Here is a 222,535-nt window from a genome sequence, read left to right on the forward strand (position 1 = left end):
GGTTAAGCAGAAGGCAACAATGCAGCTGCACTGGCAGTTGTTAGTGGGAGAGATGGGGAATTCTGAAGTATAAATTGTGCGGGTGTGTTTGGTATACGACATGAGGAGAGGGAGGCATGTTAGCCTGCATGACTCAGTGCAGATTAGATTGCCTGGTTGAACTTGCTCACAAACTTTGGTCCACTGAAGATACTGTCATTAGCATTTAGCTCAAAGACTGGATGTACCACATAAAGATCACGAGTCTTGTTTCTACAGCGTAATTGACTGCATCAAGGAAACAGAAGATGCAATCAAAACACAAAACCCATACCGATTCATGTTTGGCTCCCCTTCTACTTGTGTATCAGTGCTCTCAGTAATTCTGCTACGCTCAGATTGCTCCCCAAAAGTCCCGCTCTAATCACTTCCAGGTGTGCATCAAACAGACCAGCTTTCATGTTAAGGATCATCACTGCTGACAAGAATTGGTCCTTCAGCCACAACACAAAGCCTAAATATCAGTTTTCAGTGGAAAAGCCTGCACTGTCTGAGCCCAAAGGATGCACATCCTTTCAGGAGTGTGACTGGGAACATGTCCCAGGTTCCTAATTTCTAGTGTAACGTTCTGAAGCATCTGATGGGAAAGTGCAATGGAAACCGCACAACCAGCCCACACAATTATCTATCACCACGATACTTGTTCCATGTGGCTCCCTGAGACTTTGTTGGCTTATTCTAACATGATATTCCTGTTTAAGGTGGAGGTCCAGTGTTGGATGGATAAGAAGACTACCTTGAAGGCAGTCAGCTTTAAAGCAGTTGTAGTTTTTGCTTCAGATATTCACAATCTGTGACACTTTTAAATGCACCTCATTCATAATGTGTCTCTCAAGACCACTGATTTGGAACAGCAGCTTTCTTCTTCACTGCTGTACTCTATATATTCGAATTAGCTTCAACTTGTTTAGATGGATTCAGTTACAGCTTCAGACCATCGTATTTCTTCTTGCTGATCCCAAGCAAACGAGCTGCTGTGACGACTCCACTCTGCGATGACTCGCTGCAATTTTGTCACCTCTGAAATGCTAAAGAGCCCGCTGGCCCCCCGAGTCCCCCAGGGGACTCATAAATCAAAATATCTGCACATTTATTGACAAAACAGCTCTTCATTTCACAACATTATTTTTTCACCACTTTCCCTTGATAAGAGTCGCTAGGGCATGATTCAATCAAAAACACCTCATATAATTCATTTTGTTTTAATTTGAATCCCACCCTTCAGCCGTTCTCAAGGGGAACCATCTGTTCCCGAATTCGCTTTTCCTCTTTCCTCTGTTTTTCTCTCTGTAACTGAAACGCTGAACAAAAGGCGTACAACTCTGGCTTTATTTGCACAATCTACTGACATAAAAAAAACTGCTGCACTATGTCAGCGTAAGAAAAGGGCTAGAGGTTAAAACTTGCTCATCAGCTGTGCTAGAGGTTATACAGCCAGATGTTTCGAGTCTGCGTGGTTATGGATGAGCACCTGTCCGATAAATTTAAGACACGAAAATTCCCTCTGTTTATCACAAAATCCTCCTTTTGTGTATTGAACTGTTTTTGCTGTGAGTAAGTACATAGTCTCTGAGAATTAGCCAACCTGGGCCAAACTGTTTCCATCCCCAGGAACACGGTGTATTGAATCTCCCAAAGCTCCACTGTATCTCAGGAAAATGTAATTCTAGAGGCCTTGTAATGGATTGGGCTGTCTACTTTCCTGTATTGTCTTTTCAAAATCCTCCTCAGCAGGCAATACAGCATGTCTACACTGTGTGTAAGCGCTGAAGCAATGTTGTGAAATGAGCCCATTGTCCTGCCTAAAGTCTGGGGTTGAGAAGTACGGAGAACCTAACCTGCCAAAATCCTCAATCCATAAACACACAGAGTAAGAAAAAAGGCATAAAACAAGCTTCATGTGGGTACTAAAAATTTTAAAAGATGCAATATGAATAGATTTTCTGTCTTTATTTCTCTCTTTATGCATTACCTTTTATTTTTTGTTTGTATTTTTTTTAATTGATTCACTCATTTTAAAAGCCTGTATTTTTTAATGTCTGAACAATCACCCTTTCACCATTTCCCATTTTCTTTTCTTTGTTTTTCTTTATGCAAACATGGGCCTTTCATTTAAAGTGTATTATGGGGTCAGGTTTATTTGGCTACTTATTTATTAGACACCAGGCTTACAGCAGAAATTTGCTAATTTAGCTAATTCAGTCATCTATTTACTTTTTTTTTTTGCATAATTACAGAAGGTGAGTGCACATATAATGTTTTGAAATTGGTCACTGTTGCTATTTGTATTTGTCAATATATATTTTTTAGTGCGCTCAGTGTTAAACTAGTTAAAATGACATTTATGCCATAACCGCATTAGCGCGGCAAATCTCTGTTAGCGCGGATCGCCCTGTGCATGGGGCTGCACGGTGTCAACGTGCAGCCCCATGCATTAGCTCGTTCATGCATTAGCTCGTTAATGCGTTAGCTCGTTTGGCTCATTAAGCTCGTTAAAGCATTAGCACAGTTAGCTCGTTAACGCATTAGCGTCCAGCCCCATGCACAGGGCAATCCGTATTAACTCACTGAGATTTGTGGTTAATGTGGTTGTGGCGTTAACGTCCTTTTAACAAGATTAACGCTCACAGCACTAATATTTTTTGTATTAAAAAATTGCATTAAAAAAAATTAATTTGAGATGAAAACACTAGGGCATTAATACACGTAGTTTAAAAACAAAACAAAATATTTATTACATCATGTTTATAAAGAAATTAAACATATCGCTATTTTTCTTGTATTTATAACTTCTTCAGTAGACTATTTATATAACTGAGTATGTGTCTGTGTACATCTTTAGACATCTTTGTGAGGACAGAAAATTGACATGCTAGTAAACTTGTGGAGACCAACAGTCATTATGGGGACAAAATGCCTCTTCCTACAAGCTTGAAGGCATTTTTGAGGCTCACAATGTGGTTTTAGTGTCAGGGTTACGGTTAGGTTAAAGTTTTGGCTGAAGGTGAGGATTAGGCATTCATTATTGATGGTTAGGGTTAGGGAAAGCATTATGTCAATGAGATGTCCTCACTAAGATATAAAAACGAGAGTGTGTGTGTGTGTGAATGGCAGTTTTTGGCTTCCACAAAACTAAAGATATATGACAAAAAAGTTCAACAGCGTCATTAATTAAAGACCAGAGAACTCATTTACAGTATAATGAAACCATCACCATTTGATATTAATCATAGTGGGTTAATCAATTTAATTATTAATATCTAAATGCTAAATATATTTTATTAGCAGAAGGAGGTGAGCACACTCTATTTTTCACAGATTTTTTCTTGCGTTGTATAAGTATGTAGCCCCAGGGGGAGGATACTGCAAAAATACAAGCTGAGCTAAAAATGTTAATGGGCTATTTCGCGTTAAATGCAATTCAGCACACGTACAGAAGAACTGAGCCGTCTGCAGAGGTTAAAGATCAGGCTTATGATTGGAGAGTCACCAGTTCCCGGACTGACTGGGAAAATGTAGTTAGAGGAAAATAAATTAATAATGTTTCCCACTCCCTCAACGAGCAGCCCCCTCATAAGAGCTCCATCAGAGCTGCTCTGTGCACAACAGAAATCAGAGTGCTGGCTGTGCTGGGAAACTGTGGGAGACTGCCGAGCCAATGTCGTCCTGATAAATAAACTCTTGAAACAAACTCAGAGAGATGTTCTTTGAGATTTCATTACACTATCAGGAAAATGCGATGCAGCCCCCTGAACACAACGTGTTATAACAGAGTGGCAGTTTATCAAAAATGGGAAACAGACCATGTCGCCTTTTATTTTTTCTCTTTTCTCTTCTTAGCCTGCGCCTGATGGCGATTTGTCATTTAAAAAAAAAAAAAAAAGAAAGAAAGAATTTAAAATCTGTTAAGAGCCAAAAGTTTACTTTTACATCTGCTTTCTGTAAAAATGAACCAAGCTTGAAACTTGTTGACTGCACCACTAAGTTTTGATTTAGATTATCACAGATGTGCCTCTTTGGTGAGTGGCTTTCCCATAAGGCTTTGCAATCTTTATGCAAACTGATATCATGTTTTTTTTCCACTTTCCCTCAGCTGATAAATGAATAAGCCTCTCTGCTATCAGCTCCTTTCTGTGAGGGGTTACCAGACCTGTGTATGTGTATAAACTGAGCGCATTAAGCCTTTGCATAAGTTTAACTGACGTCTGGGAATTTGATGGCATATTCCGCAGATAAAACAGGAAGCAATCAACACAAAAGCAGCGGCAGTGTTTAAACACATTACCTATGGTTTGTGTGATAATGCAGCACTGTTACATTTCTCTGGTTGTATGCTTGCTGATACTGAACTGGAGCAGCATGCTGTGTGTTAAAGCGTCGCTGGAGATAAGGCTGCAGGGAAATGCTGTGTCCATCACTTTATGGGAGGGTGAAATAAGATGGTGCCTTACTGTGGCCCTGCTGTTAAGAGCAGTTCTCAGGAAAAAGGATCTTTAAAAATCTCGCCCCTTCCTTTTGTCTCAGATTTGCAGAAATCTCGTTCAGGCTTCACATCTCTGTGAGTTCATCTCTGTGTTTCGTCCCTCTCTGAGATTTTCTCTTCTCATATTCCTCTTTTGTTCTATCACCACTTATTCTGATGATGTGATAGCAAGAAACAGCAGGGCTCCTCGTTGCAGCTAAGCTTTTTGGACTAATGATATTCTACAGACTAGATGTCTTGTTGATAACACAGACACTGCAGCCTCCCCAAGGACTGGAAAAAAGACTGCTCCTTTTACACACAGTGCTTCTTTAATTCCTACGTTTCCAGGATGTATAGCATCTATAGACAGCATCATATTTTTACTTTGATTGTAGTGGCCCTCCTCTTCTTGATCTGTGTTTCATCATTCTGCTGGACTCACGCCCACGCCTGCAACCACACAAAGACTATTTAAACATTTTGTAGGTGAACAGAGGTCTAAGCCTCATAAGAATATATGAAATGGGAAAGCCTCAAAAACATTTTTTTTTCATGTGCAAATTCCAGTAACTGTTCACAGGGAGCCCATCGAATGCTTAACCACAGGAATGCATATGTCATAGGAAGAAAATGACACATGAAATGCTCCAAATGCTGCATGGAACAGCTGCGTGAGAGTGTGTTTTTCTTATTGCTGAGAATGAATTGGCAGACAGCAAGAGGAGGATATGGAGAATAAGAAAACATTAAAGTAAAGCAGTAAAGCTTTGGTATGCTCCCCCCCAGTTTCTACTCACATTAGCTCCATCTAAAATTAAAAATGAAATGCAATGAGGTCATACCCAGCAAAGCTCTTTGTAAGTTTCTGGTGTCTAGAAGTGCACAGCTCCGTGTAAATTTTTTTTATTCATTTATTTTGTTGCAACAATATTAAATCGTGGGTAAATGATCTTTAATTTGCAATGCAGATATAATGATATTGGATTTTTAAAAAGGAAAAGCTGAAATGATCGCAAAAACATTTAACTTAGTTATTTAACTTAGGGGATTTTAAATTTCACAATATACAATAACTGACATAAATGTTACTTTAGTTAGATAAATATGTGACTATATTATACACTTTTAGCACTCTCAGTTGTGCAGTAGACAGTCGGTTAAGTCAGCGCAGCACAAGGGACACAGCTGAACTGGAATGTAATGTTTTCTGATTTCTTACCTCTGTGCCGCTATCACCCAGCAGAGACTTATCACAGACTATGAAAGTCCAGTACATAATCCACTGTACAACAGACAATGTGTACAGTAGATTAAGCAAACTAGATATAATATATTAGCACATGTCTTCTAGATGAGCTGTGGGACACTGATATTACTAAAGAATGGAGCATGGTCCTTCATCTTCCATACTGAAATGCTTCCGGGCACTTATCTAGGCAGTTTGAAGTGCCATCTACACCGAGTTTAAGTTCTGTTATTACTATGATTAAAAAAACAAATTTATAGACCAATAAATGCTACAAGAAAAAAAAACAACCCTCCAAACTCCTAAGGTTTGCAGATTTTGTTGTAAATTAAGATTTAAAGGCATTTTCCCTTCCTTGAAGAAATACATCTTTCCATAGATTTAAATTCAGGATTCTTTAGTCGTCATGTGTTTCTCTTATAACATCTCTGCATGTGTATATTTAACTGCTCCTCTTTAGATGTTTCTGTACTGGGGCCAGGCTGTATGTAAAACACTGCCAGCACCATTTTCTGAGTGCTGCCAACCGTGGCACTTTGGCTGAAGAGGATCTGCCTTGTAGGCGACTAATGTGACAGTAATTTAGTAAAGTTGCAGTTAAAATGTTTACAATATCATTGCCACTTACTCATTGTTATGAGGTTACGCACTAAATTGCTGTAAATGTCAATTTTCAGTTTTTCAAATCTGAAATGATGGGGGATAAAGAGACTTTCGCATATGAAAGTACGCACCATGTTTGTTTCATCCACAGGGCCTGAGGATGTTCGGTTTGGCCTCATACTGTGCATTAAAGGCTCAGATATGACAGCAATACCAATATCAAGTTACATTTTTCTTGCAGAAAACAAATAAGTGTACTTCTTTTAATATATTTTTTCCTTTAAGATTAAACTGTTGCATAGCGAATTTACACACAGCTCAGCATCAGCTTGTGAGTTTTTGATTAAATGGACAACAAAGGGCCACAGTTCCTACTTTTGAAATTACTTGTTTTTAAATTCTACCTTCTGGCAAATGTTATCATTTTTAAAAAATTAGGCCACTAACCCTGGCAGAAAATCCCATTGTCTCATTGGCTGAAACCTCTTTAAACAGTAATATAAACCTTCTTGGTCATACCTCTGCGCTTTTATCTTAGTAAACATTTTAATGGGGCTAAAAGTGCCGTTTATTTGGACTTTGTGTTGGCTCAACTCATACAAGCCACAAACTTTAGGGTCTATTGAACAACTGAAATTTTTAATGAACTTGCTGCTAATTTCCTCTTGCTCTCATTACGTGTGCTGCCGTTTTTAATTTTCCTCTTCTTTGAGTTTCTCAGTAGTGCTGAGCTGGCTCTGGCAGGATGCCGTGTTGACGGAGCCAGAAGTGAACAACTTTCCGTCAATAAAGCTTGCGGTGAGCTTTTTGTAGTGCGTCACTAAGTTGACAGCCTGTTGTAAATTTGATGTCCAAAGTACTAAATAATAACAAATATTGAAATGTGTCATTGTTGGTCTTTACAGTTGTGTTTTCTAAAGAATCATTCGAGTCCTCTAGATTCTTTTTCTTTACCTCTGTTCAGAGCTTAAAATCTCTGCTTAACAGGAGCCATATGACAACATTTACTGCGGTCCTCTAGTTTGTGCTTTATTATAATGCAAGGCCCTAAATTTACACGCTGTACTCCATTTCACTGAAGATTGTGGCTATTTACTTTTTTCCTGCAGTCCTAAACAACCAACACATGTTCATTTTGCTTCTGATTTTACTCTCATGAACTTTATTGTTTAACATGTTAACTGAGGCCTGTGGAGCCTGAGATAAGCATTGCACAGTCTGAATTTGCTGGGGCGTCCACTCCTGGGAAGAATGTAGCATTGAGTTAAAACACCTGAATTTTCCACACAAGCAAACTGTCGGAACTTCTGCTTTTATAGAGATAGTTGAGACTTGTTAAGTTGCTGATGATCAGTTAATCAAGTGGACTTGATTAATCTGGCAGCTAGACTTACATCCTTAATTCCTATGGAAGCAGTATTGATATGCTTAGTTGCTGCCACGCTGCTGAATGCTGTAAAACTTTTCTCACATAACTGTAACCACAAATTTTACAAACCAATAACACCAGCTGTGAAGTTCCAGCATTAAAATTGCACAAAGTATTGCCCTCAACAGCTTTACCAATGTCTCTTTCATAATAGCAGTCTGGGGGCGTTTTGGAAATCAGAGAGTTGTAAAACTTGTGAGTAACCACGGAAAAAATGAAAAGCTTGACTGAATAAATTGAATTAATTTAGTTTAGTAGTTGTGGTTACAAATTTAGCTTCCAGAGGATACAGCTACCTACCCTTAATAAAATTAATTATCAGTTGGTGATGAGTAATTACTTTCATATTTAAAAAATAGCTGTTCAGCGAATTCACAATAATATCACAGTTACAGCTATAGTTGCCATGGTTTTTGTGTAGGTGGATATGGATCCAATGTCAATAACAACATACATCTTTCCAAAAAAAGAAGGATTGGATGGCAGTTTTGAAGGATGAATTTGAAAATCAAGAAGAGAAAGCGAGTGAAGGCAGGGCCAAGAATTAAATGGTGGAAGTTAAATAACAATGAATATTGCACAGATTTCAAGAAAGAACTGAGACAGAGTCTGAGTTGAAGGGAAGAATTACCAGATGACTGGGAAAATACAGCTCAAGTGAAAATATTTAGTGGTAACCGGGACAGAAGAAAGAAGACAAGAAGACCTGGTGGTGGAATGAGGAAGTAGAGGAAAGTACTCAAAGGAAGAAGTTAACAAAGAAAAAGTGGGATAGGAAGATGAAGAAAGTAGACAGGAGTGAATACTGAGAGACTAGGCATACAGCAACGAGAGAGGTGGCAAATGAAAAGTATGTAAGGCTGGACACTCGACTAGGCAGAGAAATTGAGCTGGGAAGATATGCAGCAGGTTAGAGCGGTTAAGGAAAGAGATGGAAATGTACTAACAAGCTGAGCAAGTCTACTGAGAAGGTGGAGGGAATACTTTGAGCAGCTGATGAATGAAGAAAATGAGAGAGAAAGGAGGACAGATGGAGGATAGTTAGCGATTCAGAAGTGCAGAGGATTAGTAAGGAGGAAGTGAGAGCAGCTATACAGAGGATGAAGAGTGGAAAGGCAGCTGACACATTTCTGGAGGTATAGAGATGTCTCAGAGGAAATGGGCTTTTTGACCAGACTGTTTAACACAGTTTTGGAGGGTGAGAGGATGCCTGAGGAATGGAGAGGTGTATCAGTACTGATTTTCAATAATGAGGGCGATGTGCAGAGCTGTAGCAGCTACAGAGGAACACAGTTGATGAGACATAGCATGAAGCTGTGAGAAAGAGTTGCTGAAGCTAGCTTAAGAATAGAGGTGATAGTGTTGATGGAGAAGTATAGAGAAGGTCAGAAGGAGCTGCACTGTGTCTTTGTGGATCTAGAGAAAGCAGATGATAGGATAGCAACAGAGGAACTATGGTACTGCATGAGGAAGGAGTGACAGAGAAGTATGTGACGGTGGTACAGGACCTGTCTGAGCACAGCGAGACACTGGTGAGGTGTGTGGTAGGAGTGATGTAGACTGACGAATGAGGTTAGGCAGAAGTCTCCCTGGACTATGATGTTTGCAGGTGACATTGTCATCTATAGTGAGAGTAGGGAGCAGGTGGAAGAGCCTGGAGGTATGCACTAGAGAGAAGATGGAAGACAGCAGAAGCAAGACAGAATACACGTGTGCATGAAAGAGGGGCAGGTCTAGCAGTGAAAAAGCGAGTAACAGAGTGAAGGTGGATGAGTTTAAAAACCTGGATCAACCACCCAAAGAGAGGTGAGGAAAGGAGTGCAGGCAGGGTGGGGTGGGTGGAGATGAGTGGGGTGGTTTGTGACAGAAAGATAGCAGCAAAAATGAAAGGGAAGGTTCACATGATGGTAGTACGACCTAATATGATGCATGATTTGGAAATGGTGCCACTCACAAAAAGACAGGGGACCGAGCTGGAGGTGGCAGAGGCAAAGATGCTAACATTTTCACTGGGAGGAGTGATAGCATCAGAATTAAATACATCAGAGGGACACAGGTCAATACAGGTCAAGTGCTTTGGAGGGTGGGATGATTTGGACACAAGAAGGATATTTGATACTTTTGATTTAATTTAAAGGATGTTAAATAAGCAGCTGCCATGTTGGAGGAAATGAGGGAGAACAGAGAGATGATTCATGGATGTAGTGCAGGACTTGTAGAAGGCTGGTGTGCTAGAAGAGGAAGCAAGGGGTATGGTGAGATGAAGGCAGACGATCTGCTAATGATCCCTGATGGGAGTAGCAAGGATAAGGAGAGGAAGAAAAAAAAAGAAGAAGAAGAAAAAGAAGAAGAAGAAAAGCTGTTTCAATGACCCTAAATTTGGTGCAAATGTTCTGCACTTTGTTTTATTGACAGAGATAATGATCATCAGCTGGCGCATAATTATATAGCTGCAAGTAGTGTCCAAAATGTACCAACAGCTTTCAGCACTTACTTCCTAGTCAGTCTTCGATGTTGTGGAGTGAACTAGTGGACAGTTCCAACACAGTCAAAGACACAAGCATTTTTCTTTCAATAATTTGATCATTATGTTCTGGGTTGTTGACAGAAGCTGAGTGGACAACTATTAGTTGTGGAAATGTCACCACTGGGCTGCATGCCACTCAGCCACATGGGTTTTTAATTCTCAGGACAGAATATATTTGTGTTGAAGATGATGGTGTGCCTCACATCAAAGGTTTTATGTGAGGCACAAGATTTTGACATTTGACGTTAACGTATTACTGTTAATAGTAATAAAGTTTATTTGTATAGCAGAAGTACAAATCAGTGCTTCCCAAGAACACAAAATAACCAAACATTAGGAATTGAGTTAAAAATACACTCTGCATGTCAATTAAAATAGTAGTATGTATGTATGACAACATTTGAATTTAAGAATGAAAGACACAATAACATTTGTAAGAGCCATTCCGTAAAAAATTACGTTTAAAAGTGATTTTAATGAAGCCAGAGTCCTTCAGATCACTCAAAGAAAACATTTGACTGCCTTTTCTGGTCCCTGTGCAATTTGGATTTTAAGTCTTAGAATCAACTGGGAATCCAGTGTAGAGTAATTACAGCTTGGTTAATATGTTCAGTTTTTCTAAAGAGTAGAAAAACTTTTTTGGAGGATGGCTCTTCTAAATTGGTTCTTGCATGGACACACACGGACAACAAAAACATATATATATAAGAAACATCCCGTCCTGAATTAACAGGAATAATTTAACCAGTCCTGTTGCAAAACATTTTAATGAAAAACACTGTAGCTCACATTTATTCTTTATAGACATTGAAGCCATTAAGTTGAGTCAAAGAGCTAATAATATCATTTTTATTATAAAAATGGAGATTTTTAATTTAAAGAGTTTATTTCCCACAGGTGTGAGTGAGGATCCATCTATCCATCAGTCCAGAGCCTATTTAAACTTTAGTTCAACCAGTCAGAACGCATCATCCCCTTGAATGCTGATTGGTCAGGCTATTTATGTGTGAATGGACGATTATACTGGAGTATACTTTTTTAAAACACAAACTGTTTGGTGCCTGATGAAGGCCACAAGCTGAAACGTGTCGGTCTGTTAATGAAGTTGTCCCCTAGTGTTTCAAGTGTTGCTGGAGTTTTCATCTGACCATTTCTTTATCTTTCTCTATGCATCTGAGAAGAAGGTGAAGTTGTGTCGGAAACTGTTGGAAATCACCATGGAGCAACAACATCAGTTTAACAGCACTTGCTCTCGACCATGAGAATCAATGACATTCAAGGACCATCTGTCTTCTGTAGTTTGAACTACCCCACTTTTTGACTTCGACATTAAACATGAAACCATGGATCACCTGAAGAAGTTCTATTTCTCACTCCAAAAGATACCTCGCAACAGATGGGATGCAATTACCTTATTGGAACACATCAGAAAGGAAATGATTCCAAGAGGACTATCTATTCTCGAGCCACGATCTTTTGGTAAGGACAATCCAGCTTTCATATCCACATGAAACAGTGTCCTAATAAATGCTCCTTTGCGCTAATGGCTGTTACTATAAAGTACTTAAATGAGGAAGAGAGTAAGATGTAAGATGACATATTAAAGAATGAACAGCACAAATAAAAGACCTCAAAAAAGATGAATTCCTAAGATTTGAGAAGGACTGTAAGAAGGGAATCACATATTCCTGGCCTCAGGACACTCACAGTTTAACCATAAACACTTCCACCATCACTGAACCATGCCCAACACAACAGAAAGTCTAGTTTAAAGACACACATCCAAGTTAAAGACTCCCTTCAACAACTTCAAATAAGAAAAAAACCCTACCCAGGAGTGGTCTAAAGTCAAATGCACAGACGGGAAAAAAAAAAATCGATTCAGCTGCCCATTTACCCAACCCCAGTATTGGGGAAGAAGTCAGCTGTTGTCAACCTGAGCACTGTACTGACTCCTGCTCAACTAGCATTGCTTGAACTTGGTCTTTCTCTTGTGCCAACTTCTTCTGTAAGTCCATTTGAGCTCTTTTTGGATTTGCACAAATTCTTCAGAGATGTAAACCTAAAGAAATTTTGGGCCTTTCCCACAGATTTACACTGAAGTAAAAGGGACCAGACTTCTTTGGTCAACTCAAAGCAGCAGCTATGCCCTCAAATGCATTTAAATAAGAGTCTACCTCAGACTTGAAATGGGGTAACCAATGTTGCTTATATCAAAACTGGCAGAAACAAAGAAGGTCAAGAGCCCTGATATGGAGGGGCATGGCTTGCACATCCAGCTCCTTGTTGCAGGTCTCCAACTCCTTTATGAAGAGAGTGAGGCAGGTTGACATACCTTCATGAGGCTCAGAGGCCTGATCAGACTCTGTGCCAGCAGCAGACACATCAGCTGTGTCAACATCCACTCCAAGTACGACGTCTTCTGCCCTTTTCCACTGGAGCCATTTGTAGTGATAGCACACCTCTCAGTTTGTCCCGGACTACAGCTACAATGGAAAAGACACAAAGCTGGAGTTATATCTGTATTTACCACAGCTGGTGCTTCTTCTCTCATTCTCTCCCCTCCCTCTCCAGTTGCTACTTCAATCATGAAACTGATCAAGGATCAGCTGATCGGCTTTTCTCTCTTGTTTGTTTATCTCCTACTTTGCGCCAGAAAAAGCAAACCAGCAGATGTCGCTCTAAATAACAGCATCACGTTTAAGCTTGATCAGCTGTTGTTAGAATTTATTTAATATTAATTTCTAGTATCAGCTGATGTTTGCTGGAGCCACAGCTGTAAAGCTGCTGGTCATGATATCGGTTTGGTTATCTGGTGAGAGGGAAACATGAAGATGTAACCAGGAGATGTCCTTACTGAATCATCAGAGCTGAACAGGTGATGGAGAAACAGGTTTACCTTTTAGGTGACATGAATGAGTTGAAGGGAAGTTATGAACTGTTTCTGAGAGACAAATAACACCAGGATCCTTTTCTATGTAGCTGACAGCTGGTAACTGTGCAGGAGCGGGTCTAGCAAAGGTTTGCCAGGAGGGCAGGTAGGGCATTAACAGGGAAAGGGGGGCACAAAGAAATACTTTCTTATTCTCATTTAAAATGTCTAGCTTTTAAAAAATAATTATCTGAATCTTACAACCAAAGCTGTCATCTGATGTAAAATGTATAGAAATCATACATTTACCAACAAGACTGTACATCACTGTTACAACAGTGTTTGTTTTCGTTCAAAGGCTTTATGGCTTTTCCTATAATACCTGGTGGGTCGGTCTCTAGTCAAAATGCCCAGGCCGATTTTTTTGTCCCAGTCCAGCCCTGGGCACGACACGCAGTGAATTAATCTGAGAAGGTGCATTAAAAAATAAATGGCCGGGCCAGCGGTGCACATCGCAAATCAGCTCACATAGACACATTAGTTGTGCCTCTTCTTAATGACAGTATCTTAGCTAACAACCCCAACTACCAGATTCAACTTGTAATTGGCTAAAAATAACTTGAGAGGGACGTTACTAGCTTTTTCAAGCGATGTTGAAATTTCCACATTCCAACACTTCAAATGTTGTGGGGGTCAATGTTTGCAGAACTACAGATGCAGCTGGAATCCACAGCTGTGCGTGTTCATGGAGCTTGCATTTTCACCTGCTGGACATCACTACCTGACAAGTTTAACTGTCTTCAGAGGCCTTATTGACAGTATTTGGCTCTACATGTTTGTGTGAGCAGATTTTCTCTCACATGAGTGTCCTCAGGTAGCCATCTGAACCTGTGTCTCTGAGTGGGAGACCAGAGATCACATTAACATGTGTATCTCTGTATTAACAAACATGCCATATTGGCCCAGTTTATTTTTCTTATCATTGTTGTGAGGACACCATAAATAGCATTTGTATTTTCTGTTATACAGTTCATTTGCTGTTCTTGTTATGGATAAAAAGTGTCTTTTTTTTGGTTTCAAAATAGCTGATAACTATTCGCTGATAGCTGCCAACATCTGCGAACAAATATAATCCTTTAAAGTAGTTCTATATAGTGTGTAACTGTTAATATAGAGCGTTATTAAATTTATTGCTAATGCAATCATATGGCACACCGACTTCTGAGGAAATTTTAGATGGCACTCATCATCAGAAAGGTTGCCTACCCCAGTTTTACATGAATCGACATTTAGCTTTTTTTTAGTTCTGAAAAGGAATTGATGGTGTGTTGGCACCGTCTACTGGGGTTTAACCAACCAAAATGATTGTTTCTGCTCCCGGTGCAGCTGTGTTTGGATAACAAAAATCTGTGCCTGTGATATTGTGTGTGACGGGGGAATGAAAAACAAATGAATAAAAGTAAGAAGGGTGATTTATTGTCACCCCATCGCTTTTAAATATTTGTTTCGCAATAAAATGAAACAATGGAAAGAGCAGAAATTACATGACTGTGGAAGTTCGGTTTCATCACAGCGTGAGCACGAAGACTTTAAGAATAATTTCACAGGATTTCTCAAACAGCCTGTTTTTAACCTCTGGCACAACATTAATTAAAGTAGAACCTGAATAAATAAATATTTTTTCTTCTTCTGTGATTCCTGCAGGGTAGCCGAGTCAGTTCCCTCAGTTGTCACCCAGACATAATGCTTTGATCCTACTCCCTCTCAAACGAGACACCTTCTGCTCCAGCTGCATGGAGCTCAGGGCCCTATTTCAGGAAGCCGGTTTAGAAAACTCAGAGTGAAAAACGACACTCACGGTTGAGTAACCCCGAACTGTCCAACTCGGAATATTCCGTTTCAGAAAGGCTGATAACAATTAGTTCAATCAACGCGGAGTTGCTACAACCCCAAGTTAAGCACGCGCACGAGGATACATAAAGCCCCGATCAGTGGAGCACAGATTAAGCGAGTCACCATGGAGACGGAGGGAAAGAAGGCGCGGTCGACGTATTTCACAGCGCTCGAGGCGGAAATTCTGATGGCAGCATATGCCGACAGCATGCACATCATGCAGAAAAAAAGTAACACAGCCGCAGCTGCAAAGGAAAGGGAGCATGCATGGCAAAACATAGCTGACAGAGTCAATGCGTGAGTGTTAATTTAAACATTGATCGAGGGATTTCCACCCATATAACACGTTATTTTATCATATGTCATTCTATTTATTATGTTATACATTTTATTTTGTGATGTGATGTGAGCGCAGGTGCAACCCAACAGGCCCCAAACGTTCCTGGCAGCAAGTAAAAATGAAGTATAAAAACATAGTCCAAACAGGTAAGGTGTAATTGTATTATGAGCCATAGTGCTTGGTCTGTGTGTCCTATGTAAATCAATTGCAGTTAGAGGCTACAGTAATATACCACCTGTAAGCACATATTGAAATTATCTGAGCACATCACAAGTACACATTTGCCTACTCTGTATGCCCAAATGTGTGCCGTCACAGCCAACAGAAAAAAAGCGGAGGCCCGAAAAACAGGTGGGGGTCCTCCACCACCACCACTCACAGAGGCTGAGCAGTTGGCCCTCAGCCAAAACAGTGGGCGCCCTGTGGCTGAAGGCATCTCTGCGGGGACATCCTCTGTGGCAACAACCCCACAAGACACAAGTGCCTACATAAGGGGTAAATCCAAAACAATACATGGCGTGCATACATCCATTCTCCACAGTCACCTTGACCAAAATGAACTATGTCGTAGTGAAGTTACTGTCCTACTGACAGAGAATGACAGTCATCAAACAGTTAGGTGAATAAACAACACTGAGACACTTGGAAACTGTTAACGTGCTGCACGGGTGAGGGCCCAGGGAGAGACTCACACACACCGAGCTGCAGTGGTACGTCTTTATTATGAGCATAGCAGTGTCCTTTAATTTTGCATACATGCGTGTGTGTGTGTTAACCTCCCACAGGGTGAGCTCCCTGCAGAGGTGTGGACTCGAGTCACATGACTTGGACTCGAGTCAGACTCGAGTCATTAATTTTATGACTTTAGACTTGACTTGAAAAAATGTTCTAAGACTTGTGACTTGACTTGGACTTTTACACCAATGACTTGGGACTTGAATTGGACTTGAACCGGTTTACTTGAAAAGACTTGATATTTTACCCCAAATATAAAATCTAACATGCATATTATATAGAGATTGAAAATGTGACGTCATTCACGGGTAGAACCGCAAAGGATTCTGGGAACTCGTGGCAAGCGGTACTAGCGCACGCAGGCTTTCAATTAAAATCAGTTATACAGCGATAAAAAGAAACACAAAAATGTCAAGAAGCCGTTGTATTATTAACTGCAATAGCCGGTCGCATGACAGCCACGGGAAGCCGAAGGGTAAAGAGATCGGTTGTTATCGGATTACGTCGTTGAAGAGAAATTGTTCGAGCCATGTTTCCGAAGTAACAAAGACGCGACGGATGGCCTGGATTGCAGCCATTCAAAGATAAAATATAACGTCCCAGAACATTATATTATATTATATTTCTATATATTATATATAAAATATAACGTCCCAATTATGTCATTTTCATAACATAATTAGTGATAGGTTACAAGCAAGTCTGGCGCTGAACAGAAATTGTCACGCTATGCTCCTTTATTTATTGTGCATAAATAGTGAATTGTCCTGACACAATATTGCGTTTCGCTTCTGTTATTATGGTACATTGACAAAAACATATACTTTTATTCACAGGATAAAACAGGTTTTTTGTATCACTAATTGCCCAGTACGATTACAGCATACAGTATTATTGTCACTGCTACATTTCTGTGATGCTACCAGAAATTATTTCCACTACTAATTAATTACCGTTGAGCTCAAAGGTCCTATTAATAAACGGTTAAGGAATGTGTATTTATGACGACGATTTGTGAGACTGGTAAACTTATGATACGTACGATGGTCTTTCGTTCTACACGGTGCAGTTCAAGGTCCTGTACCCATCCGTCGGTAAACTGTACCTGGGCTTGTTGCAGTGACCTGAAGTTACTAAACTTCATGAGTGTATGCACTCACTCCAAGAAGCGTATAATTATAAATATGCATATAAATATGCTACAATGAGATAGCTGACTTCATCTAACTAGCAAATGTTGTCCAGGCTACGTTGGTGATACAGTTTTTTTTAATGTGTATATTTTTGTCATGCGATTTTAAAGCCGGTCCTACAACCGCATCCAAGAATAACATGCAGCTTATCTCAGAACTGTCGGTGAAAATTATTCTTGGAGCTAGGTTTAATTGAGCTGCATTTTATAGAGGTGCAATTTCACAATTTGTGTATATTTTCTAAGTTCACTATTTTGTCATGTGTTGAGAAAAACACAGATTTTAAAATTACATGGTCTAATATTTACATTTAGCATATAACTGCAACATTATTTTTTCGTTGTTTTTTTTTTAAAGACTCGAAAGGACTTGAAATTCAAAGTTTCAGACTTGTGACTTGACTCGGACTTTTACACCAGTGACTTGAGACTCGACTCTGACTTGCCTGACATTACTTGAGACTTGACTTGAGACTTGAGGATAAAGACTTGAGACTTACTTGAGACTTGCAAAACAATGACTTGGTCCCACCTCTGGCTCCCTTTTCCCAGAGACAGAGCGAGTAGTACATTCCGTACCTTTCCCAATAAGTGTAACATATGAACCTCAATGCAACATAAAGCTCATAAAAGCGTTTCCACCCTGACACCTACTGATTTTGCCTTCCCTCAGTGTCGGTTGTCTCTGAGAGCATACTGACAATGAAGTGTATGGTGATTGGTATGTCTGGTAATTGCCATTTGCGCCCACATAAGTCATGAGTGACCTGTATGAAGCCCATATTCTTCCAGTTGACGGTGATGGTGTACTGCATCTGGTGCAGCCCCCTGTTGAGCCAGACCGACATGCAGTTGTGAGTACTCGTAATACTCCACAGACTACATGTGTCAACAGTAGAACAGCAATGTTGTTAAATGTCTCCACCACAGGCACATGATGACGAAACAGTGACAGCTGCTACAGAGGAGGCCGCAACAGAGCCACACTATGAGGTATACAGTGTACAGTGGAAAATATAACAACTGACGACAATGTGGTACTATGATGACACCATGGACTTACTATGTCCCCGGCAGAGTGATGCTGGAAATGAAGAGGAAGAGGGTCCAGCCACTCCTACAACGAACCTTTCCACAGTGGGTTGTTCAGCACTGATTTACAACCAACCTAAGTAGGCATGTACTATGGATGCCAATGCTATGTCCCTTGTTGCAATAGCTCCCTGTGAAGCAGCTGTATAAGACATATCTGGCCAGGAAGATACAGAAGTGCGACATGGAAATGGTGCACCTCCAGCTGCAGATCCAAAAGTCGAAGCTGGAGATTGTACTGCTGGAACAACAGTTAAGGGTGGGTGAGTGATCATAGATGGACGAATCATGTCAGTGTTTGTACAACATACTAATATACGCATTTATTCTTTGTGTACAGGACATACAGGGTGACCAATAAAGGCAGTTGACCACAGTATCTGTGTATTTGTCATGTAACATGTTGGGGTGACGGGTCACAGGAAATGGTTGTGGCATATGGTGTCTCTGACTGCTCTTCCATCCTGTACGTTCGTGGGTGGGTCAGGATGTTCATCGTGTGGATCACTGCTGTTGTCTGGTTCAGCTGGACACTGTTCACCTCTAATCGTGGCAATGTTGTGTAGGATCACACATGCCACAATGATGTCACATGCCCTTTCTGGGGTGACCCTGAGTCCACGAAGGCACTGGAACCGGGCCTTGAGCATTCCGATGGTCATTTCAACTCTGCCCCGTGTCCTGCAATGGGCCAGATTATAATGCTGCTGTGGGCCCGGTTCAGGGGCAGGGTAAGGGGTGAGCAAATAGGGTAGACATGGGTACCCCCTATCACCAAGCAGGTGGCCAGTGAACTCTCCTAGGACAGAAGAATACATGTCAGTGCAAACGTCCCTGTGGCAATTGGTCTCTGTATATTTCACAGTAACTTTGACCCACCATGTCCAAATTTGGTGCTCAGTGTACATTCCCGGAAGATTCGTGAGTCATGTACAGAGCCTGGCCACTTGGCTTCCACATTTGTGATGATGTTGGCAGCATCACATATGATCTACCCAGTGCAGAGAACACATATTAGCATCCATTACCATGATGCCATCACTTGTTGGTGTGAAATGCTACAGGGAATTATGTACCTGTACATTGATGCTGTGGACGGACTTCCTGTTCACATAGTCTCCTTCATTTGCTGAGGGTGCAATGATTGGGATGTGGGTGCCATCTATACAGCCAATCACGCCTGGGAACCCTGGAAATTTATGTACCATTTGAGTGGTAGTTCACGTATCACCACATCATGCATTGAGTTTTGTTCATCCTGATACCTGCAATTTTGTGGAATCCCTCTTTGATGAATCTTGTGGGTCTGTGACCGGGGAACACCACAAACGAGTGCAGGAGACGTTTCAGTGCTACTGTAACATTCCTGACTGCCCGACAGACGGTAGCCTTGGAAACGTGCTCAGCGTCACCAATATTGTACAGAAAGCTCCCGTTTGCAAAGAAACGGAGTGCGGTACAAAGAATATGTAATGGACTGAGCGCATGTCCGCGATGTGTCACATGCGCAATATATGGCCTGAGGATGTTATGCAAATAACTTATTGATTGTGCTGAGAAACGGTAACGTTCGCACAGGAAATCATCAGGTAATGATAAGATGTCCATACGCGCTCTGATCACTCTCTCCCGGCGGAGTGCTCTGCGGAGAATTTGGGCTTCAAGATCTACTGGCTCTTCAAGGAAGGGACACGCCATGTCTGACACTTCCTGCTGTCAGGTTTCCGACAAAGAGGCGGGGTCAGTCAGGGTTAGTTGTAGTAAACCTGCTAGGGGGCAGGTTAGCTTCACGGCGTGTGTCGTCATAGTGACTCACCCAGGCTTCAGCTGAACTCGCTTTGTGAAACCGAAAACCCAGAGTTTTCGTTAACTCAGGGTATACTTACTCAGTTTTTCCACTAAACCGGCTTCCTGAAATAGGGCCCAGGGCTGCGATGATGGAAAATAAAGAGTGCTGATCCCTCTCAAAGTGCTTGCTCTGGGTAACCTTGATAGTAGCTGCGAGTGGACCGGAGGGTGGGGAGTGCAGGTAGTTCGAGCGGAGGGGGGTTCCATTTATCTTGTGGTGCAGTGACGGCAGCAGGATTTATGGGGCTTTGGGTGTCATCCCGTGACAAGGTGCACATTCTTTCCGTGCATTATGGGCCCAGATGATACTAGTTGGAGGCTCCCTGTAAATAACCTCGAGGTTATGTCTTTTATTGAGTTATACATTGTGTTAAATTTATGATTGAGGTCCTATGGAACACACGGTGGTGGGGAAATGTGTTCGGCTTGCTGTTCCAGTGATAATGTGAAAACAATGCTGCCAAGCCAAGTGTTAGCCACAAACATCTGCGGAAAAACAAAAGCGGAGAGATGAGCGGAACACAAGAAGACCTGTAAAAAAAAAAAAAAAAACCTGATGCAAAATATTGCCAGAACCAAGCATCATCGCTTGCCAAAATCAAAATTTTGATTATCAGCAATTTGTGTATCCATGGTTACTTTGCACTTAATTATGTGTTGACACTGGATAACATGACGTATGCAAGGATTACTGGAACACTAAAACCACGAGACAGTGAAAGGGGGAAATACCAAAAGATGAATAAAACATCTCACATACTAATATAAGTAGAAACTATTAAATCCCACAGTGCTTGATTATTCATCAGTGCAACATAATAATAATATGGATAGACATAAAGCATAAAAGTTAGATTTTTTGGACATTACGCTCCATGTTTCTATGTTTATAATATCACATTTACATAATTTCTAGCTGTTTGTGGCAGGTGTGGATCAGCGGATCATGCAAACATTGAATCTGCAGTGCTGCGTGATGGCCTTAAGCCTCTTTCCAGGATTGGTTGCTGAGCCTCTTTTTTGCTTCCTCATTTTTAGGTCCTAATCAGTGGTTCTCATGAAGGTAATGACTTAACCTGCTTGGGAGTTCATGACAGTTGGTCTCTGGTCTTTTATCAGAAAGCATTTCAGGAACTCAGCTTTTGTTTCATTGTGTTACATGTGTAGTATTCTCTAGTATAAGCTGCATGTTTTGCGGTTCTATTTGGTCTTAAAAACCAGAAAACTAATGTAATTCAAAGGTTTTATAGTTAGGCCTGTAGTTTGTAATCTAACCAGTTTAAAATGTAATATGCTGTTGACATGAAATATGCTTATATTTTCACGCTTTAGTTTAAAATAGTTCAGTGTTTTTAATTCAGAAATATGAATCCACTCTTGTCTTACCACAAACTGTCTGCACACTGACAATAGGTCTGATTTAGCAATCTATTTTGTGTTGCTGGCTTAAACTTTTATTTAAATTGTTAACTGACCATTGCAGCCACAAAAACCATTCTTCCACTGCAGCTACGGGAGCCTGACACTCTTAATTGAAGAATTCAATTATTTCATTGCTAGTTTGGGCTCTCGAGTTACTGATTTGTGTGCAAAAGCAATCAAAGCATTTCTCCTGGCATATCATAGATTCAGCAGAAAAACAGACATTACACAGTTTCACAGCATAATAATTACACAACGAATGAAAGCTAATACAAACCCACATTTTAGCAGTCTTGACACTGAGCTCTGGGGCACCTCGGTACAAATTCTCTGATGGAATATAAAGAGATCTGTTACACGAGCTCCTTTGTTGAGGAAAAAATGACTCATTAGCAGGTCTCGCTGACGTGTTAGCTAAGCACGCTGTAGTATCGACCTCCTGCAATATTTTCTGCAGCTCCTCTTCTCTCCTCTCGCCTCACTAATCCAGTGATGCTGGAAAATACAGCAAACATTTTCTCAGATGGTTTATAAAGGCTGCCTTTGTTGACCAGCCAAGAAAATTTTGGATCGGATCACAAATGCATTTTAAGCACGGCAAATGGATGTATGACATGCTTGTATAGGCCCCGAAGTGCTTACTCAGGCCCGTGCATTCCTAGTGTCAAGGAAATTCTCGGTTCTCGAGAATCTAATGAAGACAGATTTGATAGGAAAATTGATCTTTTAAAGCCCCGGATCTGCACTAGTTGTGAGGAAAATATCCACTGGGTTTTGTCTCACAATGAGATTTCCACAGTTTGAAAAATGGGACACTTGTTCTGAGAAAATAAGTCTGTGTCCAGCATTAATTTATTGGCAACCTAAGTCCTTTACTCATTTATTATTAATTAGGTAGAGGATGTTCTCATTGTGTTTTTACTGTTACCTCTAATTAGTTTCTAATACTGCTCAGCGTAAAATAATAAGCAGCTGTGTCCCTCCATGAATACAGTGTGGCGTATAGAGACGAGAAAAAGAGCAAAAAGAGAAACACCCAAAATTTAGAATTTATTTCCATCACAATGACGTTGTTGGGAGTGTCAAAAATTTTGTCCAGTTCACTTAGCAGATCGTGCTAAGGAAGCTTTTCCAGGGAAACATAAAGAGGGATAAACTGTCGTTTGGCGAGATGCCTGCTAACAACACGACCTGCCAAACAACCAAACAAGTGGAATTTCACAATGTCTTCCCGATACTTAGGAACGCCCTGTCGACACAATCAGATGTAAGCGCAGTAAAGTAAGTTTTAGTTTGTCTCAGCTCTGATTTCCTTTAGCCTCAGTACACACTCAGCAGACACACCAGGCATGTATCTGGAGATTTTAAGGGGAAACTTCCATCTCAGTTTTATAAGACATTGATGCAAATCAGATCTGCATTGACCCGACATCCTGAAGGCTCAGTTGAGCCGCGCGGGCTGCAATCAATACGGCCACACCAGATCGGCTTTAATGCCACAGGTCTGTGTATTACTCAGCGAGGGCTCTGATTTATTCCCACAGAAACGCCTTCTTCCTGGCAGCTTTAATTAAGCGCTGAGACAGCCAACAACAACAGGGCAAGGAGTCCCAGTCGGAGATCAAGCAAGATACAGAGCAGCGTCGCAGACAATCCTTTGAAGTTATTGTCATTAGGCTTGACTTGATGCTGCCACGACGACCACAACGCACTTTGTCATGAGTGCATGTAAAGCCGTCTCCAGTGTCTAGCTAATGGCATTCCGACGCTAATACCTCCTCTACTTTAAAGATAACAAGAGTCAGATGATTGGCCACGTAGCCTTCCAGTAATATTTCACTCCATACAACCACAGAAGAGATCTCACCTGCTTTAATAACCCTTAATGCCCGCTCTTTGTCTTAATTAAGGCAACAGTTTGCGTCAGTGTCCGTGTTTGTAATGTGTTTGCATCTCCACTGGTTACAAACAGCAGGCCTTGCTTTTAAAAAAACAACAAAAAAACAGTTTACCCTTTCTGTTCCTCGTAAAAACAGATGTTTAGATAGTCGCCATCCCAAGCACACTTTGCGACTTTCGTTGATTTAGTACCGGCAATGGCTTTTAAAAGAGACTGGATGAAGTAGGAGGTCGCCAGGAAGTCAGGAACACATCAGTATCCAATTAGACGCTGTTAAAACTGGGAACCCTGCGTGTAGAGTTTGGCAGAAGTAGGGGGTTAAACCGTTTTTTTCCTGCTTTCGTGTCAAAGGGGGAGTGGAGAGTGAATAATCCCTGCTGTAGCTTGGGGAGTGACGGGCGATGGCGGTCGACGTGCAGTTGAACAAAATTAATTTTGGACGCCTGTTGTCTTAGATCACATCAGGCTCAGACTTGCCATGCTTTTACAGACATTTTAGAGCCCTTGTTTTGACTTTCCTTTGACACTGAGTTACTTCATGGCAAAAGACCTGCACGCATCCGCATTACAGATATTCTTGATTGTGACCATGCATGTCGGTATTATGTCTAAAGACGTAAGTAAAGAGAAAAGTGGAAGATGAGATGAAGACACCAGAGCTGACATTTAGATGTGAGCTCCATTGAGCTCAGAAAGCTCTTCCCGCTTAATAATCTTCAAACTTTGATGCCTCCTTTTGTCTAAGCACTTTGGCTAATCTCCTCTTTTCCGTGAGATCCCTTTGAACAGTGGTAAACATTTATCTGAGGCAAACTTGTCTTTTGGGCGAGTGATGAGCTTTTGACATCAATTTGTGTTCGTTAGACTGCAGCAGTTCTCCCTCCCCCAGAGATCAATACCTCCGCTCGTCTCTTTCTGGCTGTTCAGCTTTACAAGCTGTAAAGACAGATAAAGTGAAAAGAAAGAGAGAGCTGGAGATTGAAAGGAGAGAGGGAAATAGAAGTGGAGGGAATCACAACAGCCAAGCTGCAGAATAAATCTGGAATTGGTTTTATTACTGGAGCATGACTTCCTTGATGTTTTCTGCCTGGACTATGTGATGTTTTCAGATCAAGGTTACCGGACTTTCTCTTCTATTGTAATTCTATAAAATAAATGCTCCTGAAAAATGTTTCTGACTAACGGGGATTTCTAACTCTGAAAGCAAGCATTTATGAATTGCCAACGTTTGAAAATCAGACTTCTTTTTTCTTTTCTTTTTTCCTCAAAGATAAGGAGCTTGTCAAGGGAGGGCGAATCATATATTGTATGATAAGGAATCTTTGGAGAAGATTAGGCCTTTAAATGAAGGGTTCACTACCAAAACATTCAGTGTAATAGAAGTCTCCTGCAGACTGATAAAAGCATTCAACTAGAACCAAGCGAAGACTATTTCCGCCTGCTCTATTTATGTATTCAGAGCTTTTGCTCAACTATTTTATTCCACCTTCTTTTTCTTCTTTCTCATCACTGCACACACAGCATGAGTCTTCCTGAGAGGAGTGAACAATTAAGGGAACAAATTAAGATCATGAGATTTTATGACACACTGAATAAGCTCTATTCTACTATCAGATGTTGTTGACCCGATGAGAAGGCTGATGTCAGATTTGAGTGGTAGCATCCACGCTGGTTTTCTCCATCCAGGCAAGAGTTTTAGGACTGTTTCCAAAATAGAGGGTTAAATATTTATTGAAAACAGAAAAATGCTAAATTTCTTTGCTTGAACCAATGTTAAGGTGGACTTGGATGTGGCTTTTCCAGATTCAAAGCTGACTGTAGGGCTGGAAGACATGGCCTAAAATCCATATCGTGGTATAATTTGAAGCATGTGCGGTAATAATAAATGTTCTGACAGAGAGATTTCTGAAAAAATAAGACGTACAGCTCTGCTATCACTTCCAACATACATGAAGACAGAAAACTAAACAGCAGCGACATTTTTAGGGTTGCTGAAGTTGGACTAGCTTGTATATAATGATGTGCTACGTGATTGCTAGCAATATGTTAGCATAAAATAAACAGTGAAGCTGGAGGATGAACGCTAACTTTTCCCCCCTCGATAGTATTTAGCGTGAGGGTTCCTGATGGTTAGGGACAAATGAAATTGTAAACAGACCAAAATGTCAGTCAGGAGAAAAACTGAGACAATCCATCCACAATACGAGGTTAGTCATTAATATACTGCAACAACATGGGAATAGAGCAGCTGCGAGAGAGTTCAACATTAATGAATCAATGGTACGGAAGTGTAGGAAGCGCAGTTTTTGACTTTTACTCATATTCCAAACGTGCTTCGTCTCTTCGCTATTACTGTTGCCCAGCATAATTTGCAGATGATATTGCTTGCAGCCGCTTGATAGCTTTTGACCAAAACGGGCACAGGTTGATGACATCATCAACATTCCCTATCGTGGTAGAGAGGTATAGTCAAAATCTCTACCATTGGCCAAATCCATATCGTTTCTACTGTATAACGTTTATACCGCCCACCCCTAGCTGATTGTACCCACTCAAGACCACACTTGTGATTTGACCAGGCTCAGAAGTAACTCTTTACTCAAGCTGATTAAAAGGAAAAAGAATTAAACATTTGATGTGCATACAGCAGATGATTAGGGCAGTAATTTTGGTCAAGACCAAGTGCTGACTAAATGCTCCACTCAGAGACACTCTGAGTGTAAGACACAATGTAACAGAGACACACTCGGTGAATTCCTGGGTTAAGTAGTGAGTTTAAGGTAGTCATGGGTAGAAAATGGATTGGAAGTCAGAACAGTACCAGAGCATGGCAATAAGAAGTCATGGCCATGGGAAAAGAGTACCAACACGGAAAGAGTGAAATCCCAGGAGGAATGCCAGACTACCAATAATGTTTTGGCATATTTTAAGCTGACTATCTGCAGCATCATTTCCACATTTGTGATTATCAAGAAATCACAATCAATTAATTTTTTTATCTGACATCCAAAAGCCTTAGTTTTAAATAAATAACCTTGGTGTTGATGTATTCTGTGTAGAAAAGATTTAAATGAGATATGGGTGTGGAAAGCGACAAACTTGGGTATACCTAAAATTATTGGGCCATTTAATGGAAAAATGACTCAGAACTACTGAGTGTGCATTGTATTTAATGCAAACACCCAGACATTTACCTGTAGTGTAGCGCTGTCACTGATTATTGTTATTATAAAAGAACGTTATTATACTGATACGGAAGTTAAGTGTTGGTTGTGCTCTTAAAGTAGATTAATTATAGTAAGTATCGTTTTAAACTTTCTTAAAGCTTTTCTTGTGTTTCCTTAAGTTCTCTAAAAATGTACACACTTTGATAACAAACAACAACCATACAACAATTCAAAATGACAGTTTAACGGCCGACAACCCTCAATCTAAAATACACAATGTGAAGGAAGGAGGAACTCTCATAACAGATACTGCACTTAAAAATGTAAAGACACAAATTATATGCAGGGAATCATACTTTGTATTTCAAAAACACACAGAAATATGCCCCAAAACAAACTGGACAATTTTTAATTAAAAAAAGGGGGATGATTTATCCATTTACTGCTATCGTCACACGAGCTGACTCGGGTATAAAGGCAGAGTAAAAAAATACTTTTGCATTTGTGTCAGGATTCAGCTCCTATTCTCACACAGCAAAGGCACGATGAATATTTGTGTCAACTCATCCACCCCGACAAGTCAGTGTAATGCAATATGTTGTAACAATCTGCAACATCCATTTTGCCGCCACACCTATCGAGAGCTCCGACCTGAAATGTCATGACAACGGAGAGCTGAAAAAAATAAAACAAAAATTAATAAGCTGAAGCGTTTCATTTTTATTTGGAGCGATTATGAGTCATTCACGGAGAGAAATGTCATGACTGCACTCGTGGAAACTCAACTCCAGATGAGAACGCTCTGGCTCACGTCGACTCCAGCACTAGTTTGCAGACCGAGTATTACGCTGACAGCGTATGACTGTGATAGAGGGTTTATGAACTGCACAGCTACATAAAACTGCACCATGTCAAATGCGGCTTGTGTGTAACCCACCGACATGTGCGCTGAAGGCATTGCGGCCTGCGTCCCTCCCACTAAGCCTGCTGGGATTGAATCTGGTTTCCCACCATTTCCTCCCCATGTGTTTTACATCATTATGTGAGCAGCAAACAGCGAGGAGACAACTGCTCGTACCTGCAGGGGCTAACCAAAACAGTTGGAGGAGCTTTTATTTTGGAATTTGATATACACCATCTAAAACAAGTGGCCATGCTTTGAAGGGAACCTGGCATGAGAGTAAAGCACAAAACTGCTTCCAGTTACAGCAATGAGTCACACAAAGGCTTCTTTGCTCTGAATAATTGTATTTTTGAGGATGTCATCAATATTATATGAGGTATTGACCGAAGGTATGTGCTGTTTTTCTCCTCTGAGAGACGGTTTCGATGGATGTCAGCCTGCAGCAGTTAAGGAATAAAATGACACGTGAAACTGCAGCGGCAACACTTACGGTTGCTGTAAGATTGGAAATGGAAAAGAAATGGGGCTTCAGGTAATCAGACTGAAAATGCTGCGTCTGCATACTCTCTAATGCTCGACCGCTTGCCAAACTGTTGATTCCATGTATTTTTTTTTTTTTGCCTTCACATTTCTCAGCAGAGAAGATCAAAGGGTCCTTGCAACGCCTTTCAAAATCCTCCACAACCAACCCCACACTTTTAACAATTGAAGTAATTGGAAACAGATAGTGAAGTTACAGAGTACTGCGTGGATACTGTGACTGTCAGCACGGAGGATTCAGAGATTCACAAAACAAGAAACAGAAAGAACACTGACCCTTGATTTCAACATCCTGCACATCCTAATCAAAGGATGCTTACTCTGGGACATCGTGTACCCAATGTTAACGTTTTAGGTTTTTATTGCAGCATGATTTAAAAAAGTTCCCCATGTTCAATTCGGTCTATTTTATATGGTGTATTTCCAAGCACTTTAAGCTGGTCTTAAACAAACAGAAGCTAAAACTGCTTGTTTCAGATGGTGGATGAACTAAGGGCCTGCATCAGCACAAAGTAAAAAACTAATAAATATAATAAATGCAAATCTGGCTTTCGGTGAAAGACTGCTGACCTTAAATAGCACCAAAAACAACGTCTGATGTCATGAAAATCTCAAGACATGGATTGTTTCTGCTAAAATAAATAGAGTTTTAGAACAAATGGCCCAAACAAATTATAACAAATAACACACACATGGATTTAAGCTCTTGGCCGAAATATTCACTTACTAACTCAGTGTATGGCAAAATGTTTCTATTTAAGAGTCGGTCGGTTTCTCTGTGGCGCCACATGAGTCTATTCCCCACAAGACTTTGATTTGTTTGAGGCCAACACAATCAGAAGTCCTCCTTTGATTCAGTTGAGGTCTCATTTCTCTCCTTTCTGTTTCTACAGCTTCTCCCTCACTCCTCTCTTGGCTGTTGGTGGACGGCTTTGAAACGTCGAGAGTGCGCCTGTTGATCAGATACCCTTATGACTAATGAAAAGCGTCACGGAACTGACAGCAAGATTAATGAAGTATCCCAGGCTGCACTCGCATGCGGCGCACTGGGGCTTTTCCTGCAGGGCTGCTGCCGCTGCTTAACTGCTATTTATGGTGACAAATAATGCCCCATTCTGCCACCGACACCTGCGAGTCAAGGTTAAAAAACACATTCTCCACAGCCAGCGTGCGGTTGTGGATGACATGCTTAAAGGGGTGGAAGATAGAAGGCAGGGGAGGGCAAAGACGAACAGAAAGGGAGAGCAGCAGCTTCAGATACAGAATACACTTATTTTCTGTAACTGGGCTCAGCAGGGGGATCAGGGAGATGGTGGGGGGGCGGACGGGGAGAAAGGGAATTCAGGATTAATTGAAAACATATGTGCTGTGCAAAATGGCTGCAGCAGTAGAGCCTGAAGGCAGTGACTGCAGGGAGGAATCTCTCACAGCACTTGAGAACATTTATTATATTTGATTCTGTTTTTATTTATTTATTTTTCACTCTTGAAGAGGCAGCTGATGATGTCACCAACCGTCTGTCTGTCTGGATAGATAGTGTGTGTGTGGGTGTGTGTGGGCAGATATCGCTTTGATCAAGGAAAGTGTCTCATTTGTAGTCGATACTGGCGGCCGGAGCTCAGGAGCGGTCAATGCCGTCTGACCTTCAGCAGCAGCAGCGTTACAGTGGGCCAGTCTGCGTTTGTGTGTCTGTGTGTGCCAGAGCAGAGCCAAAACCAGGCAGAGGTTAAGCATGTCTGGGAATAAGAAGCCACACTTACACTATGACATGCATAGTCACACACGTACACACTGGTACGGTCCTGCTCAGACCGCAGGGAACATTTGAACTTTAGCTGTGAAGCCATACAAACACGACACATCTGTGAGGAAGCACAGGTGTAAATAAGCATGCTTCTTGTATACAGTATGAAGTCCATGCTCAAACACACAGCCACATGCGTGCAAACATGCACATGTATATACAGTTTGTCTTTGCTGGCATGTTTTTACAGCTCAAAAAATTGTTTCCACATGAGTTTAGTGAGGCAAGTAAGTGAAACATATTACCGTAGCAGCAGTCACAAAGTATTTTATAAAGTCAATACCAAGCAACCTCTGGAGCTGGATAATGTAGACAACACAAATATAGGTTCCTGCGCTACCAGGATTGACCACTGAAGGTTGTCTCTGACAGTGAGTCAATCAAATTAGAACCACTAAAAAACATGTTTGCAGCCTTTAAAAAAACCAAACTTCCCATCTGGATTTTGTTAAAGCTTAATGTTAAGGGCACTTTGATAGGTGTCAACAACTCTGTAACACGTCTGTGATATGTTTTTTGTGTTTTGGAGCATTTAAATGGCAAGTAATATGATTTACCTGCCTGTCATTTACCACTAATTATCTGCTTTTTTTATGGTCTATTTGATTCACCTTTTATTGTTCATTTTATTTTATTTTCACTTGCTAAATACGGGACAGACTTGACTGGGGAAAAGAAAGGGGAGAAAGGAAGAGGGAAAGAAAAACAGCGGGGAAGAGGAAAGGTGTTAAAAGGCAAACAACAAAAAACAACAAAATAAGCAGAATAAACACATATATCAATCACCTGGATCACCTGTTGAGAAAGAAAAAAGAGAAAACAAGCAGAAGGAAAAAAAAGAGCAACATAATAAACAACATCATGATGATCTATGGGAATATCACAGTAAATACTAAATATTAAACATTATTGTGCAGCACGTAAGATTGACAGCGCACTTTGCTTTGAGGTAGCAGCCAAAAAGGGTGTAGTTTGTGTGTGAGCACCCGTGTGTATACCCGTGAGTATGAGTGCACCAGTTGAAGAGCCCCCCAGGTGGCTCGATGCACTGGCGGCACCCTGCGCCAGGGCTGGGCCCCCATACACCCACCGCCCACAACCCCGGCAACACACCAACCAGGACCCAAGCCCCCAAGGCCCAGCCAGGGCCCCAGCCCAGAGATGGAGCACCCCCAGAACCCCACGCCCGTCCTGGACCCACCCAGGGTCAGCCAGGCTACCAGGTCAGTAAGCCCCATCCATCAGCACAGACCCTCCCCTAGCCCCGCTGCACGCAGCCACGAGGAAACCGTCACCTAAGAGCCATTTTCAGCAGCGGGCATTTCCACCTGCTGCTGGCTGAACTCCAGGGATTCTCGCAAGGATTTAAATTCCCGGTGAAGAATCTCCACCAAGGACAGCCTTGCATCGAAACTGGACAATCATTTGTCAATTGACTCCAGTATGTCGGCAATATCTTTGCCGGCTGGTGATGTTGTGCCGGGGGAATCTGCCGGGCCACATCTTTTCGACGACTGCGTCTCAGATTTGGCCGGGGAAGATGCACTCTGAGCCTTCTTCATTACGAGATCCTGGAAGCACTGATCGATGTAATCTTGGAGAGCCTCTAAACTCTCCCCATTGTTCTCCCGGGTGTTGGAGATGATTTAGACAATATTGTTAGTTATAAGACAATTGATAAGTGCATTTGGTAATACTGAAGCTTAAAGGAATTTGTTCAATTCTAAACTACCATTCGCTTTAATTTTCCGCCAAAATCTCCGGAGTCTGACGTCAGTTACAACATGAGTCGCTTAACTTGTCCGTAACTTCCGTGTTAATTTTCTGGTAGCATGGTGTCCTTGACGTATCCTGTGTTAAATTGGCTGACGCTACTAAAAGTAGCGTATAGAGAGAAATAAAGCAGCACAAGCACTGAAGCACACTCCCCCCCCCCCCAATAATTATCTGCTAATTTCATCTTACATTAGTGTCATGTCTTACCTCACCTGTGTGGAAGGAAAATAATTTGGCCACATCATAAACAAGTAAAAAATGTGTAAAATTTGTTTACAAATTTTGGGGAAATCTGCATCTAAAAGAAAAGAAAATATTGGCTGATATCACCAGATATCAGTAATAGTCTTAAAACTCTAGTGACTTCTGCTGGAGGGAACATTTGTGTATGTGTGCAGGTACACAGGTATAGAAGGATACTCATTGGTAATATAGCATAGCATAGCATCTTTATTTATAATGCACTTTACATCCAACAATGTTGACCAAAGTGCTACAAATATAAAACAGAGAGGAAACAGTTTAAATTACATATAAAATATCTTAAAATTAAAAATAATATAATTAATAAGAAAATATATTAAGAGACGTCAACAAGTCCTGCTGTGCTAAAAGCCAAGGTAAATAAATATGTTTTAAGACGTGATTTAAAAACAGATAAGGAAGGTGCCTGTCTAGCATGTAAAGGCAACTCATTCCACAATTTTGGTGCTGCCACAGCAAACGCCCGATCCCCTCTGAGCTTACGATTAGTCCTGGGCACACTCAGGAGGAGCTGGTCTGCCAACCTGAGGGACCGGGAAGGTATGTATGGATGAAGAAGCTCAGAGAGGTACAGAGGTACAAACATTTAAAAACAAATAAAAGCAGTTTAAAACAAAATATCTTTGAGAGCGATAACAACAACAACAATAAAGGCCACTCAAAGAGCTAACAGTATCTGAAGAATGATGAAATATTACTCAGAGCCCTATGACATGCATGAATGAGTCATTTTGTTTGCTCAAACTGCAATCAGCAGTTCTCTTTCTTAATGCTGACATGCTTCACAGATCAGAATTAAGGCAACTTGTGAAACTAATAACAGAGGTGCAAATTAAGTTGTTTTGCAGATCACATCTCCAATTAGGTGAGACTAAGCTCTGGCTTCCATTGTGATATCACTAAGGTGTAACTGCATCATGTACATTTTTACACACTAGCAAGAAAAAAGGAAGATGAGTCCCACCTTATTCCACTAACACAGGCAGCAAAGCTATAAGTAGCAGCAGAAAGCGAATTAAAAGCAAACAATGTTCATTCACAAAGCTCGCCTCAGCCTGGGAACAGTCGTGTTTGTTAGTGTTGGAAAGCCCTGCCTAACTCTTTTACACATTGACATCAGGTGTAAAAGCAGGACCCATGAGTCAGATGTCAGATGCGCCAACCTTTTTCTCTTTTCCCAGCTTCCAAATGAGCTTGGCTCATCTGTGTAGTCTAACACAAACAAGTGGAAGGTTAATTTGCCTGAGGCAGTGTAAAGTAAGTTGTTGACATTGTGGTGTAAAATGAATCTTGGGTTGAGAACAGATGTCTCAGAACCGTTTTTCATTTTTGGTGTAACAGTCTGTTGCCACTTCCCCTATGAGGGGCTGCTGACAAAAAGCCTACAAAAGACAAATCTACAACATTTTATGACAGTAACAAAAAAAAAAACAGAAAACACCAAAAAACATGGAAAGCAGCAATCACATGTTAAATTTTACCCCAGCCCTCAGCCTGTAGGGTGCACTGATGATTTCGTTTGAACCACACCAGAAATGCAAGGCAAAGTTTGAAAAGCTAGACACTTTGTTTGACAGGACTTACTGTTGTTTAGAAGAGATTTCTCATCACCTAACAGGGCCTTTTATGCTGCTGCTAAAGTAGAACTTCAACCAAACTGAATGTTACACGGAGTTTGACTACATGTTGTTTATGTATATTTTGGTCTGTGTGTGATGACAGTTCTTTTGGACACCTGTGTATGTGTGTATGCATGTGTGTGCCTTACAGTAGCACACCTGGACTGCAGAAAAAAGGCTGTAAAAATGATACATATGAGTGTTTGTAGGTTAGGCTGTAGTAAACGGAGCAGAGCCTGTTCTCAGGTCCACAGGGTCAGATACTCCAGTTTTATTTAAGCTGCTGGCATCTCAGAAATAAGCACAGGGTGTCTGGTGTCGGTGCTGTGCAATCGTAAGATCAAGCTTTCTCACAGCTTGTCGTATGGACACTCGGTCGGATCCCCTCTGTGGCACATTTAAGCCAGACTGTATGTGAAAGATGGGTGTAGCCTCTGGGTGTGAAAAGTGGAGCCAAGAAGAACCTTAAAGTTCTTTTCTTTCTAATGGCACCAAGAGGTGACTCCTCGGGTTGTACAAACACTTTCAGTTGTAGAGAAGTCTTTGAGAAAATGACCCTCAGCTCCCTTGATGTGTGACCTCAGTAAATGCTTTCCGTATGAGTTTATGGGCTCAGTCAAAACAGGATTTCATTAACTTTAAGTTAATATAGATATATTAATTGAGCATTCCTTTCAGTGCTCGGGGTTAATACTCTTTTTGTGACTGTCTGTGAAAAGCGCTTAATAAATAATCTTTACATACTTAATGGGCACATTTTAACCTAAACCACAAGCTTCTATTAAACCTTACATCAACACAACTGATGCTCACAAGTGGATCATCCGAAGTATAAAATCAACCAAATCTGAAAAAGTTCTTAACTAACCCCCTCAAAATTTAAATTATCAGCATTAACATCAACATTACCATGGTTATTTTGTCACTTAAGAAATCAAAACTAGATGATGAATCTGATATCAAAGTGCAGATAAAAGGGAGGCATTTCATATAACTTGTTTTGACTGTCCACCTACCACCATGATGATATGACTCTTGAAAGCTTACCCAAAAGGCAATTTTTGAAGTTTTCTCAACTGAATCATCATAAAATAGATACAACAGTCAAATTATTGATGCTTGTTTCTGTTGTTCTACATCACAGACTTTAAATTGGTGGAGGTTTGAAACTGATACTGATATTCAAAGTAGCAGGAGTAGCAGTAGCAGTAAAACTATTTGGTTGTGGTTTTCAGCAGGCCTTTAATGCACTTTTTCAGTCCTTTGTGTATGTAATAAGTTAACAGGGTTCAAAAACAGTGGAAATATAGGGTTAAAAAGTCCAATTTCAACCCCTGACCTCAAAGGGACTTTTACTTGAAATATTGTCATGGTCTGCCTCCAAAAGGAGCCTTAGTTTTCCACTTTTAGTTTTCCGCTCTGCAGCTTAGTACAAGATCCATAGAGGCTGGGGTCTATCACACCAGGCAAGACCCCAGGTGCAGGCTGTGTAAAGATGCCCCAGAGACAATCCAGCACATAACAGCAGGGTGCAAGATGCTAGCAGGCAAGGCATACATGGAACGCCATAACCAAGTGGCCGGCATAGTGTACAGGAACATCTGTGCCGAGTATAATCTGGAAGTCCCGAGGTCAAAATGGGAGATGCCCCCAAGGGTGGTGGAGAATGACCGAGCTAAGATCCTGTGGGACTTCCAGATACAGACGGACAAAATGGTGGTGGCTAACCAACCGGACATAGTGGTGGTAGACAAACAGAAGAAGACGGCCGTAGTGATCGATGTAGCGGTTCCGAATGACAGCAACATCTGAAAGAAGGAACACGAGAAGCTGGAGAAATACCAAGGGCTCAGAGAAGAGCTTGAGAGGATGTGGAGGGTGAAGGTGACGGTGGTCCGCGTGGTAATCGGAGCACTAGGTGCGGTGACTCCCAAGCTAGGCGAGTGGCTCCAGCAGATCCCGGGAACAACATCGGAGAGCTCTGTCCAGAAGAGCGCAGTCCTGGGAACAGCTAAGATACTGCGCAGGACCCTCAAGCTCCCAGGCCTCTGGTAGAGGACCCGAGCTTGAAGGATAAACCGCCCGCAGGAGCATGCTGGGTGGTTTTTTTTATATATATATATCTCATCTGGCCTTGGAAGGACCCCTCAGGACCAACTGTAGATTTTTGGTTCCCTGCAACTACAGCCATTTCTCTAAAATGAATTTCAGTTCTAAGGTGCTCTGCAGAGGTACCGCTGCAATGCAAAGTCCGGTGAGAGATCTAAAAATACCAGCAGTGCTGGAAGTGGTCCAACAATACACAAGGAGACGACCTTGAAGGGAACAAACTTAAATCCGGCAGGTTTTCTATTGTATAGGTGGAGACCTGGAACTTTCTGATTGCACCTTCTATATGTCACAGTGAGTCTTTTTTTATATTTGACTGTGGGTAGAGTAATCTATAGATTATTTTGTTCCTGTGTTTCATTTCTAGAGACCCTGTGTGGGGTTTTTTTTTTGTGTGTGGAGAGTAAAGAGGAAAGCAGCAGAGCAGCAGCCTCATATTATCTCCTGTTGAGTCTGATTACAACCAGCCAGAGAGAGAGAGAGAAGGGGAGAAGAAGAAGAAGACAAATCATGAAAAAAGTAATCGAGAGAGTGACTAAGTGAAAGGAAAACAAGAGAGAAGTGAGAGAAATGCAACAGAATGACTTTCTAGGAATGAGTGTGTAGGTATTTGAGAGAAAACAAAAGAGGAAAAAGAGGAGAGCGAGAAAGACAAACAATAATCAGTCTGGCTACTCAATGCACATAAGTAACTGTGATACTGTTGCCTCACGGCAGTGATTTCTTTAACATAACAAACATAAACAGCCTGCAATTAAAGCAGGTGATTAGAGAAACCTGAATAACAGGAAATACAGTGGTGGGAAAAAGTCTTTGTCTCTTCCTGCTTTCCTGTGTTCTTATATGTTTGAGGAGCAGCACAGTGGTTATCACTGTTGCCTTACAGCAACATTATCCTGAGTTCAATCCCACCATCAGGCTAGGGTCTTTCTGTGTGAGTTTGCATGTTCCCCCAGTGTTTATGTGGGTTCTCTCTGGGTACTTTGGCTTTCTCCCACTTGGAAATTAAATATCTGTGAATGAGAATGAGAATGGTCTACGACAGCTGGGATGGGCTCCAGTGCCTCCTCACAACCCTGAAAAGAATACATGGAACAGAATGAATGGATAGATTCATATGTTTGGCACGCTTAAATGTTTCAAATCATCAAACAAATTTAAATATTAAACAAAGATAACACAAGTAAACACCAAATGCAGTTTCTAAATGATTAGGAAAATCCAAACCTTCATGTCTCTGTTTGAAAAAGTGATTGTCTCCTAAACCCACGTTTGGTTGGGTAACCCTTGATTGCAGCAATGACTGCAATCAAGCATTTGCGATAACTGGCAATGCGTCTTTAACACCACTGTGGAGCAATTCTGGCCCTCATTATCTTGGCAGAATAGTTGTAATTTAGGGTTTTTGAGTGTGATCCACCTGTTTAAGGTCATGCCACAGCATCTCAATTGGATTCTGGTTAGGACTTTGACTAGGTCACTCCAAAGTCTTCATTTTGTTTTTCCTAAGTCATTCAAAGGTGGACTTGCTGGTGTGTTTTGGATCATTGTCCTGCTGCAGAACCCAAGTGTGCTTCAGCTTGAGGTCACAAATGGATGGCCAGACAATCTCTTTCAAGATGTTTTGGTAGACAGCAGAATTTGTGGTTCCATTGACCACGGCAAGTCTTTCAAGTGATGAGGCAGCAAAACAGCCCCAGACCATCACACCATCATATTATACTGGTAGTATGATGTTCCAAAATGTTGTGTTACTTTTACGCCAGATATAACAGGAATCAAACCTTCTGGAAAGTTAAACTTTTGTCTTGTCAACAGGATATTTTCCACATGTTTTTTTGGCAAATGTGAGACGACCCTTTAGGTTGCTTTTGGTCAGTAGTGGTTTTCTCCTTAAACTCTCCCATTGATGTCATTTTGATGCAATTTTGGCCCAGTCTCTTTCTTTTTGTTGAATCATGAACTCTGACCTTACGTGAACCATGTGAAGTCTGCGGTTCTTTAATGTTGCTCTAGGTTCTTTTGTGACCTCCTGGTAAGCCACTGATGTGCTCTTTGGGTACTTTTGGTAGGTCGGTCACTCCTGGGAAGCTTCAATACTGTTAGATGTTACAGGGAGTGGAGAATTATTAGGCAAGTTGTATTTTTGAGGAATAATTTTATTATTGAACAACAACCATGTTCTCAATGAACCCAAAAAACTCATTAATATCAAAGATGAATGTTTTTGGAAGTAGTTTTTAGTTTGTTTTTAGTTTTAGCTATTTTAGGGGGATATCTGTGTGTGCAGGTGACTATTACTGTGCATAATTATTAGGCAACTTAACAAAAAACAAATATATACCCATTTCAATTATTTATTTTTACCAGTGAAACCAATATAACATCTCCACATTCACAAATATACATTTCTGACATTCAAAAACAAAACAAAAACAAATCAGCGACCAATATAGCCACCTTTCTTTGCAAGGACACTCAAAAGCCTGCCATCCATGGATTCTGTCAGTGTTTTGATCTGTTCACCATCAACATTGCGTGCAGCAGCAACCACAGCCTCCCAGACACTGTTCAGAGAGGTGTACTGTTTTCCCTCCTTGTAAATCTCACATTTGATGATGGACCACAGGCTCTCAATGGGGTTCAGATCAGGTGAACAAGGTGGCCATGTCATTAGTTTTTCTTCTTTTATACCCTTTCTTGCCAGCCACGCTGTGGAGTACTTGGACGCGTGTGATGGAGCATTGTCCTGCATGAAAATCATGTTTTTCTTGAAGGATGCAGACTTCTTCCTGTACCACTGCTTGAAGAAGGTGTCTTCCAGAAACTGGCAGTAGGACTGGGAGTTGAGCTTGACTCCATCCTCAACCCGAAAAGGCCCCACAAGCTCATCTTTGATGATACCAGCCCAAACCAGTACTCCACCTCCACCTTGCTGGCGTCTGAGTCGGACTGGAGCTCTCTGCCCTTTACCAATCCAGCCACGGGCCCATCCATCTGGCCCATCAAGACTCACTCTCATTTCATCAGTCCATAAAACCTTAGAAAAACCAGTCTTGAGATATTTCTTGGCCCAGTCTTGACGTTTCAGCTTGTGTGTCTTGTTCAGTGGTGGTCGTCTTTCAGCCTTTCTTACCTTGGCCATGTCTCTGAGTATTGCACACCTTGTGCTTTTGGGCACTCCAGTGATGTTGCAGCTCTGAAATATGGCCAAACTGGTGGCAAGTGGCATCTTGGCAGCTGCACGCTTGACTTTTCTCAGTTCATGGGCAGTTATTTTGCGCCTTGGTTTTTCCACACGCTTCTTGCGACCCTGTTGACTATTTTGAATGAAACGCTTGATTGTTCGATGATCACGCTTCAGAAGCTTTGCAATTTTGCATTCCTGCAAGATATCTCACTATTTTAGACTTTTCTGAGCCTGTCAAGTCCTTCTTTTGACCCATTTTGCCAAAGGAAAGGAAGTTGCCTAATAATTATGCACACCTGATATAGGGTGTTGATGTCATTAGACCACACCCCTTCTCATTACAGAGATGCACATCACCTAATATGCTTAATTGGTAGTAGACTTTCGGGCCTATACAGCTTGGAGTAAGACAACATGCATGAAGAGGATGATGTGGACAAAATACTAATTTGCCTAATAATTCTGCACTCCCTGTAGTTAATGTCATAGATGTTTGTTTCTCCAGTGTTTCTTTGGCTCATGGCATGATGTTGGTTGTAGTTAAGTGATTTCTTGATTCAACAGGTCTGCCAGTAATCACAAAAAAATGTGGTAAATAACAGTTAATTCATGATTTAGCAAGAGGGGCGATTACCAGGTATGTTTGGATAACCTTTATCCCTTAAACACCGAAATCATCGTTTAAAAATTCCATTGTACATTTACTCAGATTATCTTTGTCTAATATTTGTTTGACGATCATAAACACCTAAGTGTGACATATATGCAGAATACTAGGAAGTCAGGAAATCAGACTTTTGGGACTTCAGAGTGGAGACATCATTAGAAGCAAGGCAAAATGTTTCAAAATCATATATGCTCCATGTGAATAATAATGCTGAAATAGATACAAAGTGAAGTCTTTGAATCTTAGCTGTTTGTAAAATTGAAAACTGAAAGCACTACTTTTGAGCTTTCTGTACCATTAGTCCAAATCATCCAAAAAAAGAAAACAATAGATCTAAGGATATGGAAAAAATCTAATTACTGACCTGCTGCATGCATGTGTGTTTTTAACTAATGGCCTGTCTACCTACGTTACTGCAACGCCTCATATCCTTTTTAAATGAAAATTCAAACTTAAAATAAACACAGCACATGGGAGGTGCTGAGAATCCTAACAGTTACAAAAATACAAACTCTCCAGGTGGTAGCTAATCTTCCTTGGAACTTGGAGAGAAAAAACAAGAAGTGAAAAAAAGCGCAGTGCACTCAGCTTGTGATTAAAATAAATTAGCCACCCATGGCAGCAATGAGCACTGCTGAGCCAGTCAGTGTGAGAGAAAGAAATCCCTTCCCACTGTCTTTGATTTGATAAGGTCTGACGTTAATGGAAGTCAGAATAAATAATGTTTTTTGCTGCTTTACATCAGCCAAACATTTTTATCCTGGTAATCCTGCATTAATTCATTCTTTCACTCGCGGGTCAAAACAAACAAGCTGTAAACATAGCATCAACATGTTATCACCTCATTAAGTTGCCATGGTAAACATGTTAGCACACAATGGCCTATTTAACATTAGACAGATATGAGGCAACTAAAACCCAGAGAAAAATCTCTGGATATTTAAAATGGTAAATGGCCTGTATTTGTATAGTGCTTTTCTAGTCCCTAAGGACCCCAAAGCGCTTTACACAACCTGTCATCCACCCATTCACACACTGGTGATGGCAAGCTACATTGTAGCCACAGCCACCCTGGGGCGCACTGACAGAGGCGAGGCTGCCGGACACTGGCGCCACCGGGCCCTCTGACCACCACCAGTAGGCAACGGGTGAAGCGTCTTGCCCAAGGACACAACGACCGAGACCGTCCAAGCCGGGGCTCAAACCGGCAACCTTCCGATTACAAGGCGAACTCCCAACTCTTGAGCCACAATTGCCCCCACCAGCAAATTTTGTTGTTGTTGTTGTTATTTTACAAAATTTCCAAAAAGTCTGGTACATTTTAACTCTTGAGTGCTGATATGTGTGTGCTTTTAGATCATGTGTCAACCTCAATGACTGGGCAATAAAGTTTAAAACAACTCTTGCCATTGAGTTTGGCTCCAAAAATGAATCCTTCTTGATAGATGTCAATATTATAATTATCGACTTTACAGCAGAAAAACAAAATGTTGTTACTGGTACAAAAGCTGTTTTATTTCAATAGCAAGATTTTATCTTGCTATTGAACTGTTCTGGGTATGTTTATTTTATACCTCACCTCTTTAAACTGCATAAAGAATTAAAGTTTGCATTGTTAGGTGTTTGGCTGCTTTGAGTGGAAGCTAACCCTAATACTGGCTGTAGCAGTTAGCTGCCTGCTAAACTTAACCCTGGAGAACCCATGGGGTCAAATTTGACCCCATGGTTTCCCTAGAAAACCAATGGGGTCGGCTCTGACCCCATTGGTTCTCCGGGGTTAAGCACAGCTAACCTGGATCTGCGAACTGGACTCTCGATCCAGGAGTTTTTTTTGTTTGTTGTGTGTGTTGGTGCCTTTTGAAGCAATTTTAATAATTAATATTATGTCCTGCTGTGCTCTTAACAGCTTGCCCAAGATGGCTGTGCATCAGTCTTGGTGAGTCACATAAAAGCATTTCATTTGCATGTTGCTTATTACTAATTAGCAGATGTCTGTCTTTGTGGCATGCACCCACACAGTTTATGGATGCAGCTTGCTAATGAAGGCTATTAATGTTATCTGATAACTTAGCACTCCATCTTCCCATTAAATGTAATGACTTATGACTCCAAAAACAATGAAATAGTGTTAAAATCAAATCAGCACTTCAATAGGTCACCATGGTTTCATGATTAATAGATTAAAAAACAAAGTAGGAAACTACCACATCTTTATAGAGTTGCAGAAATGAGTCCTAAAACTTGGATATTAATTAGTATTTTTTTCAGTTGTCTGTTGAACATAAGCTTTATATGTCTTCATGTTATGTTCGATATCATAATGCACAAGTAACTACTTCTTGCATCGCTCTATATAAAGTATTGACATTGTTGTAGTGACTGGTGTGAGTCCATGCACATGCCATCGTGCAGCAGGTGCAGTGTGTATGACGTTTCATGCACACCTGCACTCTCATTTAGAGAAAGTGTTTTTTTAACTTACATGATTGTACTTACACATCAAGAATTATAAAATTACTTTATCTTTATTCTAGAAAAAAAATGTAAGTGGGCGCTCCGTCCAGGACACTATGGAAAATCCCACTGGCTGTGATATTGGTATCTTAAAATGGTTTATATACTGAATGTTTTGTGGTTGTTTTTACACAATTTGTATTCATGTATATGTTGGTATCTTTCAAAATACAGAAAAGAGTTTGCACTTGGCTCGTCTTGCTCTGCTGTGGAGTTAATTTGTTCACCAGCAGGGCAAAGAAACCAAAGATAATAAGAAAAAGATGGGAAAAAAGCCAAAACATGAGCTAAACGATACTAAAATGTTCTGCAGAGCTTTAATTCTGCCTTGACTGAAATATTTCCCATGCATTTTACTGTTGTTTACATGACAAAAAAATACTGTTGGTCTAATGAAATTTGACTGCCACAATTTAGTTCATATTGCAAAGTTTGTTCTTAATGCTTGAGTGCCTGAAACGCTTCCATGAAATGCTTATCGAGAAGTTTGATGCCTGACATTTTTGTCTGCTTCCGTGTTGCTAAATCTCCTTCATAACCTGATTTCTCCCAAGTTTTTCGTATGCATGCAAATGTGCGGTGTAAGAAAAAGATGTTGATAAAAGACAAAATGTGAAGAAAAGCAACAAGAAAGGGAAAGAAAACAAAAAACAAGGGGCAAAGACATTAAAAGAGGTGGAAACACTGAGAGAGATATGAAGAGAAAGACAAAAGAGAAAGATGGGAAAAGTCAGAGTAAAGTAAAAGTAAATGGAGCGAGCTGGAGATGGAAGCATGGAAAGGAGAATACGATCAAATAAAGCAGTGACAGCGGGGGAAACCAGAAGTGAGAAAGCGCAGGAGAGGGAGAGGCTTGGTTGACACATAAGACAAAGATGAGACAACTACAGAGAGCGAAAGAGGCATTTGTGGAGAAGAAGCTGTTGCTGGAAAATGCAGATACACACCTCGGAGAGAGAAAAGAAAGAAGAGCAGGGATTTAGCTCGTGGAGGGGCCAGAGAGGAGAAGGAGGAGGAAGATAAGAGGAGGAGGAGGAGGGAAGGGAAGCGCTAAAGAGGAGGGGAGGGGACGAAAGAGGCAAGGGAGGACCAGTACGAGGAGAGAGGGAGAGAGAGGCAGATACGGAGGTCCACAGACAGCAGCGGCGTGCAGAGTGCAGCATGCAGACTGGCCACTGACGCTGCTGTTGGATTGAACACACATGCGGACACACACACACCCCTGAGGAGTGTATGAGACATGCCCAGGCTGCTGTCCATGGACACACACACACTGGCAGGGCACCAGAGAGGAAATACAGCAAACCCCCGAGCCTGAGGAGCTATGGAGAGCAGCATGTTCTTTGGTGAGTGTCTATATTTATGTGTGGTTGTGGAGTGTTTACACAGAGCACCTCCTCATCGTGTGTGAGAATCAGTGCAAAGTCCTTCCTTTAAAAGCATGGGAGTAAAAGCACAGGTTTCCTTTGCAGGAAAAGAGCGTGAAGTTACAAACCTAAGAGACCTCTTTTTGTCTGCGTGTGTGTTTTCGCTGCTTTATCACAGTCAAATGCAGAGTGAAAGTGCACATTTTCTCCTCTCCAAAATGTAAATATGTTACAACCTGCCTGTTACTTGTTCTGGAAACTAAAAAAAGGCGGCTAGGGGAGCTGCTCGCTGGAAGCGTGAAGTTGCTCACGGAGAGCTCCTAAAAATGTTGAATGAACCTGCTCATCAGGTAAACGCCTTCCTAAAGCTCATGTATGAGTTTATTGGACTCAATCCTGGGTGGCTGAGAATCCAAGCTTTGGATTTCATTGTGGATGTTTAACCAGCTGACACTCTGGAGGAATCTAAATAAGACTGGAGTCTCCTGGCTTGGGCGCAACTTGATATTCAGTGTAGGTTAGTTAAAGAAATTGACGAAAGGCCCCTTCCATTAGTTTTTATGGAGAAGACTGAAGGAGGCTTCAGAAGACTTAATGCGCGAGCGACTTCAAGTCAAGTGCTCTTCTCACGGCTGGCTTACAGTCACATCGGAGGAATAATTACACAGGGATCCGGAGTTCTAAGGGGGCGATTTGTTAAATGAAATACTTTTCTCTATTCAAGGGATTAAAGCGATCTGAAGTTACAGACCGTGGCTTGTAAGCATCAGAAGGATTTTCTCTTGTTATGCCATACACAGAGGAGGAGGAGGAGGGAGGGAGGGAGGAAAGGAGAGCTGGAAGCTTATAAATGAATAAGCTGTCAGGTGTAGAGACAGCTTGAGCTCTTTGAGATCCACAGTCGATGTCGGTCAGGTGTGAAACTGCTGGATAGCGAAGAAAAAATAAAGGTAGTGCTGGTCGGGCTGGATGAGTGGGTTTCAAGTTTGGGCCCGTTTAACCCAAAATCATAAGAAGTGAAAGTGAAAACACCAAGAAGAACTCAGAGGTTTCGTCAGAAGGTCACGCTTGTTTTCTTTTCATTCTCATCAGGTGGAATACTAAGAGGCACCTCATCGCCACTGCTCAGTGTAAAACAAATGAAAGGGTAAAGGTCACTGCATACTGGGTGTGCATCAGTTTAGCATTTATGAACGCAATCCTGAGTGCACTGTATGGAGAAAATGGATGGTATCTCTTAAAAGATTAATAATGCTGTTTGTACTCTCGCTCTGCATTGCTGCAGTTTTAACTGGAGCTTGTTTTCCATTGAGGTGATTAATATCAAGTGACTTATGCTGACCTCTTCGAAACAAGATTCCAGTAGTGTAGGAATAAAAATAAACAGAGCAGAAACAAATGCTAATCTCTCATACATCACAATCAGTAAATGAACTCTGAGTGGGGTAATAGGTGCTGAGTGTGGGCTGCAATCATACAAGCTATTAGCGCTGTTGAGTCAGAGGCCCAGAAGATATCTAGCCGGTGTGTTTGCCACTGTGGTCGGCGTTTAGCCTCACATAAACATCTTTTTGGTTAACCTCAGATTACAGAGTGCATGGGAAGTGATTGTTGGAGCCAATTCATAGACAGCTGTGTTTATCAGTGGGCTAAACTCATGACAACTACAGTATGCTAATCTGAAGGGACTAGAGGTAGCATGTGTTATGTAGCTGGAAGCCAGATTTATGCCACACGCCGCTGAGATTTATGAAATTTCAAGAGTAGAGAGTTTATCCTGTAAAGGTTAATTGGAAAATGGGTGAACGTGTAGCTTTCAAAAAGTAAGAATGTTCTAAATCTACCCTTTGTACTCACTTTGTTCATTTTAATGGGGGTGAAATGAGTTTATGCTGCGTGCTTGAAGGGTATTGCTGATCTCACAGCATGTTAAGGGTCGCAGAATACAATCAGGAAACTCCGCAAAAACACAAAAGTGTTAATCACATCTGGAACGTCATCAGCATATGAATGAGTTTTTAGGGGAATTCAGATTTATCTAATAATTGGATTTATATTTGCTGAGAGAACTAGATGGCCGCGCGAGAGCAAGCTTGTTATTTTGAGACTCTCTGGCAGCGCTGGCTCTTGGTCTCTCTGGGCAGATCTTATCGGAGGAACTGCCAGGTTCAGGACAGTAAGAGGAGGCAGAAGGTGGAGGAGAGCGAGCACGAGATGATTCATTATTAATGCCAGTCGGCGTCCTCCAGACATCATTTTTACTCTCTCCCTCTCTCGACATAGTGCCGCAGGAGTAAAAAAAGCTTGAGCCCCAGATACGCAAATCCTTCAGGAAGGGCAATGCAGAGGACAGTCAGAGTCTGAAGCACAGTACGATACAGTAACCACACAAACACACACATCTCGTTCAATGAGCTGCTCTTAACATCTCATACTGTGTGTGCAGCAACATGGTCTCAAAAGGAATGGATAAGCAAAGGCCGGTGGGTGAAAACTTGAATCTATTCCGATCTTGTTTCCAGAAGTCAGATCTCATCTCAGCTCTACATCCTTACGCTTGTGGGCCAAGCGGGCAAAAAAGCTTCTTCAAAAGCCCGAGGTTGAATGCGTATCAGCTCGATTGTGCCTAATTTGATTCATTGGAATTATGTTTTAATAAAATAAGCCCTAAAGCATGCCTTCAGCTGACATTAAAATGTTATCAAGTTGCATTATGCTGATGTGTTTGCATGTCCTGCAGACACAGAGCATCATTAGCATTGGATTGCTCTCATGATGTGGGGAAAAAATGACAGCTGTGCTAATATTTTTCTTTTAGCTCAGCTTTGGGCACCGCCTACTCTTCAGCGAAATCTTTGGGTTTTTTAATTGTTATGTTCCCGTACAAATTGCTGACTTTGTCTGCTTGGATTTTGGCACTGGGCAGCATCGAGTGTGTTTATCACGGCCTTCTGTGGTGAACAGAACTGTCTGTTGTGGCTGGAAATGATTTGATGAGACCCAGTGAATCCAAACAGTAAAGCATTGGGCAAAAACAATGAACACTTTGTTGAGCTCGAGGAAGCAGGGTCAAGTGCCAAATCTCTATGAGATTATCACTCTACAGTAAGTGATACTTATCCATTTACATACAGTTAATTTAAAATACAAATTAGAAAAGAGCGTAGTTCTTGGATTCAGTTTTTCTGGAAAAAAATCCAAGTCCAATGGCTGTACTGTGATTTCAGCTGCATTCACATGTAAAATGATCTCTCATGCATAAGATAAGATAGCCGTTATTTGTCCCATAGACCAGAATAAATAAATAATAAAGCATAGGAATAAAAAAAATCTCAGTAATAAGCAGGAGCTGCTGTAACAGGCTGCCACTCCCCCGGCGCCAGATGTTGAAGCAACACTGAGAGAGCAAGAAGTGGCAAAGGATGAACAGCGGCTAAATCTAGTGATAGGGATACTAAATTAACAACAATCAAGTGAACTGAAGCGTGACGGTCACTGCTGAGAGCGAGAGCGATGTCAGGTGGACAAGCTGAGAAAGCTAAACGTTTCCATTTTAATATCGCAAAATCAAAAATCCAGCGCACCAATAGTTGGGTACAAATAAAGAAAGTAGTATTGGTCTAATTAAAGCAAAATTGCACAGAAACACTGTAAATGAAGCCTATTATCAGATCTTTGCTGAGACTTCATTTAAGCAACGATTGCATCTTATTTCATATTTTATTTGATTGATTTCATTGGTTTCACATTTTGCAGAGGGAGACAGTAAGCTCTCTTTGCAGTTTTCTGTGTGGCATCAAGTACAAATTTGCGGTTACATTTCATAAACAAACATTTTGCAACCTCAACAACTCATAAATCTTACATTTAGCTCTCGCATACTTGGTGCCATTGCCTGCACGAGAAGCTCACAGAGAGGTCTTCATTCAGCTCCAGCACTTTCCGCACTATGTAAACAGATCAGTACCAGAGAGATTGTTTGGAGGCCACTGTCCTGACACATAACCAGGCTTCTTGTTCCAGTGATCTTTACTGTTCTATTTGTTTGGCTTTTGCTTGTTTACTTTAGTTGTGATGATTTCAGCAGATACTCCTGAAAGGAAAATAGACGACTAGGCCCGGCAAAGTTCGTCATTTCTGACTTGCAGGTTTTTCAGTATTCAATATAATGTGACCCGATGACCTTTCAGAGTGGCTCCGGAGAGAGACTTGATGCAAAGTAGATGACACCGTCACCTGGATTTACTCAGTCACTAAGTCAGGCACACAGAAGTTCTCTGACATGTATGAAACATGTATCCCATTTGTGCTTTTACAGCCTCCTGTACCTGACCTTTTCTGTCACTGTGTTAAAGTATCATGAAAGGAGTATGGTGCTCAGTAGCTGGGGTCAAAGTTTACTTTCCTTGTTGCCTTTTATGGTGACCTTTTGCTGGTGGTTGTTGCATTACCTTTTACCTTTTTACACCTCAGGCTTAGGAAATTATGGAAGACCTTAATTCTTTACTCTCAGAGCTCTTTAGATTATTAGCCATACAATATGTGTGGAATTAAGGCTGGAAACCAATCCAATGCTGTGGACCAGATAAAAAGTTTATTTAATTTATTGGCATGAATTTTTGCACAAAAAAACCCAGGGAATTTGTCCAGTGACCTTGGTGATCCTGTTACTGTTCATATTGCACCAGAGTGAGAAATATCTCAGAATAATTGCATCAGTTCCTGTAAAATTGACAGATATTCGACAGCGGGACAAGTACTCATGTCTGATTCTCTAAAATCACCATACACACACGCTAAAGACGTTTTACATTTACATGTAAAGTGAGCTCTCTGAGAGCAGCAGGAGGTCTCTATTTTTTATGTCTCCCTCTGTGCACCGCTGCTCTCTGTCACTCGCTCCACCCCATGAGCACATCAGACGGGGAGAGAGCGAGAGCGCATCGTTACTGTGCCCGTAGAGCATGATGATGTGCAGCTTTAAAGCTGTTGCTAGGCCTTGTTTGAAAAGACGTGATCTGCCAAAGGTGTATGAAAAAGTGACGAAATCTTGTGACAAAGTTGCTAAAACAACAACAAACAGGTGAAGTGAAGTGTGATTATTACTGATGTGAACCAGATGGATGTCAGGTGAAGAAGCTGAGAGAGTTTATATTTCCAAAATATCTGAATCCCAGATTTGGAAACGGAATCCTACACAATAAGTGAAAGTCCAGAAAAATGAATACTTGCCTATATGTTAGCATGCTAAAGGGAAATTGTGAATCTTACACAAATTAAATTAAATGGTTTGGACCCTGATGTCAGTATTTAGCTGAAAGCACTGCAATGTTAAGTTATAGACTAGCCATGGATGGACCCGTATTGTTCCTCATTTCCAGCAGGCAGTGACCCCAGCAGTTATGAAGAGGGTCTATGATGTAAGAATCAGTATATTCTTTTAGGTGACTGAATATCAAATGCCCTTGATTTTATAGTCAAACCCCTCACTCGTGTTTTCAAATAACAACAAGCTGACACCCAAAAAGTGCCTTTAAATGCCTTTAGATGTCTTTACTACTTCTACTAACAATAATAATTCAGTTTTATTAATATAGTTCCAAAACTAGTGCTGTCAGCGTTAACCTCGTTAAAATGACATTAACGCCATAACTGCATTAACGCGGCAAATCTCAGTTAGCGAGTTACCGCGGCTCGCTCCGTGCGTGAGGCTGCACAGCGTCAACATGTTAGCGCGGTTAGCTTGGCCCAGAATACCCATTACCTCAAGACTTTTTATCTGTAAGGTAAACACCCCACAGTAATACAGAGAAAATTCCAGCTACCCCCTATATCCGAGCACTTGGCGACAGTGGGAAGGAAAAACTCCCTTTTAACAGGAAGAAAAGGGGCAGCCATTTGTCACGACCCATTGGGGATGATGAGATGGCCGCCCCTCCGTGAGCCTGGTTCTACTGGAGGTTTCTTCCTGTTAAAAGGGAGTTTTTCCTTCCCATTGTCGCCAAGTGCTTGTCAGAGGTGGGACCAAGTCATTGTTTTGCAAGTCTCAAGTAAGTCTCAAGTCTTTATCTTCAAGTCTCAAGTCAAGTCTCAAGTAATGTCAGGCAAGTCAGAGTCGAGTCTCAAGTCACTGGTGTAAAAGTCCAAGTAAAGTCACAAGTCTGAAATTTTGAATTTCAAGTCCTTTCGAGTCTTTAAAAAAAAAACGAAAAAAAGCATGTTGCAGTTATATGCTAAATGTAAATATTAGACCATGTAATTTTAAATCTGTGTTTTTCTCAACACATGACAAAATAGTGAACTTAGAAAATATACACAAATTGTGAAATTGCACCTCTTTAAAATGCAGCTCAATTAAACCTAGCTCCAAGAATAATTTTCACCGACAGTTCTGAGATAAGCTGCATGTTATTCTTGGATGCGGTTGTAGGACCGGCTTTAAAATCGCATGACAAAAATATCATACATAAATAAATGATATTTTTTTAAAAATATCATTTAAAAAAAAAAACTGCATCACCAACGTAGCCTGGAAAACATTTGCTAGTTAGATGAAGTCAGCTATCTCATCGTAGCATATTTATATGCATATTTATAATTATACGCTTCTTGGAGTGAGTGCATACACTCATGAAGTTTAGTAACTTCCGGTCACTGCAACAAGCCCAGGTACAGTTTACCGACGGATGGGTGCAGGACCTTGAAATGCACCGTGTAGAAAGTAAAGACCATCGTACGTATCATAAGTTTACCAGTCTCACAAATCGTCTTCATAAATACACATTCCTTAACCGTTTATTAATAGGACCTTTGAGCTCAATGGTAATTAATTAGCAGTGGAAATAATTTCTGGTAGCATCACAGAAATGTAGCAGTGACAATAATACTGTATGCTGTAATCGCACTGGGCAATTAGTGATACAAAACAACTGTTTTATCCTGTGAATAAAAGTATATGTTTTTGTCAATGTACCATAATAACAGAAGCGAAACGCAATATTGTGTCAGGACAATTCACTATTTATGCACAATAAACAAAGGAGCATAGCGCGACCATTTCTGTTCAGCGCCAGACTTGCTTGTAACCTATATCACTAATTATGTTGTGAAAATGACGTATTAACTACTACAAAACACTGACCTTTGTGTAAATGCTTGGAGCAGACTAACCTGTGAGCTGGAGGGTTCTGGGACGTTATCCGGTTGTTCAGTCTGACGTCACTAGCCGTGTCTGGGTCTAAACTCCGCTGCAGGTCCATATATCAAACGATCACTATGGCATTACTGAGAGTTGAAAAACTGTCTAAAGTCTTTCATCTTTAATAAAATGATCAGCGTTCTGCTCTACCAGGTGTAACAATTGAGTTTAACATCCAGGCATCCATGAAAACGGAATTTATGACATTTAACGGAGTTAGAAGTTAGCAGGGAGTTAGCTCGCTAGCTTCTATCTAAATACAATATAGCATGTCCTGACTGCGGGGTTTTGGAAACAAATTAAAACGTACAGCTCTGCTATCACTTCCAGCATAAATGAAGACAGAAAACTAAACAGCAGCGACGTTTGTAGGGTTACTGAAGTTGGGCTAGCTGGTATATGATGATGTGCTACGTGACCGCTAGCGACACAGCTATGTTAGCATAATATAAACAAGCTAACTTTTTTCCCACTCGATAAAAGTTAACGTGAGTGTTCTCAGTGGTCAGAAACAAATGTAATCGCATGGCAGGATGCTGTAAAAGGACCAAACTTCAGCCAGGAGAACAACTGAGATAATCCATCCACAATACGAGATTAGTCATTCATATACTGCTGCATGGGCTGGGCTGTAGTTACATCCTAAGGTTTTAAAAACTGAGCTTAAATAAATGATTAGCGGTAATAAAAGCCGAGGGAGGTCAACAGGGATCACTGACTGTTTTAGGAGCTTTTTGAGATCAAATAGAAGAAAATACATAAAATTAAACATGTTAACAACACAAAAGCCATATTAAACGCAGACTACTTTAGACCCGGAAGTAGGATTCGTCGCGTCATCACTGAACAACCGGATATTTGGTCTTTGAATGACTGCAATCCAGGCCATCCGTTGCCTCTTTGTTACTTCGGAAACATGGCTTGAACAATTTCTCTTCAACGACGTAATCCGATAACAACCGATCTCTTTACCCGTCGGCTTCCCGTGGCTGTCATGCGACCGGCTATTGCAGTTAATAATACAACAGCTTCTTGACATTTTTGTGTTTCTTTTTATCGCTGTGTAACTGATTTTAATTGAAAGCCTGCATGCGCTAGTACCGCTTGCCACGAGTTCCCAGAATCCTTTGCGGTTCTACCCGTGAATGACGTCACATTTTCAATCTCTATATAATATGCATGTTAAATTTTATATTTGGGGTAAAATATCAAGTCTTTTCAAGTAAACCGGTTCAAGTCCAATTCAAGTCCCAAGTCATTGGTGTAAAAGTCCAAGTCAAGTCACAAGTCTTACAACATTTTTTCAAGTCAAGTCTAAAGTCATAAAATTAATGACTCGAGTCTGACTCGAGTCCAAGTCATGTGACTCGAGTCCACACCTCTGGTGCTTGTTCACAGAGAGTTGTTTAATTGTCGGGGTTTCTCTCTTTTACTTTTTTTTTACTCTTTACAATTTAAAAAGTATTGAGGAGACTGTTGTGATTTATAAAAATAAAACTGAATTGAATTGAACTGAATCTGGTCAACCAGTTGAGGCTGAGGAGAGGGGTAATAATGATAATAAAAACCAGTAGAATACTAGAGGTTGTTGGCAAAAAATAAAACAGAATTTAAGAAAACTAAAGAGACTGAAAAATACTGCATGAAAAATAAATATTGTTTTTATTGTGAGGCATGTGAATAGTGTGGATTAAAGATGCTTTATTTATAAGCAACAGATTCTATCTCGAATGGTGGAAAGAAAGCTAAGTACAGTTACTCACCTTTGAAAGTATTTCGCTTTTATCCATTTCAGTCATTTTTTTCCCCTTCAACATTTAAGGTCGAGTAATAGAAGGCAGTGCCACTGATTTAATTTCACAATAGTGCATAAAGCTACAGTTCAAAATATTAAAGCTGTTACTCTTAATTAAGTACTAATAATTCAAAAATCTTGAGCTATAAAACACTCTAAAAGTGACCACTTACGAAAGGCTTGTAATGGAGATGTTTTATGTGTCTCGAAATAAAATTGCTATTTTTTTCCCACTAGTAACTGTGTCAATAAAATAACACAACTTTATTGCGATTTCCTGTTCAGTGATGGAACAAATCAGTTACTTGTATATAAAAAATCTCAGACTTCAACAATGGTGGGAAGTCAGATTTCATATCCTATCACTCAGCAAACCAAATGTGACCCTATCAAAAAAATGCAGTTTGTCACTCCTCATCTCACTGCAGACTAATCTGACACATCATTCCCGGTGTCTTTGAGCGGGCTGTTTTGACTGTGCGCGTCGAGCTGATGAATGGCGGATTTTGGCTGAGAGAGAGGTGAAGCGAGCCTGCAGGCTAACGTCAGGCCGGCATGTTGAGAGATGGCACGGTTGAATGATCCCTACAGAAGGACATGCTTTGTTAAAGTTGGGACTAGGACGTGCCTCCACATGAGAGACAGCATGTGCTCTTTTTTCCAACAGATGGCAGCGCTCCGGCAACTGGAGGGAAAAGACAGAAGACAGAATGGGAGAAGGGGGGACAAATTGTGGGTTTTTTTTCCCCCTCTTCTCCTCTCATCTTTATGACTTTTGCTTTTTATTTACCCCTAACCACTGCCTGGGGACTGAAACGTGGCAAAACTTGTTTTTATTTGTCTCAAGACAGTGGTTTGATATCGTATCTGCCAGCGCTTTAGAGCCATGCTGGCCCGGAGTTCCACTGTTGTTAAATGTGCAGTGATTTAAAAAAAATCATCCCTCTGGTTTTCATTATAGCTTTACGGAATAGCTTCTTTAATTCCTAATGTTTTGGAAGCTTGTGACCGTTTTTTCTGGTCTTTTTCGTTCGGTCCTGGCTGTACTGAAATCAGTCCTGTGCTGTTTCTAATTGGTGGTTTTAAAAGCACTCTGCTGGCGTGGCGCGCTCACATGACAATAAAAATGAAATATTTACTTTTGTTTTTCCTAGAGATGTGTGGGCCAGACCTCACTTGCCATTGACTGATTGAAACATTGCGCTCGCTGCAGTCATTCCACGTCAGCTATTTGTGGTGACGATTTCAGAACGAGAACATCTGTTTTGAAGAGATAAACATCATTGCAGAATCACACGGCGGTTATCTGCATATAAAGCTTGCTCTCGGTAGACAGTTTTGGTCTTATTGTGATTACAAGAAGGAAATGAATTCAGGGAATTCACAAGACTGCAACCTGAATGAGTAAAGTGAAACACTGAAACAACTCACAGAGTGTTCTCTTAACCGTGTAGTAACGCACATTAATGACTGCACTTGCAAGATTAGAGTAAGTAAAACAGTTAGAATGAACCCTTCCATAATGATATAACTTGTAATGGTTATTGGCGAATTGTCGATATGATATTGATCATGGAGGTGAGTTCTTGACTCTGAAATCAACAGCCATATACCTAATGGTGAGTTTCCACAGGATCCATCATTTCCACGTTGAGTTTATTATCTGTGCAACTAGCTGAGCAATTGTGGTGCAGCTGCATTTTATTTCTGAACAATAGAGCAACGAGTTGCATAATGTTGAGGTTTAAACTTCTTGACTTGCCTCTGAGAACTACATAACTTCATGATCAGCATGGATTATTTCTCATGTTGAAGGTTTTCAAGAACACTTTCTTTGCAGTGACAAAGAAAATCTGTGAAACAGCCATGGTGTTTGTTTAAGTTTGAATTTCAGGAGCAGAAAGTCTATCAGATGTATTCATCCAGTCAGGTGCAATTGTAGAAGAGGCTGTAGGGCATGGCGAGTACTTGTCAGTTATATGACGTTAAACTATTTAGTGGCTCATTGAGCAAGCATCCAGGGAGCATGACCCCTCTTGTGCAAAAACGGCTGGGACATGTAGTAACAGTTTCATTAGCTTTGGCTGAAGAAAAAGAAAAATGCTGACTTAAGATTTAAAACAAAGTGATACAGAGAAGGATGATGTATATATTTAAAACTGAATGTGTGGCAAGAATGACAGACCTCACATAGTTCGTTCTTTTTTTATTCTGGTTGCTGTTCCTCTAACACATGGCCACAGCTTTTCAGCTGCGTCCACACACAACAACAACAACAACAACCCCAACCTCAGGTCCCTGCACGTTTTATACAAGGGAGGCGTGGTGAGCTGATGGAGCTCCGGTGTGTCAGCCTCCCCGGCAGCCGTGCAACAAACCACGCCCTGCCAAAGAATGAAATTGTAAATCTTATTCGTTTGTTTTTCTTTAAAAAATTGTTCAGTCTTCACTATTGACAATATATGAAATCCAACAGCGATGTTGGATTTCTTTACCTAGACGATACCATATTTAGATGAGAAGGTGGAGTTCTACTGTAAGTCATCATCATTCCCAGGCGTTGGTTACAGATCTCTGTGTTGAGCAACCAAACAACAGGAACAGCCACAGCCCTAACTTTAAAGTTTATCAGCATTTAGATGGATAAGTTCTAAAAACAAACTTTCCTACGAACTCCTGGTACACTTTCTCGTTTCGGTCGTTCTGTCTAGCTCTCTCTGGATTCTGTCGTTAGCCACCAAACACAAAAGTTTCTACACCTCATCGCTGGACCACAGTTTTTATTTGTGTGTAGCCTTTTCAGTTAGTGACAGTTTTCAAAAATGATTCTTGTGAAGGAGTTCCTCTCATGACCCCATCCAGTGTTGTCACTCCCTGGAGAATTAGTGGCAGTCTGTTGATTTTTGGCTCAAATCAGCTCACTTGGAAACGCTGCCAAAAGGGTACTAAAAAGTACCTGGTACCAGGTAGTACAACCTAATGGAAAACCCTATAAACCAAGGGTAAGTTGAGTCAAGTCGAGTCCATTACATGCTAGTGGAAAATAGGTTATAGAGTATCAGGCTCAAAACATCTTTTGCCTCAATAGCCATCAGAAGAACCGCACTGTTTAGAACTTTTGGACTGTCTTCATTTTTCCCCCGGAGGTTAAAGCCCAGAACAGCAGCACAGAACAGCAGAAGACTTTCATAGTCTTCTTCAGTTGAGATGTGATTAAAAGTTCCAAAAGAAGGTTGCAATTGGACCTGAAGTTGAAACAATGTAATCACAGTTCAGTGTTAAAATGTAAAAATCCTCAAAACTGGAGAGAGGAAATTAGATTACAATGAGTTTGCACTACAATAATAAAACCATTGCTAGATAATGATGAAAAAAATTACTTTGAAATAATGGAAATCCCCCAAAGGGCATCAAGGTTTTTCCAGCTTTAAAACATTAAAACCAACCCAAGTGGAGATTTGGGGGGATTTCCATGCCATCAGATGAATTACCTGCCCCTCCCTTCCTTCCCTCCCCATCTCCAGCTGCCTCTCTCTTCCCGCTCCACCACAACCACCCACACACGCAGGGCCTTGGAGTAGGGGTATGTCACCAGGGTGCAGAGGAGGCTACCCCCCCCCCCCCCCCCCCTCTGTCCCCTTCTGGCTGCCTCTGCCTCAATTTTATCCCACAACTTAGACATTCACATTATTCACACTCTCATTACACATACATATAGGATCTTGGGGGTGGGCACAATCACGGAGTCCAAATTACCATCAGGGTGTACACCTCACCCCTGGCGTCGTTGCCCACCTCTCAATTTTAAATGCACTTAGACATTGAGGGCTATCAGGAGGGACTATGCGCTTACCTGCTGCTCCTTGGCAGGTAGCTCCATGCCCTCCTGGGTTTTAATTGCACCTTAGAACACACATGCATCAACACTACAATGAGCGGGTGGAGGGAGGTTTGGAGTCTTCTCCCACCCCCATTCTCTGCGGCCTGCTGGAGCGGGAGGGCTAGGTGGAGTTGGCCGTCCGACTGCGGTCTGGAGTGTGGGGCCTCCCTGCTGCTACGGAGTCGGGGTGGTCTGCCTCTCCCCACCGCAGGGAAAAGGGTAACACCACCTGGGTCTGGGTGCAGTTCCCCCCTCCAGGAGCAAGGGTACCTAGACCCGGTTTGTAGAGTACGCTTGGGGAGTGTGATCGTGTGTACAGCGTCTCTTTATGTCTGTCTCCACGTTGGTTGAGTGTGGAGTAAGTGCATATGAGAGCATGGGGGGGGGAATGGATGTTTGTGTCTGTGTGTGCCTGTATGTCTGTGTCTATATGTCAGGTTGGGTATCAGACGCCACCTCTCTGGGGACACCTCAGGCCCTCCAAGGTTTGGAGGCCTATCTCCACCTACCACCACTTCCCCTGCCGGTGGCGGACTCCCTCAGGTGTCGGTGCGTTGGTGGTTCTTTGTGTCTGGGGGTGGGCGTCCAGGTACACACCGGCTCACTCCTTGGCGGCCGCTTATCGGAGCCTGGAGCCTGGGGCTCGCTCGGGCCCCTTCGGGGGGTGGGGTCACTCAGGCACAGCTGGCGGCCGGCGGAGCTCACGGGCGCGTCACTGCAACTCCCCCTGGCTTCTGCTCCGCGGCTGCTGAGTGAACCCTCATCTGGGACTCTCCTCAGCTCTTACTGGAACAGTGGCGCGACTGCCCCTCTGTTGGTCTTCCATGGTTTCTTGTGTTCTGGGGGCCTCTGGATGTCTGGAGTTTTGATCTCCTCCATACCTGCTTCACACCCTGGAGGACGGGGCTGTGGCCCCCCCACACTCCCTAGCAGATCGTTACATGGAGAAACCTTTGGAATACAAGCATGCTGATCCACACAGGTATGCACACGGGTGTTCACTGCTCGTAGACCCAAATTACACCTTTCTTGGCTGCTACTTCGAAGCACATCTGTCCTGCGTGCTGCACAACAACATTGAATATTTAGTATTTACTGCTGTTTACACTTAGCTAGATTAATGCGATGGTGTTGTGTTTAGTATGTTGCTTTGTTTTTTGTTTTTTTTGTCTTTTTTTGCTTGTTTTCTATTCTTCTCTCAACAGGTGATCCAGGAGATTTTTATTTTTTTTCTCCCCCCCTTTCTCACTGTCCCTCTCCCCTTCTGTTTTTCCTTTCCTTCCTCTTTCTTTCTCCCTTTCCTATCTCTCACTCATGTCTGTCCCGTCTGTAACATCTGAAAATAAAATATAATAAATAATAAAAACAAAGATCGACCAAATGGACCAATACGGCAATGCCACGATGATCCATTTGGCAAAGTAAATCCATTGGGTATCCTTGTTGGTCTTCAGACAACAATTCTGATGGCTAAAGAACCAAATGGGACAGGCGGAAAAAAAAAAAAAAAAAAAAAAAAAAGATGAATTACAATGTATTTCACAAGCTGCCAAAAATACTTTTTTACTTCTGGCATTAATTTAAGTTCAATCAATTTTCACTGTACGCTCTGGAGCCAATGTCAGGAATGTCTTGCCTTGGCAGTTGTGGTGGCTGAGGTGCTTAAGTGGTAGATTAAATGATTTGTACAAACCGAAAGCAGGGGCATCATGATGTCGTAGACCTGAATAAAACAAGCACTGAAGATTAATTTAAATGTACGCTTCCAGATTTCGGCTTGTGCATCTTGCCCTGTTGCTGTCTGTAGTTCATCATGTTGCCTTTGCTCTCCCTCCTGCAGGTAACACATGTCAAAATGGCCTCATGCCTGCATTGGTGCGTCCCACCCTGCCTGCTGTCCAGACCTCGCTGGCCATGAAGCAGTTTCTACCTATTCCTTTGGATACAGCCTCAGCGGTCAGCCTCTTTCCAGGATTCAACACAGTGAGTGTCATCCTTATCTCCTTGTGTCATGTGATCGGCTTGCTGGTTTTCAGATTCTCTTTGACTCCTGCTAAGGTCACAGTGAAGGACACCCTCTGTGATCTCAGCAGCAGAGACAGATTTTGTATTTCAGTTGTGTTTTTGCCATATTTGTCAGCATGTTTGTTTAAGCTGTTATTACTGCTTCAAAAAGATACAATGAGGAGCTTTTAGCTTTGAGGCAATAAGCTTCAACCTTTTTTTCCACGTCTTTTTATCAAACACTCTTTCACACAGTTGCACATAAACCATTTAATTAGGATGATTCTTTCAAAGCTTAAATGTGAGTTTGAAAGGGAAGGAGTATGTATAATGTGGCTGACACTTCTCTGAAAAGGCCTATGTCTGTCTATGGATTAATAAATGCTTTATTATGCAAACATTTAGATAGAAGCCATTTACGTTGATCTCCAACCATTTCGTTGTATATCTATTATAGAACCACACATTTTGTCTTTTCTCAGTGCTCCACTAATGTGTTTCTGCATTTCTGTATGTGTGATTATTGTGATTATTGTGCACTTACTCTGCTAAGAGTTAACCTAATCTGTTTTATCTTTATGTGATTTATAGACAGCTCTGCCTTTAAGCTCCAAGTTCAAAACTCATAAAAACAGAGGAGGTTACTTCTCTTGGAAGAATTTGTCTGCAGAGGACAGCTCATCTCCTTGTTAACATTCACATCTGTTTTTATTTTTAATCCAGACGCAGACGACGATGTAGCTTACTGTAGAAAATGCTGAAAACTAGTGTGCATCCAAGCAGTGTAAAATGGCACAATCCAAAATGTGTCTTCAAAACCAGCCATTGTTTCTTTTAAAAATATGGCTTCTTAAGTATTTCTTAGAGCACAGTGAGCCTGCACAAGCATGCTTCAAGATGCACTCATAATGGTAGCAAAGGTCCGGCTGCAGAAATGTTGCAAATAATTTGGCTTCATTTTATGTGTCTTTGTCCAAATAGTTTGCTGATAATCACCAAGATGTTTCCTGGAAAGAACTGTGTAGTTCGCTATTAATTATAGGAAAACAGACGCAGTGTTGAGAGGTTACTTTTTCAGACTTGTATTTGTGAGTAATTGCTGTCAGATCGAGAGTCAATGCGCAGCTGGTCAGCTGAACATCAAAAACTGTTAAATTTGTTTAGAAGCAGACAAACATGAAATTTCTCTCTAATTAGTAACTTCTTACAGAATCACTCGCAGAAAACTTCAGAGAAAATATTAAGACTTTACACTCAAAGTGTTTCCAATTGTTTTTCACATTGTCCATTTTTCACTGTGTTTGGCTCACATTCTTTCTTTGTTGTTCTTAATCAGTGCTGGCTACATCCATAACACCCCTTTGAAAGCTTCTAAAACTTCAAAGCATCTAACATTTTTGACCAATGTTATATACTTGTAGACTTGTATACTGTACCTCTTTTCCAAGAAATGCTTTCAACAGTGATGAAAACAAGATAAATCTGTACTTTTATTCACTGTATAGTTTGCAGCATTATTTCGAAGCCAGATAACAGTGGTGGGTTGCAACACAACTGAAATACCACAAATTGTTACGTAGATATGTATGCATGTAGTGGACTTAATGCATAAGTTAATAGGAACGATATAACCTGAGTTTATGACAAAATCACAAATAATTAAAATTTAAATCGAGCACCTCTTCTGTGAACATGATTTCTACTTGAGTCAAATACGGTTTTTATTGCATAAGTGGTAAAAAAACAAAAACAAAAAAAACAGTTCAGATCCCACAATGCAGCCTCATGGCAGTTTGTCAAACACTCACAACCAGGGTTTTAATAGTTTTGCAATTTTCATTAGTTTTTATTTTTATTTAGTTTTGACTTCAGATTTTCAATTTTATATCAGTTTTAATTAGTTTTTACCAATTGTTTGCTAGTTTAGTTTAGTTTTTATTTTTTTGAAAATCCTTAGTTTCAGTTTAGTTTTGATTAGTTTCAGTTATAGTTTTAGTTTTGTTTGCAATAATTAAGTGTAACAAAATCCCAGTTTCATCATATCAGTCATGCTCTTCTGCTTATCCTTGGGTATGTTGCTATTCCAGCTACCATACCCTGCACCCTGGACAGGTCGCCTGTCTGTCGCAGGGCTAACACGCAGAGACAGACAACTCACATTCCCACCTATGGGTTCTTTAAATAAATAAATAAATAAAGGCAGATGAACAACCAATGATACCAGGCAACTATAAAATGTATATCTTGGCCCCAATAAGACTATTAACTCTTACAGCACCGGGTGTTCGTAATTTTGGTTCAAGTGAATTGATAAACTTTTTGAAGGCAATTGACTCACACAGTTATGTAGATGTCCCCGTCCTGTTGTCTTGGGATGCATCACGCTGCCTTGCCTGGGGTTAGCTTCTGTTTTCTGGGGATGAGGGTTGAGTGTGCTCCCTTACCTTCTCAAGGTAAGCTAGGTTAGCCTTCTTGTGTGAGCTTTTCAAGTGCACTTTAAGGTTTGTGGGATTTTTTTCCCTTTAGAAATGTCCCTCATAATTTGTCTCTTTCCACTACAAGACACTTGCTTTATCCAAAACACAATCATATTCAAAGTAATCCCAAATTGGACTCTGGCGCTTTCTCCCGACTTTTCCTGACACGATTCTGCGCGTGGACGGAGCAGCAACACAGACGACTCGACTAACGCACTTGCCACCTGCTGGCATAATGAGACATCAAGAAAAAAATCTGGAAACTAAACTTCATTTTCACCCTTGACTATTGTATGACACGCACACATCAACGAAAACTAAACACATTTTTGCTATAAATTCAGTTAATTTTAGTTAGTTTTGTGAACACTCATTACAGTTTTAGTTAGTTTTCCTTTTTTTGTTTTTATTTTTATTTCCATTACCGAAAATGTTTTTTCACTTCTAGTTTTCATTATTTCGTTAGTTTTCGTTAGTTTTCGTTAACGATAATAACCTTGCTCACAACCTATAATCTATTTTCCATCCTTATTTTCATGTAGCCGAATGTGATTTTTCATCTGTCCAGTCTCACGTGTACTATTTTGAGTCCATGAACAGCACTATGAATAAATCAAAAACAGAGTTTGTAGAATTTTAACGAGTCAATATTTGGTATAACATCCTTTACTCTTCAACAAAGCCTGAACTCTGTGGCTATGTTGTAATTTCTTTAAGACGTCTTCAAAAATAGTTCTCCAGGCTTCTTGAAGATCATTCCAAAACCCTTCTTTAGCATTAGCTGCCTTTTGTTCTTTTATTTTGGCAAGATGATCCCACGCTTCTTCAATAATATTGATGTCCGGGCTCTGGGGAGGCCAGTCCATGACTGATAGTCTTCCATTGTGTGCTTTTCTGTCTAGGTATGCTTTTACTTCACTGACAGTGTGTTTGGGATCATTGTCATGCTGAAAAATGAAGCTATTGCCAAATACTTTCCAGATGGTATTGCATTGTTGATACTTTTTTAATGTTCATAATTCAGTCAGTTTTGGCAAGATTTCCAAACCATGACAGGCCCTTCACCATGTTTTACAGATGCTATAGACACTTGCTGTTGATGACTTGAATGAAAAATTTGATTCATCATTCTATAAGATCTGTTGCCACAGATTTTTGGCCCAGTTCTTGTGTAACTTAGCATACCTCAACCTTTTCTCCCCATTTCTTTTCTTAAAAAACAGCTTCTTGACAGCCATCCTTCTTCTGAAACACTTTCTGATGATGCTTTGGTGAGCAGCAGATGGATCAGCTGCAGGGCCAGAAGCACCTCCCGGGTCCTTGTCGGGTCTTTGCTGGATTCTTTACGATTTCTTAAAGATGTGACTTTCACATACAGTTCATCTGCTGTAGATGTGTTTTTAGTCCTGCCACGTCGTTTGTCCTGTACCTGTTCCACAAATTTTATTAAGGACAGATACGAAGAGATGTTAAAATAAAGAATGAAGCCACTAATGTCCAAAGATAAACTTTGAAAGACCTTCAGAGAGCCTGGAGAACTATTGCAAGCTGCTTGGAGGCAAAATATAAAGACATGACAGCACAGTACTGTACATGACATTAATGTTTTCTAAAAAGTAGGAAAGAAAATCTAGATTTGGAAGCTGGAGGGTTGCTGGTGGGGTGAACCAATGTACTTTTAACACCAGATAACAAAGTTAAAACACAGTAGTTTCCACTTCCTTGTAAAGCTGTGGTTTCCCAGTTGCCAGGGTGACACATCCCTACAAACTATATACTGCAGACACAAAATGTACCTCATGACTCTAAATTGAAAAAAGTGGAGGAAAATGGATGAATGGATGGCAAAGCAATGCCGACTGTTACAAAAACATGTTATTTTGTCTCAGTAGCTCCATGGAGTTGTGGCGCAAACTAGCTGATACAACAGCGAACTCTGGCAAGAGCAATGGAAGGGGGCTCTACGTTTATTTAAATACTGAGTACTACACAAACCAAGTCACTATAGGAACTTACTGCTCCCCAGATTTGGTATACGTAATTCCCAGATACAGGCGATTTTACTTCCTGAGGGAGTTTTCTGTTCTTATCTACATTCTCACTCAAGCTAATGCTAAGCTAGCACAGACTTACATGGACTTCCACTATATCAGTTGTTGAGCCTTGGTCGTACGTTTTTTCCCACCAGTTGCAAAACCTCACCAGGGGATCAAACACGCTTAGCAAATACAAAAATATTACAGATTCCTACAAAGCACTGCCTACCTCAACCACAGATAGTGACAGGTGGTCACTATTTCTGCTGCCTGCATGTACACCTCAGAAACAAATCTGTCCCAGACCTGGAGTAAGGGTCTGTATCCACACGTGGCTCTTTGGAGAAGTTGCACATTGAATCTCATTGTACTGTGTACAGTGAAAATGAATCAGAATCAGAAGACTTAATTTATCCCCAAGGGGCAATTAACAAACAACAGAGCAGCATAACATTGAAGATAAGGACAATAAGAACAGGCAATAAGAGTGAAATAATAAATACACAGAATATACAGTATATACATTTTTTAAATTACACAGTGAATACATTCATTTCAGTTAAATTCAAAAAGGAATATAATCCTTTGGTAATGTCTCTCCTTTGTCACAAAAATAGCTTATGTTGTCGCCCATACTTCTGATTGAAAGAGCCCCAGAGGCAGAAATTACGTACTGTGCCTTTAAACCAGCCTGTCTTTCACTTAGTTTGAAAGTAAAACACAGGCTCCTGATGTGAAAGGAATTATGTAGCCTCTTGTTTTATGACAATGAATCTAGAAGCTTGTGTACAGACTTCCTACTATCTGCTAGGAATAATTCTTATCTGAATTATTATTACATCAACATAAGAAAATGCAAGAACAACCATTTCAACAATATATTGGTTCTGAAGTCAATTTTCAAGCAGAAATCCTGAAAACAAGTCATAATTTGAAATTCTATTATGATGTTAAACTGATTATCTCTGGGTTTAGGATCGTTATTCATCAGTAATGTTTTTTGTTGCGATTGTAGGTTTAGTTTTGACAAACTGAAGCACATCAAAACCTAAACACAATATATAATTTATGCCCAGGTACTCAAAGCACTTTCTAATTTCTTCAGTGATTGTTTTGCTGTATACCTATTCTCTATATTTATCTGTTAATACTTTTCCTTTACAGCTCATCCTTTTAAACAGTAACAGTAGTAAACAGCTTTCTGGAATGCAGTGATAGCATGTGGCTGCACAGACCTTATTAGATTTGTGACCTGTGAGGAGCCACCTTCTAAATGGAGCACTCACCCGATGTGCACTTACTGTAGCAGGATGTGTACACCCGTATGGATCTATTGATTTTTCTTTTTGAAAGTAGAAAGTAATTATGAGAAAAAAAATGTGGCCTCACCAGCTCAAATCAACAAGGTCATCACAAAAATACATTGACTTCTGGAAGAAAAAAAAAACTCAAATAGATAACCTATCCTAATTTCTTTCTTTTCTTTTTTCTCCTTGCTGCCCTTTTGAAACACCGGGATAGCTCAATTCAAAATGTGCTCAAACGAAAAGGGCTGAAATATGGAGCACAGCTGGATAAGAGTGAGGAAAAAAAACATGAAGGGTGAAAAAAGTGGGACATTACAGAGAAAAGCCCAGATAACCCATGGGAAGACAGATTGTTTCTGCAAGGAGAGTTTCATGAGAAAGTTCAGGAATACTGTGTCCCTTTACTCGCGCTGTCTAATCTGTATTTAACAGACTTGTCTGCAGATAATGAGTAATACACTGGGAAGCCTCCAAATGGTGGAAAGCTGATACTAGATTAACACAAAGTAATCACCTCTTGCACTCTGTCGCACAGACACACTAACACACACCATCTCAGTCTTTCAACCTTCTTCTTTTCTTTTGCGAGCTTTTGTTTCCCTCCATGTCTCATGTTCTTTCAGACTTTGCTCTGAGCTCCTGATTTCTTAATCACCAGAAGAATGTGGTGCGCTTTTAAAAGTTCGAGAACAAGTAGAAAGTTCATGCATATACTGTTCTGCATGCTGTTGTTCTGCCTATACAATCCCTTTGTAGCGCTTTCAGCACCGGTGTAAGTTTGGATTCAAAGGTGCAACAAAGGAGCCTGTTTGCCAGCTCACAGGTCTGATCAGATTTCTTTATGTGTCACACAGCAGGTGGTGTGCTGAGTGGGAAGAGATATTTTTCAACTTATACAAACAGTGCTGAAAATATCGAAGAAGAAGAAGAAGGAAAATTCTGAATTCAAGTAGTTTCTAAAAGCACAAACACTTTTGTATGATGCTTGCCTTTAATTTTCTTGTGTTTACTGTGAAATTAGGAGTACAAATACAACATTTCCGCCTAAAGTTGTAGACTTTAAGTACTAAGCTGCACAAGTGGAAATTTAAAAAGAAGTAAATTACATAAGCAACTTTGTTAGGATTAACTAAGAAGTTGCTTTCCCCCTTCTGCACATGTACGATATGTCTTCACTCAAGCAGATTATTAGAGGAGCTCTGATTTTAATTGTGCACAGAAACCAAACAGCTGTTTGATTCGGTGGAGCAGATTTAGTGAGTTACGGATCAAGCTGAAGCTAGTTTCCATCTGTACTCCTACTGAAAGCAGACGCTTTATATCTGCCCAGATGAGGTCAGATCTTCTTATGTGCCACCGGGGCTCAATAAACATTTAAGCTCCCCTTTTCAAAAAAAAAAAAGAAAAAAAAAGCGACATGATCCTATAGGTGATGATGACAGTTCTTCCATTAACGCACTGCAGCAGTAGGAGCACACTCATTCTTGGTAGGATTTGTATTATTGGATGGATTGCGATAGAGTAAAAAAAAGAAATTGTGTAAGTGTTTGCATGTCCACACCTGCATGCAGAGGGAATAATACCAAAGTCTCTAGTTGGGGCTTTGTATATTCTTGTTCTGGGATGAGTGACACATTCAGGAAGTCCTTAGCCAGAGGGGAAGAAACAGCGTTTGTTTTCTCTCTCTCGTCTACTTTCTTTTCCCCCAGTGGGGCGCCTTGATACAATAAAATGTAACAGGAAATATGTGGCTTCAAGCCATAGAAGAAGACTTCATGCATGCAACTACATGTGCTCAGAAACGCACGGGGGAGAAATTCTATTAGGGCAAGTTTTCCGGTTCATAAGGAGCTTTAAGACACACACAGTGATGTTAGTAGTTCAGAAAAGGGTGAAAATGAGAATGTTGTTATGGTGTAATATACGGCACCTTACATAATATTTTACTATACTATTCCCACTTGGGTAAAGCTGCTATTTTTTTGAATATTTGTACCATTGTGAGCAAAGTTGCAACAACAATTAATACATATTACTGATTTTGCATATGGATTTTTTCATTTATTCTATACAGATGTGATTTACTTGATTATCCAAAAACTGCAAAAAATGCGCACAAGTAGTAGAGTTCTTTATTGATTTTGCTCTTGAAATATACAAGTTTTGCTGCAATTATTAATACAGCATGATAATTCAAATATATCCAAGATTATTCTGAATACAATCGCGTGTGAGATTATTTAATTGTTCAGTATATTGATGCATTTCACAGTGAAGATTCGCTTTTCTTTCTATCATGAGAGTTTTCTTGCTATATAACAAAATTGTTTTACCTTCATGGGGCTGTCGATGTCTGTGCCTGTATGTACATGTGTGTGTTTTAAAAAATGTGGTTCTGCAGACCCCCTACTATACCGTACCTAACAAAGAGATGGTTTTGAATAGTCTGAGAGGTGTTTCTGTCTGCCTGTCTGCAGACAAAATTGTGAAAGATGCAGTCACTCTTTGAGGTTTTAGCTAGTGCATTGTCATTACACGCTCCAAAAAAATAAAGGAACACTTTGAAAACATCAGATATTAATGGGGAACATATCATGCTTGATATCTATACTGATATGGTTTGGATAATGTGTAAGGAATGAAAGGACGCCACACTGGTTGATGGAAATGAAAATTATTAACAATCAGAGGGCTGAATTTAAAAGAAAGTGAAAAGAATATGCAGCAGACTAGTCCATCCTACTCAAAATGGTATTCAGCAGTTCATATGGTCCCTACATACTTGTGTGTGTCTGATATTCTCATAATGAGATGACAGATGGTGTCCTGGGGAATCTCCTCCCAGATCGGGACCAGAGCATCCTTGAGCTCCTGGACACTCTGAGGTGCAACCTGGCGGCGTCAGATGGACTGAAACACAACGTCCCAGAGGTGTTCTATCGGATTTAGGTCAGGGAAGACGTGGGCGACAGTCAGTGATATCAATTCTTTCATCCTCCAGGAACTGCCTGCATACTCTCGCCACATGAGGCCACACATTGTCATGCATTAGGAGGATCCTAGGATCCACTGCACCAGTGTAGGCTCCAAGGATTTCATCCCATTGTCTTTTTTGAGCAGTGTAGTTTGTACACTCAACAAAAATATAAACGCAACACATTTGTTACTGCTCCCATTCCCCATGGGATGGACGTAGAGACCTAAAATTCATTCCAGATACACAATATAACCATCCCTCCCAAACAGTGGTCACAAATCAGTCCAAATGTGTGGTAGTGGGCACATCTGCTATATTGAGATAATCCGTCCCACCTCACAGGTGTGCCACATCAGGATGCTGATCTGACATCATGAGTAGTGCACAGGTGTACCTCAGACTGCCCACAACAAAAGGCCACCCTGGAATGTGCAGTTTTGTCTCACAGCAAAATGCCACAGATGCCACAAGCAATGAGGGAGCGTGCAATTGGCATGCTGACAGCAGGAATGTCAACCAGATCTGTCACCCGTGCATTGAATGTTCATTTCTCAACCATAAGCCGTCTCCACAGGCGTTTCAGAGAATATGGCAGCACATCCAACCGGCCTCACAACCGCAGACCTCGTGTAACCACACCAGCCCAGGACCTCCACATCCAGCAGGTTCACGTCCAAGATCGTCTGAGACCAGCCACCCAGACAGCTGCTGGAACAATTGGTTTGCACAACCAAACAATTTCTGCACAAACTGTCAGAAACCGTCTCAGGGACGCTCAACTGCATGCCCGTCGTCCTCATCGGGGTCTTGACCTGACTCCAGCTCGTCGCCGTAACAGACTTGTGTGGGCAAATGCTCACATTCGATGGCGTCTGGCACGTTGGAGAGGTGTGCGCTTCACGGATGAATCATGGTTCACATTGTTCAGGGCAGATGGCAGCTGAGAATGTCCCAGTTCTTGCATGGCCAGCATACTCACCGAACATGTCACCCATTGAGCATGTTCGGGATGTGCTTGACCGGCGTATACGACAGCGTGTACCAGTTCCCACGAATATCCAACAACCTCGCACAGCCATTGAAGTGGAGTGGACCAACATTCCACAGGCCACAATTGACAATCTGATAGACTCCATGCGACGATGTGTTGCACTGCATGAGGCAAATGGTGGTCACACCAGATACTGACCGGTTCTGGGTCCCCAGACCCCCAATAGCGCAAAAAACTGCACATTCCAGGGTGGCCTTTTGTTGTGGGCAGTCTGAGGTACACCTGTGCACTACTCATGTCAGATCAGCATCCTGATGTGGCACACCTGTGAGGTGGGATGGATTATCTCAATATAGCAGATGTGCCCACTACCACACATTTGGACTGATTTGTGACCACTGTTTGGGAGGGATGGTTATATTGTGTATCTGGAATGAATTTTAGGTCTCTACGTCCATCCCATGGGGAATGGGAGCAGTAACAAAGGTGTTGCGTTTATATTTTTGTTGAGTGTAGTTACTACTCAGGATGTTATGTGAATGATCCAGTTTGTCTTTTGTCTGATCCTTACCAGTGGTAAGACTTGGTCCAAAATCCATCAGTCCATCCATGCTTGGGAACCCAAAGTCATTGGTGCATGTCTGTGTACAGTAGGAGGAAATAACAGAACATGCAAACTCCACACAGAAAGACCCTAACCCGCCAGAAGCACTGAAGTCAGAATCATCTCACTGTGAGGCCACAGTCCTAAGTACTCTACCACCATGCTCACCGTGGCCCAGATTAAAAGGAGGAAAACGACTTTGGGAGGATTCTTGGCACCTCTGTGTTTTTTTAATAGAATAAAGCTACACTTTAGAATTTCATTGCATCCAATTGTCACTGAAATATATCAACCATTCTTACTGATATGAAACTTTAGAAATGTCACCCAAATTGAAAAAACAAACACATTTTTTTGCTCCACAAATGTACACTTGTTATGTTTGTTTGTTACAGCTGACACCTCACAAAACTTGACACACACACACAGAAATGTGTTGAAGATAACACACAGTTCCTTTTCAGCAAAAAGGCCAGTTTGCAAACAGCTTTGAAGAAGTTTTTGGAATTGCTCTGCAACTTTCAATTGATTCAATCACGGAGAAGTTATTGAAATTGCTACCTTGAAAGAAATGGAGCAAACCAGAGAAGAAAAGGGGGGAAAAGGAGGGAGCGCGTGACAGAAACGGGAGAGTTTTGGAGCGTAATGAAAGAGAAAAGTGAAAGGGGGAGAAGCAGTTTTCGGTTTAACAGAGTGGAAGGCCCTGCCGAAGAGGTGGTGTGTGTGTGCCAGTGTGTGTGCATTTAGGTTGTCTTTCTTTGGCTCTGGAAATAAGATCTATCTTGCCTGGAGCGTACATTTGTCTTGGAGAAACAATACAAACTCTATTTCCCCCTGCAGAGTAATCAGGAATGTGATTTATCGATTCTGGGCACAGATCTGCACGCTGGGAAATTGCTTTGTAGTCCTGCAGCTGCAGTGACACACCGGCCTCCGTCTGCATTCAAGACAACATCACAGTCCATTTCAATGTGTACCTACCCTCGCTAAGTCAATGTTAGCATCAGTGACTGTAATGGAAATGTGCTCTTTGACAAAGCACATAACACAGTAGCAGTAAAGCTGGAGGAGTTCTTTTGTTTATTTGGGCAAAAGTCCTCTTTATTTTCTGTATAGTTTTTTGGTGACTGACAAGTGGAAGACTTCCAAACCGGCCCGAGCTCCAAATCTCTGCACATATTTTAGATTTCCAAATTGCATTTTATCAGCTTATTCATAATCTCCATCTTTGCTGACCTTTTCACCTTGCTGCAGTGTTGTACAGGTGCACTCCAGAAACCTTTGACATCACTGCTGGGTGCATCTGTAGACTGTAAAAAACTTCTGAACACATGTAATGACAACCAGCAGCAAAACTGTATTTCAGCCTGGTGTTAATTTACTCTTTTTAACTGATGATTGTGGAGCAGCTGCACAGACAATGTCATTAAAAAACAATCCTGTGCAGATATACATATTAGGGAAGAATGTTTAAGACAGTTTAAAGCTTTCTCTCTACTAATACTGGCAAAAGAAACCTTGTGATGTGCACAAAGCATCTGACATTGAAAAAGCGTCTGCCTGCAATTTCACCAAGGACCCCGAACTTACACAGAATGAGAATTTTACTCTTGATTTGTTGGAACAGAAACTCCTTCAGTGGTATAAGAACAAGTACAGGTGATGTCCATGTGCACATCTGCAAAGAAGCCTTAGCTAGAACAACTTCAAAGGTCATAATATTGTGGTGTTTACAGCTACTTATGCTCTCCCTGAGCCATTTAACAACAATGTTCTGCTTTGAGATACAAATAATTTAAAAAATAACAACTATGTTATTTCTTAGGTTAGATTATAAGGGTTAGGTTATAATCTACCCTAATCTAAATGTGGTATTGTTCTATACAGGACTCTAAAACAAAAAAAAAAAAGGAATTGTAGGGATAAAACGCACTTAAAGATCCAGCATCCACTCCAACTCTGCAACTTTCATTAAAATTGTTGCCTCATAAATGACAAACGATTGTTCAAAGCAGGCTTTGTATGGTGATAAAAAATAAAAAGAACAAAGGGTGAGTTAAGCCTGCTTTGCAGACTCTCATTTGATTTATACATGTCCTATAAACATCTAATGGACTCTATAAATTGTATTCCTGGGGGAAGCATGCAAGGCCGCAAAACAACAGCGAATGATCAAAGGTAGAAAGAGTGAGCGGACCACCACAGTGCCAGGCGCTGCCTTCCAGCCAGTCACACCTGGAGCAGAGTGGAGTGCATATCTGTTTAATGCGTGGCACAGCGGTCCTTATCATTTAGCTCGTGCTCTGGGGCTTTTTAACCCCCTGAACTGAGTGGAAGCTTTATGTTGGCAGAGCTTGTCTCGATGTGTTCTCCCACGATAATATTTCACTCTTTTTGGGTAGCTGCCAGCTCACAGCTCTCTCTGGTGGAATGCAAAGAGCTCAAGATGATTTTTTATGGAGGTGTTTAGTGCCAGCTTCCCAGGAGAGCTGATGCTATAGTGCAGCGTCTCCTCGTTGTCTGAGTGACCTGCTCATACTGTACACTACAGTCGGCCTAACAGCTCTCAACGCTCATCCGAGTGTTTAAATTCCGAGTGTTTAAATTCTGGGAAGTATCAACTGTTTAACAACTGAATGCCAGGGTTTGAGAAGAAGGACAGTTTCTCCTCCTGTGTTTTAGAGTTCAGGATATAAATGGAAATGGAAGACGGGTACAATCTGTTTCTGATTTGATGGTGGTGCCATGTGCCTGGGCTCTTTGAGGTGATAACAAAAATATGTCAACTTTAACTGCCCATCTGGTCATCTTAAAAAGCAGGAATACTACTCAATTTGAGAATTCAAGACCGTATGTAACAGTTAAGAAAGGCAGAATGTGTTTCTGATTTGGATTTTAGAGGAAGTTAGTCACAGAGAGTATCTGGCTTTCCGTAAACAACAGTAAAAGCAATAGACATGTAAGGATTTGAGGTTCATTGAAACTGCCTGACTAGTTTTAAAAGAACTCATGTTTGTGCAACAAAAGCACCTGAAAATGCCGCAGTCCTTTCCAAAGTCTGTATTTCTAGTTATTGCACGCATGACCACAAATCTAGACCAGATTATCACGATGCTGACACAGCTGTTTTGGGAGGCGGGAATGCTTACAGTTTTGGATCATTATTGCAGCAATGTGTTACACAACCCTCTTCTTGACTCGGGGGGATGTAGTTAAAATTTAATCATGATTAGCTTCAACTAACTAAGCTGCATTAAAATTTACTGTCTTAACTATGTGACCATGCTATGGTTCAGTTAATGGCTAAACTATAGGCACACAACCACCCAACTACACCAAAGACAAAAAGCAGCTGAAGTCAAAGAATTTCATTTTACAGAATTAGACTGTTATAATCAGCAGAAAGAATGTTTACCCAGTGCTTAACTGATTCATATATAAAATAAATGATCATATAAGCAATCTGACATCCACTGACAATTTAAAACCACCGATTAACCTAACATTATGATTGTGGGAGGAAGCTGGAGCACCCAGAGGGGCTACAGGGATAATATGCAGGCCCCACTAAGGGCTCAATCCCAGACCCTCTTGCTATAAGGCAGCAATCCTAACCACTACACCACCACTTTGAGTTTTGTGTCACTGATTGGTGAAAGTCCTGATACTTTTCACCAGGTTTCATGCACTTCACTGTATGAGTGGCTTGGTGAAACTGGTGGGGAATTCAGGTGGTACTGAATGAAGTCTATAACTGACATTTTTGATCTTCCCCCAAAATAAAAAGACTCTTTGGCTCCCTTTCTCTGTCACTTTATGGACTCTTGTCTTACTCACTGCAAGATAAATTTCATTTTTTAAAATTATTTTGGTCCTTTTTTGATCCTGATTAGAGTCAAAAAGAATAATGAAGATTTAAGGCATTCCTTTGTTATGATTATAAAGTCACTGCTGTATGAGCATGCAGTGTCAGATTTACCCCTTATGTCAAGAAAGCCAAAACACGCAGTTTAAGTCTTTACAGTTAACTAACCAGTGGGGGATGTCATAATGTCTACATCTATCTAGTTCAGTCTAGATCTAGAACAGTTGTCCACTGGGATTTTTTGTCTACTGTTATCTTAGGAAATCCAGATTGGGCCTGACAGCCTCTCATATGGACAAGATTTATATGGCCACTCTGTTGCACTTAGTCTGAAACCATAAATACTTTAAACACAGCCAGAGCTTCGTCAAATTTGGCACTGATCATCTTTTTTTCCTCCTTTAAAGTTTTCAGAATAATTTGGCAGTAACAGCAACTGAAATCTGTGGCAAAGTGAAAAAAAAGTACATGAACTTTATGAATCGACTGGCGATGTCTTACTATCGATACCTGCAGCCACGTTTTTCACATTATCAGATCAAGTTGCCATAGTGACTATGGCCCACTCATCTGCTGGGGTTCCTCTTCACAGCGTGAGCTATTTTTAGCGGTGACATTATAAAATGAAAACTGACAGGAACTAATGGTGTCACTGGGGAAAATACTACTGAGGAACAACAACTGGATTTTTGTAGATAACAAAAAGTAAAACTTTTTTTTTCATCACAGTAAGCTGGCTAAATAATTTATATCAATAACTTATTTGATTTGAAGACTTTTTTAAAATATTTCAACTCTTTATGTAGGTAGTTCTGTGTTTTATCGTTTGCTTATCGAATATGATATTTTTAAATTTACTCTTATTCAAAATATTCAAATAGATACATAATTGGTTTAACTTCTCACAGCTCTCAGTGCAACCTGCTCCTTTCGATCTAAAAAGATTTGACACCACTGACCTGCAGTGGATGACTGATTCAGCACAGCTGTATTAAATGTGGAAAATACCAAACGATTGAATTTTATCAGCTTATAAGGAAGAGCATTTGTGTCACAGTATTATTCTCTCTCACGTTAACAGTGATTCTCCCTGCAGACCTAAATCTGATGTTAATTAGCCAGAAAACTTGAGTTTTTTTCTTTGCTCTCTGAGCTCAAACTTAACCAGAGATTCTGCCTCACAGAAGTGTTTGCATCATTGAAACGTTATTAATTCAAACACTGCAAACACACCGTTGGTAAATCAAGTGCTGCTGCTCTTAAAGACAGCTGTTTTTCAGTTTCCAAGAACTGAACACCCTCTCAGATTCAGTCATTCAAACATCCGTCCCTTAGTAATCTCCTCCACAGTGTGTGTTAGCGTTAGCTTCGTGCTTTACCGTGTTTCATCGTCAAAGTAGAACCAGCTGGAGCGCTAGTGGGAACAGTTTGCACCTGCAACACCATCGTTCCTTTAATGAAAAGCACACGAGTTCCAGAGGGAGAGTTCAGCGGTGTCTTTTTTTGCACGCAGACAAGGTTGACTGGGGATTTACGAGTGTGACGGACTCCCAGGACTAAATCATAATTTTGATGAGGGAGCCTGCGGCTCGCACAGCCTCGTGCCAACAACAGGAGGTCTTCGAACACACCCTGTTCGTATGTAGCGATAGTTCCCCTCCGTTCTCATACATAAATTTTGAGTACTGTTTTTCTCTCCGTGAGCTCACAAAAATGTGTCCCTTGCGGACCCAGAGAACTCAAACAAGGGCCAACAATAAATCATTCATACTGCAAAGCTCCTATCAGAGGGTGGCAGTCGCTGTGGAGTTAAAGAAACTGGGCTGAGACACTCAGTGGTTTAAATTCCTGCTTTGCCTGGGAAAATACAATACTCAGCTGACATTGTGTGCAGTTTGAGAAGAACACACAACCACAGGGGAGGCCCCCAAATTTCAACTTCTGAGCGAACACAGTTCATATTTAATAGCACCAGGCTTTAGTGTAACAGATAACATGTAGACCTGGATAAATGAGAAGCAGGGAGGCTTTGATAAAGAGCATGCTTGCTCAGCAAATGTTCCCAGCATTAAGCAACGCTAAAGAATACCAACATCGATGAGCGTAGGATTAGAAAGTTAAATCCCTACAGGCCCTTTGAGGAGTTACAGGGAATACGGCGCATTTGTTGCGTTGTTAAGATTCAGTGTCTGCAGGTGGCTCATGTATTTTTATATTGGAGGGCATCGATTTTGGAAATCCAATAGATGGCCACGCTCCTCGGGCTCCTCTCTCATTACCACAGAATCCGCCTTGTTTGATATTCATGGTGGAATATTATGAGAAGATAAATCGTTTAATCTTAGATTTTATTGAACGCTGTCGAGTGAGACACTCCCCTTCATTCTGTGGGAGTAGCTGAAGCAGTTTGACAGAATGACGGATTAGAAATTAGCCTGCGAGGGAATTTAGCAAAAACACAATCGAACAGCAGTTCCAGTTTGGTCATTTATATGCAAAAAAGACTTTCATTGTCCTGACGCTGCACTTTTCTTTAGCTTAATAAGATGCATATTACAAGGTAAATACATGCAGTTTTTGAGTACACACTTATTCTACTTCGTCTTCATACAGTTTTTTCAGTGACAGTCTTAATGCAACACTTTTTCAATAAAGCATATCTGGTATATCCATAGCTGATGATTCTGGACAATAATTTTCCATCGTTGGCTTTTCAGTATTAGCATATATGTTAGCTGATATGGAGCAATAAGGTTTTCATTTTTTTATTTAAAAATTGCATCTGGACTGAAATTGTATTCCCCTAAAATTTACAGCTTTACTCAAAAAAAAGACACATTTACATGTAGGGTTTATAAAACGACGTCGACAGAGAAAATGCGAAACTCAAGACTTTAAAATGTGCGTACATAAACCGAGAGTCATGTCACGCCGACTATAAAGTCTGTGCTTTTGCTTTTTTATTAGGGTCACTTAGTAGTAGTAGGAAGTGCTTTGAGGTGATCGTTGTTGTGAATCTGGTCTACATAAATAAAATTGACTTGAACTGAATAGTAACATAGTTTGTTGAAGGGTGTCTCTAACTGTTTATGATACTGTCAGCTCTGAAGCAAATGTGCTAAAGAAGCACCACAGCTGAGGACAGTGCAGAGTCAGTGGTATCTTCATGTAAGCTGCTTACTAGCTTGTAGACAGTTCACTGTTCTTTGAGAATGAAACCTTTCCTTATATACATATATGTGTCCGTTCAGTATTATATGTGATGAATGTGTATTTAAAGATTTTTGGTCTCGCTTTCAGCCCCAAAATACAGTGCAGTGTTAGTCAGGCTCCAAAACTGAAATGGCAGCTAGCCCTGCCCACATATTTTAACAGATGTTTCATATTTACATATCGGTACTGTGGTGGTACTGAATAAATATATCTCAGTGATAAATATTGAACATTATATGTTTGTAGTTTTCTTCACATTGGCTGTCTGAGATGCCATTGCTATTAAATCCAGAATTTTAATCATGATACAGGTGTGTTTGTGTCTAATGGTAAAAAAACAAAAACTGGTGAAAAAGATTTAAAAGAAGACAATTTTGGAATTTGTCTGGTCTTCTTAAAAAAAGGTCTGCAGTCAATCTAGTAGCCCTATATGACGTTTCAGTGATTTGAGCTAAAATCCATCAGCTGACAATCAATGATAAACACAATCACAATATATTTTTTGTAGTATACTAAACATGCAATTAAATTAAATCTGGCTACAGTGGAGGCTTCTGTGCAAAGAAATTATGATATTTGTAGACACGTAGTTAAAGGCAGTACAACAAAGCTTAAAGAAGAGGTGGAGCCATGCCATGAGTATTTCTTGAAAGTACGTTGGAGCATTTAATATTTTTCTACAAAAACTCAAACCTGTGAACAATCAAAATGCCAACATGTTAGCCCATCTAATTGTTTGACCCGTAAAGCTCAGTGCAGAAAGATTATAGGTTTAAAAAGTCATGTGCAGATGAAAGTAGGACCTGCATTGATTCAAGGACCAAGATTAAGTATTGATCCTGCAGAACCTGCACAGAAAATAAGGTTTTTGTTTTCTCATAATGTTGCCCAAAAATTAGAAAAAAAATAAATCGCACTTATATTGTTTACATGGAAATCGTTTTTAAAAGCTTTGATTTAAAAGACAGGGAAGCTCGTCGGCTTGTTGAGAAATACAAATAAAGCTCTAATAAAAACAAATTCAAACATAATTACTTTAAATAGCCACAAGAGACGAAATCTAAAACACTGTGATAATACTGAATGGGATGTAATGGCTGAAGGCTGTGGGAGGACTTGGCGCAGAAGTGGTTATGGTGTTACATTTTTATATTTCACCTCACCTGGACTCACGAGGGAGTGTGAGGCTGCCAAATGCCTGCTGAGAGCTTGCCCAGTTCAATATTTCATCCTGAAGGTGGCCAGTGGTTTGAGAGGGGTCAGTGGGGAAGAGCAATGGGAAAATGTGAAGGGAACATGCATACCTGCTGAATAACACCATGTCTGTCAGAGAGAACTGCAAAGAAAATGCAGGGAGGAAGAAAAAGAGTGCAGAAAAAAACGAGGTTCAGGGTTAGCGAAAAATGGAGAAAAAAGCTGAAGTAATGGAAGGTGGAGATATGTTCAAGCAAAAACAAAGAAAAAGCAACAATATGTCTTGGAGAGTGAAACCAAAGAGAGTGCAGTGCTCGGTCTTCAGTGTAAAACTCATCCACTCACAAAGAGCCTTTCTTTTCCATAATTGCACTGCTTAAATCCCATCAATAAGGAACTTTGCTTTAAAAACTGTGATGAGTTCATTGGAAGAAGTGAACTTTTAGTTACTTGTACTTCTGTTAATCCATTTTAATCAATTTGACTTGCAGAACAAATGTGGAAAATTAGATTTTAGTCACTTTGTTGAGATTTTACCGTCTGAAGAGCCTCCACTCAAATGAAAAGCAGGTAAACAAATATAATCATCAAGTGGAAACAGACTTTCCCCAAAGGCTTTAAAGGGGGAAGCTTAAAGTTTTAACAAGGTCAAATAGATTTTTAGTAACCCGTTTAATCCCATCAGAATATGTACAAAGAGTATCAAGGCAGAACGTGGCTTTTATGAATATTATTCAAAGTGTGAATTTTCCTGCTCAGTGAAGCCCTCAACAATTAAATTGTTCTCCCCCCCCCCCCCCCCCCTTTTATCTATCTACAGTTGGAGTCATTATATTCATTAGACTTCACATAAGTAAATGGAGCATGTGTACAGCAGAAACATGCGGGCAGAAACATTACAGCCACCCGGCCTTCCAGATAATTGGGAGGAACAAAGATAACTTTAATCTAAAGAATGAAAGCATGCAAAACTCTCTGCTTTTTTGTTATTAAATTATAAATAAGATCATTTTAATAGTGCTCTTTTTACTTCATTTAACAAGTCGGGGAAGTTAATGGAACATAGTGCAGTGGGCAAGTGACATCTTTAACAGAAACACTACGGTAACACTGGACAAAGTCAAACTGCCAAAGTCAGTCTCTGTAGGGAGCCATGTAAACTTATGCAAACAGTAGCTTATTAAACGAATGACCACCAGCCAGTAGGCACAGATCTATAGTAACACAGATGTTATTTGATGAAAGGCAAGTAAGGGATGACTTTAGTTTGGAATGGCTGATTATACTTAGACGCATGGAGGAGTTTGTGAATCAGGTGGGGTCAAATATCGTCCATTTTGTCCATGTGTCCATGTGTCCAAACCAAGTGTCTGTATTATTTGGGAGAAAACACAAGCCGGCTCTGGTCAGTACAAACAGTACTGCAGGTCTGCAGTGTGGCCTGGCTTGTGCGTACATTGGTGCAAAGTCCTTTACTTACCAGACACGTAAAATGCTGTGATTGCAGCCATTCCCCAACTCTGTGAATGGTACTCATGGCCATTGGTCAGTGGTTGTTGATCAATGGTCATGAGAATTTGCATATTAATGATGAAGGAACTGACCTGCCAGCCCATTGTTCCTTCAGTGGTGCTAATTTCGGTCATTATGCAAATGTACTGTTTATAAGATTGTGGACGAAGTTACTTGGATGAGTGACGAAACGTTTCTCCCACTGAAAACGTTACGTCCAGATGAACAGAATCAAACTTTGGGGATATACGTTTTTTTCCACCATGCTCAATTTTTCCGATGTATTGCACCTAAATAATGAGATCTGACCAATCAGATTACTGCATTTGGCAACAAGCCGGCCCATACCTCAAAACGCGCAATGGCACTAAACACGCATAGATGCTGCTCCGAGCAAATGATTTCTCTGCCTGGATTAAACCATGAAATTCTCCCTGCTGCTGTTTTCCTTTGAGAATAGGATGAACCCAGATTCTCAATTTCTTAAATTTTCTTGTTTAGAAACATGAGGAGCAGCTGATCATGGCTTAATCTTCAACTTTTTCAGTTTGTTTTTGAGGACAATTTTTTCCTCAAAAAAGAAACATGTTTGGTGTGTAATGGTCTAAAGTCTCATTGTCTATTGCTCTGTTTTGGAGTGAGAAGCTACTGGACTATTTTGTCAGCTAGCTTGCTTAGGTTGGTGGAGTTTCTTCTGCAGGTTTGGCCGTCTGTTACCCATTAGCTGTGTGAGCAACGTTTTCTGCTCCTTCTCAGCAATTGCTATATTTATACATTTTATGTTTTCAAAACATATAGTAAAAGGTTATCGTGTCTCTTTAGTGTTCCATTTTAATAATAAAAAATAATAAAATAAAAAAATATATATTTTTGTCTCCAGTCACTCACATTTAATTGCTTATTCATTTTCTGTGCAAAGCATGTCCTTTCTTCACCACATTTCTATTTACCATATGCATACCTAATGATAATGGGCATGCCCGTGCATGAGAAATGACTGGAAGATAAAGAAAAGTTATACCACTTAATTTGTCTATTTACACATTCTAATTAATTTACCAAACAAGATTATTTTTAGGTGCTTAACCTTTGTTTTGTTTTGTTTTGATTTTTTTTTTTATGAGTGCCTGGAGTGGAGTCCTTTCTGTGTCGCAGTAACTTACAGTGTTGTCTGATGATGAAGTAACGGACTGGGTCAGGTGCTGGATGTAATTGGGAGACACATAGAGAAAAGAATTAGGTTTGACAGGTCATTCATTCCACTTTAGTGAATAGTAAGCAAGTTGAATGATGGTGAACAGAGCATTTAGACCTCATTAACCAGTCATTCTCTCTCCCTCTCTGTATCATGTTTAAACACCATGTTAAACATATAAACATATTTAAAATACAGCACACTGTGTGCATAGAGCTCCTGTCCTCTGTTATGTATGCACTGTGTATGTGGGATTGGGCAGTTATGTGCTATCTTGCTGCTTAAAGAATATGCATATAAATCACTTTAAAGAATCCACATCTACAACTGCTACAAATATAGTGAAAATAGCAATAACATCAAACTATAGCTATTAAGATTTAACAATCCTCATGTGTTAATACATGATGTGTGTTCTTTTAAAAAAAAAACCAAATAAAGCATTAACCACAAAAACTTGGGACAGTGCAGATTCAGATCCAGTCCTGTCTGTTGAGCTCCAGTTTCTAGGACAGTGATGTTTTCCAAGCCATAATCAGGTATTTTAATATTACGCACTAAATCCAAAATCTTCACGTATGGAGTATTGAGCCTGTAATGTCAGAATAGTCGATTCTTTTTCTGTCCAGAGTCGGTGGATTTGAAAACCAGGAATGCTGCTTCCAGTTCTGTGCACAGAGAGCAGATTTCCACCTATAAGAACCTCTAAGCCGCAATCTGTAATTTGTTTGCTCACATAAATTATGTATATACATCCACATGCATAATGAAAAGGTCTGAGTTATACTGCATAGTAAACCAGCATTTTGTTTTTTGCTTACAAGATGATAAAGCAAAATAGAGACGTGCTCTACTGGTGTAAATCAGCCAGAACTGCAACACATCTGAAATAAAGCTTACAAACATACGTTTGTGTTAACAAAGTATCAGTTTCACAGAAAAAATGTGGAAAGAAAAAAACTTTTTGTTTATATGTGCTCTGTGTGTGTTTGTTATTTGTAATGGGGTATTGTATTATACCCAAACTAATGATAATCATGCAAATTAAAATAAAAGAAATGATCACATTATGTTCACATAATGTTATGGTAAACAATCAGGTGCAGCTGGGAGCCACGGTCCTGTTTATAACGGCTCTCTTCCCTTTCAGTAACTTCTTTACTGCAGCCTCAGCTTATCTGCACACTTTATGGCTGACTAAAGTAAAGTGACCACCACTCACAGCCTTCAGTTTTCTGTGGTTGTGAGTACTCCTCTCTCACACACACCCATGAATACAATTGTGCACACACACACACACACACAATGGGAAAGACTCACCTCCAGCAACAAATCTACTAAACTGAGTCACACAGGTGCAGTTAGGCTGTGAGGCACTGTGGACTTCTTAATGTAATTACCAGTTTGTTCTCTGCCCTTGCTGAGGCTTCTCATCATTGAGCTACAGCGAGCTGCTCTCTTAAAGAGCGCCTCTGTGCACTACACCTGGAGACACTGGCCTTATATTTTGGCTGTTCGATGTATTGATGCATGCTCAATCGTCCAGGTAAGAAAATCCCAAAAAGTTGATTCTGTTCATCTGGACGTAGCATTTTGAAAACCCTCAGTCCAGATGAACAAAATAAGCTTCTTGGAATTTAGCTGCGGTTTATGGAGTTAGAATACAGCTTTTAGCATTTTTGCTCATCTTTTTCCTTCATTTGTTTCATATGTTTCGATATACTTTTATTTTATTATTTCTATTGTTCATATGTGATTTCTTTAAGGTCATTATGTTTTGTATTTCTCTCATTCCTCTGCACTTCCTATTAGCAGTCTATCTATTCCACATATTTCTGTATTTTATACAGCTGGTACTTGTACTCCAGGTAATTTTTAGTTACTCTAACAGTGGAGATCAGGATTAGCGGTGACATAGAGTTAGTTATCCACTCACTAAGTTAAACCAGGGTTTCCCCTCTGCATTCACACTAATGCGATGTTGTTGGGAGCACCTGATCAGTCACAGTTATTGAGAAGTGTACTGGCAACAAAGTGGGTAATTGTGCAGAGGAAGATGAAACTATATTATGGAGAAAAATCAAGAGATTAAAAACAAAATTGGAACAGAGACTGAAGCAACACAGTCGCTGCAGACAAAGCAGAGGACAGTGAGCGCACGTGAGAGGAAAAGCACTGTAGAGTAATATAAAATTTAAAGTGTGCATTTTAAATGATTGGTCACTTCAGAGCTGTAATGTGCAGCAAAGACCTCAGAAACAAGTAGGAGCATTCAGAGCTAAAAAAAAAAAAAAAGAAAAGAAAAAAATAAACTAAAATCTTAATTTTATTGCTCTGTGCAGCTACTCACCAGATTAATGATTTTCTGCAGCATTAAACTTCTGTTTTATTTGCAACAGTGTTGCATTTTACTGTTAAATTTCTATGTTCTTTAAATATTTTTAATCATTTTATCAACATCATCAACATCTGAATCGGTGGAACTCATAGGGATCATTTTGTATGCAAGTCACATGACCTGCAAAACATCCCTTTTTATATAAGTGAACACAGACAGACAGGGCTACATGCAAATGGAGGACTGACTGAATATCAAGACACAGGTGGGAGCAATGAACCACATGTAAAAACAATGCCAATTCTCAACTGTCTTGACATAATAAAGATGAAAACATACAAATGCAAAACACTCATTTATCTCAATTGTGAGGATTCTAATCCAACATAAAGGTACATATACAAATGCTGTTGCTCACAGAGAACAGTGACAAAAACATTACATTAAGTATAAGAATCTCCCTGCTGGGCCAGTAAGTTATTGGTATTGACTTACCAGCCTCCTGCAGTTACATTGCAGCCATTTTATGGTGTAGATCAGTAAAAATGTGACATACTGCTGCTTCAAAGTGATTATAATCTCCCTGAAAACAACTCAGAGGGACAAATTAATCCGAAATGTCAAATAATTGATTATGTGATGCTCTGTGTGTGTATTTCAAATCCAGCCTATTTGACTGGCACTAACTGCTGTCACACACAAACCCATATCGGCGAGTAATGGGATTTGAATCCTTGCAAAGCTAGAAAAGACAGCACTCAGTGTGTGTTTCTGACCCTTTTACCAGCCGTCCGCTGTAAACGTCAGCTAGTGTCGACCGCCATCTCAGCTCATCACTGTCATGTCCTGTCACATTATCCGGCAGCGCTGAGTAGGGTAGCGTCAGCGTCGGATGCTGTGCTGAACTTTGAGATGGACAGGCCTTCTGTGGGCTGTCAGATAGCATCCAGCAAATGACCTGCTTATTCTCCCTCGCTGTCGACACTCTGCCGACGTCTCCCCTGACACAAAGACATCAGTAGAAATCAAACACAGTCCGAGGAATGAAAGGAGACACCAACAGACAGAACGCCGGGGGGAAGAAAAATACATTTACTTTTTTTTGTAAACAGGAGAAAGAAACAGAAAAGGCTTTTCTTAAACTTAAATATAGACGTGTTTAATCTCACATTAGGCTTGCAATCTTAAACCTGCAACATTCACCTAAATTTGCGTTATCAACCCTGTTAGGGATGTTTACGTGACTGCAAGACCTATTCAAAAAGCACCGCAAACATTTCTTTTTCTCTAATTGCAGATTGGTTGTGCTCGCCATCTGCTCACTGATCGGCTGTGGTGGCTTTACGGTTACCTCAGCCCGGGGCGAGAGGCTGTTTCGAGGCAGACAGCTCATCAGGATGATTGACAGGTTTTGGTGCTGGAACTCGACCAGCTGAGGAAAAACTGCATATTAGAGCTTTAGGAAGTGATTTGAAAGATGACACTGAATTTGCTGCAGCTGGAGATGGTGCACTGCACACTGCTGCAGGCTTCAGAATGGGAGTCTGCCTGTGATATGCCTTTGGTGTGTGGGTGTTTGTGCTTTGCAAGTGGATTATATGTGGGTCGTGGTACATTTGCTCTGGCAACATTTCAGTCTCTGGCAGGCGTGGTCCATGTGGAGTGTGAGGGTGGCTCCGTGGGTGGTTGAAGGGAGCAAAGGAATAACATAGCTCTGGCATTGCAGCTGCTCTCTGCAGACGAGCCCCGTACACATCGGCGTGGGGAGGAATTAAATGATACATGACAGGGGGATTTCTTAAAAAGATACGTGCGCAGTGGCGGGGGGGTTTTCGATGGAGAATTGTTGATAAATTAACAGCCCAGCCAAGAACAGCACAGAAGAATAAATTCAGATAGAGAGTCCTGAGTCTCCTTTTCACCACGTTATGCCCGATGATTAATGATATTTCCACGAATAGCTACAAAAATCTTCACTGATTATGCTACTTTTTGTGGCCTCGTCACTGCGGATTCATTTCACAGCATCTGCGCCAGAATGAAAGAGGAATAACATGTTTCTCGCCCAGTGCGTGTTTCTAGTAAGAGGTCACCCATTCTCTTATGGCCCAGATGTTTTTAACTGGCGTTAGCTTTCCACAGCACAGGCTCCACTTTCCCAGCAGGCTGCAGCGAGTGTGGTTCTCTGCTGTAGAGTTTCCTGAGCCAGAGAGCCTCGCCAGATCCGTGTGTCATCCTCTTCTCTCTTTCCAAATAACTTGGGCAAGATTTACAGTACAAAGGTAGACAGTTGCATAACTCTGTCTTTCTGTCCAATTCAGCAACAAAGTGTGTCAGGGCAAAGGCTGAGGAGAGTCCCTTCTCTGTTAATGCAGTGCAGAGACAGTGTTTTAATGTTTCCAGGCTGATCTTCGCCAGGCTTCACATTTCACTGCGTAATACTGAGTGCATTTCGGTTAAAAAAGCGGCCATTATTTTCTTTTACCTGCTTGACATTGCCTACACGACTAATGCACTTCAGCAAACATGCTTGAAACGTTGACATTTTCTTCCCAGTCAAGACTGTTTGCAAACACTGCACTGTAGATGTTAATGTTAATTCTACTTACAACAGTAGTTGAGTCAGACCCTCTCTTATAAATCAATAAATATTGATATTATTGCAATAATGGAAGCAAATTCATTAAAATTTGGTTTTTAATACGATGTTCACTTGTGACCATTTGCACCTGTGTTTTTGAATGTTTCCTTTATTAGTCTATGACAGCGTTCGTCTGTCTGTCCCATGTTAACAATATACTTGTTATATGCTGATATATTGATCCCCATACTGGTTTGCAGAATCACAGGTTCAAGGATGCCTCATGATGGAATACCTTTTTATAGAAAAATATAAGTTACACAGACTTGTCCTAGCTACAAACTCCGTTGTGGACGTCAGACAGACATTATGTAAATGATCCCATTTTCATTTAGGAACTAGTTTTAGACTCGACGTCTAGAAAAAATGCTCAGAAATCCTTACAAAACTGTTGTAATAACATCATGGCAACTATCCATCCATCCATCCATCCATCCATCTTCCTCCGCTTATCTGGGGTCAGGTCACGGGGGCAGCAGCCTAAGCATAAAAGCCCAGACCTCCCTCTAACCGGCCACCTGCTGCTGTAGCTCATCTGTTTCGAGGTTCAAGTTGTTTGGATTTCATACCTTGGTTGTAATGAGTCATTATGTGAGTTACTGTTAGCTTCCAGTCAGCTTGAAGCTGTCAGGCTATTCTCTGACCTCTGACATCAACAAGGCATTTTCACCAAGAGACCTGACATAGGATATTTTCTCTTTTTCAGTTTTTCTACAGATTGTTGCGCAGGAAAATCCCAGTAGATCTGCTTTTTTGGAAATAGTTAGGCCAGCCAGTCTGGCGTCGGCAACCATTCCATCCATCCATGTTCAAGTTACTTGACTCCCCTTTCTTCCAGTTCAAACCATGTGGCTGATCAGCCACACTGTGCTTCATTGTGCTTCAATACATACAGCTGAATAGATGTATGTATGGAAGTGGCCAGTGTAGACTGGGCTGTGTAGCTGCAGGATGTTAAAGAGTTTCTTTATTGATATCAGAAATGTTAGAACTGCCTTTGTGTTTCTAACATTTAATTTTCTTTTTATTTTCTGTCAGTACACTCTTCATTAAAGCTGATAACATATTCCAGTTTCCCATCTGTTGAGTAGGCGTGTTAGGTCGTTCTACCTGCTGAGAATACTGGTGGAGATGGAAAAGCTTTTATTAGTCTGCCCTCTTCTCTGCTTCTGTCACGGAATAATCAGAAGTCGTGAAACTCAGAATAGCTGCACACTTCAATGTAAATGTAAGTATTTTTCCACACAAGAAAAGCAACTTTGCCTAGGTATCTCGCACCTTAGACTGTTTGCATTTTGTTTTCCAGCCAGTCTGGAAGCACTTTTAAACAACCAAACACACTAAAAGTGTCACATTCATCTTTAGGCAACAGTAAATGTTTCAAACCCTTTATGGACGCTCTGTAAATACACACAAGCCTGAAACAGGGAAAGTGTGGGAACTTTTAAAGTCCATTATTCACTTTCCTTTTGGCTCTATCCTAACTGTTCCCCTGTGTTTACCACCTTGTCCCTAATTTTGATTCCCTGATATTTAATAGTGTACAGTTAGAGTGCCCCTGGTTTGAAATTAAGTAAATAAGGGCAGTGTAAGTTAATCAAAAAATCACATTAACCCAAAACAGGATGTTCAAAGACAATAACGGTAAACTGCAGAGTCTGATCATGGTAATAATGAAACACAGTTGCACCCCTCACTGATGATTGCTACAGTGGATTGAGGATTATTTTGTGATACTGCTGATTGTCTGTGAACAATAGTGAGTAATTTGTCAGAGACACCCTCATTTCTGTGACAGCTCAACTGGTACAATTCTTCTTGTATTATTATTGCAGGACTTTGATTGCCAAAGCGACAATAATAAGCGATTTCAACTCTATTTGAGACAAACATTTCATGAAAATACAAACAATACAAACTATATTTACAAAGGCAGGGCTGACCAAGTAAAAGCAAGCATGTGTTATTACACGTACTCTGCAATCAAAATGGATTTTGATGTAAGACCTGGGTCTGCAGTTTTCTTTTAATTTACTACCTAAACTTTAGATGGTTGTGTTTAAACCTTTCTTTTATCTTGCGGTCATCTGGTCATCTGTGCTTTATACTACTAAGTTAAAAACCCTGCTGTAATACAGAGAAACCTCCAATGAGCACATGACCCGCACATGACTCCCTATGAGCAAGCACTTGGCAACAGTGGCAAGGAAAAACTCCCTGTTAACAGGAAGAACCGTCTGGGAGAACCAGGCTGAGCGGTTGGGGGTAAGGGGGAGGGAGACGCAGCAAAAGACACACTGAACAAGAGAACCAGTAATTACCCCATCTAATACTGATGTTCTCTAGAATACACGCTCGTTACAGTGTAACACGTCATCAGGGCATTTGAGTCAAACATATTATTAACTTCATAATAGAATTAAAATCTAGTCATGACTAGAATAGTTGTTAAATCTTATGGAAAAATAGAGATTTTTGCCTTGAATGCTCAGCCTGCTCAGCATCTAAACAAATTTGACAGTCTGTAGGCTAAATATTTTAAAGCTATGCAAGTAGATACAGTTACAGTAATGTGACTGCTTTGAATATTGCTTCTGTTTGCCATACAGTGGGTAATAAGCGGTACTTTTCAGTATTACAATGATCTCCACCAAGATGGCAATTGTGAAGCACTTCTTGCATTAGGCTTCATGATAGTCCTGACATTTCTATGTCCGTAGTCTTGGTCTCCCCAATACTTACAGATTTGTCCTGCATACAGACAGGACAAATCTGTAAGACGTGTAAGTTAGAGCCAAAGGAAAATCCACTGCAGTTTTCATATTCTTATTCTTAACTTTTGGTGACTGAGTTTGCTTTTCCTCTAGGATAATGCAAATATTTGCATTTCAAATGAACAAAAACAGCATTTCTGATAAGATTTCTGTCAAATAAGGAAACACAGATTCATTCTCTTCGCTGTTGACAGCCCAGTCGTGCTTGCTGTTGTGCATTTGCAGTCACTCACTGCAGTTCTTTTCTCTTCCAGGAAAAACTTTAGATCATGACCTCACAGTTTACTTAAAGGGCATATCTTTTAACATACAATTCTAGGGTATAAACTTGTTTTTTCATTTCTCTGTTGTGGTTTTGGTGACTTTATAAAACTATACTAAAAGCACCAAACTCCCATTACAATAGTCTTTCATTAAAGCAGCACATCTGATTCTGCTCTGAGCCTGTTGCCTCTGGCTAAGCTTCAACAAATCGTGCTTCCCAGACATTGTCTTGGGTTTTAATCAATAGGAAATAATTCAAGTGAACTACGTTAGAAATCAGAAGTGTAATTCACTGCTCCAAAGTGCTTTACTCTGCTCCAGAATATTTGCTTCACCATTAGGTCAGTGTGAACCTGCTCATCATGTGTCTAGGTTCCTGGAGGGATCTCTATCATCAGAGCAGGATTTCTGTCAGGATGATGTCTGAACTCCTCCTCCGCTCTTTTGTTCAGCAGTTTTCTTCTCCCACTTTTCCTGTGTCTTCCCTGGAATTTTCCATTGCCTGTCTTACGTCAGCTATACTCAAGTTGCCCTCAGAGAGTTTACCTCCTCTTGAGAACAGCTGACCTTGCGGCTACTCTGCCCACCCACTAGGCATTCGTTGAGTCCCAGCAGAGACACAGTTTTTAGCCGGTCTTTTCCAGATTGTTGCTGCCAAGCTGCTGTAACGTTCCAGTCATTGCTGTCACCTGCACACAATTACTGCCCTTCCTGTTTTAGTCCTTTTCAAGTTGTTTGTCTGACTCCTGCTGCCTGCCCATGGCTGACGTGGGTGAAGATCAAAATGTCAGTAATCATTGTCAGTATAGACCAATAAGAGGTAAAACTTTTTAAAGATGACCAAAGATTTGAATTTTTTAAAAAAGACAACTGCCTGGTTCCACTTTGTGGCACCGCTGTTCGTCTTTTTCTTTTTTTTCTAATCACAATAAAAAATGCATCAAGCTTCTTTTTCTACCTCTGCACACAAATACTTTTAAAGTAATGCTTCAGTTCAGCTGAACAGCTTCCACAGAAAGCGACAGTAAAACATCACTGTGCCCACCTTCTGCAGCACAATTGTCGAGGTGTGTTAGTTAATCCTCCCACGCGGAGCCGGCACCTTTCCACTTTCCCCAGCCAAGTGGTGCCTATTCAGACTTTTTCATGAGAGAGGCAGATGTGTTTGTTCATTCCCCAAAGCTCTGTCAGCACACAGAGGGAGGCACACACACACCAAACAGACAAGCAACACGAAGCTGTGCAAGTTCTAAAGTGCAGTCGGTGTGCAGCTGAAGGGCATTTGCTCATATTTGTGGGGTTTGGGCACTGGTATTCTGTCTTCTGTCAAATGAACAAAGAATTGATCGTGCTAACAGTTATTATCTGTGCACAGCTTGATATCACTTATGCCTACACACTAAAGAATTGCAGTTCACAATAAAGCAGCTGCATTTCCAATATCCAGAGAGTAACACACACTGCTTTGTTTTTACAGTGCTTTTGGGGTTTAATGAGTTGAGCTGAAAGTGAAAGAGCAATTTGCTTTTTTCTGGTCTCTTTCACATGTGTATGGTACATGGAAAGTAGAGAAAGCAGCAGCAATGTTGGAAGCTGGAGCCTATCCCAGCTGTTGTAGGGCACGAGGCAGGATATACCCTGGACAGGTCGCAAATCTACTGTGAACATGTTTATTTCTGGTGTTAGCTCCTTTATTCTCAAGCGATCACCTCAGCAGGTAGTTCCACATTTGATTTGGCAGATTTTTTTTAACAGATGTCCTTCCTGAGGCAGCACTAAAGGTATTTGTGTCTCTTCCCAGAATCAAACCTGGGACCCTTTGATTGTTAGGCAAATGTGTTAACCACTACACAGCCACTGTGTTTATTTTTGCTGTTAAGTTCTGCATGTTATGGTCGTCTACAGAGATTGGCTTGAATTTGGAGCCAAGCTCAAGTGGCCATTCAACAACAGTATATTATCTGAGATTTGGTAGGCATAGGAAAGATCTCGCTCACCTTCTAGCAAGTTAAATTTAATGTGCTTTCAGGTGAGAACATGCTGTTAAAAATAGTATAAAAAAAGCCACAGGTGTCCTGTAACTGTTCCCTTGAGGGAGTTTGCCAAAAGCCATTACTGTAAGATTAGTAAAGAGTGGTGGCGTATGCCTAAAGTAAGCAAATAGACCATTAATTCAGTTTTAATGTTTGAGCCAGAAATCACCTGTTGAAGGGAAAGATGGATGTCTGGCTTTCTAGAAAGCCCCAGGCAGCCTGTTTTCTTTTCACAGTCAAGCGAGCGAGCGGAATGAAGCTGATTTACAGGTCGGCTTTAGCACCGTTTTAATTATCCTCTCTCTGTGTGTCTTTCTCCATCCTCCAGATGGACCCGGTGCAGAAAGCCGTCCTCCATCACACCCTCGGACTCCCTCCCACCGCCAAGAGGAAGCACGTCTCCTGCAGCGTTTGCCAACTGAGGTTCAACTCACAGGTGAGGAAGTTTTCTTCTGAAGAGGAAAGAAAGTTCAAAAGTCACAAGTACTCCTGCAAGAGATGAACACTGAAAAGAAAAAGAAAGACATGAGAAAAATGGCATCACATCACAACCTGCACAGGAGAAAGTTTAAAACTCTTCCTGCCCTGCTGTCAGCCATACTGTCTTAATGCTCTGTTGAAGTTGAAGGTATTCTATTGCACACGGTAACACATACTGTCACTGTGGCTAAAGGGTAAGATTAAAGGGTAACATAGAAGTTTTAAAGAGAAAAGGTGGAATTTTCTTCATTCACTGCGTGGGGACAGTCAAAGAGCGATTTAGCAGTGCATTAAATGTGTGTGCATGTCGTGCTCTGTTAGGGTTTGGTTTTAGCTGTGAACAAGACAAAAGGATGATATAAAAAATATCTTTGTGATGTAAATGAATGAAACAGGACAGAATGACAGGAACTCTGCATTCTAATAACCTTACGAGCCACTGCGTACTTATTATTAAATCATTATAGACTGCATATAAAAAGATGGCCTTGATCTTAGGGTCTGAAAAGTGAAGTCAGTGTGGGTGGGTGGGCCTACAACCTGCTTTCTTTTAACACTAGGAAGGCCCAGAGCCCAGCCATTTGGCTTTTCTACCTTTAAAACCCGGAGAGCAGCCAAATGGCTGGTAGGCTTTTAGCTAAGCTTTAGCTTCAGGCAAGTGGAAGCTAAATTGGCTAGTCATTCATATGTAAATTGGGTTGTTACCTGGGAATTCTGGAGGGAGGGGAGTGGGGGTGTGTGGATGAGGGGGTGGGGGAGCTGCTAAAAGCGGTGAGCTTCCTTTTGTTTCATCTTGATGCATTCTCAATCATCCAGGGAAACAAATCTCCAAAAGTCACCAACTTGGAGTGTTTCAGTTTGCCATCTTAGGGAGAAATCAACACACATGGGTGTATGTCCTTTGTTGCTGAGATTTATTGATAAAAACAGTACAAAAAATCAACCATTTGTACACATTTTTACAAATAATTATAAAAAGTGAGTGAGTACATTTCAACATTTTCAGCAATCACTCACAATCCTGGCACTGCCATGGTATCTGTAGTCTGCATTTACCACATGTGTATCTGTTGCAGTGAACACATCGCACAGTGGCATGATTGTTCTTGCAATTGTGTTTGACCTGACACATGGCTCTTTTTCCAGGGCTCGGTGTGGAGGGTTGTGTCAAAGGCAACTGTTCTTTTCTTGCCTTCTTCGCAGCTACATGAGAGTGAGCTAACTCCCTTGCAAGCTCCACCAGGAAGTCCACCCGTCTTTCCTTCGTCCCGGAGCATGCTTGATACAGCACATGTGCATTCAGTGCTGCCATGTCAATCATGTTATAAAACACGGCAACTGGCCAGCGCCGTGTTCCTCTGCGGACAGTGTACTCCCGAACCATCTGGTCCATCACATCCACGCCACACTTTGTTTTGTTGTAAAGGGTGACAGTGTTTGGCTTCCTTTTGGTAGTGTTATCAGTCTGAACCACGCCGTGCATGCTGCTAAGAATATAGACTGTCTTCTTCCGTTTGGCCGCATACGCCGTCAGCGTGGCAGCAGAGGTTGAAGGAATGGAGAGTTTAAATGTTAGTTGTAAACAGCTATATCATATAATAACTGCAGCTGTAGCTGTGATCAGACATCCCCCTGCAGGCCCTGAAGCTGAGCTCTGAGGTCCTCACAAACCTGCTGGAGCCAGCTTCCATCCTGGGGAGCACGTTTTTGTGTTTCAGCGCGGGGCGAGGCACAAAACCCAGATGGTCCAGATGGACCAGATGGTTCGGGAGTACACTGTCCGCAGAGGAACACGGCGCTGGCCAGTTGCCGTGTTTTATAACATGATTGACATGGCAGCACTGAATGCACATGTGCTGTATCAAGCATGCTCCGGGACGAAGGAAAGACGGGTGGACTTCCTGGTGGAGCTTGCAAGGGAGTTAGCTCACTCTCATGTAGCTGCGAAGAAGGCAAGAAAAGAACAGTTGCCTTTGACACAACCCTCCACACCGAGCCCTGGAAAAAGAGCCATGTGTCAGGTCAAACACAATTGCAAGAACAATCATGCCACTGTGCGATGTGTTCACTGCAACAGATACACATGTGGTAAATGCAGACTACAGATACCATGGCAGTGCCAGGATTGTGAGTGATTGCTGAAAATGTTGAAATGTACTCACTCACTTTTTATAATTATTTGTAAAAATGTGTACAAATGGTTGATTTTTTGTACTGTTTTTATCAATAAATCTCAGCAACAAAGGACATACACCCATGTGTGTTGATTTCTCCCTAAGATGGCAAACTGAAACACTCCAAGTTGGTGACTTTTGGAGATTTGTTTCCCTGGATGATTGAGAATGCATCAAGATGAAACAAAAGGAAGCTCACCGCTTTTAGCAGCTCCCCCACCCCCTCATCCACACACCCCCACTCCCCTCCCTCCAGAATTCCCAGGTAACAACCCAATTTACATATGAATGACTAGCCAATTTAGCTTCCACTTGCCTGAAGCTAAAGCTTAGCTAAAAGCCTACCAGCCATTTGGCTGGTGGCGGGTTTTAAAGGTAGAAAGGTAGAAGCCTGGGACTGCCAGTGTTAAATGCTCTTCAGTGGGGAACCGCTGGGTTAGCAAGCTGCATAAACTGCATGGGTCCAATGCAGTACAAGAGGTCATCTCACCAATCCGAATCAGAATAGTTTATCAATACCTGAGGAAATTATGTGGTCACAGTTGCTCCATGACAGTAAGAACAGAAACTAATGGAACTATAATAAATAATAAAATATATTATAAAGATACAAAATTTTATAAAACATGTCTAATAGATACAAATAGCTCTAATTATGATTATCCCAGTATATTGCTCAATGTAAATATATATGGCTGACACTGAGATGCACCTCATATCATACTCTACTTTCTCATTTTCTCTGTAGTAGAAAATACAAGCTTTTTGTATGGTGGGTACTGCACAACAGCCAATATTAATTGCATCAATAGGACGAACATGGTGGAAAGGTCCATGTCAGTGAGTCCAGTTAGTGTAGATGAGACTTACCAGGTGGCGACAACTGCCCATCACTGCCCTAACCAGGCTGTAAATATTTCAGTTGCATTTTAACATACAGCTCTATGGGGTCTTCTGAAGTCATCCCCGAGTGGCACCAAGAGGAACTGCTTTTTTTTCTGCTTCCATGTTTCTTCATTTTTCAGCCCTGGAGGTTTCATCTTGGTTTGCAGATGGAGCCCAGATTGTCTATGATAAACTGACTCTTAATTAATGCCTACCAGGATGAGTTTAGAGTTGCAAGTATTATTTTTTTCTACAACATGGCATTTACAGTGGGGCAAAAAAGTATTTAGTCAGCCACCGATTGTGCAAGTTCCCCCACCTAAAATGATGACAGAGGTCAGTAATTTGCACCAGAGGTACACTTCAACTGTGAGAGACAGAATGTGAAAAAAAAATCCATGAATCCACATGGTAGGATTTGTAAAGAATTAATTCGTAAATTAGGGTGGAAAATAAGTATTTGGTCACCTCAAACAAGGAAAATCTCTGGCTCTCACAGACCTGTAACGTCTTCTGTAAGAAGCTTTTCTGTCCCCCACTCGTTACCTGTATGAATGGCACCTGTTTGAACTCATCATCTGTATAAAAGACACCTGTCCACAGCCTCAAACAGTCAGACTCCAAACTCCGCCATGGCCAAGACCAAAGAGCTTTCGAAGGACACCAGGAAAAGTATTGTAGACCTGCACCAGACTGGGAAGAGTGAATCTACAATAGGCAAGCAGCTTGGTGTGAAAAAAATCAACTGTGGGAGCAATCATCAGAAAATGGAAGACATACAAGACCACTGATAATCTCCCTCGATCTGGGGCTCCACGCAAGATCTCATCCCGTGGGGTCAAAATGATCATGAGAACGGTGAGCAAAGATCCCAGAACCACACGGGGGGACCTGGTGAATGACCTGCAGAGAGCTGGGACCAAAGTAACAAAGGTCACCATCAGTAACACACTACAACGGCAGGGAATCAAATCCCGCAGTGCCAGACGTGTTCCGCTGCTGAAGCCAGTGCATGTCCAGGCCCGTCTGAAGTTTGCCAGAGAGCACATGGATGATACAGCAGAGGATTGGGAGAATGTCATGTGGTCAGATGAAACCAAAGTAGAACTTTTTGGTATAAACTCAACTTGTCGTGTTTGGAGGAAGAAGAATACTGAGTTGCATCCCAAGAACACCATACCTACTGTGAAGCATGGGGGTGAAAACATCATGCTATGGGGCTGTTTTTCTGCCAAGGGGACAGGACGACTGATCCGTGTTAAGGACAGAATGAATGGGGCCATGTATCGTGAGATTTTGAGCCAAAACCTCCTTCCATCAGTGAGAACTTTGAAGATGAAACGAGGCTGGGTCTTCCAACATGACAATGATCCAAAACACACCGCCCGGGCAACAAAGGAGTGGCTCCGTAAGAAGCATTTGAAAGTCCTGGAGTGGCCTAGCCAGTCTCCAGACCTCAACCCCATAGAAAATCTGTGGCGGGAGTTGAAAGTCCGTGTTGCTCGGCGACAGCCCCAAAACATCACTGCTCTCGAGAAGATCTGCATGGAGGAATGGGCCAAAATACCAGCTACTGTGTGTGCAAACCTGGTAAAGACCTATAGTAAACGTTTGACCTCTGTTATTGCCAACAAAGGTTATGTTACAAAGTATTGAGTTGTATTTTTGTTATTGACCAAATACTTATTTTCCACCCTAATTTACGAATAAATTCTTTACAAATCCTACCATGTGGATTCATGTTTTTTTTTTTCACATTCTGTCTCTCACAGTTGAAGTGTACCTCTGGTGCAAATTATTGATCTCTGTCATCATTTTAAGTGGGGGAACTTGCACAATCGGTGGCTGACTAAATACTTTTTTGCCCCACTGTATTTTGTAAATCATAGTCCAGTGTTACCAGATGGGTGCCTTTGATTTTTCTGAGCCGGGCTTTAATTCTGCAAAAAAACCCAGAAAAAAGCTCCATCTACACCACGTCGTTGCTTTACAAACAGCCTGCATCAGTGCATCATCTTTGGCTCTATGGAGAGCATGAATTTAAAGTGTTTATGGAATATTTCTAAATCTCATAGAATAGTGTGTGATTTTTGCCCTATATCAGCTGAAATAGGGTGTACCGCCCACAACAACAACAGTTAGATAAGAAAAAGAAAATGTAACCTATAATTTTTTATAAAGTATATTCATATTCAAAATCGACACACTTGAGTCAGAGCCACCTGACACTCTTCTGGATCATGTTTGACCTACAGTTCAGCAGCTAAAACTGCAGCTGACTTCCTGTGATTAAATCCTGATAATAATTCCTGTCAGGCTTGTCTCCTGTGTGGGGAAAACTTGCTGGAATCCACGGCACACCTGGTGGAGGAAATGTCCTCTTCACACCCCAGGAGAGTCTCCATTTATCCACTGAAAAACACAATTAAAAGCCTCACTACCTTGTTGTGAGAGAGGTGAGAAATAGTGAGGAAGAGAAGGAGAGAAAACAATTTGTGTACCAAACAAAAAAGAAAAAAGCATAGAGCTCACCTATGAAACAGAACATGTACAGATAAAACTGTCATGGATATTCGCAGTAGACATGCCTTAAATATCAGTGCTCTCATCAATAAAATGGGTGCAAACATCAGTCTCAACGCTTGATTTAAATATTCTCCTCCCTACATTTTCCACAAGATCATTGCAAAAATGATCTCTCACCTCAGACACACAACCTTGTCACTGTGGGTTTTTTGTAAATACCGACCATTTCTTTTTTACACCAAAACCCAGTTTGTACTGGGGTAACATGTTTGTAAGTCTGGCCCATAGACTGCACATAGATCTAAAAAGTGAATCCAACATTAAAGGGCAACACTTGATTATTGCCTCAAGAACATTTCCTAATGAGTTCATGATCGCTATCATAAGTTGAAACCTTATTTAACAGAGAATTGTGTTCATTTTATGGACAGATTTTGGTTATGAGACCAGGCTGGCGTTTCTTCATGCATTTCTCTTCCCATCATTCTCGCACGAGTCAATCTTGGTTTGAGAAGCGTGCCGCTCTTTTTAGCGTTTTCTGACAGTTTAATCTCCTTGCTCTTGAGTGCAACCACTGGCTTTCACCTTGTTGTAAACTCTCTGTGATTACACTGATGAAGACATCTTTTAATTGTAGACATCGACAATGATAACTCGACCTGCTTGAAAGTGTTCTAGAAAGGATTTTGTGATTATTCAGAGTTGTTGTTTTCTGCAGGCTTCTGATGTTGCTGAACTGGATTGTTGTGGCCGGGTTGCTGAGCAGGACGGTGCATTCCTTCTTTTTACAATGTACCAGATTGTTGATTTGGTTATTTTGAAAGTTTTTGCTGACTCTCTGATAGTTTATTTTGGTTTTTCAGCACAGTTATGGCGTCCTTCACTCACATCAACATATCTTTAGAACTCATAGAAATAAGCTTTTTACTTTTGAGCCTATGAAACAGTTAATTCAATACTTTTGATAAAACTCTTGTATTAAAGTTTAAAATCGGCACTTTAATCATATCTTGAGTATTTTGTGTGGTGGTGTACAGAGGGAAAATTACAAAAATTGCATTAATATCTAATTATGGATCTAACTATATACGGCTACAGTGGTGGTAATGGTTTCTAACTGTTTTCTGTTTTTGGATCTTAATAACATCTTTATTATGGCCAGTCACAGTAAAGTTGTTTTAAAGTGAAATAAAAGAGCTTTAATGGACAGAGGATGAAGTAACGTACATGATTTAAAGTGATTCATGCAAAGTTTTTGTGGTCCAAAAAATATCAACACAAAATTAGAAACATGGATAGGAACAACCCTTTTTAAAACGGGTAATCATTAAATTTGTGTTTCCACATCATCTGGAGAGATTGGATACAAAACGTAAGTGTCTCGACACGTTGAGGAGTTTCAGAATGCCGTGTAGCTCTCTTTCGCTCTGCAAAGCTCATAACAGCTTCAGTATGATAGGATTTCTTGTCCTTATATTTGTCATCATCACACTGAGTTTCAGTAATATATATCATATGTTCCAAACCGAATGTATTTTTGCCTTCATTAGATTATATGTGCTCGCTCTAATATGCTGTAATGAAATGCATGGCAATGCTATTAGCTCGCTAAATTTAAATGACGGACAGGCAGATGGGTTTCATTTCTTCCTGCACCTGATTTCCATACCATTTTCAAAGTAATCAAAAAATTTAAAAGGAAAATCACGGCTCCTGCTGCACGCCGTTAAATCAGCTGTATCCCCAAATAGCAGTGTGGTGGCTCCATGATTAAATGAGTAATCAATTCTTTTCAAACACTGAATGGGTAGGTGATTACTCAGAATGAGATTATTATGTTTTACATGGGGAAATCTGCCTTAGTATATATTTACTATCCATCAGCTGCTAATTTAAAGCTTCATTAGAGAAATAGAGCCTGTGTTCAGCTGTCAGTGGACAGGTAGCACTGTGAGAGAGAGGGGGTTGAAAATGAACTCAGGAGCTGTTTTCTTCTATTTTATTCAAGGATACAACAGGGAATTGTTTTAATTTGCTCCAGTGATCGTTTATCATAAATGTGAGATGATGCAGGGAGAGAAGCTCGACCTGTCCTTCATACTCAATACTGAAACATTCTGAGGACGGAAGACAGTCGAGTTAAAAACCAGTTAATGGCCTGAGATCTTAAAAAGAAAAAAACCTTCTCAGCTTTAATGGATTTTAAGATCTTTCTGCTTTACTTTGCAGTCATGTTTATGAGTTAGGGTCATAAACATGCCTCAAGTCTGCAATTTGTTAAGTGCGAGTGAGTCACCAGATAGTCTCATCTGCTCCATCACAAGAAGCACTTTATTTCCAGTTTACATCGACTGCATTTCAAATAAGTCCTTCATTTATTTACCTTGACTTTTGTTTTTGTGGATTTTATCCAGTTAACGTTTTAGCCCTTTTACAAGCTAATAGGTTTTCTTTCTCAATATTCTTTCTTGAAACACAAAGGAACAAATGTACACGTCACAGTAAGCATGTCAGGAGAGGCTGAGACCAAAATGATCATGAGTGACATTAGTTAGTGTTTTGTGTGTGTGATACAGAGAGAGCAAGCAAGAAAGAATGTGAGCCAAACACACACAGAGAAGCTGCTGATTATTAATTCACATGATGATGGTGTTTACATAAGCAGAAAAAAATTCCACTGAAAATTGCTTTGCCAACCTGTGCAGGATTTTAGTGCCAAGTGCAAAGGGAGGGAACAAAGGGGTGGGAGGTTTAATCAAATAAGGTAATGAAGAGAGAATCGCTGGTATTTTAGTATTTGTTGTCCACTGCTGCTTAATGAAAACCGCTCTCCTTTACTTCATTAAATTCCTGCAGCCATCTGAAGAACACATGTTGATAAGTCTGCAGCCTCTGGCCTGAGAAGTGTCATGCCAAAGTGCAGTAACATTACACATGATGATCTTCCACGTTGTTTACCTTTTTCAGTGATGTGCAAATGATGATGTGCAGGCTGTTACAGAACAGCTACACGCACACGCACACCCCTGTTCTCACATCTATAAATCCTGCTATTTGCACTAAGGAGAAATAAACACTTTATGTATGTCACGACCTTGTTTTACTACACAGTGCACGAATGCTGTTGTGTGCACAGTACAATTTACTTTCTTGTTTTGATTAATTTGTTCCATTTAGGTTACCCAAATCTGTCTGACCACACGACAAATGTTATTTGTCAAGCTCTGAGGATGGCCTGTTTTAATAATTATTAGGTTCTTGTCTCGCTCATTGCCTGCCTGCCTTGCAACCAGGGCTGACTTTTTTGTGTTTGGGAGCTCAGATAAAAGCAGGAGTCACTGAGGAACAGACCTACATAGAAACCAGAGTGAATTCACTTATTGGGCCCCAACATCATATGAATTGATGATCTGAGAACTTTTATGTCTCAACGGTCAAATAAAAACATTGAGCAACATTTGAATAAGGGTGGGTGTTTTTTTTAAATGAGAGCTTCACGTATGTAATACGAAAGATACATCAAGCTTGCCTCCTTGAAGCCTTAAAAAAATGAGAGACAAGGAAATCAAGCAGTCCACCTGCTTGTAGCCAATTTTAAATCACCAGTTAACCACATGCATGTCTTTGGACTGTGGGAGGAAGCCAGAGTACCCACAGAGACACAGGGAGAACATGCAAACTCCACACAGACAGGCCCCAGGCAGGATTCAAACCCCGAACCCTGTTGCTGTGAACCGTGACTTTGTCAGTACTCTGCTGTGTTCTGTGCTGCTGTCCTCACCTCCAGCTTTCCACATGATGGAAACCACAATCTTCTTAAAGTGGTCCTGACTGAAGTAAAGGTTGTGAATGATTTATTTGACTGGACAAGGAATCCTTTCTTTAACCTGGTGAAGGCCTTGGTGAGGGGAAAAAACATTTTTGGACATTCATTCACGCATCCACTGATTTATTTTCTTAACAGTGTATCTATCTCAGGGTTCTGGGGGGTTGTTGTCTGGACAGGTTGCCAATATATAACCTAGGAAACAAGCACAAAGACATAACCTGCAAGAAAGGTGTGTGCTGATGTGTGTTCATGTATATCCATATTCCATAAAATCAGTACATGGAAAAAAAAAGGCTAGGAAATGCTGATGAGCCCATTGTTTCCTAGTGTTTATGTCCTAAAGCATAATTAAATAGTCACGCTGTGGAGGTCACTCTTATTTTCCACTTCTGGAGCTATTTTCTCTCCGTTTTTCACAGACAACACAGTGATTCTGTGTTGCCTACTTTTAAGTAAACAGAAGATTGTTTTTCGACCCTGATCTCGTATACAGAATACAGCTTTCACAATTCTAAAGAACAAACCTGATGTTTTATCGTGTTATTACTTCACTACTTTTCCCAGGTTTATGAGGCATACTGAAAATGATTTTTAACTGATAATGTGTCAGTTGGATGCAGAAAATTAAGCATCACCACTGGACTCTATCCAAAAATATGCTGTTCCCAAATCAAGTGCATTTTCATTCTTTAAATCTGTGAGTGGCACTGATTGGGATTTTTTACTCAGCACTGGCTGTTCCAATAAGTCTATTTGGGTTTGTGCTTTTGGTATTTTATAACAGAGGGTTAAGAAGGATGCTCTCTCTGTTGTTCAGTCTGCACTGCGTGTTGTATGGTCAGCCTGTGTCGCCCATCATCTGTCACTTTCAGAAAACAACACTCCAACATTCACACCCACTCCATGCCATGAATGTCCAGCTGTGATGATGAGTCAGGCTTTGTATTTGTGTTTTGATCTTAGCGTTTTTCTTTGTAACCCGAAGCAACACTATAAATGCATTCATTAAGAGGCTGTCTGAAAATGTGTGATATCCCAGGGTTTAAAAAATTATGGCATCTTCTTTTTCTTTCTGAGTATGAAGGACAAGGCTTTTCAGTCCACCCTGTGTAGCTACTGTTTTCTTCAAAATTCATACTGACAAACCCTGGCGTTGATGTTATTATTATGACAAGTTAACATGTCGGTCTCATGTTGGAATAAACACTGTGGTCTCTTTAGGTGCAACACAACAGTAATAATATTTCCATAAGCAGTTCGGCAGGAGATGAGATTGAATTGCCCTCTCTCAGATTGATGTAAAGCTGCAGCTGTGCTAGCTCTAATAAATGCAGACAAAGACAACTCTACAGTTTGGACTGTTTTTTATTTGACATTGTATCATGCACGTGCACAACAAAAATAATATTGGTGAAAAGATGTGAGTGAACTGGTAGATTTGTTTTTTTTTAAAATATCACGTCAGTGAATAAAAATAATATTCCCATCATAGCAGAAGAAGACAAAAACAGGAAATCTGGAACACCTACTTATTGCTTTTACTTTTTTTTTTTTTGCAAGTTATTGCAAATCCACCAAAACCCTTTGCACAGCGTATGAATTAAAACTCAGCTTAATGTTCCTTGTGCTCATGATGACAATTAATTAAGGCTTTAATGGCAAAACAAGTTTTAAAAAACTATCAGTAACGCAGCCTCTGAGCTATCAGTGACATTTTAATTCACTGCTCTGGCAACATGAATTGTCACCACTTTAATAGTGTTTTCATCATTATTGTGTTATTAGTTGTATTGGCATTATTTTGTGGAAAAGAGAAATAATTTCCTCTCCGGAGACCTTGCTTAATAATCTCAAGCCTGTTCTTTTTTCCCCCTTCCATATTTTTCTGTAATTTGAATAACAAGCAGCGATAATGCCTGAAAAAATACTATTACGTGGCTTCAGGAAAAAGGAAAGCAATTATAATTTACCAAAATGAAGACCCAAATGCAGACTACTTAACAAAAAGTGAGCTTTAATACAAAGCCTACTGAACTTATAGAAAGTCAGAGAGAACAAACTCCAGAAGGCTGATAAAAAAACAAATGAAATATAATTGGAAATAGTGAGGTGGAAAACAGAATGGCGACTAAAAGCGGAGCACAGAATCTTGAATTCTTTTAGCTAATTATATACACTTAATATTTGTCATTTAAACCCAGATTAGTTTGCTTTATCATATTTATTTTGGTTTCTGACTAGTTGTTACCTGACTCAGATATTTTTGCAACATTGTATTATTTACTGACATACATCATTCTACTTCTTAAAGCTACGTGTTATATTTTTGTTGTGTTTATTTTTTTAAATGCTGTAACAAAAGAATTTCCCAAGTCAGTGATAAGTAAAGTATATCTTACTTTATTTGAAGACTTTCAGTCTAGATTTAAAGCTCATCATAGAACAAAAACAGCACTAATAATGAAATAATGATCTTCTTGTGGTCACTGACAGTGGGCTCATCTCTCTGCTTTTCCTCATAGACCTTAATGCAGCATTCGATAGTGCTATTCACAACATTTTCCTACAGAGACTAAATGACGCAGTATTAAAGGAAACACGTTGCACTATTTTGAGTCATATCCATCTGACTAGTTCAAGGGACTCCCCCTTGAATACAGATGTTATTCTTGGAGTTCCACACGGTTCCGTGTTGGGACCAATATTTTTTTTTCCTTCTCTTAGGGATGCATGAAAAAAGACAGTTTTTACATTTCCATTGCTTTGCACATGATACCCAGTTCTATTTATCAGTGACGCCAGATGACAGAGATCAGTTAGTTAAACTACTATCAGGCATGTATTAAAGAGAGAAGGATAAGCAGTACTTCAGTGCTTATACTATTTTGTCCTAAAACCCTCAGAAAGGTGTCCAACCACATGCTTACTCCGGATGGCATTACTTTGGCATTGCACAGCAACACTATGAGGAATCTTAAAGTTATTTTTGACCAGCATATTCTTTTCGGTGGTTACATTAAACAAATAAAGATGCATTCTTTCATCTGTAAAACATTCCTAAATTTAGAAACATTCTTCTTCAGAATGATGTTGAAAAACAATTTCATGTATTTGTTACTTCTTTGGTAGATTATTATAATTCCTTCTTATCTGGCTGTTTTAAACAATCTCTGAAAACACTGCAGCAAAAGTACTAGAACTAGGGGGGCTTAGTTAGTACCGGAGGTCTTTAATATTGAAACCAGAATTTAATTTAAAATCCTTCTTCTCACATACAAAATCCTGACTCATCAGACCCATCATATCTGCAAGAACTGAGAGTATGATATTATCCCAATAGAGCATTTTATTCTTATCCCATCTGGCCTAAGGTAAAAATTAATTTCATGATAATTCTAAAGGCCAGTAATACAACAGCAGACAGAGAAGGCAATGAAGAAACCGCCTTGATAAGAAGGAGATTTTGTTACAGCAGCATAATGTTCACAGTTCAGCTGCTGATTTAACAGTCTGCCAGTGAAAATTTAAAACCTGTCATCAAGTTATGGCATTAAATAGAAAGCGCACCTTTAATTAATATTTAAGGATTAGATTTGTGCCACTCATCAGTTATGCTGATTGTTTTTGTAAGCAAAGTGCTAAAGGAGGTAAGAAAGAAACCATTAAAGCACCTTTTCCTAGTACTTAGCTCATTTAAGCAGTTCTTTTTAAGACTGTCATTCAGTTTAGGTCACATCACTCAGTTAAAAACCTTCCACAACAAATTCGACTTGACTGCACCCACTGACAGAAACAGGCAGAGAAAAAGGACATCAGAAACACAAAGCAAGACCCACCTGTGGAACAGGTGAACACCTGTTTTCATCAAACAATAGCTGACTTACTTTGGCTTCAAGTGGTTTTATACAATGCGTCATAAAATACTTCAACTTTACGTTTCAGTACTTTATCAATACTTTCAGTCGATTCCTTATTCACAAAGTTCGCCACAGCGAACCCATTTGAGATTTTTCCCCCAAAGTCCTTTCTGACACAACACGAAAGGGATGTGTGTCTCCTCCCTGGGGTTGTGTTAATCCCTATCAGGAGTAAAGAATCTCTCAAACCAAAAAAAGCAAAACAAAAAAACAACCCCAGAACCCCCACCATAAACCTTGAGTTATTTATTGGTGCCGTGACTCTGATTTTTGGCTCCTGGGCTGGTGTGGAGTGATTCAAGAGAATCATTGCCTGCTGGCTCTGTTCTTCCTGGACCTGCTCTTAGTGTTCTTCATGGTGTTGGCTGCAGCACCATTGGGAGTGAAATCAAGAACTGCAGCTGCCCAGGATTTGGTGAGGAAACACATGAAGCAGCTTCTTCCGCTTAGCAAACAAATGAAGAAGCTTCAGGAGTTGTTCTAAGAGTTGGGAAGAAAAAAGGGATTTGTTTTGGATTGCTTGTTGGACATCTTGATTGGGACAACTCAACTCTTTATTAAGGCACGCTCAGCATCCGCACAGTTTTGGACAGTTTCTTCACGTATGTCATATATAATGACTGGAAAGAGACTCCCTCATATATATATTAATAATCCTGGGTGTCATTGTTTTTCATTGATCTTGCTTTGCCTGATTAAGACCAGTAATAACAGCCACATTTTGTTCATCATGAGGGCCGAGGTTGACATGAGTTGGTGTCTAAGGAAAAAGTCATTATTTTAGTCTTAAAAAACGGCTTCATAGTTACAAGCTACAATAGTGAAACACAATTTACTGATGTATTAGAATAATTTATTAACATAAACCTATTTTTTATTACAAAAATAAAAGTTTAACTTCAGTAGTTAAAGTTACTGATGACCTGTACATGTAGTACAGTAAATAATACATAAGAATGTCATACAGATATTTTACTTTGGATTAAACATTTATTCACAAATCAGTTTAATCTTTAAAAATTTATGACCCTACCCTACAGCAACAGGAACCATCGAGTTGGATTTAACTTTATTGAGGGAAATCTAATAATAACTCAACAGCAACCAGGTGTTGGCTGCAGGCTGGTACCAGATGAAAATGTGTTTTAAGAATGTGTTTATTTTCATTTGGTTTTGACGTAAGTCGCAACACATTTGAGTCACACTATGAATCAGACTTGGGAGCGGCTTCTTGCTGTGAGACATGCCCTTGCTCCCCATCAGACTGAGGCCCGCACACTGGCTGTTATGGGTTAAAACAACGACTGGTGCTTCTTTGTTGTGACTTGGAGTCATTTACTGGGGTCTTAACTCATCCACAGGAATGTGAATGGGTGGGTTTCTGGTTGCATGCACTGTGTAAGAGACTCAGCTCTTTTCAAAATAAGAACTTAAAATCCCCTAAAACAACATCACTACAAACTTTCTGAGTTCCATAGCGTGCACCGTCATGATACTACTGGCTAGAAAGGTTCGTATACACACTGTGCAAATCATAAAGATTTATGGCAGGCTAAAAATGGTGTATAAACTTAATACTACACATAAAAGTGGTAGATGGTTCCATCTCCATTAAAAAAGAAATCTACATATGAAAAAAATACAATGAATAGATTTACTCTCCATTGCATCAGTTTTGGGCTTTGGAGATAATTTTATTTGAATATTACATTAATCATTAATGTTGGATTGTGAACTTTCCCCTGAATTTAAAGTTTCATCTGCTCTGAATAACCAAAAACAGCTTTTCTGTTTATGGAAGAAATGGGTCAGTCTTATTTAAATGATATTAAATTAATTGAATTGTGAAGTCAAAACCAACTAATCTTCTTCAGCGAGACAGTGGCCAGTATAAGGATTCTGGTTATTTTCCTTTGAATTTCCCAACTTCTGTACAAATGTTTAATTGAATCAGCTAAACTTTTTAAATGTCCCATACATGACTGAAAAACTGCAGTAGCTGAAATAACAGTTACTTCACAAGATTTATTTAAAATTGCTTTAAATGCATAGACATACAGATAATCAAAGTAGAATTAATATAACACAAAAAGGGAATGAAAAGAACATTTATAGTATCTTTGAGATGTAGGTTATGTTTTTGTCTGTTTTCCTCACAAAGGGGAATTTTAAAACTGTTCTAAAGTTTCTAAAATATTATCAACTGGTTTCTTATTTAGGCTACAAATCTAGTAGCCGCAGAGAGCATTAACATTTATCTTAAGTCACATTTCTGGTCACCTGGACCGACATTTTAGACTGCACTAACAAATAAAGGAGATAATTGGGCCTTTAGAGTTTAGACGCACCATTTAAAGTTAAATGGGAATTTTACAGTGGAGTAAAAATGAAACTGGAAATGAAACTAATTTGAGGTCTGAGAATAAACCAAAACTAAATAAAATTAAGATCTTTTATACAAATACAATGCGATGGCTTTTCAGTTAGCTATTGAATTAGCTATTCAAGCTGCCCTTAATAGGGTCAACAAGGGATTTAATAAGAAGAGTACTTTCTAAATATACATATTTAGAAAAGAAAAACGTGTGTAATGTGTAAACACTGGTTAAAGTAGTTGTACTGTGATGTGTCTTTGTGTTTTGACCCTTTACTGCTGTGGTTTTTCCATGAATATGGTTGCACACCTTTCACAGAAAAGTTCTCGTCATAACTTTTCCCATCGTGACTCTGAACCTTATTCAGGCTCTATGTAGACAAAACAATCAGGCAACATGCCAGCCTAATGTCACGGCAAAACAAAGCTTAGAGTTTCCATTTTATTTTGCCAGCACTTTTATTGAGGTTTACTTATGATGCACAAGGGGGCTGAATTGTTCACGGCTGTTGATGGATACACTGGAATTTAAACTGTGACCTTTCGGTTTCCAGCAGCCTCTCTAAATCCTAAAGAAACCCTGCAACGCTGGTTTGTTTGATGTGTTTTCACCCCTCGCAGAGCACCTGAAAGGGAAACAAATGATTTCCATTCTAGTTTTAATCATGCATGCGCCAGACTCGGAGTTCAGGCAATTCTTCCACTTCATTGCTTTAATGAAAGATGAATTATTTCTGTGGTTGCATTAAACACCCATCCATATCAGCTGTGTCTCATGACAAACGGTAACTTATGTCTTTGATACCTGGAGGGTGATGAATGCGGGCTAAAATGAATGGTTTCTTGCCAGAACAAGATGCACACGCTCTTTGAAAAAGTGAGGCTTCATCCAAAAGTGGTTCCTAGGATGAAGGGGGAATGTTCGAAGCACTCCAGCAATTTCCTTTGCCAACAAAATTACTGAACTATGAGTTCTTGGCAACTTTATGCACCTAGTGTAATGACACCTCTTTACTTGTCTCATCCTATTAACTTGTCACATACTCTAGTGCACTTTCTCATGTTATTCGCCAAAGTTCACAGTCTGCACACTATATTGCGGACCATTTTAGGTAATATACTGAATGCCCAAAAGGCATGTTACAAGAACTTTGTTATGTGATCCCGAGTTCTTGTTTTCCTTTCATTTAAAAATAATCCAAACCGCTGCACACTAATTACTGAAAAGGACAGAAAGAAACAATATGCTAATCCAGAGATACTACCTGGAAAGGGCTTTCTATCCCAGCAGTCTTTGGTAAATATCCCCACCGCGGTGCATAAATAAAACTGCTTACCGGTGTCTTCTGGGGATGCATGCTTGGCGTATTTATTTATTCCAATTGGATCCGTCCTAAAACCTTCATTCCTGCCACAGGCAAAGTGCGCAGAGGTAAACAAGGGCAGCTCAAAGTCTTTGCATATGTCCCCCTTCTGTGCGACTTGATGAATCTGTTGTGAAGGTGAATCTTGGTGGCGTTACGTGCTCAGACTTTAAAACAAATGGCCACTGCATAAATTAAACTTCATGGGTCACAAAAATTTCTTAATCACTAACATCAAGTTATTATTGTTGTAAAATATATAGTGTAGATATGTAGATGCATGGATTTAGATATAAATAGCTGATCTAAACGCCCAGGTTTCCTCCCCATTGTGACTCTAGTGAAAATGGATGTCCTGAGGACGATCATATCAGGCACACAGGTGTGGGTGAGCACAGAAGCCCCACCCACCTGCTGTTCAAACCTTCTGTTTGTAAGTCCAGCAAATCAAATGAAAGATGGCTCCAAGGGAGAGAAGAGGAACTAAAACATCTTGTTTCAGTCCTGTCTTCCTCCCCTCACCCCCAGCCGCTCATGGCAGATGGCTGCCCTTCCCTGAGCTTGTTTCTTCCTGCTAATCTGACGTTTTTCTTTCCCCCTGTCACCAAGTGTTTGCTCACAGGGGCTTGTTTGATTGGTGGGGATTTCTCTGTATTGTTGTAAGGTCTTTACATTGCTATATAAAGCACTTTGAGGTGACCACTGTTGGGATTTAGTGCTTTATAAACAAATTGAACTGAAATGAAATTGAATTCAGAGAGAGGGTGAATTAAAGGGCTGCAGCAAGGCTCCGTTTAGGATAAATAAAAACATTTTGATCTGTGACTCATGCAAAGTTGTTCTAGTAGATTCCACAAATACAAATCTGGAGCTGGAAATAATCATAACAGGTCCCATTTGGAGAAAGTAGCCTCATATTTAGACTTAATGATCATTTCATGCAAACTTTTATGGCTATAGCTGAAGTAGCCAGAAAAATTCAACTTTAGCAGCTATCCAGGAGGTGCAACAGCAACTATATTGTTGATATAATGAGCTGATTTAGCAAAATTCCTCTTATAGGTAAAATATTTGACATCCAGGCCTTATAAACTAGTCATTGGCTGTGGAACAACAAATTAATATTTGATCCAAAAATGCTCCCTTTACTAGTACATGTGGAGGAAAGGTAGTAGCTATTCAGTCAGTCATAAACCACATAAATAACTTTGAACGCCAGTGGTACCTCGGTGTATTAAACATTTAGCTTTAATACTTATTTTCTAAAATTGGCTGCAAGGGATATTGAGCCTGCTAATTATGTTTAGTCTGTGTTCTTTTAGTTTTCATATTTTAATAATTCATCCAGACTTTGTAGCCACTTTCCCACAGCCTGTTATTTGTTCTTCTCACAGAGCCAGGCCCTGGCCCACTACAAGGGCACCAAACATGCCAAGAAGCTAAAAGCCCTGGACGCCCCGAAGAGTAAGCTCAAAGGCTCAGTGGTCACCAAGGAAACCGCCAACCAGGAGATGGCCAAGGGCATCAACACCTCACAGGTCCCCAACAACACTGAGAGGAAAGGTTTGTATTTTCCTGCCTATTCCTAACGCAAGACCTTTGTTGCTGTTCTTTATGTAGATGGAGCCCTTCTGTTGGGAATCATCATTAAACCTCCAAGCCTTCCTATTTGGCATTTTTGATTTGCTGCACTCAACTTGTAATCACTTTAGGACCTGGATAGACTCACTGTTGATTATATCAGCCCTGTGTTGCCTGGGTTGGCAATGGGAGGGATGAGGTAGGGCCTAAGTGTGCTTTTTGTGTTATCTAGTGCTGACAGGCAACAACACTTTGTGACAAAACATGTAATGCCCGCTCATTTGCATGAGATGATTCCATTGGTGCAACGTGCTGGGCAACTGGAAATCATTACATGGTAATCTGGCAAAAAAAAAGAAAACATCAAGCTCAGGCACATTGTTACGTGCACACCAGTATTCCTGCTGTTTACCTTGCAATATATTAACCAAAGCTGAAATGACTTGCACCATAACTTTCCACTGCTGTAATATCCTCTCTGATACATTACAAACAGATGTGAGATGTTTGGGCACTTCTAATGGATGAATCTAGACTGTAATTTCTGGATTACACCTCACTTCCTGGTACAAAGCACCCTGTTGCTTTTTTTGCATCTTCTTCTTCTGGCTTTCTACTTTGCATCTGCCCTTATTCCATTTTTAATTTAAATTTTCTGGTTCACATTATTGTGTGCTGACTCTGTGTATCTTAATATTCATCATGTTGCAGCCAGGTGGCTTTCTAAATCCAGTCATCTTGGCCAGGTGTTTAGAGTCTGGGTCTCTGTGGTATTCGTCTGCTTAAAACATGTTTAAAGGTAAACACAAACTAACTGCAACTTTCAGCGCCTGACAGGAACCAGATGTACAATATATTAAATGGTTTTATCTTCTGTGTCCCATATTGGCCCTGTGGAGGATAACGTATTTGGCACCTGAAAGCACTGCCGAGGAGCCCTGCCCTCTCTGTCTTCTGAAGCGTAATATTCCTTAAGCTGCCTATTATTATGTCATAAAATTGGCCCAATGAAAGTCTTCCCCTTCAACTGTAACAATAGAAGTTTTTTAGAGTAATTAGAAACACATTGAGCTATTCTGCTCTGGGATTAATTTCAACCTTAAACCATGTCTTCTTCCAACGTTCCAAAGTATTTAAATTAGGAGCACATTTCTGGAGTGCATTTTGCATTGTGACCTATACATATGTAGAACCTTATACAGCCCTGACGCCTGAAGTTTAAAGCACCCATGTGACATGTTTTGTGGTTTTCCCAAACAGAGTTAGCCTCATCACTGCCTCACACATCTGCATTCTAACTTGCAGTTACTTTGAGATACCCTCAAAAAAGAAGCTTCCTCACTGCCCATCATTTTTAGTTACTTGACAGAGTCTGTGGGTTCTCATGGTATTCTAAGGAGCTTGGAGGGACAGTGACTGAACTTCTATTTATACCAGGTTTTTATGCCTGGGATTCTCCACCATTTGGTTGTAGAACTGAAGCTTCTCAGATGAGAGATGAAGAGTCCAGTTCAGCTTTTTTCCAAGAGCCTTAGATGATTTGACAGAGCGATTTCCTCAACTTTACGTCTCAGCCACAACCCAACACTAATTTGAATCCCTTTCCCACACGTCAGAGGTGAGTTAAAGTTGTAATTTTTAGGGCCAACCACAAATTGTGGAACCTTTTAGCTTTTTTGTTATTATTCGTTGATGTTACATGTTAAAAACAAGAAGAAGAACATTTGATTTAAATTTTGCTTCTCAACCAGGTCACATGAAATTTAAGTTGATACTTTTTTAAACAACATAAACACAAAGAAATACAGATTTGAAGGCCACAATAAGTAATTTCAGAAATAGTATTGAATGAAATCTCTGTAAAATCTATAATGTAAGGATGAATGCAGGATTCTCTTCTTTATCTGGGTCTGATTTGAGTTCAAACTGGAATAAACTCAAGGATTTTGTCAGCCACGTGCTCTACAACCACATTTGTAGACCTTGTAGAAGCTAACTAACACCTAATTTTGTTGGTGCACTCATGGAGAGCAGAGGGAGATCAAAAGGGCACAACAGCTAAAACTGAGCATTTCAGGAAAAGATTACAAATTTAAAAAAAAAAAAAAAAAAAAAGAGATGCAGCAATGTTTTTCCTCACATTGAAACATGCACATATTATAGTAGACTCACAAAAAATGAACCTGTTATTAAGCCACATACGGGCATTTTAAAGAATACTTGAGGTGAAACGTTATATAGCAATGTTTGAAAACTGTGTCAATTCTCAGGAGGAATATCCTGCGAATCTGTTTAGGGTTTGGCCCCATGATAGTCTGCGTAAGCTCCAACCCCCTCGTGGCTTTTGAATTGGATAGGTGGTTAAGAAAATGGATGAGTGGAATATCCAGGGTCCTCAAATAAGCCGGATAACAATTTTCTTCTGTATCCCCTAAAACAGTATCATAAAAGAGCATTAACAAACAGGCAGTTTAATCTTATATATTTCACATGGTGCACATCATGTGTTAGTCTTTAAGTTATATTAAGAGCTTCACACCTGGCTGCAGTCTGTCTCGTACCCCGCAGAGTTACTTAGCTACTATACAAATGTCAAACCATTAACAGAAGCAATTTGCACTCGAGCTTCCCTGAAGCCAACCCACACTGCAGTCTATCGACATTTACCGTAAGAGAGGGGATGTGATGTGATGTAATGCTAAGTCAAGCTATGACTTTGGAGGTCACACATCTGAAGGGACAGTAGTTATTAAATCTTAAATGCATTTCAGAAATTATGGCTAAATTTATAATACTTATATTATGCGCTAAGTAACTTTACTTTGAGCTAAAAATCTAAGTTTCTCGTGTATTTATGTCACAAAAGAGTCGACGCACTCTGACCAACATAGGAAACATGTTATATCTAATATTCCTAAATATTTAATGCACTGAATGTGTTTTTCCCCCCGGCTGCTGCTGAGAATTACATTTTAATTAAATAGTTATTCACTGTTTACTCTTTTCATGTGAACTGTGGGAAGTTCATATTTAGTGGGAGCTTTGAGCATTCAGGACTCAGCAATTAAGCAACTGGATTTGTAAGAAATCAGGTTTTACAGAAGAGTTTTTGTGATTAATAATAATAATGGATTGGAAGTGCTTTACAATACCACTATTCATTCGCTCTCATATTCACACACTGGTGGAGGCAGCTACAGTTGTAGCCACAGCTGCCCTGGGGCAGATTGACAGATGCGAGGCTGCCATATCGCGCCATCGGCGCCTCTGGCCAACACCAGTAGGCGGTAGGTGAAGTGTCTTGCCCAAGGACACAACGACCAGGACAGAGAGCCCGGGGATCGATCCAGTTACTGATGCGCTTCCCAACCCCCTGAGCCACGGTCAGGGGGTTACCCTGAAGTTACTTAAGAATACACAATAGCAGATATATATGTTTGAAAATAACGTTTACAAAGTTAAGTTGTGAAGCATCTCCCGTCATCTTTTGCTTCCATCGAATTTTTAAATGTCATCTTGAACGAATCCCACATTAGATAATGAATTCGTCAACATGTAATTTTGACAAACATTTCGACTTAATTGCTTGTCATTTTTGTCTCCACTTTTATTTCATAACACAATTTTTCCTCTTGAGCATTTCTGTCAGTCATTCAGGACAAACATGGCAGCGGCGGTTATGCGAGTTATCTGAGTAAAGCAGCAGACAGAAGCACTAAAGCCCCGTTGATGAAATGTCACAATGAAACGTGTCTTCTGAAATGTAATGGTCACTGAGGAAGAATTAAACTGTAAAATAAACAATCTGGAATTTTAAAATAGACACAGCTGGAATCAACATGAAACAATGGACTGAAATAAAACGAGGTTGTCTTTAAACACTGATTAGTTATGTTGTTCTTTTAATTCGACAATAAGATTTAATAGACTGTATCAGTAGACAACTTGTGATTATGGAGCCGTCTTCGGCTCGTGTGATTGTGGAAAAGTTATTATTTATTTATTTTTTGTATTATACACTAGCATCCAAAAGTTTAGACATGCTAGACTGCTGTGCAGTGAGTCCAATCTCTTGACTTTATTTATCATCTCTGTACATGACGCCTCATGTTTATCCAGCTGTAAAAACGTGTAACCTAAATTTTACCAATTGTTTTCATATTTTGTCAATTAAAATGTCCATAGCTACCCACGTTCTATTAGTTTTGATATACCTCAACACTGGTGGATCACATGGATGTATACAAATAAATGGCTGGTCCTGAGTCCCTCTAGCTGTGGATTCCTAATCCACAAAAAGAAAATCCAGGGAGGAAAAACAGAGACTTTAACAGTGTGTTTGGACAGAGTTGTGTGCTAATGCTGCTGACTTACTCTCACGCTTGAACCACAATGAGAAATTAGCAAACAACAGAAAAAAGTAATGTGGTGAGATGTTTCCAGAACAAGCAGAATATTGTTTTTACAGACCTAAAGGTCGATTGCGATGTGCAGCTGAGGAAAACAGAAGAGCTTTACCTTCAACATTAGTAGTTCAGTAGTAAATATCGCATTGCAGAGTAGTCTCATGTGGTTAATGATCTTAATTATTTACACCTATTAGTGATGTTGATAGGCTAATTCATACTTAATAGGCTGTATCACCTTCATTATAAGGCCCAAATAAATTTTGTGGCTCCGACATTTTTTTGGTCAAATTGGCTCCAAAAAACAAACAAAAAAGACTTTTTTTTATTGTAAAGTTGCTTTTTGAAGTAAGAGCAGTTTGATCATTTGTAATATTTATCACGTATGCTTGTTGAAGACCACCTTAGCCACAATAGCCTGTTTCCTTGCTGTGCGTTTGTGTCCATCATTGTCTAACATCATCAAAGTCAGTGTGTTTTTTTTCTGTGAAGTAGAAAATGACCCTGTAGAAAGTCATTTAGAAGTGGCACATCTGTGATTCATTCTTTCTTGAAAATGAAAAGATGACTTCTAATTTACCTCCTCAATCCCAGTGCAGAGCCCTGCTACACAGCATATCAAACCAATATAACTCAATCTGACTGAAATATTTCCAAAGCTACAGTAACTATGAAAGTTAGCTATGCAGTGACGGTGATTGAATATTTTTCTATAAAATCATACAGCCTTTAGTGGAAAAAGCTGATAGATGTGAAGACATTCAGACCTTAAAGGAATACTTCCTCCTGAAAAGCCATCTGGATTGCTTTGATGTCAGTTTTGCAGATATCTCTGTAATGGTCGCCTTCTCTTGAATAAGATTAAACTAAATATCATTTATGTTGCTGTGCTAAAAGTTGCAACAGTAATAAAACCAAACAAAAAGAAAAAAAATAATTTGAAAAGCTGATACAGTTAAGCCACAAAGTTTGCAGATTTCTGAGGTCTTAATCTCTGCAATGAGCCGTTTTCCCCCACCGACCCCAGAGTGAGAACTGCAGTACTATGCAAAAGAAAGTGTGCATGAACAGTCTCATGTTCCCGACACTGAGACACGATGAAAGCATTGATGATGGCTCGCTGACGTGAGTTGTCCTACTAATGTTCGCCAGCTGTACACTTTTTTTGCGCTAGCTGAAAAGAAGTGTGCAGCTGGTAGTCATCAGAAAGTTCTTCAAACTTATATATGTTGTGCTTTGAACATCACAAGGCAAACATCCTTCAGTTGCATTATATTTAAGGGAAGAAAGGGATCTCTAAAAACTGGCCAACCGACACTGAAACAATTTAAAGCGCGAAATAGCGCTGCACGCCAGAGGGAAAAGCACGTTTTCTTGAGATAAAAAAAATAAAAAATAAAAAGGCCAAACAACAAAGGTAGGGCTCAGACATTGACCTCCTCCCACTGCACCTGAACTGAGATACTCATCTGTAATGGATTCTACACAGCTCTGACATTAAACTTACACTCAAGCCTGGGGAAAATTGTAAACACATTATACACAGACAGAGACCTCTGGGACCTTAAACAACAAGCTGTCATAACCACACAGACAAATGGCTATTAATCATTTCAATGCCCTTAAAAAAAGAGAGGGGAGAAAAAAAACAACAACTATATTTCTATACAGCATCTCACGATCATATCTACAGCTTGTGGGGGTGGTGGTTTGTCACAAGTGGCATGGGGTAATGAATATTAATGTACTCAGATGTCAAAAGAATTAATTGTCGAGGCGGGTAAATGCTGCATTATCTGTAAGGCTGAAGTATTTGATGGTATATCAGGGTCACAAAGCTGGCGCTAATGAAATGCCGAGATCGCAGAAGAGTAATGGCCGTGGTGAGAGTCGGTGGAAAAAGGGAGGCAGAGCTCGGTGCACGTTTGCAGAGTGGGCTTTCAATTAGATTGTTTTGCTCTGTTAACTACAAGTGGAAAAATATATGATTTCCATTATAATTTCAGTACAACAGATCCATGGTGGAAACAATGTAATCTGATTGCTCATTTGTGTTTGGTAGAAATACATCTGATTGCAAGTGTTCTGTAATGAGAGCTCTGCAGTTGGGTGAATATTTGATTAATGCCGAGAGTTTTTTACTGTTTTGTTTTGTTTGCGAATACAATATGAAACTTTTGAAGCTGGTTAAACTTGTCGACTTATACACCGGGTTATTTTTTACAGCACCTGTTCTTCATGTTCCTGCCTGTCGACCACAAACTTTAAATAGCAGGAAAATGAGGAGTCAGAGCTGAAAATCTTCACCCTGCAAGAATTTTCCAAAAAAGGTCCATTTTCAGTTTTCTCCCTCCTTGATATTTCTCTCCTCTGCCCCTATTTCTCGGGATTCCTCTGACCCAGAAATTGATCTCACTGCTCATCTCAAAGGATATCTCAAATCCAAAAATGCATCTCAAGGAGAGAGGAGGCGTGCTGAAGGAGCTATGAGCGTGGATGCATAAAAGACATCACGCACAGCTGGAATATACAAATAATAGTGGGAGGAGGACTCCACGAACAACCTCTGCATTTGAAATCATAAGCTGTTTTTGCCATTAACATCATTTACTGCAAAAATCACACTTTCCTCCTTTCACCTTTGGTGCGCGTGTGGGTGGGTGTTAAAACAAAAATCTGTGATATCCGTCACATTCTGCCATGTTGTGGATTTAATTAAAAATAAGCTGCAGTAGGCTTAACAATACAACAGGTAATGCAGCTGTGGTCCACATCACATTTAACTGACACTGATTTAAACTGACGACACTGCAATAAACTCCTCTGCTTCTCAGGTGGGCGGGACCAAAAGTGTCAGTGTTTCTGATTGGCCAACATGGTAAGGGACTTCATCCCTGCCTGCTGGTTTTGCGTGAAGTTCAGTTGTGTCATGTGAATTAAGATTTTAACAGTAAGTAAAAGTAACTAACCCCTTCTACATACAGATGAGGACAAAATAATTAGCCTCCCTATGAAATTTAAATTTTTTTTTTTGTTGTTTTTTTACAGAGCAAGTGATTTTTAACACAACATTTCTAAAAACACTAGTCTTCTTTAAAAACATAAATTATATCTGTGTGCACACAATGACAGAATTAGAAAAGAAAAACAAAACGCAACATAATCAGTATTATTAACTTTTTTTTTACTGATCGACACAGCAAACCACAGCTGTGATTTAATTGTATATAAACTTCAGGAAGGGTTTGAGCTGTCACTTGAAATAAATCAGTTTAAAAATAGGAAAAAAATGTTAATGCTTACAAAGCAGGAGACAAAGTTATCACAGCGTTTCCAGTTGTTAAGAAGTAAGAAGTATCGTCAATAAATTCAAAGAGAGCCACGCTGTACAGAACAAACCTGGCAGAGGAAGGATGTGAAAAATTTCAAAGATTCTGGAAAGAAAACTAGTGAGAGATGTGTCTAAAGACCCCAGAACAACTGCCAAGACACTAGTGAATGACACAGCCAAGGCAGGGATTGTCATCTTAAAAAAGGAGAATAAGTAGAACCCTGGACCAAGGAAAACTGCACATTTGCAGAAGAGACACCTTCAAGCTATACTAAAGTTTGCTAAGAACAACCTGGAGAAAGGTTATGCATAATGATTATGCATAATGTAAGCCGGTCTTTGGGTGGACAAAACAAGAGCTCTTTGGCCACAGAGACACTGCCAATGTTTGGAGAAAGAAGGGAGAGAAATACAACCCAGAGAACACTTTCGCCTCAGGGAAGCACGGTGGGGGGAATATTACCCTGCAGGGAGGCTTCAGTGCCTCTGTAACACGGTAATCTCATGACGGTGGACAAAATCCTAAAGAAAGACGGAAGTAAATATTCTGAAAGAAAACCTCAAGCAGTCAGTGACCCAAACTGGCTTTGGGTTGTTGTTCTGGTGTCCAACACAACAGCGACCCAAAACATTGTTGACTGACCTGCACAAAGTCCTGACTTTAATCCTTATGAAAGTCTTTGAGTTGAACCGAGGACAAAGAACCATGATATGAAACCATCCGATGTGGAGGAGCTCAGAGATTTGCCAAAGAAGAATGGGCCAGGATTGTTCCGGAGACGTGTGTGAGACGACTGCAGGCTGTTATCCAGCAAAGAAAATAATTCTGTCATCAATCTGTGCGCACTAAACCCTGAGAGCATCGGGTTCCTTCATCCTTCAGCATGTAAGAAAATATTCTTTTTAAACACAGTGCAATAATTCAACTGCTAATTTCAAATTAGGTCAGGTTAACCAATGTTTAGATCTTTCTAAAAACTCTAAATATTACACTGAATTACTGTGAAATTGCAAAAGCATGTTTGTATATTTAGTGATTATAATTCATTGGTTTAGCTAAATGTATTTGCAGTTTAGGGATAACATTTTCCAGGCTTTTTGAAAGCCTCTCTAATAACCAGAGCAAGCAAACACCACTTAAAAAAATACATTTCAAAGAACATCAGCCTATCGTTTACGGGTCTGCTTCAAAGTGTGTACTTACATTTATAGCATCTAAATTCTTTACATCATAATGTTACTGTACCTGCGTGCTCTATGAGAAGAATGTGCAACTGGACACTGTAAGATAGCAGATTAGCCAGATGACTCAGCTGCTGCCTGTCAAGTGTGTTTGTGCGCGTCTTTACACCAGCACCAGAGAGAGCAGTGGTAAAGCGAGAAAGGCAACGTGGGAGAGAGAGAGAGAGAGAAATGCCCATAGCACAGCCCGCCATCTCTCAGTTCCAGTCCAGTGCCTGAGGAAATGTACCCTGATATTAGCTATTAAAGAGCAGATTGTCAGGGGAGCCATGCCAGCACTGACAGCAGCTGTACAATGGGGCAGGCTGCAGGGAGGCAGGAGGCTAGCTCCACCGCCCTTCCACCCCACCCTGCTCTAGCCTTTGTGTATCCATGTACACGCACAAGCTCGAAAAAAGCCTCTAACAGACGTCAGAGGCAGCAGCATACCTGATGAGCGTGTGACCAGATTGGCTCCATACCTGCGCAGCGCTGCAAACGTTCTCATTTGTGAGGTTTCTGCACGCCAACGTGTAACCACAGGAACATTCCAATAGAAATTAGATACGGATCATTTGCTTTAGAATGAAACTGGAAAGAGATGAATTCAAATCAATAACGCCTGCTGTGTTTAAGTGTCTGAGATAATCCAGCTTTTTTCCCCTTCGACAAAAACAACAACAAAAAAAGATGACTGCAAGCACTGACGCACACTTATTTGTAAATGCAAATTTGTCATCTTATCAGTCTTCTGTGCTGGAAATATTCAGCCTTGCTCACTTACTCACTTTGAATACTGACAAGAGGGGAGGAAAAAAATCATGGATGTCAAATGAAATTTGACAGAACTCAAGGGCCATGAGGGATTTATGTCCTTTAAATTGTGACAGCATATAATAAGGCCCAATCATTTTAATTAAAGAGCTTAATCCAGCTTCATTGAGGAAGGTAATCAGATCTCTGGGGAGTCTTGTGACTGCCCGAAAGCTTAAACAGGGTGGAAAGTTTTCCGAGCCACGTTTCTCCTCTATCGCCACAGGAAATGTCAGGGGAGTCGGGAGAGGTTGGGGTACAAACAGAGGAAAGAAAAGAGGCTGTGTCCTGTCTCGAAGGGTCACGGCTTCTTTCCCCATCTGCCTTTCGCTCAATTCTCTTTATCATTGTTGCCTTCACCACTCTCAGCCTCTCAGATTCTCCCTCTTTAATTGTGTCCTTTACTCGATTGCTCCCTTTTAATGTTATCTCTTTCCTCTCACCTTCACACGCCCCTCTATCTACCCCCGTCTGTCATTCGTCCTCCTTCTTTCATACACTTTGTCTCCCATTGTTTTGGTCTCACAGGTTGCTTACTTTTCTCATTTCACTTTTTATTTCACTTATTTTTCTCTCGCTCCAACTCAATCTTTCTGTGTCTTCAGCCCTTTTGTTTCTTCTCCCCTTCTTTTACCTGGCCCTCAATATTTATCTCTCTCTTTCTCTCCCACATACCCTGCCCGGCTCGCCCTTACCAACTTTAGATTGATCACAGTCATTACCTCCATTAATGAGATGGGATTGAGTTCTTAACTGGGCCTTGCACAGCCAGTTAGGTCACACTGACTGGGGATATGGATTACAAGAGGCTTCCCGGAGAGCAGGGCGTCCTAGGCCAGCCAAAGTACACTTTAATCACCTGGTCCTCGAACAGCAAATGGCTCTTTAATGACACCGTGGTAGATGAGTTCACCCCAACACAAGGGCAAATACATGCATGACTTAACATGGGATGGGCTCACCAACCAGCTTCTATAGGAAGCAGATGAAGAAGAACCTCACAGATTTCCTTTGCATTTTTATCAAACGTTAATGGTTAAATATATCCACGAGCTATAATTCACACAGCTAAGTAAAATTTAATGTATCGATGGATTTGATTAAGTAGGCTTAGCATAAAGACTGGAAGCAGGTGGAAACTTCTATCATCTGTGCAAATTAAAAAATATGCCAACAACATCTTTGAAGCTCACTAGAAATGAGCCAACCCAAAGCTTTCAATCCTAAATGAGATATTATGTTTCCCCAGGTATGGCCACTTGAGTATATTGGTGTATGTTTTAGCAGTGTTTTCATTTTCTATGGAGAAAATAACATTGTATGTGATTTATGTACTTGAAAACACATCGCTCTTATTTTGAAAGCTCAGTTGCTGCTAAGTAGATAGCGCTGGCCAATAATATCTTGTGTTACTCTACCAATTGTTGTGGTAGCATTAACCTGGGGCTGCACTCCAGAGCCGCTGTTCCTAAATGAAGCTTGCATGTAGTAAAGTGTAGTCTCTCTAAGTGGAGGTCCATACCAGCCAGAACCTGCACCAGGTGGAAAACCACTGACTGAGCTACACATTGCTGCAGAGCAGAACCAGGACTATAACAATTCACAATGCTGGAAGTGAAGTTCATCTGCAGGATTAAACACTCACTTGAGAAGCAAGCAATACTGACCTTTCACACAAAGCACTTGGCAAGTAAAATATTTGCTGAGGAGAAGCTTGTGAAGAGAAACACAAACAAAATACATCTGTGGAAATCGCTGAACATCAGCATCCTCACCTCATGAGGAAGTTTTGGCTTTACTTTTTCTCCTACATCTGAACAACACCCTAGTGGTTCTTTAATGTGGTCTTTACTGATGTTAGCAAGCTGACACTCACCATTCACTACCTCATAATACTGGAACTCTATAAAGGAGCGCTTTATCTTGTGGAAGCTAATTATTTCCCTCTGCTTGAAGCCGCTGTTTTAAACTATACCAAACAGATCTGTCTCTTTGCCAACTTCACAAAGAGAACTGGTTGATGTCTCTCTGAGGTATCAAAACACAAGGATGTTGCCAAAATGTTGAAGTTTTGTTCAACAAAAGCACCCTGCAAAGCTGTTCATTAGCCTGTCAGTTTTCTGACTGATACAGACATTTATTCTCCTACGATGATGTTACTTCTGATACACGAAGGACAGAAAATCCCCAGTATAGACCCGAGTATCTCAGATTCTGGTGGTGCATCTAGTTCAGCTCTCTAATTGTGAGAACCCCTGCCAAAATCAGTTAAATGATAACTCACAGGCATAGAATTGCTGGCTCGCAAGAATACTAAAACCTTTACGTGAACTTGTTTTGAAACTGCACTCAGACTGCTCACCACGCCACTGAAAATCTGCCCAGAGAAGCAGGTGTGATGGCAGACTTTTGGTAGCTGGTGAACGCAGCGAGGCTGCCCGAGTTAATCGCTGTGATTTCAGGTTGTTTTGACGCTTGGCATACCCAAGCGGACTGGGAGAAAGTGGTGGGTAATTGCAGGGGGCAAAGAGGTCGCTTTTCTGCTCTGCTTGTGGCATAAACATTACTTATCTGGACTGGGAGGGTCAGCCATATCATAAATAGTTAACTAATTAATTATTGTTCTTGTAGTAATGGCTTGATGGGATGCGATGTAAAGCCACATTCATGCTGAAAATTGCTGTTAAACCAGTTGAAGTTCCTCGTGTTTAATTTAACAGCAGATGCCCTTACTCACACTACTCCAAAGGGATTGTTTTGTCTCCTCCCAAGATCGACTTTTTCTTCTTTGACAAATTAATTACTTCTTTGGGTATGGTGGTGTTTTGACTGTGCTGTGATTGACAGGACTGGGTAGATTTTCTCGCCCTTGTATAAAGTCTGCTTCACTGAAAATAGGATATACACACAGCTAATTGGTGAAGTTATTTCCCCCTATCAAGTTGAGTTTAAATTTTTAAGTAAATGTTTAAGTCATGTTTATAACTGCAGAACCTGGAAATTATAGTCTTTTAATACCAGATGTTCTTCCTTAAATCACTCTGCAGGCATCCAAAGCATCTACTGACATAACAGAAGAGTTTAGATATCCTCACGTGCACACTGTGCCATGCTCAAAAATGTGAAGTTAGTATAGTCGGCAAGCAATAGACTCTAACCAGGGTATCTATTGAGATCTGAGAGGACAGATCAGATAAAAGAACTGCAGCAACACAAAAGTGATTAAACTGCTGAAAATCAGCAGCTTAAGTCAGTATCACTTTATAATAGCTATAATTAATCAATGGCACTTTTATCATTTAAACTTTATTCATGAAAAAATTGTATATTAATTTATAAGTATTGGTTGTATAAGACTCTTATCTGATGTCTAAAGATCTTAAATATGTTTAAAATACGATGTACACATGTTTAACAAACATGTGGGGACAGCACGGTGGTTAGCATTGCTGCTAACGATGAAAGAAGGTTGTGGGTTTGAATCCACCTTTTGGCTGTGGCCTCTCGTTGTGAAGTTTGCATATTCTTCCCATGCATGTGTGGGTTCTCTCTGGGCTTCCTCCAACAGTTAGTGGGGTCAGATTATAAATTACCTGTAGGTGTGAATGGTTGTCTGTCTCCATGTGCTGGCCCTACGATAGTCTGGTAACCTATCCTGAGTGTGCCCCATGGTAACTAGGATAGGCTCCACTGGAACTGGATGAATGGAGGAGAATGGATAGATGGATAACTGTTCAACAAATATTTGAAGGGTAATAACAAAGTTGGAACAGGACGATCTTCATGTGTTTTAATGTTTTGTTATTTTGATACAAAGGCATCTGCTGTGATGCTAACATCTCTGATGAAGTCTGACCAGTGTCAGCTTTCTTTTTGTAGATATAGAAAATCGATATGTAATCATAAATGATCAGAATTATAATATTTCTGGCTGTCTGAGGCTAAATTTCTCCAATTCAAATCGAATCGTGGATTATATCGAATCGGGACCTTGTGAATCGGAATCAAATCGATTCTAGAAATCAGTGACGACACCCAGCCCTATGTGCCAGTGATACAAACCACATGATTGTGCACCTGGAAACTGATTCATGTTGAGTTTAACTTTCACTCGTTGCTTTCTTTCCGTTTACTAACTGGTTGGCTGGTTTTTAACTACTCATATGATGTCGTGATAATGGTCTCAGAATTCCGTGACACAGAACTTTGACTAAACACTCGACTAACAGTATTATTTGATGCCCATGCAGTGAGAACAGGCTCGAATGTAATTCTTATTCTTTCTTAACAGCTCTGATCAAAGACATACTACAAAATGAAATTCATAAAATAATTTGATTATACAAAATTAAATAGAAATAAAAAAAGTAAAATTCTTATAATTTAATTGTTAATGCTGTGATGGATTGGGTGTACCAATGATAGCAGCTCAACCCGTCACCCATCCTCCTGCAACCCTGAATTGGATTAGAGGTTCACAGAAATTAATGGATAGATATTTGTTAACAGCAAAAGCTGCTAGCGATGCGCATCTAAATGATGTTCTGCGTGGCTTTTTGGAAAACACTGTTTTAAAAATGAGTGACTGCTTTGAATTTTGCGGTGTGTTATTTATACGCGAAGGAGTCTGAAGAGTGTGAGATTGATAAGCAGATTGGTTCTGAGTTGTCAGCGGCTCGGTTAGACTGCCGGGGTAAAGAATAAATCCAGTCTCAGGCAAAGCTTTTAGTTTCAGTGTCAATCTGTCAGTCACGAGCTGATCAAAACCAAAGAATGAGATCAAAGGTCTGAGCAGCTGTAATGAGTTTCAAACAGTGTACAGCTTCAGAGCAGACGCCCGAGAAAAAATAGCTTCAATGTGTTCTCATCTCACGGCGTCAAATACCGCCCCGGCATGTGACTGAAGATTGCCCTGTCATTTGTTGGTTCTCTTTAGGCGCTGAAAGCTGCTTGGCTGTGTGTGGTTCAGGTTGAAATGTGATCTTTTATGACATTAAATCTGCTCAGTGGAAAAATAACATGTTTACCCACGGTGCACTGTTGTGCAGGAACAATGCTAAGAAGACGCAAGCAGCTTTTACAGAATGGCAGGATTTGGCACCATGGAAACAAGAACGCGCCAATAGTTTTCGTAGGATACTGAAATGGCGTGGAAGTTGAACACCAGCAGAAAATGGCTGACTGGGATGCTACACTAAGCATTTTTCCTTGTAAAATAGGAAAGATGATTTCTAAAGCTCTGAATCCAGAAGTATAAAATTAACTTTCCTACTTTTTTTTTTTCCTTTCTTCAGCAAGATCAACAACAATCATATAAATTCTAAAATCCCCTATTTTGCTCTAAATCCCCTCATTTTGTTCATTTTTCTGTAAAATTAGGAGGAAATGCAACACAGCATTGTAAAATTAGAGGCTTTTCTCTGCACAGTGTTCAGTTGGTGTGCAAAAACCCTGTTAGTAAGGTAATGCTGTCAGGTGCTTCAGGATTGAGCAGATTCTCAGATGCTTTCCTGCAAAAGTGTTCCAGGCATGTTCAAGGAGAAGAAGAAAAGCCTTCAGGCAGCAAACACCCCAAGGACTACACATCCCAGCAAGAGCTGAGAGATGTGGCTCAGGGGAAGGAAATATTGGCCACTTTGCTTTGCTGGCTGCCACTTTGGACAACTGTGAAAATGTGGAGAAAAGTGGTTGGATGAAGTATTTATTTAAAAAAAAAAAAATCACAATTTTAAAAATAGATGTTCCTTGTGGCTGTGGAGAAGTAGATTCATGGAGTGGTCTGTGGTTTTGTTGGTGGTTCAGAGAAGACAGACATGCTGCATGAATACAGTCAATGCCAGGAAAATTAGTGCGGTTTCCAATCAATACTTTAATGGACAAAAGTGTACTGTCTAAAATTTACAGTTAGAAACCATTCAGCACTCACTAATTATACGCAGTATTCACCTGATGCAATCATTTTAGATGTAAAGCATATAAAGCTCTGTTGCTGGAGGTCTGCTGCTTTCAACTCTGATATATTTTGTAACCTTTGGCTTGAGCGATCTCAGTCACAATGTACGTTCGGAGAGTTTTGTGGCGCCAACTGGCGACATCTCCACTGGGATAAATAAGAACCATATATAATGGCCCACAAAAATAGCATGACATAATTCACTATTGATTTGCTCTCCTGGCTGGCTGAGCTTCATTTTGTGACACTGGAGTGCGGGGAACTGTGAGGCATTGGCATCGATCAGACGGAGCCGCCAAGGCAAAATTTCATTTTCGCAGATGTGGCAGCAGTCTTCTGTATTCCATACTGTGACACGTGATGTTGTTTTAGGAGTCAAATATATTGATCTGCTGCTGTGTTTGTTCCTAAAAATATCAGACATGTCTTTCAGCAGCCTCTTTGTACACGTTAATGTGATCTCTCATACAAATAGCAGATTAGAGGTGCGACTGCTTGCATAGTTTGTTTCATATTTATGTGCCTGATCTGGCATGTAATCAGTAATCGCCTGAACAACTCATCTTGGAGCAATTTTAACACCTTAGATAGAAATCAGATCTTCTTGCCTTTGGTCTAGAAAGTCATGTGTGTTCTTTTGAGTCTGATTGTACGGCTTGAATCAGTTTTTGTGCCGATGAAGTAAACATTTTATTTTAAACTTTAATACTTTCTTTCTTTTGCTTTAGTCTTCATTTTATACTTAAGTTTTTCCATGTTCAGAAGAATGTGGTATATTTACAGTGTTGGGCTGTACTAATATATAGCAATAAAATTTATATTCCTGGTTACTGAGCTTAGAGACTGTGGTGGAGGTGTGGTCCCTGGCTCAGCTGCAGGGGAGGGGTGGTACAGAGACCTTAAGCGGGCGGTGCCGGGAAGGCAGGTGAGGCCACAGGTGGTGACGATCTGCTTAATAAGACGTCTCTTTTCTTATAGTGAAGCCGGAGACTGGAGCAGGAGATGTGTGTGCCGAGACAAGCTGCGAACAGAGAGGCTCAACCTGTGAAAGTGCTATTAAAAACCCATAATCGTAACAGTGTGTTGGGTCCGTCTTTACAGAGACTAAGCTAAAAACAACCAGAAGAGCTGACTGTGTAAATCAGAGACATCAAACTTAGTCCTTCAGAGCTCAATTCACTCCTTTGAAAATTTTTAATCTAGTCTGTATATAACTTTTAATGTTTTGGTCCCCCTAATTGTAAGCACACCCTGTATATGAAAAATGGATATCAGTTCCACATGTAAAGAGTGAAATCATTTGGCAGCAGTGGATAACTACTGTGTTTGCAAAAAGAATGATCATAAAGAAGTCTACGGCTCCTTTGATCTGTAACCTCAGTAAACACTTGATCGTCTTTTGTTCTCGTTGATTCTTCATCATGTAAACATGATAATGACGTTGCTCATCGACAGGCAAATCTTCTGATTAGCAAAGCAGCACCTCTCCTCAGTCGGATCCTCTCCGTACTCCTGATGCCTTGTTTTAACAAGCTAAGATAGCAATAGCAAAAAAACATCAGCTCAAAGTTTCAAAAATGTAACAGAGCAAAACAGTGTGCGACAGCATGGTTGCCAAATCCATCTTTTATATGCAGTCTGTTGTTGCAGACATCAGCAATATTTACCACAAAAGGCAGGAAAAAGGGAAAGGTGATTTCAAGAGGTTCCTAGACGCTTGTCCAAAAATTCGGGTTATTACCTCAAAATAGTGTTAGGGTTGGTCTGAAAGTTTCTCACTCCAAATGCTAAGAAAGTAACACAAAATCCACAAAAAAATAAATAAAATTTGCAATAATCCCACATTTTGACCAAAAAAAAAGAAAAGAGAGAAACAAGAACAAATGTTTAGCGTTGGAAATAAGCTTCGATTGAGAAACAATATTCAGTCCTGAAAGAGTGATGTATTTGCTATGACACATCTCTGTTTTGCAGGAACACAATCTGAGCCATCATATTGATGTTCGAGGTTTTGAAAAAACTGACTACAGCACAATATGAGATTCAGCTCAGATAAAGCGATGGAGCAAAAGGCAGTTTAAATTTTATGAGCAGTCTATTTTAGTGGCAGAAGGCTGCATGGTACATATAATCTATGTAATCAAAGGTCTTTTTTTTTTTAAATAAAATGTACCACACAGAGTTGTCATGTTCAGGCCTGTGAAACAAACTGTGTAAAACTTTCAGACACACATGCAAGAACAAAATGAAAAGATTCTCTGGTTTGCTTTACACCTGGATGGATGGATGCATTTGGTTTAATAAATGACCCAGGAGTCATATCCAGGCTGGTGTGTTGTGAGTTGGCTGTATGGTAGCCAACTTGTATAATTGTAATGAGAACGCATTATCATTATTTTGCTTGACTGAATGATATAATGGCTAAACAACTTTAGGACTTCAATTGCGTTTACTCTTTCGATAAAGTTAAAGCAAGTCAACAAATGTCTGTGCCTTCATGTGATTCTTATTTCCCACTGTGGCCTTTAGTGAAACTGAGGTTGACACCCTTGTAAACTGTTACACATTCCCTCAGCTATGAAGTTCACATCTTGTCACTTTCATTCATCAGTTAAAATCTCTTTTTGTTTTATCCTTCAGGGCACTATTTATGTTATCATGTCAGAGTCTCCAGTGAGTGTGATGGTGTTTTTCTGAGAGAAACACTAGAACAAGTGACAAGAGCAAGTCTGATGGCTGCCATTTGAAACTCTTGCACTTGCGTTCTGTGTGTTACTGGATGGTGATGCACATGCATCAGCTTGCACAAGTGTTTGGAAGTGCACGTTTCCATTCTGTTTCATGACAGATGTCTCGAAACCAAGCAGGGTTTATGTTGCCAAAGTCATGTTGCCACGTTTATCTGCAGTATATGTTTAAGGCTGTTGTGACTGTGGAGCTGTTGCTTTCGGTGCAGTTTGTTTCTCCAAGTTTTAGCAACAAAACATGTTGTATTTGTAGCTTCTCAACCGCTCCGTATGTGCTGATTTTGCAAAATGACGTCTGTCTGCTCCCAAACAACGAACATGTCTGGATGGAAAAGCTTTTGGATGTTTGTTTTTCAAGGATCCGCTTGTATATAGTTTGTACCGTTCAGCTTTGTTTATATAATTAATAGAAAAAATAACTTGATCTGAATCCAGCCATCATAAGCCATCATTTCCAAATCTCGGCTTTCATGAATTGAATATACTTTGAGGTTTTAGAACTAAAAGCTGGCATGCCCCAAAAACAGACCATGTTGGAGTCTTGAGCTGGCAAAGCAGGAGCAAGTAGGGGGAAGAAGCTGGAGTAACTGGTGGAGAGTGGACGGGCACATGAACGGTGTTGTTTTGGTGTGAGACTGGAGCGGGCAGTGAGCTGTGAAGAAGGACGGAGCCAAGTTACAACTAAGAAAATCTTTATAAAAGGGCCAGGAGTTGCTACCACACCGGTGATGCAAACAGTTTGGCAGGAAGTGAGTGAAAGGAATATAAACACTGCAGCTTGATGAGTACTTGATTGAAGCCATGTGCGGCAGTCCTGGTGCCGGTGGAAGAAAGCCACACCCAGGGCTGCACACAAACACTGACCTACCTTCTCAGATTGTGCATCCTTGATTCCTTTCCTCACCTCATCTCCATGTGTGTTAGTCCCTCTCATCAAAGACTCAGTAGTGGAAGAGATGCAAGGAGAGAGGAGTCGAGCTTTAGCACGTTTAACAAAACGAACTGTGCTAGCTTCAGAGACATCATTTTAAAGTGATTCAGGTGAATCTATTAAATATGACGTGCGGCTCATCTACACCATCTACCACTGCGAGTAGCACTGTTCATGTCTGAATATAATTAGGCCTGCCATGAATGAAATTCACAGCGTGGCTAATTGTGACAAGAAGATTGAGCTGTGATAAATTCATGTTCTTAATTTATAAAACACACATATGGCCTCGACACACAAACAGTGAAGGGCAGACAGTTTGATTACACAGCTGATCATCTTAAATACCTGAAACAGCTCATGAATACATATCTGCAGAGTCCCCCTCTCACCGTGGTTTTTAGATGCAGCTTTTTCCATTTGCAATATGATACAGATGCCTTGCCTTCAAGTATCAGTCAATACTAGTGCTGAACTAGTTCCAGTTTAATGAGTTATGAAATATTGTTAGGAGTTAGGAGATACTCTAACAATGTATCCCTAGTTTGTGTATATTGTGCAAAGGGTGTTATCCTTAAGGATGGCACACTGAGACTGATTTCTGGCTGGACACGGCACGCAATAGGATAGAGAAAAGAAACAAAGCTCATGAACATAGAAAAGGAGAAGAGAGAGAGACAGAGGCAAAAAAAGTAGGGCAGCACTGCAGGCATGGGCTGCATAGCAGTGTACAGCAGTACCTCTTTTACTTTAGATCAATATTTCATGTTATGTTCTTTAATAAAGCAAACAAATAAAAATAGAAATGATCCTGTGAAGTCTCAATAAAAACACATTAAGCCACCTGTTGGGTGAACACCACATGAATAAAACATTTCTGTCCGTGAATGATGGATGGAGCAATATGATTCAAACCAAAGACATTTCTTTGTGTGATTTATTTCTCCCTACAGATGGCCTCCCTGGAACAGCGCCCCTAGCGCTTTCCCCCGTGCTCAGAACAGCACAACCCCTGGCATCCTTGGCGACCCCTACCACGCCGTCGCCAGCACCTGTGGCCTCGCTGACAGTGCCGAGCGGCACGGCGGCCGCAGCCCCAGAGACTACCTCAGCTGCTGGGGGAGACGAGGGGCACTCGAAGCTAGATTCCCCGTCAGAACCCGACCTCCCGGAGCCCGATGCCGAACCCGAAGCGGAGACAGACGCAGAAACGGAGGAGGAGAAAGCTCGCCGTCTTCTCTACTGCTCCCTCTGCAAAGTGGCAGTCAACTCCGCGTCACAGCTGGAGGCTCACAATAGCGGTGAGAGACGTGTGCCAAGATTTGCCGCAAACGTGGAGAGTTTGAGTGGATGACAGACCTTTTTTTTCTCCCCCAAACTTGAAACAAAACAAAAGTAAGGTTGGCTCTGCTGTACGAATGAGGTGTTTACCTGCTGGTTGTGTTTTTCTCAGTGAACACGGACTCTGCATGATTGTTTCATTCCATGTTGTGAAATTTCCATGACAGCATCTGTGTTGAAATAATTTTTTCAGTGAGTCAGTGCTTTTTGTGGGGAAGGTTGTTATCTGCTGGGTTCCTTCAGTGTTCAAGCGTTTGTTTGTCGTTATTGTAGAGTTATCTCCGCTGTCTTCAGCAATCATTCCGGGGCTTGAAAAAACACAATTCTTCAATTATCCTTCTGTAGTTTCCATAGGAACCTTTTATCAAACTTTAATCAGGTATTGTGAGACATCCTTGCTTTTGAAAACAAAGCAGTCATTGTTTCAAACAAATTTCTCATACTGCATTCACACACAAACACACAGACACAACACAGGGAAATGACAGTACACTGAGTCATCTTTGCTTTCAGTCTGAGGTTGTTCCTCTGCTTCTGCCTGCGATATCTTTGTTTTAAACATTGACTTTTTCATTAAAGTTTCAACAACATAAAACAGTCAAATAAAGATTTCTAAACAGTTTCTCCACCATGAAAACACCGAACACTTACTGAAATACTCATCGGGCAGCTGGATTTCACAAGTGACCACAAAGCTCTACATGAATTCACACAAATCAAGCTTCTTCATTACAGAGTATTTGGTCATCTCATAAACATTCGACCAGCTTTGCAGCCCATTGTTGTCAACAGTATTTTTAAGCAGTTGTAAAAGCTAAAATATTCCGTTTGCTTTTGATTAAGGAAAAGTCCGTCTTTGGGTTCAGTGCTTGAGTTCAATTGGCAGTGACAGTTTTGCATAAACTTGGATCTCCTTCTTTTAGCTCTTCAACCTGTTGGATTACACCACGGAGCTACAAGAGCTGGACCTAAATATATCTGGATTAAACGAATGGCTTTCAAATAGCGGTTGCATCGTTTGCCAGAAGTTTGCCCAAAAATCATTTCAATTTGAAATGTAGTGATTTCCTGCTGAATAATGAACAGCTTAACATGCTAATTTACTGCATAAGTGCCCCATATTAGTGACATCTGTGTTGATGACTTGAGCTTCTGTTTGAGTGAAACTGAAACAAGTTCAGAAGAGTTTTTGGTTGAACCAGTGAACCAGTCTTGGCCCTTGTAGCTAAGTGCTCGGGGAGGTATCGTTCCAGGGAGTGACGTACAACCGGGCCCTTACTCTCTAGCCCTGAGGAGTATTTGGTCAAAAGGTCAACTTTCAGTGCGTTTAATAGGACTGTTCACTTACTTTGATCTGTGACATAAGGATAATATAAAAGTTGACCCCTTTTCCTCAGGTGGCCTCTGTTAAGTCAGATTCATGTACTGACCAAACTGCTTCCTGTTTGAACCTGCAGGTACGAAGCACAAGACGATGCTCGAGGCCAGGAGCGGTGTGGGTTCCATCAAGTCTTTTCCTCGAGCAGGAGTCAAAAGCAAACTGGCTACATCCTCCAAATCATCCACAGGCCTGCAGAACAAAACGTTTTACTGTGAGACATGTGACGTGCACGTCAACTCAGAGACTCAGCTAAAACAGGTGAGAGATATAAACGGAGCCCGAGACACTCGCTCAGTAGTAAACTGGAAAATGGATTTCTGTGTAAAATTGATCACAAGATCTTACTAAACAAGCAAAGCCGGATACGGATTAGACTGACATTAAATCAAAATTTTTATAATAATATGGCATTTTACTCATCATGTTCATCGTGCATTATAAATATCAAAGAAAATTAAAAGTCATCAACGTCTTTTTTTTATTATTCAGTGAATCATTTGGCTTTTGAGGGAGCAGTCTCGAAATATTCTAATTTGTGAAAGGATTGATTTTATTTCCATATCTGTCAAACACATTCCCTGCATTTGGAAATGGAAATAAAACCCAGTGCATGACATACAATAGCTAAATGAAACTTAGCTTCATATTTTCATTGCTATTATTAAAAAAAGGTCTGTTTGGAGGTTTACCACTTTCTTTAATGCCATTGTGACTTTATTAGATCAGACTGGGGGAGGATATATAATAAGTTAAAGTAAAAACAATATGTTTGATTGAATAAATGTGTATCCAAATGAGTCATTTCACAGTTTAGGGGAAAGGAGGATGGCTAGACTGGAAAACTGACACAAACATTAGAACTTGTAAGTGCAATTTTTCTATGACTGCCTTTCACTAAGGGTACCACAGTGGTATTGTGGTTAGTGTCAGTGGTTTGACTCTCCTCGTCAGTTTGTTGTGCGTAGCTTCCATTTTCTCCTTGTGCCTACAGTGTCATATGGACTGTTGAAGATCTGAAACACAGAATGCAGATAACGCAAACAAAAACCAAACTACTTTCAGCTGAAAAAAGGTCAAAGACACAACAGAAGAGCAGAAAATCCTGGAAGATAAACACAAGAACTCAGATTATAAATAGTAAGCAAGGTAACATGGAGAAGCATTCGCAGACAGCTCGACAAGGACAAAAGGAAACAAGGCTTTACATACAGTACACAGCAGACTGATTACTCATGAGAAACAGGAGGGAGAGGAAAACAGGTGATCACAATTAACAACAGGATAAAACAGTCAGGGAATCAGGGGAAGACAGAAAGGAAGCAAAAGTGACACAGGACATGAAGGAAAACAGGAACCAACCAAAGCAGACATGAATACCAACTCTAAACAAAGATATACGAGGACGGGAAACAAACACAGTACAAACACATCTCATAAACACAGTATGAGAGGGAGAAACTCTGGGAAAACTGCGACTATAAAATAATTACCATTGGCATCTCAGACTTAAGAAACCGAGATGGTCATTGGGCCTTGACACCATCTGCTACTGCACTGCAGGCTGACGCATGAAGTCTGTGTTACAGTTGGTGCAAATCAATTGGGAGGTCCTGGTTTAGGTGGTTGCCACAGGGCGCATCCTCTCTGCAGTGACCTGACCTCTCCAAAGATCACCAGGCAGCGGAAGAGCTTTTCCTTTGTCCTTCTTAAAACATAGCTTGGGATGACTGACTTTTTATGGTGCTCTGAGCTAGCTGTCCACAGCTAGCTTCTTATCCTCCATGTGACAAACATACCCCAACCAACACAGGCAGCGTTGGTTCAACAAGCAGAATGTGCTTGGCTGTTTCAGGGTGTCTTGGTGTGAAATGCAGTCCTGTCATCTACCAATCTTAAACCTGAATATATTAAATAACAAGTCCTTGTTTGGTTAATTGGTGATCTTTAACTTGGCCGCAGGTGTGAGTGTCTGTTTTTCAGTGCCATCTGAGACTGCAGATGAAGGCAGGAAAGCACAGTACACTACATTATTATTTTAAACATATTACTATAAAACTTGCAGTTACCTGCAGCTGCTGGGAGAGCAAATTCATCCTCGCCTCGAGATATGAACCTGCCGCTTATGGATGTTTCTTTCAGTTGAGGATTATTTTATTATTATTCTGTGATGTTTGAATGTCTGAATCTGAAAAATGGTATTTTGTTCCTCTTTGAGAACGAACTTATATAAGGTCACGTACGAGTCAGACTGGATTTTAAGAGCAACTAGTAATGAGTTTTGCCTTTATTCCTGTTGGATATCTGTCTGAGGTCTTTATGAATGCGGAAATCCTTAAAAAATTTTATAAAAAAAGCTGGTTAAAGTGTGCGGTCAAGGAGTTGCCTGTTTTAATTTTAGATTAAGTGAGGTACGATAAGAGGTGACAAAGATGCAACTGTGACTGAAATAGCTTCGTGTGTATCTTTATAGCTCCTGTGCAAATCTTCTTTTCTTGTAGTGCTGATCATTCTGTCATGTGGGGAACGTCTTCTACAGTAGCTGAAGACCACTCTGTTTAGTCTGAGCTAACCTCGAGTTCTCTCCCTGAAGACAGACGGGATTTGTATGAATTTTTCATGCGAGGACTTTTGCTGAGTACTTCTGAACAGCAGCAATTCTCTGTGAAAAGAATCCAGCATGAAACATTTTAGTTAGAGCTGAAAGCAGAAGAAAAGTATGATTGTTAAGCCCACTGCAAGGACTTGTGAAATTTAGACACAGCCAGAAATTTTCCTTTTGTTGTCAGCATGTACCCACTCTGAATTTGCTGGCTTTAGGTCAGACTGTAATTCTCTGTCTTCTGTTTTATTGGTTTATTCAGATCTGGCCCGAATCTCCAAGGGTTTCAAAATGAATTGTATTTAACAATGGGATATACTGTGGCATTTAGTAAAAAGCTCTGCAGTGTAACTTGCAGCGATAGAAGTGCAGACATTTTCACCACAGGTGTGAAAACCATAAAGCTGTAAGATCTTTTGCCATGAGTCAAGAGGTATGTTTTTGGTTATTGTACCTCCTTTTCTGTTCCCGGAGTGATGCCTCCCAATCTATTTTCATTTGACTGTTTCTGTACAAGTACAAACCATGTTCACATTAACAGATTGGTGCACACATTCAAAACACTTTACCACATTTGCACATTTTATTGCTGTGGTACTGCAGTTTTAGGGTAAGAGGCTGTCTCAGACAGATTGTTATGAAACTGAATGTGGATATTTTTCAGTAGAGCATGAAGAGGACTCCCTGCTCTGTGTGTTGGAGGTGGTTTAATGATTAAGTCAGAAAAACAAATGACTTAATAGTCATTTTAATATTGGAATAACCGCAGTAAAAGGACAACATTAAAGTGTGACTCGTTTTGAATCTGTCTCTCATTTCCAGCACATCAGCAGCCGGCGTCATAAAGACCGAGCAGCAGGTAAACCAGCCAAACCGAAATATAGCCCCTACAGCAAACCACAGAAAGGCCAGACCAAGCAGCCGGTGAGTCACTGCACACCTCTGTTATCTTATCAGCAACACGGGTCCAGACTGCTGCGTTACAAAGCAGGATTTAGCCAGATTTAGCCCTGGGTTTTTTAGCAGAGATACACCAACTTCAATTTTCTGGGCCGATCCTAATTTTAGGAAATATAACTTACAGCGTACACCTTTCTTTTCTTTGTGGGAATTTCTAATTTATATTCACAGTAAAACACTAATCATGTGATAACATATCAGTTTTTCTCCATTTGTGCTCCAGGTTAGAGGAACTTTTATCATTTTTACTCAAACAAATCTCGGTATAAACTGATTCTGGTTAATAGTCAGAGCAGAAAAGAAGTAACTGCAACTACCTGATCTAACATGCTTTACATGTTTGTCTCATAATGCTACTCTGTGGTGGTGTTATTGACTGATAAGAGTTACAGCTGATAAATGGTGAATAACACTTACTGTACCTGAAATTACTGGAATACAAATAAAGGAAGTCTTCTACAAGCAGACGCAGGTCGAGCTGTAGAAACTGAATGTTTCTGCCTTGACGTTAACAGACTATTATGTATTACATGTGTTTTATGGAATATCTGTGTGCCATTCATTTTTTTTTTTGTATCGATTTAGGTGTTTACACAGCACATTACTACCAAGCGTAACAATGGCAGGTTGCAGCAATCAAAGCTCAGCTTATAGACCGATACATGTGACCCTGACCAACCGAGCTTTGTGTTAACAACCCAGTTTGAGATTGTGGTTACCACAACGGCGGTTATCAGCTTGCTTTGTTAATCCACCTTAAAAAAAGTTGTGCTTGTCGTGTCATTTCAGTCTCTGTAAAAATGGACTGAAGTGTTGCTTGCTTTGGACATAGAGGAAAAAGTGATGCAGATCTTTAAATATATATATATATATATATATATATATATATATATATATATATATATATATATATATATATATCTATCCATCCATCCATCCATCCATCCATCTTCATCCGCTTTGTCCGGGGCCGGGTCGCGGGGGCAGCAGCCTAAGCAAAGAGGCCCAGACCTCCCTCTCCCCAGCCACCTCCTCCAGCTTATCCGGGGGAATACCAAGGCGTTCCCAGGCCAGCCGAGAGATATAATCTCTCCAGCGTGTCCTGGGTCTGCCCCGGGGCCTCCTCCCGGTGGGACATGCCTGGAACACCTCACCCAGGAGGCGCCCAGGGGGCATCCTTGTCAGATGCCCGAACCACCTCAGCTGGCTCCTTTCGATGTGGAGCAGCAGCTGCTCTACTCTGAGCCCCTCCCGGATGGCCGAACTTCTCACCCTATCTCTAAGGGAGAGGCCAGCCACCCTTCGGAGGAAGCTCATTTCTGCCGCTTGTATCCGCGATCTCGTTCTTTCGGTCACTACCCACAGCTCGTGGCCATAGGTGAGGGTAGGGACGTAGATCGACCGGTAAATTGAGAGCTTCGCTTTTACACTCAGCTCCCTCTTCACCACGACGGACCGGTGCAGCGTCCGCATTACTGCAGCTCCAATCCGTCTGTCGATCTCCGGCTCCCTATATATATATATATATATATATATATATATATATATATATATATATATATATATATATATATATATATATATATATATATATATATATATATATATATAAGGGGTGCAACGATACACAAAATTCACGGTTCGGTTCGATACTTTGGTGTCACGGTTCAATATTTTTTTGATACAAAAAAAATGTTCATGCCTTTTTAATTTGTCATTTATTCTACATATATTATTATAAATATATATTTTAACTCAAAAGTACAGTTTTTAAATTTAATGTTGCTGAAACAACAAAGTAATAAAAAAATACATCTAGCTGATCGAGGAATCACTCATCTTTGGAAAAGAGAGTTTATTACAGAGAAATGGCTCTTTCCAAAATAAAAGCTATACTATACGCTTCTTCTGGGCTATATTCTCAGCAGCATATTAAACATATCAGGTCCCCATAAGGAGAATCATGTGCTAACGGCTGTCTAAATGACTCGGGTAAAGTTAGTAGCATGCGTGCTTGTTGTTTTTGTCTGCTTCCACTTGTCTTTGCACTAGGATGATGTCAGCTTAAATGTGCAGTCATATTCGTTGTGTTCCCACTAGTGCTGTCAGCGTTAATCTCGTTGAAATGACGTCAACGCCACAACACGGCAAATCTCCGTTAACGCCCCGTGCGGGGCTGGACGGCCAACACCTTAACGAGCTAACTGCGCTAACACACTAGTTCCCACCCATGTAATTGAGCATTAACTTAACTTCTGTCTCGCTAGCTTGCCCTGCGCTCAGTGAATCTGCGTTCGACTACTCCGCCTAGGCTGCACTGTCGAGCGCAGATCCACTGAGCGCTTAACACAGACAGCATCGTCAGAAGGAAGAGCGCATGGCAAGCCAGCGAGACAGAAGTTAAGCTCTCCTTGCAAAATGACAAATTGAACCTCCCCCACCCTCATTCAGATCTGGCGTTTGGAATTATTTTGGTTTTCATGTGACGTATGACTCTGAAGGTAAGCGCATCATGGACTAAAGTAAAACAGTATGTTGGATGTGCCACGCAATGCTCAATTACATGGGTGGGAACTAGTGTGTTAGCGCAGTTAGCTCGTTAACGTGTTGGCCGTCTAGCCCCACGATCAGGGGTAGCTCGTTAAAGGAGATTGCCGTGTTGTGGCGTTGTTAACGTCATTTCAACGAGATTAACGCTGACAGCACTAGTGGGAACACAACGAATATGACTGCACATTTACGCAGACATCATCCTAGTGCAAAGACAAGTGGAAGCAGACAAAAACAACAAGCATGCATGCTACAAACTTTACCCGAGTCATTTAGACAGCCGTTAGCACATGATTCTCCTTATGGGGACCTGATATGTTTAATATTGTGGCGAGCTCAGACAAGGAGGAGACGGAGGTGTTGTTTCGTCTTGCTTCCCGTGAGCTAGCCAGGGAGCACAGCCGTTTATCAACATCTGCAGAAGAACACTGCCGCTAGCTAACTGCTCAGCGCGGCAACCGCACAGCAACAACAACAACACACAGAGCGCCCTCTGACCCCGGAAGGACACACCGTCGCAGCGAGAGGGCGTCACCCGTCACTATGGCAACATAAACAAAACATAACTGTACAAACAGAACCCCGAACAACCCTGACCCGCTACATAGCCCCACCTAAGGGGTCAGTCGTCCCCGACGACCCCATTACCCCACACAAAGTCCTCCAAATGTCCAGGTGCCTTCTTTTGGCGCACCGACCGGTCACGACCGGCGGGGGAAAAGTCACTCGGGTCAGAACATGGGGTGCCACCATCATCCCACTTCTGACACCAATGTGGCGAGCTCAGACAAGGAGGAGACGGAGGTGTCGTTTGGTCTTGCTTCCCGTGAGCTAGCCAGGGAGCACAGCCGTTTATTGACATCTGCAGAAGAACACTGCCGCTAGCTAACTGCTCAGCGCGGCAACCGCACAGCAACAACAACACACAAGGCGCCCTCTGACCCCGGAAGGACACACCGTCGCAGCGAGAGGGCGTCACCCGTCACTATGGCAACATAAACAAAACATAACTGTACAAACAGAACCCCGAACAGCCCTGACCTGCTACAATATGCTGCTGAGAATATAGCCCAGAAGAAGCGTATAGTATAGCTTTTATTTTGGAAAGAGACATTTCTCTGTAATAAACTCTCTTTTCCAAAGATGAGTGATTCCTCAATCAGATACAGGGCTCGCAAAATCGCTAGCCCTTCCTTCTTTTTTTTCATTCATACATATATATATATATATATATATATATATATATATATATATATATGAATGAAAAAAAAGAAGGAAATCGAGTCGTGCTGGCAGAAAATGGTTAATCCTGTGAATTCACAAGTTAATATATGGATTTTGCCACTGTCAGTGCTGCTGTTTATTTCTGATACATGATAGCTGCATATTAAAGGTGTGAAAGCTACAAAGTGCGTTCAGGTCTGACGCACTCCTTTAGCCCAATGACAAAGGTGTCAAAACACTTCATCTAGTTTTTCACAAGATTAAAGTGAAATAAATGTTATTGACTGAATGTTCTCTGCAACAAATAATAGACTAATTGATTTTTCTAATCTGCGCTCTTGTGGCTGCGACTTCAGCAGCATAGAACAGACGTGGCAGCAGATTGGGAATTTTCTGCATCACCAACCGAATGCATGCAAATTCCGGACAGTTTGTGCTGCTCAGATTTTACTGCATGGCTTTATTTAGCAGTGTTACTAACGGCAGCCCATCAAGCTCCCTGTAAAATAAAATAAAAACATATTGCACAAAACTATGAGCAGAACCCGCTCTTGACCATGTCACATGCTTAACATAGGTCACCATGGCGACCTAGCCAGGCAAATAAATAAAGCTGTTATCGTGAAATCTCTGGCTTTGGGCTCAGCACACCTTACTACCCCATTAATCTCCAACTAACCCCTCGGGGTATGTTGATCCTGCTTTGTTAGAAAGGCCATCGGTATCAACACAACAGGCAAAGTGACTCCCAGCTAATGGGCTCCTGGAAGACCGACTCATCAACCCACGAGCAGCACTTTGTAGATCCTTTGTCTTTCTCTCCTTTTCTAACCTCTTCCAGGTGCTGCAGCTTCTTGTTGTCGTACTTTGTTTTTGTGGGAAAGAACAGAAAACAAACCAACACTCAGAATTTCTTTGTTTGTCAGCACAAAATCCTGCGCATCTCTACTAAAGTGTTTTTTGATTAAGCATGCTCAGTCCACTCGACGCTTCCTGTTTCAGTAAAATGTCAGCTCTCATAACAGGATCACCCCTTATCCAGCTTTTATTAAAAACCTGTGACAGTGTGCGATGCCATTTAATTTGAAAACTTGATATTTTATTGACAAAAATGGCACGGCTGAAGGCTTTTCTGAGCCAGCGTGCTGGAGGTGGAAGGCAGGCTCGCGTTGAACGCTGTTTAGACTTGATTGTAAATGTCAGTTTTAACTTATTTGGAGTGCCCCAGACTGTGGTCTTCAGCATCACAGCAGTTCATATTAGAGTCAGGCAAGCTGACAAACCGCAGAGTAAGAGAAATGCACTGAAAAGAAAACTTTCAAGTACTTTCTTGAGGTCATTGTTTAACTTTCTGGCATTTTGTAGAAAACTCGATCTCTCTCGCACTCCCAGCGAGTTGAGACAACTGCTAAAGGATTTTTGAGTGTCATATGACACATGATTAGCAGCATGCAATAATGAGCCCTATGGAATCAAAGTGGGGAAGATAAAGGACAGCCGAACTTTTCATCTTACAAAAGAGGCACCAGAAAAGCGCATTCATCACACCCACTGTTTGCTGAGACGAAGCATGGGGGTTACCAGTGTGGGGGAAATGACTTTTTCTGAAACCCATCATTGACTGAGTTAACGGAGAGGAGCTTCTCTGATGAGCACAGGGTAAAGAATGCATCCCACAGGGCTTCGGTGCCTGAATCAGTGATTGATAATCCATGACAAGTGCTGCCATACTGGTGCCATGAGAATACTGATACAGAAGATTAAGCCAGATAACTTTGGTGACCTTTAAACCCTTTTTTTAGGCTTTTCTTGGAGGTCAGACACTGTTTGTGTCCCTGTCACATCATGAGTTTTATATTCTGTCTTTAATTCCATTTTTTAGTCATTTACCTTCTCTGTTAAAACTGTGAGAGTATATTATTAAAGCAGTTATCTCATTTTTGGACATAATCTCGATTATACGAAACACTGCCACTGAATTATTCTCATTATTAGGTCTGCAGAACTGGTTAGTAAGTTGAATAGGTTGAGTTGATGATAACACGGCTCAACAATATTGTACACACTCTCATCTCAGCTGTGGCAAATGCCAAAACTGTTTCAATTAGCAGCTGATTTCTGACACCTGTTTGATGCCCCATTGAAGTCTCTTGCCTCATCTCACAGCCTGTCAGTTTTCTGCTTATATGCATTTTATTTACTACAGTTAAGTTTATCCCAGTTTAGAGTTTGAGTATGTTGCAGACACCACAGCACATCTTCTGCCTCTGTCTCACCCACTCTGCTTGTTCTCCATCGCTGTAGCTCCATGACCCTTCCTTGCTCCATAATTAATGTCCTTTGCCCAACATACTTGCTCTCCCTGCTCAGTATCTGCTCAGACCATCTCAGCTTTGCCTCTCTAACTTTAAATCCAAACCGCTCGACCTGAGCTGCCCCTCTGATACTCTCATTTCTGAAAATCCTGTCTCTCCTTGTCGTTCAAACTAGAATCTTAGCATCTTCAACTCCAGCTACTTCAGCTCTGCCTCCTGGCAGCAGAGCAGCGGATTTTACAAAGGAAGATAAAACTGGAATATTAGAAAAATATAAGGAGCTTAAACACAGGATACAGACTGGAAGTAGCACAGCGGCTGTAGAGAGAACAGCGGTGTGAGCGTGTGAGAGGAAAAGCACTGCACATTTAGTTTATTTAGCCTATTGCTGTATGAATGTGTGAGACCTTTAAACAGTTTGGTCAGTGATACTGGAAGAGCTCTATTAGCTTAATAACGTTTACCCCATTCTAAGCCACAAAAGAAATCCAGCATAAATGCAGAATGTGGAAGTTATCAATATCACAACTCTATCATTAAACTTTGGGAGAATCTGATGAATTAATATTGAATATTTCATTATATAGGGGGCGATCGTGGCTCAAGAGTTGGGAGTTCGCCTTGTAATCGGAAGGTTGCCGGTTCGAGCCCCGGCTCGGACAGTCTCGGTCGTTGTGTCCTTGGGCAAGACACTTCACCCGTTGCCTACTGGTGGTGGTCAGAGGGCCCGGTGGCGCCAGTGTCCGGCAGCCTCGCCTCTGTCAGTGCGCCCCAGGGCGGCTGTGGCTACAATGTAGCTGCCATCACCAGTGTGTGAATGGGTGGATGACTGGATATGTAAAGCGCTTTGGGGTCCTTAGGGACTAGTAAAGCGCTATATAAATACAGGCCATTTACCATATAATTAGACTTTAGTCAATGTGCAAATTCAGGAGGTGCAAATAGATGTCCAGCTTTAGGATCACGTTCATGCTTATCCAACAAAAAATAGTTCCCAGCCAACAGAGGAAAAAATATCAAGGAATAAATTTTTACTTTTTTTCATCTGGGAAAAAAAACGTCCACTATCCATGCAGAGCTCTGAGAATTGATGCTATTTTCTGGAGAACTGATAGTCAATAGGTCATGATTTCATATCTATTGATCACTAATCTGGAATGTGACTTGGGGCTGGAACCCCCTTCTATTACAGGAAATCTCACGTTAACCCTGAAGTTACCTGGAGAAGATAAAATCCTGTTTCATAATAAAGGCCTCTGGTCTCACAACCAACCTGTAAACAAAAACAGAAACTTAAGCAGGAAAAAGTAAATTTAATATGTTCAGTGAGCAAATACAAAGAGTTTCTGATGTGGTATGCAGGACCTATTTTAATTATCCAGCAGTTGAATAAAATGTTTGAACGTTGTAAAATGTGGGTCCAAGCAGACCGAGCAGGATTGGTAGTTTGTCTAATTTACAAACAGCAAAACTTGTCTTGATTTTAGCAGTTTAATTTAGATTTATGCTCCTGTCCTGGAAACTATTTGCTCTAACTTTAGATCACATTCAATAACCAAAAGCCATCTTGTTTTTTTAAAATGAAAGAATATTACATTCTTGTATCGCTGTGAAAACGTAACATACTAGGAATTGTATCCTGCCTGGTTTAGAGTATACGTTTACTTTGTGTGACAGCTTTGCAGAGATGTCTTGATTGTACCGTTCCCTTGCTCTCTCTATCCTGTGCACATATAAGGCTGTATTAACTGTTTTTTCCCCTGTCTCCACCAGATAAAATTGATTTTGGGGAAGGAGCGCCAGTGTCACCCTCTGACCACACAGATCATACCCGCTCACCTGGCGGCAGTGGCAGCAGCTGCCGCAGCCATCGGCAACTCTTTCACGCACCGCACGAACAGCGCCACTAATCACACCCCGACCCCTGCGCTCTTTCAGACACAAACCCTGCCTGCTGCACTGCTCCGCCCAGCCCCCGGGCCTGTCAGGACCTCCCATCCACAAGTCCTATTTGCCCCTTATTGACCCGTTCGACCCAGCTGGAGCTACTCTGCCTCTGCTCAAGGAACTGACCATACGGGTCACCCAGACCAGACCAGGAGTGCTTTCGGCAAACGTACTCCTTCTATGCATCCAGAATACTGAACATCATCGTGTCATTATCGGACCTGTACTGTTTCTCACCTCTCCTCATGTGGATTAACCTCCATTCAGAGCATCGGGTGCTTTCTCATGCTGGATTTATTTCTCTAATCTCACTGGACTTTACATGCTTTCTGTGCCATCCTGCTGCCCATGGCTCATGCCTAGACCCCGGACTTGAACCTACATTGTACCGCAATAATATATAAGACTAACCCCGTGAACTATGCAGTGTCATTATTTCATGAAGCGAGGCGCCTTTTGAGCTAAAATATGGTGGGGATATGCTTTCTGTAAAGATGCAGCGTGGCACTTAGATCACTGCTTTGGTGGATGATTACTGTCACTCATAATTTAAAAGGTTGTTACAAATTGTAGGAGTGAGCAAAGCCCTCCTCTGTTCCTGTATGCACTTTAAGCCCCTCCTCCGTTGATGTCTACATTAGATGGTTAGACTATGTTAGATGGTTAGTATATGTTGTACTGTGTTTTTTGTATCCGTTCTTGCATAAGTGTGTGTGTGTGTGTGTGTGTGTGTGTGTGTGTGTGTGTGTGTGTGTGTGTGTGTGTGTGTGTGTGTGTGCGCGCGCGCGCACGCACGTGTGTGTGTGTGAGAGAGAGAGAGAGAGAAAGCTTTCCATCCACCATAAGCCATCCCAGTCGATATCCAGCACACATTGTCACTGACCATGTCTCGGGCCAGAGGGACCACAAAGGCTTGTCTGTGTTAACTGTCAATGTGTAAAAGGTGAACAGTTTAAAATAAAAGAGCCCTAATTTGTTAATGCTGGTGGCCATGACCAATTCATTGGATAAAATCACAGTTACAGTCATAGTATTCATATGAGCTTACAACATTGAGTTACATCAGCAAGTTCTGAATAATTCTTAACAATATTTGATCAACCAGTGTACAGCTGTGTAATTTCAATAATATTCATCCAGTTTTCAAACATTTCTAAAGAACACCACTAAAGTGAAAAGAAGATTATTTCCATGTGCAATAATTTATATGTGCTGCTATGGCTCTGTTCTGAGACCTTCCAGGCCTTCCACACGCATACGAGCATAATGGGATTCTCACATGGAAAGTGTCACGAGCATTTAATTCATTTTTAATAAAAAGCAGGCGGGTGAGATGGGTGGTGCTAGAGCCAGCGGGCGTGGTCCTGAAAGAGACTTGCTGTGTCGAGAACACGCCCACCCACGTTGAAGATCAAGAATATTGGATATTCGAGTTGGAGATCATGCTAAACTTCAAGGTGACAAAATGGGGAAAATGTAATTCTGGCTCTGGCAGAACAGCCACTGCCGTATAGTGCACATATTAAAATTTACAGGGACATAAAGAGGTTATTTATGATGGTGTTGGAGAAACCTGAAAAACAGCGAACAGTTTTCAAGGAACAAAGTAGGAAATGCAACTATTTCATGTTGTCAAACTCAACAGCGATGCTAAGTTGGTTCCATCTTGCAGCTGACTGATGCTTGCGAGATAAATGGTGTCAAGCAGTCTGGCTGCAGTGGAATTCTATGTGAAAAGTGTGCGAGGCTTGGAGAGCATAGAAGATCCAAACACATCATGAAGAAGATGAGCAGGATTGCAAAGTGACTTTCAGATGCCGCAGCAACTGTAGGCCCGGTAAAACAGCTTAAATAGTATGCTTTGAATTAAATTTACCAACAAAAAATATTCTACCTGAGCCTTGAGCTGATGTGGGTTGGAAATAAATGTCATCACCTATCTGTTGGGATTTTGGGCTAAGCTTCACTTTGTGGCTTTTTTAAACTAATTCTACGCTTTATTTTAATCTATTCTGAGCAAAAGTCAAGTTCAGAACACACGATCTAGAGACAGCAAAAATGAGTAAATGGAAATCCCAAATCACTGTACCTAAAAAACAAACACCACATATATACTCTGGTGCAATGAAGGATATTCACTCTATTATTGTTTAGTTTTTGCAAGGTTTGGATACACAGAGCGACAGTAGTGCACATGCATACACAGTCAGAATACAAAAATCAAACTGAAAACATAGAATTGAAATTCATCGCAGAGCACCATCCCCACAAAAAACAAATATGTTTCTGAAGAATGTTTGCTCAACTTATTTGTAGCATAGAGTGTTACTGCAGACACATATCTATAATCCTGAGGGTAAATATGCTACCGGCACATTTGCATTCTGCTGAAATATCAGAAATATAATGTTGCTTTTTTCCAGGGTTAGCGAGCACAGTTGATTTATTTTTAAGTGACATGAAACTTATTAATTCAGTGCAAAAATTTGCCCAAACAGGCTGCTATGGTGTGACTGACAGATGATTAATTGGACTAGTAATACAGCAAAGCTCATGATCTTGATAATTAGCTGAATGTAGTTATGTAAAGTCCAGCCAGTCAGGCACAGAGTCATTTCTTGTCATTTAAAATGGAAAACTTTAAAACTTTGAAACTGTAGTCCAGATAAAATGCTAATGAAACATTGGTGAGTTTAGGACGTGTTAAGCAAAGTATCCACAATGCAATTTCTTGGTTAGTCCAGAGGTGCCCAAGGATCTTGGTGATGCTGTTGGCTGCGATCATACTGTGAATAAGGGTAAAAATGATCACTGTCTGGAGTTAAAGGGAGCAATTAATGAAGTAATAACAAATAAATCAAATCAGGCAGTTTAATACATAACGATACAAACTGAGTTCCTTTTGTATGTGCTTCTACCCACACGTCCTTCTAAGTGATCTCATAGAGCTCAGAAAGTAAATTCATCTCATGGTCCCACCTGCAAGCTATACACACATCTGGTTTTTTCCTCTCATGCCTGATCTGTGTCCATTCAGTTGTCAATAAAGTTGTGCTCACTTCAGCATCTAGGTAGAGCACAGGAGCAAAAGCACAAAGTAATTTAACACGCAACGTTTCTCTCCGTAAGTATCGCCAAGCATATATTGCACAGCTCTGCATATGTTTTGCTAAAATGATCTGGTTATTTCACACATACACAGCAAACTGAATGATAATAATTTCATGCTATGTGAGAATAAGCCGTGTTCAGACACATATGTATGTGTTCTATGCACTGTGAAAAATCACACTCAGGGATCAAACCACAAACCGTCCAATTAGCACACAACCTGCTCGACCGTCAGAGCCATCACAGCCTGGTGTCGCTCATACCGGGTTAGTTCAAGGGCGGCAGACGTCAGTTTGAATTTAAACTGATGATGCTCACAAGAAGTACTTGCCAATCGGAAAGTAGCCACGATAGCTCATGCAACATCTGCTTATATATCGTGAAATGTATTTGGCTAAATCCACAAAGAGAACTAAACCTCAGAGCCAGCAGCCAATCTATGGGATCAGCACAGGTCAGCTGACTACAGCCTGTTCAGAGTCTGGGTGAATTGGAGCTCACAAGTTTGGTAGTTTTGAGATGACTCATTTTTTTCCTCACTGAAAACTGAACCGCTACCAGGATCTTATGGTTCCTCCACCTGCCAGGATCTTATGGTTCCTCCACCTGCCAGAGCCCATTTTGAGCCCATGTCATTTGTAATGGTCTTGAGAACAAACAGCCCAAAACAACACCAAACAGACTGGATGTTTAAAAAAAAAAAAAAAAAAGTTGAGTTGTAGCAGCAGGAGCTATGTTCGTATGATGTCATCGTAGTCTAGCATTCAGTAGAAATGATCATTGTACAGCCTACATGTACAAGTTTATTAGACCTATGCCACACAGAGCTCACAGTAAACTAAACAAAATTCTGAAGTCTTACTGTGTGTAGACACCTTAAGGGACTATTGTCAGCCATGAATAATTAGACATTTGGTACTCTCTAACCATTAGTGGCAGCAGGGCAGCAAATGTGGGAATGAGTCAAAATAAACTCGAGTGTGCGTGCTTATGGTAATGAAGGAATATGTCAGCCAGTGCAATGCTGTGGCTTACTGAGCTAAATCTCTCCGTTTGGACAAGACTTTTCCATCTTTATTCTCTAAGACGTTCTTAAAAGCCACAGTAACTGGCCATTAACATTTTTCTGCCAACATTAATCCGGTTCTGTCAAAATAAACAAGACAAATACATTTTACAGCGTGATAAAAACGAATGCATCCTTTAATAAAAACTCATATACGTGGCAGACAAGCATTAACAAGTGAGCGTGCAGAATTCACAGACAGCGTGGCATGCATGCACACACACCATAAATACACCAATGAGGTCTGACATCTCAAAGCCCCGATGGCTTTCTTCCATCCAAGAAACAAAATCACTGGCCAAAGCAGGGCTGAGAGCTTTAACATTTTGGAGAGACTGCAACTCACAACAACACCATAACTCTTGCACTAGGTATTAAAGTCAGTTGTTCAGTGTGTGAACTTTTCCATAGAACCATAAGCTCATTCGTTCACCCCTCGTTTGTAGCACATCTAGCCCCAAACTCCCTGACGCATGAAAACTGGCTCTCTACCCAGACGAGGGAGCTTCTTTTCACCAAAGCTCTGCTCGCCCTCCAAAACCAATACAGCAGGCCGCCCGAGGACCAGGCCGCTGCTCTGTGAGTTGAATCTCTGGCCACCGTCTCGCTTGCATTTAATCTCACTGGAGCGATGATCACAAACATCTGTAAGTGGGATGCTCAGCTTTTCTATCTGCTGTTCAAGAGAGCTATCAGCAGAAAACAGCGCCTGGCTCCTTCTCTGTCAGCGGGGAAAATGCTGCGAACAGCTGGACGTCCAACCAAGCGAGCACTGGAATGTAGATTAGGTCTGAGTGCGACTCAGAAAAGAGAAAATCTGCTCTAGCTGGTGACCAGATTGAAACCAAGTGAACCTTATCTAAGGCTTGTTTCAAGACAATGAATTCAATAATGAGCAACAAACAGTGACATGAAATGAATTTTTAATAATTCACTGCACACTCTATAATTAGCATGAAAATGGTAAAACAACATCCTCGGTATTTGTTTTTATCTAAGCTCTCGGCATCTATTTATTTTCATTTCTCATCAGGCTGAGGAAGTGAACCCAGCAACGGGATTGTTTTTATTTGTTGTTCAATGTCAGAAAAGAAAATGAGGACTAAGTAATCAACCAGTTTCTCCAGTTTTCTTACCTTTAAACTTTCTATAAAATATTATCTTTAATAAAACAATACATTACCAATAATTCCATTTTTACCAAACATTACATTTAATGTATCCCAAATGATCTTTTCTACACTAATTATTGCAGGAGACGTGTTTTATTTACTTTTGCACTTAATTTAAACAGACCAAATTATTGAAAATAAAAGAAGCCACAAGATCAATAACCACTTTGTTGGGTACACCTTAGGTACATGCCTTCAGAACTGCCTCAATTCTTCATGGTGTTTTTCAGCAACGAGGTGCTGGAGACATTCCTCAGAGATTTAAATCCATGTTCAAGAAACCCGTTTGATCTGAGCTCTGTGACATGGTGCATTATCCTGCTGAAAGCAACCATCAGAAGATGGGTGCACTGTGGTCATAAAGGGATCTGCATGGTTACCAAGCCATCATGGCATTAAACAACGCTCAGCTAGAAATAAGGAGCCCAAAGTGTGCCATTCTTGGGATGGGTCCATACTTTAATGGTATTTGTCCAAACTCTGAATGTTTCAGTGGAAAAGGTCAAAGTCTTACATTGTCCAACTTTGATGAATCTGTGTGAACTGTAGCATCAGTTTGCTGTTCTTAGCTGACAGGAGCAGCACCTGGTGTGGTCTTTTGTAGCTCATCTGCCTCAAGATTCACCGTGTTGTGCATTCAGAGATGCTGTTCTGCATACCTTGACTATAAAAAGTGGTTCCTTGAGTTTCTATTGCCTTCCTATCAGCTCGACACAGTCTGGCCATTCTCCTCTGACCTCTGGCATCAATAAGGCATTTTTACCCAGAGAACTGCTGCTCACTGGATATTTTCTCCATTTCGGACCTTTCTCTGCAAACCCCAGTAATGGCTGTGTGGGAAAATCCCAGCAGTTCAGCACTTTCTGAAATGCTCAGACCAGCCCATCTGGCACCATCAGTCATGCCACGTTCTAAGTCACTTAAATCACTTTTCTTCCCCATTCTGATTCTCAGTTTGAATTTCATCCTGCATGTTTACATGCACTGCGTTACTAGATTAACAGATATTTAAGTAAATAAGCAGATGAACAAATGTACCTAATAAAGTGGCAGGTGACCCAACTTGTATTTTGAGCCTAAAGCCAGTTTTGAATGTCACAAAGTCTCTCTATTAACCTAGTCTAATCATCAGTGTAACCCATGCTGAACACCTAACCTGCTGTTTGAGTTTAAAATCAGCACCAGCGTTTCATTAATACTCGTCCTGTTAATATGCTTTAAGAGTGGCCCCTATATAGAGTGGGATAGATTGTTAGCAGCTGCACTAACTTATGAGAAAACCAGCTGAGCCACAGATAACACACTGGTTCTAGTCCTGGCCAACATTCAGGAGAACACCTGACTTTAAGGGGAAACAGTTGCCTTGATACTGGAAAGCAGAACAGTTCACGTCACTGTCCCACTTCCAAAAAGAACAAAACGCACAGTCCAAGGCAAGGATCAGCTATGTTCTATAACACGCTGACACCTGCAACAGGGAACAGCAGTTGTTTTCCCAGACCCCATTCGGAGTAGGCCGCCAATCCCACCTTTAGGCGGCAGCATGGGCCCTGGCCTGTGCAGAAAGACAGGGAAATGTAGCAGCAGTGTTTGAAGTGTGAAATATAAGTAGAGTAAAGTATAAGTACAATTAAATGCACGTGCCTTCAATTAATTGCCCCTTTGGGATAAATAAAGTCTTTCTGATTCTGATTCAACCCAACCAATCACAGCCATATTAGTGCCAATGTCCCACAGCAAACACATGGGAGTCAACTGCAGGTGATACCAGTCTGCCATATTACACTCAGATTGGTGACTTCAGCACAACAGCACAAACGGTTGCTGCAGGAATTCACATGTGTTGAGTAACTATGTAGAAAATGCATGTATTGTTTAGATTTCTATGCTTCATCCTGATAACAATACAACGCTTTTACTGCAGCAAACAGAACAGGGGGCAGAAAATTGATTTCACTTTCATTTTACTTTATTTTCTGGGTGCTCTTCACTTTGGGACAATGCCAGACTTAAATGAGCTTCTGGAGTAACATATTCAAATGTATCAAGTTTAAAGTCACAGAGCTTTTAACGTGGCAGCTTTAGAACAGCAGCACTGAGCATGCACTCAGGGGGGAAGTATGAATAAATATTGCTTTCTTGCCTTATTTGTGACATGTTATTATTGTTTTGGATTTTTCATAGTGTGACGTGTTCCTCTCAGCTGAAGCACAGGGCGCACTGTGCGTCGCTATGTGTGACCGCAAACAGAGCCTGGAACAGACAGCCTGGGTTAGCAACGACCACAAACTATGATATCCATTACTTCTGATTTTAGGTTGTATTAAGCCAGCTAACACAAGGAAACCCTGCCTGTGAACTTGCCCCTCAGGGCTTGTGCTGCACAGTCTGAGCTTTGTTTGGAGCATTAACAATGAGGACATCTTTTTTCTCTTCTACACACAAAAATGTCAAGAAACAAAAAATGCTACAAAAACAGCAAAGTGAATGGGATTAAATTTAAGCAACACTGCAATAAGTCACCAAATAGAAAGAAACACAAACTGTTATATTCCTCTGAGCTGCTGCTGCTGATTTTTGTGTGTCAGTTCACTACTGGGGAGAAATAAAATGGCAATTTGCTCTGATTATCTGACTGTAATAATATCCATCCATCCATCCATCCATCCATCCATCCATCCATCTTCATCCGCTTTATCCGGGGCCGGGTCGCGGGGGCAGCAGCCTAAGCAGAGAGCCCCAGACCTCCCTCTCCCCTGCCACCTCCTCCAGCTTATCCAGGGGAACACCAAGGCGTTCCCAGACCAGCCGAGAGATATAATCTCTCCAGCGTGTCCTGGGTCTGCCCCGGGGCCTCCTCCCGGTGGGACAGGCCAGGAACACCAACCCCAGGAGGCACCCAGGAGGCATCCTTGTCAGATGCCCGAACCACCTCAGCTGTAATAATAGTTTTTAAAAATATGACTGGTATTTAGTTGAGGTAAGTATACTTTTCACTTTTTGTTGATGCAGAAATTAACAGCCATAAGGTGCTGGTAACAGAAACAAGAATGGTTAGAACATTTATAGCTTAAAAACCTGGAAAAACTGAACTGGCACAGAAAAATCTGCTTTGTTTCATTAGTTTTTAATGGGCAAAACCTGTATGTCATTATCATCAGGCCTGATGAAGCTGTAGGCAAAACACACAGCTCATTATGATCCAACAATATAAAAAGGATTCTTTTCCAGCAAGGTTGTCATGGCTCTTGAGTCATAATGATGTGACATTTTCAGCTCCTGTGATTAAAAAAAGAGTGCTATCCTTGATAGATTTGACATTTCCTTATTCACAGTGTCATACAAAGAGAACAATGGAGTTAAAGAATCAGCTCATCAACTTGGTTATCTGCTTATGACTGAATTACAGCAAGTACTGACTGCTCAGCCTATAAAAAATAATAACCACACAGTTATTTATGGCTGTTGCCAAATTTACAAGCCTGCAGTAACTTTTAGAAGTTTGTAGACATCTGGTTTTTAAATACTGGGCAACAGATAACTTGTCCAGTTATCTGTTGCCCAGTATTTTTACACACAAATCTTAGCAGAAAGAGATGTTTTAAAGACAACCTAAATGCGGCACACAAGGAGACAGATAAGCCAGCAGCAGGCACTGAAGTTGATCTCACTACTGTGTTTGTCCCTTTTGGAGAATTTTAATGCAAATATCTGATGAATAACATTTTTACAGTAACTTTGATGTTAATTGTACCAACAGCCAATCATCGTCCAAACTGGTGATGGTCATAGCAACAAAGCTGAGGCTTTAAATCAGGGGTGGGGAACTTCAGGCCTCAAGCCCCGGTGTCCTGCAGGTTTTAGATCTCACTCTGGGTCAACACACCTGAATCAAATGATTAGTTCATTACCAGGCCTCTGGAGAACTACAAGACATGTTGAGGAGGTAATTTAGCCATTTTCATCAGCTGTGTTGGATCAAGGCCACCTCTAAAACCTGCTGGACACCGTCCCTCAAGGCCTGGAGTTTCCCCACCCCTGCTTTAAATGGTCTTTTCACAAACCAGTGGCTGTTGTCATGTTAGCTATGTCCATCCTGTATATACAGAATAGGTTCATATAGCTGGCAAACAAAAATCAAGGACTATTTATACACGAGGAAACGATTAGGGTGGAGCAGAAAACAAAGGAAAGAAAACAACCAAAGACGTGCACATAAAGGGATTCACAAAATAAAATGGAAAATGTCATGGCACAAAAACAGCAGGAATACAGAAGGGGCAAGAAATGCAATAAAACACAAAGTTAATAATAAATATAAGTTAATAATGAGAAAGGAAAGTGTTAAACTGAATCGCATCAGTGGTACTAATCACAGTGAAATTTCAAACTAAACATTCAGTGTTTTTGGAATTGTTAAACTGATGATTTCATCTTCAGCTGCATGTGGTCTTCAGCTCTTATTTCAATTCTCTCTACAGGGAAGTGATTTATAGCCAGGCTACCTGCTTGGCACAGTTGGAGTGCGCTCGCTGGCCAGGTTACGCTGTCAGATTCATCACTTTGTGTTTTCCTGTCACTCCGACACGAAAGAAGTTCATTACTTTTCATTAGTTGTATCGAATTGTTTTTCATTTTTCATTTGCAGCCGGTCGAGAGGAGAACCCCTAAAGGCCACAGCACTCAGGATGTTGTAACACATACTCAACATGAGCTGCACTGACAATCCCTCGAGGACTCCAGGCAGGGCCAGGGAGGTCCGGGCAGCCCATTTCCATGTCCTTGTAAGAGCTTTGATTCAACATTGTGATAAATGCCTCAATTAACATTCAAGTCCATTAAGGCTTTGACATTTTTACTTCATCTGGACATTCACGGTTTACAAAGACACTCGCTCCCGGCCAGCGATCCTCTTGAAACACAGTCCTGCTTGTGAATCTGAAATAACACCTGCATTAAAAGCGCCCTGGTTTTAGTGTCCTGTGTGTTTTTGATGAGTGCTTTTAGGCTCCAGTAACAAAAGATAAAGATTTAACAAGAGGGGAAGTGTGCAGAGGAGTCGCTGAAAGGTTTGCTCTCAGAGCACCTTTGCAGTTTTTTCAAGAGACTCACTAAAGCTCAAAATAGGCTCAGTGCAAACGGTAGGTGACTTAATATACGCACACTCAAACTGTACAAACACAGAAATGCACAACACATGCACATACACACACACACACTAACCATGTACCCATCCATATCCACCCACACACAGTCACACTGGAATGATTTTTAATAGCAGCACCTGCAGTATTCAATGGTAGATTTGCAATAAGAACATCCTATATACATTCATTTTGAGTTGGGTTCACCAACCTTCCATGAAAACAAATTCCCATGGTACCAAGAAGCTAATTTAGGCCACTGCTGTCAAAGTTTTTTTGGCGTAGAACTTGTAAAATGGAGCAGTGTCATGTACAGATCACCACGCCTATAGGATAAGAAAAGTTTATTACACTCGTACATATTTAATCAAATCAGGCACAACCTTTGGTGATATTGGGTTAATACTATCCCAATAGCCTTTCTGGTGTTTGCCATTTACTGCAAAAGGACAATAAACCTGTGATATGCACAAATTCTGCAGTGCAAACACAGCTACAAACTGACTTTATAATATCAATATAAAATGACTCACTGTACTATAGAGCAGCATTAGCTGTTAACTTCCGTTTATGTCTTTGTCGCACAATAATAACATGAGTGGTTAGCCTGAACATAATGACAGAGTTTGTTGCTTCTTTATGTTTACGGTTTTAGGTAATTTTGGAATATTTCGAACTGTTTTCATCCCTGCATTTGAAATGGTGTACATTTAAGTATATGGCTGTGCCAAAGCCTGTGTGCTGTTATGAGTAAAGGGCCTGCATACACTGTACTTGCTGCACCACTTTGCCAATATATTCAATACAAAACATTTTTCATGCCATTAAAAAAAAAGTCCTGGAAATGTCCTTGGAGAGGAGAGCCTCCAAGCTGTCAATGAGCAGCGTAGTTGCTGTTTTTGTGTGGTCAGGGGCTTTCCAACCTCTCCATCACTGACAAAGCCTCAGTTTTACTCTATAAACAGAGAAGTGTTTACATTTGTTTCTAGGGCTGGAAGTTGTATCACTGATTGCTTTAAATAGGCTGCGTTAATGATGCTTGAGTTCATTTGAATGACCCACTGACAGGGTTTGCTCAACTTTGTAAAAGGAAAACGTAATAATTCATGACCAGAAGCAATCAGCTTAAAAACTAATGAGATATTTACGATTTTTTGGCTTCTCGTGACTTCGACCGCTCAAACACAAAGCACAACATAAATGTTTATGTGAAAAATATAAATTTAGAAAGAAGCAGAAGTCAGCTGTGCACAATTGTATTTTTCATCAGTCACAATCAGTCAGATTACAAATGTTTATGATCACAGATTACACATTTTGACCCAAAATTTTTTTTTTTTTAACCCTATCAACACCATTGTAAAACTATTGTATCAATTTGCTCTCAGGAATGTGTAAATGTTTTGTTTTTGTTTTGTTTAGTATAAATTAAAATGAACTTAAATGTGTTTTGGTCTAAGTAACCAAACTGAAAAACAGACCCGACTTGCAGATTAAATTTAATAACATAAAGGTACTGAAGTGTCTCCCTGTTGGATATTACCTTCCATCTGGCTCTTGAAAAATCTCTGCTGACAACGCAGCTACATGAACACTACGAGTGCAATCAAAAAAGTTTCAAGGCCTAGTCTGACAGCTATGTTATCACAGTGCTCATGAATATAGACAGCATTGCCTGCTCTCGTAACTGTGACTGACACGTGTAACCACGTTCCTCCCTTTGACTCTGGTGGTGTTTGCAGCCCACGAACTGTACATTCATAATAGCACAGAATCAACCAATGATGGCCGCATAGCACATATGAGACCTTTTTCACACGGCAGTGTAAAGAAAGCTTTGTGCTCTTCTGTGAATCAATGTTGAAGGTGCCTAAAAGAGCTGCATAGACCCTGCTGAGGGCAGTGAATGAGAAGTCCTCTAACAGCTCCAAATGCTGCTGTTGAATTCTTCCTGACTTTGAATGGAAGTTCTTAGTGATGACTTTACAATGGCATCCAGCTGGAAAAGGAACGAAATAAAACTGAGAAGCATATGATCTTTACAAAATGGAAAATGAATGAGCCAGCTCCCCCAGAGCTAATGCATCCGTGTGAGGAAAAACATACGATTTTATTTCTAAGCTGCTCTGGTTACTGAGAAAAATCTAAAGACAGGGCACCGATTCCCCCAATCGAACGTTATGACAGGGAAATGTTTTACCCGTTGATGCCTAACTTGAATGACTCCGCTGAGAAATCTCAACTTGGACTCATCGAATTTTAACAGAAAGAACAGGATATAATGTGGAGCTGAAAAATAGTGACCAGGAAAGAGGCTTTAACAAAACTCGAACCTGGGCTGAAATTGAGGGAATTGTAGGATCCAGAGGTTGTTGATCAATTCAGACCCTCAGAATTTATCATTACTGAGGGTGAACCAAAGGCATACAGAAACCCAGTGCAAGAACTTAAAACTGATGGTTGTTTGATTTTTTTTGTGACTATTAAAAAAACATGACTGGACCATCTAAAGAAACTTTATTTATTCATGAAATGTTACCTTGGATTTCATTTCACATGTATGTCAGGTATGGTAACTTTGTAGCTAATGAGAGTAATAATAATAATGGATTGGATTTATATAGCGCTTTTCAAGGCACCCAAAGCGCTTTACAATGCCACTATTCATTCACTCTCACATTCACACACTGGTGGAGGCAGCTACGGTTGTAGCCACAGCTGCCCTGGGGCAGACTGACAGAAGCGAGGCTGCCATATCGCGCCATCGGCCCCTCTGGCCAACACCAGTAGGCGATAGGGTAAAGTGTCTTGCCCAAGGACACAACGACCAGGACAGAGAGCCCGGGGATCGAACCGGCGACCTTCCAGTTACAGATACGCTTCCCAACCCCCTGAGCCACGGTCACCCCGAAAAGTGGACCTAAGTAAATGGTAATGGTAAATGGCCTGTATTTATATAGCGCCTTACTAGTCCCTAAGGACCCCAAAGCGCTTTACATATCCAGTCATCCACCCATTCACACACACATTCACACACTGGTGATGGCAAGCTACATTGTAGCCACAGCCACCCCGGGGCGCACTGACAGAGGCGAGGCTGCCGGACACTGGCGCCACCGGGCCCTCTGACCACCATCAGTAGGCAACGGGTGAAGTGTCTTGCCCAAGGACACAACGACCGAGACTATCCAAGCCGGGGCTCGAACCGGCAACCTTCCGATTACAAGGCGAACTCCCAACTCTTGAGCCACGATCGCCCCAGATGAGGTCCCTCAGTAGGGAGTGCCACACAATGCAATGTAACAAAGCTGGTGATTGGAACACCCTTACTGATTGGGCTTTGCGATTGGCTTCAATCAGGACAATTATGAAGCTGTGGTGGAGAGGAGGTCATTAAACAAACTGTTATCCCCTGACTGGACAAGCAGATGATCATCTTCTCTAACAGGCAACTTCAGCTCCACTGCTACAACACAGTAATGTAACCCATTATTGTGCTAAAATCAGTAATCACATCACGGTTACAAGGCTAGATTATTACCTGTGTTGCAAAGTTGACTTAATTATCTGCAGGATGGGTGGATAGAAACAAAAATCCGTGCACATACAATCAGCTCACTGGGAGGAGGAGCAATCTACAACTTTCGAAGACTTGAGGCATTAGTTTTGTTTTTACTGGACGTCACCACATTAAAGTAACTACATACAGTGTATATATATATATATATATATATATATATATATATATATATATATACACAGTGGAACCCCGACTTACAAAATTAATTCGTTCGTAAGTCAAAATTTTCATAAGTCGAAGCACCTTTTTCCATCGCCTTTTGAGTGAGGCGATGCTGGCTGAAGACGAAGTTCTTGGTGGAGGAGGAGGTGGCAGAGGTGGTGGAGGCTGAAGAAAGCATACGTATGCATACATACATACGCGTACATGTACATAACATTATGGAATTTAATTCTAAACATTAAAACTAAAATTGACATTTACGTTAATGCACGATAGGCTAATTGCTAACTGCAACAACAATACGTCTTTCACGTGGAACAGTGAAACGCAAGTACGAAAGCCAAGGGGTTATCACATGATTCAGAAGGCATTCTGGGCATTCTGGGCTCAGCCAATCAGAGCCAGCGGATTTCATTACACAGGCATATTGCCGTTAAGTGCCTTTGTAACTTGAATTTTTCGTTAAATGGGGTCTTCATAAGCCGGTGTTCCACTGTACAAAGTTAGCAAAGAACCCAGAGTGATGTTAAAGCTCACTGTATGTTGAACCCTGCTAAACAGCCAGAACCTGATCTTCAGCAGGAAACAGTGATCTGGAGTCAGTGTTGTTATCATGGATTGGACACAGGTAGGACTCACACACAGCGCTCTGAATCATAGTGTAGTGTGTTTATTTACAGCGAATAACAAAAGTTTCCAAATGATCAGAGCAGCTGTGACACTCCCAGACTCGCCTGTGGCTCTCCACAGTTTTCAAAAGCTCAAGTAACAGGTACGGATCTCTCTCACAGGGAAGCGGAAACATAAACTCAAGCCAGGTTGCACTAACTGTTGCGAGACAAGGATCCAGTGAGGACTGAAGATCTGCCATTCCCACATTTAGAAGAGGGGTTTATATTGCTAACTAAAAATTAACAATATATTTTAGGCTGTGTAACACTCTAATGCTAAAGTCATGTCACATGTAGTGAATTGATGTCTCCAGGGATTATTTAATGAATGCAATGCATAAATTTTCTAAAAAGTAAGAATATGTAATATTTTGGAGTAACAACACCAGACCAATCCCCAGCTTCATTCGTTAAACGCACAGGTTCACAATTTTACTCTCTATAGGTAAATACACAAGCACTTCTAAAGCACTTTTCTACCCAAGCATATTCTACCTTAATTATCCACACACAGACACACTCTAATGGATGCAGCTTGGATATTTCAGTATCATGCCAGAGGACACATGTGGACTGGAGGAGAAAGTGCTCAAAATTCGGTTATTTTATTAGACTTAGCACCAGCAGTAGGACGCAGTAAGATGGTGTATGTGCACCGTCAGTTTAAAAAAACACTTTGCTCACTAAGCTTGTTAGCGGCAGCTTCGCATCCCAACCTTTCATCTAAATATGGATATTCTGGATCACGGACACAATCACAAGCAGTAGGAAAAATATCAAATGAAACTGTTTTAAAACGAAGGAATTTAGTAAATGAAGTGTTTATAGTTGGAGTTATCTGTGGTACACTGCATTTATGGCGTGAGTACTCAAAGTAAATGATCACAAATGAGTGAAAGTCAAGCCTATCACTTTTAGTCCTTCATGGCTTTCAGTGTTGAACATAAAGAGTTATTATTCGACATGATTCAATGATTTATTGAATCCACAATTCCATTGCACATGTACAATGACAATAAAATGCTATTTTATTCCATTCAACATGAAGCAGTCATCATTTCTGGGATGCCTGAGCATTCAGTATCAAGTACTGCAGAGGTTATTTGGTAACCATTAACGTGCATTACTGAGTGACCTAAGCCCCTCAGTAATATCCCTGCCTATATGATGTGCACATCAATTATCAAGCAATTAATATTTGGCTCAAACAGATGTCAGTCAAGCGAGACGAATACTTTGACCCTGATGAATAACACAGAGCTATAAACACACGGCGAGTGTGTCTGACCGTCCGACCATGAGCAGTCGTGTATGAACACATTTGCGAGGTGCTATAAATTTCAAGGACAGGGAACTAGTAAAAGGAGAGCTTTCATGACAATGACTGACTCATACATCAGCCTGTAGGATGGGTATAGATACTTACACTGCTCCATTTCACCTCAAGGAACCAAATAAGTACCCAGGTAGAAGACATTAGCAGATTTAATTTGGCCCATATGGAGGGAAAGTATCTGTTAAGGAGCTGGGAATACTTGATGAAAGATCTACTGGTACTATGCAAGGTGGCAGTGGTGGGAGGTGGCGGGGAGATCACAATCTCTTAATACAACCTTCCTGCAGAGTGAAAACAGCTCAGCTTAGAGAGTGATTTTATCTTCTGGTAAGGCTTATGGAGCTTATTTCAGTCAGGTCGGTTGGTGGAGAGATGGACTAAAGCTCTCAGAGTTCAGGCTTTTATTCCTCCTGGACCAACTAGTACTACAGTGAGTGCTCATCTTTCAAATTTGTGGAGTTTTGGATGAAAGTGGACATTAACTTGTAACAGTTATACAGTTTTACAGAGATGCTAGCACCTACTTTACACTAAAACTTTCAGTGTCTCTTAACCCTATAAATTCTGATGAACGAACAAACAAACAGTGCTTTGTTATAATACATCTGTATTAATGATAACTGTGATAATTAAAGAATTTTAATAAACACATGTCAACAATTCTCATCTTCCTAGTTTGTCTGTTTCTCTTTCAGTGGAGACTTTAGTGCACCCTCAGCTTCTCTGCACACTTTCTGGTTGACTAAAGTAAAGCGATTACCACTTTTCTGTTGCTGCAGCAACTTTTCTCACACAGCAGGAGAGACTCATTTCCCACAGCAAACTCACTAAACCTGACTGAGTGACAGAGCTGCAGTTAAGCTTGTTGAAAGAAGCACTGAAGTTGAGTGAACTGTTGAGAACTTAATTGCTAATTTAATAACCCATTTGTGGTCAGCTTGCTGCCTCTACTCTTCGAGCTAAGGTTAGCTGCTCTGTTAAAGAGAGCAACTGTGAGTTGTGTCTGTAATCTAAGGCTTCTGCAGGTTGTAGCTGGTCTGGTTGAATAACCACAGCTCTCCTTAGCTCCAAGGTATGTTGATTTTTTTTTTATAAGAAAAGTATGTTTTATGTTTTAAAGTATTTAATATGGTTAGCTTTGGTTAGCTAGCCATTTGTTTTTCCTAAGTCCTGTAGATATGTCCTGTATCACTGTAAAAATGGTTGACACCAATAATTACTAAGTTAAAATCTGATATCTTTGGCAGCTTGACTCCATTAAATTTCAAAATAATAGCAGACTGAGTCAGTGTTATTATCATTATTGTGGTGCTGATGTGATCTCCGTCTTGACCAAATCACAGGTTATTGTGCATGGGTGCAATAAGTCATGCCATGTCCATAAAGCGACATAACCTTTGTAACCATATTCCTGCTTCTGTTATGAAGTGATGTGAAGAAGACTCTAGTACATGTTTGTTTAGTTTGAAACATAAAGTTCCTAAAAACACAATAACCATGAGAAACAGAACCACGATCAGAAACACGATGATAGGTCTGACAAAGACAAAAGGGGAGGGCAGGGCTAGTTATACACCAAGGACTAACTGGTGATTGGAAACAGGAGAAGTGACGAGCAGAAATTAGAGGAAAAAACCAAACTTAAGCTTAACTTAAGTTGAAGAGTAATAGAATGATAAGGCATCAAAACAGGAACCCATAACTCAGCTTACCAAAACAGGAAAATCTAAACTTCAACAGCATCTAAAATCCCAGGATCATGACAGTTTCTCTCTCAGTTGCCAACTTTTAAATTAAAGCAGAAACCAAAAAACGTATCTCTCAAAAGTACTTTATAATATATACATTTTCTCCATCTCTCAAACCCTTAACTCTGTCCAAACCCATCTCAGCTTATGACAGCACACATTTTGCAAACTCTATCTCAGGTAGAACAAATCAGTCTCATTATGAAACACTTTTTTTTTTTTTTTGGCATGGAAATATGTCACCATGTGGCCCGTGTGTAACCAAGGTGGGAGACACTGGAGAGCTGGGTGGGTTAGATAAGCACTATCCACATAGTGATAAACCACAGGCGCTTATGAGCCGGGGCTGCTGTGGTTTGTCGCTGTGGTAACAGTTTCCTCTGCACCCTCTTTAGCCTGCAGGTTGTACGTGGATGAAATATCTCACAGCCTGTAGCCGAGGTTAAAAGTTTGCAGAAGTGCCCCTCCCGGGCCATCACTGGAACACTGCACATCACAACATCACCAGGAACATAACGGAAATATTTTCAGTCAGCACAGTTATCACTGTAATGAGGCTGTCACCGTGGCGACATCCCGGGGTTACCGGTGACAGCCAGGACAGGTGACGCATGCCGTCGGCTATGGAGATCACAGCAGGCAACAGCCGTGACTTTCAGGAGGTCTCACCTTGTGCTCTGCCTCAGCATATGAAATGCGGGCAAGAAAACAACACTTTGATGTTTCCTGTCTGATGACATTTCTGTTAATTGGCAGGAAAAGGTGGAAAAGGTTGCTATTATATTTCATAACATTTTCATATTTCTCTTTTGCTGTTCACTGCAGTGACCGGTTTAATGAAAACATTTTTGCCGTCAGAGCATGAAGCTTTTGCATTTCTAAACATTTTCCCTGGGAAAACTAATATTTCTGGCAACACCAATAGCACCAAAGTGATATTTGATACATAGTTAATAATCAAAGTCAATCAAAGTTGCTGCTAAACCGGTTTCATGTTATGGCTTATATAAACAAACTCACTGACTAATTTAATGGCTGATTTCTCTTGGGCTCAGCACCAAATAGACTTCATATCGTTTTTTGTTCTTTACCTACACATAGTAGACAAAACCGTCCTGCTCCATGAGTGCAGCCAGGACATGCAGTGACTTGTGTTCCTGTGGACTTATGTGCAATTTCCCAATATGAACATACTGTCTTTTCACTTATTGATAAATTCAGAGGTCTTGTGAATAATGAACGTTTCTCTCGTTGCAGGTACTTGCTGACTTTCTAACGCGATTGCTCCGGTAAATTACTCTACTTAAAAACTACAGACGTAATGTATCCTAAAACAGATTGCCTCTGAAGTGAATATCAATGCAGTAAATGTATTTATTGTCAAACATTCCTTTTGGATGTGTGGACTGAGGATAATGGCAGATAAATACAGTGCATTGCTGCCCCCACATGGTCACCAGCATGAAAGACAGTACTGGATGAAAGTGGTAAAGGATGAATTGCGTGTGTCTAACTGAATGAGAACAAAACGAGTTGATGTATTAATACTGTGTGCTAAATACATTTTGCAGACCTATATAATTCCCCATTGGCCCTGAAGGGAATCTTTGACCTTGAAGCCTTTCACCTAGTTTAGGGGTCCGCCCCGAGTGCTCCGATTACCATGGGGACCACTGTTGCTCACACTCCACATCTTCTCTAGCTCCTCTCTCAGCCCTTGGTACTTCTTGAGCTTCTCATGTTTCTTCTTCCTGATATTTTGTTGTTCTTGGTATCTGTCAGAATAATAAACATGGTTTAAAATAATAAGATATGCATATGCATAGAGATGATTGCAAGTCAACTATACCTAAATATAATCATCTCTGGCAGGGAAGTTAAAAGGGAGCTAAAATTTACTTTTTTTTCAGTATGGTTAAAGAAGAATCATCCAAAGCTACTCTATTAGAGAGGAAAAATAAAAATAGATGGAGCTGAAAATGACCATAACAGGTTCAATCATTTACAGGATCCTTTGTGTGGGATGGACATACCTATGAGAGCTGTGGAGTTTTCTGTTTCCTGGATCTTTGCGGTGATTACCAGATATGGTCCTGAAATTGGCCTCTCTGAAGTGTTTTTTTCCCTTCATGAAATGGCAAAGGTTCAGACTTCAGAGACGTCTAAGGGTGGGCCTTGTGCTCTAAATGTTAGACACCAAATAAAAAGCTTATATAGAAGCCGTTTGGTGTGGGGATCGATCTGTTTTTAAACCAGCAAGATTTTTTTTAATCCCGCATCCATCCTTCTGATACAAGATCGCTTGCCTTTTTTGCCTGTTTTATGTGACACTTCTGTTTAAATTTAACTGGTGATGTTTAACTGAGGAAAGTTAAACATTAAGATATTGTGGAGCAAGGTTTGCACTGATTATTGATCTTTTTTTTATTAAATGCATTTCTCAGAAAAAATCATTTTGCTGCTTTCCATTTCAAAGTCTAAAAATTTAATTGGTGAACAACGTAAAATTAGATGTGCATTTTTTTGTTTTCTTTAAAGACAAATTTTCTTTGTTGACATAGTTTATTGCACTTGTGAATTAAACGTTTACACTCAAATTGAGTTTGATTTCCAGTACCCATCACTCAATAAATAAGAAGAAGCTGTTTTCCCTTTTACTGAATGGAGCAGTAGTTTCCATTTCTACCTTGGGAGCAGCGCCAAAGAATATGACGGGCCAGATTTCTATCATTCGCAATCAGTTCACATTCTTACAGATAGCACTAAAAACTAGTACGTCTGTTGGGCCAGTGGAGTTACAGAGTCTTTAATACATGTTGTTTAGGTTTGTGGCCAAGATTTTACTTCTTCTTTATTTTCTGCTTTGGAAATCTGCAGATGGTCACATCCTGCATGGTTCACAAAGTGATTTTTGCTGCCGGGTAACAGTGGAAAGGTTGACAGCTAAATTCAGTTTTAAAAACTCTGGCATTAATCGAATCAATTGAGAGATTACGAATGCTATTGATCAGAAACAGTATGCAGCTGGAGTATTTCTGGATCTCATGAAAGCATTCGACACAATCAATCATGACATATTAATTAATAAACTGGAACGGTACGGGATCAGGGGGGTTGTACTGCAATGGGTGAAAAATTATTTAAGTGACAGGAAACAATTTGTGAAGCTGGTTGTCCATTCCTCATCATGCTTGGACATTGCTTGTGGTGTTCCACAAGGCTCTGTACTGGGTCCAAAATTATTTATTATTTATATAAATGATATTTGTAAGGCATCTGATATATTAAAATTTGTATTATTTGCAGATGACACAAATATTTTTTGTTTTGGGGGGAATCTAAAGGAGCTGCTGGATACAATTACTTCAGAAATGTGCAAAATTAAAAAATGGTTTAACAGGAACAAACTATCGCTAAATCTAAGTAAAACTAAAATTATCTTATTTGGGAATTCCCTTAGAAATGCACAAGTGCAGATTCATGTAGATGGTGTGGAAATTGAAAGAGTACTTGAACATAAGTTTCTTGGTGTGATTATAGATGATAAATTAAACTGGAAGTCTCATATAAATCATATACATAACAAAATTTCAAGAAGTGTCTCAATCTTGAGTAAAGTGAAACACATTCTGGACCACAAATCACTCCACATTCTCTATTGTTCCCTGATTGCACCGTATTTGAATTACTGTGCAGAGGTTTGGGGCAATACTTACAAATGTTCGCTATCATCAATCTTTATATTACAAAAAAGGGCCATAAGGATAATCCATAAAACTGGTTACAGAGATCATACAAATCCACTATTCTTAAAATCAAAAATTCTAAAATTCACAGATCTGGTTCATTTTCTCACTGCACAAATTATATATAAAGCAATAAATAACCTGCTTCCTGACAATATTCTAAAAATGTTTTCTAAAAGGGAACGGGGATACAATTTGAGGGGGGAATTAAATTTAAAACATCCTCGTATCCGTACAACATTAAAAGGTTTTTGCATCTCTGTGTGTGGAGTGAAGCTGTGGAACAGACTAAGTAAAGATATGAAGCAATGTCCAAGCATGGCGCAGTTTAAAAAGCGGTTTAAGGATATGGTTTTTACAGGGTACAGGGAAAAGGTAGAGATTTGATAGGGTGTTCTTGTCTAATATTTTCATGTGTGTGCGGGTGCACGGGTATGTTGGTATGGGTATATATATATATATATATATATTTGTAGGTTGTGTATCCTTGAGGTGTTAATGGGGTTATTGAAAATGTGTATATGTGCGTATGTGTATATACGTATGTATGGATAGATAGAAACATACATGTATATATATATTAAAAAAAAAATACACATGACATATAATGTAATTGCAAGGAGGTATTTCTGTAGTCTATTGATACTAGATAGTGGGAAAGGGGTGGGATTAAATAGGCTTGTGCTTCTTCCTGCTCCTTTTTGAACATGAAAGTTATTTGGAGTTGTGGTTGCTCATTTTCCTTTTGTTTTGCTTTGTTCATTTGTCTCTTTTAATTTTATTTTGTTGTACTTTTTCAACATGTTCAAAATAAAGATTCAATCAATCAATAAATCAATCAAAAACTTTGGCGTCTTTAGGCAAAAAGAAATGTACCTCACTGAAGCCAGAGAAGTGAGCATTATATCTGTAGATACAAAAACCAGTCCCGACATCACCTTCACGTTTCATCTGCTACAATATTGATAGTGGTTCGTTTAAAAAAGTTGTTTTTGAAGGACTGATTTGCATGAAAATGTAACGATAACAACTGACATTTGAGCTTGTTCTGGATCTGAATGCACAAGTTTTGGAAGACTTCTTTATCAATACATGATACAAAACTTGATATTTTCTATCATATCTTCACAAATATACATGAAATAAAAATAAGTTCTTGAGAAAACATCACAGGCTAATATGGACTGGATCCAGGGAATCAAGTCAGGCATGACGTGGAGTGATTTTTCAGTATTTAGACAGGAATGCAGATTCAAAAAAGAACTTCTATGAGAATCTACGAGTTCCACATTTTGGCTGTCGCCATCTCTGTGTTTACAAACCTGATGTGAGGCGCGAGACATGGCTCTAACTCAGAAGACATCCGATGATCACCATCAATCACAAAGTAGCTGTCCCCTAAACCCTGCTGTTCTTTAGGGGAACGCCATGCTTGAAACTAACGACTGACACGATGTACTCATCATGAAAGTAAGTACTGAGAGTGAGTATAGACTTCTATACAACTAGAATTCTTTTTGTAGTTCATCCTGCTGCCCGTTGGTAACTAAAAAGGAAAGAACGTGTGCTTCTCTTCAAGTAGCCAAAACTCTTTTTGTAAGTCTTTAATCGTGTTGTTTAGAGTGAGCCTCACGTGGCCATTTGAGGTACTGCAGTTTTCTCTGTTGGCTTCATTTTTCAGCCCTGGGGGTTGCTGCTCAGCTTTTGAGTGAAAACTGCTGGTTTTTTAGACTGAAAACTGAAACCAAAACAACCCTTTGGTTCACTGAAGATGTAACACACTAAAGGAAGGCCCTCTGCTATGACGTCCATTCCAAGCGAAGTGACAGTATTAGTTCTGGACCAGTTTTTCAAAACTTCCTCTCCTAAGAAAACCACCAGAGAGATTCTGGCCCACTTAAAAAGGCCTGTTCAAAGGGAGAGCTCAGAGAACCAGTAACAAGTCCGTGTTAATTCGGTCAGAGAGGGAGAAACTTCCTTCCATAGGATGATTCAAGTTATTTCCCTGGACATAAATAAAATTTCCAGAATCATCTGGTGGGCTTGATTGACAGTGGAAGGTCAGGAGTGAGAATCTCCCAGTGGAAAGATTGCAATCACAAACTGTGGTCAATATTCATTTTATGTTTGAACTTTTTATCAAAGGGCTCGGCTTTAACTTTCTGGATGAAGTGTATCGACAGCTTTTCCAGTGAAGCAGAATGTGACATGGTGACTCACATTCTGGCCCAACATTTGTTTGAAGATTTTCTGGCAAAGCTCGAGGCTTCACTGCGACAAGAGCAGAATGCCACTCATCTTTGTCGGTAATGGTGTTTTTAAACATGACAAGAAACAGAAAACGTCAATAATTTCTAATGATGAGAATAACACTCAAAGATTATTAGAAGGTTAAGCTTTAAAATATAAGAAGCTTTAAAATATATGTGTTGTAAAAAAAAGTAATTTCTTAAATTGTATTTATCCATATCGACAGTTTTGTTCAAGTGAATTTGTGCCAGTGGAAACTGCAATTTCACTACCAAGTCCCTTCAATAGCAGTTATACAGACATTGATCGAATAAACAATCAGACTTCATCAGCAGACGGAGTTCCTCCAGTTGTCATAGATTTATAGACAACCACTTTCCGTTGGCTGATGAGGATGCAAAATTAAAAAATCATTTTTGTTTTCTTTTTCTAAATCAATACTTGAGTTGAAGCATTTCAGTGAGGTAAATAAGGTTTAGTGCCGCGCACTGACTCTAGAAATGAAGAGAAAGCCCAAAAGAAGCAGAAAAAAAGAACATAATTTTGTTTTTTTACGGATGCAGTTTTCAACTTATAACAACTATGAAATGTATTCTTGAATAAAAATATTTCACCGCATAAACGGATTTATTGATAGATGTAGACAATACGCCTGTTGCATGACCAGTCCAGTTTGTTGTCCACCCACAGCCCGTGGTACTCGTACGTGTTGACCACCTCCACCTCCTCTTCCTCTATCTGAACTGGCAGTGGACCTGCTCTGGACCTCCCGAAGTCCACAACCAGTTCCTTGGTCTTTGAGGTGTTGAGTTGCAGGTGGTTGGTGTGACTCCATGTGACAAAGTTCCTCACCAGACTCCTGTACTCCTCTTCTTGATCATCCCAGATACACCCCATGATGGCTGTGTCGTCTGCAAACTTCTGAATATGGCATAATTCAGAGTTGTAGCAGAAGTCAGAGGTGTACAGGGTGAAGAGGGGACAGCACAGTTCCCTGTGGTGCTCCTGTGCTGCTGACCACAGCCTGACGTACTGTGGTCTGTCGGTGAGGTAGTTTGAGATCCAAGCGACCAGGCAGGGGTCCACCTGCATCCTGTTTAGTTTTTCCCGAAGCAGACAGGGCCGGATGGTATTAAAGGCACTTGAAAATTCAAGAAACAGGATCCTGACTGTGCCTTTTCCCTTGTCCAGGTGTGAGTGGGCTCTATGTAGGAGGTACAGGATGGCATCCTCCACTTGTCTGCCTGCATGTCTTTTTTGTATTTGGGATTCTAGTCTATTCTTTAAGTTCTACTTTTCCACGCTGTTGGACTCAATTCTGCTGCCAACACTATGGACAAGTCACTTTCTTGCCCATCTTCTGAAAGCCAATTGAAAGATGAACCACCTCTTACTTATCTTATACATTAGTTGAGTAAATAATTTACTACATGAAGTAAAATACATAACTAGTGTATAATTAGTATGCTAGAAATGACATAAGTAGTGTGAATCATTTGGTTTATCCACATTTTTAACATGAGTTCAGACAGAGCACATCATAACAGCTTGGCACTATTTTGTACTTATGTATTTATCTATTATTCTTTTCTTTTCTTTTAATATCTGTTGATGCAACTGATTGTACAGTAAAATATTTTTAAATGACAATTTGCTTAAAATTCCTTCAGACACCTTTGAGGATATGCAAAAATGTGGCTGTGCTTTGTTCTACCTCCTGCAGGAGTATCTTAAAATATACATTGTTTCAAATTTTACTACAATTGGAGAAACAGTGCTTCTGAGAACGTCTGACAGTTCAGTGGACTGACAAGACTTTATAGAAATACTGTGAGAAGCAAAAGCAAACTCTTTCTCCATGATGTTGTAGTGAAAGTTGAAATCTTTAAATGACTGACTTTGTACCAATAGGGAATGATTTGTAATTTTGTTTTCTTATCACAGCGCTGTCAAGTTGAGGAGCATCATCAAGTTCTCCAAGAGGTTTTTTGCCACTTTAGCCTTCAATTTAATTGGATATTTATCCCTGTATTATACAGCCTTACCACTCTTCTCTCTATCTGCCGCTCCGTGCCTCTGCAGTGTGTGGGCAGAACTCGATGAACAAGCTGTTAATAAGGTTTTAAGAACTGTAATTTGAGTCCTATCCAAACGTGATCAGGCTGAGAGTTCACATGACTCATCTATGTGGACTTTAAGGATAGAGATTGTTGAAGTGTCAGGATGTCATCGAGCAAGATGCTGAGAGAAGAGGCTGAAGATGGGAATATATACTGAAGCACGGGCCTGGAAGTGACAAGAAGTGAGCTCAAGTGAGAAAATTCGGTTGGATGGTGGTGCGAATGGATGGGTGTAGACCAAAACTCAAAGCTCAAGTGTGACAAATTGGAGGTGTGAAATTTAATATGTGTGTACAAAACAAGCTGTTGACCTCAGTAGACTACATTTGAACTCACCGGTCACTTTAGTAGGTGCACCTGTTCAACAGCTTAGTGACGCAGATATCTAATCAGCCAATCACATGGCAGTAATTCAATACCTTTAGGCCTGTAGACTTGCTCAAGTTTAACCTAGGCATCAGATGGGGGTAGAAATGTGATTTAAGGGACTTTTAGAGTGGCATAGTTTCTGGTGCCAGACGGCTCATCTGAGGATTTCAGAAAATGTTGATCTACTGGGATTTTCCCATGCATACCATCTCTAGGGTTTACAGAAAATGGCCCAAAAAGGAGAAAATATTCAGTGTGCGTTAGTTCTCTGGGTGAAAATATCTTGTGGATGTCAGAGGTCAGACATGGACTTCTTCAACTGATAGCAAGTAACCTAAGGTATGTACATTTGGATGGTAGGATCAGAATTTGGTGTAAATATTGGGGATGCTCGTGTTGGGGATATTTTCTTGGCACACTTGGAACCCCTTAGTACCAAAAGAGCATCATTTCACCTACGTGAGTATTGTTGCTGACCATGTCTATGCCTTTATGAACACAGTGGTGGCTCATATCGTCCAAACCTTGGTGCTTGAACATGACAGTGAGTTCACTGTACTCAAATGGTTTCCACATTCAGCAGATCTCAGTCTAATAAGAGTACCGTTAGGATGTGGTGGAACAGGGGTTCATGGATGTGCAGCTGACAAATCTGCAACAACTGTATGATGATCTCATGTCAAGAAGGACCAAAATCTCCGAAGAATGTTTCCAACACTTTGCTGAATCTATGCTATAAAGAATTAAGGCAAACGAAGAACCAGCATGGCATTAGCAAAGTGTAGCTAATGAATGGACTGATGAGTGCATGAGCCCTTTTTCTTGGTAATATTAACCATATAGTAAAAGCCACATACACATAACCAGTCACTTTAAAGCTTTTTAAAGATGCAGCATTCACACAGCAATGACGCATCAAAATGTATCACTTTATCATTTTGACTTGCAGCCTGAAGAAGCTGCAAGTCATTCTGCCGCTAGATTGAAATTGCAATTAAACTTAACTAAGATCAGTTTAATAATTTGTGATTTTAATGACTGAGACTTTGATGCTGACCTGTACTACAGAATATATAAACCAGGATATCTCAGCATTATTTATTTATTTATTTTACCTTTTCTATGTCAAGTGATTTGTGGGTCACTGCAAAGAAGGAAGATGCACAGCTAAATTCACAGGAATTTTTAACTTATATAGTAATCATTTATATCCACTATACGGAATAATAATTATTGCATATTTAGAATAATTATATGAGTAATATGTACAGTATACAAGTGACTTCATACAAGCAGGAGCTTACTCACTTGATCCTGGGAGGAGATGCAAATTCCTTGGAAGGTGTGTCGGGAAGGCCATCAGGACTCTGCCACCTCAAATATGTCACTGCTTGCTGTGCTGACCTTGTGAATGAGGGAACAGCTGAAAGTACTTTTTAGTATATATGGTGTCTATAAGAAAAAATATGAATGTTAGTGTCAGTAATGTTTATATAGGTGTATTTTTACACATGTGCATGTTGTACTACAAAAACCAAACAAAGCTGATGGCATATGCAAACAAGGAGCCAAATGCTTTGGCCACAGAGGTGTGGACTTTAAATGGTTTAGATAATGCAGAACACTGGTCAGGTCTTCTGGCACATCAGACATTTGTGTCTCCATAACATCCAGCATTCAGTATTTTAATTTCACAAAATTACCTGCAAAGTTGATATTCTACCCATCATTTTAATCTTGACAGCTTGTGTTTAGTTTATTTGGCATGCTAGAAAACAATTACCTGGTAATTATACGCAACCTTAACTAACTCTTCTACAATGGGAGGGGTGTAATGTCAGTTCTGTTTGACATCAAGCTAAGATAGGCCAAAGAGGTTATTGTGATTGGTCTGATTTGCCTGTTTATTAGGATTACACAGACCGTTATGAGTTATTAAGTATTTTATATAGATCCAGTCATTTTTGTTGAGATTCCTTATGACTCAATGTGACATGTGGCCAAATTGGACATTTTGCATCATATACTCACGAGGATATGGGCCTGACATGCAGTGTCCGACTGCTCCGCATATCACAACATGTTCAGAGCAAAAAGCTGTACAACAGACCTCTTTATTGGATTTATTAAGTTGTATTCAGACACTCAAAATGATCAGCCCATCACTAGTAATGCTGTTTTTACATCATTAAAATTCATTGAGCTGTAAGAGAGACCACCAGTTAGGTTAATTATGCTACTTCCTTATAGCCATAAGGTTAGCAAGTCCAATACAGTCCATCATATAAAATCGAAGGGCAGTCATCAATAATTAAAACATGATCAACACTGTGCAATGCAATAAAAGTTCCTTTCAAACACGACCATGGACCATTTCTGAGAAAAGTAACAAGACACCAGAGAGGGATTTTGTTAATAACACTACATATACCTAAAAAGACCACCACTGCTTAACATTTGACCAGTTTGTGACAAGGTCTAGAATGTAAATAAAAGAAGAAAAAAAATGCAGACCTATACTGAACTGTACAATTGTTCGGCATCTCTAGATAAATTTCCTGGTGAGCTTGCGAGCTCTGCAAGCTGTACTAAAGGAAGAAGACAACATTGCGACATTGCACCCTATAACAACATTAGAGTTTTTCGTTTTTTCCCCCCCACAGACTCGTGACATGGGGTGATAGTCCAATTTTCTGTTTGTATGCTGTCTGAATTTTTAAAACCACGCCCCTCCGTTCATCTACATTACCCAAACTGATGCAGGTTGACTACTGGCCTGAATGGAAACAGAGCAGGTTAGATAAGCTGAAAGTTTAAACATATCGCTAGTCATACATTCAAGTCTTTGCAAAACAGAATGTTCGGCACTCTTACGGTTTCCTGTTGATTTCTCTCTCTATGTCACTCCAAGTTTTTACTATGACACTGTGATGACAACATAAGAGCCTTCTTTAGGTCAAATTTTAAGTCAAACTCCACATTTTCGGCACCACGAAGGCTTGTTGTTGGGTATGATGTACAGAAATCTGACAAGCGTTGCTCTATGCATGGTTGCACATACTCAGGAGTCACATGTTTATAAAGACAGTTTCTTTTTTCCTTCTTCTTCTTCATGCTAGAATTTATTCAAACACCAAACAGTACCCAAATTTATTTTCCACAGTCTCCCCTAAATGAAGTCCTGGAGGGATGCATCTTCTTGTGTAACAGATGTGAAGAGGGAGGGAAGGGTTGTTGGTTTGCACGATAATCATTTCCTGGCACCACTGAGACACCCAAGTGGCTCACAACAAAGTCTGAGAATCCAGGCACCTCAAGATGGGGACAATTTGTTTTTTTCCAAATAGTGAGCACAGAAAAAAAAAAAAAAAAAAAAACCCAACCAAAAAGAAAAGATTAACACACACACACACACACACACACACACACACACACACACACACACACACACACACACACGGGCAACAAGAAGCCGACCCTGCCAAGTGGCAACACCTTCTCATCAGAAACTCATACAAAACATAATCACACGCTCACGGGTTTTTCGCTCGCTCATCTTTCTTAACCAGGGTTAGTCTTCCAAGTGAATATGAGATAAAAATGTGTTTTTCTTTTTTTGTCTTTTTTTTTTCCTTTAGGCGTTGTAGTGATACATGCATCCATTATACTGATATACACTTCTTAAAAAAAGTTTAAAAAAAAAAAGAAAAAAGAGAGAGAACATCAAAAAAAAAAAAAAAAAGTATTAGAAATGCAGCTATACAGAGTCTTTTAGCTATTCCAGGGGAGTGAGGTTGAAGTCAGGTCTGACGTCAGAAAGCCAAGAAGCCCGATGTCCAGATGTTGTTCAGGTGAGAAGGAAGGGAGGAGCCAGAAGGAGGAGAGTGCATTTGTGTGGGGAGCATGAGCAGGAAGAGCTGGGTTAGTTAGCGCAGCATGGGCGGCTGGTGGGCTGAGCAGTCTCTGTCAGGTCCACTCCCCGGTTCCGTCCGGTGCTGGCTCCGGTCACTTGAGGCTCATTCTTGGGTAGTTTCTTTGCTGCAGTGAGAAAGACAGCGGATCAGTAATGCACCTACAGAAATTTTAGACAAGCAAAGACCACAACCTGACAGGTGATTACATCAAAAATTATTTGAAGAGTAACTTCAAATAAGCCCATTATTTTTGATACATTTTAGATAATACCTAATAATTTTTTCCAGTTGTAATTTTAGCTTTCAGAGATATATTCGAGATAAAATGTCTTTCATGTTCGAGTCGGTTTTGCAATAATGCTGTCACGACCTCCCTCTCTGTTTTTGCCCCTCCACAAAAGTCCAAATTTCCTTCCCAAAGCAGCGTGTCAGGGTGAAGAACCATTATGAGAAGTCGCTTTGAGATATTAATTAACTTACTAAGCAAATAATATGAGCCCTAAAATGTATTTTTGAAAACCCCTGAAAAGTATCTAGCACTGATTTCTGGCACAGCCTATATGTCTGTGTGAACAGTCACACCCCAACTGTTGCAACAATGCTAATGTCAGGGCAGGAATGCAGCTAACAGCTCTTACCAGCCATGCAGACATGACTGGTATTGTTTTTACTCTGTGAGTCATTGTCTCATCATGGCCACATGTGAAAACCACCTTTGTGCTAGTTCTTACAATAGGTCTCTAAGTACTTTGGCGGGTGTTAATTTGTCCAGGGATAGATTTTGTCAACACGATGTCATAACTTGCCATGACCTAGTCATGACACTTTAGAGGAGTGTGGCTAGGATCAAAATGAAGGTTTAGTCGGAAGATAGGTGTGGCCCCACACCTCAGTGGCGCTCTCACAGCCAAATGGTTTCCATTTTTTCCCCCTCCCTTTTATAAAGACTGATCCGCTTATAGTCTTCTCAAATACTTTCTGATAATATATTATTTTGCCTATTAAATGTTTAGAATTTCTCACACAGTGTGTGTCCATCATCAGTTAAAACATCTGGATGAAAAAGCAAAAAGCACTTCCACAGAACTGAGAGCAACTAATCAAGACCTTTCGCAATTTAAAAATAACTTGACAGCGCTCTCTGGTGGACAAACTGTGTACTGCCTCAGTGATTACACCTCAAACTGCATTTTACAGTGCCAGCTGGCACACCACATTCTGCAAGACATTCCACCGAGTAGACTAAATAAATACAAAACTCAACTAAATATAGTTAAGCTTTCAGAAGCTGCATCACAGTCCCGACTGCATCTCTCAAACTTCCTTCAGCAACATGAAAGCTTAGCCGCGCGTCAACTCTCTGAGACCAAAACTAGATTCAGATTACAATATCTGTTCAAATGCAACATTACTCGAGGTTGCTGACAAAGTTTCAACAATCGGGGATAAAGATGGACGACTGAGTGAGCACTATACAACATATAATTTCAGAACCTGATGGATTAACTGCTATGGACCTAGTTGCAAACATCCCGCGTTACAAGTATCCACCATTTATCTGTGAATACACGAGTCATTTAGCAGCTGCTAACAAACCACACAGTTCACTTTAAAACCCGGCGGTTCTTGCTAACACTCTGCAGCGGCTTTTTTTCACTGATCCAGCTCATTAATGACAGATGATCACCTGCATATAAATACTGCACACACTCATTTAATATTTGCCAGGTTTATGGATTGAAGCCAACCGACTGCCCAGTAGTGCATTCCGGTAGCCTAATATTACACAACCTGCACTCAAATGCACACTTGGATGAAGGCAGTAAGAGCCTCTTGTGCACTTTATCATACAAATGCACACCCTGAGATGAATCCTACAATATTATATTTACACAACACGACAGGTGCACAGCCACTATCATTTCCTGTTAGTAAGGATACTTCAGAGACATTTCAGTGTGCTTAAATACTACAGCTAGTGACTGGCTCTGAAGGTCACGAGCAGTATTTCACTTCATATTTGAAGTCCTGCGGCGGAGACACTTACCAATGGCCATGAAAATCTCATTCACATTCATAGAGGTCTTCGCTGATGTTTCCATGAAAAGCAAGCTGTTGTCATCTGCGTATGACTGTGCATCCTGTGAAGGTTACACCAAAATTATTAGTTTTTCATAGTTTGAACTGACAAAGCAAGGAAGCAGCAGAGAAAGCCAAGTAGGCATGTTCCAAGCAGAGGATGTTTTTCTCTCGGCAGATTATTAACGACAATTATTCCAAGAATTATTTACTGTTAGCTTCAACAAATCCTGCCACAAAGTCTACTTTATTTGAAGATGACTTTGCGGCTCTGCGCACATCTTGAAGTTAATTAAGAAGACAAACCTGGAAGTCCAGTGCTCTCTTGTTTGCGAGATCAGCCTTGTTCCCAGCCAGGGCTATTACGATATTTGGACTGGCTTGTCTCTGAAGCTCTTTAACCCAATTCTTTGCCCGTACAAATGACTCCTGGAAAACAGATCAGGGAGGGGTAAGTGGAGGGGCTCAATTAGTGAAAATAGCAATAAGGCCTGTGTGATGGACGATAACAGGGAGACTTTCCCATGATGTCCGATTTGTCTATCTTTTAAAAAAAGTTCCAGGGGACACAATCATTATAGTGATGCTTTTGATGAGATATTACAGTAAACATCACAGTGTGCAGAGGCTGTACTACAATGACTTATGCAGCACAATAAACAAATGTTGCATTCAGCCTGATCTCTTTAAAACAGGGATGTCCAACTCCAGGCCTCAAGGGCCAGTGTCCTGCAGGTTTTAGATGTCACCCTGGGTCAACACACCTGAATCAAATGATTAGTTCATTACCAGGCCTCTGAAGAACTTCAAGACATGTTGAGGAGGTCATTTAACCATTTAAATCAGCTGTGTTGGATCAAGGACACATCTAAAACCTGCAGGACACCAGCCCTCGAGGCCTGGAGTTCGACACCTGTGCTTTAAAAGATTACCACCTTTAATAATAATAAAGAAATGTCAAAGCGCTTTATAGCTTTCTGTGCTTGCTTTTATTAAAAGATAAGGGGAACGACTACTGACTTTGTCACTAAAGTAAAACCTACAGGAGAGAATAATGCTGACTTTAAACTCTGCTCTGTTCTATATTCGATTTGACTTGTATTAGCTTTTACACAAGAATGACTCACACCTATCCACATACATACAGTAGATGAAAGGAAAAATAATCTCTCTACATCCACATTTTAGTCATGCAGGCCAGGAAGCAATGCAACTTTCAGGTAATATGATATGTACGATAAAACTAGATTAGCTGCTCTCTTACTGGCAGCTGTTTCATTTATTTATCAGTTTGTTTAAAATGCTATCTATCGTGCTTTTCCCTTTTTCTCTCATTGGATATTGTTATGCTGGATCTCCACAGTACACACAAAAATCGACATCGACATTTGTGAAAGTAATCCCTGTGAGCCCAAATCTCAGACTTCAGGCTACTCTCTTTCAGCCACTCTGTTCTACTCTTGGCCCTGTATGTTGTCAGTATTAATCAGCCTTATGGTCACATCAGGCCCACAGCTCTGACTGAACACAAACTCCACCCACCTGCTGTTAGAACGTTTTGTTTACAAGGACTGAGAATTGTTTGAGATTCATTTTTTTATTTTCTTCCATATTTTTTGTTAGAATTCTTCCATTTTTAAGGTTAACGTTTTCCACCTAATGTCCAACTTTCTGTTTGAATTTGGTATTCTGCTTTTGCTTGGCTGTCACAGCACTTTGTAAACTCTGCATTTACAGGTGCTACACAACTTAAGTTCTTATTGTTAAAGGGCGGAGGAAGCAAGTTAAAAGAGCTCGTCTCAGCTGAGACTAGACAAGAGCTGAGAGGTTACACCCACTAATGTCCAGCAGAAGGTAAACAAGGAGGATCTGGAACTATGAATCACACAAAGCTACTCTGAGTTAAGAATAGGAGCATGAAGCTGGAAATTAGCATAATAGGTTCCCTCTAGGGCTGTTGAAGCAGACAAACATTGGAAACAGGACAAATCGTTAACCTGCACACTGTCTACATATTAAACAGAGAATAATATGTTCTCTTTGTCATGAAAATATGCTGACATATAACGCGTCCCTGACAATGCCCCCGGGAGACATCTAAGGTCTAAGCACTGTCTGCAAAACATTGTCTGTTGAGTGATGAGTCATTTCTTAATGTGTCAGGATACCAAAATAAGGTTCTGTTTTTAGCTTAACCACTGCTTAGAAATATTAAGGTGGAAAGCCCCACTACTTCCTCATCTTCGACAACAAAGTTGTTTGAGCTAGCAAAGGTAAATGAAAACAGGTGTGCCAACAGCTACACAGACATAAGCCTGGAATCTGACCAACCTCATTTGTAATATCATAGACCACGATGGCTGCCTGTGCACCCCTGTAGTACATGGGAGCCAGACTGTGGTAGCGCTCCTGACCGGCCGTGTCCCAGATCTCAAACTTGACTGTTGTGTCGTCCAAACATACCGTCTGAGTCAGGAAGGCAGCTGCAGGGGTACAAAGCAGACGGACCAGTGACAAGTGGGTCTTTAAATACTGAGCTACACAAATGTGTTTCAGTCAAGGTGACATGGCCCAATGTTGGAAACCAAAGGAATGACTTTGGGGATGACATTAAACATCCAAAATCAAAATGGGTGTGATTTGCTCAAAGGCACTTTTAAACCACATGTTAAACCTTAGTTTGAAAACTATGCTCTGTTTTAACTGAAATGAGAACTGTGAATAACACTTAAATGTTGTTTTTACCCAATCAGCTAATGCCAGCAGACCACTGACTGTAAAGGACTTTTTTTTTTTTATCTTAACACACAGCCTTGGACACAGACTAGTAGTGGTGGAATGGCAGGATGATTGGATTATTTTCAGTAGTGAGTACAGTAAAGGTGTCACCTGGCGCTGAGGGTGAGATTATCAAGATAACCAAAACGCAGTAACCTAATGGACCAAAATATTTGCATAGCTGCCTGTTCTAATAAGGCATTTTTATATTGACAATTCCTCACATTCCCCCTTTTCCCAACTGAATCTCATACTGGCTACATGCTCTTTTGAGGAGTTCCAGTTTCCCCTGGTGATACTTTCTCTGTTTTACTCCAACACACCTTGATGATTCTATAGCCTTACTTCTTAAATGAACTTTAGGCTCTGGGACTATGACTCTTAGTACAGCTATCTGCATGTAGCCGTTATGTTATCTAGCATAACATTTAGTAAATATTCCATTATGTGGTTTACTGGAAGTCTCAGAGATGGCCTGTTCACAGAGCAAAAACAAACACGCCAACACTGACTTATGATGACGTAAGGATTACGTACCTCCAATTGTGCTCTCTTGGAATTCATGAAACTGACCCTTAACGAAACGAAGTACAAGGCTTGACTTTCCCACCGCGGACTCTCCTAAAAGCACGAGTTTGAACTGGCAAATCTTGTTGCCTGCGTTTGGCCCATTGGGTCGCGTGGCTCCGCCTCTACTTGCCATGTCACACTGTCTGGTCTCGTCCCCGGGATGTGAAAAACTGTAGAAAAACACCTGAGCAGGAGAAAGAAAATAAAGCAAGGTGTCATTATAAAAGAAGATCTTATTAACTGATACAAAAATGAAAGATAATAAGAATTTATGTGGTAATTTTGCCTTTGCAAAACATTTAGTCCCTGCAAAAACCAAAGTGCCAGTTCAGGGTTTTTCCTGTATTTAATACACTTTGGGGAGAGGACAAAATCTCTGGAAGCCACCAAAGTAAAATAAAAACAAAAAAAGAAAAAGAAAAAGGGAAATGCATCCCCCTGGTTAAGTAATGTAACATGCTCATTTTATCAATACACAGACCAACTGTCAACCCTAAAAGGCAGATTGTGAACCAGGACAAACCCTGCAATTGATCAGTGTTTTAAATTATTCAGCTTTAGCCTTTGGTTAATGACCCACACCACTATTCCTAAATCTAAAAATACCGCTTTTAGAACTCTTCATAAAAAGCTCCTGGAAACTACTTTTTTAAATGCATAGAGATGCGTATAGAGCTGCGTATCAGGGCAATTGATATTTGATCTGTTAAATTTTATAATGTTGTTTTAACTATATTTCTTTTAAAATAAGAAGTCCAAATCCAAAGGCAAAATGCCACGGCTAATCCCGTAAACATGAATGGAAACTTACTCTAGTTTGGTACAAATTGACACATTACACATAATTTCAAATTACCGGACTCTCATTCAGCTACAAACATTAGTTGGATGTCCGCTATAGTAACAAGCAGCAATACCAGATTTAAAGAGAGAGAGAGAGAGAGAGAGAGAGAGAGAGAGAGAGAGAGAGAGAGAGAGAGAGAGAGAGAAAACTTTGCCTGACAGCATGTTCAAAGTTTCGGAAACTGATGTCATACATATATTTATACTTGTGCCTCTAACGTTATTACCCTGTACCAGTTCAACAACAATTACAAATGGCAAGTTCAACAACTGTTCTGGCAGTGAAAACCCCAACACTCACACACAAACAACGTGTGTGTGTGTGGCTTCAACTACGTGAGGCAGACAGAAAGAGGACACATGTCCACCAGTCTGGACACATGTGTGGGAAAAAGTATTTGGGTCAATTTAGTGGTTTTGTTGTTTGTCTTTCATGATTTTGTAGTCAAACAAACAACAGCCACAACAACAGATTACCTCTGTAACCTAGACATTAACCATTTCCACCATCAAACTAAACACAGAACATCGCTCCAAAAATAATTGCTGTCAACTTCGAGCGTCGAAATCGCGTTACGACACAGAGATCACCACAAATAACTTGTTGTGTTGTTGCCGAGTGGATCGTTTTAGTTGGTAGCAACTGCTAGCGTTAGCAACATAGCTAGCTCATAAGTTCAAAATGCCTAGTCCAAAACCCAATCTGCGTTTGTTATAAAGCATGATTTCGCTTGATTAACGCTGGCGTGAGTGCGGGTAGCAGCATACCAATCAAGCTTATACGCACTAAATATGACACTTACATAAGTTCTGAAAATGCTCAAACTCAGATGATGGAGATTTGGGTGTGTACAGCTAGTGACAGCTAGCTAACGTTAGCTCCGTGACGGTGAATTAGTGAAGTAGCTTATCAAGCAGCGTTTGAAAGAGAACTGCAACTGTTTGTGAGAGTAAAAGTGGATTAATGCTAATGTGTGGGTGATCTAAACGTGATGATACCTTCAGATTTATCAGCAGAACAACGTTAACTAGGCTAAGTTGTACGGCCCTTCCAGTGTCGGCTAGCTAATGTTAGCTAGCCAAATAATAGGTACTGGGCAGGCTAACGTTGTTCAGCTGCGGCCGCATCGGGAGGAGCCCTCCAGATAGCCTACAGCTAGTCAGCTAAAGCTAATATTAGCTACTTACCTATCAAAAACAGGAGCGTAGTTAATGGTAAAGGTATCTCCAGGACAGTATTTGCAGTACTTCAACGTATGTTCACAGTGTGTCGAGTATCCAACCAGCTGCTGAAACGTTAGATTTCATAAGGCTCAGCGATCTCGCTCTCCCACTTCTTTCAACTTCCCTTTTCGCATTGTACGAAGGATGATGACAGATCGTATGACTGGAATTCACAATCCGCCTGCGTATCAGGGTGGCCAACCAATCACACGCCAGGATTCATACCAAATTTATTGAAATATGTCTGTCTCCAAAATAACAAAAGAGAGTATTTACATTTTTTTTTTTATCTTTAAGCTAGTGAGCTAAAAGCAGGGATTGCGGTTCAAGGTTAATGCCACTGACTCAAAGCAATAAATACATTAGACAATGTGTTTTATTTTGGACAAGTTAGTCATTCACATGGTCTCCCCATTGGTTATCACAATCTTTGATTCGCTTGAAAGGTATTTTAAACCAAACTAGAGTATTAAGTTGAATTGCTGAACTATGTTGCTAGGCAACGGTACTTAAACAGGTGCACAGCTCTGCGTCCGAGCACGACAGAAACCCGTTTGGCCTTAAAAACTTCCCATACCTAGTTAGAGACAAACTTTACAAAGGCTCTATCTAAATTCATTATGACTGACATTAACACGTCTAGCGAAGTGAAATGTACTGACAGAATCCGAAATATACCGAAAGTAAGTCTATTTTAAGATAGCTTATCCTGTGCTATCGTACTGCTATTGTATTGTTTTAGTAAAATAGACCTTTATTTCTCTAATATTAACCATAGTGAACTTTTTTTTTCTTTAATGCAGGCCGGGAAATTAATACCTCCAGGAGACAGTGTCAAAATCTGCTTACGAGAAGTGGAAAGAGTGAGTTCATTTTTATGTGTTTAGACATGGCATTCAGAGCATCCGGAAGTGGGGATAATTGTTGGAAAGTATAACTTCCAAGTGAAACCCCCCCCGAAAAATCACTTGAAGCTCTTTGGACGTCTCTATCTATTATCTCAGTTTAAAACAGTTGTTTTACATCTGTTGGGATTATTAATCAGATTTATTTATTTTTTTAGACAAAATGTGTGAAATTGTGGGTTAACTCTTTCCCTGTAAATTTCAGCCCACGACTCCACCGGTGGTGAGGAAATTCCGCAATAGCAACCAGCCCGGACCAGGAACTATCCGAGTCCACACAGGGAAGGCAAATGACCCAGATGTTGGCAGCACTCTTGTTCATGGTGTCATCACCAAAGCACCCCTCACTGTGAGTATGAGCTTCCTGTGATTGTTAAAGGGACAACAGGGAAGGTTTTTAACTAAACTGAAATTTGATAGGTTGATATTTTGTTTAGATCATGACCAATGACTCATGTATTGCTCTGCTTGGTAGTGGATTTAAGGCTCATATAACTTAAATGGAATTGACACAATAAATGAAATGGCATTTATACAGTGCAGAAAATTAAATATAATATAGTATATAAAATTTTCTGGACACACTGTATATTTTTTATTCCATATATATGGAATTTATTTATTTTGTTTTGTTTATACTGCTGTACATCTTTGATGTATGGTAGTACTACAATTTCCTTCACTATTTTACAAAGTATGACTGTGCAATCACAATAAAAAGTTACACTTGAACTAGCACTTAAACTAGCACTTGCTACAAATAATATCCTGTATGTAACTGTGTACAACTGTACTGTTGTTTAAGTTGGACTTTGACTTTGACTTTAGTGACTTAAGTATGGAAGGAAGGAAGTCTCACCACCTTACAGTTGATAAAGTAGTAATAGATTTCATTTCAAGATTTGGAGGATGCTCATATGTGAATTTTTACCTTTTGTACATCAATTTATGATAAAAAAAAATGTCAAAAACATTGGCAAAAGTTCAAACTATCCTGGATTAAAATACAGTGAGGCTCTCACTTATTCTGTTTTTGTTATCCCTGTTAAGTTTGTGTTCAAATGTGTATGATTTACTTTTGTTTGTACTCTTCATGATTTATGACAAGCTTTAGAGTGCAGATATCAGATATAAGGCTACTTTTGTGCACATTCAAAACACACACATACAGTATACAGGACTGCGCTGTGCACATTGAAGAGAATGGCAACCTCAACATTGAAGTTTACCGGAAGCCCACGCACACGGACCAGTACCTCCTCTTTGATTCCCATCACCCTCTGGAACACAAACTTGGGGTAATTAGGACCCTACACCACCGGGCAGAACATGTTCCCTCTAAGCCTGAAGGGAAAAAGAAGGAACACACACATGTAAAGGAAGCACTTAAAACATGCGGTTATCTTAATTGGGCGTTCTCTTTCGAGGATGCCAACGTTCACATTTTGGACAGAGAGGACAGATGGTTTGAAAGAGGAGTGAAAGAAGCCATTTACGTCCCCTGTGAGCGACCATCTTTGAACAGAGGCGGTGGTTTACGACACCAACTCTCTGCCATCTATAATCCAGTTTTGAGATCCCTTCCCAGACGCCTTAACGCCCACTCACATCCTGGGCCATCTGACCTCAGGAAATCACATGATAGGGTGGGGCCAGGTTTCACAATGAGCTCACCCGAAACCCTGGCTGATTGTGACCCACACCCGCTTTCACACCTTGGCTCATGTGATTAGGTAGAGGATCATCAGGGGTCCTTTGTCCCTCTTTGGGGGGAAACTCCCACTGGGTTTAAATCTGGGACTCTCCACCATTTGACCCTTAGAACTGAAGAAGCTTCTCGGATGAGAGGTGAAACGTCTTCAAGCAACTTAAAGAAGTCCAGACCCTTTTCTTTCCAAGCTCCTTTGACTACAATGACCTGGATGACTGAGAACCTTCACAGACACACATACAGTATCTGTGTTTTGGGATGCTCTTTTGGACTTGAGCACATATCAACTGAGATTGATAATGATCAACAAATTATAAGGGATGGAAAATATTAATGTAGGATTACTTAGGAAATGATCAACAACACTTGAAAAAGCACTGGCTCACTACTTACTGGCTTTGTCGTAGAATGAAAAAGCCTAATATTGGACCTTCTCTTCCATTTTCCTTCTTTTCTGACCTGCCTGTGTGCACATGGCATTAGAGGCAAAGCGGTGCAAGAGGATGTATTTGTACGTTTGTATGTTGGAAGTAAAAACGATCTACCCCTGTCAGACGCATTTATTGTACTGCTGTATTATAGTGGTTTCCCTAAGTAAGTCATTTGCTTTTTTCATGATTTTATGTTACCCCTCAAATTGAATTTTCCTAAGAAGCAGACATTGATGATGGTTTTTCTATTTGCTTTCTGGAGTTTTCTCTGTATTCACATCTGTTTTGTGATGTCACCGTGTTTGGAAGCTGGTGCACAATGTTGCTTTGAGTAGAAAATTTAAAGTATACAATGACACATTTAGAATACTGACTGACAATAATCGTTTTACATCATTCCTACAGAGTGAAAGCTTGCTAAATCCATCCCCAAAGACCTTGTTCCAGCAGAAGTTACAAGAACTAAGTGAATCTGTATATGCCTCAAATAAGAAGGCTCCTCTAGGCAGATCATGTGTCCAACGTTCTGAACTCCCCCCATTGTGTAATGAGAAAACTACATTTGGCATAAAAACAGTAAAAGGTATGTATAACATTAAATAAGTCAAAAGCTAATAAAACAACAAGAAAGTTGGTTTAACCTCCTAAGACCGAAACTCATGGCATGCATTTTTAATTTCTCTTTGCTATTTGAGCTATTTGGGACCTGATGAATGTAAAAACAAAGGATTACGTGATTTTCTTTTATTTTTTTACCTGAGTTTTGTTTCTAAGAAAAATGTGATCCACATATGAGGACATTCACTTTAAATTTTGATAGAACAGTGGCAGTATAATGTCCTTGTAAGTGGATATCGGGCTCTTGTAGGGCAAAATTTAGTATTTTGGTCTAGACAACCCAAAATGTGATGTCCACATATGTGGACACCAGGTCCCAGGAGGCTAAGTTTGTAATGGTTGTGTGCTGTCATTGAAACATTTTAAAACTTTTACATTTTTTGTTTTACATTCTAAGTTTTCTTATATTTATATATTTTTCTTATATTTCTTTATATATTTTCTGACTATCTCCCGTTCCTTTCATCAAGGTTTGGGTGTGCGTGAGATTATTAACCCTGCAAAAACAGCACAGGAGGTAGAGAGGGAAGCTGAGGTGGCACATGATGCTTACATCCGTAGCCGTAATGCCTATTTTGTTGGTAAGAATGAAGAAAATCATACTATTGATGCTGTCTTTACTCTTTCCACTAACGGTCTATTTCTGGAATTCATTTCATCATTTTCACCACAGTGTGATGATCTTACTTTATTCCAGGTGAACAAATTAATAGAAATTATGACAGGACTCGTTACAGTAAAGACAGCAGGTTTGGGATCCTCACACCTCATTTCAACGATGGCCGTAATCTTGGCAAAACTCTTCATTGGCTGGGTGAATCACAGAAGTAAGCACTGAAATAAAGTGGCCATGCAGCAAATTCTTTTGTTTTTCCTTAACACTGCATATCTGCTCCTTGTCCTTCTAATTTAAAAAGTGAAAGCCAACTCGAATTGTTCATATTTTTTTCTTAGGTTTTACAATCCAGCTGCTTGGAAGAGATCTGGGAACAGAGAGAAGATAGCACAACAAATGGGCAAAACCATCGTCAAGTACTTATTTTTTTTTTTTTTTTTTTTTTTTTTAAACTGTCTGTAATGAAACATATGAGACCTGTAATTATCTCACTAAGATTTTATTAAATTTTCCCATTTCTTTTCATGTTCTTCAGGAGAGAAAAAACGTTGCCTGTTCTGCCTGATCACACGTTTGGAATGGTCTTACCACCGGATGATTTTGGTAAATTTTGTATAAAAATGTTCTCCCGCCTTACATACGGGAATATTTGGTGTGTCCTTAGAAAAAGCTTTTTCAGTTGAAGACAACAAATACTTCCTTTGCAGGCATTGGAGAGCTGATCTACTCCACAGGTCCACGGCAGTACACGAGAGGCCCAGACAGACAGCGCAGCCTGGTGAATGCAGTGAGGCATCACCTCAAGAAGGTCAACTTTGAAAACTTCCCCTCCTTGCTAAAGGCATTCAGACATTATGACAAGGTATGAATAGACTCACAACAGGTTGCCAACTTGTGTTTGATAAGTCAAAGTGCTGGTAGTAAGGAAGTCAAGCTGTTGGTTTTAAGATAAAGCCAGTGATGTGTGACTCTGTGGTAAGATGATTTTCAAAGTAATAGAGCTTTAATTCTCATTTTGCAGACTTGTGTCACACTTCTAAACACATACCAAAGTCTGTATGGGTTCAAAGGGTTGTTATTTATGAAACTAGAAACCAGTACCAAATATTTTGCCCATTGCCTACAGATTCTACATGTTCAAAATGTGTTTATAGGGATTATGAATCTGTTTTTTATGTTAATTACCAGAAAGGAAAGGGGATGATTGACAAAGAGGACCTGCGTGCAGTGTGTCATCAGTTCCAGCTGAACGTCAGTGAGTCGGTCCTGGATGACCTGATGGACTACTGTGACACAGACAAGGACGGGTTTATCAACTTTCTGGAGTTTGCCAACTTTCTCAACTGGAAAGACAAAATGCCCATCAACATTCGAGAGCAGTGCATTATTGCAAATGGTAAGAAGAAGGCAATTTAATCTATCGGTTGATTTTATGCTTCATCACAGAACTAAAACTGCACTGATACCACCGACAATATGGAATGCCAAAAGACGACAGATTTAAGTATTTTTTACATTTTGGTCTGATTAATTTATCTGCAGAGCGTCAAACCAGCTCAGCTCCAGGTGACATAGAAAGAGTGACAGCACAGCTTTATGCCTGTCGGTTGGTTGATCTTGAGGACTTGCAGCCTGTTGAGCCAGGCAGCTCACTGAAAACTCTTAGAAGCCTTAGGCAGACAAGGGCAGCCCCAGACCACTTCAGAACTACCTCCTCCCTCATCGGGGCTGCAGGCGCTGGTCGTTTCCCATCAGGTAAGTCAGGAGACTTTAAGCTGACAAATATGTTTTGCACTATTAAAGCTGCTTCTCGCTTTGGACAAGATTAAGGAAGGAATATACCAGGAATCCACTGTCATTCACTTCTTCTTAAACACAGATCTTCCTCATGACACAGTTCAAATCACTGTCGTACCAACTCATCAAAACCAGCCATTTTTAATAAAATCAAATACATGAGATATTTTAGATTGTGCATATTTGAAAACATCCTTTTGTATTTTAGAAATGTTTTACGTAGTTTGCTTACTTTTTACTCCCTTCCCTGTACATCATCTGGTCTCTCTTTAAATAGATGGACGTACATACGGGATCCCATCTGTGCGCTCAGATCTTCCAGCTCCTCGCATTAAAAGAGTCAGTGACAAAAACAATTATGGCGATACATCCACAGCTGGAGATCTTCTACATCCATCAGTTCATGCCCTGCAAGGTGTTTATGAGGAACATTTCTTCTGTCCTCGCAGCAAGGAGGAGGTACAGCCTATAGATGAGACTGGGGTGGCACTGTCTATCTTTCAAATCTCACCATCTTTTATTATTTGTATGAAAAAGAACATTATTGTTATTATTATTTGCCAACAGAAACAATTTTACATTTTTTTTCTGACACAGAGGAAAAAAGTTATTACAGCATTGTGCTTTTGAAGTTAGGATAAGTGAGATAAGCGTTTAAAAAGTTATTACACTATAGGTCAGTTGATGCACAACAATGGGGTCTGTTCCATAAAATAAACACCACTGATGTGGGTAATCTCATTTACTGCATCAAAGTCTGGCCCATATAATGTATCTGCCTAAGAAAGGCTTATGTCTGAGTTTTTCTTTTTTCTTTGTTTTTTAAAGATCAATTCAGAATCTTTGCTGGCAGTAAGTCAAACTCATTTCTCATGGATGCTGAACTCTGACCTCTGCCAGGGCTGCCTTTTGTCACTGATTCTGTTCAGTTTTTATGGACAGTTTTTGCTGGAGAGATTTCATGTCTTGGCTGGCTTAGGAATGACTTGGTGTCCCCCCACAATGGTGGAAGAATTACATGCATAAATACGTCTAAATGTGAAATTACTGAAGGCAGGGCTCTAGAGTGCGACCAGCAACCAAATTTTTCAATTTCGTGTGTACATTTGAAAGTACAGGTGGATAGAGAGAGGTGAGTAGCTGGAATAAAGCGATATCAATTCATTAAATCTTGAATCGAGTTTTAAATATAAATGTATTTTGCGGCAGAATCTCAGGTTAAAGCTCACAAAACTATTTGAACAACCACCAAACAGTAAATGAGAGCAGGTAAACGGATTCCACACAAAGATGTAAACACAGAGCTTGGACCCGACGCATCAGAATCAGCTTTCTCTTTCTCGGCTTTCTCACCTGACAGCATGGACATGCCGTCGGGGCTGAAAGCCGACAGCTCGCTGATTCTGAAGCATCGGTCTGCTTTGTGTTTACGTCTTTTTTGTGCTAGATTCTGAGCTGCAGGTTTTGTCTCTCTCCAACCAAATTTACTGAACCAGCAGCAAAACAAGACCCAAACTATGCTTCACATTTAATAAATGTCGTCATGAATTCCCTCTTACCTTTGCTGTTTTGCTTTCACCACGATAAAAATCACGCTGTTGTTTTTAGTTTGTTTGTTTGTTGTTGTTTTTTTGGGGTTTTTTTTACTTAGGCTTTCTCATCAGAGGTCATTTAATTTCTGCTGTTCAATACTGAAGAAATTTAAACTTTTTAAAATTATGCAAAATATGCATAATTACTACTGCAGTATATTTTCAAGGTTATCTGCTAGAATCAGAATCAGAATCAGAATGGGGTTTATTGCCAAATGTTGAGCAGGTTTACAACATTAGGAAATTGCTGCGGTGCTTCAGTGCAAACACAGTGTCATAAATAGCACTTAAATAGACATGGAAAAAAATAAAAGTAGGGATAAGAATTAAAAGTGCTACGTGGGAAGATATGTGCATGAGATATACATGAGATATATACATGAGAATAAGAATTAAGAGTGCTACGTTGAAAGATATAGCCAGATATAGCCAGATATAGCCAGGCCAGGAAAATCTCCTTCATGTTTTTCTGTGTTTTACTTTGATACAAAGGCATCTGCTGCTGTGATGCTACACCTCTGATAAAGCCTCACATGTATCAGTACTGATAAATGATCAGAATTATAATATTTCTGACTGTCTGGGTAAAAATTAATCGAATCGAATCGGGACCTTGTAATTCGGAATCGAATGGATTATAGAAATCAGTGACGATGCCCAGCCTTAGTGAGTAGCCTAGGCCTGACAGAAGTGGATGTAGGTGTGGGTAATAAAAAAAGATGAAAAGAACTATTGATAACTTTTTTGTTAAGTTAAGGCCTGATCCGCCTGAAATTCATAGCCAGTGCTCTGACACGGAGCCATCAATCTCTGAACGCTGAAAAAGCACAGTGTATCCAGAAAACACATTATATGCTGCGATAAATGCACTGTCCAAGTGTCCCCTCTCCCCACTGCCTTTCAGTGACAGGCAGCAGCAAACAGGTCGTCAAAGGAGGCCAATGTGATGATTAAGTTTAACATTGTCTACAATATTGCCAAAGCATTTTAAGCACAAGCACTTTTTCAGTAACTTATCTTCCTTGTAGAACTGTGCTCCAAATAAAGAACTTTGTGTTGACAAGATTGTTAGTTAATCATTTGCAAATCAATATTGTCTGTATGGACAGAAAATTTCCCCCCCAAAAAGTGCGAAGTATAAAACTGCGGTGTTAAGCGGTGCAGTTGAAAAATTTGGGTGCTCTTAAATTTTGTGCTGGTGCGCCTAAGAAAAGTCGCACCAGCACAACCGTGGCAACAAGTTAGTCTAGAGCCCTGGAAGATGTAGAAATACAGTATAAAATGCAAATGAAATGGTGAAAGTAATCAGGAGTCCTTCCAGAGAGCTGAAAAATAAAGTCAGAACAGAAGTACCAGAAAGTGCAGTTCCTCTAAGACCACTTAAGGCTGGCTTCAGAAGTGTGTCAGCTCCTCTAGAATCTCATGTTTAAAGTAGAGCAGATATAAACCATTTTGGTGTCCACAGCTAATTTCCCGCTTTATTAGAACATTTTTAAAAATAACTAGTTTAAACTGTAAACGCCAAATGTAGGAATAATTAAGCGCATGGCTGCTCTGAGTGTCACGTAGGTGCCAAGACACTCTTCTAACCTCAATTAATTCAAGTTACTGAACAAGACTGTCCAAGAGGTCTCCACTCATGAGTTTTCAGTTAAATTGAAGCAAGAATTTTTTATGTTAGCACTAATTAACAATCTGTGGATGCAGCTTACTAAGTCAGGTTGGTAGCCTTAGCTAATAGCGTAGCCCCCCCTCACTCTTGTCCATTTACGAGCCATTCTGGTTCCAAACACATAACCAAAGATTCAACAAACAAAATACCAACCCCAATCCGTCAAAGTTACCGTCTATAGTCCAGTCCAGTCTTTTATACATATTATGGTCTTTCTGTTATCAGCCTGCCAGATTTAAAAATATTTTACCATAGAGAGTTGGGGGCTGCCAGACTCCATTTATGAAAGAATAACAGAGCGATGACAGTGATGAGTAAGAAATGGCAGACAACAGTGTGCCTGAGCAGCTTCACTGCTTGACTTCATTGCTTGAATCTTTCTTACTGTTACTGACATATTTCTTACAGATTGCAACAATCTTCAGGAATGCTGGTGTGAATATTTCGGAGGAGACGTTTGAGGAAGCCTGGGAACTCGCGTCAATGAAGCAACCGACCAGGGAGGTTTGTGTGGAGAATTTCCGCAACGTTCTCAGGGAAATAAAAGCAATGTAATACCGAAGGGTTTTTTTTTTTTTTTAACACTAACAATTTTCCTCATCCATAGAAGTTTGTCCTTCTCACAAAAATTTGTTTTAGTTTGTTAGGAAAGCTTTTTTTAAACCACCATTCTCATAATTCTCACAGCTTATTGTCAGCTAAAGTCTTTTTTAAGAGCAGGAAAGAACGCTGTTTGCATTTCCTCTGTCTTTGCAACAGGGGAACTTGCAGTGCATAGGCTGTTTAAATGATTTCAGAGTCAGCTATGAAAGATCTGCATTGATATGAAAATATTCCAAAGAGACTGAGTTAAATTTGAATCCTTTCTGTGCTGCTACAGTCTTCAACAAAACAAAAACTACTGCTGAGGAAAATTGCATCTTCTACACAATCGCGTGTTATATATTTTATGGATAAAGATCTACTTACCTGAATTAAAATTAAAATGTAAAAATATATAAAAAGGACGCAAGAAATGAAACTGTTTTTAAAAATCTTGACCTATTTTTTGGATTAAGGCTTTGTAGGTTGCTGCCTTTTATGTTATTTAATGAATTTGCTGGAAGCCACTTAACAGTTTCTGGCAGAACACCCATTCAAAAAGGAGGTTATGTGAAGAGACATACTGCACTTGCTGTGGTATTTTATTTTTTTCACTATATGGAATTATTTCTTGCGTCATTGAATTGGTCGTATGCAATGTTACGCTGAAGACCTGAGATGTTCTTTGAAGCTCTATTTTCATCACTGGGAACAGCAACAAACAACTTATCTCCTTTATGCATCAGAGCAGATTTTACAGCTATTAAGCACATTTTTTACTTTAGGCACTCTTGAGATTTCCTCAGAGAGCACACACAGGTGTACTTTTTCATACCAAACATCACAGATTTTTGGGTCCCATTCAAAACTTGTTTTGATCTATAGTTTGTTTATCTTGCCTGAATATCGTGTCTGTATCAGTATAACAAAAGTGCACACACACAAATGAATATCAGAGAAATTGTGATGCTGAGTGGCATAAACAGTTTTAATCAAAAATACTTCATTGTTCAATTAATTTGTTTTGATTTTTGTTTTAAAAACACTGATCATGTTTTGGGCTTCGTATGAAGTTGATGTCACCCATCATTAATAGGAACAGCACATTTGCCACGTCAGCATTTCAGTATTATGTCAAAAGTTTGTAGTGATGTTTCTATCCACTGATCAGAGTGTTCAGGTGCTTCAGTATTTCAGTCCCTGGACCCTTCATGTGCTGACGTGACTACTACATTGCAACTTGCTCCTAGTAGTTGCCAACCCTCTCAAATGGCAGCAGTATATGAATAAGTGAATGAAAATCAAGTTTAGTGTTTTTAGGCGTGCTTTGTTTGAGCAAACATTTTCTGTTTATTGGAAACAACATGCCATCCTTTGTTGGCATATAATAAGCTGCTGTGAAGCAGTGTTCAGTTATGATTAAAATTCAGCTGTCAGTAAATACTAAGTATGTTCTCTGAATCTTATCTCTTTTTTTCTGTCTAGAAGTAGTATTAACTTTGATTTCCACACATATTTATCCCGTAATTCTATTAATCAACCTTATAATGAGACTCTGACAGAGACAGCACAATGAATCTGAAGCGTCCTGGAGCTGGGACACATGCAAACATACAAATACACATTAAAGAAAGCATGAGGAATTGTTTGCAATCTGCTTCGCTAACCAGATTAATGAACTAGTTGGCGTCTAGCCTGGACTGATTCACACGTCAGAACATACAAAAAAACAATAAAATAACTAATAAAAACATTAGCTTTTGTATATTCACCACTTGTTTATGTTTTCTTGTTAATTTCCATTAAAGTGAGTGATGCACAGGCATGTTAAATTGTTTAATGTACTCTCACCATATCCATGAGCATATTGACACGTACTAAGCTAACCACACTCATTTAATCCCATTATGACTCGGTGAGATGCTTGACTGGAACTATAAAAAAAAATAAAAAATCCCCCCCCCCACGCAAACTTCCGCAGACCCCGCGTATTACCATGCAGGAAAATTAGACTAATCCTCAGCGTGTTTCATTATGCATGAATTAGCGGACGCTAATGACAGAATCCTCTCTGTTTGTCAGATATGTTGTCAACATTAATAATACTGCAGCAAGCTTTAACAGAATTGGATGACACGCAACATTCACGAGCCTGTCAAATGTGATGTCTTCGACAAGTGACACATTGCTGGCAGTGACTGTGGGCACAAACACAAGCTAAGGTGGAGAATTTTATGGCAGAATTAGTCATTCTTGCTTGGAGCAAAACGATACTATTATAACTATTTTCATTTTGTACAAGATTTGTGTTATGCTCTCTTTGGCCCATCAAGAACTGGCTTCAACTTTGTCGCTGGCAGCCATCTACTAGAACATATGTCCCTTTCTGCTTGCTACAGAAAGTGGATTTTCTTCCCTGATGCTTTTTTTTTTATCACTAACAGAATTCCGGTATTAGTTGAATACCAGAATACAGATCTAATATTAACAAAGTTTTCTCTTGGCCTTTATAATAGTCACTTGTGGGAAAAACTATTCTGCAGTGCTCCACAAAGTACCAAAGTACTCCACAAATTTGGCACTGCATGTCTGCACAAGTATTCAAAACCTACTTTAGCAACAATTTAACCACTAACAGGTGGGATTTCAATGTGTTGTTCTAGTTGCTGATGAAGCTGCAAGCAGAAATGAATAAAGAAAAAGAAATGCTAAACTGAACTGCAGTGTGAAACCTGAGCTATTAGCTCACATGGATTACTTTTACATACACTGACTTTATTATTTTAAACTTTGGCCACTCTAGCAGTATATATAAGGCAGGAAGTAAGGAGCATAAGCCCTTAGGTTTTCTTTAAGGCTTTTTAATGTGGGGATAAGAAACTGCAGAGGCAACCATTGGTGTAGAGCAGGGGTGTCAAACTCCAGTGCTTGAGGGCCGATGTCATGTCAAACTTGTAAATGTGTCCCTGCTGCAAAACACCTGAAAAAAGGTAGCAGGTCTTTAGCAAGACTCTGTAGAACTTGAATGCATGCTGAGGTGGCAGCTCCTAATGTAAGTGTAAAAATGTACTTTTATTGCACCATGCTCATTCACTCATGAGCTGCTGCAACATGAATCAAATGACTGAATTGCCACCTCAGCATGCAGTCAAGTTCTGTAGTCTTGCTAATGACCTACTAATTTTATTCAGGTGTGTTGCAGCAGGGAGACATTTACAAGTTTCATGACATCAGCCCTGGAGGACTGGAGTTTGACACCTCTGGTGTAGAACAAATGGAATCTGTTGGGTCCTGATTTTCATCAGGGAAAGGACAGAAATTGGTGATGCAGTTTATAGATAGAACATACTGGTACTCAGACACCAATCAGATCATTATTACTTCTTAGTTTCTAGAAAAAATACCTGTGTATCTCCATCATAATTTGTAGTTTCTTTTTCAGATTTAATAAAAATAACTTTTGGAACGTGACAAAAGATATCATGGTTACAGCTGTAATACAATGACAAATGACCAAACTCAATTTAATAAAGCATGTACTTGACAGGTCCCAAAAAAATAAGCATGTACATGAAGTTGGTCAATGATCCAGAAAATAACTTCAATCTGTTCATATACTGTTTTTGTCTTTGGAGTGTCTATTAAAGGGATAACATTTTCAATAAGAAAACACAAACGAGATAGTCAACAGACCATAAGAACAGTAATGGTGAAGCATATACAGAATCTCATTTAAAAATGCCTGACGGGGGTTGACAGGTGAATCAGAGAGACTGTACAGTACCACTACTTCTAGTCTGACATGTAAGGCTTTAGGGGCATCAAAGAAAAACCATCAAGTAGTACTCAGTGTCTGCACAGCTCCAGCACTCTGGGTCCCATTTAATGTGATCCAAATGGAAAATGATCAGTACAGTTTCTCACTTTGAAGGTTGCCTTCCATGCGAAAGCAAAAAATGACAAATCTGAGCAAAGCTGAGTCCGATTATTCAGCTAGTTTCCAGTGCCAGTGCCAAACAGTGGTAACAGTCCAGTCAGAAGAGGCTCCCCTCGTTAGCTCTCGGTGGAATCTGCGACGACACGAAGCAAAGATGGTTAAAAACTTCCCACACTGTTAATCATGCACATCCTAGATTAGTAGTACAAGTTTATTGAAAGTGCTGAAAGAAAAGATGGACCGACTAACCCTGACATTCAAACTAAGTTTTGGTTCTTGTCTCACCTTGAAAATAATTGTATATAATTCTGAAAATGGCGCCTGTTTCATGCCAAACTGTCGGTTTCATGTGAGCCTTCAGGATAACATTTGAAGTGTAACAGGATTTCTCAGAGAGGATTTTAAGACCTGGAACAATAGGACAGAGAATCTGGCTAACTAGATAGGTGGGTATTAGGTAGAATAGCCACACACTGTGGTCCAACAACTGGATTACTGGCTGAGAACAGAAAGAGGCTTTGACTGTTAGCACTGTGTGGGTGTGGAATGATTTGTCTTTTTGTTTAACCAGCAAACTTTATTGAAGAATTTAACATACTCAGAGCTGGATTCCAAACTACAGGAAGTTAGCAGACCTTTGCAGTGAAGGAATTGCACTTATGCCAACGTTTCTTAACACTTTAAGGCAAAAAAAAGAAGCCACAATTCTTTGTTGATATTTGGTGAAATAATAGAAAATAAAGTTACAAGTTACTGCTTATCTTTTACAGTCAGTCAGTGATCAAGCACAGAATAACAAAGGTTTATGATGTGGCATCAGATTTCTGCACAGCCAGGTTGCTTTCAAAGAAAAAAAAAAGATTGATTTGCTTCATTTCAGGTATGTGACGGTAGTGGGTGTTGTTCTAAACACTGACCAACAGACACAACTGTGCCTGAATGCATCATATATCAACAGTGACAGAGGACTAAAAGTTGCTGCCTCTCAGTTTGTTTTTTCACACATCATCCCTGCACACATTGTGTGATAGCAGAACCAGTCACATGACCATTCAAGTACACTGAACATGCATCTGCCATCGTAAACAGGAAGCTGAAACTGTTTGATTTCTTGATGGGGAGGAAGAACCATGATGGTATAAATGAATTCCTTTGCCTAGATGCATGATTTTAAAGAATGGTTACATAAAGTGACTAGAAGCACGAGGAGATGATGACTGTGAAAAGAGCGTAATACACTGATAAGATTTTCAAACTCCAAGTAGCTTAGCAGCATTTCCAAAAGTCTCAGTTTTAAAGGTCCATAAGCACCGCAGTAGTGTGGCTGTTGGTCATAAACCAACCTGCAAATTCAGAGTCTAAAATGAATCAACACAGAAACTTAATAAACTTCAGGTCCTCACATGGCCACTGTGGCTGGCTCCAAAAGAACATGATATTTGACCCCAGGGATATTAGATTTCTGTCAGTGCGCCCCAGGGCGGCTGTGGCTACAATGTAGCTTGCCATCAACAGTGTGTGAATGGGTGTGTGAATGGGTGTGTGAATGGGTGGATGACTGGATGTGTAAAGCACTTTGGGGTCCTTAGGGACTAGTAAAGCGCTATACAAATACAGGCCATTTTTACCATTTCATATATCTCTGGATGCTGGTAAAGCTCAAATTTAACTGTGTGGGTGATTTGGGGCAGGTTTGATTTTAGTGTAGTGGTTAACACATTCACCTAATGAATGAAAGATCACACACAAATTCCTGGGAGGAAGCACACCTGGACATCCAGCCTAAAAAAATCAGCCAAATCAAACATTTAGATCCATTTGTTATGGCGATCATAAGGGAGCTACAAAAGAAGCTTCTATCTGTCAAATATTATTAACAACTATATTACATAAATATTCCTGCTAACCCAGCTAGTAAGCAAAATTCCACCTTCTCAATGAAATATGGTCACTTCTGGTTTAACCCCCCCCAAATGGTAACAAAAAGGCTTCAAAATATGTCAACCAACCCATGGGTGACATCCCAGTGAATATGTTCATCTGTTATATAGTCTTATTCCACAATTCTAAAAAGTTTTTAAAAACAAAAATGAAAAAGAGTTTTTAAAGCAAATTGAAAGCAGAAATAATTGTTTTACCCTTTTTTTCCTACCAGTACTATTTTTGTTTCTTACTTTCAAGTGACTGAAGTAGCAGTAGAAATATACATGTCACTTTTGCCACTTTCCTTAAGAGGGGCATTAAATACAACACAGACCCTCATCCATGGGATCCTTCTGAACATTTCACTGTTATTCTTTCTGCATTTACTTTAAAAACCTTCAACTCACCACCAGCAGCTCTGCTCCCCTCCCAACAAAAACAGACCTGCTGTATGCTGGAAGGCCTGCAGGTAGCTTTGAGCTTTTGCCAACATAAGATTATCTCTAAGCAAATATTTGTACACTTTAATTTTGCATCAGCATAGCCTATATGGAGAAGTAAAACAAACAAAGATTTGGGCAAATTTCAGCAAATTAATGATCAAAAGTTTTCTTTAAGCAAAGAAAGAGCAGACATAGCTTCAGCTCTGCTAACATGCCAGAGCTGAATGAGGAAATATTTGTTTCAAAGCCATGCTTCTGGATGATTGGCTTGTTTGTGATGTTGACAGATGACGAGATGAGTGCTTACTCATAAACAGCAGTTACAATTTTCTTCTGTGGGCCGCCGTCTTCACTGGATCCCACTTTGAAGATTTTTGTACCCTCAGGGTCATCGGGTCCTTCATGTGATGACAGGATCCAAAATCTCATGACGATATAGCAAAACTTCCTACCTGCAAGAAAAAAAGACAGAAATCAGAGTCCGTCCTGCTGTTCATATCACTTCCTCATCCCATGTTCTGATTTCACAAACTGACCATACTGATCAAAGACGACAGAGATGTCCTCTGGAAGCACAAATACAATATCATCCGTTTGGACACCGAGCTGCTTCCTCTGAGCATCAGTGAGAGACCCACACCTCTTCTCAACATATTCCAACATCTGGAAGGAAAAACAAGACGATCATTACTAAAAAAAAGACTGAAAGTGGGAAAAAAAAGTCTTAATTTGACATAAATACTAAATGTTAGATTTTTTTAACACTAACAGTTTGATACAGTCCTGTACTGTCTGTGTGAGACCGTCTCAACAAAGTCAGCTTTTTTTAAATACACCTTTGTTATGTCTTTGATGTGTTACCTCATTGGACACTATCCCCTTTAGCTCATGATATCTGCCGTTGGACATCTTGTTGGAGACATGAACCAAGGCCTGGAATGGATGAGGAACAAAAAGGTGGCTTATTCTCTTTAACCACAGTATTTAATAAAAAGCCGCGATTCCTGATGGTACAAGTGTGTGTTTGCATCTTTAAAACGGGTTTACAACCTGCCATGTTGCCTCAGGCTGGGTAATAACCAGAAAAATAAATAAATACACAATCTTAAAAGTCTCTAGTTGAAACTGTAACTGCTCTGCTGCTTTCAGTCGTGTTATGTGTTCTTCATTAGCACAATGAACCTGCCCAGTTTTCACCTTGGCAGGTTCATTCAGTAGGGGTGGTTGTAGCTCAGATAGAAGAGCAGGTCATCCACTAATCAGAAGGTTGGTGGTTCAATCCCTGGCTGCGTGTGCATTCACTGAAGGTGGAAAGCATTTGTTTATGGGGGGAATGCTTTTTTTTGGGGGGGGGGGGGACAAGCACATGTGGGACAACACTGCTATTAAAAAAGTAAAGCTGAAGATAAACAGGCGGATGAAGGTCACGTGATGTGATGCAAACTTTAGCACAGAGCAAAATGTTATTTAGCGAGGTATAGTTTAATGTGGTGTTGTCCCACCTACGTTATCCAATCCATGACCTCTTGATGTATCAGATGTAAACGTGTATTTACTACTAAAGGTAACTCTTTCAAACAATGGTCCATATGAAGCATGAAAAATTTGCTTTTTATTATTGACAGTACTGATGAAAAAGTAAAACGGCCTGTCGGTATTTACCTGCTTCACACCTCTTTCAAACTCCTCAGAGTTGACGTCTAACTCAAAGTACAGATCAAGTGCAAACATGATGACCTTACACCTGATCCATGTGATCGGGTCTGGAATGCCGACCACGGAGATAGCGGGCCGGCGGCCGGAGCTCTCCTTGGGCCCGTCAGCTCCATGCTGCGAGCAGAACAGTCTGTGTTTCACACCGGCGAACACGAGCCTCCGGCCCGGCGCCACGGTGTAAAGACGCACGGAACGCACAACCGGACCGTCCCACTGCCGGTGCGCAGCCGGCTGCTTGCAGCTGTTCTTGCGGGCACAGACCCCCGCTGTACAGGCCACGAGGCCGCCGAACTCCCGGCATGCGGCGAGGCTGCTGATCCGCTGCATCAGAGCGGGAAGGACACAGCGTTAAGGCTCCGTGTCCACCACAGACCGGGGCGACAGCCTCCATCCACACTGCAGCCTCTTCTAACCTTATGCAACTCACCCCATATTGTACCCATAATGCCTATGGTGAAAACGACGTACACATAACAGTGCTGCTTTCAAGAACTGTTGGAAATTTTAACAATCGGAGCAGTTAGGCCCAATGACTGTGTGTGTTTGGCCTTGCCTGTGCTGGGGTTCGTCTTCGCTTTCACAGAACTCTAGCACTCGGTCTGCTGCTGTTTACTTTGAACAATCACTACAGTATTGTTACATTTTTATAAATATGTTTTTATTGCTTTGAAGTCTTAGACTCTTGAACTATGCTATCCTACAAGTTAGTATGCTAAACAGTACATATAATGATCATATTCAACTTCTGCAACATTTTCAATAACGATCTGCTACATTTTATTTCCTGTTTTTTTATATAATATTCATTACCGATTTGAGCACAGACAGATAATGCTCAGTATTTTCTGGCAAAATGTGTGACTACATATTTATACCGTATTTTACACAGTCGGTCCTTCAGATTGAATTCAGATTGTTTTTGAAAGACTAGACTGGATCTGCGTAAGAGTTCTATGCGTGAATGGCACTCATTGGGGGTATTTAAAGGCAGCAAAGTGGTTTTACTGATAGGATCCAGTAGAGGGAGATAAATACTCATTTATCGTGTGTGTGTGTGTGTGTGTGTGTGTGTGTGTGTGTGTGTGTGTGTGTGTGTGTGTGTGTGTGTGTGTGTGTGTGTGTGTGTGTCGAATAAGGGAACTAGAAAACAAACTTTACGTGTGTCTCTGCCCGCATGTAGTCTATTATAAAAACAATAAAAGAGAACATGTAAAAGAAAAAAGCAGCAGCAACACACACACACGCACGCACGCACATGCACACACACACACACACACACACACGCACACACACACACACACACACACACACACACACACACACACACACACACACTGAGTTGTTCACACGGGCCAGCAGTTTTAGCCAGGCTTTTGTTTTCTGAGCAGGTGCCCAAAATGATTGTGCGAAAATGTGAAATTTGATCAGCAGACCAAAACATCATTAAGTCCCCGCTGTTCTCGGTGATTGCAGGTCAGCTCCGCTGTATCGTCGCGCTCTCCCTCCTCTGTGCACACACGCGCTCGCACGCATTCAGCAGACACCTGCGCGCGGCCCCGCCCACCTGAAGTTCTCCCAACTAATTTTATTTATCAATAATTAGCCGCGCAGCACTTGGTTATTTGAAATTGCGCTCAGACACGGAAACCTTTCCGGGATGTATCATAGTAATTATATGTGTCAGTTGAGAATGCTTTTTACATCTGCCAGTGGAGTGGAGCAGAATATTAACGACTCCTCGCTGGGTGGGATTAATTGTTGGAGAATCTGCAGTTTAATACACAAGCGAGGAAGAGTTAGAGTCCGGGTTGCTGTTTATTGCACCATTGGTAAATTAAACATACACAGTCTGAACTGACACAGGGAAGGTCCCCAAGACAGGGCCACGCTGTGCACTAACAATGCAGGGCACGATCAGAGACATTATCAGAGCAAGTTGTGGAATTCAATGAATCCTGGACTTGAAATCTGTGGGAGAAGTAGCAAAGACTGGAGTGGAAGTATTATTCAGATGGGCAAATTTCGCCTTATTTGAGGGCAAATTCAGGGTTCATTAAGTTTGAAAGATTTTCATCAGATTTAGAACAGATTCTATACCTGCACTTGTACACAGCAAAATCTCCAGTGTTAAATTAACACTAGAGAGTGTCTATATGGGTCCACTCCTCTGGGTGTTAAATACAACACTGTTGAGTGTTAAATTAACACTTCTGACAGTGTTATATGTTTAAAAGTAACCTAGTCAGTTTTGAAGATTAACAATGGCTAACACTGAGCAGTGCTGATTTTCTAACACTGGAAAATAACTCAGAATGTTAGAAATATTCCAGTGTTAGAAAATCAGCACTGCTCAGTGTTAGTCTTTGTTAATCTTCAAAACTGACTAAGTTACTTTTAAACATATAACACTGTCAAAAGTGTTAATTTAACACTCAACAGTGTTGTATTTAACACTCAGAGGAGTGGACCCATATAGACACTCTCTAGTGTTAATTTAACACTGGAGATTTTGATGGTAAAAATGTTCTTTTAGATAAATCTGTAAGCTTTGCAGGGTTGTAGAAGGACTTTGGTGTTATTTAGCTGAAAATAACAAATCTGAAGCTGCTCAAATTCTTGTAAAGTTCACATTAGTGAAACTTTTAGGTCCCCAGGTCTCTCCTCATGTTGTTGTATTGCAAGTGTAAGTAATTGTGATGTTGTTTAAAGGTGATCACATACAGCCATATCAAAGTCTTGTGTATCGTTTGGGGTCATTTGAAGAGCTGAACTTGACTTAAAGGTAGTGTACCTTCTTCAGTTGAGGTTGGTTTTGAGATTTTCGGGCGTCAGTATCTTCAAATGGGACTGTAAATGAGTCATAATTACTAAATTAATAAATGAAGGTAATTTCCCTCCAAAATATTTGGCAGATTTATAGCCTTCGAGGCCGAGCAGTATTTCTGCTCTTTCTGAATTCATTCAATCTAATTTCCTGTTAGTCTTATAATGTTGTAGTGTCGGACCCTCAGGGTGTTATTATTGTCACTCAGTATCACAGCGTGTGAGCTGTAACACTGCAGCCTGCGTCTTCGCTGGGTCCGTTCCTCTGTTGTGCCACTGAAAGGCACTGTTGTCCACGGCTGAGCTCCACGCTGGTGTAACGTGCTCTAACAGAGATGAACATATCGTGCTGAACAAACCCTCCAGAGTGCATGAGGCAGGTCACTGAGAGTAAATATGGACACTGGTTCATCAGAGGCAATGAGACAACTCCATCAATAAACAACATGTGGATATAAAATATAAGGGCACGCTGTCTGGGTGGAATCACAACTATAGCACATCTTAGACGTCACAAAATGAATGTAAATGGCACTTTAGCTTTGCTGTTCACGTGGGAGGACGAGGTGAAATGTCTCACTTTAACTCAGTGGTTTCTAACCTGGGGATTAAAACAAATAATGACAAGAAAGCAGAAACATTTCTCAGCTCAAGAAAATGATGACGCTATCCAAATAAGTACCTGTTAACTGCTGCCTATAACGCACAATATATACTGTAATTATTTTTTTGAGCTGGTATTTACAGTGCTTCTATAGCCCTACTGACCACACACAGTGATATACTGTACAAGCCAAATTTATCAGTTTCTTTATATGTTCTTTATTTTTCTGGCATTCACACCCACAGCCATGCATGCCAGTGAACTTTATCTGTATACCGAGTGAAATTTAAATATGCAGTCCCTCAAAATTGTTTCAGTGAAACAAAACGAAACAAAAGTCATAGAAGCTGAAATTACAGTCAAAATGGTAATGACTTATAAGTGTGTCACATTATCGCCTAATATTTGTAAAGCTGAGGTGTTTGGATGTATCCTTTTTTTAATCTTTGCCATTTAAAATGCAATCAGTAAACCAAAAAAACCAGATACAACCTGTACCATTGTGCCACAAGAAGAGGTTGCGTTGGCTCATATAAAACCGATTCATATATATATTTATATCTACATTTTCTTTTTTTTACAAAAGTGGTATTTTGCAATTTTATTTTTTACATTTCTTCATAATCCGGTTTTTAGAACTACTTGGTCAACTTTGTGTTGGAAAGGATAGCGTGTTAAATCTGAAAATATGTTGTTTTTGTAAATTTGAATTTAATCTGGGCCACAGGTATTGGATTTTGTGTGAGCTGGCAGGGAGCCACACACAATAGCAGGCACAGGTGTTGACCAGGAAAAAAAGAGACAGAGTGAAAGAGAAAGAAAGAAAAGGTAGAGGTGGAAAGTGATTTGAATTATCATTGCAGAATACATTTGGCATGGCTGCAGCGGAAAAAGCTTTAAATAGAGTCGTAAAGTTTTTATTTAAAACAGACGCACGGGCATTTCCAAAATTCACATTTCCGCACCTCTTTTGTGTCTTTTTTTCTGCCGGAGTGAACCGTCAATTTCCAAATGCAGAACTCGTTGATCAAGAGAGCAGATATCTTTAACTTAAACGTCGGGTAATGAGAGAAATTAGCACAAATGCTCTTAGTAATAGTTTCTGATTTATTTTTTTTTCACTCACAAATTATTTTTCAACTTGTTTTTGTATCTGCGCATAAATTAAAAAAATCGGCTGAAATTTATTATTCATCTGAGATGTGATTAATATGCAAAATTATGCAAATTAAGATGCAATTAGGCTCCAATTCTCTAGTGGAATTTTCCATTATAATTTAATACAAAGTAACAGAGTAATTGGTGTCACGTGTAATTACGGTTACTCAAGTGCACTTTCAGGCATGCAAATGATTCGCTATATGTTGGTTATCCTATGCAAATGTACCATGTGGTGTTTTAACAAGTCGAGGAAAACACAATGGGCGCGTGGTTACCCAGTGGGGTTGGAACAAGGTAAGTGTATTTAGCTGGAAAACTTTCAGTGCTCAGATTATCACCAGTTAAGACTTCCAGTTACTTCTTCTTTTTTCTTTTTTTGAATTTATGATGAATGCTGGAGAGGCACACACTTTCATCCGCCACCAATCGATTAATGAGGGAAAAGTGGTTTTGGATGTGACGGTTCGAGGGAAAGGAGGTGGTTTCCAACATGAAACTGTTGCTTCAGTTGACATAGTTCACGAGAAGCATAAGACACCACCCGACCCCACCCCTCCACCCCACTTCCTCGCTTCAGTCAGAGCTTTTCTGCATCTTCATTAGAACTGTGCCCTGTTTGATCAATGACATTGCAAATGTCACAAGCAATCACAAAACATTACGACTTGAGGGGCAATTACACCGCAGCTCGGTGTGACAAACTTTGCAGCCGGCGGCCGGGCAGAGGGAAGAAAAGCGATTATGTAATTGATATCTATTTAGATAGAATGAAAGTCCTGTAGAACGCTCGGAGGGAAAAACTGTTCGCAGAGCAATTCCTTCTTGGGAGGCAAATTGATTTTAAATTGTTACATGGCTGGTTACATGTCCTGACATCTTGCTTTGCTCTCTCTGACACACACACACACGCACATAAACACGCTCTCTCTCTGGCATTTAAACACACACAGATACGCTCACTTACATGCACACACTCCTGCAGACACACACCCTCCGCTATCTGTCTTGTTCATGATCAACGCTCTGAACAAAGACATCCTCCCTCCCTCATGCCCCCTCCCTGCCTCACCCATTTCTCTCTCTCTCTCCCTCTCCGCCTCCACTCTGTGTGCCTGCCTGCTTGCACAACTCTCTCAAAGAACATAATCCCTCAACAAAATGGAAACACAAAGGAAACTTGAGCTCAATCCTATAAACGCACGGACACAGCAGACAATGCCTCCTCCCACCCGTTTCCCCCTATCCCCGTCCCCCTGCCTCCCCAACAGCCATAAATGCCCCGTGGCACAGATCAGGCTTTATCAATCCTCCCTCCCTCTCTTCCCCCTCATCCTCCTCCTACATCCATCCCTCCTTCCCTCCCTGATTTCCACCCCACCGCCACCACCTCTACTTTCCTCCCGTCTCCCATACCTCCACACAGGCTGTTCTCGTGCAGCAGCCGAGCTGAAAGTCGCTTTGCGATTTGGCTCGCAAATTTACTCGCTTCTTACGAGTCTTTGATTTGAGCAGTAGTGGTAACGTCGCAGGGGCTGACGTGGAGGTAGACGTTGGAGTTGTTCAAAACTTCAAGGTGCAGCAGCCCGACTACTACGATTTTAACTCAGCGTCTTGATTTTGCAAGAAGTTCCCATCGCCTCGTCTGTTTCTTTGGTTCTGCCATGGCACCAACCAAACATGAATCAGACGACTCTGTCCAACACTTCTACATCTTTTTCCTTAGATTTCTTTTTCGTTGTTGTTGTCGATGATGACATTCAAATCTCTGTAGGTGGTGCTCGGGCGCAGTCATTAGCAAGTTTCTGTATCTCATCCCAAACAAACACTGATGTTGCTGTGTGACAGGTTTCTTTGGCAAGACCTATCACACATATGTTTTCAGAACCACAGCCTTAAAAGTAAAAATTTTCACTACTGTCCAAAAGAAGTTTTCTATATTCATCAATCCTCCTTATCGTCCTTTCTTAAAAGCAGGTCTAAATCAATTTGTCTGGGCTTCAAAACCAATGAAAAGAAAGTAGTTTGCAAGTTACCATGTTTTCTGGTTAAGTTTATAATATTTAGGTTGTGCTGTGGGTTGATATGACTGCTTCAAATGGTTAAACTTTTACAGTAATAAACCCTCGGTTACGGTTAAGGAATCATGTTGGTCATCTTTTAAAAACAAAACAACAGCGACTGCCGAACAGCGGTTTCCTTGTTGTTCACGCGACTTCCTTGAACGTAAACATAAGCCCGTATGGGGGATTTCTCTTACAGCTCATCATAACTTCTTGTTTTTACTCAAACAAAAGTTTCTGTTCAGATTTATGACACAGTCAAGATGTTGATTTGTTCTAATTTGCCCGGAAATTGGCTCATATTGTATGAAACGCAATATAAGCCGAAGGTTGCGTGACACGAGATACTAAGGAAACTTTGATTTACAGTCGATGTCTTTACTTTAAGGTGAGAAATATTCACCGTCGGAATTTATTACCCAGGATCCTACAATGAAGTGTCTGTGTGACTTTAGTATGAAATAACAATGTTGCGTGCAGCAAACTGAAGATGTTTTGTGGCTTTCCATTATGTAGGTCAGTGTCAGTTTCCAACTTTGACTAAACTGTTTTGCACCAGTTTGTTATTAAAGTTTAACCAAACCCTGCACCTGAGCTCCCACCGATGCCTCATGTTCCCCTCCTGAAAGCGATTCCTGCTCCGAGCCCCAACCGTGCCCAAGAAAGAGCCCCCTGGAGGTGGAGGTGAGGCGGGTGAGGTTTGAACTGCTCTAATCTGATTGTGGGTGGGAGGAGCAGATGATAGGGAGGAGGGTGGATGTTTGGCACCGGTACTGGGACTCTGTGACTGTGTGGTCTTCGGAGAACCACTTAGCGCCCACGTGCTCTCCTCCATTTCCAGGCTTTGGGAAAGGTGAGGTAGGCCGTCTTCCTCCTTTACCACCCGCTCCGACCTGCTGATTAAATCAACCCTAAGCAGGGCAAAGCGAGATAACAGAGGCAAAGTAGGCCGCCTTTGCTCGCTGTCACAGGAAGAGGAAGTGCCCTAGTGTACCTTCACCTGTGCTCGATGCCTCGCTGGTGCTGCTGCTGCTACAACCCGTTGCACAGCTGGAGACGAGAAGGCAAGCGTGTTAGATCAGAGAGCAGCGAAGCTCACATGTTGCGTTTCCTGCTACCGCGACGGTGTCGAGTGACCGTCTGAGGCCTCAGAACAAAAGACTCACAGAGATTGCGGCTCTTTTCTGGCATAACTGAAATTAGCAACCGCTCTTTGAGAGTGTCAGTATGTGCTCATTAGGCTGAAATGAAAATAAAATGAGGGCTTTGCACATTTAACTGAAAATATTCTCAGTGTTTAGACTAATCCCATGAAAAGTCAGGTGAGATGTTTGAAAATGTGTTCAAACATCTCAATAATTAAACCCTAATCAGTTTGGAAATGTAGCAACTAAAGTAGTGGATAGAAAACATGTTTTGGATTATTATATATATATTCTCCTACGTTTAACATGCCAGTGAGTAAATCCCACAAACATCAGAGATCTGGGATGGCGAGTCCTTCTCTATAAATTCTATAAATGTCTGGTCTCTTTTCATGGATTACTGTCATTTGCCATCCACTATTGTGAGCGCCTGCCAGGCTGGCTTGCCATTTCTGGGCCTGTGTTTCCAACCTTGATATATTTGCCAAATGAATATTTGAAGCTGTAATTAAATTTATCCCACCTCTACACCTTCTGTAAGACGGCCACCTTGCACATTTCTCACACGCCATATTTCAGCTATTTTTTGTGTGGAGAAAAAAACACAGCTCGTTGCCATTTTTTAATGATTTGGAATGAGGATATTTTTACTCGAATAAACCTGATTTCAGGACATTCATAATGGTCGTGCTTACGTATTCAGACATAAATACACTCGGTGCGATGACACCGGCTGCATCTGACTTTGTAAACAAACTTTATAACATGTCAGTAAACATGGGAAAAGAGATTAGGAAAAGACTGAAATTTTAGCATTTTTAAAAAATACAAATCAGGTGCTGCTGATGACAAAATAAGCCTAGATGATGGTGGATAAATAAGAAAGTCTGTTATGCAGCTTTGTCTCGTTTTCACATTTCAAAAGTAAATGCAAAAAGTAGATGTGAGATTAAGACTGGAGGAAAGGTCATGTTTTATTAAAAGCCAACATGCATGAGGACGCAAGGCTCCGCATGCAAGGAACAAACAACGCATTAAATAATTCATGATGAGCATCAACTCAGCACTGTATTTGCTTTTCGGGCTTTTCCTTCAGTTGGTGAGGATGACTTTTTCACCTCAAACACATTCATGAATAAACTAAATAAAAAACATTTGGCAGTTAATTTATAAAAGGCTGCATGATTTTATTTAAATTACAGAAGAATCAGCAAGTTGTTGTTTTTTTTTAATTTAAACATTAAAAAAAAAATCAAATTTTTTTGGGACCCACTTGTCTCGTCCGTCCTCTTTTTTTGTAACCAAAGTGCTTCGGAGTGATTTGTCCCATCATCTCCCTCCTTCTGAATCCTGTTAGTTACACTTTGAAGGAGCTTCCTGCTGATAATTAAAATCTCCAAGAGTCCCAATAATTACCACTGGTTCGCACTGCACTTTTCAATTGCACTTGTGGTGACATAATTCATTAGTGTTTGTCCAAAGAAGTGATTTAGAGTCTTTAAAGTGCTCCTCCATGCAGAATAACTATTAAAGCAGCCATATGCACATATGCTTGGAGTGTTAAACGGTTTGTTGAAGTCAGTCGGGGTACAAGGGATGATAAACATAAATTATGACTAATACACTGCACCAGTGGCTTTTTGGAAAATAAAAAATTACTGACACAGGGAAACCACTTTGGATCCACTACTGCAGCGCTGTGCCCCCTCCCCCCATCATCTGTGTGTGCTGAAGCGAAGATGTAGGAAGTACAACACAAATGGCTCGGGCATCACCTTGAATATTCAGATGGGTAAGCTAATTGTTTATGCCTGGATAACCCGTTGTCATTACCTGGCTTCACTTCAGAGCTCTCTCAAGGCGATGCAGAGTGCCTTTTGTTTCCATGCGCTTCCATTAAAAAGTTTCAGAGCGCAAAATGAGACTTTATTACTGAAGTTCACGGCATGAATTCAGAGCAATAAATGACTTTTTTTTCCTTTTGCATTAGCAACCCGTGATTACTGTGCGAACAAGTCTTCATTTTTGTTTTGATTCTTGACTTTTTTTTGTGGCAAACACCCTAAATGAGGGGTGTGCCTTAAAAGATTGATTTTACCACCTAACAGCTGGTGCAAATTAGCAAAATTTCTGAGACTTTTACACCAATTTTATCACTTGGTTCTTGTTACTCATACATAGTGTTTGATTTATGGATGACTTTATTTAAAAAAAAAACACACACACACACACATTACTTTTCATAAATATTTTTATCTGTGATTTTCAAATTTTATTTCATTAGCTGCAGCTCTGCAGAGCTCTTTGTTTTGCCAATTTCCGGCTCAAATTAGCCAGTTAATGCATTAATTGATCAACAGAAAATGAGCAAGTGTTTGATGATGTTTTGCCAAATCTTCTTATTCAGTGTAAAAAGGATTTTGGAAGGAGTTAAATACAACCCATGCAAATCATTTAAACTTTAACGGAATATATTAGTTTGAAAGCAAAATATAAAATAATGTGTAAATTCTGCTGCCTACTTTTCAAACACATCCTGTTTCTGACTTTAGATTTCCGAGTAAACCTTTCCAGAATAACTACAAGTTAATCACCAATACTGATTAAATCTGGTGAACAGTTATTGTCGTGGCTTATTCCAGATGAGTGGGAAGTTCTGAGATTATGACTGCAGAGCCGGGGTGTCAGACTCATTTTAGTCTATCTCAAGTGCACTGGACCAGTAAAACAGTTGCATAATGAGCTACCTGTTTTACTGGAAAGTATTGCAAACGCACGTGCACACACACAAACACACACACACACACACACACACACACACACACACACACACACACACACACACACACACACACACACACACACACACACACAAATTTAATGTACATTCCATTTATAGAATACTCTGAAATTCATTAAATAACATACAGTTTCAACACTACATTGTTACATATGCTTCACAATTCACAGTAAATGTACAAAGTGGCTCTGTTGTTATAGAGGTTAGCTGTGTCAGTTATCATACCCGGTAGTTTTTACTAACCTACATTAACTTGGGTAAAGCAGGCACACAAATGTCACCAGCACTGATTGTGCGCCTCACTTCTTGGCCAGCATGTCTGCTTTTTGATCTCACGTTTCCTGTCTCCCTTATTCTGTCTAATAAAGGCAAAATGGCCAAATAATAATATTAATACTAAAGAAGCTATATCACTGATTTGAATTAAGAGTGGACAATATTGTAATTGTATTATCATTATTGCTAGGGATGGAAAATACAAAGGTGCTGGATGTTGTTAGGGACATTTCCCCACTATACTCTCCTGCAAACACCTGTAAAGTAATTGTTTGTATAATGTTTTGAGAAATTTGGGGTAGATTTCCTGTGATTGCCTTTAGGCTGCTAAAGCACGCTCAAACATAGCACAGAATATACACAAATAAACTAAGATTTTAACACAAATTTTTGAGTAGGTTCAAAACTTTTTTCCCTTATGAATGAAATTTAACCGGATATTTAGGGTTGTGGACTCTTGGCCAAACAAAGCAAGTGTGTGTGAGTTAGACACAACTGACTGCTGCTACAGTTCGAGACAGATTGATTATGAAAAGAAGATTTACTCTCAGCCTTTGTAGATTATGACACTTTTTTGCTTATGCAGAGTTGCTTTCTATCATTTTCAGCACTTGCTTCAAGTGCATCAAAGTGCTGCTTAATATCTTTTTAATCTTTGCTTTTGTTGACCCATGTTAATGGCCTTTCCTCTTACTCAAAGCTTCCAGCTCATTGAGAACACCTCCTGATATATTAAGCTACAGCTTGCATTCATCACTTTGTTTCCCCTTTGTGTTTCTTCTTCTTTTTTTAAGGGAACTGCAGGAATTATTAGGGGCTTAACCGCAAGAGGCCTCTAAGTAGATCTCAGGGTGTAAGCCTCTCTCCCAAGTCAAGGCCAACAGCACTCTGAGCCCTCAGTCCCATTCAGTGATAATGTACATGTCAGCAGGGACATGCAATGATCCCTCACTTCTCCATGCTAAATAATCATTTTCCTTTCTTACACTCTTTCTTTCATTCACGTAAATCCACTCCCCTAAAAAGAAATTCCCAGAAAATATTAACACGCTGTCAAACAATAGTCCTCAGAAAGCATGAATCAGCAGATGATTCCCAATTCCATGCACACAACAGGGGATTGTATTTAGTCAATGTGTGTGTATGCGTGTGTGTTTGGGTGGGTGGATGGGAGCCTCTGTTAGCAGACACTCCCATCCAGAAAAATTCCAAACCCCCAGCATCAGTACAGAGCTTATGATCTGTGGGAAAGCCAAGGCGAGTTGCAGAGCGGCAGAGCACCTCGCCCGAGTCTCCAGACGGCCTGATTTGGGAACGCCGTGAAATCCATGGCACCTCTCCTGGCTTCCTGGCTGAACGGTTGCCATATCTTGTGATGGACTGAGGCAGGAGAGAGCGAAGCAGCCAGGGATGAATACGGCTTAATCTTTACCCAGGCCACATGTGTGTGCATGATAACATGGTTGCTTTCTTCCTGTGCTGGGTTATTCTCCGCCAGCTGCCAGGTTAGCTGCCTCGCACAGCCATGTTTCGCTGCGATATTTGCCCGCTGTAAAAAGAACTATTGCACCTAAGGTGGGGGCTAATGCATGTTTTTGGAATTGGTGGTAATTCCTGACACATTTCGAGAGACAGATAGGGTGTCTTATAGCAAATGACAATATATGTAAAGACACCTAGCTTTCTCCCCCCTTTTAGTTCCTAATATTTTATTTGTGAGGAGCCTCCTTGCACCAAGGATAGGGGTTATTTTTATAATTAAATGGAGGCATTGTGATCAAGAGCAACTAGACATGTAGCAAACACCTAAGCGCACATTTTAAGTGTGACTCTCGGCCTGCAACCATACGGAAAATGCTATTTTAGCAACATAACACTCAAATGTGCCTCCAGTGAAAGATTCAAATTTTACAATTTTATTTTGCTAAATTTACACACAATAAAACACCTTAAAATAGCTTTATCCCCATTCTTCACCAGTCAAATCCTTGAGTGTACAGATGATTTGTATATGTGTGTGTGTGCCGTGAGATGCAAGCAAGTGCTCGTTACGACATAGATTTTCTTCATCATCCACAAAAGCTTACTAGAGTCAATTTCCCTCCTTTCTCTCCATCTTGCATAAACTTTGTCCTCCGACACTCATCTGCCCGGCTGCACACAGCCCATTTATTATGACTGCATTACCATAAATGATTTTATAACATCTGCTTGTCAATAATTATCGTACAAATTCCCGTGCCCTCTGACCTGTGCTCTGAATGAACCCCAGGTGTAAGGCACTGTCTGGCTAATGAGTAGCTCTCCGTTAGCACATTGTCCTCACATCAGCGCACACAGCCACTTCAATTAGAGCCTGGCGCACTCCTTAATATTAGCTGAAAATTGAGGAATCGTGCACTGATTGAAAATACTGTATTCAAAGAGAGAGTGGCTGTAAGCAAATGGTGAAGCATATTTGATCTAATATCAAGAAGGATACGATAATCACTTATTCTCATATTAATATGTGCTGTAGTCTTTTAATTCTCCTTGAAAACCTGCTTTTCTGTGTGGATATTAAGTGGCAATAATGTGAACAAAGACACTTTCAGATCCTCAAAATTATTTGGACAAGTTGAGGCCTGTTCACTTAATGTGTTTAACTTATATTTTCCACTGTAGTGTTAAATACACGGCTCAAAGAGATGTCAGTGGAAATGAGGGCCTATCAGGTCAGAGAGAAAGTAAACACTGTAGGAGTGGCAAAATCAACAAATCAGCAATGAAAAGAATGGATGCAATGGCCAGCTCAGCAACACCCAAAGGGTCTGAAAAACCACAGAAGACAACAAAAGTGCACGATGACAGAATTATTTCCATGGCAAAGAAAAACAGCTTCACAACATTTAACCGAGTCTTTAACGCTTTCGAGGGGGTAGGCGTATCATCGTCAAGGTCTAAAATCAACAGCCGCCTTTGTGAATGGAAACAACAAGGTGTAAACCGCTGGTTTCACTTAACAACAAGAAGGCCAGATTCAGAACTGCGCATAAGAGCCTGCACAGTTCTGAAAAAAGAAATATTTGGACAGATGAAACCAAGATGAACGTGCACCAAAATGACAGGGAGAGAAAAGGATGGAGAAGCAGCGAAACAGCTCATGATTCGAAGCACACATTATCTGTCAAACATGTTGGAGGCAGTATTATGGCTTCAGCATGTGTGGCTGCCATTAGGGATGGGTACCGGTATCCGGCACCGGTTCTGACATAAGCGGTAGTAACCAGACCGAAAAGCAGCGCACATTTCGGTGCTTTATTTCAGTGCTTTTTTTCCTGAGATGTCATACACTTTGGATTCTAGCCAATCATTTTACCTTTCCGAGGATAGTAGGCGGGCCCAGGTACGTACGTTCTTTTAGAGCAGAGCTACAGATTAAAAACGCCCAAGGCGAAGCGGTCAAAAGTCTGGCTGTACTTCACAGCAAAAGATGTAAACTCAGCAGCCTGCAACAAGTGCTTTAAGGTGATACTGTGCAAAGGAAGTAACTCCTCGAATCTGATGAAACACCTGGCGACGCATAGCGTTTTTTTAAAAGCCGAGAAATGCACCGTATTTGATAGCTTGCTGCGAGACCTCACATCGAGCACATCTACTGCAGGTGTGGTGCCTGTTATCAGACCCGGAGTTAGCAACATCCCCCAAAAACCTGAAGAGTAGAGTCCTGGCCCCTAGCCCTGCCAGTGTAGCAGAAATGATGATGGATGATGGCAGCAGCAGCCGTTCTTCTCTGGGTCAGTAGCTTAATGTTGTTCATGTATAATTTACGTTGAGTAGGCTAACCACGTTATTAAATTAATGCATGTAAGGTGAACTAGCAAACACCGTCGTAGTTACATGCGGCTGTCTTCTTGTTTGATGGCAGATACTCCCTTCACCCTGGCCAAAAAGGCTAAAATGACCAAAGAGGAAGTGGAAAACAGCTAAACATGAGAGGTTTTTGGACAAAGTTTGTGTTTTTTTTCCCCATTGTTTAAGCACTGCTTCCAGCCAAGAGTGATACCATAAATCCCCTATAGCTGCAGAAAAGGCTAATATTGTTATCATTTTACAAAAAAACCAGCTGAACATGAGAGGTTTTTGGACAAAGTTTGTGTTCTTCATTCTTTAAGCACTGGTTCGAGCACCGTTTAAGCACCGACACCATTTCAAAAGTACCGGTTTGGTACTGGTATCGGATAAAACCTAAACGATACCCATCCCTAGGTGCCATCCACCATGACGGAAAGCAATCCAAGAGTTTCGCAAGGCAAAGAAATAGGAAATGCTTCAATGGCAAAGTCAGTCACCTGATGTCAACCCAATAGAACATGCTTTTCAGTTACTGAAGACAAAGCTGAAGGCAGAGAGACACAAAACAAGCAGCAGCTGCAGTAAGGAGCTGGCAGAGCATCTCAAAGGAGGAAACACATGTCCATGGGCTCTAGACTTCAGGCAGTCATCGACTGCAAAGGATTTTCAATACAATTTCATTTAAATAGCTCTGTATCACAATATGGGATGGAGCCCAGAGCAGGTTTTAAGCCTAATCTTAAACTAACTAAGTAAGTAAAGAGGTCAATTTGCCCCCTTGAACCCAAACTGGGACACGAGGGGACTAACAAAAAACTTCTTTAATATATTTTTGTTGAACAACTTTTTTTGAATAGTCATAATTTTAATAATATAATCATAGTAATAAAATGTTTTAAAAGATTATTTACAGAATTTCAAGCATGTTGCTAATATTTTCGTGCCCTGGATAACACAGGAAAAATGGATAATAGATCACGAACAACATAACTGCATCAAGAATAATTCACTTCAACACAAATATTCATGGAGTCAAATTGAACTGCATGATATTTGAGCTCACACCATCTAAAACTTCCTCAAGCACAACGATAGCACCAATCTAACGACAAAATTAAAACAAATCCAGAGTACAATCTCTTCACGTGCTCACATTACAAACCATTATTCGATCGCTCAAACACTGAAGTGCATCAATCTATTACATTACACAAGCCTGTTTCTCCCTGAACAGCAGTCTAGCTGTTCTATAGCAAACAAAACTTGATGTCAGATGCAGACTTAATTGAAAAGTTAATTAACTTTTTGAAGTCATCAGCTGTCATTCTTGCAAATCAGACTCAAGTCCACCCCCATGAGACCAACTACAGCAGTCTTAATGCCTGGGGACCTCCACCGGGCTACATGGGAACATTTGGTCATTGAAAGTACCATTTATAGAGTATTGTTTAATTAAAGTCAAATTAAGAGAACTCTATGCAGAATTTAATTTCTGGTATGAATTACTGCTGAAAACAGAGTGCAACTCAGATAATCAAACTTTTCATTATCCTGTCCTCCCTCCTGAGGTGCCTCTGCTGCTTCGCTCTAGATCTTTGTTTCTCAACTCCCAAAACATAAATGAGAGGAAGCTACCCACAATGCATTGCATATTGATCCCACAAGTTTCTGTTTTTCAGCAAACACCACACCACTGATAACAACATCACTGTTGCTATCAGTGATATATGTTAATATAACCATTAGATCAGCGGTCCCCAACCTTTTTTGCACCACGGACCGGATTATGTTTAACATAGGTGTTGCAGATAAATAGAAAAAGAAAAAACAGTACCGGTAGAAAAAAAAGATGATTTATTCATAATACAAAGGAGAAGACCCTGGGAACCCAAATTAACAATAAAAAATAACGATAAAAACCCTGAAAACTATAAATTTCACACTCGAGCCTCAACTCTCGCAGCCCGGTACCAAACGACTCACGGTCTGGTACCGGACCTCTGCATTAGAGCGCATCCAAGTCAAACAACAAAATCTGTTCTTTAAAGTTTAAATAGGAATTAATTTTGTGGCATTTTGTGCATTTTTGCATAAAATGTCACAAGTGAAGGTATTTTTGACCGTATCTAGACATACTTTGAAAGAAACGTTTTTGAAATGTAAAAGCACATTTATAAGCAGTAACACTTAGAAAATGCAAACATTTTTAAATATTTGAGGACACTTTCAGAAATTTAAGGGCATAAATGAAATGTAGAAACAGCTTTATGTTTGTATATTGAGAATTTGTTAAATTGTTTCCAGTATCAGACTGGTTAGTATCGCAGTATTGGTACCAGTGTGTATGCACCATTGATTTAGCTGACAGTTTCAAATTTTGAACAAACCAAATTCCTAAAAGTGAAGCTGTTGGTGTCAAGCAATTATGTGTGAGTGAACCCAAAGATCGGGTGTAACAATTCAGCGTGGGAATTAAAATGATTCTGAAATAAGTTGTGTAAAAACCTGCATTGAAGTAGATTTTGTGTACAACTGAAAACAACAAGATATAAGCAAATGATTCATGCTTTTTTTTTTTTTTTTTTTTGGAAGTCACTTCCAAAAAAAAAATGATTCATGCTTTGCCTCATTTACAGTATCAGTTCCAGCTTATAAAATTTTACTTGAATAGTCCATACCTTTAAAAACAATCACCCATCTTCCTCTCCAGTCCTGTTTTGTATTTCTTACATCTGGAAAATACAGCAGCCATAGCTACCAACACACTGTGTGACAAGCTTTGCAAACATTTCTTTCTTTGGTGATATTTTGCTGAGCTTTTTGAAAAACTGAAAAATCTTCTGTTGCACTAGGACCTTTAATGCATCACTAAGATGAGAAGGAAGAAAAAAAAAAGATGTGCTGACATGTAACCAGTGCTGACATGTAACCATGTAACCAGGTTTTGGGATGTCATCATTTTCTGATTACTGAGCAAGTGTCTCCATGTTGCCACTGGAAGCAACAACAGGTGGATTAAAATGAACTCAACAGTAATATGCACTAACCTGCCTATTAGATTTAATTGCTCACTAACTGAAGGTGTCACTTTAACTCCTGGCTATATGTGAAAGGTTGTTGCACGTTAACCATGTAGCACCACCAACTCATACAGATACAACATTCTTTTAAACGAAAGTAAGGCAGCATGTTTGACTGCTTTAACAAGCAGTTGGGATCTGGCAAACTGAAAATGCATTTGTCTCAAGTCAAATTAACACTTACAAATGTATTTGTGGTTTGGACTTTGGCAACAGCATCTGTTTTAAGTGTTTGTTTAAATGCAACTCGTGCTAATGTGAGGAGTGGCAACAAATTTGTCACTGGACAGCTCTCAAAAATGACACAGGAAAAAGTGCCACAGGCTGATAGCTAGCTTCGTAAGTCAAAGCTAGCATGGCAGCAACTGCTAACTGCTAAATAGTGAGTCGCTTTATCCCTATTTATACTGTCAGCTGTCCTGAATGCTTACATACCTATTTCACTTAATGACCTAGGTCAAATATGTAAGATTTATTTCTTTTTGTTATGTTAGGTTAGCATGATTCTACATTTACTGGTAGCCTGTCTAACCTGTTAGAAATAGGCTGGGTTTGGGAGTCTGTTCAAGTCCAGTTAGCATACATTTTGTGTTCAGAAGATGTGCGAGAATCAGTGCAGGTTCTGCTTGAATATCGTGATCCTAAGGACATCTCTTCAATGAACGTACATTACACTGCACCAACTACACATGAGCCCCAGGTGGGCTATGTCCACTGGGGTGCATGTGGAGTCCTGTTATACTTCTATGAAGCAGACTTCATAGAAGTATTACAGGTGATCTCCAGCTGTCCATGTCCACAGCAGAATATCATCGAGGTCTTAGAAGGAAACTGAGGTTGGAGATGGGATAAGGATCAGGCCTTCTTTCACATACAAGCCGTTTTCTCGTGTTCATTTCATTGCACTGCCTGTCCTCCACAAATAGGCCAGAGTGGTCAAATTCATCTGCAAGAGGCTTAAATTCCCGCCATCATATTGCTGTCTCATTTTAAAGGTTGTGTGGAGACGGATTCTCCCATGATGTTTCCAGGGGTCAGCGCAGGTTTAATTGATTCTCCTTCTCCCTCCGTCTCTTATTAGGGCCACAGTGTCTCTCCATGGGAACTGCTAATTAGCCCTCCCCTGTGGCCACTTGGATAAGCAGGCAGACGTGGCCCGATAGACACTTCTGCGGGTCCACAGAGGTACTGGTGGAAAAGAGATTCACGCCAGCTACGCGGCTCTGTATATCGCTTCTTTAGGGACGACAGTATGATGTTTCCCTCCTTCACCATCTGGACACCAGATTTACTGACAAACGGATCGGGACCAGAGAGACTCATGAACATGATGAAACATGATTTTAGATGATAACACCTCTGTTCAAACTGGTGCGTGCATGTGCTCTTGTCTTTCTGAGGTCCAAATTGAGTCATAGACTTTTCAGAGCCATTTATGCAATGAAGGATACTTGTGGGCGTTTTTTGTAAACTACAGGAAGACATGAGCATGTCAAATACTGTTGTTTTGTTAAAGGCACGAACAAGGTTTCCTTTAACAGAAGTGACAGTTGTGGCAATAGTGACATGCCTGTCACATTCCCAACTTGTCTAACCCTTTAGCACTTCATTTAAACCAGGGGTGTCAAACATAAGGCCCAGAGACCAGAATCAGACCAATAAAGACTCCAACTTTCATTTACTACAAGAGCATTTCTTTATGATGTTGAAAAACTGAGACCTACTGTTAAAGCACTTCTTTTTTTTATATTATATCGAAGGGATTACATTTGTGGTTAGACTTCTATATACTGGTGGAAAGGAAACTAAAATGAAATCAAAATGAGCTGTATGTGGTCCACAATGGAAAATAAGTTAAAGTCCCAGATTTAAACACAATGGGTAAGCATCATTTTTCAGCGTGTAGGGTTAACCCAAATTATCATATAGATTAAAGCAGTCTTTAAGCAACTACTCCACTATAGTAGAATACAAAAGTTTTGGTGTCTAAAGCTAAACTAGCATCCATCCATTTGCTTCCGCTTATCCTTTTCAGGGTCGCGGGGGGCGCTGGAGCCTATCCAGCTGTCCTAAACTAGCATGCAAGTAAAAAACAAACTCAAATGATACAAATCAGCAGGAGAAAATAAGAAGAAACAAGGCCTTAAACATGGCATGAACCATAGTGCCGTCCCTTCAACCTCTTTAAAACAGGGCGATTATTTCTTGGCTGTTAATATTCACCAAGGCTGTGATGCCAAAAGATATCTTGTGCATAGCTTTGTGATGCCAGAACATCAGAGCTTTTCACTATGTCTCTTTTACACCTTAAAAACTTATTAAAACAACTTGAAATCTTCTCAGCTCAAATTGTTTCAGATGGTTCTGAGCAAGGCCACCAAAGGACTTTTTGTGCTTATCTTTGTGAAAAATATTTGCAAAATTAGAATATTTTGATTCAGATACATTTTGGAAGAGTGATAATAGGTTCTGCGCAATGTGACGGGGATGTTTAAAACAAAAAAAAGTGAAGGTATTTTTGTAGCACTTTTCAAAAGTGAAGCCATTTTTGGAAAGTCGGGAAGCAATTTGAACGTGCAAATATTTAAGAAAGGGAGCAGAAGCAGTTTTAGTTTGCAGGGCTCTTTTGGGGGGTTAAGCTGTTTTTTGAAACAGTGCACAATGTTGGAATATGCAGATCTATATTTGGGGGAGTGATGGGGGTTTTGGTATAAGTAATATAAGTAATATATTATTTCAATCTTAGACCTCAGAATTCAAGAAGTACAAGTGTGTGTGTGTGTGTGTGTGTGTGTGTGTGTGTGTGTGTGTGTGTGTGTGTGTGTGTGTGTGTGTGTGTGTATGAACGTGTTTGAGCGACACAACTGTGAAAACAAAGCGATACTGAGAGAAAGTGTAGGATGATTTAAAGGTTGTTTCTGTTGTGGGCATAGCGGGTGCCCATGCACTGTATGTCTGGTGATGTGTAAAGTTCATGTAGGTGTGTAACTGCACTGTAGTAAGATTTGTTGACTCCTTGCATGCGTGTGCATTTTTTGAACGTATGTACACAACTGCTTCCTTTGGAGGTTGGAGGGACTGTGTGCAACACATGTAGCAGATGGAAAATGCCCTAAATTCTGTTTTGGTCACGTGTGTCTGTAAGTGTGCTTATCTGCCCGTGTCTGGTGTTTATGTGTGTTTTTGCAACTGACCTTGATGTTTGTTACCCAGAAGTGAGGATGAGCAGACAAGCGGCAGACTGTCACCTCAGTCGTTCTTTCCTCGCTTCACTCCAACCACAAAGACACAGAAGAAGGTGCTCTGTTTCTTCCATGTCAAACTGAAGTCTTTGCATCCTGTCTGCGCTCGATATAAAACCAGCACGTTTCCTCGAATATGACATTTCAGTGCTTTGTAAGAGACCCTGGAGTAGGATTTTTTTTCCTGCCTGTGGACAAACTGATTTTCTTTTCAGTTTTTTAAATAAACCTGAGAAACAAACTGCGACACTGAGAGAAGAAAGAAAGTTTCATATGACATATTCTCACGGTGCTGAAAGGCTGAGGACACATAATTTTTACAGTAACATGAATAATATCAAAACATTCACTCCATTATGACTCAACAAGTGCCCGTGGCTAAAAGTTTGTCTTTCAGAGTCTTTGTTGTGGCACACGTTTTAATGAAATGCCCCAAATTTACCTGAAGTGCATTTTTTTTCTGTTTCTCAGTTTCATTTTTTGTACATCAAACGGAAATCAGAGAATAAAGGTTTTCCACTGCCTGCTTTTACATCTTAAAAACATATTCATTAAAAGAAAATATATTTTTATGTCCACGTGAACACCTCTGGACCGAAAGAGTGCAAAAAGATCTTCTCTGCGCAAATTATTTTAGAAGTTATTGAGCAAGTAATAAAAAAAATCATAACTAAACTGAGTAGTCATAATGATTGTAAAACCACAGCGAAGTCACAACTGTGCAGGAAGATTGGAATTGAAAATGAATCAGGCGTGAAGTTTCTCAGCGTGAGTATAGAGAAATCACAGTGGATTCCAGAGAGAGCCTGCGAGTCAGGATTAGCGTCTGAAGGCTAAATGGTGTTATCGGTTCTGATTAAGGAGCATGTACATGGCGCTCGCTCCACCTCTGAGACAGCCACGGATGTCAATAGGGCTAATTGGCTCATTAGACCAGGTATTTAACTGTGCTATAATCATTCTGTGTCATCACTTAAGCCCTGGTGGAGCATGAGGGGCTCTGGCGATTGAATACCCCCTTAACCTCTGTAATAATCTGTGGTACGTGACGGAGCGACTCGTATGACAGGAGTGCTCAGCCGTGGCTCACGATATCTTCTGCTGTGTGGGTTTGAGTTTAGCTTTAATGCTTAAATTTTACTTTTCGGAAAAGAAAAGATGAAAAAATTTACCTCCAAAATATTTTTTTAAAAGCATTTATTTTTCAACATTTGTTTAACATTGTAGTTTTTAAAATATCTCAGATATTTAGCTCAACACCCCTGAATGATGTGGGTTGTTGATTGACTGTAATCAGAGAAATTTTATAGCCGAGGATGAAGCTACAAATAACTGAAACCCACAACCCATAGAAACCACTCATATAAAAATGGATTTCCCCAAAAACTCAAATGTTGTAATCATTAGACTCATTCATTTAAAAAAAAAAAAAAAATCCAAAAACCAGCTCAGTGATTACAGTTGATCTCAAACTTTGTATGGCTTGTAAGGAGTTTGCACCCAACAATTTTAACACTGTTAACTGCAATCATCTCTAAATATATTCATTCAGCATTTTAATGACTTTGTCTTTGGACTCAATCAGTCCCACCGAGATGTCTTATAACACACATCAGAAGGAATCTGCACATTAAACTTCACATGCAATGTCCAACTCAATGCCAATGCAAAATGCATTATTTGTGAGAGGCAGAAAGGTCGCAGTGGATTTAATAGCTTTTCATGTGATTATAACTTGGACTGTATAAAAAAAAAATGGGTGTAGCCACCATGATATTACCCCTTGGCCTGGGAAAACCTAAGCAATAAATTGTGACCTAGAAGTGACCGTATTAGATGGAGAAAGTGGAAAAGTTATCAGCAAATCCTAAAAAACTTTGCCAACTGCATGGCTGCACTGTTCAAAGACATATGCCTACTAATGAGTCTTCTGTAACATGTTAATAAAGAATTTTAATCAGTAATAAAATCAACTGCATCCAGATATATTGTTAGTCTGATAATTGGCACCAACCATAAAAACCTGGATAAAATGTCCAGTTTTGCTGCTACACCTGTGGCCCAACCTACTTCTTACTCCACCCTGTAAAGGGTGGGTTTCTACTAGTACAGTTAAAACAAGAAGCCAGCAAATGCACATGTTTTAAGTTACACCACAAATATCTGGAAAGTTGGAGTGTCCTGATTAGTTTTGTCAAAAACTAAAGTTCACAAATGCTGAATCTGGCAAACGGATGCAATAAGATTCCTGAATTTCTAAGAGCAGACACTTTTTTTAATTGTAGTTTTTTTTTTTTTATCAAACATTTTTTTTAATCTTTGGTCCGCATGCAGTAAAATGTGTTTGATTAAAAGTGAATCAAAGTAAAACTGCAGCACAACAACAACAAAAAAAGGGAAGTTGAAACCAAGCACATCTTTTTAGTTTGTTTTCCCTTTTGCACGGTTCCACACATTCGTTGGAAGTTCATGCCATCACTGCCATGGTCTTTGCTTAAAGAAGAGGAGAGACGAGAGGAGGGGCTGTCCTGAGGGCCCCTGGAAGCTGGCATGGTGCTGACCGCACTGCTGTTTCTTCTGAAAGGAATGTCTGGTGTGGCATCAGTCACTGCTGGCATTCAGGAGATGGTCTGCCAGTCCCTCATCATTGTGCCACTACTGCACACACACAAACACACATACACTGTCTAACGCACAAAAACATAAACGCATCACACCCTGTGCAGGGTAGTGATAGGCAGAGGACGAAGAGCGCACATCCTTATCGACGCCAATCCAGATGAACCTACAGACATGCTTCCCAACACCCCAGACCCTCTCGCTGCACAGTTGGCCACCATTAGCCTTCTTTTAGCTTTGACAGTCCTAAGGCTAAGGGGAAAGATGGGGGGGAGGGGGGGGGGTAGCATTGCCAAGGTGCACCCATGATTTGCTACGTTTCCCAGGGCTACGGGGCCTCTAGGCTTACTGGCCCATGGAGACATAAGCCCCGGCCTCCCTGGAGGCTCTCGGC

General features: G+C 40.4%; 5 protein-coding genes across 6 annotated transcripts; 3 read left to right on the forward strand and 2 right to left on the reverse strand.

Annotated features, from left to right (window-relative positions):
• Window positions 1-16,846: 16,846 nt before the first annotated feature.
• On the forward strand, window positions 16,847-18,704 carry LOC145432038 (uncharacterized). Its single transcript, XM_080308653.1, has 4 exons — window positions 16,847-18,195; window positions 18,272-18,334; window positions 18,419-18,478; window positions 18,561-18,704. The coding sequence occupies exons 1-4, from the start codon at window positions 18,100-18,102 to the stop codon at window positions 18,702-18,704; spliced, it is 363 nt and encodes a 120-aa protein (XP_080164779.1). The 5' UTR covers window positions 16,847-18,099.
• A 24,432-nt stretch (window positions 18,705-43,136) lies between these two features.
• znf385d (zinc finger protein 385D) lies at window positions 43,137-143,651 on the forward strand. Of its 2 annotated transcripts, XM_026186023.2 has the most exons (8): window positions 43,137-43,503; window positions 58,238-58,380; window positions 90,151-90,258; window positions 108,766-108,934; window positions 129,308-129,655; window positions 131,153-131,334; window positions 134,498-134,599; window positions 142,498-143,651. In XM_026186023.2, the coding sequence occupies exons 1-8, from the start codon at window positions 43,482-43,484 to the stop codon at window positions 142,747-142,749; spliced, it is 1,326 nt and encodes a 441-aa protein (XP_026041808.2). In that variant the 5' UTR covers window positions 43,137-43,481; the 3' UTR covers window positions 142,750-143,651. The 2 variants fall into 2 exon arrangements, with proteins under 2 accessions (XP_026041808.2, XP_080164288.1); XM_080308162.1 differs by lacking the exon at window positions 43,137-43,503 and having other exon boundaries at window positions 56,159-58,380.
• Window positions 143,652-171,241: 27,590 nt separating this feature from the next.
• On the reverse strand, window positions 171,242-180,723 carry rab5ab (RAB5A, member RAS oncogene family, b). Its single transcript, XM_026185000.2, has 6 exons — window positions 180,519-180,723; window positions 178,455-178,671; window positions 177,471-177,622; window positions 175,446-175,568; window positions 175,108-175,201; window positions 171,242-173,184 (listed from the first exon to the last, which is right to left on the reverse strand). The coding sequence occupies exons 2-6, from the start codon at window positions 178,618-178,620 to the stop codon at window positions 173,069-173,071; spliced, it is 651 nt and encodes a 216-aa protein (XP_026040785.1). The 5' UTR covers window positions 178,621-178,671; window positions 180,519-180,723; the 3' UTR covers window positions 171,242-173,068.
• Window positions 180,724-180,726: 3 nt separating this feature from the next.
• On the forward strand, window positions 180,727-191,925 carry efhb (EF-hand domain family, member B). The gene is made up of 13 exons (XM_026184999.2): window positions 180,727-181,237; window positions 181,358-181,417; window positions 181,665-181,808; window positions 184,007-184,184; window positions 184,690-184,800; window positions 184,917-185,046; window positions 185,174-185,251; window positions 185,371-185,438; window positions 185,543-185,697; window positions 186,024-186,231; window positions 186,378-186,590; window positions 186,910-187,091; window positions 190,305-191,925. The coding sequence occupies exons 1-13, from the start codon at window positions 181,175-181,177 to the stop codon at window positions 190,449-190,451; spliced, it is 1,737 nt and encodes a 578-aa protein (XP_026040784.1). The 5' UTR covers window positions 180,727-181,174; the 3' UTR covers window positions 190,452-191,925.
• Window positions 191,926-193,901: 1,976 nt separating this feature from the next.
• Window positions 193,902-199,049, reverse strand: LOC113032775 (m-AAA protease-interacting protein 1, mitochondrial). Its single transcript, XM_026185872.2, has 5 exons — window positions 198,444-199,049; window positions 197,643-197,714; window positions 197,318-197,444; window positions 197,089-197,233; window positions 193,902-194,548 (listed from the first exon to the last, which is right to left on the reverse strand). Exons 1-5 carry the CDS (start codon window positions 198,822-198,824, stop codon window positions 194,464-194,466), a joined length of 810 nt encoding a protein of 269 aa, XP_026041657.1. The 5' UTR covers window positions 198,825-199,049; the 3' UTR covers window positions 193,902-194,463.
• Between the last annotated feature and the right edge of the window lie 23,486 nt (window positions 199,050-222,535).

Source organism: Astatotilapia calliptera, chromosome 11 (genome assembly GCF_964374335.1).
Source record: "Astatotilapia calliptera chromosome 11, fAstCal68.1, whole genome shotgun sequence".
In the NCBI taxonomy this organism is placed as follows: domain Eukaryota; kingdom Metazoa; phylum Chordata; class Actinopteri; order Cichliformes; family Cichlidae; genus Astatotilapia; species Astatotilapia calliptera.

Bases quoted from the DNA above. Each gene is read 5' to 3' on its own strand.
- rab5ab (XM_026185000.2), bottom strand. From the start codon at position 178,620: ATGGCAAGTAGAGGCGGAGCCACGCGACCCAATGGGCCAAACGCAGGC. The intron at 177,623-178,454 runs GTACGTAATCCT...GTACCCCTGCAG, and splicing joins CCAAGAGAGCACAATTGGAG to CTGCCTTCCTGACTCAGACG. The intron at 175,202-175,445 runs GTTTGTCTTCTT...TAACCTTCACAG, and splicing joins AGAGAGCACTGGACTTCCAG to GATGCACAGTCATACGCAGA.
- LOC113032775 (XM_026185872.2), bottom strand. From the start codon at position 198,824: ATGCAGCGGATCAGCAGCCTCGCCGCATGCCGGGAGTTCGGCGGCCTC. The intron at 197,445-197,642 runs GTAACACATCAA...TTTTCCTTCCAG, and splicing joins AGGGGATAGTGTCCAATGAG to ATGTTGGAATATGTTGAGAA. The intron at 197,234-197,317 runs GTCAGTTTGTGA...TTTTTCTTGCAG, and splicing joins TGTCGTCTTTGATCAGTATG to GTAGGAAGTTTTGCTATATC.
- znf385d (XM_080308162.1), top strand. From the start codon at position 58,153: ATGTACGCTTCCAGATTTCGGCTTGTGCATCTTGCCCTGTTGCTGTCT. The intron at 108,935-129,307 runs GTTTGTATTTTC...TTCTCCCTACAG, and splicing joins CAACAACACTGAGAGGAAAG to ATGGCCTCCCTGGAACAGCG. The intron at 131,335-134,497 runs GTGAGAGATATA...TCTCATTTCCAG, and splicing joins CAGAGACTCAGCTAAAACAG to CACATCAGCAGCCGGCGTCA.
- LOC145432038 (XM_080308653.1), top strand. From the start codon at position 18,100: ATGAGTGACCTGTATGAAGCCCATATTCTTCCAGTTGACGGTGATGGT. The intron at 18,335-18,418 runs GTATACAGTGTA...TGTCCCCGGCAG, and splicing joins CAACAGAGCCACACTATGAG to AGTGATGCTGGAAATGAAGA. The intron at 18,479-18,560 runs GTGGGTTGTTCA...TTGTTGCAATAG, and splicing joins CTACAACGAACCTTTCCACA to CTCCCTGTGAAGCAGCTGTA.
- efhb (XM_026184999.2), top strand. From the start codon at position 181,175: ATGACTGACATTAACACGTCTAGCGAAGTGAAATGTACTGACAGAATC. The intron at 181,238-181,357 runs GTAAGTCTATTT...TCTTTAATGCAG, and splicing joins GAATCCGAAATATACCGAAA to GCCGGGAAATTAATACCTCC. The intron at 185,698-186,023 runs GTATGAATAGAC...GTTAATTACCAG, and splicing joins CATTCAGACATTATGACAAG to AAAGGAAAGGGGATGATTGA.